The sequence below is a fragment of the Budorcas taxicolor genome, chromosome 11, assembly GCF_023091745.1.
Source record: "Budorcas taxicolor isolate Tak-1 chromosome 11, Takin1.1, whole genome shotgun sequence".
NCBI classification, from domain to species: domain Eukaryota; kingdom Metazoa; phylum Chordata; class Mammalia; order Artiodactyla; family Bovidae; genus Budorcas; species Budorcas taxicolor.
The window spans coordinates 107,650,196-107,869,503 of NC_068920.1; the positions used below are offsets into that span (position 1 = coordinate 107,650,196).

A 219,308-nucleotide genomic window follows, 5' to 3' on the forward strand; every position below is an offset into this window, starting at 1 on the left:
CTCAGTGATTCACATTCTTCCCGTGTACAAATTGTACTCGTTATTTCCCTAAGTCTCATCTCATTACAGGCAGGGACTGTAACTACAGCCACATTTTCTTACAGATTCAAACAAAAGGAAAACTTTCTTCAAACTTTCTTTGTGAAGGAAAAGTATAGAATCTTTTGTCACTAGAACTTAAGCTAGAACAAAATTCTATAAATAAAAATGTAATAAAGAACAAGATTTTTCTGAGTCTTTATTGTGAGTGCCCTGAAACCTTTTGGAGAATTTCCTAATTACACAAATTTTATACATCCGTCATTTTAATTTTTTTCTCATATTTGGTTTGAGGGTGTCGCTATTCCAAGAGATCAGGAGGTAAAACTTAATTTTACATCTTAAATTTCAATAAGCTCATCCATGTAATTTTTACCTTGTCTATTTATAGTTGGATTCATGATGCCAAGAAATGTGGATAATTTGCTCTCTTTTCCAAAACAACTCCTGATTATGGTTGTCCAAGAAGGTACACCCAAATAAAACACAGCATTGCATTCAAATAGAACTCTTTTTGGGCTTCCCAGGCGGCTCCGTGGTACAAATCTGCCTGCCAATGCAGGGGACACAGCTTCGATCCCTGATCCGGGAAGATCCTACATGCCTCGGAGCAATTAACGCCGTGCACCACAACTACTGAGCCTGTGCTCCTGAGCCGGGGAGCTGAAACTACCGAGCCCATGTGCCTCAGCAACTGAGGCCCTCATGCCATATAGCCCGTGCTCCGAAACAAGAGAAGCCAAGAGAAGTTTCAGCACAGCCAAAAATAAATAAATAAATAAAATTATAAAAACAAATACAACTCTTATTCAATCGTCTCTAGGGCATTTCTCCAATCTCTAGCTATGAGTGCATTCATTCGCCTGTGATACGAAACAAGCATGAAGTAGGCATGTGACATACCTTGCTCTCTGTCCTTGAGATGTATTAGCTTAGCTTTGATAGTTTAGCTTTGATACAAGAAACCATTTAAAAATTCTAATTAGATGAAAAGGAATATGGTTTCTTAAATTCTACAGTCACTTCAGTTTAAAATTTCCCTTCTGTTAAATAATAATAATAATAACTAAAAAAAGAAAAAGGTCCTGGTACCCTGTTCTTATTTGTGTTGTGTGTGCTTAGTCGCTCAGTTGTGTCTGACGCTTTGCAGCTCCATAGACTGGGGCCTGCCAGGCTCCTTTGCCATGGAATTTCCCAGGTAGGAATACTAGAGTGAGTTGCCATTTCCTACTCCAAGAGAGCTTCCCAACCCAGGGATCAAACCTGAGTCTCTTGAGTCTCCTGCATTAGCAGGCAGATTCTTCACCACTAGTGCCGCCTGGAAAGCCCCTGTCCATATTTACTCCTTCCCAAACACAGGAATAAAAACCTATAGAGATCTTCAGGATAGTAGTTTTATTTTTCCTGAGAAGCAATGAAGAATATAATTTATGAAAAACCAAATGATATATTATAAATAATAACTAGTTCTGTCTGTGACTGCCAGTCTCCTGAAATAACACTTCTAGGGATTTCTGAGCAATGCCCACTTACTAAATCTGATAACCTTCCTGTCCTGCTCACTACTGACCCTTTTATTCTTGAAATTCCTTCCCAGAATGAACCTTCAGTTCTGATCTAAATGGGTCTCCTCACTTTCTCTGCTCACATTGTCTTTGCTTCCTCCCACACCTCTCTGCTAATCTAATGCCCTTTTTAATCCCCTGAAGTCTGAGCCTACCCTTCAGAGAAGAGCTTATATGATGATTTTTCCTTGAAGCCTCCCCACACCATGGGGACCCTCTTGGATCTCTGTCTCCTATGGATTACTCTTTTTTAAAAAAAATTACTTTTCACTGGAGTAAAGTTGCTTTACAATGTTGTGTTAGTTTCAGGTGTACTGCAAAGTGAATCAGCTATTTGTTGTTTTTCAGTTGCTAAGTCATGTCCAACTCTTTGTGACCCTATGGACTGCAGAATGCCAGGCTCCTCTGTTCTCCACTGTCTCCCAGAGTTTACTCAAACTCATGTCCATCGAGTCAGTGATGTTATCTAACCATGTCATCCTCTGCTGCCCTCTTCTCCTTTTGCCTTCAATCTTTCCCAGCATCAGGGTCTTTTCCAATAGGTCGGCTCTTTGCATCAGGTGGCCAAAGGACTGGAGTTTCAGCTTCAGCATCAGTCCTTCCAGTGAATAGTCAGGGTTGATTTCCTTTAGGATTGACTGGTTTGATCTCCTTTGTGTCCAAGGAACTCTCAAGAGTCTTCTCCAGCACCACAGTTCAAAAGTATCAATTTGGCACTCAGCTTTCTTTATAGTCCAACTCTCACATCCATACATGACTACCGGAAAAACCATAGCTTTGACTGTACCGACCTTTGTCGACGAAATGATGTTTCTGCTTTTTAATACACCGTCTAGGTTTATCATACCTTTCCTTCCAAGGAGCAAGCATCTTTTAATTTCATGGTTGCAGTCGCCATCTGCAGTGATTCTGGAGCCCAAGAAAGGAAAATCTGTCACTACATACATCCTTTCTTCTTAAGATTTCCTCCCCATTTAGGTCACCACAGAGCATTAAGTAGTTTCCTGTGCTCCACAGTAGGTCACCTGCAGATTACTCTTGCAGATAAAATTTGTCACCGCTTATTTTGGTTCATAAACAAATATTCTTTTTAAAGTTATCATCTAACATTTTCTGTGTGTCCGTCATAAAGCCATCTTGTCATGATATTTGCTCTCAGTTTTCAAAGGCCATGGAGATGAGCAGGTTGTAAAGTGGGAGTTTGTTCTGCAGATGCCGTACAGTGCTACCAGGTGGTGGTGAACAGTGCTGCGTATTCTTGAAGTCGAAGGCGGCAGGAGCAGAACAAGGTGTCTTTCCTGAATTACATGGTAGGTTTCTGCCTGAAATATTAAAATTAGACATCCAAATCACAATGCAGAAATAAACTAAAACAGCTTCAAATTCAAGTCACCTAGAGTTGATATTTCTAGAGCATATCTTACTAAAAATATTATATATAGTATATGTGCCTGTGTACACATTTGTGTCTCTGTATTCCATGATACATGAGGATTCCTTGCCATGTGGTTTCTTATTTGTGAAACTCTGCAATTTTCAAAATTCCCTGGAGTTTTACTTAAACTAAAGTCCTTTTATGGGCAGCTTGTCAAGTTTACTACTTTTTTCTGGCAAGGGTTCTATGTGACTACTTCTGGGCTCAGAAGTAAAACATCTACAAACTTCTGAAGTAAACTATAATGGTGACAGGTTTTATTCATCTTTCTTGGGAAACTTCTTCCAGAATTTTTCAACCTCACTCTTACTTTGCTCTCCAGTCATTTCTCTGTATAATATACATAGGACACTTTTATAGTCAGCAGCCATAACTTCTTATATATTTCCCACCAAACAGAAGGTGATATTCAGCCAGTTAGAAAACTTCATCTTAATTTTACCCTTTCCCATGGCCATCTCAGGCAGGGAGTCTGTTTGGCAATTTTTATTTACTGACCTAAGTTACCAGTGTAACAACTTTTTTCCTTGGCAAGTTATAGCACTTGAGCTTGTACGTGTGTGTGTGATTTCAGTGGTTTGCATCATACTACATTTAAAGTGACAGTATCCCTTTTGGGAAACAGAAAAATAGCTGATTTCATCGTACTCCATAACTAAATCACAGATTTCTTTTAAATTTTCTCTTTCCTTCACTTCTCCCAACTTAGCACAATGTTCACGTAGTATAGTGCTGTGCTGTGCTTAGTTGCTCTGTCATGTCCGCCTTTGGGACCCCATGGACTGTAGCCCATCAGGCTCCTCTGTCCATGGAATTCTCTCCAGGCAAGAATACTGGAGTGGGTTGCCATTCCCTTCTCCAGGGGATCTTCCCGACCCAGGGATCGAACCCATGTCGCCCACATTTCAGGCAGATTCTTTACCGGCCGAGCCACAACTCCAAGTCAGGGCATTAGTGTTACACCTGGCATCTGCCCTCCTTAGGAGGCTTCCCTGGTGGCTCTGACAGTAAAGAATCTGCCTTCAGTGTGGGAGACCCAGGTTTGATCCCTGGGTCGGGAAGCGCCTCTGGAGAAGGGCATGGCAACCCACTCTAGTATTCTTGCCTGTAGAATTCCATCTACAGAGGAGCCTGGTGGGCTATGGTCCATGCGGCCACAAAGAGTCAGACATGACTAAACAACTAACGCTTTCACACTAACAGTAAAATTCAAGACTCAACACACTGTTAGAGAAGAAGTGATAAAGCCTTGATCCAGAAACTCCCAAGAATGACATCTCTGGAACAATTTCCTGGGCTGGTCTTCTGTTACTCAGACATCTGGACCCAGAAGGTCTTAGGAGGAAGTGTCATGATAGAGTTGCTGTATTAGTTATCTACTGCTAGATAACAAATTATCCGAAAACGTAAGAGTTTAAAACAACAAACATTAATTGTTCCACTTAATTTCTGTGGTTAAATAATCCAGGAGTGGCTTAACTGGATGATTCTGGCTTAGGGTCTTAAAAATAAGTTATATATATATATATGTATATATATACGTATTTTTATATATATATGTATATGTATATACATATACATATATGTAGTTTTTCCAGCAGTCATGTAAGGATATGAAAGTTGGACCATAAAGAAGGCTGAGTGCCAAAGAATTGATGTTTTCTAATTGTGGTGCTGGAGAAGATTCTTGAGAGTCGCTTGAACAAGGATATTAAACCAGTCAATCCTAAAGGAAATCAACCCTGAATATTCACTGGAAGGACTGACAGTGAAGCTGAAGCTCTGGTACTTTGGCCACCTGATGCATAGAGCTGACTCACTGGAAAAGACCCTGGGAAAGATTAAGGGCAAGAGGAGAAGACAGCAGCAGAGGATGAGGCAGACAGCATCACTGACTCAGTGGACATGAGTTTGAGCAAACTCCAGGAGATAGTGAAGGGAAGCCTGGCATGCTGCAGTCCGTGGGGGTGGCAAAGAATTGGACTCTCTGCCACTCCCGTGGACTATAGCCTACTGGAGTGGGTTGCCATTTCCTTATCCAGGGGATCATCCTGACCCAGAGATCCAACCCAAGGCTCCTGAAGTACCAGCCGGTACTTCTCCAGTGGCTCAGCCAGTAAAGAATTTGCCTGTACTGCAGGAGCCTTGGGTTGGATTCCTGGCTCAGGAAGATCCCTTGGAGAAGGAAATGGCAACCCAGACCAATATTCTTGTCTGGGAAATCCCGTAGAGAGAGGGGCCTGACAGGCTAAGGTCCGTGGGATCCTAAAAGAGTTGGACACCACTTAATGACTAAACAGCAACAACAAAATAGATATGTATGTATTATATACATAATTATATATATAATTTATATATTGCAAGAAAGTGAGCACGTTTTATTTTACACGAACATTGCATTAATCAGAATATATCATGTGTTTTGTTATCATTTCAATTGTGTTCTAACTTTTAAAACTATCTTCTGGAATGTGATTCTGGGAAAGGAATTCTAGGACAGTGATCCACTCTGTGTCACCAACAAAACAGCATTTAATTTAACTATAATATACATGTAACTATCCTTTATGGTTTACTTTAAAGTTCAACATTAGTTAATTAATCAGTAATGCTAGTTAATGGATAATCCTGATGATGATGTCTTATTTGTCCAGTATTTTTTTAAGTTAAAACAATTATTTTCAAGTTTCTTTTTTTATTTGATGTCATATCAGTTTTTTTTTTCCTGTGCCTGGCAAAAAGCTTGCATCCTTTTAGGGAGACAATTAAAACTCAGTGAGATGGTTCACTAACTGGAATTAGACCAGAATCACCATTACAATTTCTACTCATGATTTACTTCACATGATAGTTTGAAATTTGTAAGCAGGAGGGTTCTAAAAAGAAAATGGAATGAATATGAATGTTTTGAAAAAAATCCACTAATATAACAGTAGGAATACGGAAAACAAGCAAAATGAACTTAAACAAGACATGAATTTACAAAGCAAAATAGGGATGAGGGAAAGAATTTTTATCCTCAAGGGCCCAAAGAAAAGGAAAAAAATGAAAAAAAGATCATAAGAACCACAATGATACCGAAGCAACTCAATCCACAGGAAGAAAACAAAAGCAAAACAAGACCTGAGAACTATAAATTAGGATAGGGTGGTCTTATCAAAAGAGGTCATTTTAATAAGTCATGTTCAGGATGGGAGGAAAGGCTATTAAAATTTTCTTCAGACCACATGGGCTTGCTCCTCCCATGCAGCAACATAGCAAATAATAAAAGGGAAAAAGAAACTAATGAAAGTATCAGTGTCAAATCATGGGAGAGATTAAGCAGAGAGCCTTTTAAAAGAAATCGAGAGCCCATAGTTGACAGTGGAAGAAGAAGTACAGAGGGCACAGAACATGAGTCAAAAGTTTGGGGTTCCAGCCCAGTTCTCCCGCTCGTTGGGCCTTTGTCGTTGTTGCTCAGTTGTTCAGTCATGTCCAGCTCTTTGCGTTCCCATGGACTGCAGCACACCAGGCTTCCCTCTCCTTCACTATCCCCCAGAGTTTGCTCAGACTCAAGCCCATTGAGTCAGTGATACCATCCAACCATCTCACCCTCCGTCACCGTGTCCGCCTGCCCTCAACGGTTCACAGCATCAGGTCTTTTCCAATGAGTTGGCCCTTCGCATTGGGTGAGACATTTACTTCTCTGTGACTTTGTTTCCTCAGCTATAAATTGAGATTAGGTCATGGTACAGGAGAGCTCTCTCTTTTTATTTATTTACTTTTGGTTGCGTGACTTTTCTCCAGTTGCAGGGAGCAGGGGCTTCTCATTGTTGTGGTGCCTAGGCTTCTTGGGCTCTAGGGCACTCAGGCTCAGTGGCTGAAGCTCAGTAGTGTGCCCCAACAACTCAGTCACTCTGCAGCACGTGTGATCTTCCCGGACCAGGGATGGAACCTGTGTCTTCAGCACTGACGTGAAGTGAAGTGAAGTTGCTCAGTCGTGTCTGACTGCGACCACGTGGACTGTAGCCCACCAGGCTCCTCCGTCCATGGGATTCTCCAGGCAAGAATACTGGAGTGGGTTGCTATTTCCTTCTCCAGGGGCTCTTCCTGACCCAGGGATCGAACCCAGGTCTCCTGCATTGCAGGCAGACGCTTTAACCTCTTTCTTTACCACTGGCCACAAGGGAAGCTCCTCTTTTGATATTTTAAACATGCTTCTCTCTGCCATCTAACTTGTATTCTTTCCAAAGAGAAACTTGGTGTTTCTTTCCACATAACTTGTATCTTTTCTCTGGTTGTTTTTAATCACTTTTTTTTTTTTTTTTTGTAAAATGATAATGATGTACCTAGGACTTCCCTGGTGGCTCCGACAGTAAAGTGTCTGTCTACAATGCGGGAGACCTGGGTTCGATCCCTGGGTCGGGAAGATCCCCTGGAAAAGGAAATGGCAATCTACTCCAGTACTATTGCCTGGAAAATCCCATGGACAGAGGAGCCTGGAAGGCTACAGTCCATGGGATCGCAAAGAGTTGGACACGACTGAGCAACTTCACTTCAGTGATATACCTTGGTGCAGTTATTGTCGTATTTCTTGTGCTTGGGGTTTGTCAAGCTACTTGAACCTTTGAATTTATAGTTTTCATCAATGTGAAAAAAAATGTTTGGCCAATGCTTCTTCAAGTATTTTGTAGATCCCCAATCCTATCTGTTGAGGACTCAAGTTACTTTTATATTAGGCTACTAGAAGATGCCCTAAAGATCACTGATTTTCTGTTCTTTTTTTATTAAATTGTTTATTAAATCTATGCTTCGGTTTAGATAGGTTCTATTACTATGCTTTGATGTTTACTAATCTTTTTGTTAATTTATAATCTGCCATTAACGACATGCAGTTCAGACACTATAGTATTCATCTCTACAAGTTCAATTAGGTATTTTTTAAAATTTATTTTATGTTTCAACTTAAGTTTTTGAACATATGAAACACAGTTATAATAATTCTTTAATGTCATTGACTGCTAATCTAACAACTGTAAATTCTGGTTTGGTTTTGATTTATTGATTCAATCCTCATCATCATTGGTCATATTTTCCTGCTTCTTTGTATGTGTAGTAATTCTTGATTGGATGCCAGACATTACGAGTTTTGCCTTGTTGGGAGGTGGCTATTTTTATCCTTGTGTATATCTCTGAATTTTGTTTTGGAATGCAGTTAAGATAATTGGAAACACTTTGATCCTTTCAATTTACAATTGTTGGGTGAGACCAGGGCCATGTGTAGTCAAAGGTTAATTATTTTTTACTACTGAGGTAAGATCCTTTTAAGCACTCTACCCAGTGTGCCATAAATTATGAGGCTATCCAATTTGGCTAATAGGAACAGGCCTAGTTCCTGGCCCTGTGTGAGTTCCTCTAATCCTTTCAGATCGTTAATGCCCAAATCTTGAGTAATTTTGGCACACTTCCCTGGTGGCTCAGATGGTAAAGCATCTGTCTACAATGCGGGAGACCTGGGTTCGATCCCTGAGTCGGGAAGATGCCCTGGAGAAGGAAATGGCAATCCACTCCAGTACTACTGCCTGGAAAATCCCACGGACAGAGGATAGGCTATAGTCTATGGGGTTGCAAAGAATCAGACACAACTGAGCGACTCCTTTCTTCCTTCCTTCCATGCTGTGATTTGATCTCTGGTTCCTCTGCCTTTTCTAAATCCAGCTTGTACATCCAGAGATCAAATTGCCAACAGCCACTGAATCATAGAAAATGCAAGGGAATTCCAGAAAAAACATCTGTTTCTGCTTCATTGACTATACCAAAGCCTTTGATTGTGTGGATCACAACAAACTGTGGAAAATTTTTTAAATGATGGGAACACCAGACCACTTTACCTGCCTCCTGAGAAACCAGGACAAGAAGCAACAGTCAGAACAACAGACTGGTTCAAAATTGAGAAAGGAGTACACGAAGGCTATATATTGTCACTCTGCTTATTTAACTTATATGCAGAGTACATTGTGCGAAATGCCAGGCTGGATGAAACTCAGCTGGAATCAAGATTGCCGGGAGAAATATCAACAACCTCAGATATGCAGATGACACCACCCCAGTGGCAAAAAGCAAAGAGGAACTGAAGAGCCTCTTGATGAAGGTGAAAGACGAGAGTGAAGAAGCTGGCTTAAAACTCAACATTCAGAAAACTAAAATCATGTCATCCGGTCCCATCATTTCATGGCAAATAGATGGGGAAACAGTGACAGACTTTATTTTCTTGGGCTCCAAAATCACTGTGGGTGGTGACTACAGTCATGAAATTAAAAGATGCTTACTCCTTGGAAGAAAAGCTATGACAAACTTAGACAATGTATTAAGAAGCAGAGCCATCACTTTGCTGACAAAGGTCTATAGAGTCAAAGCTATGGTTTTTCCAGTAGTCATGTATGGATGTGAGAACTGGACCGTGAAGAAGGCTGAACACCAAAGAATCGGTGCTTTCCAAGTATGGTGTTGGAGAAGACTCTTGAGAGTCCCCTGAGAGTCCTGGCTTGACTGGAGATCATCAATCCAGTCAATCCTAAAGAAAGTCAACCCTGAATATTCATTGGAAGGACTGATGCTGAAGCTGAAACTCCAACACTTCGGCCACCTGATGCGAAGAACCGACTCACTGGAAAAGACCCTGATGCAGCGAAAGATTGAAGGCAGGAGGAGAAGTGGGTAATAGAAGATGATGGTGGTTAGATAGCATCACTGACTTGATGGACATGAATTTGAGCAAACTCTGGTAGATAGTGGAGGATAGAAGAACCTGTCTTGCTATAGTCTACGGGGTCGCAAAGAGTTGGACATAACTTAGTGACTGAACAATAAACAATTGTTTAAGCTATCATTACTTGCTGTGCCTGTCTGATTTTTCTTTCTGTCTGTATTCCTTCACTTTCTTATTAATAACTATTGAATCTGCACTTTGGAACTTAATGAAGGGCCTGGAAACTAAAGCCTCTTTCTACAAACAAGAAACAGGGGAAACAGGCCCCCAGAAGGGCCCTGCAGGGTCCTGCTCAATTTTGACACAATTTACAAATATTTTTCTCCCATTCTGTGGAGTTTTTGTTTTCTTTATAATGCCCTTTGAAGTACAAAAGGTTTTTTTTTTTAATTTTGATGAAGTCTGACATGTATTTTTTTCTTTTGTTGCTTGTGATTTTGGAGTCATATCTAAGAATCCACTGCCAAACTGAAGTCATCAAAATTTACCCCATGTTTTCCTCGAAGAGTTTATAGGTTTATCTCTTATATTTAGATCTTTAAAGCATTTTGAATTAATTTTTGTATATTGTGTAAGTTATGGGTTCAATTTCCTTCTTTTGCTTGTGGCCATCCAGTTTTCCAGTATAATTTACTGACGAGACTGTTCTTTCACTATTGAATGGTCTCGGCACCTTTGTCGAAAATCAACTGACATTAGATATACGGGTGTGACTAGGAATTCTGTGATTAAGGCAGTAGTTTCCAAAGTGAGTGTGTATGCCCTTGATCTGCTAGAATACAGAAAGAAGTTATTATAACAATCTGTTAAGATACTGAAATAAATTATTAAAATTATATATGGTTTTACTCTAATATATAATTTACACATATGGGCTTCCCAGGTGGCACTGTGGTGAAGAATCAACCTGCCAATGCAGGAGACATGGGTTTGGAAGATTGCCTGGAGGAGGAAATGGCAACCCACTCCAGTATTACACAATATGTAAATAAAAATTATCTATCCTTAACAAATTAATCTTTTTAGTATTTGTTGTTGTCGGTCGCTCAGCCATATAAAACTTTTTTGCCACCCAATGAACTGTAGCCCTCCAGGATCCCCTGTCTGTGGGATTTCCCAGGCAAGAATACTGGAGTGATAGCCGTTCCCTTCTCCAGGGGATCTTCCCAACCCAGGGATTGAGCCCATGTCTCCTGCATTGGCAGGCGGATTCTTTACAACTGAGCCACCAGGTGAGCCTAAAACAAACTTTACTGAGTAAATCTGAAGATCTAGTTGGCTTTATTCAATGATTCAGCAGCAGCACCCCATCTAATGAAGAGAAAGACACTCTCTGGAGTTGTACAGAATGGGAGGTTTTTATAACCAGAAGAATGGGACAAGAAAGGATTAGCAAAAGAAAACAAAGGATTATTTTAGGACAAGTCATCTTCTGTTGTGGAGAAGGGAACAAAACAGCTTTTATTATGCATTCTTCCTCTGGGGGTGGGGTGTGGGTAGGGAGAGGGCCCACCAGATTACCTCACTGGTGTTGATCAGAAAACCCCAGACTAACCCATTAAGACAACATTCCTGGGGAAAGCTGAAGCTAAAATTGGGTCAGGTATTAAATCTAGGTTTGGTATCCTGGGCTTTAGTAAAAGTGATGCCACTTTGGGCCCTGATTTTCTTTTTGACGACTTTGTCAACTGACCCTGTGATATACCTTTTATTTTACTTTCTGTATGTTGTGACATATCACAATATATTTACTACAGGATGCCATGAACATGATTCATCTTTTCTTTTTTAAAGAATTTTCAGCGATAGGCCCTATAGAATATTTTGTACTGAGAAGGAAAGGCACAGAGCAATTTTCAGATACCACGCAGAGGTTCACATAATCTTTCTCAATCTTTTCCCTCCGGAGGAACTCTTGAAATAATTTTCAGAGAATGTCTATATAATTTTTTTTTTCCTTACAGCTCCTAGGTGGCTCAGTGGTAAAGAATTCACCTGCCAGTGCTGGAGATGCAGGACGTGGGTTTGATCCCAAGGTTGGGAAGATTCCCTGGAGTAGGAAATGGCACCCTGCTCCAGTATTCTTGTCTGGAAAATTCCATGGACAGAGGAACCTGGAGGGCTTTAGTCCATAGAGCCACAAAGAGCTGAACGTGACTGAGCCACTGAGCACACACACATTGTACGTTAGCATTGAAACAGGAAGGAAGTGGGCAGGGCACAAACTTTAAAAGAATGGCATGGCCCAAGGACATAATATAAACTGATTGGAACCAAATGGGTCCAAGATGGCGACGAGTCAACTTCCATTTAACCTGCCATTTAGCCTGCCAGGGGGTTGTCCATGGGGATTCTCCAGGCAAGAATACTGGAGTGGGTTGCTATGACCTCTTCCAGGGGGTCTTCCCAACCTAGGGATCGAACCCAGGTCTCCGGAATTGCAGGTGGATTCTTTACCATCTGAGCCCCCAGGGAAGCCCAGTTATTAGCCTATGAAATTACCCAGCCCATAAAAGCTAGCCATACCATATTTCAAGGCCACTCTTTCCTTCCGAAATTATCCACACTCTGTTTGTATCTCTAAATAAAGCCACTTCTTACCTATCACTTCGTCTCTCACTCAATTCTTTCCACAATAAAATATCAGAAATCTGAGCTTCATTAAGTGCTGAAACCAAGTGTGTGATCTCAGTTGGAAGATCATGGATTTTGACAATCTTTGAGTCCCAAATTGGATTTTGGCCAGGTTCAAGTCCTGGCCAGCTAGGTTCAAGTTCCAGTATGAGTTACACAGTTTCAGCATGATCAGTAAATTGTAGATACAACAATCCAGTAATAACTTCCAATGTTTTTTTGAGTAGAGAATAAATACTTTTTTGAGGATCCATTTATTTTAACTAACTGATTAGCCTACTATTTTGTGTGGTTCTTCCTACTGACCAAAGATGTTAACTCATAATACCTACTTGATTTTTTATCTTAACCAACTATTCTGAAATTCTTATCAGAAATTCCTACTAAATGATGTTCTAATGAGGTTAGTATGTCATATATGATACGTGCAAGAGTGTTTGTTTTCCTCACTGAAAGTTTCTTTTAACCATGTCTTTGAAAAAGAATCAAATAGCTAAAATTAGCTTACTTTTCCTGAAATTTGTCTCCTTACTGCCTTGTCATAAATATTTAAGACTCATGAGGCAAATATAATTTATTTTTGTCAAATAACTAGCTTAATACAAAATGAAATTTAATTTTTTAAAGGGGGGCGTATATTTAATTTATGTAAAGATCATATACTATTTTAATTAATATTATTTACAACATGAAATTTATTGACAATGCTGAAAAGTTACAAAAATTATTAACCAAGCAATATGAATAATAATATGACCTAAGAGGGAATTACCTGGTGGTCCAATGGTTAGGACTCTGTGATTTTACAACCAAGGGCCTGGTTTCATCCCTGGTTGGGGAACTAAGATCCCACAAGCCATGTAGCACAGCCAAAAAAAAAAAAAAAATTATGACCTAAGACAGCTTGATTCAGCACTATATGAAAGGATTTCCTTACTGAGTGACATGATCAAGCTCCCATACAGGCCTAGCAACTGCAAAATCACAACATATATACTAATTGCATGATCTCTTTTATCAGACTATATAAATGCATTAAAACTATTCTTTATGAAACTAAAACTAAAGAATGAAATTTACCTTTTAATTGAAATGTGCCTTTTTTTTTTTTTTTTTTTTGCTGGTCTAACACTGAGATTCATTTTCAACTGAAATGAGACAATTTCTGACACTGGTTAAATATGCAAAGCTTATCTACACATTTAAGAGAAGTTAAAAACTTCAGCAAAATAATCATTGTTTTCCCATGAAAAGTGAAAGTAAAAGTCACTCAGTCGTGTCTGACTCTTTGCGACCCTGTGGACTATACAGTCCATGGAATTCTCCAGGCCATGGAGTGGGTAGCCTTTCACTTCTCCAAGGGATCTTCCCGACCCAGGAATCGAACCTGGGTCTCCTGAATTGCAGGCAGAGTTTTTATCAACTGAGCTATCAGGAAAGCCCCCTTCCCATGAATAGTGGGGTCCTATTTTTTCAAAGGACTTGTAAACCTCATTTAAATATACAGACTGTAGTTCAAAAAGTCCTTCTTTTTTTTTTTTAATCTATTAAAGTGGACTTTATTATTTATTTATATTTTTTAATTTGACTGCATCAGGTCTTAGTTGCAGCATTCAGGATCTTTCCATGAGCAGCCTCAGTAGTTGCCAAGCGCAGGCTTAGTTGCATATGGGAGCTTAGTTCCTTTACCAGGGGTGAGAATCCCTGCCATGGAGGGCAGATTCTTAACACTGGTTAAGGGATTAAGTGGTTTAAGAGAAGAGAAGGGAGACCAGGGAAGTCTTCCTTCTCTTCCCTTAAAGGTACAGTTCTCAGGCTGAGCAAAAGATTTAAGGAGTGTGAGTTGCTCGAGTTATACCTTGTGCATACAAGGACTGTCTGTGGTGCATACTCATATTCATTCATGTCTGAGTCTCTTCGATCACGTGGACTGTGGCCCATCAGGTTCCTTTGTTCATGGGACTTTTTAAGCAAGAATACTGAAGTGGGTTGCCATGCCCTCCTCCAGGGGACCTTCCCAACCCAGGGACTGAACCGGCTTCTCCTGTGTCTCCTTCATTGCAGGTGGAGTCTTTACTGGCTGAGCCATCAGGGAAGCCCCAGCACAGGGACTGTGATTCAGTGAGATTCTGTGGTTTTGCCAAGTGGTTTTCAATAAGATGGGAGGCTTGCAGAGACCCTTCCTCACCTTCAAACCTAATCAACAGTGGAAACATGTCAATATTTCCCTTTGGAACATAATTTGTCAAATTCTCATTTCTTTTCAATCCAAGAACCTATCTCTTGAAGTCAAAATGTTTTCTCTGGGATTTCATGATTCATCTTTTAACCTAAACTCCTGCTGAGAATTCTTTCTCTGCTAAGCCACTAAATTCCTGTTGGTAACAGATTTATGTGCTCTTTATCCAGATGTTTACACAGTTTAAAAAATATTCTCGAGTGAATTGTTCTCTTTTTAATAAAGTTGGTGGTTTTTGTCACATTGTCTAGACTTTTAAAATTTTTTGTTTAACAGGCTTTGACATCAGCACCTCTCTATGAAGAAAAACAGTATGTTGTGAACAAAGTCAGAATTTTCTTTGCTCATTAGAGGCAAAGCCTTTCCTGGAGACAACCGTTGATGGGCTCGGTCATTACAAATGTTCACACAGCTCTTCAGGTACAAAGACAAGTATACATTACAAGTATGTTGGCCTTGACTTGTTTAGGGAGCTCTTTGCAGCAGCAGCAGCAAAAAAAAAAAAAAAAAAAAAGCTCTCAATTTTCATCTTTATTTATAAATCTTACAAATGTTGTGATAAGACATTTACTGGTAAAATCTACTGACTCATCAACCTGGCTAGACAAGCAATTGTTGTTCAGTTTATCACACAAAACTTAGTTGGCATAATGTTGCTGCTGCTGCTGCTAAGTCACTTCAGTCGTGTCCGACTCTGTGCGACCCCATAGATGGCAGCCTACCAGGCTCCTCCATCCATGGGATTTTCCAGGCAAGAGTACTGGAGTGGGGTGCCATTGCCTTTTCCATGGCATAATGTTACATGTCACTAATATGTTGACTGATTATACTGTTGGGTGAGTTTTCCTTTTCTGGACAATAAATAAAGGCTACTAAATAAGGCATTTCCTGAGCATTTTTACCAATTGTGACTCTTTTCTTTCTTATCTTTATTGAAGTATAGTTAATTTACAATGTTGTGTTAGTTTTCAAGTATACAGCGAAGTAATTCAGATATACATATATGTATACATGCGTGTGTGTGTGTGTGTGTATGTAAATCTTTTCCATTATAGGTTATTTATTACAAGATAATGAGTGTAGCTCCCTGTGTTGTACAGTTGGTTCTTGTTTGTCTGTTTTATACATAATAGCGTGTATATGTCAGTCCCAAATTCAGTACCCACTTTGGTATCCATAAGCTTGTTTTCTATGTCTGTGAGTCTATTTCTGTTTCATAAATAAGTTCATTTGTATCATTTGTTTAGATTCCACATATGAATAATATCATATGGTATTTGTCTTTCTGTGTCTGACTTACTTCACTTAATGTGATAAATTCTAGGTCCATCCATGCCACTGCAAATGGCATTATTTGATTCTTTTTTATGGCTGAGTAGTATTCCATTGTATATATGTATCATATCTTCTTTATTAACTCATCTGTCAATGGATATTTATGTTGTTTCCATGCTTGGCTATTGTAAATAGTGGTGCAATGAACACTAGGGTGCATGTATCTTTTCAAATTACAGTTTTTTCTGGATATGTGTATGGAAGTGGAATTGCAAGATCATATGGTAACTCTATTTTCAGTTTTTTAAGGGCCCTCGGTACTGTCTATAGCTGTACCGATTTACATCCTACCAACAGTGTAGGAGTGCTCCTTTTTCTCCACACCCTTGCTAGCATTTATTATTTGTAGACTACTTTTTGGCTGCACTGGCTCTTTGTTGGGGTGAGCAGGGGCTGCTCTCCAGCTGTGGTTCACAAACTTCTTGTTGCAGTGGCTTCTCTTGTTGTGGAGTATGGGCTGTAGGGCCTGTGGGCTTCAGCAGTTGCAGCACGTGGGCTCTAGAGCATGGGCTCAGTGGTTGTGGCATCTGGCTTAGTTGCCCTGCAGCGTGTGGAATCTTCCTGGACCGCCAGGGAAATTCTTTGTAGACTTTTTTTTTTTAAAGCAAATCTCTCTTTTAAAAATATATACATATATATATATACACACACATATTTATTTTTGACTGCTCTGGGCTTTCTCTAGTGGCAGCAAGCAGGGCCTGCTCTTCCTTGTGGTGCGCGGGCTTCACGTTGTGGTGGCTTCTCTTGTTGCGGAGCACAGGCTGCAGAGCAAGGGCTCAGTAGCTGTGACTTAGTTGCTACTGCGTGCGCAGTCCTCCCAGATCAGGGATCAAACCTGGGTCTCCTGCATTGACAGGCAGATTCTTATCCACTGTGCCACCACGGAAGTCCTATACACATTTGGATGGGACCATTCTGATGTGAAGAGCCAAGTTATTGGAAAAGATCCTGACTCTGGGAAAGACTGAGGGCAAGAGAAGAAGGGAGTTACAGAGGACGAGATGGTTGGATGGCATCACCAACTCAATGGTGATGAGTTTGAGCAAATGCCGGGAGATAGTCAGGACTAGGAAGCCAGGTGTGCTGCAGTCCATGGGGTCTAAAAGAGTTGGACACAACAGTTCTGAGCAGTGTGAGAATTGTTTTGATTTGCATTTTCTCTAATAATTAGCGATGTTAATTATCTTTCTATATGACTGTTGGCTATTTGTCATCCTTGGAGAAATGCCTATTTAGGTCTTCTGCCCTGGGTTATTTTGTTTGTTCTGTTTCGACATTAAGCTGTATGTGCTGCTCTGTATATATATATATATATATATGTTTAAATCAATCCCTTATTGGTAGCATCATTTGCAAATATTTTTCCATAGTTTATAGGTTGTTTTTTCATTGTGTCTATGGTTTGCTTTGCTGTTTAAAAGCTTTTAAGTTTAGTTAGATACCATTTGTTTGTGACTTTTTTTAAACAATAGTTTTACTCTGTTTCAAGATTCTAATAGCCACATAGAATAATCAGCCACTTTACTGTCAAAATGACTGGGATGTGGAGTTATATGTCTTTGCAATTTGCAGGGACACATTGCTTACTTTGTTAGCTGTTTAATACAGTGCACAAAGGAATAGAGCAACTTGAGTTCATGGTCCTCAGGTATAATGAGATGTTTCAAAAGATTGAAATTTTCATCATAAACTTGATCTGAAGTTTTCTCTTCTGTCTCACATCTTGTCTTTAAAAGTCATCACGTTAGAAGCCACATATGTTTAAAAGCACCAACACTAATAAAATACGAAATGGTGCTGTGCTAAGTCGCTACAGTCGTGTCTGACCCTTTGCAACCCTGTGGACTATAGTCCTCTGTCCATGGGATTTTACACGCGAGAATACTGGAGTGGGTTGCCATTTCCTTCCCCAGGGCATCTTCCTGACCCAGGGATTGAACTCAGGTCTCCTGTGTCTCCTACACTGGCAGGAAGATTTTCTACCACCAGGTCACTTGGGTTCAGTTTAGTTCAGTCGCTCAGTCGTGTCCAACTCTTTGCGACCCCATGAATCACAGCATGCCAGGCCTCCCTGTCCATCACCAACTCCCAGAGTTCACTCAGACTCATATCACTTGGGTAGAGCATAACAAATAACTTTGTGAGAAAATTACTCCAAATGATAAATTTTCACTACACGATTCACTAATATAACCCATGCTTTCAGCGATTATAGTTTATGAATCAGTGAAATAAGTAATAGCAATGTTATAAGAAATAGGAGGGAGGCATTGATAATACTGTTATGAAATACTTGCACTACCCGTGAAGCATTAGAGTGAATTAGCTGTAAATGTAGATTGCAAACCCTAAGGAAAATGCTTAAATATATTTTTAAACAAGTATAACTAATAGACCAAGAGAGGAGACAACAAAGAATCATAAAATTCTCTGTTAAAACTAGAGAAGGCAGAAACGAGGGCTTGGAAGACAACAGAGGTGCTGGATCCGCGGCGTGGTCCCTACGGAGCAGTCCAGGAGAGGATGGCTTCACCCTGTCTGCGCTTGGTACTCAGATCTCTATCAATTAAAAACAAACAAACAAACAAACAAACAAAAAGTGACATTGGCCTCGATAATGTCATCTTTCTTTTTATATGTAACTGAATTTTCCAAAAGGAAAGTCTAATTACTGCCCTCGGTTTTCTCAGCTTGCTGCAGTCTGGCACCTGCACCTATCACTTCTTTGAAACTGCTATGGCAAGCTCACCAGTGATTTGAGTTCCAAATCCAGAAGTTACCATGCAGTCTTTATCTCACCTTCCTCTCTGAGATACCCTCTTTTTTGAAATTTTCAACCCCTGGATTTCTGAGAGCCACACCTTTCCCATTTATCTCAGATCTCTCATCTTGGGCTTCTTTGGCTTTCCTTTTCAATGCCTGTCCATCCACCTCAACTACTATTCTAATTAACCTTGTCTATGTTCCAGGTTCTTCTTCCTCCTATGCGCTGGTGATCTCCCAAATCTCTGCCTCTAGTAGTACCACTTCCAGATCTCTAGACCCATGTGAAAAGTGAAAGTGAAAGTGAAAGTCACTCAGCCATGTCCAATTCTTTCGGCCAGAACACTGGAGCGGGTAGCCCATTCCCTTCTCCAGGGGGTCTTTCCAACACAGGAATCCAACCGGGGTCTCCTGTACTGCAGGGGGATTCTTTACCAACTCAGCTACCAAGGGAGCCCGTCTAGACCTGCATAACCAGTTGACAAGTAGTCTTCTCCACCTGGATGTTCCACAGGTATCTCAAATTCAACAAATCCAAAATTAACGCATTATCTTTCCTGTGGCGCTGTATCCTCCTCCCCATCTGCCTTCCTTGCCTTAGTCAATGCATCTACTGCCATTTTAGTTATCCAGCAGTTAGCTTATCTCACTTCCTTGTGCCTCAAAGATCAACACCTAATAAGTTCTGTTGCTGCTGTGTTAGTTCAGGCCCAGCTCATTTCTTATCTATGCTATTGCCATGTCTGAAATCTGCCTTCAGACTTTCCCTCACACCATCCGTTCTCCTCCCTACTGGCAGGGACATTTTTCTAACAGTCAAGGTTGATAAGTTTCTTCTCTTGCTTCAGTCCCCTCTGTCCATGCCACATAGTTCATGCTTCTCCACGCCTCTCACAAGGTCCTTCATAATCTGGCCCTGCTCACTCACTCAGACTCATTCTCTAGACCCTCGCCAGTTGTACTCCAACAGTAAATGAAGAAATCAGTACTGAAACACTTCTAAGGTATCAGCATATGACTATTGAAATATTAAAATAAGTGAAAAAGTTTAAAACACTTTGTTTAATAGCACCAAACTGAAGTTACTGAACTGTCCATCAAATGAAGACTAGATAAGGAAACTGCAGCATTCTCAAAGGATAATATTACCAATGGACAAGAATGAACCACTGCCATACACAACAAGAACAAGAATGAATTTTACAGATATAATAATGAGCAAAAGAAGGAAGACATAGGAGAGTACAATATGCATGATTCTATTTATATGAAATTCAAGATTAGCTAAATCTATGGTGATGAAAATCAAAGTAGTGATTACTTCTGGGGGTGGTTTGACTGGAAAGGACCACAAGAGAAATACGTGGGGAGCTAGAAATGTTCCAAATCTTCATCCGGGGGTGATTACATGAACTCTGTCTAGCTCTCTCTATCTGTAAATATTAATCAAGATACATAGTTAAGATTTGCATACTTAGCTGCATATACGTTACATCTTAATTTAAAAATTGCTGGGAATTCCCTGGTGGTTCAGTAGTTAGGACTCAGTGGTTTCACTGCCGTGCCCCAGGGTTCAGTCCCTGGTTGGGGAACTAAGATGCCACAAAATGAGAGGTGAGGCCAAAATAGTTTTTTAAGCAATCAAAATTGCTAAATTTTTAGAAAGTTTGCTAACTGGGTATGGGGAGATGAATATATTGCTGGCTGCACAGTAAATTGATAACCATCTTTTAGAAAGCAGTCAGTCAATATGTAGTGAGAATTTATACTTTACATCATTTTACCCACTAATTCCACTTTAGGTTAAAAAAAAAATCCTAAGAAAATAACAAGCAAAAAAAAATTAGAGAACAGTTGTAAAAAGATTCTTGGAACAGTATTAACCATAAAAATGGAAATCTGTATACACACCAAATGTCTAATTATTGGGAAAAGGTTAAGTAAACAGTGGTAAAGGAATACCATAGAATTGTGTATAAGCATACAAAATATCTTACAACTTGTTCAAATACATACAAAATTATACCCCAAATAATGATAATTCCAAAATTAGAATGCAAATATAATGTACCAAATCATATCAATTATCTATATTCCATATAAATTACCTAAAGTTTACTGGGTTTGGGGGCACATTCTGTGACTTGCAGCATTTTAGTTCCCCAGCCAAATATTGAACCCACGACCTCAACACTGACAACAGAGAGTCCTAACCACCAGACCATCAGGAATTCCCTAAAGTTTAGTGGTTTAAAGCAACCATTTGTATTTGCTCACACACTTGGGCTGGGTTAAGCTGCATGGGATTTTAGCTGGCCTGGCCTGGGATCACACTCGTGACTGCAGTCATCTGGCAGCTCAAATGGGGCCTGCCTGACGGTCTCAGTTTCACTCACATGGCTGGATTTTGGCGTTGAGTAATGGGTAGGCCGCAAGGAGGCTAGGTCAAGCTTCTTTATAGGATGGTGGCAACATGGCAAGAGCAGAAACCACAAATCTCTTATCACTTCCCTGGTGGTCCAGTGGCTAAGAATCTGCCTTCCCCAAAAAAGAATCTTCCTTCCAATGCAGGGGCTGTGTGTGTTTGATCCCTGGTCTGGGAACTAAGATCCCATGTGGCCTGGGGCAACTAAGCCCTCAGGCCGCAATGAAGAACCTGCAAGCCAAGATTTTAAACAGTAATAATAACCTTGCCTCATTTCATTAAAAAAAGAGAGAAGAAACTACATTCTCTTGTTACTCAAAGTTAGTCACCAGGCTGGAAGAGATTCAAGATAGGAGGAAATAGATTCCTTATCTTGATGGAAGAACATCTAGGTTGCACTGCAAAGAGTGTTATAAACAGGGAGGATGGAGTTTGTGGTCATTAAACAACTTACACACCAATGATTCACAGCCAGTCCCACAAGAAACATATTAATCATGTGTATGTATACTGATAAGGATAGAAGAAACTTCCAAAAAGCTGTAGCAAGCTGTTTTATACATATGATTTTTTTCCCTGTAAAGTTGTTAGCCATTAAAATAAAAAAATAAGAAATTTACGTACCACATTAAATGAGAACACAGAAGACCATTTTGTGTACAGGCAGTGCTCATAAAAGGCAGCAGACAAGTAACTCCAGCATTCTAGATTCTATTAATATATTTAATGACAGCAGATATGGCAGGGACTGAATAGGCTTTCCAGGAAGCTTCAAAGATTTTTTGAAAGATTTCCTCATCAGGGTACCTGGACTAGTCTATTTTTATAAAGATAATATCACAGTTTGTGAGAGAAGAAAAATGCTGCATACCTGTTCAAGAGCAACGCTTTCTATTTCACCTAGAACTTCTTAGTAGCACTGCCCTGCACTACCAAAACAGGTCCTCCACCCATTATTTTGGATTTCTTCCATTCAGTGAACATGTGTCCTCACATTCTTATTTCGAAAAACTTTGCATTTTACATCCATACTTATTTGATACCCATTAATATATTTCTTTCACCATTTTGCTCTGATTTCTGCTTACTTAGATGCCTAGGATTTCTCCTAATATAAGGATATTGTTGTTTAGTCGCTAAGTCGTGTCCAACTCTTTTGTGACCCTGTGGACTGTAGCCCTCCAGGCTCCTCTGTCCATGGGATTTCCCAGGCAAGACTACTGGAGTGGTTTGCCATTTCCTCCTCCAGGAGATCTTCCTGACCCAGGGATCGAACCCACGTCTCCTGCATTGGTAGGTGGATTCTTTACTGCTGAGCCACTTGGAAAGCCCAGATGTACAGCCCCTACAACTTAGCATTAACTGAACTGAACTTATGTCTTCTCAGAGCTGCTGTCCTTTCTGCCTTCCTGGGTTAATGGTATCCTAATCATTGTAGGCATATCCAGGCTCAAAACTCTGGACTTACCTCCATTTCCTCCTTCTCCCTCTCCTCCTAGTTGGCTTCCTCAGCCAGCTAGGTTGACCTTTGAAAAGCCTCTCCTGTCTGCTTCCATTCTAATCCTCAGGGCCCTATCAAACTCTTGCACAATTATAACTGCCTCTCATTTCTTCATGTTTTTTTCTCCCATGCCTCATGCTGACATTTCCTTTATCTTTATAAAATAGACCAGTCCAGGTATCCTGATGAGGAAATTCAAGTATTACTTGTCTTCTAGGTTATAGACTGAATGGGGATGTTTACCTCCTTCCCTCCCCTTAGCAGCTGAGGCTTTGTGAGATAAAAGATTGGACACCAGGTATGAATTCTTGGAGAGTCAGGAGGAGAGTCTGAGGGTTGGTTGCATGCATCTAAGGTTATGGAATCTCCCCTATGGCTCAGTGCGTAAAGAGATCACCTGCAGTGCAGTAGACACAGGAGACATGGGTTCAATCTCTGGGTCAGGAAGATCTCCTGAAGAAGGAAATGGCAGCCCACTCCAGTATTCTTGCCTGAAAAATCTCATCGACAGAGGAGCCATCCATAGGGCTGAGTCAGATATGACTGAGCAACCAAGCACACAGCACAGGGTTATGGTGTAACGCTTTGTGGATCAAAATGTGGAACACAAGACCTGAAGAAACAGCAACACGTGGAAGTCTGCAAAAATGCAGAATCTCAAATGCTACCCCAGACCTACTCTGGAGTTAGAATCTGCATCCTAGCAATACCTTGTGATTTGCATGCACACTAAGGTTTGGGAAGCATTCTAGGAGATAGACCCCTTGGGCACCACTGTAATCCTGTTGGCCTCACATCTTACTCTAGTAGAGACTCCTGGAGCTTAGTTTTGCAAAGTAGTGTAGTCCATGTGAGGCTGCCTGCCCTCAGACAGAGCCAGCTTCATGGGTCTGAGACAGATCTGTGCACTCACACACAGAAGGGCCCCACACTGGGATCCAATGCTCTGCTGTCACCATCTTGAAATTCTCAACAATTTTTGAACAAAGGACTCTGCGTTTTCATTTGGCATTGAGCCCTGCAAATTATGTAACTGGTCCTGCTCCAGGATAGGAAGAAACAGCAAAGTCTGGGCCACAGGTTGAGTGATTTCTCTTTGGTGGTGGTGGTGAAGTCACTAAGTCATGTCCAACTCTTGTGACCCCATGGATTGCAGCCCACCAGGCTCCTCTGTCCATGGGATTTTCCAGGCAAGGATGCTGGAGTGGTTTGCCATTTCCTTCTCCAGGGGATCTTCCCAATCCAGGGATTGAACCCGGCTCTCCTGCACTGCAGGCAGATTTTTTACCAACTGAGCTACTAGGGAAGCTGACTCCTTTTTAGGTTATCTGTAAGCTCCCAGACCTCTAACATGATCCTAATGGAATTGGGAGGGTGGGGAGAACTCCCAACACACTTTTGTCTGCAACAAAACTGTTTGTTGTTGTTTTTTTTTGCAAACTCTGACAAATGAAGCAAATTTGATTTGATTTTGGAACATAAAAGAGTGTAACATTGCTTGCATTTCAGGTATTACAGAGCAAATACTTACCCCTTCCATGAAGACTGTATTAGGTCAGTCTTTTAAAAACAATTTTTGTATTTTTGGCTGTGTGGGTCTTTGTTGTTGTGTGAGCTACTCTCTAGTTGTGGTGCCTGAGCTTCTTGTTGTGGTGCCTGAGCTTCTCGTTGTGGTGGCTTCTCTTCTTGCAGAGGATGGGCTCTAGAATGTGTGGGCTTTAGTAGTTGTGGGCTGTGGGCTCTGTAGTTGGTGGCTCCTGGGCTCTAGAGCATAGGCTCGGTAATTGTGGCTCACTGGCTTAGTTGCCCTATGACAGGGTTCCAGGACCAGGAATTGAACCCATGTCTACTGCATTAGCAGGCAGATTTCTTACCACTGAGCCACCAGGGAAGCCTAGGTTAGTTTTATGTTTAAAATTCTATAGTGAGTTTCCACAGAGAAGGCAATGGCAACCCACTCCAGTACTCTTGCCTGGAAAATCCCATGGACGGAGGAGCCTGGTAGGCTGCAGTCCATGGGGTCGCACAGAGTTGGACACGACTGAAGAGACTTAGCAGCAACAGTGGGTTTCCATCACCCAGAAACTGAATTACAAATCCTGTAACAAAACATTCAAGATTTTGCTTGATCTAACACCACCTTAAACCTACTGTTCACTAAATTCTATCATTCAAATAGAACTAAACTCTAGTTCCACTGACAAGTCTTCTCTCCAGCCCTGTCCTCCATCCATCCAGATCACATTCCTGACTCCCAATAGCCAACCCCTGATATTAGGTTCTTAGGAGTATGCATGCCTAAGTGTGTGCTCAGGCACTCAAATCGTGTCTGACTCTTTGCAACCCCATGGACTATCACCCGCCAGGATCCACTGTCCGTGGGATTTTTCCAGCAAGAATACTAGAGTGCGTTGCCAATTTTTCCTCCAAGGGATCTTCCTGACCCAGGGATTGAACTGGCCTTTCCTGCACAGGCAGGCAGATTCTTTATCACTGGGCCACCTAGGAAGCCCTTATGAGTGTACAGAACCTTTAAGCTTTCATACAAGTAAATAATATGCATTGTTTGTTTTTCTTATACAAAAGGTAGCACACTGCATTCACAGATCTCTCCAGTATTTTGTTTATGCTACTGTCCTTAGCTTGGGATATTTTTCTATACCATCTCCATTACTATGTCAAGCAATTTTTAACACTCATTGCAAACACGTCTCCCTGAAGGTTTCCCAAATCTCACTAGTTGCAATTTAAGATTATGTTCCTGGGACATAAAATAGGAACTTTATAACTGTACTGTAATTTGCTGTTTAGTATGTAAAAAATTGTGTCTTGGTTTTTACTTTAAAATGGCATTTCACATGGGTAATCAGATAGATTTAAATTTAAGTAGATTTTCCTTCCCCTCTTTAGATTGCTATAGGTGTCTTTCCTTACTGAGAAGCATAGCCTTTAATGACCTATATTCTTTTATTCCAACACGTATCGTCAACAATATTCAGTTCAGTTCAGTCGCTCAGTCATGTTCAATTCTTTGTGACCCCACGGACTGCAGCAAACTCATGTCCATTGAGTCGATGATGCCATCCAACCATCTCATCCTCTGTTGTCACCTTCTCCTCCTGCTTTCAATCTTTCCCAACATCAGGGTCTTTTCCAATGAGTCAGTTCTTCATATCAGGTGGCCAAAGTACTGGAGTTTCAGTTTCAGCATCAGTCCTTCCAATGAATATTCAGGACTGATTTCCTTTAGGATGGACTGGTTGGATCTCCTTGTAGTCCAAAGGACTCTCAAAAGTCTTCTCCAACACCACAGTTCAAAAGCATCAATTCTTCAGCGCTCAGCTCTTTATAGTCCAGCTCACATCCATACATGACTACTGGAAAAACCATAGCTTTGACTAGATGGACCTTTGTTGGCAAAGTAATATCTCTGCTTTTCAATATGCTGTCTAGGTTGGTCATAACTTTCCTTCCAAGGAGCAAGTTTCTTTTAATTTCATGGCTGCAGTCACCATCTGCAGTGATTATGGAGCCCCCCAAAATAAAGTCTGTCACTGTTTCCACTGTTTCACCATCTATTTGCCATGAAGTGATGGGACTGGATGCAATGATCTTAGTTTTCTGAATGTTGAGTTTTAAGCCAACTTTTTCACTCTCCTCTTTCACTTTCATCAGGAGGCTCTTTAGTTCTTGGCTTTCTGCTGTAAGGGTAGTGTCATCTGCATATCTGAGGTTATTGATATTTCTCCCAGCAATCTTGATTCTAGCTTGTGTTTAATCCAGCCCAGCATTTCTCATGATGTACTCTGCATATAAGTTAAATAAGCAACGTGACAATATACAGCCTTGATGTAGTCCTTTCCCTATTTGGAACTAGGTCAACAATATTAACCTTGCATGAATCTAAGTCCTTTTAGGTTCCAGGTTCATAGTTGTCCTTTATTTCTATGCTACTCGTGGCTCTTACTCAAGAGTACTGACTCATTACTACCTCTACCATCTTTATCACTAGGATGACCTGCACACATTGTTAACAACTTTACAACCTGATGCTGGGATAAACAAAGCATGAGGTCACTCAGACATCACCGTTGGTGTTGCTTCCAACTTTTTTTTCCTATCTGCTTGCCAGTTCTGGATGAGGTTATAACAGTGCCAGTTAGTTGGCACCTCATGTTCTCTAATTAATCAATCAACTTATCACTAATTCACATTAGGAAAACTTGTGCTAAAGACCTCCTCTTGCAGATAGACTTTCTGTACCCAGCAGGGAACATGCCCTCCAACAGTGTTGGGGCTACAGCTAAAAAATTCAGTGACCAAAAGAGAAGAAAAGAAGACCAGTCCAGTTAGAAAATGTTTGCCTAAGGATTCTGATTGCTCTGACTGGGGTCATAAGCCCATCTCTGGACCAGTCACCATGGCCAGAGAGATAGAAGAGTAGTATTGCCCAGTGCCGTAACAAGGACCAGGTTATTAACGAAAAAAGCTGGGGAGGTGAAGGAATCTTGAATAGACAAGAACATTCGTTTCTACTCCACACTGAATTGAAACAGATTCCCTTATCTTCAAGCTTCCCAGGTGGCTCAGTGGTAAAGAATCCACCTGCCAATGCAGAAGAAACAGGAGACGAGTTCAATCGCAGGGTCAAGAAGATGCCCTGGAGAAGGAAATGGCAACCCACTCCAGTATTCTTGCTTGGAAAATCTAACAGACAGAGGAGCCTGGCGGGCTACAGTCCATAGGATCGCAAAGGGCTGGACACGACTGTAGCAACTTAGCATGACACAGGAACGATTTTAGAAAGTCAATAGCAAAAACACACTGTTAATTGCTTTACCTTGCCTTGAGTGGGCCTTTTCTTTTTCTTCTACTTCTATTTTTATCCATCGGCTAATGTTTCACACGCCACAACTTTGGAGAAATCCTTTTGCCTAATTACTCTGAGCTTCCAAACCTACTCCCAATCTAGATAAGGAAAGCAATTTCATTTGCCTTATATTTGGCTCCTCACAGATAAAAAGGGACAGTAATACATGAGTTTATCACATGCTTCTCTTATGGAGCTTGTTGAAAGTAACAGCATATGCACTGACAGTGGAAGTAGTAAATTGGTACAACTGGGGGAAGGGGGGATAAATTGGGAGATTGGGATTTACATATACACACATATATATAGAATATACACACATATATAGAACAGATAACTAATAAGAAGTACTTGTATAGCACAGGGAACTCTGCTCAGTACTCTGTAATGATCCGTATGGGAAAAGAATCTAAAAAAGAGTGGATATATGTATATGTATGACTGATCCACTTTGCTGTACACCTGAAACTAAGATAGCATTGCAAATCAACTAGGCTCCAATAAAAATTAATTTAAAAAATAAATTAGTACAACTACTCTGAAGGGCCTATTGGAAAACATATGAAAGCATCTTTTAAATATTCATGTTCTTTGACAAAGAAATTCCTCTCCTATAGAAGTTATCTTAAGGAAAATATCAGTGATGATAATTTGTAGAATCAGGGGGTAAAATCAAAGATGCTCAGCAAAGCCTTGTTTGGAATATCAAATTATTGGAAATGTTAAGAATTATGGAACCAATCAAATAGATTATCTTATATCCATACCAAAGTTTAATAATGTTGCAGAAATGCATCAATTTGAAATGAAAAAATTTCAGAATATATTGGCAAGTGAAGAAAGCAATTTATTAAAAAGTGGACATTGTGCTATTAGCCCATTTTTTGTTTCTTTGAAAGTACATAGAAAAGGTTCTGAAGAATTTCCACTAAGGCATTAATAGAGGGAATTATGAGACTACAATTATGATAGTCTCTTCTTGCTTGGTCATGTTTTCTTATTTTTCTCTGAACATCACGAATTACTCGTGCAATCAGATGTCAACAATAAACAGTGTTTTGATTGCTGTAATATGTGAAGAACTGGGACTTCCCTGGCAGTCCACTGGTTAAGACCCCACTTTCACTGCAGGTGGCTGAGGGTTTGATACCTGGTGGGGAAACTCAGGAAGGGCTTCCTAGTGGTTCAGTGGTAGAGAATCCGCCTGCCCATGCAGGAGACTTGGGAGACGGGGGTTCGATCCCTGGGTGGAGACGATCCCCTGGAAGAGGAAATGGCAACCCACTCCAGTATTCTTTCCTGGGAAATCCCAGGACAGAGGAGCCTAGTGGACTATAGTCCATGGGACCGCGAAGAGTCCAACACAACTTAGTGACTGAGCACAGGGGAAGATCCCACATGCTGCACAGTGCAGCCAAAAGTTAAACTTAAAAAAAGGATTATGTGAAGAGTTAATGTCCTTGCCCAGTCTAATAAGCTGTCACCTGCTTCTCCCAGGCCAGCTAAAGTCAGTATTCCACTGGGTGAATTTGCCCTTCTGGGAAAGGAGATTTGTCTTTAAAAAACAGGATTTCTAATTTTATACCCTGATATCTCTGCTCAGACAGCTATACTAATATCAGGTATTACAGGCTTCATGACTGGAGGCTCTGAGGCAGATAATTTAGACCTAGTTTCAAGCAATTTGTCTATTTGCTAAAGGAATGAAGTCTGCTAAAGGAGTGAAACCTCACTCACTGTTTCCAGAATTCAGTAATATTTTATTAAAATTTAGGGCAATTTTCTTAGAAAAAAAGAGTTCCCTGTAGTTAACTTCCCCAAGTTAAATAAAGACCATAAAGAAGGCTGAGCATCGAAGAACTGATGATTTTGAACTGTGGTGTTGGAGAAGACTCTTGAGAATCACTTGGATAGCAAGGAGATCAAGTCTGTCAATCCTAAAGGAAATCAACCCTGAATATTCATTAGAAGGACTGATGCTAAAACTGAAACGCCAATACTTGGGCCATCTGATGTAAAGAGTCGGCTCATTAGGAAAGAAACACCCTGATGCTGGGAAAGATTGAAGGCAGGAGGAAAACGGGATGACAGAGGATGAGATGGTTGGATAGCATCACCAACTCAATGGACATGAGTTTGAGCAAATTCTGGGAGATGATGAAGGACAGGGAAGCCTGGCGTGTTGCAGTCCATGGGGTTGCAAAGAGTCAGACACAACTGAGTGACTGAACAACAACAAAGATACATGATGAAACATCCTGTGCATCCAAAATTCTCTCAGTTATACCCTCTGTCTACATAGATAGCATATTCAAAAGCAGAGACATTACTTTGCCGACTAAGGTCCGTCTAGTCAAGGCTATGGTTTTTCCAGTAGTCATGTATGGATGTAAGAGTTGGATTGTGAAGAAGGCTGAGCACCGAAGAATTGATGCTTTTGATCTGTGGTGTTGGAGAAGACTCTTGAGAGTCCTTTGGACTGCAAGGAGATCCAACCAGTCCATTCTGAAGGAGATCAGCCCTGGGATTTCTTTGGAAGGAATGATGCTGAAGCTGAAACTCCAGTACTTTGGCCACCTCATGTGAAGTGTTGACTCATTGGAAAAGACTTTGATGCTGGGAGGGATTTGGGGCAGGAGGAGAAGGGGATGACAGAGGATGAGATGGCTGGATGGCATCACTGACTCGATGGACGTGAGTGTGAGTGAACTCCGGGAGCTGGTGATGGACAGGGAGGCCTGGCGTGCTGCGATTCATGGGGTCGCAAAGAGTCGGACACAACTGAGCGACTGAACTGAACTGAACATGATTTTGGGACTATCATTGCCCTACTGTAAAATCATCATTGTCATCAATCACATTATTAAGTACATACAACATGCTAGGTCACCACATATGTACATTATATGTATCATTAAATGTGAACTTCCCAACCCACTTTGGGGCTTCCCAGGTGGTGCTAGTGGTAAAGAACCTGCCTGCCAATGCTGGAGACATAAGAGCTATGGGTTTAATCCTGGAATAGGAAGATCTCCTGGAGGGAGGGCATGGGAACCCACTCCAGTATTCTAGCCTGCAAAATCCCATGGACAGAGGAGCCTGACGGGCTATAGTCCATGGGTTTGCAAAAAGCTGGACACTACTGAAGTGACTTAGCAGCAGCAACAACCCACTTTGAGGCAGGTGCTATTATTATAACATACAAATTAAGATATATTAAATAGCATAATTATAAATGTAAATATAAAATGAGATATATATAAAGTATATGAAATACAATTATATATGTGTGTGTGTGTGTATAATTTGAGTCAAGTGCTATTGTAAGTCCATGTGGTGGACAATTTTAAGTGGGCAGCCCAACATTTCCCTCCCCCATTCCTAACAACACTTCGGAAAATGGGGTTAATGAGAGAATCTACCTAATAGGATACTGTAAGGTTGTGAGTCTTAGATGAGTGAACACATGACTATCACAAATAAAGCTGCTATACACATTAATGTGCAGGTCTTTGCATGGATATATGCTTTCTTTTGGCTTCCCTCGTAGCTCAGATGGTAAAGAATCCGCCTACAATGCGGGAGACCTGGGTTCCCTCCCTGGGTGGGGAAAATCCCCTGGAGGAGGGCATGGCAACCCACTCGAGTATCCTTGCCTGGAGAATCTCCATGGACAGAAGAACCTGGCCAGCTACAGTCCATGGGGCACAACTGAGTGACTAAACACACAGGTACATACACTTTCTTTCCTCTTGGGAAAATAGCTAAGAGTGGAACGGCTGGTGGTAGGGTTGGTATATGTTTAACTTCAAAAAAAAAAAAAAGCCAAAAGGTTTTTCTGAAGTGGGCATTCCATCTTACATTCTCATCAGCAATGTGTGAAGGTGTGGGCTCACACTCACACTGTGTGCGTTTTTATAGGTTGTGATGCCACCTCCCTCTCTTTATGCTATTGTTGTTTTCTATTTATTTTACTTACAAATGTTATGAACTCCATAATGATTCTTATTATTTCATCATCATTTTCAGCTTAAAAAGCAGTCATCTTTTAAAGAGATTTAGATGAGAAAAAGTCACATACTTGTCACATAGTTAGCATTTACAGTGCTCTTTATTCCTTTGTGTAGATCTGTATCTCCATCTGGTATCATTTTCCTTCTGCTCATAAGATTTTCTTTAACATATTTCGAAATGAATCTTGGCTCATGATAAATTCTTTCGTCTCTTGTATGTCTAAAAAAAAGTGTATGATTTTTCTTTTTTTTAGTTTTTAAAAAAATTGAAATGTAATTTCAATACCATAAAATTCACTATTTAAAGCGTATAATTCAGTGGCTTTTAGTATATTCGCAAAATTGTGCAACTGTTCCCATTATCTAGCTCCAGAAAATTTCATCAGCTCCCACAAGTCCATACCCATTAGTAGTCACTCCTCATTTTCCCCTCCTCCTCAGACCCTGACAGCCATTAACCTACTGTCTATCTCTATGCCCTTAATTTTTGAAATATATTTTTACTGAGTAAAAATTCTAGGTTCAGTGGACCATTACTCATCCATAAAAAGAAACGCAGTTGTGCTATTTGCAGAGATGTGGATGAACCTAGAGACTGTCATAAGATTTGGAGTAAATCAGAAAGAGAAAAACAAATATCGTATAGTATTGCTTATTTGTGGAATCTAGAAAAATGACATAATTGGGAATATATTTGCAAAGCAGAAATAGGAATGTGGACACAGAGAACAAACACATCGACTCCAATGGGGGAAAAGCGAAGTGGGATGAATTGGGAGATTGGGATGAACGTATATATACTACGATGTAACTAATGAGAACCCACTGTATAGCATATGGAACTCTCCTCAGTGGTCTGTGGTGACCTAAATGTGAAGGAAATCCAAAAAAGAGTGCATATATGTATATGTATAGCTGATTCACTTTACTGTACAGCAGAAACTAACACAACATTATAAAGCGACTCTACACCAATAAAAATTAATTTAAAAAATTCTGGGCTGACAGGATTGTTGTTGCTTTTTACATTTCTTTAATGATATTTTTGTTCGTAGTGATGCTTTCTAAGGCCCACTTGACTTCACATTCCAGGATGTCTGGCTCTAGGCGAGTGATCACACCATCATGATTATCTTGGTCGTGAAGATCTTTTTTGTACAGTTTTTCTGTGTATTCTTGCCACCTCTTCTTAATATCTTCTGCTTCTGTTAAGTCCATACCATTTCTGTCCTTTATTGTGCCTATCTTTGCATGAAATGTTCCCTTGGTCTCTCTCATTTTCTTGGAGAGATCTCTAGTCTTTCCCATTCTGTTGTTTTCCTCTATTTCTTTGCATTGGTCGCTGAGGAAGGCTTTCTTATCTCTTCTTGCTATTCTTTGGAACTCTGCATTCAGATGCTTATATCTTTCTTTTTCTCCTTTGCTTTTCGCTTCTCTTCTTTTCACAGCTATTTGTAAGGCCTCCCCAGACAGCCATTTTGCTTTTTCACATTTCTTTTCCATGGGGATGGTCTTGATCTCTGTCTCCTGTACAATGTCACGAACCTCAGTCCATAGTTCATCAGGCACTCTATCTATCAGATCTAGTCCCTTAAATCTATTTCTCACTTCCACTGTATAATCATAAGGGATTTGATTTAGGTCATACCTGAATGATCTAGTGGTTTTCCCTACTTTCTTCAATTTAAGTCTGAATTTGGCAATAAGGAGTTCATGATCTGAGCCACAGTCAGCTCCTGGTCTTGTTTTTGTTGACTGTATAGAGCTTCTCCATCTTTGGCTGCAAAGAATATAATCAATCTGATTTTGGTATTGACACAACAGTGGAAACAGTGTCAGACTTTATTTTTCGGGGCTCCAAATCACTGCAGATGGTGACTGCAGCCATGAAATTAAAAGACACTTACTCCTTGGAAGGAAAGTTAGCATATTAAACCTAGATAGCATATTAAAAAGCAGAGACATTACTTTGCCAACAAAAGTCCATCTAGTCAAGGCTATGGTTTTTTCAGTGGTCATGTATGGACTGTGAAGAAAGCTGAGGGCCGAAGAATTGATGCTTTTGAACAGTGGTGTTGCAGAACACTCTTGAGAGTCCCTTGGACTGCAAGGAGTTCCAACCAGTCCATTCTAAAGGAGATCAGCCCTGGGTGTTCTTTGGAAGGAAACTCCAGTACTTTGGCCACCTCATTCGAAGAGTTGACTCATCGGAAAAGACTCTGATGCTGGGAGGGATTGGGGGCAGGAGGAGAAGGGGACGACAGAGGATGAGATGGCTGGATGGCATCACTGACTCGTCGGACGTGAGTCTGAGTGAACTCTGGGAGTTGGTGATGGACAGGGAGGCCTGGCATGCTGCGATTCATGGTGTCACAAAGAGTCGGACACAACTAAGTGACTGAACTGAACTGAACTGAATGATATTTTTCCACTGTCATCTCACATTATTTTCAACAAAACAATGAATGTCTTCCTTATATGTGCCCCTCTGTAAGGTAGCTTTTTCCTCTGGCTGCTTCTAAGATTTTTCTCTTTGTTATTGTCTTTGAACAATTTGATTGTAATGTGTTTTGATATAATTTTATTCATAGCTTTTGTTTTGGAGGTTCATTAAGGATCTTGGATCTGTGGGTTTATGGTTATAAAATTTGAAAAACTTTTGGCCATTATTTCTTGTAATATTTTTGAACTCCCTTATTTAGTTTCTCTTCTACCTCATCTGGGGCCTCTAACTGCATGTGTATTAGGCTTGAAGTTGTCTCATAGGTTATTGGTGCACTTTCCTTTTGCTTTTTAAAATTCACTTTTTCCTGTGTATTTCATTGGATGGTTTCCAGCACTGGATTGTTCACTAATCCTTTTTAAAGTAATGTCTAATCTGCAATTAATCATATCCAGGGTGCTTTTTTTTATCCTAGACATTGTAGCTTTCATCTCTATAAAGTCAATTTGGAAGATTTTCCATCTTCATGTCTCTACTTAACTTTTTGAACATATGGAATACAGTTAGAATAGCTGTTTTAATTTAGTTGACTGCTTTATTCTAACAGCTCTGTCGGTTCTGGTTCATTTTTGATTGATTGGTTTTTTTCTCCTCCTTATGGAATATGTTTTCCTGGTTCCTTGCATGTCTGGTAATCTTTGGTTGAGTGCCCGGCATTGTAAATTTCACCTTGTTGGGAGATGGTTTTATTTTAAAGACAATTTTTTAAGGGAAGTTTTAGATTTACAATAAAACTGAGATACAGAGACTTTTGACTCCACACATGCATAGCTTCTCCCATTTTCAACATCACTCACCAAAGTGGCAAATTTACCAAGAATGAACCTCCATTGATATATCATAGTAACCCAAAGTTTGTAGTTTACCTTAGAGTTCACTCTTGACATTGTACATTCTATGGATTTAAACAAAAGTAAAATAGCATTATATCAATCACTATAATATCATACAGCGCATTTTCACTGCCCTGAAAATCCCCTGTGCTCTGCTTATTTAACTCTCCTCCCAACCCCTTTCCCCAGATGGATATTTTTGATACCAAATAATATTCTTTTGTAATTTTTATTTATTTTTGGCTGCACTTTGTTGCTGTGCATAGGCTTCTCATTACAGTGGCTTTTCTTATTGCAGAGCATAGGCTTTAGGTTCAGTAGTTGTGGCCCATGGGTTAGTTGCTCTGTGATATATGGAATCTCCCTTTACCAGGGATCAAACCTGTGTCTCCTGCATTGGCAGGTGGATTCTTAATCCCTAAACAACCAGGGCAAGCCTGCCTACAAATACTCCTGAGATTTGTTCTTGGATGTGATAAAGTTACATGGAGGCAATCTAATACCTTTGGGTCTTGCTTTCCTGATTTGTCAGATGAGACCATAGCAGCACTGTTTGGAGTTAGCTATTCCCCCTTGAGGCAACATGCTTCTTTGTACTCTGCCCACTGAACTGTATGTCATGAAACTTTTCAGTATGGTTGGTGGAAAAAGGCACTCTTCTTAGCCTGTGTGAATGCCATCACTGTTACTGCTAATCTTTATGGGTTATTCTTTACCTGGATTTGCATACTTTCATTGCATACGTATGCTGATCAATACTCAAAGGGCACACTCTAAAAATTTTCAGAGTAGTGTCTCTGTGAAGTTCTCTCCTCCCTGATACTGTGTCCTACAAATTTAAACTCTTTGGTCTTCAATGCTTTGAGCTCTATCTCCTCAATGCAAGGAAATCACTGGCTTCTGCCTGGGCTCCTCCTCCCCCATCACAACTTTGAAGTTCTCTCTACCAAGCAAACTGAGACAAAAAATAGTTCATATACATAAAAATGTATTACTAAATGTTTAAGCATGTATCAGTGGTCCAGAGGGCTGGGAGAAGGGGATTGTCAGCATGGACTGAGGCAGCTGCATGTGGCTTAGTGGATGACACCGGGCTTGAGCCAGCCTCAGGAGAGGAAAAATAGTGTATTTCAGGGCAGAGAGCAGCTTCCAAAGAGATTTTCTCCTAGTGATTGAAACCATTAGTCGACATGCCAGAGACAGGGATATAAGGTAGCTTCCTGGAGAGAGAAAGAGCCACAGATTTAAGAATGGTTCTGAACTAGATGGATAGAGAACAGAGGAAAGGTATTCCAAGGAAATAGTTTGAAGACATTCTGAAGTGTAAGGGGAAGTAAAGGCGAATGGAAAGAGGAGGTCGGCTATGGACGACATCCTAGGGAAGACAGTCTGTGGAATATGGAGATTTCATCTGGAGTGGCCTATGAAAGGGAGTGAAAAGCCAGTACAAGTTCTTTCTTAATGGTCCAGTGGTTAAGAATCCACCTTGCAATGAATGCAGGGGACTTGGGTTCAATCCTTAGTTGGGGAACTAAGATCCCACATGCCATTGACCGACCAAGCCCGTGAGCCACAACTAGAGAGTCTGTCCTCTGAAAGAAAAGATCCCGTGTGCTGCAGTAAGACCCCAAGAGCCAAATAAATAAATGAAACAGTGGTCTTAAAATTAAAAAAAGAAGAGCTAAGGCTGACTCTGACATTCATAATTTTGTTCCCTTATGGGGAAGTCGGGACAGTTCTCCATGGTTCCATAGTTCAGAACACTGCTGACCACCTGTGGCAGCTAATCAAAGAGCAGGCATATTAGGAAGTGGACACATTCATTCATACAGGGCTGACTTGCAAACCTATACCTTAAAACAACTGTAAATACTGGTGGCTCATGTGGTAATGAACCCACCTGCCAATGCAGAAGATGGAGGTTTGATCCCTGGGTCAGGAAGATCCCTTGGAGTAGGAAATGGCAACCCACTTCAGTATTCTTGCCTGGGAAATGCTATGGACAGAGAAGCCTGGTGGGCTACAGTCCATGGGGTTGCAAGGAATCGGATACAGCTGAGCAATTAAGTGTGCGCAGGCGCACACACGCACACAAATACTAACCATATATCCCACTTGAGAATTTCCCTCCCACAGGAGACATCTCAGAGTCACACGCATATGTGACTTTAAATAAATTCTGTTGGATATTGATAATCCCCAGATTATTAACTTTTGAGGGAAAATTCCCCAATATTTTTGTCTTTGACTTCATCAGTGCCAGTTTTCTACACAGAGCACCTCTCGATCCTTCTCTCTTTTGTTTCCTTTTAGTAGACTAACATATAAGCATCTAGTTGAAAGTTTATGGAAGAAAGTAAAGATGTGATCAATTCTTCTCAAAGCTAGGGACAAGTTGGGTTCTCCTTATATACAGAGACACTCCCTTTTATTCAACAACAGTGACAGCTGGAACACAGTACGCTTGTGTAAAAAGCAGTCCCTTACCTGCTTCTCATGGATTAATTTACGTTTATACAAACCTTGTGAAATTGACACAAATATTCCCTATTTGCTGGGAAACATTGAAGGCAGGAGAAGGGGGCAACAGAGAATGAGATGGTTGGATGGCATCATCGACTCAATGGACAGGAGTTTGAGTAAACTCCCAGAGACACTGAAGGACAGGGAAGCCTGGTGTGCTGTAGTCCATAGGGTTGCAAAGAGTCAAACAAGACTGATCGACTGAACAACAACAAATTACCTGTTTTACAGATGAAGACCTGAGGAACAGAGAGATTAAATAATCTATGCTTTCCCTAAAGCAAAGCCTAAAACAAAAGCTTTTGGGTGAGTAGCTTAATAGAGAAAATGACCCCAGGGACAGGAATGAGGGAGGAAGGGAGTGAAAAGGGAAGGAAATGAAACCAACACAAGAATGTGTTTTATGGACGAGCATAATGAAAGACTGGTTGTTAGATCCCATGGGATTGTCTGAGAATTTTCCATCTGAGAAGACAGAAGGCAAATTTGTACATTAGCCACCTCCAACCCCCATTCCACTGGTCAGTGTTTGCCCCATAGCACATGAAGTTTTGTACTTCCAAGTATAAAAGCTGAGAGCTGAGATGAGTCCTGTAGCCATACTGCAAGGCATGTCAGAAAAACCTCAGGACAGAAATCAAGAGACATATGGCTTAGATTCTATCGGGCTACACCGTATAGACTGGCATGGAACTGATCATCTCATCAATGACCAAAATAAGAGGTGAGGTTGAGAGTTTTTGAAATGCACAAGGACTCTTTTGCTCAAAGTCCCACCACTAGTGTTCGGTGGAACATGGCAGAACTGCAATATGAATGCAAAGCCCTTCTGAGCGCTCTTGCCAAGAACATGGCATCCTTGATATGTTTCACTCTTGCTGTTGCTGGGGAGATTGAGGGCAGGAGGGGGAAGGAGAGGAGGGAGGCAGTGGTGTGGCTTTGAAGTAAAGTTAAGGGAAATTTGCTCAGTCATGTTCAACTCTTTGCAATCCCTTGGACTATACAGTCCATGGGATTCTCCAGGCCAGAATACTGGAGTGGGTAGCTGTTCCCTTCTCCAAGGGATCTTCCCAACCAAGGGATCAAACCCAGGTCTCAGGCATTGCAGGCAGATTCTTTACCAACTGAGCCACTAGGGAAGCCCAGTGTAGCTTTAATCATCTTATAATGTACTACAACTTCTCTCCAGGGGATCTTCCTGACCCAGGGATTGAACTCAGGCTCCTGCATTGCAGGAGGATTATTTACCATCTGAGCCACCAGGGTTTCTTTACGTGTTAGCCACGTACGTGCGTGCGTGCCAAGTCACTTCAGTCGTGTTCGACTCTCTGAGACCCCATGGACTATAGCCCACCAGGCTCCTCTGTCCATGGTATTCTCCAGACAAGAATACTGGAGAGGGTTACCATGCCCTCCTCCAGGGCATCTTCCTGACTCAGGGATCAAACCCAAGTCTCTTTTGTCTCGTGCACTGGCAGGCAGTTTCTTAACCACTAGCACCACCTGGGAGGCCATATATATATAGTGTACCACAACTTCTAGTCCCTGCCAGGCATCACACCTTGAGTTGTCAGAGCAGCAAAATTTGTCAGGTTCACACAAATCTCCTGCAGGACTCAAAGTCCTCTAGGAAAGGACCAGACACCCACCTGGGGTAGGAGAGTGGACAGCAAGCACTGAGGTAATCATGTTACTGTGACAAATGACTTGTCCCCATGCACTTCTCATGGTTACGCTGCTCCTCATTTTGTCCTTTTCATATTCAGCAGTTTTCTAAATAAGCCCAGGGCCCCATGTTGTCTTTCACGTCAACTCTTCCTGAACTGTCACATGTTTTCCTGTAAAATATTCTACTTGCTTCCCCTTGACTATTGCCTCTTGTCATCTATTTTGTTTTCAGCAACTATCAGTCAGTTCAGTCACACAGTCATGTCCAACTCTTTGTGACCCCATGGACTGCAGCTTGCCAGGCCTCCCTGTAGTACCAACTCAAACTCATGTCCACTGAGTCGGTGATGCCATCCAACCATCTCATCCTCTGTCATCCCCTTCTCCTGCCTTCAGGAGAAAGGCTGATGGAGGACCCAGCATCAGGGTCTTTTCCAGCGAGTCAGTTCTTCAAATCAGGTGGCCAAAGTATTAGAGTTTCAGCTTCAGCATCAGTCCTTCCAATGAATATTCAGGACTGATTTCCTTTAGGATGGACTGGTTGGATCTCCTTGCAGGACAAGGGACTCTCAAGAGTCTTCTCCAACACCACAGTTCAAAAGCATCAATTCTTCAGCACTCAGCTTTCTTTATAGTCCAGCTTTCATATCCATATATGACCACTGGAAAAACCATAGCTTTGACTAGATGGACCTTTGTTGGCAAAGTAATGTTGCTTTTTAATATGCTGTCTAGGTTGGTCATAACTTTTCTTCCAAGGAGCAAGAATCTTTTAATTTCATGGCTGCAGTCACCATCTACAGTGATTATGGAGCACCCCCCCAAGAAATGTCTGTCACTGTTTCTACTGTTTCCCCGTCTATTTGCCATGAAGTGATGGGACTGGATGCCATGATCTTAGTTTTCTGAATGTTGAGTTTTAAGCCAATTTTTCACTCTCCTCTTTCACATTCATCAAGAGGTTCTTTAGTTCTTCTTCACTTTCTGCCATAACGGTCATGTCATTTGCATATCGGAGGTTATTGATGTTTCTCCCAACAATCTTTATTCCAGCTTGTGCTTCATCCAGCCCAGCATTTTGCATGATGTACTCTACATATAAATTAAATAAACGGGGACAATATACAGCCTTGACGTACTCCTTTCCCGATTTGGAATCTGTCTGCTGTTCCATGTCCAGTTCTAATTGTTTCTTGACCTGCATACCTCCTAATGCCCACTTGACTTCGAATTCCAGGTTGTCTGGCTCTAGGTGAGTGATCACACCATCACGGTTATCTGGGTTATGAAGATTTTTTTGTACAGTTCTCCTGTGTATTCTTGCCACCTCTTCTTAGTATCTACTGCTTCTGTTAGGTCCATACCATTTCTGTCCTTTATTGTACTCATCTTTGCATGAAATGTTCCCTTGGTCTCTCTAATTTTCTTGAAGTGATCTCTAGTCTTTCCCATTCTGTTGTTTTCCTCTATTTCTTTGCACTGATCACTGAGGAAGGCTTTCTTATCTCTCCTTGCTATTCTTTGGAACTCTGCATTCAGATGGGTATACCTTTCCTTTTCTCCTTTGCCTTTCGCTTCTCTTCTTTACACAGCTATCTGTAAGGCCTCCTCAGACAATCATTTTGCCTTTTTGCATTTCTTTTTCTTGAGGATGGTCTTGATCACTGCCTCCTATACAATGTCCATAGTTCTTCAGGCACTCTGTCTATCAGATTTAACCCCTTGAAATTATTTGTCACTTCCACTGTATAATCATAAGGGATTTGATTTAGGTCATATCTGAATGGTCTAGTGGTTTTCCCTACTTTCTTCAATTTAAGTCTGAATTTGGCATTAAAGAGTTCATGACCTGAGCCACAGTCAGCTCTTGGTCTTGTTTTTGCTGACTGTATAGAGCTTCTCCATCTTTGGCTGCAAAAAATATAATGAATCTGATTTTGGTGTTGACCATCTGGTGATGTCCATGTGTAGAACCTTCTCTTGTGTTGCTGGATGAGAGTATTTGCTATGACCAGTGCATTCTCTTGGCAAAACTCTGTTAGCCCTTGCCTTGCTTCATTTTGTACTCCAAGGTCAATTGTGCCTGATACTCCAGGTATTTCTTGACTTTCTACTTTTGCATTCCAGTCCCCTATAATGAAGAGGATATCTTTTTTGGGTGTTAGTTCTAGAAGGATTTTTTGTTTGTTTTTTTTGTTTTTTTTTTTTTGTTTTATATGTGTGTTATTTTGCAATGGATCCAATGGGGTTGCATTTTATCTATAGGTATTACAGCATGCGTCTGTAAAATGAGAAATTTCAACAACTTCCATGCCACTACAATACCCCCCAATTTAATAATTCATTAATATCAAATATATCATATTCTCCCTTTGTTGCCACTGCTGCTAAGTCGCTTGAGTCGTGTCTGACTCTGTGCGACCCCATGGACTGCAGCCTACAAGGCTTCTCGGTCTATGGGATTTTACAGGCAAGAGTACTGGAGTGGGTTGCCATTGCCTTCTCCTTCTAGAAGGTTTTGTAGGTCTTCATAGAACCATTCGATTTCAGCTTCTTCAGCATTACTGGTCAGGGCATAGACTTGGATTACTGTGATATTGAATGGTTTGCCTTGGAAACGAACAGAGATATTTCTGTCATTTTTGAGATTGCATCCACGTACTGAATTTCAGACTCTTTTGTTGACTATGATGGCTACTCCATTTCTTCTATGGGATTCTTGCCCACATTAGTAGCTATAATGGTCATCTGAGTTAAGTTCATCCATTTCAGTCCATTTTAGTTCACTGATTCCTAAAATGTCAATATTCACTCTTGCCACCTCCTGTTTGACCACTTTCAATTTGCCTTGATTCATGGACCTAGCATTCCAGGTTCCTATGTGATATTGCTGTTTACAGCATCGGACTTTACTTACATCACCAGTCACATCCACAACTGGGCATTGTTCTTGCTTTGGCTCTGTCTCTTCATTCTTTCTGGAGTTATTTCTCCACACTTCTCCAGTAGCATATTGGGCACCTACCAATCTGGGGAGTTCATCTTTCAGTGTCCTATCTTTTTGCCTTTTCATACTGTTCCTGAGATTCTAAAGGCTAGAATACTGAAGTGGTTTGCCATTCCCTTCTCCAGTGGACCATGTTTTGTCAGAACTCTCTGCCATGACCTGTCATCTTGGGTGGCCCTACACGGCATGGCTCATAGTTTCATTGAGCTAGACAAGGCTGTGGTTTGTTTTAAATGGTTTTAATTCTTAAATAGTTTTAATTTTTGGCAGGAGCACTGGCTTTGAACTTGGCTAGATCTTGGTTTGAATCACAGCTCCATGGCTTATTAGTTTTGTGGCTCTGGTAAGTTATTTTTCTGATCATAAAATAAAAGCAGATCTTGTTCCAAAAACTGAAAACATCCCTGGGCTTTGTTGGCTGTCAAAATTCTTACAAATGCACAGATTATGCTTGATTATGCTTGGTTCATAGGACTTGGCTCTGCTAAACACCAGGAAGTTTCTGGAACAAATAATGCAGAATCTTTACTCTCTTACATTTGTTCAACAAGGGTCTGATCCAGGCATCATTCTAGGTGTTGGAGCTGGAGCAGTGAACAAGTCAGGCCGTAGTCCTGCCCTTAAGGGGTTTGCATTCTAGCTGTGAGATGTCAGAAAACACACAAGTAAATGAATTAATTAAAGATGATGACAAGCTCTATGACTAAGATCCCTCAAGCCATGTGACACAGCCAATAATAATAATAATAATAAGTAAAAATTATAAATAAGCTCTATGGGAGAAAGAAAATAGGTCACTATATTAGAAAGTGACTTTGGGAAGAGAAGAGTAGGAAGAAAGTTATTTTATCCAGGCTAGTTACAAAAGGCTTTTCTGAGGAGGTGATACGTGAGCTAAGCTGTGATCAATGAGACTGAACCAGCCATATGTATTAGTTACCTGTGGCTGCATAACAAATTACCTCAAAACTCAGCAACTTAAAATAATAAACATTTCTTACCTCATGGTTTTCTGTGGGTCAGTGATCCAGGCATGGCTTGGCTGGGTATATGACTCAGGGTCTCCCAAAGGTTAAAATCCAGGTGTTTTCTGGGTCTGCAGTCAATTCAAGGTTTACGGGGGGAGGATCAGCTTACAATGTCACCCACATGGCTGTTGGAAGATCTCTTTGCTGGCTGTTGGCCTGAGACATCAGTTCCTCACCATGAGGGTTTTCTATGGGGTTTCCTAGGTGGTGCTCATGGTAAAGAACCTGCCTGATAATTCAGGAGACATAAAAGGTCCAGGTTCAATCCCTAGGTTGGGAAGATCCCCTGGAGGAGAGCATGGCAACCCACTCCAGTATTCTTGCCCATGGAGAATCCCATGGATGCAGGAGCCTGGTGGGCTACAGTCTATGGGGTCACAAAGAGTCAGACACAACTGAAGTGACCTGGCACTTACCACATAGTAGGCAGCTGACTTCCTCAGAATGAGCCAGAGAACCAGAGAGACTGCACCCTACATGAGAACCTCCTCCCTTTTATAATCCATCACCTGTATTCCATTCTGCTTGCTAAAAGCAAGTCACTAAATCTGAACCATGTTCTAGGGGAGGGGATAATACAAAGTTGTGAACACCAGGAGATAGGGACAATTGGAATACCTTAGAGGCTGCCTGCTATACCATGCAAAGATCTGGGAAAGTGTTCAGGACTGAAGAAAGAAAATACAAAAGTCCTGAGTGGGAGAAACCCTAGTTATGGTTCAAGAAGTGAGAGGAAGCTGATGGAGGTAGAATGTACTGAACAAAGTTGAAAAACGATGGTAGGAGATGAGGGAGTCCAAAGGCAGACCCTGCAAGGTCTGAAAAACTTTTATTTAAAAAAAAATAATTTTCTTTCTTTCTTTGCTTTTGGCTGTGCTGGTTCTTTGTTGCTGCAGAGGCTTCTCTCTAGTTGTGGTGAGTGGGGGCTACTCTTCATCACAGTGGGCAGGCTTCTCATTGCAGTGGCTTCTCTTGTTGCAGGGCATGGGCTCTAGGGCACACTAGCTCCAGTAGCTGTGGCACACAGGCTCAGTTGTTGTGGCTCCTGGGCTCCAGAGCACAGGCTCAATGGTTTTGGCACACAGGCTTAGTTGCTCCACGTCGTGTGGGATCTTTCCAGACCAGGGACCAAAACCGTGTCTCCTGGATTGGCAGGCAGATTCTTTACCACTGAGCCACCAGGAAAACCCAGGAAGTTTTGATTTTACTCTAAGTGCAACAGGGATCCACTGAAGGGTCAGTGATGTAATCCAACCACTTGACATTTTCCAGAGCTCTGTGGTGAATGGAGTCCCACTAAGACTTTACAGAGCAAATGTTGTGGGTGAATAAAAGTAACTTTGGGGCTCAAAAAATCTTGATGGTTGATGGCACCCAAATGCCTCTTCAATAAGTATAAAGACCTCAGAATCCTATAGAATATTCCCCTTATCTCCCACCACTCCCCTAAACTTCCATCAAGGGAAAGTTTCCCAAGCATGTACTGTATTTTCCTGTTGCTGAGCTTATCCTATTTCTTCTACCTGAAGGGCTGTCCCACCATCTCCACCTGTCAAACGTGAGCACTTTTTCCAGTCTCTTCTCAAGTCCCACCTCTAATGTGAAGCTTTTCTCAATTCTTCCCTTCCTTGAACCCCTCTTGTTTCTTGTTATCCACCTTTTGATTTTACCATGTATTTCCTGGTATCAGTCATTCATATCTAGATTGCAAGTTCCTTGAGATTAGGCACTCCACTTTCCCTTGGCCACTAGATATGAAGTGCTGACCCACTGGAAAAGATCCTGATGCTGGGAAATATTAAAGGCAGGAGGAGAAGGGGGCGAGGATGAGATGGTTGGATGGCATCACCAACTCTGTGGACGTGAGTTTGAGCAAACTCTGGGAGATAGTGAAGGACAGGGAAGCCTGGCATACTGCAGTCCATGGGGTCACAGAGTCAGACATGACTGAGCAACTGAACAACAATGTCAACAATTTTGTGGATTAAGCATATATAATCAATATTCAACAAATATTTGTAAACTTGAAATAAACTGGGAACTAAATGATTAGAGCACCTTTGGTTGACTCTGAGGGTTTCCTGAGAGATAATACTTTCCTTTCGGTTGGTACTAAACTGCAGTTATCCTACCACAATTCACAGGCTATACTTAGTATGTTCTTTGACCATAATAGAATTAAATCAGATATTAATAACAGAATACTCTTTACAAAATCTCCAAATATTTGGAAACTAAAAAACACACTTCTAAAGAAGATACGAGTAAAAGAAGAAATTAAAAGGGTAGTTAAAAATTATTTTGAACTAATAAAAATAAAACAAATTAGAATTTGTAGGATACTCCCAAAGGCAATTTTGAGGGAGAAATTTATAGAATCAGACATCTAGATTAGAATAAAAGAAAGACTTCAAATCAGTAATCTTAAGTCATTAGAAAAATAAAAGCAAATTAAGCCCAGAAGAAGCAGAAGAAAATAAATAAGATCAAAGTATAAATCGATAAAATAGAAAACAGAAAAACAATAGAGAAATCAATGAAATCAAAAGCTGCCTCTTTGAGACAATTGATAAGTTGATAAAATTCTTACCAGACTTATTGGGAAAAATAGAATGCATAAATGACAAATATTAAGAATGAGAGGTGCTATCTCTTCAGATTCTATGCATATTAAAGGGACAGTTAGGAATTATTAAGTGACAAATTTATGCTAATAAGTATGAAAAGTAGATGAAATAGACAATTTCCTTTAAAAACAAAAATTGCCAAAGCTCACTCAAGAAGCAATAAATAATCTCAATAGCCCTATATCTATTTAGGAAAGCAGTATAATTCAAAACTCGCCTCAAAGAAACTCTGGGCTGAGATGACTTCATGGGTGAACTCCAGCACACATTTAAAGAAGAAATATTACCAATTCTACACAAACTCTTCCAAAAATATCAAAGAAGAGAATAGCTCTCAGCTCATTCTAGGAAGCCAGGATTACCTTTTAAATGAAGCAAGACAAAAAGGCATTACAAGAAAAGAAGACTATAGGACAAAAACTCTATACAAAGTGTTAGCAAATTGAATTCAATAATGTATTAAGAGTATAAAATGTCATATGATCAAATGAAGTTTATCTTGGAACCGTGACTTAGAAGGTCTGTTTAACATTTAAAAGTCAATCAATATACCTCAACATACAAATTAAAAATAAAAATCATATGCTTATGAAGACAAAACTCAGCATCCATTTCTTTTTTTAAACTATTTCTTATTTTTATTTATTTGTCTGATTCAGGTCTTAGTCATGGCACGTGTGATCTTTCTTTGAGGTGCACGGACTCCTAGTCGTGGCATGCAGGCTCAGTTGTTGCAGCTTGCTGGCTTATTTGCTCTGCAGCAGGTGGGATCTCAGTTCCCTGACCAGGTATTGAACCCTTCTCACTTGCATTGCAAAGTAGACTCTTAACCACTAGACCACCAGGAAAGTCCCTCAACATCTATTTCTAAGAAATACTCTTAGTAAGCTAAAATTAGAAAGGAGCTTCCTCAACCTCATAAAGGTCATCTAAAGAATACTACAGCTACCATTATGCTTAATGGTGAAAACCTAAATACTTTCCTCATTAAATCAGGAAACAGGTAAGAATGTCTGCTCTTATCACTTTAATTCAAAACTTGCAGTGGTTCTAGCCAGCGCATTCAGGCAAGGAAAAATAAATAAATAGGCAAAAGACATCCAGATTGAAAAGGAAAATACAAACTGTTTTTATTTGCAGATGACATAATGATCTATGAAGAAAATATGATGGAATCTTTTCTTAAAGCTATTAGAACTAATAATTGAGACCAGTAAGGTTATAGGCTACAAGATCAATGCACAAAAATCAATTATATTTTTCTGTAGTAGCAACAAATAATTAGAAATTTGAATATAAAAATATTACCATGAACAATAACAGAAAAAATAGTGATAAACTTAACAAAAGAAGTAAAAGATGTATACACTAAAACTACAAAGTATTGCTGAAAGAAATTAAAGAAGACCTAATTAAATGGAAAGACAAGATGTTCATGGACCTGAAGACTCAATGTCATGGATGTCCAAGTGTCCTCAAATTAATCTATAGACTCAATGCAATTAAAATCAAACTCCCAACAAGATTTTTTGTAGAGATAGACAAGCTGATTCTAATATTTTTAAGGAAATGCAAAGAATCTAGAATAGCCCAACCATTCTGAAAAAAAGCATACAAATTTCAAGGTATAACACTGCCTGACTTCAAGGATTATTATAAAGCCACACTAATGAAGACAGTGTGGTATTAACATAAAGATAGAAAAATAAATCAGTGGAATAAAATAGGAAGTTCAGAAATAAGCTCATACATATATCTGGACAACTGGTTTTTGACAAAGGCACAACTTGGTGAAGAAAGTATAGTCTTTTTAATAAACTGTGCTGGAACAATCGTATATAGATATGAAAAAAAAGAACTTAGATTCAAAACTCAGTTTCGTTCAGTTCAGTCGCTCAGTCATGTCTGACTCTTTGTGACCCCATGAACCGTAGCACGCCAGGCTTCCCTGTCCATCACCAACTTCCAGAGTCCACCCAAATCCATGTCCATTGAGTTGGTGATGCCATCCAACCATCTCATCCTCTGTCGTCCCCTTCTCCTCCTGCCCTCAATCTTTCCCAGCATCAGGGTCTTTTCAAATGAGTCAGTTCTTCGCATCAGGTGGGCAGAGTATTGGAGTTTCAGCTTCAACATCAGTCCTTCCAATGAACACCCAGGACTGATCTCCTTTAGGATGGACTGGATGGATCTCCTTGCAGCCCAAGGGACTCTCAAGAGTCTTCTCCAACACCACAGTTCAAAAGCATCAATCCTTTGGCAGTCAGCTTTCTTTATAGTCCAGCTCTCACATCCATACATGACTACAAGAAAAACCATAGCCTTGACTAGACGGACCTTTGTTGACAACGTAATGTCTCTGCTTTTTAATACACTGTCTATGTTGGTCATAATTTTCCTTCCAAGGAGTAGGAGTCTTTTAATTTCATGGCTGTAGTCACCATCTGCAGTGATTTTGGAGCCCCCAAAAATAAAGTCTGACACCATTTCCACTGTTTCCCCATCTATTTCCCATGAAGTGATCGAATTGGATGCTATAATCTTAGTTTTCTGAATGTTGAGCTTTAAGCCAACTTTTTCACTCTCCACTTTCACTTTCATCAAGAGGCTCTTTAATTCTTCTTCACTTCATGCCATAATGGTGGTGTCATCTGCATATCTGAGGTTATTGATATTTCTCCTGGCAATCTGGATTCCAGCTTATGCTTCATCCAGCTCAGCATTTCTCATGATGTACTCTGCATAGAAGTTAAATAAGCAGGGTGACAATATACAGCCTTGATGTACTCTTTTTCCTATTTGGAATGAGTCTGTTGTTCTGTGTGGAGAAGGAAATGGCAACCCACTCCAGTACTCTTGCCTAGAGAATTCCGTGGACAGAGGAAGCCTGGTGGGCTGCTGTCTGCGGGATCGCACAGAGTCAGGCATGACTGAAGCGACTTAGTATGCATGCATGCATGTTGTTCCATGTCCAGTTCTAACTGTTGCTTCCTCACCTGCATACAGATTTCTCAAGAGGCAGGTCAGGTGGTCTGGTATTCCCATCTCTTGAAGAATTTTCCATAGTTTATGATGATCCACACAGTCAAAGGCTTTGGCATAGTCAATAAACCAGAAATAGATGTTTCGCTGGAACTCTCTTGCTTTTTTCTATGATCCAGCGGATGTTAGCAATTTGATCTCTGGTTCCTCTGCCTTTTCAAAAACCAGTTTGAACATCTGGAAGTTCACGGTTCACGTATTGCTGAAGCCTGGCTTGGAGAATTTTGAGCATTAGTTTACCAGTGTGTGAGATGAGTGCAATTGTGTGGTAGTTTCAGCATTCTTTTGGCAGTGCCTTTCTTTGGGATTGGAGTGAAAACTGACCTTTTCCACTCTGTGGCCACTGATGAGTTTTCCAAATATGCTGGCATATTGAGTGCAGCACTTTCACAGCATCACCTTTTAAGATTTGAAAGAGCTCAACTGGAATTCCATCACCTCTACTAGTTTTGTTCATACTGATGCCTCCTAACGCCCACTTGACTTCACATTCTAAGATGTCTGGCTCTAGGTGAGTGATCACACCATCATGGTTATCTGGGTCAAGAAGATCTTTTTTGTACAGTTCTTCTGTGTATTCTTGCCACCTCTTCTTAATATCTTCTGCCTCTGTTAAGTCCATACCATTTATGTCCTTTATCGGGCCCATCTTTGCATGAAATGTTCCCTTGGTATCTCTAATTTTCTTGAAGAGATCTCTAGCCTCTCCCATTCTATTATTTTCCTCTATTTCTTTGCATTGATCATTGAGGAAGGCTTTCTTGTCTCTCCTTGCTATTCTTTGGAACTCTGCATTCAAATGGGTATATCTTTCCTTTGCTCCTTTGCTTTTCACTTCTCTTCTTTTCACAGCTATTTGTAAGGCTTCCTTGGACAGCCATTTTGCTTTTTTGCATTTCTTTTTCTTGGGGATGGTCTCGATCCCTGTCTCCTGAACAATGTCACAAACCTCAGTCCATAGTTGATCAGGCATTCTATCAGATCTAGTCCTTTAAATCTATTTCTCACTTCCACTGTATAATTGTAAGGGATTTGATTTAAGTCATATCATAATGGTCTTGTGGTTTTCCCTACCTTCTTCAATTTAAGTCTGAATTTGGCAATAAGGAGTTTATGACCGGAGCCACAGTCAGCTCCCGATCTTGTTTTTGCTGACCGTATAGAGCTTCTCCATCTTTGGCTGCAAAGAATATAATCAATCTGATTTCGGTGTTGACCATCTGATGATGTCCATGTGTAGAGTCTTCTCTTGTGTTATTGGAAGAGGGCGTTTGCTATGACCAATGCCTTCTCCTGGCAAAACTCTATTAGCCTTTGCTCTGCTTCATTCTGTACTCTAAGTAACTAACACTGTTACTCCCAGTGTTTCTTGACTTCCTACTTTTGCATTTCAGTCCTCTATAATGAAAAGGACAACTTTTTTGGGTGTTAGTTCTAAAAGGTCTTGTAGGTCTTCATAGAACCGTTCAACTTCAGCTTCTTCAGCATTACTGGTCGGGCACAAACTTGGATTACCATGATATTGAATGGTTCGCTTTGGAAACAAACAGAGATCATGCTGTCGTTTTTGAGATTGCATCCAAATACTGAATTTCAGACTCAGGGATCAGTAGAGTTAGCAGCTCTTATTCAGAAATCCTGCAAAGATACAGTTATTCTGCTTACGGTGGTGAAGAACACACATATTAAGTCAAATTAGCCATGTGACCCAGAACTTTTCCTACTAATTTTGAAATTAGTTCTTCCTAAAATCTAGGAAAATATGAACAACCATTTGGTCTAGCTTCTGTTTCCTAGCCAGTTAAGTTTAATGGAAATCATAGAAGAGAGATGGAGGGTCAAAGATTCCATAATGATAATTTCCTTCTCCTGCATAAATTTTTTTTATCCTCAAGAAACTGTTTCTCATATCCAACTAAAATTTTTGTTTATTTTCCTATTGTCCTGTTCTTTTCAGTTACTTTGATGAATTGGTCAAAAAGAATTGGTCAAATATTAAAGCAAAAACTCTATATCATAGGAAAAGGTTAGCACCTTAATGTTACAAAAAACATTTTCGAGACTTCCTGGTGGTCCAGTGATTAACCGGGTTGAGGGTTTCCCAAATGGTGCTAGTGATAAAAAATCTTCCTGCCAATGCAGGAGACGTAAGTGACACCAGTTTGATCCCTGAGTTGGAAAGATCTCCTGGAGCGGGGCATGGCAAACCACTCCAGCATTCTTGCCTGGAGAATCCCAAGGAGGGAGGAGCCTGGTGGGCTATAGTCCATGGGGTCACAGAGTGGACACGACTGAAGCAACTTAGCACACAGGCACCAGTGGCTGAGACTCTGAATTTCCAGTGCAGGGAGCATAAGTTCCATCCCTGGGTGGGGAACTAAGATCCCACATGCCATGCAGCAAAGCCAAAAAACATTTGCATATCAGTACATAAAAAAGGTAAACATTTTACCTTTTTTTTTTTTTAGCAACATGGCAGATTGTATTAATACAGACCCGACCTCAAGCCCAGCAGGATGTCTTTCTGAAAAACACAGAGACGTGCTGTGTCTGCTGTATTATTTTCTGTATTTTAAAAATGCATTTTTAAATATTTCTAATTGTTTAAAACAAAAACATCTTAGTTAAAATGGTCTAAGGACACAGGCAATTCAAAGTAAAAATATACATGAACAATAAACTCACAAGGTGAGGAAAGAAGTAATTTATTATTCAAATACATAATTTAAATCAAAACAGCAATGAGATGTCATTTCAGATGTAAAATTGGCAAATACTTTTAAAAATGAAAATGTTAATCAAGGAAATCAAACACGTGCTTCAGTTCAGTTCAGTTCAGTTGCTCAGTTGTCCGACTCTTTGCGACCACTCAGACTCACGTCCATCGGGTCAGTGATGCTATCCAGCCATCTCATCCTCTGTCATCCCCTTCTCCTCCTGCCCCAAATCCCTCCCAGCATCAGAGTCTTTTCCAATGAGTCAACTCTTCTCATGAGGTGGCCAAAGTACTGGAGTTTCAGCTTTAGCATCATTCCTTCCAAAGAAATCCCAGGGCTGATCTCCTTCAGAATGGACTGGTTGGATCTCCTTGCAGTCCAAGGGACTCTCAAGAGTCTTCTCCAACACCATGGTTCAAAAGCATCAATTCTTCAGCGCTCAGCTTTCTTCACAGTCCAACTCTCGCATCTATACATGACCACTGGAAAAACCATAGCCTTGACTAGACGGACCTTTGTTGGCAAAGTGATGTCTCTGCTTTTCAATATGCTTTCTAGGTTGGTCATAACTTTTCTTCCAAGGAGTAAGCGTCTTTTAATTTCATGGCTGCAGTCACCATCTGCAGTGATTTTGGAGCCCAAAAAAATAAAGTCTGACACTGTTTCCCCATCTATTTCCCATGAAGTGATGGGACCAGATGCCATGATCTTAGTTTTCTGAATGTTGAGCTTGAAGCCAACTTTTTCACTCTCCACTTTCACTTTCATCAAGAAGCTTTCTAGTTCCTCTTCACTTTCTGCCATAAGGGTGGTGTTATCTGCATATCTGAGGTTATTGATATTTCTCCTAGCAATCTGGATTCCAGCTTGTGCTTCTTCCAGTCCAGCGTTTCTCATGATGTACTCTGCATAGAAGTTAAATAAGCAGGGTGACAATATACAGCCTTGACGTACTCCTTTTCCTATTTGGAAGCAGTCTGTTGTTCCATGTCCAGTTCTAACTGTTGCTTCCTGACCTGCATATAGGTTTCTCAAGAGGCAGGTCAGGTGGTCTGGTATTCCCATCTCTTGAAGAATTTTCCACAGTTTATTGTGATCCACACAGTCAAAGGCTTTGGCATAGTCAATAAACCAGAAATAGATGTTTTTCTGGAACTCTCTTGCTTTTTCTATGATCCAGCGGATGTTGGCAATTTGATCTCTGGTTCCTCTGCCTTTTCTAAAACCAGCTTGAACATCTGGAAGTTCACGGTTCATGTATTGCTGAAGCCTGGCTTGGAGAATTTTGAGCATTACTTTACTAGCATGTGAGATGAGTGCAACTGTGCAGTAGTTTGAGCATTCTTTGGCACTGCCTTTCTTTGGGATTGGAATGAAAACTGACCTTTTCCAGTCCTATGGCCAAAGCTGAGTTTTCCAAATTTGTTGGTATATTGAGTGCAGCACTTTCACAGCATCATCTTTCAGGATTTGAAAGAGCTCAACTGGAATTCCATCACCTCCACTAGCTTTGTTCGTAGTGATGCTTTCTAAGGCCCACTTGACTTCACATTCCAGGATGTCTGGCTCTAGGTGAGTGATCACACCATCGTAATTATCTTGTGCTTACAGTAGGATTATCAGTACATTCAATATCATAGTAATCCAAGTCTATGCCCCAACCAGTAACGCTGAAGAAGCTGAAGTTCAGCGGTTCTATGAAGACCTACAAGACCTTTTAGAACTAACACCTGAAAAAGATGTCCTTTTCATTATAAGGGAATGCAAAAGTAGGAAGTCAAGAAACACCTGGAGTAACAGGCAAATTTGGCCTTGGAATGCAGAATGAAGCAGGGCAAAGACTAATAGAGTTTTGCCAAGAAAATGCACTGGTTATAGCAAACACCCTTTTCCAACAACACAAGAGAAGACTCTACACATGGACATCACCAGATGGTCAACACCGAAATCAGATTAATTATATTCTATGCAGCCAAAGATGGAGAATCTCTATACAGTCAACAAAAACAAGACCAGGAGCTGACTGTGGCTCAGATCATGAACTCCTTATTACCAAATTCAGACTGAAATTGAAGAAAGTAGGGAAAACCACTAGAACATTCAGGTACGACCTAAATCAAATCCCTTATGATTATACAGTGGAAGTGAGAAATAGATTTAAGGGCCTAGGTCTAATAGATAGAATGCCTGATGAACTATGGACTGAGGTTCGTGACACATGAGCTTACAGTAGGATTATCAGTTGATACAAATTTGTTCATTGTGTGAGAATAATGGGATTGTGCATATTTCAGATTTTCCTTTTGATCGTACTTATTTCCTATGTTTTCTATAATAAAAATGCATACTTTTATAACAAAATACTCACTTTTAACTGAAAACAATACTGCTATACTAAGGTTCTCTCTTATCTTCCTCTTCATGCTCACCAGCACCAACTTTTTAAATTTTTCGTATTTTCATTCTGAAATCAAATTTATCAAGGTTTTCAGGACTTCATTCATTTTCTTTATGTCCTTAATTCAGCTATCATTAGTTTTTAAATTATCCCATCAAAGCAGGTTTGAACTTTTTATAAGCACTTTTATACTTTCTTTTTTAAATAATCAAGTCATATTTGCCTTGCACTGCACTTAATAGCATTCATTCGCCACACTGACATTTTAAAAATTTCCTAGTATCTATGTTCTTTGTCCAAAAAAACAGATTTATTAAGTACCTTCTATGTATCCCTCGTGGCTCAGATGGTCAAGAATCAGTTTGCAATACAGGAGACTGGGTTCAATCCTTGGATCAGGAAGATCCCCTGGAGAAGGGAATGGATACTTTCTCCAGTATTCTTACCTGGAGAATTCCATGGACAGTGGAGCCTGGTGAGCTACAGTCCTTGAGGTCGCGAAGAGTCAAACACAACTGAGTGACTAACGCCTTTTCACACTTGCCATGTACTCTGGTACCATCCCTGTGTGTCATGCAATGCTGTATGTGTATCACGTATGTGGGCAAATACACATATGTATGTTAATGCCCACTTGTTAAGAACATGAGCCAGTAACTAAGCTTAGTGCCTTATCAGCTTCATTAAGTCCTCACAACAATCTTACAAGATCATTGTTTTATTTCTGTTTTACAGATAAAGCTTTGAGAGGGGCTGTAATATGCCAGAGAATGGCTGAAAAGGGTAGGAGCTAAGCCTTGCAGACGGCATCCAGGAAGGGTTATGTAAAAAAAATAAAACCATCTACAGCAGTTTATGACATACCACAAATGTGATAAAAAATAAAGGATTTTCTGGACCTTCACTGATTTCAATAAGTCCATCCCACACACTGGCTTCATGGGTATGTGACAAAGCAGAGGCTCGAGACCCCAGGTTCAGAGGGACTCTGTGGGTGCTTGGAGCTTAATTGTTGCCGTCTTGAAATTCTAAATAATTTTTTCTTTGGATTTGTGTTTTATAAGTGAGATCTGATTAACACTGGAGCATGTGTCAAGGCCTTGGAGCCTTTTGTTCACATGAGGTTTGCCTGCTGTCAGCTCCCCATTTCCTGGCATCTGGCCCGCCATCACCTGGTATGCAGGGCCCCTGCCCAACCTCATGCTCTCTACGACTGCCCTTCCCCACTGGGGCACTTCCATATTCTGCTTCCCAGGTGGTTCAGTGGTAATGAATGTGCCTGCAGTGCAGGAGATATGCGGGGTTCAATCCCTGAGTCAGGAAGATCTCCTAGAGGAGGGCATGGCAACCCACTCCAGTATTCTTGCCTGGGAAATCCCATGGACAGAGGAGCCTGGCGGGCTACAGTCTATGGGGTCCGACAAAGAGTCAGACACAACTGAAGCAAGTTAGCATACACTCATGTCCTCTGCCCAAGACAGAGTTACATACATTCAATCACAAATTTAAAAACATCCTAACAGGTCCAGAGAACAGAAAGGAAGGAAAAGCTTTATATAGTAGCACTCCAATGGCACTTTTTTCCTGCTTTTTTGAACAAGGGGCTTGCATTTTCATTTTGTCCTGGATGGGAAAACTCTGTAGCAATGCCAGCTGTCTATGGTCAGACTATGTGTCATTGTAGCTTCAGGTGATCAGGGGAGGGAAGGAGGAAAGGTCACTTATTGTTTGCTTACTTCCCTTATTTACCTTTGTCTTCAAAGTGTTTGTACAGGGTCCTCCTGCTTGCTTTTCCTGGTATTGGAAGATGTGAGGACCGGTGACTTCTGGCCGGCTGACTGGCCAGGGGAGAAGGGCTGTGTATTAAATGGACAGCAATGTGCAGAGAGCTGCCTTACAGGATGCCTACCTCTCAGCTCTGTTGAAAGCCACATTTTGCAGCTATGTCTCTCCCGAAAAAGAGGTTCCTCCTTTTGAAGATTCCAGCTTATGTGCCAAATAGGTCTCCCAATGCCACATTGCCTATTCTTGCAGATAATGGACTGTGTGTGTTCTGTCACTAAGTCCTGTCTGACTCTTTGCGACCCCAGGCTCCACTTTGTAGCCTGCCAGGCTCCTCTGTCCATGGGATTTCCCAGGCAAGAATAATTAAGTGGGTTGCCATTTCCTTCTCCAGAGAATCTTCCCGACTTAGGATCAAACCCGTGTCTCCTTCATTGGCAGGTGGATTCTTTATTACTGAGCCACCAGATAAACCCAGATAATGGCCTAGTGCACTGGAAAGCACAGCACGATACCAATGCTGTGATCAACAAGGTCATTTCTATAGCCAAAGGACTGGATGGGCAGTTCTCACAAACAGCAGGACATGTTTCTGGAGAAGGCACCCAGAAAAGATTTTCTTACAGAGCAAAACAGTAATTAGGTAGTCTAAGAACTTACAGGGAAAACAGTCAAATCATAACAGGAGCCAGAAGATAATGAATCAATGCCTCCAAAATTCTGAGGGGAAATGATTTCCAATTTAGAAGTCTATATATACTTGGCTATACATTCAAATAGGAAGAGTAACTGAAGCTATTAAGTGGTTTAAGAAAAAAAATAGTATGTGTACATGCTCAGTTGTGTCTGACTCTTTGTGACCCTCTGGACTGTAGCCCACCAGGCTCCTCTGTCCACGGTATTTCCCAGGCAAGAATACTGGAGTGGGTTGCAATTTCCTCTTGTAGGGAATCTCCCCAACTCAGGGATTGAACCCACTTCTGCATCTCCAGCACTGGCACGTGGATTCTTTACCACTGAGCCACCTGGAAAGCCCTAAAAAAACAATATGCTTTTACTCAAGATAGAGAAAAGACATGATAAAACAACTATAGCAAAAATGTTAGCAATCGGTGAATTGGTGAAGGGTATTAAGGAGATTTTTGTCTTCCAAGTCTTTGTTTTTGAAAAAAAGAATAAGAATAGAATAAAGGAATTTTTAGGTGTGTAAGGGCTCCAAGGTGACACCACCATTATGGCAGAAAGTGAAGAGGAACTAAAAAGCCTCTTGATGAAAGTGAAAGAGGAGAGTGAAAAAGTTGGCTTAAAGCTCAACATTCAGAAAACTAAGATCATGGCATCTAGTCCCATCACTTCATGGGAAGTAGATGGGGAAACAGTGGAAGCAGTGTCAGACTTTATTTTTTGGGCTCCAAAATCACTGCAGATGGTGACTGCAGCCATGAAATTAAAAGACACTTACTCCTTGGAAGAAAAGTTATGACCAACCTAGATAGTATATTGAAAAGCAGAGACATTACTTTGCCGACTAAGGTCCGTCTAGTCAAGGCTATGGTTTTTCCTGTGGTCATGTATGGATGTGAGAGTTGGACTGTGAAGAAAGCTGAGTACTGAAGAACTGATGCTTTTGAACTGTGGTGTTGGAGAAGACTCTTGAGAGTCCCTTGGACTGCAAGGAGATCCAACCAGTCCATTCTGAAGGCGATCAGCCCTGGGTGTCCTTTGGAAGGAATGGTGCTAAAGCTGAAACTCCAGTACTTTGGACATCTCATGTGAAGAGTTGACTCATTGGAAAAGTCTCTGATGCTGGGAGGGATTCGGGGCAGGAGGAGAAGGGGATGACAGAGGATGAGATGGCTGGATGGCATCACCGACTTGATGGACGTGAGTCTGAGTGAACTCCGGGAGATGGTGATGGACAGGGAGGCCTGGCATGCTGCGATTCATGGGGTCGCAAAGAGTCGGACACGACTGAGCGACTGAACTGAATTGAACTGAAGGGATCCAAAGTTCACTTTCTTACTAAATCACTGTAGCTGTTGTGTTCCATGCAAACAAGGAAGTGAAAAAACAAAGTGTAATCGTGGGATCAAAAAATAAACAGAGTCTAACATAGCAGAGAAGTGAAGGGTAGCCCTGGGATGACAGCTATACAGTTGGTCAGGAGGGTAACCAGTCTACCAAGAGCAGGAAGACCAAGGACAAAAGGTTTACTTCAAATAAAACATGGTATTGATAAATCAGACATTTGAGTGGTTTGATAGTTCATACAGAGCGTTTGGGAATGAATAAGTGGACAGGGCCCTAGAAAATAGAACAAACCAAAATTTGAGTTAATTATTAACTGCAGGGAAAATGAGCAATTGCACCAGAAGGGAAATATAAATGATGTGGTTCAGTCATGAACAGATTTATATGGATGCATTAATATAAAAATGAATATATAATATAATCACATTGGGAATGAGGGGCAGGAAATGGTGTGTGAATGGAGGGTATAAAAGAGATCATTCTTCATCTTCCATGGTAAAAAATCAATAGATAATGTATAAAAATGGAAAAATCAAGAAAAGCAACAGAAGCTTATTATTTGGAAATAGAACAGTAAACATGAGAAAAATGCTTAATAGAATTGAAAGCTGTTACTTCTGAGGAACGGGAATCAGAGTGAGAAGGAACAAGCCGAGTATCTGGATTTGCCTGGGGACGTCCCGGTTTGTCCTTGATTGTTTGGCATAATTTTGTTACCATTGCCCGTTTCACTCTCTAAACTGTCCCAATTTTGAAGTCTTGAAGTGTTCTTTGATATGGATAATGCTTTGACTTTTCTTTTCTTTTCTTTTTTTTTTAAGAGATTCCTTGGTAGCTCAGATGGTAAAGAATCTGCCTGCAATTCAGGAGACCCGGGTTCAATCCCTGGGTGGGGAAGATCCCCTGGAGAAGGAAATGGCAACCCACTCCAGTATTCTAACCTGGAGAATTCTATGGACAGAGGAACCTGGTGGGCTACAGTCCGTGAGTTTGCAAAGAGTTGGACACAAAGAACAACTAACACTTTGATAAAAATAAAATTTAAAGAGGCTCTTTGAACCCTAAATTAAATAATCTCATTTCATCCAGCTCAACCAGAGACACTGACTTTCCTTTTCTCTAAAAGTAATTCTTTATTTTAAATTAAATACAAGCAGTATGTCTGTTTCAAAGCAATTTTACATTCACCACCTTATTTAATCCTTACAGTAAATGGCTCCACGGGGTAAGCAGCCTATCCCATTTTATAGGTGAGAAAAAGGAGGTTTAGAGCCATCTTGTGACTTCTTAACAAGGTGACACAGTAGTAGATATTAGTCTATCCTGGACCAAGCCCTCTAATTCTGGTTCCCATGCTTTTGCCACAATACCAAATGACAAGGCATTTCAGCTATCCCATGAGTGAACAGAATCTGATATGTAAAATCAAGAACCCAGACTAGCAGGCTAGCTGTTAGAAAAACCAGATTAGGAAAAACAATAAATAATCCAAACATCCTTTTGTCATCTTGGTCTTTGAACAGAAATTCTAATTAATCTGCCCAGCTGGGCAGAGTGGACACTGAAATCATCCTCCTGGGATCCCACATGCCACAACTAAGTGTTTGCGTGTTGCAACTAAAGATTCTACCTGCCGCTGTGAAGACCCCACATGCTGCAACTATGACCCTGTGCGACCACATAAAGAAATACATTTTTTGAAAGCGAAGAACTAAAAAGCCTTTTGATGAAAGTGAAAGAGGAGAGTGAAAAAGTTGGCTTAAAACTCAACATTCAGAAAACTAAGATCATGGCATCTGGTCCCATCACTTCATGGCAAATAGATGGGGAAACAGTGACAGACTTTATTTTGGGGGGCTCCAAAATCACTGCAGATGGTGACTGCAGCCATGAAATTAAACGACACTTGCTCCTTGGAAGGAAAGTTATAACCAACCTAGACAGCATATTAAAAAGCAGAGACATACTTTGCCAACAAAGGTCCATCTAGTCAAAGCTATGGTTTTTCCAGTAGTCATGTATGGATGTGAAAGTTGGACTATAAAGAAATTTGAGTGCCGAAGAATTGATGCTTTTGAACTATGGTGTTGGAGAAGACTCTTGAGAGTCCCTTGGACTGCAAGGAGATCCAACCAGTCCATCCTAAAGGAAATCAGTCCTGAATGCTCATTGGAAGGACTGATGCTGAAACTCCAATACTTTGGGCACCTGATTTGAAGAACTGACTCTTTGGAAAAGATCCTGATGCTGGGAAAGATTGAAGGTGGGAGGAGAAGGGGAAGACAGAGGATGAGATGGTTGGATGGCATCAGTGGCTGGATGGACGTGAGTTTGAGTAAGCTCTGGGGGTGGGTGAGGGACAAGGATGACTGGAGTGCTGCAGTCCACGGCGTTGCAAACAGTTGGACACGACTGAGCTACTGAACTGAACTGAACTAAACCCTGAGGGAACAAGGCCACAACTGTTGAGATGGGACGCAGTTAAACACAAAATGTCAAAAATGTTCTTTAATAACTCCTTTCCAGTCCTCAGCTCAATTTTCCCCACCTGCCCCTCTAAGAACCCACCTGCCAATACAGGAGACAGAAGAGATGCGGGTTCGATCCCTGGTGGAGAAGATTCCATGGAGGAGGAAATGGCAACCCACTCCAGTATTTTTGCCTGGAGAAGCCCATGGACAGAGGAACCTGGCGGGTTACAGTCCATAGAGTTGCAAAGAGTCAGGACTGAAGCTACTTAGCACACACACAGCCCTATTTTATAATCGTATTTGAGTTTTTGGTCAGTCTTTCCCCATCAGTGAGTACAATTTGAGGTGAAGATATATGTCAGGGTTTGGACAGCAATATTATCCAGTTAACAACATCATTGTAACATGCCCAAGGATTCTGAAATTTCAGAACCAAGCATTTTAGAACATCTAATATAGTCTCCCACATTGATCTGCCAGCCCCAGAAACAAAGCCACACTGAGGCTAGTTAAGACACAGAAGCAGAGGCCAAGAGCTGATTGTACATTTCTACACTTCTCTGATTCTTTCTCCCTGCCCTGTGTCGGTCCTTACTAAATCCTCTTCCAGCAGCTGGACATTGATATCCCCTTGCTTCCTTTATTTTAAAAGGGTACCACTCTGAGGCTACATTCTCATGGACTACTCTTTGCCTTCCATTCCTAATTGGCTCCAAGACTGAGGATCAAACCCCCATTCTTCCTACAACTTTCACCCCTAGTTCAAGACATTCAATAGCTTTGCACAATAGCTAACATTTCCCTAGTAATTTCTGGGTCTTTTTTTTCCTCATAAGGGGGCTGGTAGAAGTCAGCCTTACTGATTATATGTATGCAACCCCCTTCTCCCTCAAGACTGGCACAGAGACTAACATGAAGAGTAGGTTCTATTTGGGGTTAAACACAGAACCGCCTACTGTGTGCTCAACCACATTACTCATTTCATACAAGTTCCTCTTGCTAGCGGTGCCTTACTCAGGGAGGGTAAGGAAAGAAAACAGCGAGGAAACTTTGCACTGGTACATATCCACAGGCAACAACCCTTTGTCCTGGGAACTCAGTGCTTCAATACCTGGCTTTTTATCACTCCTGAGACTGAAAAGGCAAGGAGTGAGAAGGGCCTTGAAATGGACAGGGACTGGTGGGCCTAATTCTGGTTCTCCTTTTGGCCAAACTTCTTCCAACACATAAAGGTACAAGCTACTACATCCTCACCTAAAGATGGCAAATCATTGTTTTCCAGGTTTCACCTTCTACCACCTCAAATCAACTGTGCCAAGATTTCCCCAGTGAACCAGGACTCGGCAAAAACGTACCTTTTGATTTTTACCTATTTTAAGAGGTCCCTCTTTCCGTGTATGACTCTTTGCGACCCCCTGGACTGCAGCACACCAGGCTTCCCTGTCCTTCACTATCTCAGGGAGCTTGCTCAAAGTCAAGTCCATTGAATCAGTGATGACATCCAACCATCTCGTTCTGCGTCGTCCCCTTCTCCTGCCCTCAAATTTCCCGGCACCAGGGTCTTTTCTATTGAGTAGGTTCTTCGCATCAAATAGCCAAAGTATTTGGAGCTTCAGCATCAGGACTTCCAACGAATATTCGGGGTTGATTTCCTTTAGAACTGACTAGTTTGAATTAACTGCCCCATTTTCACCGAAAAATACACAAAGCGACACAGTCCTAAGTCCAGCCCTCAGACAAGATCAATCACTAAAGCATGTGCAAGGCAAAAGAAAGGAGAGAGGAAAAAGATACTGGAGAGGCAACTTCGGGAGAGCTCTAGAGCACGCACCGTGTCTGCAGATGGGCTCTGCTTGCTTGCCCCTAGGCTGGGGGGCCCAGTTCCTTCCCCACACCCGCCCCTCGTCAACGCCGCCCGCGGGCGCTCCCCTCTTGGCCCCGCCCTCTCCCCGCCCTCCCTCTTAGCCCCGCCCTTCCCCCCGCCCCACAGCCGACGTCAGTTGTTATGTCTCGGCTCCGGCTGCGGCCGCAGCTAATCCTCTACTCTGGAGGCGACGGTCGCGGCCTCGTGAGGTGGCAGGGACGTCGGGGACGGCGGCCGGGACCCGCGCCGCTCATCCGAGCCGGGCGGGAGCTTCGTGACCGGGAGGCCGCCCGATAGCCGTCCCGGGGAGCTGTCTGGGGCCTATTTCTGCCTTTTTTCCCCTCCCGGACCGTCGTCTCGCGCGTCCCCATTTCCTTCTGCAGAGACTGCGACGCCCCCTCCCGGGCCGGGCCGCGTCGCGGTGCCCGCCCGCCTGAAAGGCGCAGCCTGCCTGCCTGAGCGAACCTGGAGCCGCCGCCGTCGCGGTGTCCGCCGCGCTTCTCGCGGAGCCTGGGCGGCCGGCGGGGCCTGGAGCCTGAGCGCCGGGCGCGACGCTGCAGCGGCCGCTCCTCCCCGCGCTGGGCCCCGGGCCTGGCCCGGCCGAGCGCCGCGCCCTCCTGACCGCGGTCGCTGGAGCCCGGCCTTGGCCCGGCCGGCCCCAACCGCCTCCTGGGCCTGCCGTCGTCCGGCCCCGGCCTGCAGCCCGACCCCCGCTTCCTTTGTGGACCTGAATGATTTTTTTTTTTTCTTTTGGCCTCCCCCTTCCCTAAGATCACGGTGCTGGAAGGCCGACCCCGCCACCTCGATCAGTGCCTCCCCGCCCGGGGAAGCGGCCCTCCTCTTGTTTTTCCCCTCGGGCTCTTCCCGCGCCGCCCTCCTATCTGGGTTTAATTGATGGAGTTTTTTTAGTACACCCCCGCCCCGTTTTTTTTCTCGCCTCTTGACGGCAAGGCCCCGCGCGACTCCCTGCGTCTCTGCCCCTGGTCATCTGTTCCTCACCCCGACACATACCACCCCCCACCCACCCCGGTCCACCTGCCTCCCGCCGGGGATGGCCCCGCGGTGACGGCAGCCAGGACCCCACGGCGAGCTGCTGCCCTCGCCCACGCACCCCGCGAGTCTACCCTCCTCCTCTCCGTATTCTGAGCTCTCTGAAAAGAGAGGAGACGCAGGGGAAGATGTGGCTGAAGCTTTTTTTCTTGCTCCTCTATTTTCTGGTCCTTTTCGTCCTGGCCAGGTTTTTTGAGGCCATTGTGTGGTATGAAACTGGCATCTTTGCCACCCAGCTGGTGGATCCGGTGGCGCTGAGCTTCAAGAAGCTGAAGACCATCCTGGAGTGTCGGGGGCTGGGGTATTCGGGGTTGCCCGAGAAGAAGGATGTCCGGGAACTGGTGGAAAAGTCAGGTAAGTATCTGCTCCCCGAGGGTCCCCTCTACCCGTGGGCGAGAGGGGTGGTCTCCCAGGATGAGCCGATACCTCGAAGGGTTAAGTAGATTACTTCCAGAGCCGCCTAGATTTTCTTTGTCCAGTTTTTCTACCCCCGCCCCCCCAGGCAAAAAAAGAAAAAGGAGTAAGCCCCAGTTTTCAGAAGGGGCCTGGAATTATTTGTAGGGGTGTTGGCTTGTCTTCCTAAGATTATTTTAAAATAACAGTTTCAAGTGCCGCTTCTTAGCGTTGTTTACGGAGTGGTTTTCCCCAAATTCGGAAATGTCAACCAGTCACAAACTGGAAAGCATGATTTGTCAGCTGAAATTCATAAGGCTATAAGAAAAGAAGAACCCCCATAACGTTGTCTATGGATCGAAGCATTTGTCACCGTAGTAATAGCAACTTACCCGGAGGGAAAAACATTCCTGAAGTATTTAATATCAAAGAAGCATTTAGGCCTAGGATTTCAATTTTATTTTATTTTTTCTTCCAATTTTATTGAGATATAATTGACGTGCAGCACTGTACAAGTTTAAGGTGTGTAGCATGGTGATTTACATACATCATGAAATGGTAATCACAGTAAGTTTAGTGAACATCTGATGCCAAATTAAATGGGAAAACTTTTTTTTAAGATTTAAATTTGAAATAATGAGTCTAAATTTAGAGAAAGTGTACATGATGCAATATTAGCTTTTCATACTTTAAATTTGGTGAAAATAAGGTGATTTTTTTTTTTGTGTGGAATGCTTACCTTGTTTGTTTTGAAAGAGTTTATTTCTATTTCTGTAATGATTTTTTTTTATTGTATCTTGGATGAAAACTTTTTTCCCTTCTGTACCACAAGCACTGCTGTATCAACTTAAATGGGCTGAGAAATAGAACTGAGCCAAGAGACATTTAACATGTTAACGCATGCAGTTGCAATAACTTAGTTTTGGGGTAGGATTTAAGTGAGAAATATGCGTAATTTTTTTTCACCCCTGGACAAACTATATCTTTGTTTAGACACACTTCCTGGAAGGGGGGGGTACTGTAATTTGAGAAAGGCATTTTGGGTTGCTGTAGGAAGCAGTTGAAACTGATAGTTAACTTTTTTGTTGTTTCAGGTATATCTGTCAGCTGTGTGTCTTTTATAAGACAGTTTTTTCCCTTATTTAGTATCATTCAGCCATGCAGTGTGGTAGACAAGAATACTAACTTGAGAGGACTTTAGCACCCACATGTTTGTTGGTTACAGTTAGGATCATTACTGGGACAGAAGAGTAAACATTCTTTGTAAAAGTGATACATTTTTTCTTTAAAGAAACATAAAATTGTGTGTTATTTGCAGAAAACTGTACCTCTCGTTTACTGACTGGTTTTTGATTACTTTTATTTCTCCCATGGCTGGGGTGTAGTGTAGAGGAAATAGAGTAAGGTAAAAGGTCTCTAATAAATAAACTCTCTAGGTTTAGAAATAAAAAGTGCCTTAACTGCCCAAGCCAAGTCATTTTTCATGATTGATTTGATTTCGATTTTATTTAGCATTGCCTTCCTTTGGGCCTAAAAATGCTTGTAACTTTGAGCATACAAAGAGTGCACATAATATTTAAAGAATACACACAGCCCACAAAAATATGGCTCAGATCCCACGTTTTATAACACATCCAACAATTTATAAAGCAGTTTAACTTTATAGTTTAAGTATTTGCTGTGAATGGTTTTGCTGCTATCATCATGATATGGTGCTTGTTTTGCCTTGTGAACAATTGACAAAAGTTAATTTGATGGTAGTATTTTTCTTTATTTATTATTTCATGATACAAGCTATAAATTTGCACTGTGTGTATGAATATGAAATTTGTTCTTATAGATAATCTTTTGTATCTGACCTTCAAGTCACATAAGCCTTGTTGCTATTTCATGCAGGTGATGACAGTCAATTTTGTAAACCCTTTTCTAATTTTTGTAAGTCAGAAGTATATAAATCATACTATTTAAAAATTTAAATAGTGTATTTAAATCCCGTATTTAAATAAAATACCTGGATACAAGTTAAATAATACTGTGATGGCTTTAGGGGCTGATATAAATTCAATAATTTCCTAATGAATTATGTGATAACCCCAAGACTGTTTTGTTCATTTTTCCTGACACATAGAAGGTTCTTACATACTTAATGAATGTGTGAATATTAAACAGATGTATTCATGTTCTACTCTTCTGTAGAATGCAACGCAAGAACAATGACATCATATAAAATAGAATTAATTATTGAAACATGAGATTTTTGAAATCTTATGAATGTTTTTTCTTTTCTTCAGGTGACCTGATGGAAGGTGAGCTTTATTCTGCACTCAAAGAAGAAGAAGCATCTGAATCTGTTTCTAGTACCAATTTCAGTGGTGAAATGCACTTCTATGAGCTTGTAGAAGACACAAAAGATGGCATCTGGCTGGTTCAGGTATTAGAAACAGTGATAGAAGTGAAATAATTGTTACCAAAATAGTGGTCACCAGCTGGTGACCCTTCTGTGTACTTGTGTCATCTTTCTTAGACATAATCAGTTCTCATGGGGAGGCTTCAGTGTCCGCTTAAAGAGGTTTTGCAGACCGAGGAAAACAAACATTAATTAAAGAGTGGGAAAAGGGAAGTGGTGGGGAAAGAAAATTGGACTGTTTAGAATCAGGAGAAGCAAATCCATTTTTGTTGTCAGAGCTTCATTAAGAAACACATGTATTCCTTTTATTTAGTGATTTGTGCTTTTTCTCCCAGTTTTTATTCAGTGATCCAAAATCATTTTTGTTTTTAAAGAAAAAACCCTAAAGTAAAAGTAAAGGAGTCCTTTTGTTAGGGTAATAGCCAACTGTGTGCCTATAGAAGAAGCAGTGTTGTGGGAAATGGTAGGGGGCTTACTACTTTGCTCATGAAATTGATGAGATTATAATTTTAGACCCTGGCTCTTAGGCTGTCAAAACTGTGAGTTTTAGTTAGCAATTAGAATTTTAGAGCTATGAAGGGCCTTAAAAAAGATCATCTTTAATGCTTCTGAAAGTGTGGTTTATGTATCACTCATGGTAAATGAGTGGACACGCATTATCATTTGGGTATTTTTATGTAAAGTAGAAAAATCAGTATTATATTGAGCATGTAATTTCATAGCATTGCTGAGAGAAAGTTTAAAGTTATTTAAATTTTTAAAAAGTAACTTCACTTAAAGTAACATCTTAAATAAGTTAGCAACATTAATTCAGCTAAAATTATAATTATTGAACCAGGATCAAGTCCTAGGTCCCCTGATTTCTTGTCCAGTGTTCTTGCCATTTCACATTAGGGTTGGCAAAGTTTTTGAGAACAATGACTGCAAAATAAGGGAGAAAAAGCTGGGAGTTAACAGCGAGTCTAATCCTGTCACTGATTGTGGACAGATTTTCTGTTGCACATGGCCTCAAATAAATACATTTACACCTGAAGAAGATAGAATAGTAGTCCCTTAGCCTAACTGTTGATGTTTGGAAATTCTTTCAGTGATTGCATTGGATATCACATGACCTTTCCTTTACTTGCAATCTTCCTATAGTATTTGACCATTTATCCTCCAATTAATCTATTAATAATTTGACATTTTTAAAATTCAGCAAGCAGAAAAACTGGGAGGAGCATATGGGTACTATCTATACGTTATCCATCAAATTCTAGTCTATTTCTGTGTTATATTATTGGTATTGAAAAAATAAACTGTAGCATCTTTAAAGCCTTAATTTATAAATAGTTATTCTGTTTCTTTTCCCACATATTTAGTTCTGATAGTCTGATTGAGAAAGATTTGTGGGTTTGGTTTTGGTAATTTCAATTGTGTTGCTGAGATTGAACTGAACAGCCAGTCCCACTGCCCTATGTGCCATGTTTGTCACTGAACAGTCCATAGAGATGAGTGATGAAGAGGCTGAACACCTTCCAAAACTGGAAAACCCATGGCAAAAGTCTGGAAATTCTTTTGGTGTACAGTGTTGCCTATAAACAACAAACACGTTCTGCTTCACTAATTCACAATACAGTCTTAGCTTCTAAATGATCTGTTATTTTTTGATACTGTATTAAAGATAAGCATGGATTAAACTCCCTTAATACATTACAAAATTCATCCAATTTATTCATCAGTTAATTGTACACAAGGCCAGAGATACCCGAGAACATACACCAGCCTAACTCCTTGCTCTCTGAGGCAACTCACATTCCAGTTGGGAGAGGGAGGCACTAAATAAATATTTAATGTAATACCAGTTAATGGTAAGTGCTAAGACAAATAAGCAGAGTAAGGAGACAAGAGAGTGGCAAAGAATTCTTTAATAAGGTGACATTTGCATGAAGTGAAGAACAAGTAATGAATGGTAGTGAATGTTAATGTTATAAGTTCTTATCACTGAGTTATTTTTCCCTGCGAATGTTTTTTTAAACTTCATAAGTGTTAACAGTTAATGGTGCAGTAGCACACTGTTTTTCCAGTGACCTTCAAGATTTGCACTGATCACCACTGTCTGGCTTGTGTTCCCCTGGGCCAGTGGCTTGCATCTGTCAAATGGCTGCTTGGGTTGAAAGAACAGTCTCTGGCAGGACAACTGAGAAGACTGAGATAGAAACCTCAGTTACAATGTCCTCAGCACTGGACGCACCAGCTAAGCGAATTGGCACAGACACTTTGACTCTTAAAAGAAAGCTGTGTTGTTGTTGTTTTTAATTGAAAATACCTTCTCAAAACAGAAGAGAAATATTCTCTCAATTGCTTGTCATTCTTTCAGTTCAGGTTATATTTCTTGGATCTTTTGTGAAGGACAGCATTCAGGGTTTCAGTTTTTAACTATTTGAATTATCAATGTTTTCTGTTTGTTTTGAAAGAAATCCACTCATTTCAGTTTGCTCTGTCATTGCTTCTGTTACTGTTTTAATCTGTGAGTGGGTATAGAACCCAACCAATTCAGTGTTCTTCATAGTGCATTTATTTTAGGTAGCTTGTGTAAGAAATATTTAAGCATATCAAAATTCTTTTTATTTTTCCTCCCAGGTTTCTAATATCATTTTCTTACTCAGATGAATTATACTCTCCTTCTGTGTTTATTGAAGAAAAATGTAATTAGGTAGCAAATAATTGATAATTAGCACTTTATATTTCATTTGTTATTGAAGGGATGTCTCGGTATACTGATTAAGGAGGGAAAGTCACTTTAATAAATGGATATTGTTGCTGTTTAGTTGCCACATTACATCTAGCTCTGCGACCTCATGGACTGTATGTAGTCCTCCAGGCTCCTTTGTCTGTGGGATTTCCCAGGCAAGAATACTGGTTGCTAAGTCATGTCCATCTCTTTGTGATCCCATGAATCCCTGTCCTTCACTATCTCCACTGTGATATAATAGTGGATAGAATACTGGAGTGGGTTGCCATTTGCTTCTCCAGGGGATCTTCCTGACCTAGGCATCAAACCTACATCTCCTGCATTACAGGCAGATTCTTTATTGCTGAGCCACTGGGGAAGCCCAACATAAATGGGTGTATGACTTAGCTATTCCATTACTTAGTTCATTCTTTTTCTGGAATGGATTGATAATCTAGATTGACTGATTAGCTTTTTAGGTGACACTGCATGTGAAATGACACTACAAAAGAAAAAATTAGTTTCTGTAATTTGATTAACTCATTCTATATCCATTATGAGGAAGGAAATAGCAGCCCACTCCAGTATTCTTGCCTGGAAAATCCCGTGGACAGAGGAGCCTGGTGGGCTATAGTCCATGGAGTCACAAAGAGTCGAACATAGTTGAGCGACTAAGTACACACTACGATTTCTGTCTTCTCAGTAACTCATGAGTTTATTTTCTGAATCATACTTGTTGACAATCTTCATATCTTTCTGTTAATTGTTTTAAGATGTATTAGCGCTCATGACAGAGAAGGCAGTGGCACCCCACTCCAGTACTCTTGCCTGGAAAATCCATGGACGGAGGAGCCTGGTGGGCTACAGTCCGTGGGATCGCTGAGAGTTGGACATGACTGAGCGACTTCACTTTCACTTTTCCCTTTCATGCACTGGAGAAGGAAATGGTAACCCACTCCAGTGTTCTTGCCTGGAGAATCCCAGGGACGGGGGAGCCTGGTGGGCTGCCGTCTATGGGGTTGCACGTAGTCGGACACGACTAAAACGACATAGCAGCAGCAGCAGCAGTGCTCATGAATAAGAATATTAGCATGCTTCTTTTTAAAAAAATATTTATTTTACAGCATGCAGGATCTTTAGTTGTGGCATGCAAACTCTTAGTTGCTGCATGTGGGATCAAACCTTTGCCACCTGCACTGGGAACGCAGAGTCTTAGCCACTGGACCATCAGGGAAGTCCCTATATTTCTTTTCATGTGAAATTTTCCATAGTTCTATATTCTCTGTAATATGAGGTAGAAAGAACTAATTTTAGTTTCTAAGGCAGCAGTACATATGGGGCATATTTACCAATAATAGACTATGTAATCTATGAAAGAACCAAGTCATCTTTTTTCAGTCAGCTCTTTCTAAGTTTTCCTGCTCTGTTCCTAACCTAACCTTATATCTTTAATTAGTTATTTATTTCCAGTTGTGTAGATTCTTTGATGCTACTGCCAACCAATCTTTTTAGCATCACAAGTAGAAGTTTCTTTTCTTTCAAAAGATTCTTGCTCAGCGAGGCAGATGGAATAGTACATAGGCTTCTGAAATTAAGAAGTTAGCATACATTATGGGTTTTATGGATTTATCCTGTTCTTAACATTTCTATTTCTGTATTTTGACTTTTGTTCAAAGAAGTTCAAAGATGGACTGTGCTATCTGCTCTCTACTGGCTCTGCCACATCATAAGGAATTTAACATCACCAGAGTTGAGGCAGCAATGAAAAGCATATGCTTTAAAGTAAAGCTTGAGGTCAATATTTATTGAAGTTACTATGTTAATACAGTTCCTGATTGGCTGAAGAGTTACTAGCTGTTTTAAAACTTTATTTTTTTACTCCTAGATAGTAGTTTTGTTCAAGGAAATTCTAACTTACTTATTGCTCTTGTTACACAATGTAAAGGTGAAATACTTGGTAAGTCTTCCTTTATTTTGTATTAGTGAAGAGCCTTTATTTGTGTTTACTCATAGTGAAAGCTAGTGAGGCTACCAAAGAATTAAATGCTATTGAGTTTTGGTTTTATCAGTTAATCATCTTCACTTAATGATCTTATACAATTCGCATATATATATATTTAGATTATCTATGATTTGTTTAAAGTAGAAAACTCTTTGTTATAATGCAATATTGAGAGGTGCAGAAAATACCATAGTTCCACACTCCTTTTATAGAGAGTTATTTAATTTAGCCTCTATGTTGTATAAGAATTGACAGTAATAAAAGGTATATAACAAATGTTCTGATTAGTAATAAAACCCACCTCTGAAAAATAGGCAAAAATGTGTAGGTTTTTTCTTATACAAATGTAATACATGTGGAAGGTACCCAGCAATAACCCGAGACCCGGTTTCTCTTGGGAAGCTTAACTGAACTGTACAAGGTTGACATCAGAAAATATGGGAATTTAGTGTTTCACACTGTCCAACTGAGTTCCTTTCAGTGTGTGCTGAACCCAGTGTCATGAAAGGCAATTGTTAACATCTCTTCCCAACTCTACACTTAGAAATATCACTTTAGTAACTTGAAATCAGCTGTGTGGGAGGAAGTCTGTAAATGATAGAAATCAGGACTTCCATTTTCTTCTAGAGAGCTCATAGTTAGACATTTACCAGCCAACCACTGGTTTCATCCATTCATCCAACCATCTAACAAATATTTATTGAAATATAATGTGTGCCAGCTGAACCTTGTGAGGAGGGCAAAGAAGATGAGTAACCTACAGTCTGTGCCATAAAACAGCTTACTGTTTGATTTACTAAAATGTGTGGGCCAATCAAAAATGTTAGCATAGATCATCTTTCCCAGCTAATAAATTAGGTGGTCTGTAATGGTGCTTCCATCTGAGAGATCCTAAAGAACTATTAGACAATGAAGTGGAATCTAGGAAAATTAGTACTAGGAAAAATTTAGTAGTTTTTCTCCTGGAAAAAAATGTGTTTTTAAATACACTAAATTGGAAGTTTTCATGTGTAACTGGACTCAAGAACATTGATGTGCAATAGCATAACCAGGTACTAGTTATGCTAATGTTTGTCAGAAAACATCCCAGGTGACATGTTGCTGGGGAAGGGATTTTCATTCTAACAGAAGTCAGCTTGGAGCCTTTAGATAACCTATATAATCTGAAGTAAAATGATGAGTTCAGTTGCTCAGTCATGTCCAACTCTTTGCGACCCCATGAACTGCAACATGCCAGGCCACCCTGTACATCACCAACTCCCAGAGTCTACCCAAACTCATGTCCATTGAGTCAGTGATGCCATCCAACTATCTCATCACGTGTTGCCCTCTTCTCTTCCTGCCCTCAATCTTTTCCAGATCAGGGTCTTTTCTAATGAGTCGGCTCTTCGCATCAGGTGACCAGAGTATTGGAGCTTCAGCTTCAGCATCAGTCCCTCCATTGAATATTCAGGACTGATTCCCTTTAGGATGGAGTGGTTTGATCTCCTTGCAGTCCAAGGGACTCTCAAGAGTCTTCTCTGGCACCACAGTTCAAAAGCATCAATTCTGTGGCGCTCAGTTTTCTTTATGGTCCAACTGTCACATCCATACATGACTACTGGAAAAACTGTAATTTTGACTATACCTATAGAGTCAAATAAAATTTTTTTTTTTTGCAACACCTAAGGGATTTTTCATTTTTATGTGGTTCTGTTAGTCAGGAATTATTAAACTCTTAAAAGCAGATATTAGAATAGCTTGCATAAATAAGGCTCTGGGGGTTAAACACTGCCCCGTACCTGCTTCAGGGATGTTCCCATTTCTCTTCACACTCTTTTGTTGCCTGTGCTATAACCAGGGCTGCTTATATCAGTTATAGTGACCTAAATTGATTAACCCCGTGATATAGTGTCATTGTAAATACAGACCTGAAGTGTTTGGGTTATTTGCAGCTTTGCTCAGGAAATAAGAGTGAAAGGGAAGTTACTAAAAACAACACAGGGACTGTGGCAATATGATTTTACAGAGTTTTTTTTTTAAACCTGAGTAATCTGAAAAAGAAGTCAAGATTTCTTTGATTACTTAATAGATAAAAGAGCTACCATTTTAACTCTTCAGTGGTAGGAAAAGAAGTGAAGAGAAGAGAAAAAACCTGTCTTCTTGGATCTCCCTTATTCTTCAGATAAAATTTATAAAGTACTTTTAGACAATAGAAAACTGTGGAGGCTAGGAACTTACTGGGTAGTGTACCTGTGTGAACCTCCTTAGAAAGCACTTTTACCTACTAAGACCATGGTCCTCAAATGGCCCTCCTGGCTACCTCCACCTTCTGAGCATTTTGATAATACATGTCTCCCTCCATGAGACCTTTTATTTTCACTGAAGAGTACTATCAGAGCCATTAGTTCCTTGCCTTAAGTTGTGTATTTGTGTATGTATTTATTAAGCATCAAAGTTACATTACAAAATGTTACATACCTATGTATGTCTCTGTGGGTATGAGAATGATAGTATCAGTGATACATGGCAAGGGTTATTGGACAGTAATGTGTTGGCACATAACGTGACCTTTTTTATTATTTATTTATTTTTGGCTGCACTGGGTCTTGGTTTCTGTGAGTGGGCTTTCTCTAGTTGCAGGGAGCAGGGGCTAGGCCAGTTTTGTGGTGTGCAAACTTCTCTCGTGAAGCATGGGCTCTAGGGCTTCAGTTGTAGTACACTGGGTTTAGTTGTTCCTCAGCATGTGGAATCTTCCCAGACCAGGGATCAAACCCCTGTCCCTTGCATTGGCAGGCAGATTCTTAACCACTTAGCCACCAGAGAAGTCCTAAAGTGAACTTTAAGTCACTCTTCACCATCATGCAGGTTCTCTTCTCCTGGTGCCCTTGAAATTTGTTAGACTCCCAGCGGAGAGCCCAGGGATGAGGCATTTGCACAGTCTCTTGCCTCACCCAGGCACTCATTGCATGCACTCACTCTCCTGGGATTTCACTTCCTGGAGGCTTTGTGAACATGGAAATGGCCCGCCCTTCTAGATAGCTTAGTGGCCCCCAGAGTATTGTCCTATAATGTTGAATTAAATAGTATCAGTACTGTAACATTCATGAAAAGTAACTTGGCCTATATACCCAGGGCTTAAAATACATCAAACATATGGATTCATGACGACATAGGACATTTTTGGCTTTCCTTTAAGTTCTCATTTAGTTATTTCTGGTTTTAATTTTTGTTTTTAATATATAATTTTTGTTTTTCTGATATCTGTATTGAAATTCTCTTAAAGTAGGAAGATAGAGAATAAAGGGAAAAGGTATTAAGAGTTAGAAAGGCTGAGAAAGAAGTCATTACATATTTTGAAGGTTAACCTATAGTTTTCTTTTTTAAAAAAATCTTTTTCTTCTTCCAATCCTAATTGTGTCTGAAAGCTATTTGCAAATTTGAAGTTAGAAGTTCAAGACTGTAGAATTTATTAATGGTAATTTTTTTTATATGTTAGAATCTTTGTGATTGTTAAGAAAAATCTCATAGAAGTAGTAGTAGTATTGATTCAGTCAGTTCAGTTCAGTCACTCAGTCATGTCCAACTCTTTGTGACCTCATGAACAGCAGCATGCCAGGCCTCCCTGTCCATCAACAACTCCCGGAGTCCACCCAAACCCATGTCCATTGAGTTGGTGATGCCATCCAACCATTTCATCCTCTGTTGTCGCCTTCTCCTCCTGCCGTCAATCTTTCCCAGCATCAGGGTCTTTCCTCTTTTTTTTTTCACTTAAAAAAAATTATTTATTTTAATTGGAGGCTAATTACTTTACAAAATTGTATGGTTTTGCCATACATCAACATGAATCCACCACAGGTGTACACGTGTTCCCCATCCTGAACCCCCCTCCCACCTCCCTCCCCGTACCATCCCTCTGGGTCATCCCAGTGCACCAGCCCCAAGCATCCTTTTCAAATGAGTCAGCTCTTTGCATCAGGTGGCCAAAGTATTGGAGTGTCAGCTTCAACATCAGTCCTTCGAGTGAACACCTAGGAATGATCTCCTTTAGGATGGACTGGTTTGGATCTCCTTGCAGTCCAAGGGACTCTTCAAGAGTCTTCTCCAACACCACAGTTCAAAAGCATCAATTCTTCAGTGCTCAGCCTTCTTTATAGTCCAACTCGCATCCATACATGACCACTGGAAAAACCATAGCTTTGACTAGACAGACCTTTGTTGACAAAGTAACATCTCTGCTTTTTAATATGCTATCCAGGTTGATCATAGTTTTCCTTCCAAGGAGTAAGCGTCTTTTAATTTCATGGCTGCTGTCACCATCTGCAGTGATTTTGGAGCCCAGAAAAATAAAGTTGGCCACTGTTTCCACTGTTTCCCCATCTATTTGCCATGAAGTGATGGGACCAGATGCCATGATCTTAGTTTTCTGAATGTTGAGCTTTAAGCCTACTTTTTCACTCTCCTCTTTCACTTTCATCAAGAGGCTCTTTAGTTCTTCACTTTCTGCCATAAGGGTAGTGTTATCTGCATTTAGTCAAGCATAGTTTAATAGAAAACATGTGTTTGGCTCTTGGCTCCATAATTATACTTTAGAAAAAAAGTGAAATTTGAACTTGTTGAACCCACACATGGTCATTTTTAGTAAGCTCATTTGGGTTATTTAAATTTTTCAGAGCAGAGAAATGACTCCAAGGTCCATTTTCTTCACAAGTTAATTCTAGAGAATAGGCTACATGGAGGAGAATATGGCTCACTTTTTAATTTGGTTTTGACCCCTTTATGTATAACTGCCACAGAGTATGAGAATTCCCACAATGTTTGAGATCTTTTCCAGTAGAACAGTTGCTTTTTCTTACAAGAAGTGCAGTGATAATATGATTATCCACTTAATAAGACCTAGGGATAGAATATGTTTTTCAGAAAAAGTAAATAGATGTAAATGGTTGGTTTGACGCCATTTTAGGTGATTAAAGTTTCTGTTTTCCTTCTTGGGAATAGGTCATCGCAAATGACAGAAGTCCTTTGGTGGGTAAAATCCACTGGGAGAAAATGGTGAAAAAGGTGTCGAGATTTGGAATACGTACAGGCACGTTTAACTGCTCCAGTGACCCCAGGTAAGTTGATGGCAGTTCTTAGAATTTGAGTTCTGACCAGAAGTTTTTAATGTAATAAAGACAGTGGTATTAGAAGGCTGTTTAAACTGAAAATTAATTAGCATGCTTAGCACAGTGTTAGTTACACGGGTGCTTGATTAATAGTTTTTGATAACTGGCGGTTATTTGCTTTCTTTCAGATCTCTTTTTATCTGGTTCTTCTGTGCTGTTTCTAACAGGGTGACTCTTTAGAGTATGTCTTTGGTCTTTTTTGTTTCAATTTTATTTCCCAAAGGGACTTCAGTACATTTATGGCTTTAGATGACACCTTTGTGCTGATCTAAATCTTCCTTAATTCGAACTTCTAATTTGCATTTTGACACTCGTTTCCATCTGCCCTACGAGTAACCCAGATGGAATATGTTCCCTAAGCCTAGTGTTCAAATTCATGTTCATCTTTTTCTTTAGTAAATCATGTCCTTTCTGCCTTTTTCTGTCCTTTAGTGTTTCTTTTTTTCATTTTCTCAGACAGGAATCTTTGCAGGCATTTTTCTTTCTCTTTTTGTCATCATTTCCAGTATTTAGTCTGTCACATTATTTTGTTTTACTATCCCATTGTTCTTCAAAATGCGTTTTATTTGAATTTCTAGTGCCTCCAAGGTATAACTTGAATTAGTTTATTTAATTATCCATTCAATAAGTATTTAATGAAGGATTAGCATGTACAGCATGTTCTGTTTAGTGCTGAGGACAGGGCATAGCGTATGTACATAGAAACCCCCATGTTAGATAGTTTCTAATGTAGGTAGACACGCCTGACTTACCTATGTCCCTTTTATGTGGTCACAGTGGGAGACCCATTGGCTGAAGAAAACCTGCCTCCACTACTGCTTAATCTCAGATTCTCCCACCCTTCTCCTTCAGGCTCATGTTTGCTTTGATTTTCCTCACTGTCCTTGTTTTGCTCACTTGTAACATAGGCTGAGACCTGTGGGAGGAGGACCCCTTAAAAGGTGAGGTTAAAAAGGGATGTTGTTTTGTCTCCTCACTCACATGTAATCTCATTTACCCACAAAGCTCCCCTTCTCACCTTTACCACAGAATCTTGATTGTGTTGTGATGCCTTTGGTTTAAATGTCCATGATAGCCTGAGTGTTCATGTTCTTATAAAAAGGAAATCATTCTTATTTCTAGCTTTTGTTTACCAAACACAATTGCACTTGGTCTTATTCCATCATTCCCAAATAGAGTATAGGTGAAAGATCTCCCCCCAACCCCACTAGTGATTGCAATACCAGAATGAATGATAGTTCTAATATATTGATTTTTTTTGAGATAATGCCAAAAGTCAGTACTTAACATAGCTAATTTATTGAAAAGTATTCAGAATTTTTTTTAAGTCAATAAACTAAATAGTGCATTTAAATACTATAACTTTTAAATACATTAGAAAATATCAAGTAAAAACAAATATACAAAAATATAAAGTTTAAACACATTTCAGTCTAATATAAATTCTTAGATAACATTAATAGAGAACTCAAAATGAAACTAAGCAGAGTATAAAGTGAAAATAATCTGTTAAGCATGAAAACCTGAAGGAAATAGTATATTGATTTTTAATATAATCTTGTAAAGGAAAATGCGTCAGAAGTGTCATGCTGCTAAGTCGCTTCAGTCATGTCTCGGTGCGACCCCATAGACGGCAGCCCACCAGGCTCCCCCATCCCTGGGATTCTCCAGGCAGGAACACTAGAGTGGGTTGCCATTTCCTTCTCCAATGCCTGAGAGTGAATTCGCTCAGTCATGTCCGACTCTTAGCGACTCCATGGACTGTAGCCTACCAGGCTCCTCCGTCCATGGGATTCTCCAGGCAAGAATACTGAAGTGGGTTGCCATTTCCTTCTCCACGGAAGTGTCATAATTGAGTCCAAATTTAGTACAAAATTTTCTAGCTTTTCTTTTGAAAATCCCTATTTGATTTTATACCAGCTGAGGAATGGTAAAGAGAAACATATAAGCAACCTTTAAATTTCTGTTGAATCCTTCATCTTGATCTTCAGATAATCCCACCTCTTATTTATCATGGAGGGCTACAGTCCATAGGGTTGCAAAGAGTCAGACATGACTGACTATCTGTCCATGGGATTCTCCAGGCAAGAGTGCTGGAGTGGGTAGCCATGCCCTCCTCTAGGGGATCTTCCTGACCGAGCCCTCGGTCTTGTGGCTCCTGCATTACAGGCAGATTCTTTACTGCTGAGCCACCAAGGAAGCCCATTTATGATGGAAGAGACCCTTTTTGAGCAACTTTTTCTTTTTTGCTAACTGCAGCTATCATTTTTTGTTATTAAAGAGACATTTTTACATCATCTTCTCTAGTCTTATCACAAAGATAAAGATCTTGATGCAGAGTTATTTATATCTGTTTCAATATTGTCATGTTCATGTCCATTTATTTGGAAAGTCTGTTCTTGCCATAGATGGTGTGCTTAGTCAGGGTCATTTTCTTTCTTTTTTTTTTTTTGAGGACTATAGAGATACAGAAGAACAAAAGAGGGAGATAATAGAAAGTGTTCAGAATGTCAGTGCAAGGTGTAACTGGGCAGGGAATAGTGTTATTCAGCAAGCATTTTAATATGTTGAATAGTTTCATCATCCTGATCTCAGATTTTTAAAATCAGCAAAACTCTATCCCCTACTGCCTGTGTTGCTTTCTTTGACTGTAGTTTTTTCTCTGGGGCGGCCTCAGGCACAGCCTCCTCTGACATGTTGGGCCCACTGTAGAGTAGTACTTTCCTGACCCAATTGGCTCCCCTTAAGAACATTCAAACCGCCACTCTGTGCAGCATCTGACTCTATCCATGGCCAGCAGTTTTCATTTCTTTCCCACACAGCCATCTTACCTGGCCTCAGTTCCTTTCATTCCCCAACCTAGTGATCTGTCTCAGGGAGCTTTTCCCTGCCAGGTCTATTCTCTACTCTTTTATTCCCCCATCTTTGGAGAAAGTAGAAAGTGAGGTGGGATATTTATCTTTAAGAGGTCGGAGAGGCAGGGCAGGGATAGTAGAGAGTGGATGGAGGACCCTGGAATTACAGGAGTTGAGTGATAAACCGGCCAGGAGGGCTTATGGTGAAACAGTTATGGGTGGGGACCCATGGAATAAGCAGGGAAGGGAAAGGAAGGAGGAGACTGGTGAATGGGACAGGAAGGCCAGGGAAGACAGTGACCTTGTCTGAAGAAACAACAGCTTATAAACAATACCAAAGGTTCTTTTTATTTTTTTTCAGTGTTCCTTTTTAAAATATAAGGTGCCATACCAGAGTGGCACACTAAATACCAAAACTCAGTAGCCATTTTTTTATCCTTTTTAGTCTTCAAATTGTCTAAGAGATCTCAAAAAGTTTAAGAACGGGAGGATATTTTTGTGATGTTGTCACTTTAAAAAGTTTTTTTGAATCAGTAAGAAGTTTTTATATGGATATATGGCAATATAACATTATTAAAAAATAATATGAGCATTAGTCTTATTTTCTGTTTAACAGTTGGGTTTTAAGATTGATATGATATACTTCGTGTGTTGGATTTCAAGTCTAGAAAACATGATTTAATCTAAAAGATACATGATGACAAACAAAATCTTATTGTCCTAGGTACTCTTAAGTTCTTCTGCAGTGATAAACCTTAAAACTATCAATGTCACTTATCTCTGAACTGAAAAGAAAGTACATAGTGCATTTGTTTTCTTCCATGAAGAAGTATATGAACTAAGACTTTGCCTGTTTTATGGGATAAAATTTTCTGTCAGAAAGACTATAATTTAACTTCTGACACAAATCAGAAAAGCCAAATATTCTCTAAGGTGGTTATAGAAAGATGAAAAGAATGACTAAGAGTAGAAATGTGTCATCTCAACTATCCCATACAATTAAAAACATAAAGCAAGTTAGATAATTAGGATGTAAATAAGACAACTATCTATATGGAGTTCACTTGTGGTTTTGGTGGGGGTGGGGGTGGAAGAAAAACTGGCATTCATGTCAGTGAATTATTATTTTTCATTGAACAAAGACACAAAGTAGAAGCTATTTTATTCTGTAGGAGTATATAATTTTCAGACCATTTCAATTAAAGTTGTATTGATATTAATGGTATCTGTGTTATTAAGGAAGTAAATCTACTAAATGACAAGCTGAGTTGTGGTTGCTAATCCTGAGTCACCCGGATAGTTTCCCAGAGTCATTACTAATCTTGTCTTTGTGACATAACATGCTGTCTTCACTTAAGTTGTATCATGAAATCCTGAGGTAAAATTGATATTGTCATCATAAAACCATGTGCCACGTATATCAAGACTTCTTTCTCTCTTAATCTGATCATATAAATGTGTAATATGCTTATGTAATTTAATTAAATGTAGGCAATGGCAACCCACTCCAGTACTCTTGCCTGGAAAATCCCATGGACGGAGAAGCCTGGTAGGCTGCAGTCCATGGGGTCGCTAAGAGTCAGGCACGACTGAGCGACTTCACTTTGACTTTTCACTTTCATGCATTGCAGAAGGAAATGGCAACCCACTCCAGTGTTCTTGCCTGGAGAATCCCAGGGACGGGGGAGCCTGGTGGGCTGCCGTCTATGGGGTCACACAGAGTCAGACACGACTGAAGTGACTTAGCAGTAGCAGCAGCAACAATCTATGCTTACTAAGTAAAGCATAATATTTATGATTTTCACTTTAGTATTCTGAATAGCACAATAAAAAAGTAAATACTTTTTACCATTCATTTACAAATTTGTAGTGAACAAAATGTATCCACCTAGTAGATTTTGTTTTTTCCAACTTTACTGAGGTAAATTCATATGTCGTAAAACTCCACATGGTAGGTTTTTAGGAAAGACTTTTTTTAAAAAAGAAGGAAACTGTTTCACTGATTATCTCTCCACTGCAATATAGCAGCTGTTTTCATTTTCTGGTATCTCCTTTCATTCATCTTTTAGTTTTTTTTTTTAGAAGGAGAGGTTTGTCACAAATTTTATAGCAAGACCATGTTCATTTCCAAGAGGATTAGAGTCATGACCCCATTGGATAAAGCTAAACAAATGATTTAATTTTAAATTCTTCTATATTTACTCTGTTCTAAAATGGGAGTCATCCTTGAACTGAATCTTTTTTAAGCAATTTTATACTTACAGAAGAGTGATAAAGATAGTATAGAGTTGCCATATATAATCTTTCACCAAGTTTAGTTAGTATTTACATAACCATGGCATAATGGTTTAAAGAAATTAACACTGGTACAATGCCATTTTACCAAAATTAAAAGATGCTTACTCTTTGGAAGAAAAGTTATGACCAACCTAGATAGTATATTCAAAAACAGAGATATTACTTTGCCGACTAAGGTCCGTCTAGTCAAGGCTATGGTTTTCCCTGTGGTCATGTATGGATGTGAGAGTTGGACTGTGAGGAAGGCTGAGCGCTGAACAATTGATGCTTCTGAACTGTGGTGTTGGAGAAGACTCTTGAGAGTCCCTTGGACTGCAAGGAGATCCAACCAGTCCATTCTGAAGGAGATCAACCCTGGGATCTCTTTGGAAGGAATGATGCTAAAGCTGAAGCTCCAGTACTTTGGCCACCTCATGCGAAGTGTTGACTCATTGGAAAAGACTCTGATGCTGGGAGGGATTGGGGGCAGGAGGAGAAGGGGATGACAGAGGATGAGATGGCTGGATGGCATCACTGACTCGATGGACGTGAGTCTGAGTGAACTCTGGGAGATGGTGATGGATAGGGAGGCCTGGCGTGCTGCGATTCATGGGGTCACAAAGAGTTGGACACAACTGAGCGACAGAACTGAACTGAACTGACGTTACAGATTTTATTCCAGTTTCACCAGTTTTCCAATAATATCCTTTTTTCCTGAATCTCTTCTTAATCTGAAAAGTTACTATCTTTGTTTCCTCTATGTTAAATACTCCTCTTCATGGTCCCCATTAAAGAGATGAGTGAGTATAAAAAACACAGGACTTGCTCTTTACTTGTTGAGCTTTTGTGCAGATTTCTCTGTGATAGTGTTTGTGTGCATCAGGCATGTGGTGGGTGCTTGGGTTAATAAGTGTGTGCAGCATGGCTCCTACCCTCAGGAACTTGCATTCAAGTCAGGGACTCAGCGTACAAGATAATCCATTTCCTTCTCTCTTCTTTGCCCACCTGAATCTAACCATTCTTCAAGACCTAGTTCAGTTCCCAAACCTTTCATGAAATCTTCACCAACTCAAACTCCCAATGAAAGTCCCTTTGTTTGAACTTCATTTACATTATTTAGTGGTAGGGTATATAGTTTTATTCTTTTGTCTCCTTAATAGGATTTTAAATTCTTTGTGAACAGGAATCATTTTCCTATTATATTTTGGATCTTACCAACACATAATGCATTGTTGTTGGTTAGTCTCTAAGTCATATCTGACTCTTTGCGACTCCATGGACTGCAGTACTCCAGGCTTCCCTGTCCTTCACTCTCTCCTGAAGTTTGCTCAAACTCATGTCCATTGATTCGGTGATGCCATCCAGCCATCTCATCCTCTGTTGCACCCATCTCCTTCTCCCCTCAATCTTTCCCAACATTAGGGTCTTTTCCAATGAGTTGGCTCCTCACATCAGGTGGCCAAAGTACTGGGGCTTCAGCTTCAGCATCAGTCCTTCCAATGAAAATTCAGGGTTAATTTCCTTTAGGATTGACTGATTTTATTTCCTTGTCCAAGGGACTCTCAAGAGTCTTCTCCAACATTGCATTAGTAGGTTCATAATAGATGCTGGAAGTATGTGTCAGTTCCCTTGACTCTAAGGCGTTTTAAGCTCTAAGGTTTTTGTTTGAAAAAAAAAAAAGAGAGAAAGGGAGAAACAGAGATAAAAACAAAACGGTGATAAAAAGCTTTGCTTTTCCTCTTATACAGCTGCCAGGTATTGGTACTACTTTTGATTGTTTACAGGTTATTTGTTTTGGGGGAGAGGGTATCTTTCAAGGGCTATGCAAATTATCAGGGAAAGACAAACTGTACAACAGGGAAGATAAGCAATCTAGCTCATCTAGCAGCCTTGCTGTTTACTTACAGTTCCCTCTCTTACAGATACTGCAGGAGAAGAGGCTGGGTTCGATCCACACTCATTATGTCTGTTCCACAAACGAGTACTTCCAAAGGGAAAGTCATGCTTAAGGAGTACAGTGGGCGCAAGATAGAAGTAGAGCACATTTTTAAGTGGATAACTGCTCACGCAGCTTCTCGGATCAAAACCATTTATAATGCTGAACGCTTGAAAGAAGAATGGAATAAAAGTGATCAATATTGGGTAAAAATATACCTATTTGCAAACCTGGACCAACCGCCAGCTTTTTTCTCTGCACTAAGCATAAAGTTTACTGGAAGAGTTGAGTTTATTTTTGTAAATGTGGAAAAGTGGGACAACAAGAGTTATATGACAGATATCGGTGTCTATAACATGCCATCATACATACTTAGAACTCCCGAAGGAATTTACAGATACGGAAACCACACAGGCGAGTATATATCTCTTCAGGCCATGGATTCATTTTTGCGCTCCTTACAACCTGAAGTAAATGATTTGTTCGTTTTGAGCTTGGTTCTTGTTAACCTTATGGCTTGGATGGACTTATTTATCACACAAGGAGCTACCATCAAGCGATTTGTGGTTCTCATAAGCACTTTAGGGACCTATAATTCTCTATTAATTATCTCCTGGCTACCTGTGTTGGGCTTTTTACAGCTCCCTTACTTAGATAGCTTTTATGAATATAGCTTAAAATTGTTGAGATATTCCAATACCACCACATTGGCTTCATGGGTAAGGGCAGACTGGATGTTTTATTCCTCACACCCAGCCTTGTTTCTTAGTACGTACCTTGGACATGGTTTACTAATCGATTACTTTGAGAAGAAGAGACGGCGCAACATCAACAATGACGAAGTCAATGCCAATAACTTAGAATGGTTATCAAGTCTATGGGACTGGTACACCAGCTACCTCTTCCACCCGATTGCTTCTTTCCAGAACTTTCCTGTAGAATCTGATTGGGATGAAGACCCTGACTTGTTCTTGGAGCGATTAGCTTTCCCTGATCTTTGGCTTCACCCCCTGATACCGACTGATTATATAAAAAACTTGCCGATGTGGCGATTTAAATGTCTTGGAGTCCAGTCTGAAGAAGAAATGTCGGAGGGTTCTCAAGATATTGAGAATGACTCAGACAGTGAGAGCACGGACACTTTGAGCAGTGAGAAGGAAGTATTTGAAGATAAACTGAGCATCATTCACAGTTCTCCAGGAAGAGCAAGTCACTGTGATGCTGAGGCTTGTTCCTGTGCCAATAAATATTGTCAGACCAGCCCTTATGAAAGGAAGGGGCGGTCCTATGGATCATATAGCGCTAATGAAGATATGGAACCTGATTGGTTAATTTGGCCTGCTGATATGTTGCACTGTACTGAATGTGTTGTATGCCTAGAGAATTTTGAAAATGGATGTTTGCTAATGGGGTTGCCTTGTGGTCATGTGTTCCATCAGAATTGCATTGTGATGTGGTTAGCTGGGGGCCGACACTGTTGCCCTGTCTGCCGGTGGCCTTCTTATAAAAAAAAGCAGCCATATGCACAACACCAGCCCTTGTCAAATGACTTCCCATCTTAACCATGTGCAATTTGTCCTTATAAGCTTTGCGTATCTTACAGCCTGCCTTTTTAATGTTAGTCACAATGTTTTTGTGGTTTGACGTTTAGTTTAATGTTAGTGCAGTGACAGGAAATACACATTATGCTAATGTTGATGACAATTATTTGGTTGCCTTGTGTGTCAATTTGAATGCATACTTAATTGTAAAAATTTTTATTTACAACATTGAAAATTCAGAAGTTAATGTTCTTTTGTAAGCACAAAGGAAGTATGATAGAAATTTATCCTCGCAAGACTTTACAAGGTAGGATCAAATTCTAATGGAATTGAGGCAGTTTCTTACCCTAAATGTTTCCTTCCTTTTTACAATTTCTGTCCAGCACCTCTTGGTTAAATAATGTATGCTCTGAGACATGAAATTAAAACAGACCTATGAAATAAATTATTTTAAAACCAGAAGATTACAGCTTTTCTAATGTTAAATTATTTTTGATAAGGTGGCTGAGTGCTCTAAGTGTTTTGCTTGTTTGCTAATTTCACAGTTGAGTCAGATATGGTTCTTGATTCATGTGGTGGAGGTGGGTGGTGGAGGAGACAGATTATGTTGCTGACACTGGCCAGAGGTGGTATTAGTCCTCCTTGGTTAGCTTTGATGGGAAGAAATTTCATGGTGGGTGTTTTTAAAAGTATTAAATCATTTACGAGTATATTCGGAGAAGGCAATGGCAGCCCACTCCAGTACTCTTGCCTGGAGAATCCCATGGATGGAGGAGCCTGGTGGGCTGCAGCCCGTGGGGTCGCTAAGAGTCGGACACGACTGAGTGAATTCACTTTGACTTTTCACTCTCATGCATTGGAGAAGGAAATGGCAACCCACTCCAGTGTTCTTGCCTGGAGAATCCCAGGGACGGGGGAGCCTGGTGGGCTGCCTGTCTATGGGGTCGCACAGAGTCGGACATGACTGAAGTGACTTAGCAGCTTAGCACAAGTATATTCAAGTAAACAAAATCAGCTATAGCATACTAGACACACATAGATTACTTGATATATTTTTCCTGACTTTTTATTTTGAAATTTTTTTTTAACTATAGAGAAATTGGAAACATAGTACAGTGAACATTCATTTGTCTCATTCACCAGGTGTTTACATCTTGTTACATTTTCTTTATCTCCTCTATGTCTATAATCTTTTTTCTTTTCTCTTTTTTTTTCCTGATTCCTTTGAGAATAAATTTCAGTCATCATGATGCTTCCATACCGTTAAATGTATCATCATGTGTCTCCTAAGTACAGGGACATTTTTTACACATCCACCACACCATCATCACACCCAGGAAATGTAATGTTGATTTAATAATGTCTGGTACACAATTCATACTCCCCAGTTGCTCCCCAAACATTCTGTATCTTTATATGTTTCTGTTTTGTTTTCATTGGGAACTCAGACAGGGTTTATGCATTGGGTTTAGTCTCTTTTCTTTCATTCATTTCTCTAGAGCAGTCACCCTGCCCTCCCCCCTCCCCCCTCCCCACCCCCCACACACACTTTTTAAGTCTTTTCTGACATTTTTGCAGAGTACAGGCTAGTTGTCTTATGGAGTGTTCCACGTTTCCAGATTTGTCTTGAGTGTTTCTTCATAATTAGATGAAAGAACTTTCCCTAGGTGGTTTCTATTTCTCATTTGTATAACATCAGGAGTGCATGATGTCAGTTCATTCCGTTGTTGGTGATGCTGAATTTGCTCAGGTAATATCTGCTTTATCTTTGCAATGTAAGGTATTTTCCCCTTGATAATTAAGAAGGAATCTGTGAGGCCGTGTGAGTATCCTGTTCTTCATCAACATTTAACCTAATGGTTTTAACATCTGTTGATGATTATTGGCCTGAATCTGTTACTAAATAGGAGTTGTGACATGGAGATTTTTAAATTCTGTCCTTCATTCTGCATTTAATAGTGGCATTTTTTTGTGTGTGTATAGAGGAGCTTTCTATTTTTTCATCTCATACTTTGAAATGTCACTGTAGATCAAGATTCCTTTTATATTCAGTGTGTTAAAATTCATTATTCTTTTTGATGCACAAATCATTCCAAATTTGGTAAGCGGGAGCCCCTCTAAGCTCGTTCTTATGTCCTGTTGACATCCCTTTCAATCTTGAAACACTTCGTTGCTTTTGGACACAAGATATTCCAGACTCACTTTGTAGTTTCCCTGGCCCAACCCTGTAGTAAGTCATTTCTTCAAAACATCCAAATTTCATGGGGGACTTTTTAATATCCTTTACCTTCTGTCCCTCAAAATGGTAAGAAAATTAAATTTTCTCTTTCTGAATTGCTGCTGGTCATTAGCAGAAACATTCTTTTCCCTTCATGGTGCACTGAGCCTCATTTTCATACAGGAATGGGAATAGTAAGGAATAGCAGTTACTAATTTTGTATTAATATTCAGAAGCTTTTTAAAATTTTTAAATAAGAGTATAAGCACTGCTCCTTGTGCTCTTATTTTCCTTTTGGAAAAGAAAATAACGTTACTGTAAATGTTTCCTAGAGTTCTGCCATTGGTCCAGTGTTCTTTTCTCTCTGGTGTTTTCAGCAGATGTCCCAAATCACCATGTTCAGGCAAAGACCCCTCACCAGATCTTCAGTTTCATGTATAGCTCTCTGCTGAACAGCTCCTTCTGAATGCTCTTAAGTAATTCAATTCAGTTCAGTCGCTCAGTCATGTCTAACTCTTTGTGACCCCATGAATCGCAGCACGCCAGGCCTCCCTGTCCATCACCAACTACCAGAGTTTACCCAAACTCATGTCCATAGTCGGTGATGCCATCCAGCCATCTCATCCTCTGTCATCCCCTTCTCCTCCTGCCCCCAATCCCTCCCTGCATCAGAGTCTTTTCCGATGAGTCAGCTCTTCACATGAGGTGGCCAAAGTATTGGAGTTTCAGCTTTAGCATCAGTCCTTCCAATGAACACCCAGGACCAATCTCCTTTAGGATGGACTGGTTGGGTCTCCTTGCAGTCCAAGGGACTCTCAAGAGTCTTCTCCAACACCACAGTTCAAAAGCATCAATTCTTCGGTGCTCAGTTTTCTTCGCAGTCCAGCTCTCACATCCATACATGACCACTGGAAAAACCATAGCTTTGACTAGATGGACCTTTGTTGGCAAAGTAATTTCTCTGCTTTTTAATATGCTGTCTAGGTTGGTCATAATTTTCCTTCCAAGGAGTAAGTGTCTTTTAATTTCATGGCTGCAGTCACCATCTGCAGTGATTTTGGAGCCCAAAAAGATAAAGTCTGACACTGTTTCCACTGTTTCCCCATCTATTCACCATGCAGTGATGGGACCAGATGCCATGATCTTCGTTTTCTGAATGTTGAGCTTTAAGCCAACCTTTTCACTCTCTTCTTTCATTTTCATCAAAAGGCATTTTAGTTCCTCTTCACTTTCTGCCATAAGGGTGGTGTCATCTGCATATCTGAGGTTATTGATATTTCTCCCAGCAATCTTGATTCCAGCTTTTGCTTTTTCCAGCGCAGCCTTTCTCATGATGTACTCTGCGTAGAAGTTAAATAAGCAGGGTGACAATATACAGCCTTGATGTACTCCTTTTCCTATTTGGAACCAGTCCGTAATTAGTGAGTCTGAAAGCAGCTCTTCCTTCTCTCTCTCTATCCCCTAGTCTTCCTCTTATGGTCCTGATTTCAATTCATACATATAATATTGTCCATTATGAAATGTATTTTATGGAAAAGGAAGTGGCAACCCATTCCAGTATTCTTGCCTGGAAAACCTCATGGATAGGGGAACCTGGTGGGCTACAGTCCATGGGGTCACAAGTCGGATACAACTTGCCAACTAAATCACCACCACTACCATAGATATTTTAAAAGATAATTGAAATTTCTCCTCCAGCATCCCAGGACACACCACACTTTTGGAGACCACAGGCACACCTTGGAAATATTGCAAGTTTGGTACGAGTTCACTGCAATAAAGCAAGTATGGCAGTAAAGCCAGTCATAGGAATTACTTGGTTTCCCAGTGCATATAAAAGTTATGTTTTAAAAAAAGTTATGTTTACGCTACTGAAGTCTATTAAATATGCAATAGCAAGTCTAAGAAACAATGTACATACCTTGTTTTAAAAAGTACTTTATTGCTTAAAAAATACTATTACCTAAACCTCCAGCAAGTTGTAATCTTTGCAATATGTTCAGTAGTATTAACCTAGAAGATAAACCAGTCTCCTTACCACTGGCTTACAAGGCCCTGGCCTAACTTACACATATCGTAATTGTACTGCCTGCCTCTTCAGGGTCATGCTCTACTTGTTCTCAGCTTGGTGCTCATCTGTCCCCTCTGCCTAATGTTCTCACCCCTCTTCTAGGCTTTATCTGGCTAGATCCCACTTTCTCCAGAAATGCTACATCTCCTATTCATCTTTTCTTTCCCCTCCAGGATTATGAAGAGACACAGATATCTTTACAGTGAAAGCTCTGGTGGCAGTCACGCTACTCAAGTGATCAAACTTACCATTGCAAATAATGGAGCAACCCCATTTCTCCTTGCCCTTTCCTCATATGCCCTTTTTTTTTTTTTGAAGGCCTCACCATTTGGCATATGGGATGTTTGTTCTCCGACCAGGGATTGAACTCACACCTCCTGCATTGGGAATGTAGAGTCTTAACCACTGGACCACCAGGGAAATCCTGCCCTTCTTATGTCCCAGAGATAGCTGGTATATGCCTGTCCTAGTTAGTTGCATTGTATTAAAACTACGCACATGTCTTTTTCAGGTGAACTCCTTTAAGGTAGGAACTTGCTCTATTCATTAAATATATCAACATGCTTGGCATAAAATGGAGGTAATACCTTTGAATGCTAGACATGCTATTAAAGTATTACAGTAAGGTCAAGGAGTAAATAGTTGATAGAAGTTCAGGTCTTCAGGGAAGGTTGCATATGTACATGCTAAGTCGCTTCAGTCATGTCCTGCTCTGCAACCCTATCGACTGTAGCCCACCAGGCTCCTCTGTCTATGGGATTTCCCAGGCAAGAATACTGGGGTGGGTTGCCATTTCCTTCTCCAGGGGATCTTCCCGACCCAGGGATCAAACCCAGGTCTCCTATGTCTCCTGCATTAGCAGGCGGATTCTTTACCTCTGAGCCACCAAGGGAGCCTAGTCCACGGAAGCTCGACTCATCCTTTAATTGTGAAGCATAGCAAACAATGCTTTTGTTTTCCTGGAGGAAGAGAATTGAAGAAGATATTCAAGATTGACAGACTCTGAACTGTAACTGTTTTGTGTTTTTAAGTTTGAATTCTTAGAGCGACCTAGTGAATTTAATTAAAAATTCCAAGTATGTAGTCTTTCTAACTACTGAACTCTGGTTAACTGTAATAGTGGGATGCACAATTGTGTTCTGCTCAAGAGTTTTTTCTTCTGTCTTCTCTACTTCTTGTGTAAGTATTTTCTTCCTTTAAAAATGATAAGCTCCCTGAAGGCAGAAGTAATGCTATAATCTATTGCTATATCCCTAACATGTTAGACCCAGAGTAGAAATTCAGTAAAGAATATTTGCTTGAATTTTATAAATCTTCTCTAATTTTGCCCTTTACCAAACTTTTCACCACCTGTCTAGTATGTTTAGTCAGTGTTGCTACTCTTAGTAAAATTCTACAAACTTTTTTTCATTTGGGAATGGACTTTGAGAGCATCATCTATTTGTTAATAAAGGGTGTGGTGACATGTTTCCACCTGGGTAACAATCTGGAGTTTGGGGAGGTCTTTTCACAAAGACAGAGTAGTAGAGTTTCAGACACGGCGAAACGGAAGTTAGAACTCTGATATTTTCAGGACCACTTTTGTTATATTGTTTAAATGCTCTCCATTTAGTTTTACTAATTTCCTGAGCCAAGTGGCTAAAAACAATAGGTTTCTGGAACAAAATGCCTCAAGCTGACTCCCAGCTTTGTTGCCAGAGGCTTGGATAGGAAGCATCCCTTAAAATGCCAAACACAGGAATATCTTTCTTTTAAAACAGTATTATTCAAATTATTTGTTAGTATTGAGCATGGTGGACTGTAACCAATCTTAATATATAATGTTTTGCTTTAATAGCACTTAGTGGGTTTTTTAATGAGAAAAAAGAGCATTCTTACAGTTTTATTGTTGAAAATAATAGAATCTGAGTGGCAGAAACAAATGTGAAGGCCCCTTTGTCCAATCTTATGCCTTGATTTATATTGTTGATGTCTCTCTTATGAATGAACTGACACACTCATCATTTAACAAAAGATTTGCTACATTTACAAGAATCTTCAAACAGTTCTCCTGCCAGGATCCACAGAAGAACATGTAGTTAACTGGCAGCAGAGCGACAGCAGGTGCTGGAGACCCAGATCTGGACAGGTGGCAGGACACTTCCCATGCCACCATCTTTGGGAAGGAAGATGAGTCAGCAGTTCATCTGTTGACAAGAACTAGTTCTGATATAACCAGCTTGCTCTGAAATATGTTATGCTTCTTACATTTATTCATCAAAATGGCATTTATTTAACCAGAATTTTTATTCAGAGAGAAACCTGTGAACTATTAAAGACCATCCTCAAGAGTTTAACACCAAACTCATTCCATCATCCCCTAGTATCTCCAAAACAGCAATCAGGAGACATGAGAGCATCTTTCTCCTGCTTCAGCCAAACATACTTTCTGCTGTATGGAGTGACAGAGGACAGACTTACAGACCCTGCTGTACTTCCAGGGCTGTGGAAAGGATGAGAGGTAATATCACCACCGCAGAAGACAGTTAATGGTATAATATGCACCAGACTGGGCTATACAGAAATCAGAGAAAGGATCTTTTACAATTTCAAATTTTCTAAGGGCTAAAATAAGACTAAAATAATTCATTCATTTGGATTCCTTTAAGGAGGAATGTATCTAACCCATTTTGGAACAACAGATGTGTTTTGTTTAGAATCTGGTAATCAGAGACCTTGAGTTTGTTCAAACAGTTTAGAGTTTTTAGGAGAATGTGGTGTTAATTTGAAGTTGCTTATTTATCTGAAAATTATGCCATAGCCTGAGTGCAGTGTTTCCTAAAATAATATTCTTATAGGGTGAACCACAGGTGAGAAATGCAAAAGGCTTTTGATGCCTTGTAACATGTATTAATCAGCTTAAAAAAAAAGTAGAGGAGTAGGACAGGAGAGGTAGGGCTTCCCAGTTGGCTCAGTGGTAAGGAATTTGCCTGCAAATGCAAGAGATGCAAGAGACGCAGGTTCAATATCTGGGTCAGGGAGAACCCCTGGAGTAGGGACTGGCAACGCACTCCAGTATTCTTGCTTGGAAAATTTCATAGACAGAGGAGCCTGGTGGGCTACAGTCCATAGGGTCGCAAAGAGTTGGACATGACTAAGCAACTGATCACATCCATACAGGACAAGAAAAGGATGGAACAAATGAACAGTACCTTTTTTAACCATTTTCAGAAGGGAAAGGCTACCCACTCCAGTATTGCCTGGAGAATTACATGGACTGTGTAGTCCATGGGGTCGCAGAGTTAGACATGACTGAGCGAATTTCACAGGGAAAATATGTTCTTTTTTTCCCCTTTTGTTAAAGTTTTTACTGAAGGGCAATGTATCTCCACGCATGCATGCATGATCAGTTGTGTATGACTCTTTGGAACCCCATGAACTGTAGCCCCCCAGGCTCCTCTATCCATGGATTGCCGAGGCAAGAATACTAGAGTGTGTTGCCATTTCCTTCTTCAGGAGATCTTCCCTACCCAGGGAATGAACCCGTGTCTCTTGCATTGGCAGACATTCTTTTAACACTGAGACACCTGGGAAGCCCAAATATAACTCCATCAGTTCAGTTCAGTCGCTCAGTCGTGTCCAACTCTTTGCAACCCCATGAATTGCAGCATGCCAGGCCTCCCTGTCCATCACCAACTCCTGGAGTTCACTCAAACTCACGTCCATTGAGTCGGTGATGCTATCCAGCCATCTCATCCTCTGTCATCCTCTTTTCCTCCTGCCCCTAATCCCTCCCAGCATCAGAGTCTTTTCCAATGAGTCAACTCTTTGCATGAGGTGGCCAAAGTACTGGAGTTTTAGCTTTAGCATCATTCCTTCCAAAGAACACCCAGGACTGATCTCCTTTAGAAGGGACTGGTTGAATCTCCTTGCAGTCCAAGGGACTCTTAAGAATCTTCTCCAACACCACAGTTCAAAAGCATCAATTCTTCGGCGCTCAGCTTTCTTCACAGTCCAACTCTCACATCCATACATGACTACTGGAAAAACCATAGCCTTGACTAGATGGATAAATATTAAATGTGAAGATTATTAATTTATTACAAACTCAACACACTCATGTAACCCATCACCCAGATTAAGAAACTGAGCAATTGCCACATCCCAGAAACCTCCCCTGCTTCCTTCTTAGTCATTACTTCCACCATCCTCCCCAAAATTAATCTCTGTGATAACTTCCAAAATCATAGATTAGTTTTGCTTCTATACCACACACCATATAGTGTGTGGTATTTTGTGTGGTTAGGGTTAGATCTCTCATTTATATGTTCATGAGGTTCATCTCTATTGTATGGAGCAGTCGTTTGTTCATCATTATTGCTGCATAGTATTAATGGACATGCAACAACTTATCCATTCTATTATGGTGGGCATTTAGCTTATTTCCAGTCTTTTACAAGTACAAATAGTGCTGCTAAGAACATCCTTTTATGTGACTTGGGTCACATTGCTGTTGAGGGTGAAATTTCTGGGTTATTGAGTATGCCTCAGTTCAGTTTTGATAAACACTGACAGTTTTCTAAAGTGGTTCTACCAATTTACACCCTCCCCAGCAGTGTATGAGACTTACAGTTGTTCCACACTCTTGTTAAAATTTGATGTTACAATTTTTTTCATTCTTATAATTAGTGGGTTTTGTTTGCATTTCTCCAATGACAGCTGACACTTGAGAGCTTGTCACATGTTTATTGGTCATTTGAGTTACCTCTTTTGTGAAGTCCTTCTTCAAATCTTTTCCCAGTTTTTCTACTGAGTTACTGTCTTATTGAATTATAGAAGTTCTTTACATATTCTGTATGTAAGTCCTTTGTCAAATATACATATTACGTATTTTCTCCCTGTCTGTAGCTGTCTCTTTAGGGGGCAGGATGGATTTTTTTTAAAAACATTTTTTCCCTTGGAAATTTTTAGCTATACATAAAAGTAAAGAGATTAATATAATAAAATCCCATGTACCCAATTTCAATAATCATCAACTTATAGCCAATCATTTTTCAGCTATATGCCTACTAAAAATCATACTTTCTACTGCCTTAACCTGTCCTTTTATTTCGATTATTAATGCTTTAGGCCTTTATTACCTCCTTGTGAGTGTTCATTTGTTTATCCTTCATATATTTATTGAAGTTGAACTAATAATAAAACCCAGTGAAAGCATTTCTGTACTTGCATTACCTGAGTTCTGTGCATACGGTGGCTCTGTTGATCACTCCCTTTTTTTTGCTTAGCCTTCTCTGGTCCTCCTCTACCTGGTTTTCCTTCCAATTCTCTGATCTTTTGTAATTTCCTTCCTGGGACCTCCTTCCATCTTACCTCCTTCAGAGTTATTCTCCCAGGGTTCTGTTCCAGTTCTCAATTCATTCGGGTGATTGCATCGATACTCACGTCCTTGACTCCCACTCATATACTGCTGACTTCTGTGTCTCTAGTCCAGAACACTATTCATTACCAGATCTCCATACAGAGCTATTTATGAGCAGTTCACTTGGGGAACCCACAAGCATCCATGGCACACTTGTTGACTGTTGACCTCTTCACACCCTGTCACCAATCTGTTTTCCCATTCTCCATTACACTAGAATCCTAGCTGAACCAACATCCAGCTATCAGTATCTCTCAGCTCCCATTGTAGGTAGGTGTGACCAATGTGAGCAATTTGTATCAATGCAGTGTAAGCAAAAGCGATGCATGCCACTTCTGGATCTTGACTTGAAATATTGGGTATGTGTAGTATAACTAACTTTCTCCCCTACATCAGCTTGCCAGATATGGTGATGACTTGAAAATCAGGTGTGACCAGTGCACAGAGCTACCTCACCAGCCTGGGTCCTTGCATGACCTCACGAGCAGAGCTCCCTGACTATGGAGATTACTAGACCATTCCACAAACAAGTACACTTAATATTTAGATCATTGCATTTTCAGGTCTCTCTGTTATAGTAGACTGCTGCTGCTGCTGCTAAGTTGCTTCAGTTGTGTCCAACTGTGTGACCCCATAGACGGCAGCCCACCAGGCTCCCCCATCCCTGGGATTCTCCAGGCAAGAACACTGGAGTGGGTTGCCATTTCCTTCTCATAGTAGACTAGCCTTTAACTATGACAGTATCTCAGTCATCTCATGTCATATCAATTACAGCATCTCAATCATATCATATCAAAAATTTACTAATTTTCCTTCCACCTAAATATTCTGTGTCTTCAGTTCCAATATGAGTAAAGGCTCTTGCAATTACATATCATTTTCCTCTCTCTATCCCTTCATTGAGTTTTCCTAGGTGCAATTCATATTATTTCTTAATAATGACACAGGACTTCTAGCCATGATGGAGGAATTGGTAATAGACTGGTCTTGCTGTAACTGTAAAACCAGACCAAACTATATGAGCAATTGCTTTCAGGCAGTGGACAATAGGCAGCACAAGACTGAAGATCCCTAAGAAAAGGGCAACTAACAGTAAGCTCCACAATTACCTAGCTCACTGCACAGAACAATTTCCTGATTGTACTACAGAGAGCTTGATCTCAGCAGAACACAGTTGTCACACCAAGGTTCAACCATGACGTTGCATGTGTCTGTAGTTCATTTTTTGTATTGCTGATTAGTATGCTATTGTATAAATATACCACAATTTACATATTTATTTGCTGATGGATATCTGTTCCCAGTTTTTGCTATTATGAATAAATATGCTTTGAATATTGCTATACAGTCATTTGATAGACATAAACATGTATGTTGAGTATATAACAAGGGATGGAGTTGCTCTAACATAAAGTTTTTACATCTTTAGCTTTAGCTGATACTGCTAAAGAATTTTCCAAACTAGTTGTACCAATGTACACTCTAGTCAGCAGTAGATATGCATTCTCGTTTCGGGACTTCCCTGGCAATCCAGTGGTTAAGACGCCACACTTCCACTGTGGGGGCATGGGTTTGATCCCTGGTTAGAGGACTAAGATCCTGCATGCTGTGCTGCGCAGCCAAAAATTAGAAAAATTCTTGATTGCTCCATATAGTTTTCCCTCACTTGATACTGTCAGTGTTTTTAATATTAATCATTCTTTTTTCCCACTTTAATTGAGATATAAGTGATGTACAACACTGTGTAAGTTTAAGGTGTACAGCATAATGATTTAACATTTATACATCATTAAATGATTAACACAATAAATTTAGTGAACATCCCTCACTGCATAGATACAAAAATAAAAATGTCTTGTGATAAGAATTCTTAACATGTACTCTCAACTTTCATATATAACACATAGCAGTCTCAGTTATATTTATCATGTTGTATATTACATCCCTAGTTTTATTTTGACTGGAAGTTGGTACCTTTTGAGTACTTGCATACAGTTCCTCCTTCCTCCATATCCTGCCTCTGGAAACCACAACTATGATGTTTTTCTATGAGTTTGTTTGTTTGTTTGTTTTTGAAGTATAATTGATCTACAACACTATGATAATTCAGGGTGTACAACATGGTGATTCGAATTTTTTTTTGCCAATTTTAAAAAGTCGAGGTATAGTTGATACACAATATCATCCAAGTTACCAGTGTACAATACAGTGATTCACAATTTTATACTACATTAATATTACTATAAGGAGAAGGCACTGGGAACCCACTCTGGTACTCTTGCCTGGAAAATCCCATGGATGGAGAAGCCTGGTGGGCTGCAGTCCATGGCTGGTGGGCTGCAGTCCATGGGGTCACTAAGAGTCAGACACGACTGAGTGACTTCACTTTCCCTTTTCACTTTCATGCATTGGAGAAGGAAATGGCAACCCACTCCAGTGTTCTTGCCTGGAGAATCCCAGGGATGGGGGAGCCTGGTGGGCTGCCGTCTATGGGGTTGCACTGTCAGACACGACTGACGTGACTTACCAGCAATATTACTATAAAACATTGACTATATTCCCTGTGTTGTGCAATATACCATTATACCTTATTATATATATAACAGTTTGTATTTCTTAATCCCTGATCTTTTTTTTTCAAGTATTTCGTTTTTACTATACCTGCTTCCAAACATTACAAAGTATCTTTAACACAATTTTCTATGTCATCCCTTAAGTGAATTAGCCAAACATAACTGTAATATTACACATAACTCAAAACATAACTGTAATATTACATATAAGAATAATTTTCCTTCAATAACTTAGTCTGTTCCAAAGTATTTCTGTCCAAAATGTGTAGGTGCAACAGGATGAACTTCAGTAGTTAAAATTGTGATCTCTGGAAACTCTTGAATGATTGATTTGGCACCATGAGGAGTGGAGAACAGACTGAGTAGGGTAATAACACTAGGTTGAACTCCATGTTCTATGAGAACTTTTACAGCTTCAATTACAGTATTTCCAGTACTGAGAATTGGATACATCAGAAGGACTTTTCTTCTGTAAATGTCTGGGGGGAACTTGGCATAATATACTTTGGCTCTTTGTGTCTCCTCATCACTCTGAATCAGGATCTTTCCAATTCGTATGGATGGACAGCAGTCTCGTAAACCTTGTTCCATCGCCTCACGGCTTCTCATTATGCTGACCCCACAATTTCCCTTTTCAAATTTCACTCCTTCATACTTGTACCCTGTTGGAGTGGTCACCATGCATTCTTTATACGGCAGCTGATTCAATCCCTCTTCCACAACAAGTCTGATCAAACGATCCGCAGAAAACATGAAGTCCCCTCTACTGGCTGTCTTGTCCCTGATGATAGTCGCAGCTCCCGGATCTGATCATTCATTGGCAGGAGCTTAAGCTGCGCCCCGATCTGCCGGGAGACTTCGCAGTCCCCTAGGAGGGAATCGCTGGGTGGAGCGTCATGGTTGCCAGCGCCACCGATGTTTTCTGAGTTGAAGGTGGCGCCACCGGAGGCCTGAGGGTCCCGCTCAGCCGGTACGCTAGAATGGGCGTGCCCGCTGAGAAGAGTCAGCTTGGCCGCGGAATCGCTGTTTCCCCCAGCGTGGGCCGGGATCAGGTCTCCAGCTTGCTGCGGCTCAGGGTTTTGGGTCGAGGCAGAGTTTACTTGCTGATTGTGACAGGGCATGGAGTCCGGACACCGTAACTCCGTGGCCATACACCAGGCCCCGGGCTGTCCCCGCAGCTACCGATCCCTTGGGCGTCGGGTATCTCTTGACGGCTGCTCCAGCAAAGCACAGCTGCTGCTCCTTACCTTGGACGAGGGGTATCTCCTTACCACCACCGTTCCTGACCTTCAACTTGGGATAGCTCCTCTAGGCCCTCCTGTGCCTGCTCAGCCATTGCTCCTCGGGTTACAATCCCTGATCTTTTAATGCCCCTTTCCCCTCCCTCTCCACCCTAATAACCACTAGTTTGTTCTCTATATCTGTGAGTCTGGCTTCTTTTTTATTATATTCACTAATTCATTTGTGTTTTAGATTCCACATATAAGTGAGATCATACAATATTTATCTTTCTCTGTCTGGCTTATTTCACTTAGCATAATACCTTTCAAGTCCATCCATGTTTTTACAAATGGCAAAATTTTATTCTTTTTATGGTTGAGTGGTAGCCCATGTGTAATCAGCTGTTTAATTCATTCACTGAGGTTTATTCAGTGACTAAGGTTTTTATTTCTGTTGTTATATTTTCTTACGTACGTCTAGAAATTCTTTCATTCTTTTTCATTTTTATGGTCTCTTGTTTCTTTAAGTCCCTCTTTCATTTCTTTGAACATTTTAAGTTTAGTATTTTTATTTTATATTTGAGAATTCTAATATGTGATGTGCTTTGGACTATAATTATGATTTCTTTTAAATTTACTCTTGGCCTCACATATTTGCATTTGGAAAATTTTGTTTATCTTATTATGTATGAGACACAGGTTTGATCCCTGGGTCAGGAAGATCCCTTGGAGTAGGAAATGGCAACCCACTCCAGTATTCTTGCCTGGAAAATTACAGGGACAGAGGAGCATGGTGGGGGACAGAGGAGCATGGTGGGCAACAGTCCATGTGGATCACAAAGAGTTGGCCATAAGACTGAGTGACTAAGCACACAAGCTGTAGGAATACTGCAGTGCCTGAATTTGGGGTATATTCCTTCAAAATGAACTCAGAATGTTCTGACAGGTACTGATGATGCCGTCCACTAAAGAACAGTTTAATATCTAGGCTTGGGATTTCCAACACTGTGAGAATATAGTATGGCTTTAAATCCATATAAGGGCATATTTATAATGATGCTTTCTTAAGGAAGCCTTCTATTTTTATTTTTCCTTCAGAGCTGTGGCCTAAAACATTTCCTTCTTGGCTGCCTTTGCAAGCAGATAGACTTTTTTCCTAGCCTATTCTTTCACTGAGGATGAGGTCATCATGGCTACTAGCTTCAGGGTGGGGGGTGTCTCAATTTTGCTTCACCATTTTATCCTGCCAAAGGCCTTGCCTTCTGTTCCTCTATCCAATCATTAAATCAAAGCATACTATTTGATTCCATTTATATACAGTTCAAGAAGAGCTGGAACTAAATCTACAGAGATAGAAATTAGACTAATGGTTCTCTTTTGGAGATGTTGACTAGAAACAGGGATGATGGAGCCTTCTAAGATTTGGAAATATTTTAAATATTGATCTATGTTGTGATTCTGTAGGTTTACACATATGTACAAATGCACCAGGACATACTATTTGAACACTTTACTGTCTGTCATATTCTTTTTACAGCACACAAACAGGGTTCTTGGTTTCTGTTATTGGCAGATATTACTGATTTCCCTTACTTTTCTGAGAGACCAACCATGCACATAAAATAGTGTGGCTATATGTTATTAAAACTATGTGGTTTGCAGTGAGTTTTTCAGAATTTCCAGTCCCCAAAACATTGAATGTGTGAGCTGCACGCTCACACTTTCCGATTCTGATACTGTTTCTTGGAGACTTTAGTAAAGTATTGCTTAAAAATTCAGTTTGACTTTTCTTATGGTTTAAAATAGAACTTGTCCAGTTATATTTTTGCTCTTTTTTATTTTGATTTTTAGTTTTTTATTGGAGTATAGTTGATTTACAACGCTATTTTCTGCTATAAATAAAAGTGAATCAGTTATACATATACATATCAGTTCAGTCGCTCAGTCATGTCCAACTCTTTGCGACCCCATGGACTGCAGTACGCCAGGCTTCCCTGTCCATCACCAACTCCTGGAATTTGCTCAAACTCATGTCCGTAGAGTCGGTGATGCTATCCAACCGTCTCATCCTCTGTTGTCCCCTTCTCCTGTTTTTAATCTTTCCCAGCATCAGGGTCTTTTCCAATGAGTCAGTTCTTTGCATCAGGTGGCCAAAGTATCCATATATCCACTCTTTTTAAGATTCTTTTCTCATACAGGTTATTGCAGAGTATAAGTACAGCATCCTGTCGTTCGATTTTTTAAGTTCAGGCTTTGTCCCCACTATGCTGTGGAGAAATGAGAAAAGGCATGTAGTCTCCCATGAGAGGAGCTTTGGTGGTAGAAATGGAGCTCTAGAGGGCAATACAGGGTGGCTGCAGTGATTACTGTGATTTCCCAGGGACAGTACTCACTTCAAGCGAGAGCCAGTCATCAGATATGCACTGAGCCCTCCCAAATGGGAACTACCCCTACTTTGGGGCACGATGGAGGACAGAAGTTTGTTGTTGTTTAAAGAATTCAGCTAACCGGTTTGCCTCCACCCTCTATCACTTTCTTTCAAGTGTAGGACCCATGTGTATACATGAAGATTGTTGGGAGGTTGAATTGTGCCCCTTCAAAAGATGATGTTCTAAAACCCCCAGTACCTCAGAATGTGACCTTATTTGGAAATAGGGTCATTGCAGATATAGTTAAAATGAGGTCATGCCGAATTAGGGTGAACCCTTCATACAGTAGGACTGCCGTGCTTACAGAGAGGAGAAAATCCCTGTGGACTGGCTTGTGTCCCCCCCAGATCCATTATTCATTGGAGCCCTAACACCCTGTGTGATGGTATTTGGAGAAGGGTCCTTTGGGAAATGATTAGGTTTAGATGAGGCCTTGAGGTGGGGACCTCATGACAGATTAGTACTCTTATAAGAGAAGGCAATAGTTATTAGTACTCTTATAAGAGAAGGTTATGTCTCTACCATGTGAGGTCCTAGCGAGAAGGCCAAGCCAGGAAGAGAGCTCTCCCCAGGCTGGCACTTTTCTTGGACTTTCAGCCTCTAGAACTACTAGAAAATAAATTTCTATTGTTTGATCCACCCAGTCTTTGGTATTTTGTTTTGGCACCCCAAGCTTACTAATAGAAACACTACATAGTAACGGAGGCAGAGATTGGAGTGATGCAGTGGCAAGCCAAGGAAAGCCAGTGATTGATGGCCATCACCAGAACCTGGAAAAGGGCAAGGAATGATCCTCCCCAGAGTCTAAGATGGAGCATGGCCCTACTGAATGGCCCTACTGACACCTTGCTTTTGGATTTCTGGCTCCAGAACTGTGAAAGAATAAATTTATGTTGTTTTGAACCACCTGATTTGTCATACTTCGTTAAAGTAGCCTTGTAGAATCTAATGAAAGGTGCTCAGTCGCGTCCAACAGTATGTGACCTTATGGACTGTAGCCCGCCAGGCTTCTCTGTCCATGGGATTCTCCAGGCAATACTAGAATGGGTTGCCATTTCCTACTTCAGGGGATCTTCCGAACCCAGGGATCGAATCCAGGTCCCCTGCGTTGCAGGCAGATTCTTTACTGTCTGAGCTTGAGGGAAGCCCTAAAGTAGGAGTCTTAATACCAGAGTCATTGTAAGGTTGGTGGAGGAAGGTTGGAAACGGGCAGGAAATGATTCAAAGTTTCTCTTTGCCTTATCTCAAGTCATAAACTGTGGTCAGGAGTCCCTCACACTGGAGGTTAGTCAGAAATTAAGAAATCTACTCCAAAATTATTATATAAGGTATGGGAAGGAATTCAGTTTCCCAAAGGTCAGTTTATAGCTAAAATTTTCAGAGTCCATTTGTTGTATAAAACAAGGTATATCTTGTTTTTATTAGGTCAACATTCCTCCTAGGAATTGGATTGTGACTTTCTTGCCCAAAGCATTTCATTAAACAGTCTACCTGGTGTATGAGGAACAGTTGTAAGCCAGGGAGCTCTCTAAGGTAGGAAATCTTACTGAAATAAGCAAGGACAAACTGGGGGAAGGAGGGAAAACAGTACTTTCTATTTGTCATTTCAAATTTAGGGAAATTTTAAAGCACTGGGAATTGAGACACTTTTCAGAACAAGGATGTGCATCTATTTATAGTATTTTTCAGGGATCAGGAGGAGAGTGCATATAAAACCTTAAAAATATGTGTGAATAAATTTCTGTGTGAACATATGGAAGGGAGTGCATTCCTGTTAAACACTTGCGGTGCTTGGCAGGAGCAAAGAGCCAGAATGCCTGCTCACTTAGTTCTTCCCACCCCCTCAGATGTCAGTCTCAGCAGGTGGGAGGATCCGGTGCAAGCTTCCTGAGGCCCATGTAGGAAGGATAAATTACAGCCACAGCATTGTTCAAAGTGTTAGTCAGTCAATCATGTCCGACTCTTTGCAACTCCACAGTCTGTCAATAGAATTCTCCAGGCAAGAATACTGGAGGGGGTAGCCATTCCCTTCTCCAGGAAATCTTCCCGACCTAGGGATTAAACCCTAGGGATTAAATCTGCATTGCAGGCAGATTCTTTACTATCTGAGTTAACAGGGTTGTCCAATGCCAAGGCAGTATCAGGAGACGAATAGAAAGTAAATGTTGCTGTAAGAGTGGAGCCTGGAAAATGTGTGGAGGGTGCACAGTGCCCTTCCAGTCACTGAGTAGCAACCCCATGGATGTATTTTTAAGGCTCTGTCAGTAGCTATGGGTGGCGTATTTCCATAGGATGCCACACGCCGAATCAAACGTCCTGCACACTCTGACCTCTCTGTCCTTGATGACCACCTTTATTTTTACTTACTTTTATTTCTTTGGCTCTGTTGGGTCTTGGTTGTGGCACGTGGAGTCTTTAGTTGCAGCACATGAACTCCTAGATGCAGCAGATAGGATCTAGTTTCCCGAGCAGGGATCGAAACCAGGCCCCTTCCATTGGGAGTGGAGAGTCGATGACCAACTTTAGACATGTGCATTTAGTAAATGAAATGCTTGTATCACAAACCCCCATCCAGTAACTGGGAAGGCTCTAGGCACATGCTGTTTCTTTTGCACTGGAAACTCTTCATCTCTCCGCTTGCTCATCCTTCAGGGCTCAGCTTATACAGGCATACCTTGGAGTTTCTGTGAGTTGATTCCAGACCACCTCAATAAAGCGAATAGCGCAAGAAAGCTTGTCACGTGAATTTTTTGGTTTCCCAGTGTATATAAAACTTATGTTTACACTACACTGTAGTCCATTAAGTGTGCAATGGCATTATGTCTAAAAAATGTACATATAAAAAAGTTTATTGCTAAAAACGGCTAACCATCATCTGAGGCTTCAATAAGTTGTATGACTTTTACAATAGTAACATCAAAGGTCACTGATCACAGATCACCATAGCAAATATAGTAATAGTGAAGAAGTTTGAAGTGTTGCTAGAATTACCAAAATGTGACACAGAAACAACGTGAGCAAATGTCATTGAAAAAATGTGCCAAGAGACTTGGTGATGCAAGGTTGCCACAAACTAACTGTTAAAAAAAAAAAGCAGTATCTGTGAGGCACAATAAAGCAAAATAGGCTCAGAGAAGAGTCACTATTCACCATGTGCTTCCTATAGTCAGAATTTTACACATTTGTGGAATTCACTTGATTTTATTTATCACCATTGTTTAGTACTTGTCCTTCTCATCAGATTGTATGAGGTTCTTTTTGTTCATTGTTGTTTTCTTAGAGCCTATAGAGTGCTTAATATATACTAAGTATTTGATAAATATCATTGACTAACTGGAAGTCCAGTGTCCCCCCGCCTGAAAAATTGCTGATTTATAGTTTATGCTCAAAAAAAAAAAAAAAAAAGAAGAGGGGTATGGTGAAGGAGACTTCAAAACATTTCCATAGATCTCTTATCTTCAGAGAGCTCCATCATACTAAAAAAAAAATAACAAGAAAAAAAAAAAAAAAAGGAAGGGAGACAATTCAATGGAAAATGGGCAAAGGATACAAAAAGGCAATTCACAAAAAAGATTCAAATAGCCAAGAAGTATACAAAAAGATGCTCATCTAGACTTGTAATCAGAGAAATGAAAATTTAAAACAATATACCCTTAAATTGGCAAACATGTAAGTGATTAATAATATTCATTGTCAGCAAGCATTTAGGGAAAAGAGAACTCTAGTACACTGTTGGTAGTTCAAACTGTGCAACCTATACACAATGGAGTATTACTCGGCTGTTAAAAGGAATACATTTGAATTAGTTCTGATGAGATGGATGAAACTGGAGCCGATTATACAGAGTGAAGTAAGCCAGAAAGAAAAACACCAATACAGTATACTAACACATATATATGGAATTTAGAAAGATGGCAATGACGACCCTGTATGCAAGACAGCAAAAAAGACACAGATGTGTATAACAGACTTTTGGACTCAGAGGGAGAGGGTGGGATGATTTGGGAGAATGGCATTGTAACATGTATACTATCATGTAAGAATCGAATCGCCAGTCTATGTCTGACGCAGGATACAGCATGCTTGGCGCTGGTGCACGGTGATGACCCAGAGAGATGTTATGGGGAGGGAGGCGGGAGGGGGGGTTCATGTTTGGGAACGCATGTACACCCGTGGTGGATTCATGTCAATGTATGGCAAAACCAATACAGTATTGTAAAGTAAAATAAGGTAAAAAAAAAACAAAAAACTGTGCAACCTATACAGAGTATATAGTTAGTACTTTAAAACTTGTGCTTTAAACTGTGTCTATTGTTAAAGGGGAAAATTGGAAACCACATTATTATACAAAAGGGAAATGGTTAAATAAATAATAGTACATTTCTGCTTTGGAATCCCTTAGCTCTAGATATTAACATCAATGAAAATCTATGCAAAATTTTTTAAAAAGAAGATTGCAAAACAATATGTAGAATATGATCCCAAATAAGTAAAACTATATTAAAAATATATTCTCCAAAGTAAAAGCCACAAAGAATTCATACCAATTATTTAAATAACTATAAATAATTTGAGAACTTTTCCCCTGAGAAAGTGTGTTAAGTATTACTTTTTACAATGAACATGTACTGCTATTTTTTAGAACATTATTGAAGTATATTGATGTAAAGTATACACATTAAAGCATCTATTTTTATTGAAGTATAGTTGATTCACAGTGTGTGAGTTTCAGGTGTACAGAAAGTGATTCAGTTATATATCTTTTTCAGATTCTTTTCCACTTTTGGTTATTACAATATATTGAATATAGTCCCGTGTGCTATACAGTAGGTCCTGTTGTTTTATATATAGCAGTGTGTATCTCTTGCCCCTTCTCCTTTCCATTTTGGGAACCATGAGTTTGTTTTCTATGTCCGAGTCTGTTTATTTTACAAACAAGTTCATTTGATTGTTTTTTAGATTCAGCACGTAAGTGATATTGTATGATATTTGGCCTCCTCTGACTTACTTCATTTAGTATAATAATCTCTAGATCCATCCATGTTGCTACAAATGGCATTATTTCATTCTTTTTTATGGCTCAGTAATACTCCATTGTATTATCCATATCTACAACATCTTCTTTATCCATTCATCTGTTAATGGACATTTAGGCTGCTTCCATGTTTAAGTGTCCAATTTTTGACAACATAAATCTGTGATACCGATGCCACAAGCAAGATGTCCATCTCCTCCCCAAATATTCTTTATGTCCCTTTGCAATCTCTCCTTCTTGCCTCTTTCAAAAACAACTCCCGTCCCCTAGCAACCACTGATCTACTATCACTAGAGTTTGCATTTTCTAGAATGTTACAGAAATGAAATCATACAGATGTACTTTATTTCCTGGCTTCTTTCACGCAGCATAACTATTTTGAGATTCATCCATGTTGACACAGGTATCAAGTTTGTTCTGTTTTTATTATCTACCACAACTGGTTTATCCATTTACTTGTTGATGGACCTTTGGATTATTTCCATTTCTCAGCAAATACAAAAAAGGATGCCAGTACAAGTCTTTGTAATCACATGTGCTTTTCCTCCTCTTGGATAAATAACTAGCAGTGGAAATGGAATGAGGCAGATATATGTTTATCATTTAAAGAACCTGCCAAAATATTTTCAGAATGGTTGTACCATTTTACAGTCCCACCAGAGATGGGAGTATGGGGTTGAGGTCATAAATAAGTGGATTCTTCACTATCATGAGACAAGGTAATGAGAACAACCAGCAGCTCACCAGTGTCGATTCAGAGACCGCCCAGCTAAAATGCAACTACTTCTTTCTAGTCACAGAGTCCTTTGAGAATTTTATTAAGGTTATGGTCTATTTGGGCTTCCCAGGTAGTGCTAGTGTTAAAGAATCTGCCTGCCAACGCGGGAGACCTAAGAGACCCAAATTTGATCCCTTAGTCAGGAAGATCCCCTGGAGGAGGGCATGGCAACCAACTCCAGTATTCTTGCCTGGAGAATCCCACTAACCTGGCAGGCTATGGTCCATAGGGTCGCAAAGGGTCAGACATTACTGAAGTGACTTAGCACCCCCATGGTCTATGCAGACTGCAGGACCACACAAACACACGCACACACACAGGCACAAGGCAGGTAGGAATTATCCCATTGGAAATTGCCATGGCCTGAACAGAAGTTGTGACATTGGAGATCAAAGGGGAGGGATGGAGTTCCTTAAAAAATTGAAAAGTTACAACTGTAGGGACTTGGAAGGAGAGGGGAGAAAGAATGATGCCCGGGTTTTAGTGACTAGGCCATGGTGGAGACAACAGAGGGGAGGAGCAGCTCTAGAGGGAGGAAGCGGTCATTTTTGGCTCGCTGCATGTGAGGTGCTTATGATCTTAGGAAAGTGGTTATAAAAGTATCTTGTTTGGGCGGAGATACAGACTTCCGGACAGTAAGGAGATCAAACCAGTCAATCCTAAAGGAAATCAACCCTGAATATTCACCGGAAGGACTGAAGGTGAAGCGTCAATCCTTTCGCCACCTGATGTAAAGATCCGACTCTTTGGAAAAGACCCTGATGCTGGGAAAGACTGCGGGCAGGAGAAACGGATGACAGTGGATGAGATGGTTGGATGGCATCACCCGACTCAACAGACAAGAGTTTGAGCAAAGTCCGGGAGATGGTGAAGGACAGGGAAGCCTGGCGTGCTGGAGTCCCTGGGGTCGCAAAGAGTCAGACACGACTGAGCGACCGAAAAACAGACTTCCGGGACAACAATGTACAGATTTAGGTGAGCAGGCGCAGCTGTAATCACCGGGTTCAGTCAGTAAATTCGCATCCTTCGGAGGAATCACCTCCACGCCTCAGAAAAACACACCTAGCTACTTACCTGGCTCCACAAGTTCCCTCCCCGTAAGTGCGCGATTGCGTCAACCTTTCTGACAAAACCTCCGCCCCGAGTCTGCGCACGAGTTCGGCGCAGGCGCACCAGGCTCCCCGCGGCCGCTCCCTGCTCCTGGCGCCCAGACTCCTTGCCTCTCAGCGGCCCCGCCCAGGCGGCTGCCCGTGACCTGCCAAGGCGCGGGGAACGGAAAGCCGGGAGGGGCGAGACGAGTTCAGTTCGCCATGGGGCTGTTTGGAAAAACCCAGGAGAAGCCCCCCAAAGAGCTGGTAAGGGCAGCGGCGGCGGCTCCGGAGTGGGTGCGTTTGCGTGGGGGTGTGGTGGAGTTGGTAAACGACTGGACACTCTCCCCGGCGGCTGGCCAGGTGCCGCTCGGCCCCCGTTTCCGGGGCCTCCCACTCGACCGAGGGGCCGGAGGAAGTCTTTAAGGAAGCGGCTGTGGGGAAAGAGAACCCCGGAGTCCCATTTCCACAAGGGAGCCGAGGGCCGGGAGAAGGGCTTCCGCGGCTTCGACTACGGGCGCGGAGGCAGCAGCGCCGGCCCGGCCTCTGGTACCCCTTCCCCGGCGCGCGTTGGTACGCCCCGCGCGGAACCTTTAGCTGGCGCAGGCCCCGCCCCCTCCCGGCCGCAGAAGGACGGCCGGCGGACCTGCAGGGTCCCCAGCATCTTCCCTAGGAGCCCGTCCCAAAGTCGGGAAGGTTCAGGCGTCTGTCGTCCCTTCCCCACAGCCGCGCCTTATTGAGAGGGAGACTCGGGGTCTCTTTCCTCTGCTCTTCAGCATTGACAACCAGACGCACAATGATAGCAGGGACCCTACTTTTGGAAGAGTGGTACCTTAGTAACTACATGGTGTAGAATTCTGAATCTCCCTGTCAACTTCCATCACTTCCCGATACTGTGGAGCGTTTACGAGTGCCCTGCCGAGTCCGGAGCCTAAGTTCGTATCCTCGTTCCGCACATAATCAGCTTTGTGATCTAGGGAAAGTTCATTTCTGTGTGCCTTAGTCTTGTGTGTTGAGTAGGAATGACAGTAGTATCACTTCAGAGTCATAGAAAACGGAAGGACGGTAAGTCTTATTAGCTAGTAATGGTGCTGCTACTAAGTCGCTTCAGTCGTGTCCGACTCTGTGCGACCCCATAGACAGCAGCCCACCAGGCTCCTCTGTCCCTGGGATTTTCCAGGCAAGAATACTGGAGTGGGTTGCCATTTCCTTCTCCAATGCATGCATGCATGCTAAGTCCTTCAGTCGTGTATGACTCTCTGCGACCCCATTGACAGCGGCCCACCAGTCTCCTCTGTCCACGGAATTCTCTAGGCAAGAACAGTGGAGTGGGTTGCCATTTCCTTCTCCTAGCTAGTAGTGCTAGTTTCAGTAAATATGTTTTTGGCCGCCCCATACAGGATCTCAGTTCCCTGACCAGGGATCAAACCAAGTCCGTGGCAGTGAAATCCGGAACCCTAATCACTGGACCACGAGGGAACTCCCAGAGTAAATTCTTTGTATATTCTATATCAAGGGTCCCCAACCTCTGGAATCTAATGCTTGATCTGAGGTGGAGCTAATGCACAATACTTGTATTGCACTTCAGTTGTTCTGAAACCATCCCCATCCTCCTTCAGTGGAAAATTTGTCTCCCACAAAAACAGTCCCTGGTGCCAGAAAGATTGGGGACCGTTTTTCTACCTTACTTTAAAAGTTCAGACCACCAGCATCAACTGGCACCTTGTTAGAAATCTCAAGCCCCATCTGTTGAACCATAATTTGAATTCTGACAAAATCCCCAGTGATAAGTGTGCATATTAAAGTTTGAGAAGCATTACAGCAACCAGTACATACTTACACATAATGTGAAAAAAAACCCAAAATCTTTCATTTAATAGGTGATCTCACCTGTTCAGCCGCGCGCACGCGTGTGTGTGTGTGTGTGTGTGTGTGTGTGTGTGTAAGTCGTTCAGTCGTGTCTGACTGTTTGTAACCCCATAGACTGTAGCCAGCCAGACTCCTCTGTCCATGGGATTTTCCAGGCAACAATACTGGAGTGGCTTGTTTTTCCCTTCTCCAGGAGGTCTTCCCTACCCAGGGATCGAACGTCTCCTGCGTTGCAGGCAAATTCTTTACAGTTTGTGCCACCAGGGAAGCCTGTTCAGCCCTAGCAGGCATATTTTAAACCATTGTCATGCAACAGGAAGTTGCTGGCACATACTCTGTGTGTTGATTGTATTCAATAATCATAGGTACTAAAACAGTGTTGTTGTTAAGTTGCTGAGTCATGTCCCACTCTTTGCAACCCCAAGGACTACACATGCCAGGCCTCCCTGTCCCTCACCATCTCCCGAAGTTTGCCCAAGTTCATGTCCATTACATTGGTGATGCCATCCAGCCATCTCATCCTCTGATGCCCTCTTCTGCCCTCAACCTTTCCCAGCATCAGGGACTTTTCCACTGACTTGGCTGTTTATATCAGGTGAAAGACCCTGATGCTGGGAAAGATTGAAGGACTGATGCTGAAGCTGAAACTCCAATACTTTGGCCCCTTCATGCGAAGAGTTGACTCATTTGAAAAGACCCTGATGCTAGGAGGGATTGGGGGCAGGAGGAGAAGGGGACGACAGAGGATGAGATGGCTGGACGGCATCACTGACTCGATGGACATGAGTTTGGGTGAACTCTGGAAGTTGGTGATGGACAGGGAGGCCTGGTGTGAACTCTGGAAGTTGGTGATGGACAGGGAGGCCTGGTGTGAACTCTGGAAGTTGGTGATGGACAGGGAGGCCTGGCGTGCTGCAATTCATGGGGTCGAAAAGAGATGGACATGACTGAGCGACTGAACTGAACATCAAAAATTCAGTTCTATAACAACAAGCATCTTAGAATACATACAAGCCACAAAATGTTCATTATATTATGCTATTCAGTTTGCAAAGTAATGTCATACTCTTAACCTCATTTAAGCACCCCAGTTTTTATTTTACCAGGGAGTAAAGCTGAGGAAGTTACCCTAGGGAACTAGTATTTACTGTTCTAGTATCTTCTCCAGTCTAGTATCTGCTCCAGTATTTTGGTCAGTTCATTTCAGTCGCTCAGTCATGTCCGACTCTTTGCGACCCCATGAATCGTAGCACGCCAGGCCTCCCTGTCCAGCACCAACTCCCAGAGTTCACCCAACTCAAGTCCATTGAGTCGGTGATGCCATCCAGCCATCTCATCCTCTGTCGTCCCCTTCTCCTCCTGCCCCCAATCCCTCCCAGCATCAGGGTCTTTTCAAATGAGTCAGCTCTTCGCATCAGGTGGCCAAAGTATTGGAGTTTCAGCTTCAGCATCAGTCCTTCCAATGAACACCCGGGACTGATCTCCTTTAGGATGGACTGGTTGGCTCTCCTTGCAGTCCAAGGGACTCTCAAGAGTCTTCTCCAACACCACAGTTCAAAAGCATCAATTCTTCAGTGCTCAGCTTTCTTCACAGTCCAACTCTCACATCCATACATGACCACTGGAAAAACCATAGCCTTGACTAGACCAACCTTTGTTGACAAAGTAATCTCTCTGAAAAAAATATCTTTTTCAATAGGCTGTCTAGGTTGGTCATAACTTTCCTTCCAAGGAGTAAGTGTCTTTTAATTTCATGGCTGCAATCACCATCTGCAGTGATTTTGTTATCTTCAATGTTTGGCCTTAGTTTTGCCATTCATAAAATGAGAAGATTCTGGGGAAATAGTCTCATTACTATTTAAACTAGTGCAAGCTGTGCAGTGAGATTGATAATTACTGATCTGAGTTGTGGCTGGATGATCTTGATTATTCCCATTTCTCTTACATACATTTTTCTTTCACAAAATGCCTTTCCATTTTGTAAGTTAATGAAAAAATTCTGATGGCTTTAATGAACCTTTTTCTCTGACATTTAAAGACACGTATAAAGTTTCTGTAGTTTTTTGGTAAGTGTTTCTGATGACTGAGATTTTTATGGCCCTTCTTCACAACACGTGCTTTATGCAGTTAAATTCAACAGATATTTATTGAGCATTTCCTTGTGTCAGACATTGCACAAGGAGTTAGTGAATAAGAAAAGGTCTTTGACCTTCTGGAGTGTACAGTCTATAATGTGTATGCACATTAATATCACTGTATTAGTTATATATAATTATATTAGTTTAATATAATTAACATAATGATTACAAAAGAGACTCAACGGACAAGAGTTTGAGTAAACTCCAGGAGTTGGTGATGGACAGGGAGGCCTGGCGTGCTGCAGTCCGTGGGGTTCCAGGAGTCGCACACGACTGAGCGACTTAACTGAACTGAACTGATAGGGTTCTGTCTAGTTACACTACAGACGGGTTTAACTTACCCTAGGGGTCACAGAGGGCCTCCCAAGGTAACAATTAAGCTGAGACTCGAAGACCGAATTCAGAAAATATATTCTTTAACTACTTTTCTGACTATTGTTAACATTTGGGGAAAGCAATATTTTCTGGTACTTGTGTGAAATTGTTGTTCAGTTAGTTGCCACCTTTTACATAGTTATTGAATTGTTCCAATTCATACTTCAGTGCTTCTAATTATAGATATACTTTCAGTATAAACAAAGTAGGATTTATCATTTTTGGGTGTTAATAAAATGGAGATTGTGCTTAATCAGCATTATTGGGAAGACTTGAATTTAGGGTTCCAAAACTAGTTACTGTCCATTGTGACAAAAAAATTCTATTTGTTACATGATCAGTTGAGTATATTTGTGTGGGTCTAATTCTAGGCTCTCTATTCTGTTCCACTGATCTGTGTGTCTATTCTTTTGACAACTACTCTGTCCCAAATACTGTGCCAAGTTGCTCAGTCGTGTCCGACTCTTTGCAAGCCATTGTACTGTAGCCCACCAGGTTCCTCAGTCCATGGGATTTTTCAGGCAAGAATACTGGAGTGGATTGCCATTTCCTTCTCCAGGGCATCTTCCTAACCCAGGGGGTGAACCTCCATCTCCTGTGTCTCCTGCATTGCAGGTAGATTCTTTATCTATTGAGCCACCAGGGAAGCTCGAATACTGTAGCTTTATATTAAGTCTTGAAATTGGGTAATAGGGCATCTTCCAGCTTTGTTTCTCTTCACTTTTATCTTGGCTATTCCAGGGCATTTGCCTTTCCATATAAACTTTTACATCAGTTTGTTGATATCTACAAAATAGACTTTGGTGATTTGATTGAGATTGCATTGAATTTACAAATGAAGTTGGAAAGAACTGATATCTTAATGTTTAGTTTTCTAACACATGAACATGGAATACCTCTCCATTTATTTGTTTTTTTTCTTTCATTAGTGTTTTGTAGGTTTCTACTGGTAGATCCTATACATATTGTTAGATCTATACTCAAGTGTTTTATTGTTTTCTTTGGGGCTCTGCTAAATGTTTTTAAATTTCTGATCACTTATTACTGGTGTATTTGAAAGCAGTTAACTTTTGTGTATTAACCTTATGTCCTATGACCCGTCTGTATTTGCTTGTTAGTTCTTGGAGTTCTTAGTGATTTTTTTGGATATATATATCCATCCCAAAGAATCAACAGAAAATATCACTTTAATTGTTTTGTCCCCAATTTGTATACCTTTTATTTCCTTTTCTTATTATGCTAGCTAGGACTTCATTACACATTGAATAGGAGTAGACAGAAATGATATCCTTGCCTTGTTCCTGATATTAGCAGAGAAGACTTCTAATTTCTTGCCCTTGGTTATATTGTTACCTATAGTTTGAGGTGGAGGAAGCTGCAGTTTTTTAAAAATTAAGTTGAGGGATTTTCATTTTATTCAGGTTTATAATTCAGTTTAGTCACTCAGTTGTGTCCGACTCTGCAATCCCATGGACTGCAGTACGCCAGGCTCCCCTGTCCAGCACCAACTCCTGGAGTTTACTCAAACTCCTGTCCATCGAGTTGGTGATGCCATCCAACCATCTCATCCTCTGTTGTCCCCTTCTCCTCTGGCCTTCAATCTTTCCCAACATCAGGGTCTTTTCAAATGAGTCAGCTCTTCTCATCAGGTGGCCAAAGTATTGGAGTTTCAGCTTCAGCATCAGTCCTTCCAATGAATATTCACGACTGATTTCCTTTAGGATGGACTGGTTGAATCTCCTTGCTGTCCAAGGGACTCTTCAAGAGTTTTCTCCAACACCACAGTTCAAAAGCATCAATTCTTTGGTGCTCAGCTTTCTTTATATAGTCCAACTCTCACATCCATACATGACTACTGGAAAAACCAAAACTTTGACTAGACAGACCATTGTCCGCAAAGTAATGTCTCTGCTTTTTAAGGTCCTGTCTAGGTTGGTCATAACTTTTCTTTTAAGGAGCAAGCATCTTTTAATTTCATGGCTGCAGTCACCATCTGCAGTGATTTTGGACCCCCCAAAATAGTTTGTCACTGTTTCCCTTGTTTCCCCATCTATTTCCCATGAAGTGATGGGGCCAGATGCCATGATCTTAGTTCTCTGAACGTTTAGTTTTAAGCCAACTTTTCACTCTCCTGTTTCACTTTCATCAAGACGCTCTTTAGTTCTTCTTCACTTCGTGCCATCAGAGTGGTGTCATCTGCATATCTGAGGTTATTGATATTTCTCCCGGCAGTCTTGATTCCAGCTTGTGCTTCTTCCAGCCCAGCGTTTCTCATGATGTACTCTGTATATATGTTAAATAAGCAGGGTGACAATATACAACCTTGATGTACTCCTTTCCCGATTTGGAACCAGTCTGTTGTTCCATGTCCAGTTCTAACTGTTGGTTCTTGACCTGTATACAGATTTCTCAGGAGGCAGGTAAGGTGGTCTGGTATTCCCATCTCTTGAAGAATTTTTCAGTTTGTTGTGATCCACACAATCGAAGGCTTTGGCATAGTCAATAAAGCAGAAATAGATGTTCTTCTGGCACTCTCTCACTTTTTCCATGATCCAGTGGATGTTGGCAATTTGATCTCTGGTTCCTCTGCCTTTTCTAAATCCAGCTTGAACATCTGGAAGTTCATGGTTCACGTACTGTTGAAGCCTGGGTTGAAGAATTTTGAGTATTACTTTACTAGCATGTGAGATGAGTGCAATTGTGTGGTAGTTTGAGCATTCTTTAGCATTGCCTTTCTTTGGAATTGGAATGAAAACTGACCTTTTCCAGTCCTGTGGCCACTGCTGAGTTTTCCAAATTTGCTGGCATATTGAGTGTGGCATTTTCACAGCATCATCTCTTAGGATTTGAAAGAGCTCAACTGGAATTCCATCACCTCTACCAGCTTTGTTTGTAGTCATTCTTCCTAAGGCCCACTTGACTTCGCATTCCAGGATGTCTGGCTCTAGGTGAGTGATCACACCATCATGATTATCTGGGTCATGAAGATCTTTTTCGTACAGTTCTTCTGTGTATTCTTGCCACCTCTTCTTAATATCTTCTGCTTCTGTTAGGGCCATACCATTTCTGTCCTCAATTGTGCCTATCTTTGCATGAAATGTTCCCTTGGTATCTCTAATTATCTTGAAGAGATCTCTAGTCTTTCCCATTCTATTGTTTTCCTCTATTTCTTTGCACTGATCACTGAGAAAGGCTTTCTTATCTCTCCTTGCTATTCACTGGAACTGTGCATTCAAATGGGTTTATCTTTCCTTTTCTCCTTTGCCTTTCGCTTCTCTTCTATTCACAGCTATCTGTAAAGCCTCCTCAGACAACCAGTTTGTCTTTTTGCATTTCTTTTTCTTGGGGCTGGTCTTGCCTCCTGTACAATGTCATGAACATCCATCCATAATTCTTCAGAGACTCTTATCAGATCTAATCCCTTGAATCTATTTTTCACTTCTACCGTATAATCATAAGGGATTTGATTTAGGTCATACCTGAATGGTCTAGTGGATTTCCCTACTTTCTTCAATTTAAGTCTGAATTTGGCAGTAAGGAATTCATGATCTGAGCTACAGTCAGTTCCTGGTCTCTTTATAGTTTTTGCTGACTGTATAGAACTTCTCCATTTTTGGCTGCAAAGAATGTAATCAGTCTGATTTTGGTATTGACCATCTAGTGATGTCCATGTGTAGAGTCTTCTCTTATGTTATTGGAAGAGGGTGTTTGCTATGAGTGGTGCGTTCTCTTGGCAAAACTCTATTAGCCTTTGCCTTGCTTCATTCTGTACTCCAAGGCCAAATTTGTCTATTATTCCGGGTAGCTCTTGACTTCTTACTTTTGCATTCCAGTCCCCTGTAATGAAAAGGACATCTTTTTTGGGTGTTAGTTCTAGAAGGTCTTGTAGGTCCTCATAGAACCATTGAACTTCAGCTTCTTCAGCATTACTTGTAGGGGCATAGACTTGGGTTGCTGTGGTATTGAATAGTTTGCCTTGGAAACAAACATATCATTCACGGAGAATTTTTATTGTGTATATAGGATGTTGTCAAATAGTTTTTTCATGTCAATGCATATGATTTTTCTTATCTACTGATGTGTAGTAGATTATGGTGGCCAATTTTTGAATGTTGAACCAGCCTTGCATACGTAAAATAAATCACACTTGGTTATTGTTTATAATTCTTTTTATGTAATTTTACATTCAATTTGCTAACATTTTGTTGAGTATTTTTGCATTCATGATATATACTGATCTGTAGTTTTCCCTTCTTGTAATGTCTTTATCTCGTTCTGATACTAGGATTATGCTATCCTCGTAGAATGAGTTAAGAAGTATTCCCTCATATTTTCTTGAAGATTTTGTAGAGAATTGGTATCATTTCTTGCATAAGTCTGGTAGAATTCAGCAGTGAAACTGTCTGGGCCTGTTACTTTCTTTGTTGGCAAGTTATTAACTACTGATTCAGTTGTTTTAATAATGATAGGCCTATTCAGATAATCTACTTCTCATATGGATTTTAGTAGGCTTTCAAGTAGTTGGTCCCTTTCATCTAATTTACTAAGCTTGTGAACATAGAATTGTTCATAATATTCTTTCATTGTCTTTTTATTCTCCATGGACGCAATAGTTGATGACTCCTTTTGTACTTCTGATATTGGTAAACTTGTCTTCTCTTTTTTTTCTTTGTTAGTTTGGCTAAAGGCTTATTTATTTTATTGATCTGTTTAAAGAGCCCAAATTTTTCGCTTCATTGATTTTGTGTTACTTTCCTCTCTTCAATTTCATTGCTTCTCTTAATTTTTAAATTTCTTTTCTTCTGCTTGCTTGATGCTTAAATTTCTATTCTTTCTTTAGTCTCCTAAGGTGGACTCATGGTTATTGATGGTTAGACTCTTGTTTTCTAATATATGCATTTAATGCCATAAATTAATTTCCTAATGCTTTTGCTGCATCCTGTGCATTTTCATAAGATGTGTTTATTTTCACTTAAATAAAATTTTAGATTTCTAGTGAGACTTTTTCTTTGACCCCCCCTGTTATTTAGATGTGTGTTGTTTAGTCTCCAAATATTTGGGGATTTTTCTGGTACTGATTTCTAGCTTCATTCCATCATGGTCTCAGAACACAGTTTGTATGATTTCTGTTTTTTTAAATTGTTAGAGTATGTGTATTATGGCCCAGAAAGAGGTCTGTCTTGAGAAGTGTTTCCCTGAAAGCTTGAGAAGTGTATGCATTCTGTTGTTAGAATATTCTGTAAATGTTAACTAGATCAAGTTGATTGATAGTTCTGATTAGGTCAGCTATATCCTTACTTATTTGCTCTCTGTTCCATCTGTCATTATCTCAAGACAGGTTTTGGTATATTGTAAATGTTGGGTTTAAATGGAAGTGTTGAATTACTCTTTTAAAAATGTTATCACAGTGATTTGATACCTGTCAATGTTCATTTATAATCAGACATTTTTATTTTCTTTCTCCTTGAAAGGGGAATTTCTTTTTTTTTTTTTACATTGTACTTTCTCTCCTGGATTTCTCCTAAAGTAATACTTTTATGCGTAAAATAATTTATTATACTTAGAACAAAAGTATGTACATACTTTTTATGATAAAAATACTCAGAAAACTAGGAATAGAAGGAAACTTTCCTAAGATGATAAAGGCCATTTATAAAAATCTGCAGCTAACATGATACTTAGTTATACATTATAAATTGTGAAAGATTGAAAACTTTTCCCATAAGATCAGGAGCAAGACAGAGACCCCCAGCTTTGCTACTACTAATCAGCATTGGATTAGAAGTCCTAGCCAGTGCAGCTGGGCAAGAGAAAGAAATAAAGGGCATCCACACTGATAAGAAGTAAACCTATTAATTTGTTGATAACATGATTCCACAAATAGAGCACTCTAAAGATTCTTAATGCACCAGAAAATTAGTTGTAAGTGAATTCAAGAGTTGCAGGTTTCAAGGTATTTTTAAAAATCAGTTGTGTTTTTTTACACTCATAATGAAAAATCTAAATAAGGAAATTTTGAAATTTCATTTACAGTAGTATCCAAAAGGATAAAATACGAGGATTAAATTTAGCCAAGGAAGCAAAACATTTATACACTGAAAATTGCAAAAAAGTTGCAAGAAGAAATCCCAAGTTCATGGATTGCAGGACTTAATGTTGTTAAAGTGGCAGTACTTCCAGAAGTGATCTGCAGATTCAGTGCAGTGCCTATCAAAATTCCAAATGTCTTTCTTGCAGAAATGGAGAAATTGAGCTTCAAATTCATATGGAATACAACAGATTCCAAATAGCCAAAGCCATACTGAAAAAGAAAAACAAATTTGAAGGACTCATAGTTCATAACTCCAAAACGTACTATAAAGCTACTGTAAGTAAAATAGTGTACAGTTAGCATAAGGTTAGATATATAGATCAATCAGTGGAATAGGATTGAGATTCCAGAAGTAAACCCATATACCTGTGGCCAGTTGATTTTCTGTAAGAGTGCCAGGATCATTCAGTGAAAGATAGTCTCTTCAATAAATGGTCTGTGACAAGTGGGTATCCACATGTAAAGAAATGAAGCTGGGGTCTTACCTCACTCCATACACAGAGATTAACTTGAAATGGATCAAAGACCTAAATTAAAGTCTTTGACCTAAAACTTACTCTTAGGAAAAAATGTAAGGGTGAGTCTTCATGACCTCATATCTCGCAATGGATTCTTTTGCTATAACACCAGAAGCACAAGCAACAGAAGAAAGACAAATTGAAATTTCTCAGAATTAGTGCCTTTGTGCACCAAAGGACGTTATCAAGAAAGTGAAAAGATTACCTATGGAATGGGAGAAAATATTTGCAAATTATATGTCCAATGAGGATCTGCTATCAGAATATATAAAAAATTCATACACTCAACAATAAAAAGGCAACTGAACTTAAAAATGGATAGAAGAAGTTAACAGACATTTCTTCATGGGAGATGTATTGATAAAAATGGCCAACAAGCACGTGAAAAGGTACTCTGCTTCATTGGTTATTAAGGAAATGCAAATCAAATTCACAATGAGATACTCTTTCAATAGTTTCAATAGATTTGCTGTAATTAAACAGTTGAAAGTGTTGACAAGGACGTGGAGAAGTAGGAACCTTTGTACATTGCTTGTGGGAATGTAAAATGATGAAGCCCCTTTGACAAAAGAGTTTTGGAGTTTCTCAAAAATATAAAATAGAATTAACATTTTTTGTTCAGTCACCCAGTCATGTCTGACTCTCTTGTGACCCCATGGACTGCAGCATGCCAGGCCTCCGTGTCCCTCACCACCACCAGAAGTTTGTCCAAGTTCATGTCCATTGCATGGGTGATGCCATCCAACCATCTCATCCTCTGATGCCCTCTTCTCCTTCTGTCCTCCGTCTTTCCCAGCATCAGGGACTTTTTCCAGTGAGTCGGCTGTTTGCCTCAGGTGACCAAAATTATCATATGACCCAGCAATTCCACTCCTATGTATATACCCAAAAGAATTGAAAATAAGTACTCAAACATACCTGTGTTTGTTCATAGCAGCACTATTCACAGTAACCAGAAAATGAAACCAACCCAAATGTTCATCAGTAGATGAATGGCTAAATAAGTGGTGTTGTATGTACATACCATGCAATATTATTCAGCCATAAAAAGGACTGAAGTAGTGATACGTGCTACAGCATGGAGGAACCTCAAAACCACTATACTAAATGAAAGAAGCCATACATGAAAGACCACATACTCTATGATTTATTTTATATTAACTATCCCAAATAAGCATATCAAAAGATACAGAATAGCAAATTAGTAGTCACCAGAGAATGGGGAGGAGGGTGGTCATAGGGGAAGATTATTTATAGGGTACAGTGTGTTCTTCTGACATACTGAAAAAGTTCTGAGACTAGAGGGAGTTGGTTTTCAAACATAGTGAAGGCACTAAATGCCACTGAATTATACATTTTAAAATGGCTAAGTGTGTGTTATATGAATTTCACTTAAAAAAATATATAAACCTAACATTAACCTTTTAATTTGTATAACCATGCAGTTTGAAGTTTGTTAATATTTCATCTGGGAATTAGAGTTGTTGTATAATAAATATTTTATAGATTTTGTTAAATAGTGGTTTTAAAGTCATTATAAACAAAATTTATTGACAATTCATCCTAAGGGTATGAATTTTTTAATACCATTTAGTTCATGTATCCATGGATGAGTGCTAAAGGGTTCAGCATCAATTCCATTCCTGTTTTATTTTATTATTATTTTTGACCTTAAATCCCACAACCATTGTTTATTAAATAAAGGTTAACCCTGATCGTCACGATGGGTAGAATTTCTGGTAGTAATCGTGGGCACTAGGGTCTCCAGACATTTGAATTTGCAGCTACTAGCAGTGTTCAGTGTCCTCATCTTGGTTGAGGATATCTTTGATCTTTTTTTTTTTTTTTGAAACCTATCTACATATTTCTGATAGTAAGATCACCAGGGCTTTGAAGGTGGACTGGTAGATTGCAAAAATCTGAGCTATGTGACCACCACCCTTCACATGGACACTGAGGTCCATGCCGGCTAATTGCTCCTTCCCAAGAAGTAGAACCATTGCTGGGAGCTTGTATTGTAGCTGTGCATGGGTGGATCAACTCTGGGGGTAACCCATTCACCTACAGAGACTGTTGCCCTCTTTGCAGTGTGCCGTGACTATGGCCATCTTCTTGTGTCTGAAGATCTGTGCCAACTGTCAAGGGCCCTTGGATGGCATGACACTGGTGTAGACAAGAGATGTTCATCATGAGGTGCCTCAACTAGAAGAAAGTCCTATTTTATGTTTTATTAGATTCAAACGTTGGGAAACATCATTAATATTAATAAGTAGATGGTAGTGGAAAGGATTTTGTACGTCAGCATCACTTAGTTCTTTGAACTTCTGGAGCATATGCCAAAAAGCACATATTGATTTAATGTAAAGTTTAGTTTTAATGATTTATCAACTGATAAATTATTTTCCTTCATTTTTGAAACTGAAGGACTAGGGGAAATTGTGTAAGAATTTGGCAATCATTAGAGTCATTCACTACTTTCTCAACACCTACACCAGTATTTCTAGTTGGCTCTATGCGTAGTGCTTCAGAGGTTTTTGCCTCTCAGGGAAATCTATCATAGTAAAAGACATGTAGGCTGGAGAAATATTTCTTCTGTAAAATGAAGTGGTGTAATTGTTAAAGGGGAGAAAGAAAAGGTGAACTTTTATGACACAGGTACAGCAGTTTTTTAAATAATTATGTATAGAAATAAAAAAATCTGTTGCCCATAAAACCTTTCTGTCCCCATGCACCTCTTGAAAAATTGTATATACCTGCAGGGTGTTGAACTCTCAGAGATCTTGTATAAAGTGCTTCATACTGCCTTCAGAATAGGAATCTTTGAATAGTTTGAGAATTCTGTGTACTATGAATAAAAAGACTAAAAAGAATTTGGCCCTAAGGCAGTTTCTTTCAAAATAAGCTTATTTTATTTCTAGATTGTGTTAAGATTAAATGTAAAGTTAATAGAAAAATTTTCAAAATTTGGTGAATTGGAGGTGTTGGCTTCTCTTATAATTCCTTTTCTAAAATTTTTCCCAGGTCAATGAATGGTCATTGAAGATAAGAAAGGAAATGAGAGTTGTTGACAGGCAAATAAGAGGTAAATTACTATTTTATGTCTCTTATCCTGTTGCTGTATTTTGCATTAGTTCATAAAAATAAGCTGAATCTACATACAGAAAACATAGTTTATATTATTTATAGCTCTAATTATTTGCTTTCTAATTATTATAAGGAAAATAAGATATAATCAACTCAAAGAAATGTTACATTTTAAAAGAAGTAAATCTTTCCTGGAGCCTGAAATTCAGCTGTTCAAGGGGAAGGGACCATGTTCATTCAGCTCTGATTTCCTAGAGTCTAGGTTCGTGTTGGAAACAGAGCAGGTGCTCACGTTCTATGATAGAATAATGGCCTCCCAAAGATGTCCACGTCCTAATACCCAGAACCTGTGAATATGTTACCTTACGTGGCAAAAAGGAACTTGCACATTTGATTAGAGATCTTGAGATGGGGAGATTATCCTGGGTTCTTTGGGTGGGCCCATTGTAATCATAAGAGTTCTTATAAAAGGGAGGCAGTATGTTGAGAAAAGGAGTTGTGACCACAGAACCAGATGGTGGAATGGATTGCTTTGAAGATGAAGGAAGAAGACATAAGCTAAGGAATGCATTTGACCTCTAGAAACTAGAAAAGGCAAGGAAATGGATTCTTTCTTGAAGCTCCCAGAAGAAATGAAGCTCTTCCAACACCTTGATTTTATTATATATTTATTTTTGGTTGCTCTGGGTCTTTGTTGCTGGGCGTGGGCTTTCTCTGGTTGTGGTGAGCAGGCTTCTTTGCAGTGGTTTCTCTTGTGCAGCACAGGCTCTGGGCACGTGGACTTCAGTAATTGCAGCAGGCGGGCTCAGTAGTTGCAGAGTGTGGGCTCTAGATCATGCAGGCTTTATTAGTTGTGGCACATTGACTCAGTAGTTAAGGTTCATGGGCCCTAGGGCATGAGCTCAGTAGATGTTGTGAACAGGCTTTAGTTGCTCTGTGGCATGTGAAATCTTCTTGGACCAGGGATCAAACCCATGTCCTCTGCACTGGCAGGTGGATTCTTATTCACTATACCATCAGGGAAGTCCAACAACACTTTGATTTTAGACTTCTGTGTACCAGAATTAAAGAATAAATTTTTGTTGTTTTAAGCAATTAAAAAAAAAACCTAAATAAAGTTCTTCCTACTTATAAAGAAATGGTTTTATGCAAGTCAGATTAAATAAATTGTACACTCATGTTCATAACAGCATAATTCTCAATAGCAGAAGGTATAAATAACCCAAATTTCTATTGATAGATGAATACATAAACAAAATGAAGTATATACATACAGTGGGATATTTATTCAGTCTTTAAAGAGAAGGAAATGCTGATACATGCTATCACATAAATGAGTCATGAAAACATTATGAAGTAAAATAAGCCAGACACAATGGGATAAATACTCTGATTACACTGAGTCTGATTTATAGAGACAGAAAGAATAGTGATTACCAGGGAATGTGAAGAAGGAAAAATGGAGAGTCACTATTAATATGAACAGACTTTCAACAAGAAACGAAGGGAAAGTTCAGGAGATAGTGATGATGGCTGTACAACAGTGTAAGTGTACTTAATATCAATGAACTGTATATTTTTAAATGGTTTACATTCATCAGTTTATGTACATATGATATCAGTTATATGTGGAATGTAAACTATGATACAAATGAGCATATCTATGAAACAGAAACAGACTCAGAGATAGAGAACAGACTTGTGGTTGCTGGGTGGTGAGGAGGGTTTAGGAGAGGGAAGGATTGGTCAAATGGTAATTAATTCTGTAGTTAATTTTAGAGGAGCCACGATAGCATTTTCCGCAGCACTGTACCATTTTATATCCCTGACATCAAGGACTAAGACAATCAAAAACAACCACAGGGACTTCTCCAGTGGCTTAGACACCGTACTTCCACTGCAGGGGGCCTGGGTTTGATCTCTGGTCAGGGAAGTAGATCCCACATGCCACCACTAAGACTTAGTATGGCCAAATAAATAAATAAAATACTAAATAACAAAGAGAAGTAACCACATGTACTGGGGAATATAGGTGGTCACTGTGCATGCCCAGGGAAATACACAGGTTCTAAAAACACCTGAAAAGGCTAAGTTTACATCTCAGGATGATCTCAGTATAGAGATACCCTACAGCAATAAAACCAAACAAAAAAGCCTGTCAAACCCTAGGAAAATCTAACTTCCAGAGTTATCATCTTAAAAAGCTTAAATGTCCAGTTTTCTAAATAACAACAAGATCACAAGGTATCAAAAAAACAGGAAAGTATGGACCATTGAAAGGAAATGAACAGAAAAGTTCCCTGAAAAAGACCAGATGGCAGATTTACTAACCAAGACTTTAAAACAACCATCTTAAAGACATGCAGAGAACTAAAGTAAGGTGTGAACAAAGTCAAGAAAATGATATATAAGCAAAATGGAAGTATCAGTAAAGAGACACAAAACATGAACAAGAAGCAAAAAGAAATTATGCACCTGGAAAATATAACATTCAATGAAAAAATTGCTAGAGTTATTCAGAAGCAGATTTGAGCAGGTAGAAGAAGTAATGAACTTGAAAATAGTACAGTTGAAATGGTCAAGTCTGAGGAACAGAAGGGAAAAAGAAAATGAAGCAAATAGAGCCTAAGGGACCTGTTGGAAACCATCAGTTGGGGCAGCATACATATTGTGGATGTCCCAGAAGGAAAGGCAAGAGAGAAGGGGCAAAGAGATTATTTGAGGAAATAAAGTTAAAAACTTAACATATTTCATGAAAAATGTGAATATAACCACCCAAGAAGCTCCACACACACTAAGGTGGAATAAACTCAGGAGGCCCGTGCCAAGGCATATTACAATCAAACTATAGAAAGACAAGGAGTGAATGTTTAAAGCAGCAAGAAATGGCTTCTCACATACAAGGGATCCTGAATAAGACTTTCAACAGATTTCTCATCAGAAATATTGAGCGCCAGAAGGAAGTGAGTTTATATATTTTAAGTGCTGGGAGAAGATACCTGTATATCAAGAATCCTATATCCAGCAAAACAAAGGCGTGACAGTCCTACTTAAATGAAAGCTGATTGGGTTTGTTATCCCTAGACTTGCCTTGGCAAGAAATGCTAAAGCATGTCCTTCAGGTTGATAGATAGTAACAGCTTGTTACTATAGATAGTTACAATAGTTAGTAACTTAAAACTATAAAAAAAAAAAAAACTCCATTAAAGATAAATGCATGGGCAATTATAAAAGCTAATATTTTTGTAACTTTGGTTTGTAACTTCATTTTTTGTTTTCACATGATTTAGGGGACTTGTGCATTTAAAAATATATTAGGCTTTATTTTTTAACATATAGTGCAGACAGATGTACTTTTGTGACATTAGTAACTGAATGGGGGTGCAGACAAAACTGTAAAGAAGTAAAGTTTTTGTATAATATTTAAGTTAAGCTCATATAAATTCAAATTAGTGTTATCACATTAGTATATTAAGTGCATTCACCATGATAATCACAAAGAAAGTAGCTATAAATTATACCCAGAAGCAAATGAAAAGAGACTTGAAAAGTTTCACCATAAGAAAAGACATACAAGCACAGAAGAAGATAATGTAGGAAATGAAGGATAAAAAACTATAAGACCTACAGACAAGGCAAAATGGAAGAATTAAGCCCCTGCTCATCAGTAATTACTTTTTTAAAATTAATTTTTGTTGGCATATAGTTGCTTTACAATGTTGTGTTAGTTTCTGCTGTACAGCAAAGTTCTGTGTATACATATATCTCCTCTTTTTTAAAGATTTCCTTCCCATAGTAATTACTTAAAATATAAATAAATTAAATTCTCCAATCAAAAATAGACCTTGGCAGAATGGGGGAAAATGACCCTAGTGTATACTATATATAAGAGACTCACTTTAGATCCAAAGATACAAATAGGTTTTGAAAGTGAAAGAAAGGGAAAAGATATGCCGTAGAAATAGTAACTTAAAGGATGGAGGCTGCTGTACTAATATAAGGTAAACTTTAAATCAAAAAAGATTACAAGAGTCAAAGAAGGACATTATATTTTAATACAATAAGATGTAACAGTTATATACATCTATGCACCTAATGGCACATGGTTAAAATATATGAAGGAAAGTAGATTCTACAACAGTAGTTGAAGACTTTAATATAACTCATTCCCAAAAGTGGATATATAACAACCAGACAAATGAGTAAGGATCAAAGATGACTTGAACAGCACAGCAATCAACTAGATCCAACAGACATGTATAGAATACTCAATGCAACAACAACAGAATACACATTCTTAAGTGCACAAGGTACATTATCCAGGATAGATTTTCAAATTGTGGATGAAGAAGTTAAATTATATGTTTGCCGGTAATGTGATCTTACATGTATAAAACCCTAAAGATTTCACAACCCAACTATTAGAACTAGTAAATGAATTTAGCAAAGTAGCAAGATACAAAACAAAAATCACTTGTATTATTTTATATGCTAGTAGCTGGAAAAGGAAATTAAGAAAACAGTGCCATTTATAATAGTACCAAAAATAAAATACTTAGGAATTTCGTTAACCTAGGAGGTGAAAGGCTTATGATGAAAGCTATAAGATATTGCTGAAAGAAATTGAAGGCATAAATACATGGGAAGACATCCTATATTCATGGATTAGAATAATTAATACTGATAAGATGTCATAGCACCCAGTGTGATCTATAGAGTCATTGCAATCCTTATGGAAATCCCAGTAATGTTTTTTGAAGAAATGGAAAAAGATCTATCCTAAACTTCATATGGGATCTCAAGTGATTCCAGAGAGAAAAAAAAAAAACATTGGAAAAGAACAAAATTAGAAATTCACACCTCTTTATTTCAAACCCTATTGGATGTTTACAGAACATTCCATCCAAAAGCAGCAGAATACATATTCTTTTCAGGTACACATAGAACATTCTCCAGGATAAATCACATGGTAGACCACAAAACAAGATCAAAAGAGTATCAACCATCTTTTCTAACTACAATGCTATGAGACTGCAATACTATGAGAAATCAACTATAAAGGGGAAAAAACTGCAAACACAAACTCATAGAGATTAAACAGTATGCTACTCAAAAGCCAGTGGGTTACTGAAGAACTCAAAGAGGAAACCAAAAAATACTTAAGAGTCAGGGAATTCCCTGGCAGTCCAGTGGTTTGGACTCTACTCTTCTCGCCTACTACTACTACTGCTACTAAGTCGCTTCAGTCGTGTCCGACTCTGTGCGACCCCATAGACGGCAGCCCACCAGGCTCCCCCGTCCGAGGGATTCTCCAGGCAAGAACACTGGAGTGGGTTGCCATTTCCTTCTCCAGTTTTCCTTTAAAATTGGAGGAAGTTACAGTTCAGTACACACAGGCAAAGTCGTATCCGACTCTTTGTGACCCTGTGGACTATAGCCCACCAGGCTCCTCTGTCCATGAAATTCTCTAGGCAAGAATACTGGAGTAGATTATCATTGCCTTCTCCAGGGAATCCTGCTTAGGGCCCAGGTTTGATCCCTGGTTGAGGAAGTAAGATCCCACAAGCCATGCAGTGCAGCAAAAAATAGAAAAAAATAATTATGTGGAGTCAAGTGAAAATGGAAACAAAGCGATCCAAAATCTATGGCACACAGCAAAAGCATTTCTGAGGGAAGTTTATAGCAATATAAGCCTACCACAGGAAACAAGAAAAAAATTTCAAACAACCTAACCTTATACATAAAGGAACTAGGATAAACAACTTGCAAACCCAAAGTTAGTAGGAGGAATGAATAAAGAAGATCAGAGCAAAAATAAATGAAATAGAAAATTTTAAAGAAAAGTAGACAAGATCAGTGAAAGTAAAAGGTGGTTCTTTGAGAAGATAAACAAAATTTAAAAATCCGTAGCTAGGCTCATCAAGAAAAAGAGAGGGCCTAGTAGATAAAATCAGAAAGGAAAAAGTAGAACTTAAACTTGACACTAGAGAAATAGAAAGAATTATAGGAGATTACTGTGGACAGATTACTACAAGAAATGGGTGAATTTTTAGAAATAGAGTCTTCCAAGATTGAATCAAGAAGAAATAAAAAATGTGAATAGACCTATTACCAGTAACGAAATTAAATCAGCAAGAAAACAACTCCCAAGAAACAAAAGTTGAGGACCAAAGAGTTTAATGGGTGAATTCTACAAAATATTTAAAGAAGAGTTTACATCTGTCCTTCTCAAACTATTCCAAACATTCGAATAGGAAAGAAAACTCCCAAACTCATTCTTTGAGGCCAGATCACCCTGATGTCAAAACCAGTCAAAGATACCACACACAAAATAGAAAAGTACAGGCCATATCACTGATGAACATAGATGCAAAAATTCCCAACAAAATATTAGCAACCAAATTCACCAGTACATTGAAAAGGATTATACTCCATGATCAAGTGGCATTTTATCCCAAGGATGCAAGGATGGTTCAGTTTATGCAAACTATACATTGTGATATACCACGTTAATAAACTGAAGAAGGAAAATCATACAGTCATCTCAAAAAATACAGCAAAAACTTTTGACATAATTAAACATCCATTTATGATATAAAACTCAACAAAGGGACTAGAGAAGGTACATCACTCAACATAATAAAGGCTATCTATGACCAGCCTACAGCCAACGTCATATTCAAGAGTGAAAAGCCGAAAGAAAGCATTTCCTCTAAGATCAGGAAAAAGACAAGGGTGGCCCACTTTCGCACTCTTTATATAATATATAGCCTTGGAAGTCCTAGCCACACAATCAGACAAGAAAAAGATATAAAATGATCCAAACTGGTAAGAAAGAACTGTTACTCTTTGAAGATGACATGATACTATGTATAGAAAACCCTAAAGATACCACCAAATAACTATTAGAAATAATAAATGAATTCAGTAAGGTTGTAGCATACAAAATTAATATAGAGAAATCTTATGTGTTTTTTTTAACAACAAACCATCAGAAAGAGAAGTTAAGAAAACAATTCCATTTACAGTTGCATCAAAGAGAATAAAGTGCCTAGGAGTAAATCAAATGAAGGAGGTAAAAATCTTGTATTTAGAAAACTGTAAGATGTTGATGAAATAAACTGAAAATGACACAAACTATCCCATGTGAATGAGTTTGAAGAATTAATATTATTAAAATAACTGTACTACTCAGAGTCATCTATAGATTGATTTCAATACCTGTTAGAATTCCAGTGGCATTTTTCACTGAACAAATAATCTCAAATTTATATAGACACATAAAAAACCTCAAATAGGCAATAAAACTGATTTTTAAAATGGGCAGAGAACCTGAATAGGCATTTTTCCAAAGAAGACAAACAGATGGCCAACAAAGAAATGAAAAGATGCTCAACATCACTAATCATCAGGAAAATGCAAATCAAAACCAGAGTGAGACACTATCTCACACCTGTGGAAAATGGCTATTATTAAAAAGACAGCAAATAAAAATTGTTGGATTGGGATGGGGAGAATGGGGAACCCTTGTGCAATATTGATGGAAACGTAAATTGGTGTAGCAACTATGGAAAACAGCACAGAGGTTCTTCAAAAAACTAGAACTACCATATAATCCAGCAGTTATATGTCTGGGTATTTCCCCAAAGGAAACAAAGACACTAATTTGGAATGATATATTCATCCCTGTATTTACTGCAGCATTACTCACAGTAGCCAAGATATGAAAGCAACCTCAGTACCCATGATAGATGAATAGCTAAAGATGTTGTGTGTATACATATATATGCTAGAATATTACGCAGCCATGAAAAGGAACAAAATCTTGTTGTTTGTGACAGCATGATGGACCTCAAGGGAATTATGCTAAGTGAAATAAGACAGAGAAAGAAAATACCATATGATTTCACATATATGTGGAATCTCAGAAACAAAACAAATGAACAAACATAGCAAAACAGAAACAGTTACTGAGGCAGAGAGCAAATGGTGGTCAGAAGGGAGGGGTGCAGGGGAATGAGTGAAATAGATAAGGGAGATCAAGAGGTGCAAACTTCCAGTTACAAAATAAATGAATCACAGGGATAAAATGTACAGAGTGGGAAATATAATCAATAATAATAATATCTTTTATGATGATGGATGGTAACTAGACTTGTGGTGATCATTTTGTAATGCACAGAAATACCAAATCACTATGCTGTGCACCAGGACCTATCATAGTGCCATAGGTCACTTATAGTTCAAAAAACCACAAACAAGCAAATTCACAGAAAAAGAGATAAGGTTTGTGGTCGCCAGAGGTCTAGTTTGCAGGGAGTGAGAATTGGATGAAGGTGGTCAAAAGGTACTGACTTCAGTATAAGATGAATAAGCACTAGGGATGTCATGTATGACAGGATAAATATACTTAATGCTGCTGTATGTTATATATGAAAGCTGTTAAGAGAGAGTAAATCCCGAGTTCTCATCATAAGGAAGAAGTGTTTTTCTGTGTTTTATATTTGTATGAGATGATGGATGTTAACTAAACTTACCATGATCATTTCGTGATGTGTGTCAGTGAGTCATCACCCTGTGTTGTGACACTTTTAGCATGTTCAGGCTTTCCTTAAGTTGCAGGTTCCTTAATACCAGTACCAACAGATGTTAGAATGGGCTTGCAAAAGCAGTTTTGAAATTTTGTCTGGTGTAATAGGATTTGTTTTTCTGTTTAACTTATATTACTTTAATGTGATATTGGAAATAATATTAGAAATGATTTATTATTTTTATTTGGTTTGTATCCTCCTGTTTCCTACTTAATAGACACATTTAGATCACAGTGAGAACAGATTTCAGTGCTAGAAAATCTCCTCATTGTTCTTCAGTCGCTAAGTCATGTCCAGCTCCTTGCGACCCCATGGAATGCTACACACCAGGCTTCCCTGTCCTTCAGTATCTCCCCAAGTTTGCTCAAAGTCATGTCCGTTGAGTCAGTGATGCCATCTCCTGGTTTACCCTTAATCTTTTGGTGTTTTGTGTTCTGTCCTAAATTTAGATATCCAAAGAGAAGAAGAAAAAGTGAAACGATCTGTGAAAGATGCTGCCAAGAAGGGTCAGAAGGATGTCTGTGTGGTTCTGGCTAAGGAGATGATCAGGTCAAGGAAGGCCGTGAGCAAGCTCTACGCATCCAAGGCGCACATGAACTCTGTGCTCATGGGGATGAAGAACCAGCTGGGTAAGACAGCGGTTCTTGCGACCACCTCATTAACTGAGGCTCTTCCTATTATCCTAACACTAGTTTCCTTGAATAGGAAGAACAGTCTCAGCTCTGGCATTTATTCTGTATACTGTCTTAGTTGGGGAGTTACACAAAAGCAAAATAATACTTACTACTTTCATTTTTATTTTACTGTTATTGATTTACTTTTGCCGGTGTTGTTGAAGTAATGGGAACTTCTATAGCTCAACCTACTTCTTTAGAATTTAGGCTATTTCCTCATGTGAACAGTGTTGAAAAATGACCTGAAGGTTGAGTCCTAGGAATAAGAAGTGGGCCCAGGCCTTAGAGGGAGGACAAAGAAAGAGCTTCCTCTGTCTTGGACCCAGAGCTGCCTCAAGTAGGATTTTACATAGTCTAAGCTTGGCTTCGGCTTTTACTCTCCTCCTTCTTGGCCTCATCTCTGGCTCTCAGCCTGAGGCTTTCTTACATCTTAGGAACCTGCCAGCCATGTATTAGGTATTCAGCATACATATGGACTTAATTTTTTTTTTTAACTCATAATATTTAAGAAGAAACCTACTAATCTACTTAGCTTTCAGAATCCAGTATAATATGGTTTGCCATCTTTCACAGGCATCTGTCTCCAGGTCACTGACAGCTTGAGGCATAGGTTACATTTTACATTCAGTTGGTTTCTTTTCTTACTTAACTTTGGCTAAATGAAGAAATCCTAACCCAGAACTAGAGTTCTTTGAGAATGGCAGCAAATGACTGTCAGGTAATTCGACAGAGTACAGACTCTGAAATTACAGGGAAATTTTTCCACTAAAGAATATCTTCAGGGAATTCCCTGGTGGTCCACTGGTTAGGACCTCATGCTTTCACTGTCAGGGCCCAAGTTTAAGCCTTGATCTCAGGAACTAAGATCCCACAAGCTGTATGGCGTGGCCAGAAAAAAACAAACAGCATCTTCAACTCTGTCAGTTACTATTCTGATGAGTACGTCACATTCAAGAATTAGAAGACTTGAATGTTTCAGTTTAGAGGCTGGTGCCACATGAGTGCCTGATTCATTATTTGGTTGTATTTGGCTCTGAAAGTATTTCTTTATGTTCAGTTTCAACATTTGGATGTGGGTTTTTATTTTTACTATGCCTGATAGTGAATGTATCAGTTTCTTTCTCCCGATACTGAGGAAAAGAATCCACGAATTGAGAAAGAGTTAAAAAAAAAATAAGACAAACTATTTGTACTGTATCTTCTTAACTTTTAAAAACTGTTATTTTAGCCCAAAAGTGATGTATTTAGGCTGTTTAAATATTGGATAAATAACCTACATATATGCCTTTTGGACAAGCCGAGTATTCAGTACAGAGAGAAACTGTAATCTTACTGTTATTTTGAAAACTAAATACCCTTTACAGCCATCAGTGAAAGCTTCATATTTACTTCTGTTTTTTCTGCAGCCAGCTGAAAAGGTACGTGTTCAATTGACTATGATAAGATTATTTAAAATTTTTTCAGCGTTTCCTTTACTGGATCAACATCAGAAAACGTTCAGCTTATTTTGCGTTTTCTCTTCCTATGAATAAGACACTATATACATAGACTATTCTCCCCAGTTGCAAAGATAATATATTGGATGCTTATGTACCTAACAAGGGCTTCCCTTGTAGCTCAGCTGGTAAAGAATCCACTTGCAGTGCAGGAGACCCTGCTTTGATTCTTGGGTCAGGCAGATCCGCTGGAGAAGGGATAGGCTACCCACTCCAGTATTCTTGGGCTTCCCTGGTGGCTCAGCTGGTAAAGAATCCGCTTGCAATGTGGGAGACCTGGGTTCAATCCCTGGGTTGGGAAGATCCCCTGGAGAAGGGAACAGCTATCCACTCCAGTATTTTGGCCTGGAGAATTCCATGGACTGTATATCCATGGGGCCACAAAGGTCAGATAGACTGAGTGACTTTCACATGTACCTAACACTCAGAACCAATGAAATTTGACATTTTATTATATTTGCTTCAGTTTTTATATTAGAAAGCAGTATTACTAAACTTGAAGCTTCTCTGATATATCTTTCCAACCCTATTCCCTTCTCTTTCAACCTCCCCAGAGGTAACCATTATCATATTAAAATGTATATAAACAGTATTATATTTTGTGTCTCATTCTGCATTGTTTCCCATTTATCATTGTAAGGTTGAAATATACCCATATAATAATATATTTTGGTATGATATTTACCATACTAACTTAATGATGAATACGTTTTGAGATGATGAATATATATTTTTAACTCCTAGGTGGTATTGCCTCCTTTGAATGTATCACATTTTATTTTTCTTTTCCCTGTTGATGGACATTTAAGCTTTTTTCAGTTTTTGCTATTACTTACAGTGCTGCGATGAATGTCTTTTCACTTTTGCACATGTTTTTCTTTAGGACAGTTATATCCTCAGAAGTGGAATTGCTGCATTAAAAATAGCTGGGTTTAAATTCTACTAGAACTGCAAAATTACTCTCCAAAGAGGCTAATTTGTATTCCTACCAGCAGCAGATGAGGGTTCTTTTTTCTGAACCTTTTCATCAGCCCTTGTCAGACTTTTTAATTTTTGAGAAATGTTATAACATCTCTCTGGGAGCTAGTGGGCTTGATCACACTCTTCTGTTCACCTTTTCTTCCTACGAACTGAATCCAAAATATCTTATCAAGAAATTACTGCTCACAAATATTCACTAATCTACATGAAAAAAATCTCTTCTCCTGTAGCATGTACTTCCAATAGAGAACATAACACAGCATAGTCAAGAGCCTGTTATTCTTTAAATATATACCCATAACAACATATATAGTTGTTTCAAATATATAGTCTTTGTGGCTTTATCACACCTGCAAAGTAAAATGTCTGCTATTTGATACTTACGGTAAAATACTCCTTCTAGCTCCTCTCCTCCTTTCCATCTTTCCTTTCTCCCTGTAGGTGAGCTCATCTAACCTCGTGCCTTTAAACGCCATTGATTTCCAGATTTTTATCTTCAGGCCTGACTTGCAGGGTATTGCTGGCATCTCCGCTCATTCTCAATGGGTATGTCAAAACTAATATGCCCATCCAAGCATCTTGGCTAGCCTTACTTCATCTATATCCCCAACTTCTCCCTGTGTTTCCCCCTGAGAATCCAAGACTTCTTGTAGTTTCTTCTGCAGATGTTTCCACATGGGTTTCTAAAAGACAAAGAGTTCCATTGTTTATGTTCCTTGGTCTTTCAAGTCTCGAGTATGTTAATGTGATCATTTCATTTCCACTGTATTTTCTGTTTCTTTCTGATAGGAAAAGATTTTAGTCAAATGCTAGATTTCTTGGGCTGATCCTTTATAATTTTTTTTTTTTAATCTTTCCTGTTTTCACTTTGGAAGTAATAATAGTACCTTCCTCACAGGGTAGTTGTGAGGCTTAATTCAGTGCCTGGCCCTTGGTAATTGCTATATGTGTGGGTTCTAAATATAATTTTTGTTACCATCATCAATTTTGTCTTTGTGTTCTGCCTTCTAAACTCACTTTCTAAATTTTCTCTATTTTTTGTTTCTTTTCTTGAATTTATTTTATCTGTCTTAATTTTTGGAAAAGAGTTCTCTGATCTTTATTTTTAAAATATCATTTTATTCTTATTTCATGAATATATTTATTATTGCTAGTTTTTTAAAATATGCATTCTTTTTTATTATGGTTTACCCAGGACATTGAATATTGCTCCCTGTGCCATATGGTAGTAGGACCTTGTTTTCCATCCATAGTAGGGCCTTGTTTTCCATCCATTCTGTATGTAATAGTTGGCATCTACTAACCTTAACTCCTAGTCCATTCCTTCCCTACCTCTTTAATAGCTTAAAAAAATTTTTTTTATGTTCCTTGCATTGTTTCTCAGAGCGCCTTCTCCCCACCACCCTTTTCTTCCTTATTTCTTTCCTCTTTTTACGAGAGAGGGAGGGAAAAGAGTGGATTAAGTATGAGTTTCATAAGAAGCTTCTGCAGTCTTCTCAGGCAGGTAGCTTAAGCTACAAAGAGAAAAATTATAATTCATGTAATAGATCCATTTCTTTTAGCCACTATTATATGCCAGATATATTTCAGGGCACCAGACATAAAATAGTGAACTGTACAGACACAGTCATTGGCCTCTAGTTTTGGCGTAAAAAGCAAAAATAAATAAATTTAATAAAAAGAAACATACCTAATAAAATAATAAACTTAATAAGTAAATGGGTATTTATAAATGCACACTGTAATGAGCACTGCTGCTGTTGCTAAGTCATTTCAGTCGTGTCTGACTCTGTGTGATCCCATAGACAGCAGCCCACCAGGCTCCCCCATCCTTAGGATCCTCCAGGCAAGAACACTGGAGTGGGTTGCCATTTCCTTCTCCAATGCATGAAAGTGAGAGGTGAAAGTGAGCACTGCTGCTACTGCTGCTAAGTCGCTTCAGTCGTGTCCGACTCTGTGCGACCCCATAGATGGCTCCTCTGTCCCTCGGATTCTCCAGGCAAGAATACTGGAGTAGGGTGCCATTTCCTTCTCCAATGCATAAAAGTGAAAAGCGAAAGTGAAGTCGCTCAGTCGTGCCAACTCTTAGCGACCCCATGGACTGCAGCCTACCAGGCTCCTCCGTCCATGGGACTTTCCAGGCAAGAGTACTGGAGTGGGGTGCCATTGCCTTAGATTATAAAAGGGAAATGCACTCAAGGGTGGCTCCTTTCAGTCTCTGATGATATCTGAAGGATGAGTAATTAAAGGGAGGGCTTATTCCAACCAGAGTGTCAGCGACCTGTGTGAAGGCCCTAGGCCAAAAGAACTAGGTATTTGAACCCTAAAGGAAGTAGTTCTGGGAGGTTGGGGTACCTGGGTGCAAAGGGGAAGGATGGCTGAAAAGGATGAGCAGGGAGGTGAAGAAAACAGTTGGGACAGCTGTAAGGAGAGCAAGGCTTTTCAGATTCCAGTGTGGAGGCCCTGCAGATCAGCTGCAGAGGGGGTGCAGAAGCAGAGCTCTGAGGGAGAACTAGAGAGGCGTCTGGGTAGAGGAATTGGGGCCCGGAGGCACAGGTGAAGTAGTTCAGACTGTGCTTAGCAAACAGCCCTTGATTCAGTGTGACACGAGTGCTTGACAGGGTAGTGGGAGGTGAAGCTGGAAAGGTAATCTGCAGTCAGACTTTGGAACACTCAGCTGAGGGTGGTGACTTCCTCTCCTAGACAGGAGAGAGCCTCATCGAGTACTGTGAGCACAGCTGCAGGTGCAGCCAGGCAGGAGGCAGGGGGACCTGAGAGGGGATGGTCAGGGCCTAGCTGGGTTAGTCTGGTAGGATGAGTGGGAGAGAGGACATTGGAGAACTGCTCTGGATGCCAAGTAAGTGAACGTGGTGAAGGTAGAAATAAGCCTAAGGTGCTCCAAACTCTGAACCCAGAAAGAGCACAGGGCATTTAAAGACTCTGGAAACCCAGAAGGAGGGAGAAACAGGCCTAAGAGAGACAGAAAACTCTACTTGGGGCTGTCCAGACTGGCTCCATGCGGGTCGCCCTGCTTCCCCAGCACCTCAGCACAGTGCCTGGCCAGAGGAATCCCCAGGGAGAGTTGTTGAGGGGGTTTATAGTTAATGTTGTCTGTTGGCAAATTAAATACAACAGAAAGGTAACTGATAATAGAACCCAAAACAGAGAGGGAGGGGGACGTCTACATCTTCGGACTGAGAAAAGAGAAAACTAGAAATACTGTGACATGAGTTCCCATGTCGCCATCCCACCCTGAGCCTGTTACAGTTTGAAAAGCCACCATTTGATGAAGTCATTTCTTCTCTTTAAGGTGTTTCTCTTTTCAAATGCAGATGTCCCTGGGAGGGGTGGTATATTAAGCCCTGTCAGCTTTTAATACATTGTCATGATTAGATGTTTTCCAAGTGTTACTTTCTGACAGCAGCTTCTTGCAGAACAAGACAGATGATGAGTATGTTTTGGTTGGGAGAGAAAGTTAAGAGAAGCTAAGAAGGTGGGGCGGGAAACAAAACTATCATATGGTCCAGAAATTCCACTTCTGGATAAGTAAGGATTGAAAGCAGGGGCTCCAAACAGATATTTTTACATCCATGTTTATAGCAGCATTTTGCATAACAGGCAAAAGGTAAGGACAATTCAGTTGTCCACTGAAGGATGAAGGGATAAACAAAACATGGTATATATAGTTCAGTGGACTACTGTTCAGCCTTAAAAAGGAAGGAGGTTTGGGGGACTTCCCTGGGTTCGATCTCTGGGTTGGGAAGACCCCCTGGAGAAGGAAAAGGCTATCTACTCCAGTATTCTGGCCTGGAGAATTCCATGGACTATATATATATATATAGAGCCCATGGCGTCACAAAGAGTCAGACACAACAGAGCGACTTTCACTTCCACTGGTGGTCCAGTAGTTAATACTCGGCCTTCCAATGCAGGGGGCGATGGTTCAGTTCCTGTTCAGGAAACTAATATCTCACATGCTGCAGGGTGCAGCCAAATATTTAAAATATAAAAAAGAAGGAGGAAGTTCTGACACATAACAACTTCGGGTACTTTGAAGGCATTATGCTAAGTGCAGTATGCTTGTCACCAAAGGCCAGATGCTATGTGATTCCACTTCTGTGAGGTATAGAGAATAGTCAGAATCATAGAGAAAGTGGAATGGTGGTTGCCAAGAGGTGGAGGGAGAGGGGAATGGGGAGTTAAGAGTTTAATGGGGACGAAACTTTATAAATTCAAATTCTGTAGAGCTTCACCATTTTCATATGAAATATTTTTCCTTGCACAAACAAAATGCAATATAAACAGAAAAATTTTAAAGGGTAAAAAACATCTCGCTAGTGAATTGATTGTCTCCATTGTTTTATATTTGATTTTAGTCATTATTCATACGAATACTTATTTTACTCAACTGTAAGTGTAGTGTGAGTGCCCATGGTTGGCATTAGGTGAGAGTGGCTGGAGGTAATCAGCCTTTTGGAATCTTAAGCCTTATCTATCCCTGTAGTGGGCTTCCCTGGTGACTCAGCTGGTAAAGAATCCTGCAGTGTGGGAGACCTGGGTTCTATCCCTGGGTTGCAAAGATCCCCTGGAGAAGGGAAAGGCCACCCACTCTAGTATTCTGGCCTGGAGAATTCCATGGACTGTATGGTCCATGGGGTCAGAAAGAGTTGGACACCTTGTGACTTAACTTTGTGAAACGTCATTGTAAGACTCCATATTTTCTTATAACTGTTCATTCTGCTTAAAATGGCCATGTTTAAGATGGCTTTTGTGAGTGTTTTGCTCTGTGGGGCCCTTGCTCTCAGGGAATTGCATTTCGCTGTTGATGCCATTTTTAATATTTTTTTCTGATTTATTTAAATTTAGTTATAATTGCCACAAGAACCTGTGATAAATGGAAACAACTTTGTAATTTTGTTGCTTTAATTATTGAAATCAGACTCAGAATTCTATTTCCATTGGTCTTTGCATCTATGATTATGAAGCTAAATCTATATTTAGCTGCTTTGTTTCCATATTTGGTTATTGTTATAATTGATAGCAGAACTTGTATTTGTGTGTGTGTGTTTCATTTGTAACTCTAGCAGGCATAGTAACATAATGTTGCTTTGTTTTTATATACTCTTTTCTGAGGGTTTTTTTAAATTAAGCTTTTTGAGAGAATTGTAGATTCACATACATGGAGTTGTAAGAAATAATACAGAGAGATTCTGTGTATACCCTGTACCCATTTTCCCCCAATGGTAACATTTTGCAGAGTTAAAGTAAGTATTACAACCAGGAGGTCGGGATTGATACAGTCAAGCTTTAGAATTCTTCCAGTTTCCATCTTTACAGGAATATCTCATGCTGCACATCTGTAACCACACTCACTTCCCTCCCACCCCCACCCCCTCTTTATATCTGGCAATCAGTAATCTGTTGTTTTTTTTTTTCTAACTTGTTATTTTGTATTGGAGTATAGCAGGTTAACAAAAAATAGTTTCAGGTGAACAGCTAAGGGGCTTAGCCATACGTATACATGTATCCATTCTCCCCCAAACTCCCCTCCCATCCTGGCTGCCACATTAATTTTACAATTTTATTATTTCAAAAATGTTATACAAATGGAATCAGCTCATATGTAAGTAACCTCTTAGGATTGGCTTTTTTTCTTTTTTATTGACATGTAATCGACATACACTATTATACGAGTTTCAGATGTACAGAATAGTGATTTGACATTTATATACTTTACAACTTGATCACCTCAGTAAATCCAATGACTGTTACCCTACAAAGTTATTGCATTATTACTGACTGTAATTCCCTGTGTGGTACATTACATTCCCATGACTTATTTTATATTAAATTACTAGAAGCTTCATGGGCACCTTGTCTTTGACAAAGGAGGCAAGAATATACAGCGGAGAAAAGACAGCCTCTTTATTATGTTCGTGCTGGGAAAACTGGACAGCTGCATGTAAAGGAATGAAACTAGAACACCTCCTAATACCATACACAAAGATAAACTCAAAATGGACTAAAGACTTAAATGTAAGGCCAGAAACTATGAAGCTCTTAGAGAAAATCATAGGCAATACACTTCTTGACATAAACCACAGCAAGATCCTCTATGACCCACCTCCTAGAGTAATAGAAATAAAAACAAAAATAAACAGGTAGGACCTAATTAAACTTAAAAACTTTTGCACAGCAAAGGAAACAGTAAACAAGGTGAAAAGATAGCCCTCAGAATAGGAGAAAGTGATAGCAAATGAAAAGTGTTAATCTCTAAAATATACAAGCAGCTCATGCAGCTCAATACCAGAAAAACAAACAACCCAATCAAAAAGTGGGCAGAAGATCTAAACAGACATTTCTCCAAAGACGACATACAGATGGCTGATAAACACAGGGAAAGATGCTCAGCATTGCTCATTATTAGAGAAATACAAATCAAAACTACAGTGAGGTATCACCTCGCGCCAGTCAGAATAGCCATCATCGAAAGCACAAAGCGCTCTAAGCCTGAAATGCTCATGTGTTTCACAAGCCCCTCTGCGTGACTGTGACCCTTCTCAGTTTAAATGTCAGCTAGCCTTTATAATGCTAACTTTATGTTTTCTGTAGAATATTAACCTTTTTATTTTTGGAGATTCTTATTTTACTGTGAAATGTATACAGCTGAAAATTTTCTATGCTCCGCCTATTCATCCCTCCCACCCTTAATTCCTGGCAATCACTGATCTTTTTACTGTCTCCATAATTTTCCCTTTTTTGAGACTGTCATATATACTTGGAATCATACTGTATGTAGCCTTTTAGATTTTCTTTAAAAAAAAAATTTATTATCTATTTAATTTTTGGCTATGCTAGGTCGCCATTGCTGCACATGGGCTTTCTCTCGTTGCTGCTAGTTGGGGGTACTCTCTGACTGTAGTGCACAGACTTCTCATTGCAGTGGCTTGTCTGGTTGTGGAGTATAGGCTCTAGGGCACATGGGCTCAGTAGTTGTAGTGCATGGGCTTATTAGTTGCTCCATGGCATACGGAATCTTCCCAGACTAGAGATTGAACCCATGTCCCCTGCATTGGCAGGTGAATTTTTAACCACTGGACCACCAGGGAATTCCTAGATTGACTTCTTTCACTTAGTAATATACATAAAAGGTTCCTCCATGTTTTTTCAAGAAAGCTTATTTCTTTTTAGTGCTGATTAATATTCACTGTGTTGATGTCCCACACTCTGTTATCCATTATTGTTCACTTGCAAGCCGCATCTTGGTTGATTCTGAGTTTTGGCAATTATGAATAAAGTTCTTGTAAACATTCACGTGCAAGTTTTTGTGTATACATAAATTTTTAACTCCTTTGAGTAAATACCAAGGAGGTCTATTGTCGGATCATATGTTAAGAGTATATATCTAGTTTTGTAAGGAGCTGACAAACTGTCTTCTAAAGTGGCTGTACCATTTTGCATTCCCACCAGCAATGACTGAGAGTTCCTATTGCTCCACATCTTCACCAGCATTTGATATCAGTGTTTTGGGTTTTGTCCAGTCTAATAGGTGTGTACTGGTACCTCATTGTTGTTTTAATTTGCATTTCCCTAATGACATAGGATGTTGAACATCTTTTTATGTGCACTTTTTTTGCCATCTGTATGTCTTTTCTGAGTTGCTTGTTTAGGTATCCTGCCTATTTTTAATTGGGCTGTTCATTTCCTTATTGATGATAAATATAGATACTTATATTAGATAATTGGAGAAGGCACTGGCGACCCACTCCAGTACTCTTGCCTGGAAACTCCAATGGACAGAGGAGCCTGGTAGGCTGCAGTCCATGGGGTTGCTAAGACTCGGACACGACTGAGCAACTTCACTTTCACTTTTCACTTTCATGCATTGGAGAAGGAAATGGCAACCCACTCCAGTGTTCTTGCCTGGAGAATCTCAGGGACGGGGGAGCCTGGTGGGCTGCCGTCCATGGGGTCGCACAGAGTCGGACACGACTGCCGTGACTTAGCAGTAGCAGCAGCATATTAGATAATAAATATGACATAGATGATATTTATCATTGATGGTAAATATGACACTTTAAGAGCTTTAAGAGTTCTTTGTATATGTTAGACCGCAATCTTTTTCATCATAAATGTCTGATGAAAATCTTTTCTTCCAGCTTTTGGCTTGTTTTCTCATTCTCTTGTGGGGATAACTGTGTTTACGTATAAAATAATTTTTTTCTGACATGTGCTTTTTCTCCTTGTGTAACATAAAAAATATTTTGGTCCTGTCTTTTATTTTTCTCATACTTTTGGTTTTGAGATTCCAGGGTTCATATACATTTATTTTGTCCTTTTAAAAATCCACTTCACCAGTGCTTGACTGGTTATCAAATTAAATATTGCTGGAATTAATTTTGTTTCTAAATTCAGCTTTGCTTCATCTTTTCCCCACTATATTGAGTCTTCCTTGTCTCATTTCTTTTAGCAATCAGTAATTCATACCTTTTTCAAAATGCAAATGTTTCAGTATTTAACTTAACACTTGTCACACCATGTTTTTCTGTTTCCATTTATTTTTGCTATTTCAAAAAAGTTTATTGAACACATGTCATGTTCAGTCCCAGAGCCACTCCCTCTGGGATACAGACTCAGGATGCAAATTAGGATAAAACATCAGCCTGTGTAGACATCCAACTTTTATCATTCAAACAGAACTATGTGGAATTCGTTTTATTTTTACCTTTCTTCTCTTCCTCCCATCATTTACCTTTTTACAACAATCAGTAGTAACTTCAACACTGTGGAATTTGTCTTTTTTATAATGGCATAATTCATTCCTATTTTAGCCATACAGATGCTTGATACTGCCTTTTCCCTATTCACAGGAAATTAAGAGTGCAAGGGAAGTGAAGTATTCTCTGCAACTAGTGAACTTCTTACTCCTGTAGAAAAATCACAAAGTACTGAGTGTGTTGGATGGGCACTTCTCTGGTCGTCCATTCCTTGCCCCTTGTTTCCCTTAGCTGCTATAGCTTCCTGGAGTCTAGATTCGGACAGTAGATGGGTGGTGGTTCCCAGTGTAGCTGGGGGGCCCTGTTTTGGCTAACAGATGAACACGAGGCATTTCTCAGAACATTTGTCTCATGAAATTTCAAAACAGATTTGAAGGGTGGCCAACAAAGGTCTGTCTAGTCAAGGCTATGGTTTTTCCAGTAGTCGTGTATGGATGTGAGAGTTGGACTATAAAGAAAGCTGAGCACTGAAGAATTGAAGCTTTTGAACTGTGGTGTTGGAGAAAACTTTTGAGAGTCCCTTGGACTGCAAGGAGATCCAACCAGTTCATCCTAAAGGAGATCAGTCCTGGGTGTTCACTGGAAGGACTGATGTTGAAGCTGAAACTCCAAATACTTTGGCCACCTGATGCAAAGAGCTGACTCATTTGAAAAGATCCTGATGCTGGGAAAGATTGAGGGCAGGAGAAGGGGATGACAGAGGATGAGATGGTTGGATGGCATCACTGACTCAATGGACATGAGTTTGGGTGGACTCTGGGAGTTGGTGATGGACAGGAGGCCTGGCGTGCTGCAGTTCATGGGGTCGCAAAGAGTCAGACATGACTGAGCAACTGAACTGAACTGAACAACTCTATTTTGACCTGTTAAAAACTTACGGGGGGAGAAATCATAATTTGTTACTACCATGATTTATTTTAAAGAATATGGGGATTTCCCTGACGGTCTAGGGGTTAAGAATCCACCTTCCAGTGCAAGGGATGTAGTTTTGATCCCTGGTTGGGGAACTGAGATCCCACACGCCTCAGGGCAACGAAGCCTGCATGCTGCACGAAAGATCTTGTGTGCCTCAACTAAGACTCCACACAGTCAAATAAATAAATACTGAAAAGAAGAATATATAGTATGTGTGTGATCTTGGACTATAGAGAATTTTTTCTAACTGTAGCCACCTTACACTAACACACATTTTCTCTTATTTTCCTGTTGACCAGTAGCAGGTCCCTCCCAGAGCAGCCGCAATCCGTCAACTGGTGTGTGGGAAGCGTTGCTTGGGTTGCCTAAAGCCTCTTTTCCAGTCTGGCCCTGGCAAAGCCTAGAGACATTCTTCTGTGTGTGACTTGTCCTGATGTCACAGTCGTTTCTAGCTAGCTTCATTCCCTCAGGGTCAGACTCAGGCCTTCAGGTGTGAGTCTTGGTGTGCCTGAAGAATTTGTACCTATTGTAGCCAAAGTAGCACTCAGTTTAGCAAAGTCAGTCTCGGTCAGCCAGCACAGTCATGCAGTCTACAGGTACATGAATAGCTCTGGGAGCCCGCCCACTCCCGCTGACTTTTATCAGAGTAGCTTGTGATTTGCCTGTCTGTCTTTATTCCATCCTGTGCCACATTGTGTTGAGCGATGCTGTCATCTTTGCCTTTCAGCGGTTTTGCGAGTGGCTGGTTCCCTGCAGAAGAGCACAGAAGTGATGAAGGCCATGCAGAGTCTTGTGAAGATCCCGGAAATCCAGGCCACCATGCGGGAGCTGTCCAAAGAGATGATGAAGGTGACCTGGGGTTGACCCTGTGTCCTCTTCCAGAGCACTAGGAGTCAGCCAGTGGCAGAGCCTGGGCCAGTGTGGACAGGAGCAGACACTGTGGCCCGGCAGACATGATTTTGAGGATAGAAGCGATGGATTTTTTTTTGTTTTTTGTATTTTATTTTTTTATTATTATTTTTAACACCAGGACAAAATACAAAACAAAACAAAAATTGGTGTATAGCCAATTAACAATGTTGTGATAGTTTCAGATGAAGTGAAGGGACTCAGCCATTCATATACATGTATCTGTTCTATGCCAAACCCCCTTCCCATCCATGCTAGCACATAACATTGAGCAGAGTTCCACGTGCTATACAATAGGTTTTTGTTTGTTATCCATTTTAAATATAGCAGTGTGTACATGACCTTCCCCCCAACAACCATGAGTTCTTTTCTCAGTCTGTTAGTCTCTTTCTGTTTTGTAAGTAAGTTCATTTGGGTCATTTCCTTTTAGAGTCCACATATAAGGGATGTCATATGATATTTCTCCTTCTCTGTCTGACTTCACTCAATATGACACTCTCTAGGTCCATCCATGTTGCTGCAAATAGCCTTATTTCATCCTTTTAATGGCTGAGTAATATTCCATGGTATTTATATACCACATCGTCTTTATCCATTCTTCTAGAGGACAGAGGCTATTAACACTGAAGTCGTCTGGGCTGAGCATGGCAGAGGCTGGGTCAGATTGCCATTTTTCCTTAGAAGAAGCAATGGTGTATCTAGATCTCCAGGGGAGGTGGGTTCCCAGAGTTTGGGGAGCTCAGGATTATGGACTCTGAGGTGAACAAGGAAACAGCAGAAAACCCAGGTTCCTCCATTTGTACCAGAGGAGTGTTAGTGAAGCAGGCAAGGCAGGTGGTTCAGGACCAGGGGTTGGCAAAGTTTTTTTGTAAAGGGCTGGATAGTAAATGTATTTTTTATTTCCTGGGCCATAGGTCTCTGTTGTAACTACTCAACTCTACTTTGTAGTTTAAAAATAGCTGTAGATAATATGTAAACAAATGAGCATGACTGTGTTCTCATAAAACATTATTTGTAAAAGTCGGCAGTGGATTGGGTTTGGCCTGTAGCTGGCTGACCCCTGTCTTAGACCAGAAAGTGAAGTTTCTCAGTTGTGCTAGACTCTTTGTGACCCCATGGACTTAGCCTGCCAGGCTCCTCTGTCCATGGGATTCTCCAGACAAGAATATGGAGTGGGTTGCCATTGCCTTCTCCAGGGGATCTTCCCAACCCAGGGATCAAACCTAGGTCTCCTGCATTGCAGGTGGATTCTTTACCATCTGAGCCACCAGGGAAGCCCAGATAAAGGAACTGAGAACCAATTAGAAGGCAGTAAACACCTGCTGCCCCAGGACCAGGGCCTGGCAGGGACCTGCACCAGTGGCTTTGGATGGGGGACAGGGCTCAGGAGGGTGCTGTTACTGAGCCCCCAGCTGCCTGTGGTGTAGCACACATGCTCTGCTGGAGAGTTCTCCCAGCCACCTTGAGATGTTGGTATTTTCTTCCCTGTTTTACACAGGAGTAGGAAACTGAGTCTTCAAGTTGCCAGGTGACTTGCCTGAGTGGCCTTGGTAGGAGAGGACAGGCCTGGGGTTGGAGCACAAAGGCCTGAGCTGTACCAGAGGACTTGGTGCTAGGCAGACCCCACCAGTGCTGCCTCACAGCTGTGAGCCTGTGGCCTGAGAATCCTCATGTGTGGCTATGCAGAGAACCTGCCTCCCTTCCTCCCAGGGGATTTGATGTATGAACTTGAGTTGTAAACAGGGCTCCTGAGCCCAGGAGAGGGGAAGAGGAGAAGAAAGTTGATAGAAAAGAAAGGCAGCATCAAAAGCCCAGAACCCAGGTCTTTGGAAGGAGAAATCCCTGAGCAGTGATCAGGATGGAACCATGTTAGTGGGATGTATCCTCTGAGAGTGATACGTGGGTGTCTCACCCCACGTTGTGATGTCTGTCTATCTAGAGCTGGTTAACATGGTCCTTCTTGGAGTGATTTCATGCCTGCTCACTGACCCATAAGCCACTGAGATCTGAGGGTGGGGTATTGATTTTAGAATCTGGAATCTGTTCCACAAAAGTTTCTGAGCACTGAAAATAATATAGCTTTGGAGGAAGGCATGTATGTAGCAGATAATATTTCCTAAATTCATACAAGGATGCCTTTCTAGCTGCAAACAGAAGCCTCTGCTGGGGTCCCAGCACATCAAGGGCAAAGAAATAGTCTTACCCATTCCATGAGTCTCCAGACCCAGGGCTATCTGTGGCACAAAGCAGACATTGGGTGAATGAATGGTTGCTAGCTGGATGAATGAATAAATGAATGGCCACTTACTCCTCCAGGATGTGGAAGGCTGTTCGAGTCAGGTTCCCCTGGGCTCTTTTAACCGAGTTAGTATGTATTGATCCAGCAGTAAGATCCATTCTCCCAGGCCAGAGGGCTCCACTTGCAACCTTGAATGTGAATTTGTTGGTTCATTTTGTTTGGAGGAAAAGGGTCTGAGCATGGGCAGAATACAGAACTAGCTAGATTGATACATTAAGAATCAACCTGAGTGGTCTGACAGCAGGACAGAGGGCTTGCTTTAAGTCTGATGCTGTCAGCACGGTCGGTGAGGGTCCTGCCCTGCCTGAGTGTGGCGGAGCAAGGGCTGGAGCTGCCACACGTGATCTCATGCTCACAGGACGCTGCTCAGCGAGGGGCACTGTTGGCCGGTGTTAGAAGGCAATTTTCTTGTGTCTGTAGTGGGGCTGTGCTCTTGAGAATGAAGTAGGCTGATTGGCTGGCATCGGGCTGCTGGGCATGGGACTCACTGTAGGGAGTGTGGACACTGCCTTGTCGGGTCCAGAAACGTTGACTTATCAGTTCTCTTAGGTTTTGGTGAATTGACTGATCCTTACCAGACCCGTCAGACTGACTCTGGGCCAGCAGCTATCACGTGGACCTGCTGGAGTACAGGCCTTTTCTGGGTTCCATGGAGCCCCACCCTGCTCTTGGTATTTGTTATCATAGTGTCTTCTGTGACTGCAGCCTATTTTGATACTGTGTCTGAACCCCTGGACTCATAGATTTGCGACATCAGGGCAAATGCTTCCTGAGACAGCACCCTCTCGTCTCAGCAGGTTGTTCCCCACGTGCTGCATTATCGTCTGAGTTACTCTGTGAAACTGCTGATAGAGGCCCCCCTCCAACCTTAGTACTAAATTTGGAGAGCAGTTTCCCTTTGGCTTTTTGCTTCCTCCAGAGAGGGCAGACAGCATGTGGTGTTTCCTGTGGCTTAGACCTGGGAAGGGTGGACTGGACTCATAGACACCAGAGCTCAGTTGGTGAGCTGGGCCCCCAGGGACATCTGCAAGGAATGGATTTAACAGTTGTGGGAAGTGACATGGTTTATTCTATATTTAGGCTGGGATCATAGAAGAGATATTAGAGGACACTTTTGAAAGCATGGACGATCAAGAAGAAATGGAAGAAGCAGCAGAGATGGAAATTGACAGAATTCTGTTCGAAATCACCGCAGGTATGACCCAAGACCCTTCCTCTTTCTCCTCTCCTTTTATGGCCATCCTCCCTGCATTCATAAGATTGACTAGTAGCTTTTTCTTCAGGTTCTAACTCCCTTCCACATTTCTTACTCTATTTTTAAATTTTCATTTAATTTATGTCTGTCTGTGCTTGGTTTTTGTTGACGCCCGCAGGCTTTTCTCTAGCTGTGGCAAGCACGGGGACTCTAGTTGTGGTGTGCGGGCTTCTCATTGTGGTGGCTCCTCTTGTTGTGGAGCGTGGGCTCTGGGCCACACAGGCTTTACTAGTTGTGCTGTAAGAGCTCAGTTGTTGTGGCTTCAGGGCTCTAGAGCACAGGCTCAGTAGCTGTGGCTCACAAGCTTAGTTGCTCTTCAGCATGTGGGATCCTTCTAGACCTGCGTCTCCTTGATTGGCAGCCAGATTCTTAACCAGGTTTCTTTACTGAGCCACCTGGGAAGCCTCCACATTTCTTACTTTGGATTATGCAAGTTATTACTTGAAAAACAAGCATAATATCTATAACCATATTTTATAAAATTCAAAGATAAAGAATTTTTTGGTCCTGTATTCTGCTGTCAGGAGCTTAAACTAGTATAGACTTTCTTGAAAGCAGTGTGGCAGTAGCAAAGCTCCTGAGCTCACAGATTGGCTTCTGGGAACTTACTCTAGTAATTTAAGATTTAGCTCAAGGATGTCTGTAGTATTATTGATAATACTGAAAAGTTTGAAACAAGCTAAGTGCCTAATAATAGAATATTGGTTAAATCCATTGTGTTACATCTATGGTAATAGAATATGTTATAGTTGTTGTTACACAGAGATGTATTTATTGACATGGAAAGATGTTCATAACATGTGAAGAGAGCACTGTTACTGAAATACATATTGTTTAAAAAAACACATCTATTGAAAAAGTCTAGCAGGGGGATAAATAAAAATAATAATTATCTGTGAGGGATGGTTCATGAGCTTTTAAACTGTATTTTCACTTCTAGACTTTCTGAGTTTTATGTTTTAACAAAACTCACTAGATTTAATTTTTATTTGTGTTCAACTGTTGGGGGGAAAGAACGCTCCAAGAAAATGTTTTGTAATGATTTAGAAACAATTTAGTGTTACTGAGAGAGAATATTTAACATCTTCATGAATCTTGAAAATTAAGTACTCACTAGTGTTTGGGGATTTAGATCAAGAGCTTCAGAATCAAAATTCTTAAAATCAGAATCTTTAGTTACTGTGACTTTGATATTAGAAGTTGGTGTTTGTGCACATCTGTCATAGTAGCCCCACCAAAACAGCTGTTTCGTTGCCCCTTTTCTGTTCTTGTCAAGTTGAACCAGGTATGAAGACAAAGGAAATGAGGGGCCACTGCTTAAGCTGATGTTTTGTTGACCTGTGTACTGTTTCTTTACAGGGGCCTTAGGCAAAGCACCTAGTAAGGTGACAGATGCCCTCCCAGAGCCTGAACCTTCAGGAGCGATGGCTGCATCAGAAGATGAGGAGGAGGAGGAAGAGGCCCTGGAGGCCATGCAGTCCCGTCTGGCCACACTCCGCAGCTAGGGCGCCCTAGCCGGCCGCAGGCTTTCCTCCTGGGCCCATCACAGGGCGCACACTCCTTGAAGCCTCTGCCATTTCTGTGTCTTTTGCACTACACCTCTGGGTGAGACACTGCATTCTGGAGAAGGTTCTTTGCTATTCTCTCTTCTCTCTCTGCAGAGGCTTGGGATTCAGTGAGATTGTTCTTGAGAGGTGGTGTAATAAATGCATCATTTTCAGGAGTGTAAATAGAAGTTATCTTTTTAGGGGATGAGGGCAAAGAATTCTTGTCTTCTCACAGTGTACTTCAGAGAGTAGAGTTGATTGCCTGAATGTTGAGGACTCTGTGCTTTCTTTTTCTGGCCTGTAAAATACTATATAAATGGATTTTAATAAATTTCTCCTTTAACACTTGGTCTTATCATAGATTGTCAGGTGCAGTGAGCTTGCAAGGTGTCTCTTGTCCCAAATTATGTCCTGTGTCGGCCATGGAAAGAGGAGGTGTTACAGCAGGGCATGTGGGACTCGGAAGCTCAATGGAAGGCACTTCTGCTCAGTGGACGCTGCTCCTCAGCCTCCACAAGGTGCTTTGCCAGCTACTCTTCCTGTTTTTGTCAGCTTTGTATAAGCAAAAGGATGCCTGGGAATTGTGACCCCTTGTCTTGTGGGCTGGGTGGCTATATTATATTGGCCTGAGGCAGGTGTGTGTGTCTGCAGCTTTTTCCTTCCCACTGCAGATTGTGGACAGCAGTGGGGTTAGGCCTCTATCACCCTCTGATTGCCTTCTCCTGTGTTAAGCTGGTTGTCTTGGATGTGTGGGATATGTGCGTACATATCAGTGCTTTCTCAAAGCCAGGAGCTGACCAGTGAGAAGGCATGGTGCAGTCATGCAGTGTAAATGATTCACACATTTCTAAGTGACATTTTTAAATCATTCAGCAATAGCGACCTATATTTTTGTGGGCCTGACAGTTTACAAAGCTGTTGAACATATGTGATCATTCAGTCTTCACAAATTAGGAAAACACCTCAGCTTGCTGAAGTGACATACTCTAAATCATAAAATGGCAGAACTGGGGTTCAACCCAAATCCCTCTGGTTCATGTCTTATGTGCCCTACACAGGTAGGGAAAAAACCCCGGCCACTGTCCCCCAGGTTGGTTTCTGTAGGTTGTATGGAGAAATGCGAATGTATTGGATGTGCTGCACTGAGGACCTTTTCCTCTCATCCTGCAAAATGGGACTCTCCAATCCAGGGCACTGTCCTCTTACTCTTGATCTCATCTTCAGGATACAGTTCAGTTTTTAAGTAAACTTCTTTTGAAAGAAGTTTTAGGTTCAGAGCAAAATTGAGCAGAAAATAGAGTTCCCATAAATACCTCTTGCCCTGACACATGCAGTCTCCCACTTAGATGTATTGACATATCACATCCCAGAACTATGTTTATTCCTGGAATCCTACAGTATGTAGCCCTGTAAGATTGCCTTCTTACATTTAGTAATATGCATGTAAGTTTCCTTCATGTCTTTTTCATGGCTTGATAGGTCCTTTTTAGTGCTGAATTATATTTCATTGCTCACAGGCACTACACTAGACATTCACCTGTGGAAGGACATTTTGGTTGCTCCAAAGTTTCACCAGCTGTGAATAAAGCCATACATGTCTGTGTGCAGGTCTTTGTGTAGACATACATTTCACCTCATTTAGGTGAATAACAAGGAGCACAATTGCTGGATCATATGGTAAGAGTATGTCTGGTTCTGTAAAAAGCTGACAGTTGCAAAGTGGTGGTATTGTTTTGCATTCCCACCAATAATGATGTGAGTTCCTACTGCTCCACGTCCTCACCAGCATTTGATGTTGTGTTTTGCATTTTGACTGTCCTAGTGTGAAACAGTATCTTGTTTTAATTTGCATTTCCCTGAAGATACATGATGTTGAACATCTTTTTATATACTTTTTTGCCATATGTATATAGTCTTTGGTGAGATATTTGTTTAGAACTTTTGTCCATTTTTAATTGGGTTGTTCATTTTCTTATTGCTGAGGTTTAAGAGTTCTTTGTGTACTATGGGTAATAGTCCTTTATCAGAAATATCCTTTGCAAATGTTTTCTCCTAATCTGTGGCTTGTCTTCTAATTCTCTTCATGCTTTTCTCACAGAGCAGTTTTTAATATTAATGAAGTCCATCTTACCAGTTATTTCATGATAGTGCCTTTGATGTTGGATCTTAAAAGTCACTGCCATACCCAAGGTCACTTAGATTTTCTGTGTTATTTTATTAGTAGTCTTATAGTTTTGTATTTTACATTTGGGGTTCCCAGGTGGCTCATTGGTGAAGAATCTGCCTGCCAATGCAGGAGACACAGGTTTGATCCCTGGGTTGGGCAGATCTCCTGAAGGAGAAAATGGCAACCCACTGCAGTATGCTTGCTGGGATAATCCCATGGACAGAGGAGCCTGGCGGGCTATAGCACCTGGGGTCACAAAGAGCCGGACGTGACTGAATGACTGAGCATGCATGCACTGTGGTCTGTGATTAATTCTTGTAAAGCATGTAAGGTCTGTGTCTAGATTTATTTCTTTGCATGTGGATGTCCAGTTATTCCAGCACCATTTATTGAAAAGATGGTCTTTGCTGCAGTGTACTACCGTCACTGCTTCATCAGAGATCTATTGACTGCATTTATGGGGGCCTATTTCAGGGCCCTCTGTTCTGCTCCATTGATGTATTTGCCTATTCTTTTACCAGTACCACACTGTCTTGATTACTGTAGCTTTATAAATAAGTCTTGAGGTCAGGTAGCATCAGTCCTCCAGCTTTGTTCTTCAGCGTTGTATTGTCTGTTCTGGGTCTCTTGCATCTCTAAACAAACTTTAGAATTCATGTGTCAATATGCACAAAATAACTTGCTTAGGATTTTGATTAGAATTGCTTTGAATCTACAGGTCCAGTCGAGAGGAACTAACATTGCCAGGATAGAGTTTTATGACTGCATTTATCTGGCTGATTTATTCATGGAATGATTTTGGAATTAAGGAATGCTCATAATCTCTGAGCACTTTTGTTCTTATGCGGATAATCAGAGTTTATCCAGGTGCATGGATGGACAGAGTAATGACAACCACTCTTTCAGCGATTCAAATAAAATGATCTAAATATAGGGTTGGTTTGTTTTAATTGTTTGAGGGTTTCATTCCATCCCTATTTTCAGGCTAAGGGGAGAGCACTGTTGGCTCATTATTAGGCCACACGTCCCATTTTCCCCCAGTACTCTGTTGGGTATCATTGGAAACAAGGTAAGTCAGATATTCTTCTGGCCCTTCCAAGTCAACACCTGCAATAAAAGTTTTCCTCTAAACCTCAAGCCCTTGACTTAGTTCCAGCACCAGCTCCTACTCGCCCCACCCTAACTACAGATGATTCTACTTGGTGCCCCCACCCCCAAAAAATTTCAAGGGTACTGAGAATAGCATTCCACACCACCAACTCATTTTTTTTTTCTTCTCAAACACAGCTTGCTCTTTAAAAATCACTGTCCAGCTTGTGGTGATCACCCAGCAGTTCACTCGAGGCAGATTATAACTTCACTTTCTCTGTCCCTGCCCATTCTCCCCATATTGTCTGTTGGAGATGACTTCTTGAGCCAGTTGTACAGCTCACATGGCCTTAGGCCCTCTTTCTTGTCTGATATATTTACAGGTATGTCTTAGAACTCCTGCAGAGAAGGGGTCATGACTTCTGTTTGTTCCAAAAGAGCACTAGTCTTGTCTGCCTGTGCACCTCTCCCCCAAATCCAGCTCCATAACTATATTTATGGAAGCAACTGTGAAAAATCAAAGCTTTAAAAAATTGGACCATTTTTCTTGTCCTACCCTGGTGGCAAATGCCCTTGAAAAGCGATTCTGTATCACCAGTAAGAAAGATCCTTAAGTGAAAATAAGCTTGGGGAATGCTTGGCTGAAATAAACATAAAGCAGGCTTCTTTAACTTTTCTCAGCCTTTCAGATGCTTTTACCAAGTTTATTTAACCAAGCACTTTTCTTTTGAGATGCCAGAATGAACACTGCTTGGTCACTGAGCCATTTCAGAAATTCAAGTGTAAACCACAGTAGGGAAATACCTTTTCTTAAGCTCGGGGAGTTCTCATTTACAAATAATTACATTTATGTAATATATGTACAAAATTATGTCAGCAAAATGGAGTGGACAGTTTCAAACCCCTATCCTTCCAAAGAAACATTGAAAAAGTCCCAGAAACAGTCAGAACTCGTAAACAAAGGTTTACAACAACCAAGAAAAATATTGTATTAAGAAAAAAGAAAAAACAGCTTTGTGGCATTTTTATTTGCCCTTGCCAAACCTCTGTCACAGCTTGGCAGCATCTTGAAGATAGCAGCCCACGTTTTCAAATGTGAGACCCTAGTTCCAGGGAAAGAGAAGAGGACCTTGTTCACGAATTACCATGTTTGGCCCAGTCTAAGGGCCATCCTGAAGGAATAACACAAGGTGCTGATCTCTGGTTTGCCTGTCTTGGAATTTATCCAGAGTGGAAGAGCATCAAGTATTGCTTGAAAACATGTTATGGGTTTTGTTTTTTTTTTTAATGTGCAGCCACCTGGGACAAAATTTTTCAGCTGAAAGATACAAGAGACTGCTCAAAACCTGGAGGAAAAGCCAGGGAGACGTTTGTTGTTGGTTTTTTTTTTTTTTTTAGTACATTCAACAACAACTGGGTATACTGGAAAATTTAGAAAGCCAGGATAGGAATTATGCTCAAAAAAGACCTGGAAAGACCCCTAGGTCTAGGCTTGGTGCATTCAGAAAGTGAAGGTTGAGTTAGAATCATAAATGTTCTGGCTAAGTGATAAAGAGTATCCAAGCACACAGCCAATCCATAGAAGACCAGAACAGGTATTTTTGTTTGTTTTTTAAATTTCTAGCATTCAAGGAGATCTCTGTTAAGACACTGGCTGAACCACAGCTAAGCCTTCAGAAACTCAGAAATGAAAATCCTGGGGAAGCGAAAGATTCTGATTTTCAGGATTATTCAGGAATATTTAAATGTCCAGTTTTGAACAATAAAATCACAATGCATACAAAGAAATTTGGAAGTATGGCTCATTCAAAGGAAAAAAAAATTTACAGAAACCATCCCCAAGGAAGCCCAGACATCACACTTACTAGACAAAGACTTTAAACCAACTGTCTCAGGTATGCTCAAGCGGTAAAGAAAACCAGGAAAATAATATATGAACAAAATGAGAATATCAATAGAGAAATTATAAAAAGGAACCACATAGAAATTCTGGAGCTGAAAAGCACAATAACATGAAAAAAACACTAAAGGGGTTCAGCATATTTCAGGAAGCAGAAGAAAAAATAAGTAAACTTGAATATAAACAAACTGAAATAATCCAGTCTGAGAAGCAGAACGAAAAATGAAGTGCACACAGCCCAAGGGATTTGTGGGAGACCGCAAACTCACCAACATGTGCATTATAGGAGAATCAGAAGGATAAGAGAGAGGAACAAAAAGAATATTTGAAGAAATGACTTAAAACCTCCCATATCTGAATTAATCTGCACATGTAAATAGCTCAACAAATTCCAAGAAAGATAAAAATCAAAGGGATCCACACTAAAACACATTATAGTCCAGTTGTTGAACAATAGAGACAGAATCTTAAAAGCAGCAGAAGAGAAGCAACTCCTCACATACTAGGGATCTTCAATATGATTAACTGCTACTTCCTTATTGGATACCAGGGAAGCCAGAAACAGGGGAGTGATATATTTAATGTGTGGAAGGCAAAAATTGTTAATGAAGAATATCATAACCAGCAAACTTAATGAAGGAGAAAATATGCCCTGCTTTAAAGCAAAAGCTAAAGGGGTTCATTACTAGTAGAACTGTCCTACATGAAATGCTAAAGAAAGTCTTTCCAGCTGTAATAAAAAGACACTAGATAGTAACTTAAAGCCATATGCAAAAAAATAAAGACCACCAGTGAAGGTAACTACATTGGTAAAATAAAAGCCAGTACTGTACTTTTGGGTTTGTAACTCCTCTTTTTTCTTATAAAGGTTAAAAGCAGATGCACACAAATATAAATCCATGTTAATGGACACACAATGTATAGAGATAATCTGTGTCAAAACAATATAAAGAGGGAGTGACTGAGATGTCTAAGAGTAGAGATTTTGTATACTATTGAAACAAAATTGATATTATCCAAACTTGGTCATTGTAAAACTTTAAGATGTTAATTATAATCACTAAGGTAACTACTGAGATTAAAAGAAAAGGAAAGAAAATGGAAATCAAAATGGTATAGTACAAAATTTCAACTAAATGTGAAAAAAGGCAATAATGGAAAAACTAAACAAAAAATATACACAAAAACAGGTAAACAGCTAAGTCCTTCCTTATTAGTAATATAAATGGATTAAACACCAATTAAAAGGCAGAGATTGGAAGAACAAATAACATAACCCATCTATATGCTGATTCATTTTAGGTACTGTACAAAGATACAAAATATTGAAAGTGAAAAGATGGGAAGAGATATTGCATAGGAATAGCAATTGAAAAAGAAGTAGGATGTCTCTGTTTATCAGATGGGCTTCCCTTGTGGCTCAGCTGGTAAAGAATCTGCTTGCAATATGGGAGACGTGGGTTGGGAAGATCCTCGGGAGAAAGGAAAGGCTACCTACTCCAGTATTCTGGCCTGGAGAATTCCATGGACTGTATAGTCCCTGGAGTTGCAAAGAGTCGGCCATGACTGAGAGACTTTCATGTTTATCAGATAAAATAGATTTTAAGTTTAAAAAGATTACAAGATACAAAGGAGAACCTTAAATATTGACAAAAGGGTCAATCTGTCAAGAGGATATAACAATTACATATGCACCTAATAACAGAGCCCCAAGATATATGAAGCAAAGATTGCCAGAAATGACAGCAATAGACAATTCTGCAATAGTAGAACTTTCAATAATGAACAGAACAGCCAGGCGTAAAATCAATAAGGAAATAGAAGAACTGAAAACACTATGTACCAATTTGATATATACAGAATACTATACCCCAAAAGAGCAGAATACACATTGTTCTCAAATGGAATATTCTCCAGGAAAAACCATATGTAAGGCCACAAAACAAGTCTCAAGGAATTAAAGACTAAAATTATACTAAATATCCTTTCTGACAACAAAAGATGAAACTAGAAATCAGTAACAGAGGGAAACTAGAAAACTCACCAGTAAGTGAAAATGAAAATAAAAAGTAGAACTACTACTTGATCCAATGCTTATATTTCTGGGTATTTATCTGAAGAAAAGGGAAACACTAATGCAACAATATATGCACGTCCAAGTTCACTGCAGCATTATTTACAATAATCAAGATACAGAACCAAAAAAGAAAGAGAGGTCACAGAAAAGACAAGGATGCTTCCTTTTGCTATTTTTATTCAACATGGAACTGGAAGTTCTAGCCAGAGCAATTAGGCAAGAAAAAGAATTTAAAGGCACCCAGATTGAAAAGGAAGATGTAAAATTGTCCCTATTCATAGATGACACGATCTTATATGTAGGAAACTCTGAAGATTACACACACACACACAAACACTTAAATACAAATCTGGCAAATCATAGTTTAGCCTTACCTACCTTGAATGTGCTCAGAACACATTAAACCAGAGTTGAGCAAAATCGTCTAACTTCACTTTGACTTTTCACTTTCATGCATTGGAGAAGGAAATGGCAACTCACTCCCGTATTCTTGCCTGGAGAATCCCAGGGACGGGGGAGCCTGGTGGGCTGCCGTCTATGGGGTCGCACGGAGTTGGACACGGCCAAAGCGACTTAGCAGCAGCAGCAGCAAGCTTATTTTATAATAAAGTATTGAAGGCTGAGCACTGAAGAATTGATGCTTTTGAACTGTGGTGCTGGAGAAGACTCTTGAGAGTCCACTGGACAGCAAGGACATCAAACCAGTCAATCCTAAAGGCAATCAGTCCTGAATAGTCATTGGAAGGAGTGATGTTGAAGCTGAAGCTCCAATAGTTCATTTACTTAATGTGACAGCCAACTCACTGGAAAAAGACCCTGATGCTAGGAAAAATTGAGGGCAGTAGGAGAAGGGACGACAGAGGATGAGATAGTTGGATGGCATCACTGACTCAATGGACATGAGTTTGAGCAAACTGAGAAAGTGAAGGACAGGGAAGCCTGGGGTTGCAAGGAGTAGGACACAACTGAGCAACTGAACAATTGAATATCTTATGTAACTTATTGAATACTGTACTGAAAGTGAAAAACAGAGTGGCACACTGGGTCTGAAGAATGTTCGAAGCACTAAACTAAAATTAATTGCTGGGTGATGATGCTATAGCTACAGGGTCATCAATCTTTCTCTTCTGATGAGGCTTGAGAAGAGCTGGAAGAAGGAACTGGGGTATAGACCCTTGGTTTAGCAGATACCGTGTTCTTCAGGAAGATAACTAGCTTTGCAGTTTTTCTTCTCTATGGCAAGCAAGAGCTTCATGTACCTACCTGCCAGGTCTTGCCAATCTCTTATAATTAACAAACAACCATTTCTAACATCTGTACACCACTGGTGATAGTAGCAAACACCTCTAAGTTTCTTTGCTGTGAACTTTTTTGGCGTCTCAGAACTGCTTCTTCCTCACCTCAACTCCTTTCTTCAGTTCAATCAGCTCTTCATTGGAAGGCTCTTCAGCCTCAGTGCCGATGGTACTGCAAGTTTTCTTATTATGGTGATAATGGGAAGTGTATTCTTATTCAGACTTCTGAATGCCCTGGGGTTTCTTAAGTGGTACATTAGGAAAGACTTTAATTTGAACCCTGCAACATTTCCACCCAAAAACAGTGTTAAATGGTCTCTGAATGCCTTGAATACTGGCATTGTATTGAACTTTTGAATGTATGTATGTCCTGACATACAGTTCTAGAATAAGCATGTTTCATCAATATTAACTTTCTTCTGGCAATTTTTTAAAAAACATTTACTTATTTGGCTGCACTGGGTCTCAGTTGCAGCACACGGGATGTTCACTGCATCATACAGAATCTTTTATTGCAGTACAAGGACTCTCTAGTTGTGGCGTGTGGACTCGGTAGTTGTGGCATGTGGACTCGGTAGTTGTGGCCTGTGGACTTAGTTGCTCCGTAGAATGTGGGATTAAGTTCCCCAACCAGAGATTGAACCTGCGTCCCTGGCATTGCAATGTGGATTCTGAACAACTGGACCACCAGGGAAGTCTCTGGTGAATATTTCTCACCCACAATTGTCCTATATAGCTCTTCCTTCAAATCATCAGCACCTTTTAGCATCAGGACTTGCTGCCTCATTGGTGAATTTCACACTATGAAAATCATGATGCCCTTTGAAGCTCTGAAACCTACAAGTTGCTATAAACACTTAGGTATAAAGAGTGAACTGAAAAGCCTTCTTACCTTAGCCTAGGGCATCAGTTGGCTAAGTGGTATAGCACGTGACAATTTTTCAGTATCATTAGACCAGCTCTTTTGTGATGACAGTGTGTTTAACTGATGCTGTTCACTGCATCATTGATTCACTTCTTAACCTTTAAAATGGTTGAGATCATCAATGGAAATTCCTAACTCATGTGCAGTGACCATTACTGACTTGCTTGCTGCCTTTGTGGTGGGCAATTATCCTGAGTTTTATCTCAAGAGTAATTGCCTTCCTCTTCTTTTTCCCACTAGAAGCAGCAGATGCAGATGGGCATTTTGTAGACATCACAGGATGCAAAAACACAAACCACAGTACATTTTTAAAAATGCCAGCAACACAGTACACTGAAGAGTATTGGTTGTTCAACCTTGAGATCGTATGGCTGACAGGAAGCTGTCAACATCCATTTCTAATTAAAGCTCTCAAAATGAATGTAGAGGGAATGTACCTGAATATATATTGTCATATATTTATTACAAGGCCAGAGCTAACATAAAACATACAAAAAATATAAATCATGATCTGAAGTTTTAGATCTGTTCTTTGAACTGCATGTTTTCACTGATGAAATGCTTCTACTACACATTTTAGAAATATGACTATAAATACATTTAAATCTGTAAATTCCCATCTAAGCACTGTTGTAAACTGAATTCATCTTTGAAGGTTGTGTTTTTATTATTGTTTCAACTATCTAATTTCTGATTTCTTCTTGGTCATTGATTTACTTGGAAGTATGTTGCTTAATTTTTCAACATTTGAGGATTTTGTAGTTATTCCATAGTCATCATAGAACATATTATTTTTTAATATTTAGTTGGCTGTGCCAGGTCTTAGTTGCAACATGCAGGATCTTCAGTTGCAGCCTGCAAACTCTTATTGTGGCCTGGGGGATCCAGGTACCTGACCAGGGATCAAACCCAGGTCCCCTGCCTTGGGAGTGCAGAGTCTTAACCACTGGACCACCAGGAAGTCTCTATCCCCCCCTTTTTGAAAGTTTGCTTTACACTACTTCATATTTATGAAATACCTACGTTAGTACCTGTTTTTGCTAATGGAAAGAAATCTGAAGAGGATTTTTTGCTTAAAAAAAAATTAAAAAGGCAAGATGTGAAAATAGCATTCAGCGTTTGTTTTGCAACAAGCTGTAACAGAGGCAGCATACACGCCGAGCCGTGAAAGTGGCACTGCCATGCTCCTTTACAGAAAACTACACTCAGCATCAGGGCGCCACAGCTATGAGCTGTGCCTGTGAGCACCTGTGCTTGATGTCGACTTATTTTGTGTGTCCGTTAGCAAGATGTGTCCTAAGGTACCTGCTTCTACGCTTGTGAAATGTTTCACAGGAAACCTCCCTTTTCAAATAGTGGGGGAAACCTATATTTAGAAAAGGCCTACTTGTTCCTTCTACCTTTTTCATCAACTGAAAATAAGAATGTCATTTTCTCGTTCAACGCCAAAGGTTTTTCCTACTTGGAGTTAATTTTTATTTTGGTGTAAAGATACATAACACAAAATTGATGATTTTAATCATTTTTAAGTGTACAATTCAGTGGTAGTAAGGACATTCACAATGTTGTACAACCATCACCACCATTCATCCCCAGAATTTTTTCATCATCCCAAACAGAAACTCTGTGTCCATTAAACAGTAACTTCCACTTCCCCTTCCTCTCAGCCCCAGTACCCATCACTCTACTTCCTGCTCTATTCTAGGAATATGACTGTTCCTCATATAAGTGGAATCATATAGTATCTCGTTCTGTGTCTGCCATATTTCACTTAGCATATTTTCAAGACTCGTCCATGTTGTAGCAGGTGTCAGAATTTAAGACTGAAAAATATTCCACTGTATATAAACGGCCACTTTCTTATTTGTTCATCTGTTGGGTTGTTTCCACTTTTGCCTCTTGTGAATAATGCTGCTGTGAACGTGAGTGTACAAGTATCTGCTTGAATCCTTGCTTTTGATTGAGTTTAAACATAGGAGTGGAGTTGCTGGATCATACGTTAAGAGGAACTATCCAGATTTATGAAAATACTGTTAAAATTGCTTAAGGTTATCCAGGAATTTACAATTTCCCTTGTGCACCATTTTTTCTTGCATCATGATGTGGGTTTTCTTTCCTGAGAAATTCTGGCTTTTATCTGAAAATGTCAGTAATGAACAAGGAAAATAACTTTTAGGTGTCTAGACTTAACCCATCCCTCACCAATTGCCGGGGTCCAGCCCCGGTGGATCCAGGGAATTCGAAGGGTGGACGGCGTTGGCTTGAGAAAAACTTATTTATTGATTGATGTAAGATTAGACTAAGAAACAAGTGTGTAGTAGGAAGATTAAGTGGAGGAAGAGGGCTGAATAGCTTGGGTTATGCGGAAGACCAGTAGAATTCCAGACAAGTAATTTGCACCATCTACGTTGGGCCACCGACGCTCGCTTGAATATCTAAGGGTGCCTCGCCTTAGGCTCCCTTTTGCGCGGGTCTTAACAGCCAGGGCAAGTCAGTAGACCTGGCAAGCCTCCGCGCCCCAGATGGAAATTCAGCCTGAAATTAAAGAGCAGAGGGAGGGAAAAGGAGAGAGAGAGAGACGCGGGGGAAACCAGTCCAGCGACTGGCTCTCCTTCTATTGTCCTTCAAGGCCTTTTACACTTTTGATTATACATAGAGATCAATGGGTAGTACAAAATTATGTAGTGTTCGCAGCCCAGACTCTTTCTGTGTATCTTTTTGTATACAAAATGTCTCAGGTGATTTACATTATCTTCTGGGCAAGAGACTTGTTAACACTTTTTGGCTCTCTTCCTTAATGAATGTTAATTTCATTTCCCCTTAAGTGTTTTTCTTTAATCTGCATCTCCTTAAAGCACTAAAGTTACATCTCTATAGAACAAAGGTGCAGTGGGTTATAACAAAGAAGGTACTTAACTCAAAGATCTAATGTTGCTAATACCAGATCTACTAGTTTTTCTATATACCAACTGTATCTAAAAATAAAGGATATGAAAATTCAGCAGCAAGCATTGACTCAACAAATGAAACTTTTAATCAGTCCTATTCTAAAGATTTTGACTCCTCGAAGCCCCTGCATTCCTGGGATGTTTTAAGCTTCCTGTGCCTCCTGCGGTCAGGAGGACTCAAACAATCACACGCGCAGCTGTACAAGCCCTGCAGGCAGGCTAGAAAGCCATCAGAGGGGTTTTTGGATTGAAACACTCTTTCAAATGCAGAAGACTAAAGCCCTGAATTGACTTTTTCCACAGAATGTCAGAAGAGTGGAAAAGCAGAGCACAAAACCCGGCAGAGCACAAAACCCGGCAGAGCACAAAACCCGGCATTTTGCTGGGGTACATGCTTAGGAATTTCCAGAGGGGCCCCTGAAGTCTGAGCATGCCTTGCGTATGTCAGCTTCCTTCCTCATGACCTTGTCACCGGCGGGATTCCTCACACTGGCTCCCGGCAACCAATCTCTTGATTCTCTTATTGTCAAACTTGTACTTTTCTGTGTCCGGCTTGTAAGTAAACATTTCTCTATAGTTCCCTGTTACTCAATGCTGAATTGTATCTTTTTACCAATCTTTTGGTTTGTAAAAGATCTTTTGTCTGCCCCTTAACTCATGTGCTGAATTTCTAATTTTAATGTCTCATTTCTGTAAATTCTATTCAGCTTCTTTCCCAATCTGGTCACTTATGGCAATCTCATTCTTTTATCATATCCCCATAAACCCATTTCTTCACGCATACTAAATGTTTCAGAATATAAAGTACTGGATCATTCCAGAATCTACAAACATTGCAGGTTTAATATAGCAGTTTGCGGGTTTGCATTGACTCTTGCTCATGGGAGCTTTCAATTTTTTTATTTGTGGGCACACGCATCTGATTTCTTCAATAGAGAATTCAACTTTTCATCTTCTTTTTGCTTTTGGAGATTTCTAATCAACAAAACTGTATAAAGGAGCTTCTGGTAAGACGTTCCCAAGGAAGATGTTTCCCACTAATAGATATTTCCATTTATTCTTTTCAGAAAACTTTTATGTTTTTGAAAGTTCATCCATTAAAGATTTTGGCTTGAGGTGGGTTAGCATTAGGTATGCATCTTTGATTTACCACTCTGAGCTCATAGGTAAAAACCCAGGCTCCAGGCCTTGTCTATGTTACTTGATTTCAATTTAATTCATTTTAGTACAGCTAGAGCTGTCTACGAGAATCAACAAGGTATAGAAAACTGGCTTCTCTATGAATTTCCTTTCTTCATAGAGATGATTATTTTCGATACTACAGTTTTAAAACTTCTAATCTAATAATTTCATTTTCTTTTGTAAACTCCTGAATTATAAAGGGTCAGAAGAAAGACAAAGTTTTTTGACCTCTTAACTTTTTAGAATCATTTAGCTAGTCACCATTTGGTTTTTCGGTTAATTCTCATTTCTAAAGGTAGTTAATCAGCGGTGTTTCTTTACAAAAATGTGACAGGAGTTTCCACTTGGCTGGGAAGGAACTTGTTTCCATGTGAGCACTGTAATACCCATTCAGAAATCACTACAGCATCAAATTTCTGTGCTTTTAAGACGACTTCCTGGCGTAAACTCTTACACCTATTAACACTGATGAAATGTGTGTTGACTGCAACCGGAGAATAATGCCAATAAACTGAGTCAAAACATTATATGAATACTTTAATGCAAAATGCTTAACACTTAAAATTAGCAAAGCTTCAATTTAAATTAAAACTCCATTTAACTAAAGATGGTTAACCCCAAGGATTGTACAGTAGTTGACTTCTGCTATATAATGTCAGTCCTAATGCAATACAGTATGAGAACTGCACTGTTGGTCGTCGCTTCCTCCACTGTTCTTCTGAACCTTAAGGGCTGGGGGCGAGGGTACTCAGACACAACAAAACCACCCAAATCAACTGTGTGGTGGTTCCTAAGAGTTATAATTCATTTGATTAAACTGTCCAACCACGCAGCTGGGGAGTAACTGCAGATGTTGTTCCAAAACTGAGAAGGGGTTCTGTTTTTACAGTTGGGTAGAAGCTCTGCACTAGGTGAGAAGTCACAGTTTTAAAGGATGCATGTTCTGTAAATAGTTACTACATATACACATTTAGTGTCTGTAAACACTAGAAATATACATTAGACAGAGTACCCCCTTACCAGGTGGGTACAGTTTAAAAAAGAAGATGAGGTAACATGAGTCTCAAAGTCCACAGGAATCCTGCCTGAAGAGTTTGAACAGCTGCCAGTAATTCACTTCCAATGTGCAGGGGTAAGGCGCCTCTGGGACCCTCAGGGTTTGCCAAAACTGGATTCACTGGCTTTCAGCATAGCAACCGCATCTTTTACTGCATGGTAGATAACATTCTTCACCTGATCGAAATGAGAGAAAATATGGTCAATTTAGCATTAAATCTAAAATCTGTCCACTGAGGATAAACTTTCCCCCTACCAATTTCATTACCATGCTCCTGGAACTTAAGACTCAAAATTCAGTATGAAATGTTAATAATACTTGAAAGGCCCCTGGGATCCTTGAGGCTTTTATACACATTTTAAACCCATGCCTCCTTTGAAGAAATGAAAAGCTCATTCTCCCCCTTCCATAGGTTTTGATCCTGTGTGGCCCTGCCCTCATTGAGTGCAGAGAGAAGCAAGTCCCAGGGTACAGCTCTCTTTTTCAGGGTTTATATATGTCCCTAGTTTTCTAAACGAAATCACATGTTTTAGATAATTCACTACTGCAAGCCTCTAAACCAAAGTGAGATTCCCTTCTGGTTTATTCCTCCTTTGCCTAAGTAGATAGCAGAACCAGCCAGTTCATCAACTCACTGTTACCTAGTGTGATATGGCCAAGTTCATGGGACGATTTTTTTTGTTGACAGGAAATAAGGATTTATTGGTGGGCATGAATAAGCAGGGGACAGCACCAAGGCTCTCCTGAGTGCAGGGCCTGCCATTTGTCCAAGGGCCCAAGATTAAGGATGTATTCGACTCCACAGTCATCTGGGATGAGCTGCTCTTCTGCAACCATGTTTTCAAATTCATCCGCATTAAACTTAGTAAATCCCCATCTTGGAGATGTGGATGGATCTTCTGGTGGCCAGGGAATTTGAACTTGGCCCTGAGGAGGGCTTCAATCATATACTCCTTGTTCTACAGCTTGGTATGGATGGACATTCACTGATAAAGGGCCATGAAGCCAGAGTCAGAGAATGCCTGGGATCACAGCTATTTTTACCTGTAATTTATCTTCATGGTTTGTATGAGTCTGTGACAAATAGCGGAATTCCTGAGTAAGCCAGAAGCAGTGCTTAACATGTTCTGGGGAAACAAAATCTTCAGCCACCTTGATACAGCTATATAAGTTATGAACCTGGAAAACAAGAAGCCACATCAGTAACACAAGCCACATCAGTAGTGTATGGAGAATAAAAAATACAATAATGGTTCTTGCCTGATGTGGCGCTCCTGCTGGGATAAATACCACATCTCCAAGAAACTGCACAATAGCCCAGCCTTGAACCCCATACTCTTGATGCAAACGCTTCCTTAGTGATCGGTCTAAATACCAGCTCTGATCATGAATGGGATCGTGGTCGGCGGGGTTTTCTTGACCTTGCTCTTCTGACACCTAGAATACATTCCAAAGGTTATGAAACTGAGTTACGTGCTAGGGCTCCAGGAGGGCATTTGGCCCCCTGAACAATGGACGGTCAGTAAACATCAGGCCTTCTTCAACATAAGCCCTGGATGGCAGAAAGAGAAAATAGTAATCAAAGACAATAACTGAATGAATCAAGAGGAGACTGAAAGAAAATGTGGGTTCCTTTGTCATTTCCTATAAACCACGACTGGCAGTCTGCATTATTTTTGTAAATACTGTGTTTGGACAATGTTTTGGCCTAGACTTTTGAATGTAAATAGACTTAAGCTCCTCAAAAACAGATTTATTGCTCTGCAGTTGTTAAAAACCTCTAATTCACTAACAATGTGAGTTATGAAACAGTCCCAAAGATGGCTACAGATGAAACCTGTTTATTCTGGACCAGTATTGGGCAGCACAAACTCAGGGTGACACTATCAAAGGAACAACACGGTGACCAGCAGGTCCTCTGGAAGACCCAAGTTATCCTTAGCAAAAGACATCTTGATTGAGGCAAACACTGGTTAAGGATCTAACTTGGCACAAGGCTAGGACCATGCATATCCACTCCTCATGAACAAATGAAGAGTACCAGCCATAAATATCTGTGCTAAAACTAGCAGCCTCAGTGGCAAACAGGTTAAAAATTGAACATGCCCATCTGTGTCTAGAACTAAGAATTCCACACAGAACCCTTGCCGAATAACCCAACTACCGGAATCCTGGGATCTTCAAAGTCCCTGTATACCTCTCCCGTGACCCTTCATACGTTGATGGCCACCAGTAGGGTGTGAGGTCTCCCTGACCTACTACCACACGAGGGTGGACCACACCAACAGAGACCTGAGTAACTCACTTGGAACACAGCTATCAAGGGCGAAGAAATGATACATGGATTTCTAAAGTGCTTAGGTTTTTAGGGCTGTAGAAACAGATACTATGTGATGATCAGAGGAACTACCATGAAGGTGAAGGCAGAGCACAAAACCCTCCAAATTCACTGGAACATAAAACACAGACATGAGAAACCAGTTCCCCCCCCTTTCAAAGTTGTGAGCCTAATCATCTAGAAACCGATGATCCTTAGAAACCAGCTTTAGCCTACCCAATCTGAGATGCACAGGTTTAACATCTGAGGTTGTGATTATTCATCAGTGACCCAGTCAGGTCTCAACATGTAGTCATTAATAATACTGCCATTCTGCACGTTTCCCTCTTCACATGCCACAGGGGAAGGAGCACACCTTTTTAAGAAATTCTCGTATCTTCTCTGTGTCCTTAGCAGCATATATGTGCCAGAGAGCTCCTGGCTTCTCTTTTCCTTCAATAAATCGCTTTATTGTGAGTTCATCAGAATCTCCATCTTGGATAGTTTTAAGGACTTCTGGAGCAAGAGAAGGCAGATATCAGATCACACATGTTCCAGCTCAGAAAGTAAGCCCCACTTTTTATGCTTAGGATCCTACCTTCTTCTTGGTCACACTGTCCTTTGGGAATTCCCACATAGACCATGACATTAGCTGCATCAGATACATCTAGGTGAAGATTTGTTGTTCCATATTTCCGATCTTCTGGAGTAATTAATCCTGCAGGCAGAAAAGCCTGAAATTTACTGAAATAGCACAGGCTGCCACAGTCTTTCCCACTCCCTGGAATACTTGGCCACAAAATTTAAAATCTACCTTTCTAAGCATGGAGGAGTAACAGAACAATATTCAATATTAAGTTATTTTATCCTTTCAACTTTGAATAAATAGTAAACATTTACTTTTGTAAGAATAAAAAAAACAAGTCCTAATACTAGTTTCTGGTGCTAAGCAAAATATCTGAAAATCTGGATGAAATTTAAATAAAATATGGATGAAAAAAAAAAAAGACAAAAGGGCTTTTTAAAAATGAGCCAATATGCTGGCAAGAAAAGAAAGTCAACACTAGAAAGTAGGACTCGGGAAGGTAAAGTGGACCACTGAGGCTGGGATTTGCCAAAAGGATGTGTGCTCAACCAGGCGAGCTCAAGCTTTCAAGCTTTGGTTGTCATAGCTGAGGACCCTGGGGTAAGACATAAGATGGAGATTCTAACAGAACACCTCCCTACCTCCACCCCAAACACACACAGAAAGCTAGGACCTCAAATGACTATGTACTCAGTCAGACTTGGATCCCTCAACTATGGAAGAGGTTGAGCCAGGCAGGGGCTTCTTAGGTGGCACTACTGGTAAAGAACCCACCTGCTGATGCTGCAGACATAGTCACAGGTTCAATCCCTGGGTCAGGTAGATCCCCTAGAGGAGAACATGGCAACCCACTCCAGTATTCTTGCCTGGAGAGTGCCATGGACAGAGAAGCCTGGCGGGCTATAGACCATGGCATCACACAGAGTCAGACATGACTGAAGCGACTTAGCACACACATACAAGCCAGAGCATGAAGTCCATGCTGGTGCTCATAACCTGAGACTCTAGTCTCCTCCCCCAGGAGAAAGCCTATTTGCTCAGCATTCATCTTGAGGCTCATCAAGCCTTGCGGTTACCTTGGATCCCCATCCTGACATGAGGACACTGCTTCTTGACTGGGCACAGAGCCAAGCATGGCTCGGGATGGGCAAGCCAAGGCTGTTTTCTAACCCGCCAGGCCCTGCAACTTAAGCCCTGTCTTGTTTGGAGGCCAAGGAATTTCTCTCTGGCTCGCAGGAGCCTGTGGTTTAGGAGCAGCCATACACACAGGAGCCAACACCTTATCATTTCAACCTGGGATCATGGCTCTAGGGCTCAGCTGCAGTTTCCCTTCTTTCCAGTGTGCTGAAACGCCAGCCCTAGGAGTGAGTAAAGCATTAGATATTGGACAAAATCATAGGATATATGAGATTTTCTTTAAAAGAGTAAAGGAAAAAGTATGAAGAGGGGAAATAGGAAACAACTATGGAAAAAAAGTCTGAGAGCTGTTGTAACTGGGAGATGAGGACATGGGAAGTCACTGTCCTAGATTCAGGTTTTCAGTGCATTTAATTTTTTATAGTAAAAAGCAAACAAGTATAATTTGAGAAGAAAAAAAGCAGTGTGATAGACGGCAACTGAATTAAATGAATAGTTATTAATGACAACATGGAGGGATATCCCTACGTCTGATTCCATTCATATAAAGTTCAAAAGTACGTTAAATACTGAAAGAACATTCTGCAGTAATACAAATATATGGTAAAATTATAAATGTAAGGAAATGATAAGCACAAATGTCAGCATGTGGGCTAACACTGGGAGCAGAAGGAAGCAGATGGAGCTGGGAGGAGTGAGGAAAGGTGAACATGTCTCAGAAAGACATCAAAAGCTGCTTGCTAGTTTGGCCAGTGGATCCAAAAACAATGGTCCCAGGGAAAGGATTCCCATAAGATAGAAAATCCTGAAACAAAACACGCCATGGACTTTCATGCAAAGAACATAAGCAGACCCAGTAGGGGCTGCTAGGTGACAGACCACTGGGGCTGGAGACTGGTTCAAGCCTGGAAATCAGGAGACTTAAGACCTAGTCCCAGACCTGTAACTAGACACCCTTTGGGTCTCCTAGTCAGGTCAATATCCCCTCTATCATCCTCAAGTCCTGGTCCCTATTTGTAAAACTGCTGGTGGTGGTGAAGCTGGAAAGAGGCTGACTTGTGATCTTTCCAAAGAGCCTTTCACTCTACTTTGTCTCATGGAGGAGTCACCCAACTTTTGAAAAATGACTGCTCATTAGTGAGGTTTATCATGAAGTGGAAGATGTTTGAAAATGAACACGTTTTCATTATTTCCACCCCTCACTGGTTACTCTGAATGGGAAGAATTTTGATACAGAAAGCTATTATAGAGTGACACTGCCATCTATCAACTGGATCTAGAAGGGAAAGACCTCTATCAAGCTATTTAAACCAAATAAATAGACTATTTATATTAAAAACATCTCAGGTAACCACTTCTACCTTATACAGCTTTCTAATTTCTATGAGACCTGGATAATCATGATATAACGTTACACCATTTGCTTTAGTAGAAAAATGCTTCCATTCATGTAAATTTGTTGTAAATCCTCACTGTGAACAGAACACACCCTGCAATCCCAGCCATCCAGCTGCTCTGAAGGGCTCAGGGGAAGGTAGCACAGCTGCAGAACAGGCTGCTGCCCCACAACACAGGCAGAGCTCTCTAAACTGAGACCTGAAGAGCAAGGGGAAATGGGCATGGGCAAGGGGACTACTGCCAGCTGTGTCCTCTCCCCCAGACCACCTCTCAGCCCATCCTGGCAGAACTATCTTGGGCACCTGGACTGTGGGAACTCCCCAAAATAAAGGCCTCTCTGGAAATGTTCCCTGACCTCACTCCAGGTGGTTCCCGGGCTGACTCCACTGTAAGAAAAGAACTGGGGGCTGAGGTCCAAACCCTCACTCCCGCTACCCCAATGGTGTCTGGAGAACATGTCAAAGATGTCAAAGAGGGTCTGCCACCCTCGAGTCTGAGACACTGCAGTTGGGATTACGTGACGAAGGAAAAACAATGAAGTACAAATTCAAAGAGTATGTTTAATACTAACTTAAATAACTGAATACTACCCACCAGCATGGAACACTGCATTTAAGTGCAGCTGATGTTAAAACAGCTGAGATTCTAACAGACTGACCTAAACGTCCAGCAACATTAAAACAATGAATAAAATGACCATTAAATGAGGTGCCATGCAACCATCAAAAATGATCATACTAAAAACCACTGAGCAACATGTAAAACTCTTCTTGTATAATATTAAGTTTAAGAGAAAATTTTTATTAAAAAATGGCATATACCCTACAACTGCAATTAAGAAAGGGAAATATACATACACGTGGCCAAGAATGAAAGGAAATATGCAATAATGAAGACCACTGCTATGCGAAGGGGTAGGATTACAGACATCTTCTCTCCCTCCCCCAAAACCAATGTTACAAATATTTTAATGTGTTTTACTTCTGTAATAATCTTTTCAAGTTAGCCATTTCTTTCTTACCATAAGCATTATACATCTTGGGTCCCAGATCTGGCCTAACAAAGTAGTTTGGCAGCCGTGAGGCCAAGTTTAGTTTGCCGTCTCTCCTTGTGTACTCAGGCAGTGGAATGTTGGCCATCAGATCATCAAACCTAGAACAAGAAGACAGTGGATTTGTAAAATAAGCTTGCATTTCTAATCACCTATATGTAGAATCTATATATGACACAAATGAACCTATCTGTGAAGCAGAATCAGAGACACAGAGAAACTGGTGGTTGCCAAGGCAGAGGTGGGCAGGAGAGAGTTGAATTGGGAGTTTGGGATTAGCAGACACAAACTGGTAAATATAGAACAGATAAATAACAAGGTCCTTCTGTATAGCACAGAGAACTATATTTAATATCCTATGATAAACCACAATGAAAAAGAATATGAAAACGAATGGGTGTATATATATACATACATATAACTGAATCACTTTTCTGTACAATAGAATAACACAACATTGTAATTCAACTGTACTTGAATATAAATGAAAAAAACATTTAAGGTTAGAATTGCAGTGCTTATGAACAAAGTATTCTTTCTCTCCTACAGCACATATATCAAAATAATCTAGAAAAAAAAATAATCTAGAACACTGCAGACAAAAGATCTGAGCAGAAACTTCCTGATATGAAGTAACACTAAGGGATATGTAATTCCTTAGTTCTGAAACTCCAGTACTTTGGCCACCTCATGCGAAGAGTTGACTCATTGGAAAAGACTGATGCAGGGAGGGATTGGGGTCAGGAGGAAAAGGGGACAGAGCACGGGATGGCTGGATGGCATCACCGACTCAATGGATGTGAGTCTGAGTGAACCCTGGGAGATGGTGATGGACAGGGAGGCCTGGCATGCTACGATTCATGGGGTCGCAAAGAGTCGGACACGACTGAGCGACTGAACTGCACTGAGGACTCAAGGTTCAAGAGCAAATCAGGAAAATGGATCGAGCAATTCCACTGTCTTGTCTAAAGCAATGTCACTCTCTTCTACCCAACCCTAACATGCCTGATCTCACTCCTGCCTACAAATGAGTGCATGCATGCCTGAGTCAGGCTTTTTTCTGGCGGAGCACCACAGTGTGGAAACACAGAGGGTTTTCATTAGTGAGCCAGATTTAAAAGTCAGTAACTTCATCTCACCAGCATCATCATCTCTCAAGAAAAGGACCATGTCTCCCTTTCCCCATAATCGTACCTGGAGGGCATCATATCTCTAAAATCTTCTCCTGGTGGCCAGTCCTTAAGTTTCAACACCATTGGCTCTTTTTCATTTTTCAAGCGGTCTGAAAGATAACCAGAAATTACTGAATTGTTACTATTTATAACTCGGAAATAGATAAAAATCAATGGCAAATTAGCACTTTATGCCTTAACAATGCAAATAAAATGTATCTGTCTCTGCAAAATCTTTATAACTTGACACATTTGGTTCAGTTCAGTTGCTCAGTCATGTCCAACTCTTTGCGACCCCATGGACTGCAGCACGCCAGCTTCCCTGTCCATCACCAACTCCCACAGCTTGCTCAAACTCATATCTACCGAGTTGGTGATGCCATCCACCATCTCATCCTCTGTCGTCCCCTTCTCCTCCCGCCTTTGATCTTTCCCAGCATCAGAGTCTTTTCTAAAGAGTCTGCTTTTCACATCAGGTGGCTGAAGTATTGGAGATTCAGCATCAGCCTTCCAATGAATATTCAGGACTGATTTCTTTTAAGATTGACTAGTTTGATCTCTTTGTAGTCCAAGGGACTCTCAAGAGTCTTCTCCATCTGAACAGTTCAAAACCATCAATTCTGCAGTTCTTCGCCTTCTTTATGGTCCAATTCTCACATCCATACATGACTACTGGAAAAACCATAGCTTTGATTCTATGGACCTTTGTCAGCAAAGTATTATCTCTGCTTTTTAAGACGATGTCTAGGTTGGACATAGCTTTTCTTCCAAGGCAAGTGTCATAATTTCAAGGCTGCAGTCACCATCTACAGTGGTTTTGGACCCCAAGAAAATAAAGTGTGTCACTCTTTCCACTGTTTCATCTATTTGCCATGAAGTGATGGGACCAGATGCCATGATCTTAGTTTTTTGAATGTTGAGATTAAGCCAGCTTTTTCACTCTCCTCTTTCACCAAGAGGTCTTTTTCTTTTTTTTTTCCTCCTCTTTTTTTCCCCTCCCATTTTATCAAGAGGTTCTTTAGTTCCTCTTTGCTTTCTACCATAAGGGTGGTGTCATCTGCATATCTAAGGTTATTGATTTTTCTCCCAGCAACCTTGGGAGAAGGTTGTGCTTCATCCAGTCCAGTGTTTCTCATGATGTACTCTGCATGTAAGTTAACTAAGCAGGGATGACAATATACAGCTTTGACGTACTCCTTTGCCAACTTGGAACCAGTCTGTTGTTCCATGTCCAGTTCTAACTGTTGCTTCCTGACCTGCATATAGGTTTCTCAAGAGGCAGTTCAGGTGGTCTGATATTCCCATCTCTTTCAGAATTTTCCAGTTTGTTGTGATCCACACAGTCAAAGGCTTTAGCATAGTCAATGAAGTAGATGTTTTTCTATAATTCTCTTGCTTTTTCTATGATCCAACGGATGTTGGCAATTTGATCTCTGGTTCCTCTGCCTTTTATAAATCCAGCTTGAACATCTGGAAGTTCTCAGTTCACATACTGTTGAAGCCTGGCTTGGAGAATTTTGAGCATTACTTTGTTTGCATGTGAGAGAAGTGCAATTGTGCGGTAGTCTGAGCATTCTTTGGCATTGCCTTTGGGTTTGGAATGAAAACTGACCTGTTTTCCAGCCCTGTGGCCACTGCTGAGTTTTCCAAATTTGCTGGCATATTGAGTGCAGTGCTTTCACAGCATCATCTTTTAGGATTTGAAATAGCTCAGCTGGAATTCCATCACCTCCACTAGATTTGTTCATAGTGATGCTTCCTAAGGCCCACTTGACTTTGCACTCCAGGATGTCTGGCTCTTGGTGAGTGATCGCTCCACTGTGGTTATCCGGGTCATTAAGATCTTTTTTGTAGAGTACTTCTGTGTATTCTTGCCACCTCTTCTTAATATTCTCTGCTTCTGTTCCATTCTATCCTTTATTGTGCCCATCTTTGCATGAAATGGTTCCTTGGTATCTCTAATTTTCTTGAAGAGATCTCCAGTCTGTCCCATTCTATTATTTTCCTCTATTTCTTTGCACTGATCACTTAGGAAGGCTTTCTTATCTTTCTTTCCTTGCTAGTCTTTGGAACTGTGCATTCAGATGGATATATCTTTCCTTTTCTCCTTTGCCTTTCACCTCTCTTCTGATACACAAATATTAACTTTAACATTCACATCCTGCAAATGACCAACCATTTTATTTATTCAGTGTCAAGAAATCCATTATACCCACCGAGGGATAGTAAAATAAAGATCACTGAGTAATTTGTCTTAGAGCCCTGTCTTCTCTGGATTCTCTTTGAGAGCCCTGTCTCAAACTGCTTCTTTGAGATTTTAGCTGCTCCCTTTTGTCCATGTTACATAGGTAGTGTTTTGATAGATCCAGTCTCCCCCTATACAATATTCCAGAAGAAGCAAGCAGCTTCCCAAATAACAAACAGCATAGCACTTTAACAATCAAAGGTCACAGATGTCTAGAAACCCCAGTTTTCTGGGGCCAGCATGAAACAGAAATGACTTATTTTGCTCAGAGAGACTGAAACAACCTGATGTTCTGTCCAGAGACAGTGGGCCCACTCTCCTCACCCTCCAGCCACCCCCTGCCCCCCAACTTCTGGATGATATATAGAGGGTTTAGTCAGACTATTTTCCTATAATAGACAATTAACCATTGCAGGTCATGTCAAGGAACCAAGAACCTCTAATTGAAAAAGATATGCTGAAATTACGATTTATAGCCATGACTCATTATGATTAACAGCAATGATAACTATTATTTCACACCTCTTACTATGTTCTAGTCTCTGCTGAGTGTTTTAAATCCATTTAGTTCTTACAACTGAATCCAATATCCCAGTGACTTCTGGCAGTACATAATATTCCTACTTTTGGATGAGGAAATTGACTGAGGTCAGTTGACTGAAAGATGACTGAAGTCATCCAGCTATTAAGCAGTAAGAACTGAAACTGGAACCCAGGTTTGACTTCAAAGCCTATCTTCTTGAGGACTAATGTTTGTATACAAGTGTTTGATGGTCAACCAAGTACTGTCCCATAATCTAGCTTAAACAGGTGCACAACAGACACAGGAAAATACAGGATACAGTGTTTGCTCAGAACATCAGTGACATTTCAGTGTGGGTGGTGTGCTGGGGTCTGGCCAGAAGAATGATCAATATGGAAAAGGCAGGCTGCCATGGACTTTGGGCTGCCTTAACCATCTGCAGGCATGAGGAAGTGTGTGAGCCCTAGAAAAATGAAATAAGCAAGTTCACATACACAGCAAGTACATATGAAGAGTCAGGATCTGAACCCAGGCCTAACTGGAACGCACTGTGGTACGTGTGCCTCTATATCCCCTTTTTCCGACAAAGATCCCTCCAGTCAAAGCTATGGTTTCTCAAGTAGTCATACAGGAATGTGAGAGTTGGACTATAAAGAAAGTTGAGCACCAAAGAATTGATGCTTTTGAACTGTGGTGTTGGGAGAAGACTCTTGAGAGTCCCTTGGACAGCAAGATCAAACCAGTCAATCCTGAAGGAAACCAACCTTGAATATTCACTGGAAAGACTGATACTGAAGTTCCAATACTTTGGCCACCTGTTGTGAAGAGTCAACTCACTAGAAAAGACCCTGATACAGGAAAGACTGAGGGCAGGAGGAGAAGGGATCAACAGAGGATGAGACAGGTGGACAGCATTACTGACTCAATGGACTTGAGTTTGAGAAAACTCAGGGAAGACAGCAGAAGACAGAAGGGCCTGGCATGCTGCAGTCCATGGGGTCACAAAAGTCGGACATGACTGAGCAACTGAATGACAAGATTCCCTTTCAAAGGACCTGCTGCCCTCACAGCTTTGTGGTCAGCCTCAGCTGCAGAGAGCTGCCCTGCCAGGTCTTGCCCTTCCCATGGCCCGAGGGAGGTGAAGGGATACAGGCCCTGACCCTTCCTCACTTCAGCCCAGTCTGAGACCACAAGGGGCAACGCTTGCTCCAGAGCTCCCTGTCAGGTGTGCCAAGGCTTCACTAACTCTACACTGCACCTGCCTCCTCTTTCATTTCATAGACTTTGATTCCCAGGTAAACATCTGACATCTGAAACTCCACCTTAACCTTCATGTGTGGAAACCTCCATTACACTCTACTTAAAGTCAGCTATACCTGGTTATAAAGTTTGTTCAAAGTGTGGGCCATAACCTGTACATGTGAGTAACAGACAGAAAGGAAGCAAGAGATTACAAGGTGAAGGTATGCCTTAAAAGAATGAGAAATGAGCAAAGTTGAATCGAGAGTCTACAGAACTAACGGGCCAAGCCCTCTCAGGGGGCGGGAGCCTGACAACAGGTGCTGGGGCTCACAGAGCGCTTATAAACACGTTACTGACTGGCCAGTCACATAAAGCACCCAGCCTCAGCACCAGACACACGGCCCCCTGACCAAGTGAGGAGGCAGTAACCAGGCTCAGCTGTGTGAAAAGGATTCATTCTCTGGCACTTTCAGCTCAGCTTGTCTTGTTAAACATACTGACAATCTTCTAGTGAAAGGGCAAAGCCACATAAAGCCACCGCCCTGGAGGCACAAGCCCCAGCTCTGTGTTCCCCGCCCCCGCCACTGGGCACGTGTCTGTCCTGTGACCTGAAGAAAGGTGACTGAAATCTCACTCTCAAAGGAACCACCAAGAGAATCTGCCTCTGTTCAAATGCACAGAATTTGTAAAAAGAAAGGGAGGAGGAGGTTAAGACAGGAATTTTAAACTCCAGACACAGAAAATGCGCTGCTCCCACTGAAGGACAGCCAGCTCTTGCTGCTCCTGTGCCCCCCCCAACCCCCCTTCACACCCTCAGCCCCTTAAAGGGTCTGTAATACGTACTCGGAACATCTTCAAAGCCATCCCAGAAGTCTCCTACTGTGGCTCCTGTGATGATTTCATTGGTTCTGCAGTTAACAAGATCGACTTCCTGGTTTCCAAACTCCCTCCTGAAGGACTCCGGTTTCCAGAGTTCAGTGTTCAGCTTGTGGTGCACTCCTGACACCATCACTGGCTAGGAGAGGAGAATGAAGACTTCGGTTTGAACTCCCCCAGCCCTGTCCCCTCTTCCGAGGCCGCCCCTCCTCAAACAGCTGCTGATTTTTTTCTCTGAGGCTGGTCCTTAGGCTCAGCTCCCAAAATGACATCATAGTCCTCTGTGTTCCCACAGCATTTCGTGTCTTCGCTTACCTGCTACACACACCCCTTGCTCTCAAATTAACTAGCAAGCTTTGAAAAGGAAGGTTCACACCTTCTGACTCAGATCCCACAACTCACAGAACAGCAATGCCACGGCTTAGGGCCAGGGACACGCAGGAGAGACAAAGGCAGCGAGAGTGCCCTGTCTGAGGCAGGTGTTGCCACTGGCCTGCAGCCTCTTGTTAATCAGCTAGGAACATGACCCTGAGATTGCCCAGTCTTTTGGTTACCGAAGATAGGCCAGAAGTCCTCATTTTCATGTGAAATAGCCTGACTCAAATATTAGCAACAAGTTCAACTTTTAAAAACCATTATGTAATCCTCAAAAAACGAAACAAGACCTACTGTACAGCTCAAGGGAACCCTTTTCAGTGCTCTGTGGTGACCTAAATGGGAAGGAAATCTAAAAAAGTGGGGATATATTTATATGGCTATCCCGATAGCTCAGTGGCAAAGGATCTGTCTGCAATGCAGGAGACCTGGGTTTGACCCCTGGGTAGGGAAGATCCCCTGGAAAAGCAAACAGCAACCCAGTCCAGTATCCTTGCCTAACAAATGCTATGGACAGAGGAGCCTGGCGGGCTACAGTCCATGGGGTCACAAAGAGTTGAACATGACTAAGAGACTAAAACAGGAGCATTATAGCTGATTCACTCTGTTAGTACAGTAGAAACTAACACAACAATGGAAAGCAACTAAACTCCAATAAAAGTTACCTAAAATAAACAAAAAATCAAGCAAGTCATTATATAATCCAAACAAAACATGTCAGCGGACTGTATTCAGTCTGTCATTGTCATCATGACAGAATCGTGTTAGTAAACAGGACTGAAAAAAATTTTGTTGTTAAATACATACATTTTTCTATTTGGCAATTCCCAAATCCTGGCCTTGTCCAAGAGCAAACTATTCCTTTAGCGAGGATTCTGTTTGGTCCGGAAGAGAAGACAGAGATCCAGAAAACATAAACCAAAACAAGAAAGCAAAGAAGCAGGTCCACAAAGCCAAGTATCATCGCCTAAACTATCAACCAAAACTTAAGATGGAACATCACTGCCCTTTAAAGCAAGCTCCCGCCTGAGAGACTACACACCAGTTCCAGGCTGACACTACATGGCTCAGGGCCACCTAAAACTGTCTTCAGCATAAGGTTATAATTCATGGAAGAGGGACACCTGATTTTTATGCTATTTTGTCTAATCCCCCAAACTTCATTAGCCTCAGTCATACACCCAATTCTCCAACTGACATTGATCGCACAAGAATCACTGAGCCCAGAGAGCACTCATCAAAATTCCAAAGATGGGGCTTTGGTGGTCCAGTGGTTAAGAATCTGCTGTGCAATGCAGAGGACATGGGTTCGATCCCTGGTCTGGGAAGATCCCACATGCTGTGGAGCCACAAAGCCTGTGTGCCACGACTACCAAGTCTGAGCACTACAATACTGAAGCCTGTACTCTGCAACAAGAGAAGCCACTGCAATGAGAAGCCTGCACACAACATCAAAGAGTAGCCTCCACCTCTGCACTGAGAGAAAACCTGTGTGCAGCAATGAAGACCCATCACAGTCAAAAGCAATAAAAAAAAAAAAAGATCCAAAGATGACTGGTTGGAAGCAATCAAAACCAAAACCTCATCAGAGAATACAGCTCAGGAATGTTTGTGGTAAGAAATAAGACTCAGAGCCACACTCTTATTGTATTCACCCTACATAATAAAGTACAGAAAAAAAGAGATAAAGTATATAGCACTTAAAATCCAGGAAGTGGGGAGGGGAGGGGCTGTGGGGTGAGGTTGTCAGAAGTCTACCAAAGGCACTGGGAAGGAGATGTGGTGGGGCTGGGCAAAAGGCCCCTTACCTGCCCTTGTTTCCAGCACTCCCTGAACACATTCCAGTTGCTCTTGTTGTTGGGATCTTGCAGGCAAAGCAGACGGTTATCACACAGCCAGTAGTGGGGAGTGTCAAAGCCCAGAATGCTGGGCTTGATGGTCAGTCCTTGGGGCCTCTTTGGTAAATCAGAGCAGGTCTTAGTTTGTACCAAAGAGGCAAAGATGTCATCAAGGATTTTTGGTGTATTCTTGAGTCCATTTTCTGTCTGAATTTGAAAAAGAACGTAAGTCTTAAATATGTCATTCCCTACCATCAATAAATCCTATATTCCTCTAACAGTAGGATGAGTACATGTTACATACCCAGGGAAGAACCCAGGCCAGAACTCTAACAGAGGCAAGTCTTCTTGCTCTACCTGGTATCACAACTCTCAGATGTGGTACATGAAAAAGTGTACCCATCAGCCAAGAATTAGAATCAGCCCATCAGTGTACCCCAAAGCCCATCAGCCACAAATCAGAAGCCGTGAAGCCCATCTGCCAATGATACAGCCTTTGTATCCATGAAGGAAGAAAGCAATGGACTCACATCCTTCCTTCTACTTTCTATTTTAGTTTCTCTACTCTCTTCTACTCTGACTCTGTTCATCTTTATTGAGGGGGGCGGGGGGCGGAGGAGAGTATAAACAATAAGACAAATACATACCTTTCCTGTAGAGGAATTCAAGAGATTTCGGAGAAAACCTGAATTGTTGTTGCTCACAGGTGTCAAAATTGTGCTGTTAAAGGTGTGGAGGACTGTGCTGGATTTGCTCAAGGTGGGGAGGGGCGGAAGGCATTTGATTTCATTCTTTAAAATTGGCATCGCTGGTTGCTTTTCTAAAAAGGAAACCAAAAACATCCAGATGGAAAAGCATTCTGAAAGGCAGAGCCCTTACTAGTCTTCTATTAACAGAATTACTATAGAACCAGGAAACTTAAGAGGACAAATACTAATAATATTACTGATTTTGATAAGGATTTCCAACTGCTATTACATATATATATATATATATAGTATACATATATAAACATTCAATACCCAAAGTGATACTATGGTTAACTGTACTTTTATTCGTTCCTGGTAAAATACAACTGATTTTTGTAAATAACATTGTAACTATCAACCTTGATAGTATTTATAAATACAGATTCTCTTAGAATTTCACATGCATAATTAGATTGTTCACAAATATCAACAGTTTTATCTCTTTCTTTCCAATCCTAACATCTTTTTGTTCACTTCACTGCAATAGCCAGGACTTCCAGTACAATGTTTAATGAAAGACTGAAGACAGGAATCCTCGTTTCATGCCTGAACACAGAGGGAATAGCTTAAAAATTATTCAACTGATTAAAAAATTCAGTAATAATTTGACATGTTTGCTGTCAACTTTATTGTAGAAACTCATTACATTAAGGATATTCCCTTCTGTTCCTAAGTTTTTTTGTCTTAATTATAAGCAGGTTTTGGATTTTACTCTTTTTATCTCCTCACATGACTTTTTCCCACTTTTTTAATGTTAAAACTGCAGCTGCACTTCTCAAGCCCTGCTGGGTCACCCCGTGTTAAAGTCCTTTATTGATTGTGCTGAATTCTATTCACTGAGATGTTTAATATCTCTGCGTGAAAGAAACTGATCTGCAATTTTTCTTTCTTGTAAAACAGCCAGAAAGCAGAATCACCTAAATTCTAAATACCTGATTTCCAAACCCATGCTCTTTATACTATAATCAAGCATCCTGAGATAATAGCATGGATGAGAAAAATCAAGTTGAAGACAGAGTGTTCCCATTTAGACAGAATAGGAAATATATACAGGGTAGAGATAGAAAGGCAAAAATTACTATTGAAACTAACAAGTCTCAGCCCACCCTGTTCCTCAGTAACTGAGGTTGCCAAGTCCCTCTGGGAACAGACCAAAGTTCTGGAAGGCAGGAAACACTCACCCTTGTTCTCCTTGTTGACATTGCCACTGGTTAGGTCTGCCAGCCAGTTCAAAGGAGACGTGCTGGCCGGACAGGCAGGTTTCACACTGCTGGCTGGTTTGGAGGCGGCCTCCCCACCCACAGTCACTGGCTCCAACCCTGAGGGATTCTGCGGGAGCATGGTACCAAGAGTCGCTTTTTCTCCAGTTAAGGAAGTCTGTGTTGAATATAAAGGGAGACACTTGACACAGGCTGGAAAATTGCATTTTCCTCTTATCTTCTCCCCTAACTGCTCACTAGTAGGAGAGAAATATCTGCAACAAAACCACCCAATAGCCCCCTGAAAATCATCACAGTTGCAGTAATCTTGCAATAATAGAACAGAACGGCGTAGAAGAGATTTTAATTTTCTAACTTTAAGTATTACTAGAGAAAGTGTAAGAAGTGAAGGATGTAAGATACACCCCCACTATCGTAGCAGCATCTCATATTCATTCATATTCCTATCACTCCATCCACCATGTTTCTTTAAAATGCCCAGTTTGTTCCCATCACCCCAGTGTCATGAGTAAGCATTCAAAATCCAGTGACTGAACAAGTAAATGAGGCAGTGTAGGAAATACAGCTGTGAATTCAGGAGGAGGTGGGAAAATGCAGAAAAAGGAAATGCTCTTTTAATTTAGTGTAGTGTAGGAAGCTTTAAAAAGTGATGAAGAGCCCTAACAAGAACTCAAAACACGAACCGAACATGAACAACAACAAAAATGACAAACAAACTGTACAGACAGAGCCCACCACTTATCTTACTGGCATTATTATTCCTCTGTTACTGATGAGGAAGCTAAAGCACACACACATCAGTTCATCTGAGCCAGAGTTATGCAACTAGAAAGCGGCAGAAAACGAATTCAAATTCAGTTCTGACTCCAAAGATCAAAACTCTTCTCCCAATGCTGCCTTCCACACCACAGCTTCATAAAAATGTAAAATAATTTCTGATTACTAAAAACAAGGCGTGAGGAAGAGTAAGGGGGTAGATATGATGACAGATGTGAAGGACATAAAGAGGTCTGTGAGCACCAAGGAAATGTACACATTTTTACATTGAGTGAGAGATACAGGAAGGATCGTTTCAGTATTATTTTCTTCAATTCTTTATATATTTATTACAGGTAAAATATATTTAGTAATTTAAAAATGTTAGGCTTATCTGAAAAATTTTAACTGTGTAAAACTATAGTAAGTTTAAAAACCTATACAAATTTGATAGCAATTTATTAAGTAGACTGTAATAGAAAAGGTTTTGCTTTTTCAAGGAATGAAAATTAAAATCCTACTAAAAAGAGACTACAAATAAAGTCCGCAAAAGTAATGTAAAACTTGGGAATGGGTCTATAAAGTGCCACATGAAACAGGTGAACCATTTCTTTCCACTGACAGCTCTCCCCATGTTCCTTTCTAATATACTATAGAAATCCTCAGGTTATTGAAAACAGACAGACAACAATTAACAAGGATGGTGAATCCAGCATAAACAGTAATACCTGTTTTATGTCTTCCTTTGAGGCTGGTTTTGAAAAGAGTTTGAACTGCCTGTTTGAACAGGGACAATTTGCTTTTATTCCCCATTTTGCTCTTACAGAATGAACAATGTCTCCAACATCATAGAGGGCTAAAAAAAGGGCACAGGCAAACATCTGAACAAGAATATTAGGTACTTTCAACCTCAACATTACAAAGCAGAAGCTGGTATTTCTAACAAGATAACTTGCTTTCCCCTAAATGTGCCATTTTTTTTCCTTTTAAAGAACTATTTACAAAGCCATAATCAAAAACTTTGGGGGCATTATTTAACACACTTCTGGACAATTTATGGTACATACTAAAATAAAGATAGCAAGTAATTATGTTACACAAAGTAAAAACCAAACTACCAGCCCCTATGAGCTAATCAAAACACAGGCAAAACAAAATCACTGCACCCCATGAAATACCTTTTCCAGGAATGATCTGTGTAGGCATGAGGTTCTCTGGTTCATGTATCTGACTCTTTACACATCTCAGCCAATTGAAAGTCTTATAGGCAGCACCTGCAAAGAACTGATTTGTAGTCACTGCTCTTTATGGACTCCGGCCCCACAAGTTTCAGAAATCCATCACCCGCACATCAGTGAGAGGCTTAATTTAAGAGTAGAAGGGGCTGGGAGAAGAATGCAGTCAGCTCTCACCTTGTTGGCAGTTTTTCCTCTTCATCCGATAGCAGTCCACACACACCCCGAACCCACACCTGGGACACACCCAGTGCAGGTTGAAGATAGTGGTGTCACACACATCACACATTTCCCGCACACCTTTGACGGCTCGCTTCCAAGCAACCTGTCCTACAAAAATCAATAAATCACTTAGTCTTGGGGAGGAGAGGGCCCCCGAAATAAAACATGAAGGGGGAGGGAGTTTGTGCCATGATCCCCTCTCACTGGAGCTCCCGGTAACTGTTTAGCCTCCAGAGCCCATCCCAAGCCCCCGCCCCAGGCATGAAGCTCTCCTGGACTCCTCCAGCATTCCCATCAGCTTGTATCTGCACTCCAGACTCGGGCCTCTCTGTACATGGCACACAGTCAAGGGCAATTTTGCCTCCCTTGAGGAGCAACAAAATTAAAAGATGCTGCTCCTTAGAAGAGAAGCTATGACAAACCTAGATAGTGTATTAAAAAAAGAGACATCATTTTGCCAAAAAAGGCCCATCTAGTCAAAGCTATGTTTTTTTCCAGTAGTCATGCATGGATGTGATAGTTGGACATAAAGGACGCTGAGGGCCGAAGAACTGATACTTTTGAACTGTGGTGATGAAGAAGACTCTTGCGATCCCTTGGACAGCCAGGAAATCAAATTAATCAATCCTAAAGGAAATTAACTCTGAATATTCATTGGAAGTACTGATGCTGAAGCTCTACTACTTTGGCCACCTAATACAAAGAGCTGACTCACTGGAAAAGACTCTGAGGCTGGGAAAGAGTGAAGGGAAAATGAGAAGAGGATGGCAGAAGATGAGATGGTTAGATAGCATCACTGACTCAACGGACATTAATCTGAGCAAACTCCAGGAGACACTGAAGGACAGGGAAGGCTGGTGTGCTGCAGTCCACGGGGTTACAAAGAGTCAGACATGACTCAGCAACAGAACAGCAACGAGGAGACTAAACTTCATGCAAGCAGAATTCCTGCTCAGATCTCCACCTCCACTCCACTCTCCAAGGAGTTCTGCACACTGCTGGTGCGTAGGAAGTCCTGCTGAGTAAGTCAATGAAGAAAGCAGCGTTGGTTATGCAAGTTGGGGTTTAGACACAGGTAACAGAGAGCAGTGGTTCTTCACCTTTTGGGTCATGAGACCCTCTGAGACTATAAAGACAGCACGGACCACACTTTCTCCAAAGAAAAAACATTTCACTCAAATCCACAAACCCAACCTTCAGTGCAGAGTGTCTGGTTATTCACAGATGCCCCAAAACCTCTCAGATGGCTCATTAAAAACCCTCCAGGTGCTTAGAGAACCTGGAAGAAGCAGCCCATTAGCTAGCAAAGGCACAACAGTCCAAAGCTGGTTCCTTCACAGACCAGAGACAGAAACTCAATTTTGCTAGAGCCAGGAGTGACGCGGGCCCCCCAGGACCGACTCACACTAACCGAATAGTCAACAGACGGAGGCATAACCTAGACTTCTATAAAGCAGCATCTTCTGTTCCAGTGGCCAAGCTCTGAGAACTGGAGGGAGGGGCCTTCCCCGTGACGGAGGAGTGCCAAATACAGCATCAGAAAGCTTCAAGAAGTAGGAGCAAAGGGAGGACATTTTCCTGGGTCACAGAAAAGCCCAATGTCTCGATCAGAAGATCACTGTCTCTCTCTCTCCTGAACAAGACAGGATCAATACTGTCACATTTGTGTTCTAAGGAGAACATACATCTTTTTCTAATCTAGTCAGAGGTGACTTTTCTCTTCAGACTGACCATAAAACACATGACTAACTTCAGTTTGCTTCAAATTAATCCAACTGCTGAATGAACCTCTGTCATTTCATTACAATGTGAAAGTTCAGTGCATAATACATAGACCTTGAAATGGCAACCCACTCCAGTACTCTTGCCTGGAAAATCCCATGGACGGAGGAGCCTGGTAGGCTACAGCCAATGGGGTCGCAAAGAGTTGGACACGACTGAGCAACTTCACTTCACTTCAGGCATTTTACAGACGAGATTTTATGAACTTCACGTTGATCACTGGATTAGACTGTTTTATTAGAGAGTAGTCTTAGACCTCTTAGCCATCTATTCAATGACTGTCATTGAAAAGACAGAATAAATGTATGAAGGCTGGGACCCGCTTCCTAACCTCAGGAGCAGAGGGTACCGTCTCACCCTCCTCTTTAGGAACACCTTGTGGTAGCATCCTTCAGGATCACTCACAGAGAGTTCCTCTCTCCAACTGACCAGCTTGTCACAGAGGAAATGAAGAGGAACAGGACAACCAAGGAGGAAAGGCTAATCACATATACATCTTTAAGGACCAAGTTTCTTAATTATGCTCTTAAAAAGACAACTGTGTTTTTTTTGGAATGAAAAAATTAAAACCCACATTTTTCAGATAACTTAACAATAGCCCTGCTGATTCAGGAAGCTACTAACATATTTCAAAGAAGTGTTTTTACATTCCAATCACTCATATACCACCTGTAGATCAGTTACTTAAGAATTCTTTAAATCTTCTTTTACTTAAAAGTATGTAAGAAGAAAACTTTCGTATCTTTACTGAAAATGAAACACCAGAGTCACCTGTCCTAAATGTAAGATCACAGGAAAAAAACTTTAATATGATTCTTGACTTATCAGGGTCTCTATTGCCCAACAGAACAGAGTGATTCTAAAGCTGCTTTTCAATTCAGTAGGACTTCAGCCACCCATGGAGTTCACAATGCCACTCCCCACCTAGTGCTGAACTTCCACTCCTGGGAATGCCCCAGTTTCCATTCCCTGAACTCTGAGATATAAGAATAATCAAACTTATCTAATATATTATTTTGGTGCTTAGACTAGCTTCAGTTAGTTCCTGGAACCAATTTTGGTTCCTACAATAAAAATTCTTAACATTGGTATGTACAGATGCTTATATTGAAACATATATCGTTATACAAAGTCTGAAAAGGTACCTACTAGAGGAATGAAAAGGCTTCACTTTTTACTTTCAACCATTTGTGAAAGATACAATGGTGGAAGAAAGTGTGAGACTGCCTCACCCCTTTAAGGTGAGCCCATACTGTTTATAATGCTGTGCAAATTCCACCACCATCTCCCTTTAGCTTTCTTAACAAAAAAGGAGTTCCACTCCTTTAGTAAACAACCTAAACAACCTCCAAAGAGAGGTAACTGACTCTGATTAAATCAACAAGCAGGATCTGTCACAAGGAAAAAAAATGCAACCTCAGTATACCAAAGTCATCTAAACTTCTAGGTGAAAATGAAACCCACACAATTTGGACTTAGGTGTCATTTAGGAATGAAAGTCAAGTTGGACTCAAAAATCCTACCCCCTAAGAGATGCTCTTACTGTGTGGCTCAATAGTTGACATAGCTTCCTTTTCGGAAATCACCATTTGACAGAAGTGGTCTCCAATGTTGGCCAGGATATACTTTGCTGTGTCCAAATCAGTCCCCACAACATTTCTGGTCAAAGGCAACCACAAGCCAATTGCTTCACTGTCATACTTGTTTGGTGTTAAGAAGCCTTCTACTCGCAATACACCGTGTTTGTTGAACTGTAACCTAGAAGAAGTGAAAGGAAGAAAGGAAAAAAAAAGCATGTTACATATATAAAATATTGATTTACACCTTGATGATTAAATAAGGTGATTTATACCTTATTTAAATATGTAAATCAACCCCATTTCCTTCCAGCTTTCTATAATCTCCATGGCTAGTTACAGCCAATTTGCTATGTGGTAGCATCAGTATAAAGATTTTCCCCCCAAAGACATGAAGGACTGGAGGGGAGAGGTGTGCTTTACACTCCAACCAGTTATCTAATCCTGTCACCTCCAGGCACAGCTATTGAACCTGCCTGATGTAGAAGTTAATAGCAAGAACAATCACAAGATGTCACAGAAGTAAACTGACAACAAACAGAAGGGGATAAATAACCTGGTCAGATCTGAATATAACTACTGCTAAAAGATTAATGCTCAGCAGAGGAAGGCTAACCCTAGATATCACTGAAGCCATAACCACATGAATCCATGAGGTATTCAGAATCCTTAGGAATTCTAGCTATAGATTACCATGCAAGTTTCTGGAATAAGAGGCAGTGTTAAGATGGGCCTTGGTACCTAGGAAGGTGGAGCCAAAAGCTGAGTATTTTCTCAACATTCTCTTTCTAATACATCTTTGACATCTATCATGTTTTTTCTAGGTTGTGTAGTAGTCTGGGATTTATTTAAACACAACAATATATGTCAATCTAGCTGGAGACATAAAGCAGGATATGACAGGTTATCATAGCAATCATGGAGTCTTATAGCAGTCAGAGGGAGACATGCTGACTGTAAGTTTGGTGGGGCTAATATTAAGACGACTTCATTTTAAGAGACACTAATTAAGCTTGGCCTTGCAAGAACAGGTAGATATTATGTAACAGACGGCATGTCAAGGAAACGCTATTTCACATGAAGGCAAGAAAAATACAGGGACCACAATTTCTTTGCTAGTCATTGGGCAGTTGCTAAAATGTTTTGAGCCCATGAGATGCATGAAATTGTGCCTCAGGAAAGTCATTTGTCCAGAACTGGAAGCACATGGGGAATTGCATTAACAGATGCAAACGTATTTCTAGGAGCCCACAGTTTTTAACTGACATTCCAAATGAAGGCTAGTCATAACACAGAGATGTTATGGGGAGGGAGGTGGGGGGGGGTTCATGTTTGGGAACACATGTAAGAATTAAAGATTTTAAAATTAAAAAAAAAAAAAAAAAAAAAAAAAAAAATAAAAAATAAATTTGGAAGACATTTCAAATGGGGAGGAGACAATAAACAGGATATGGCAACTGAACTTCACCAAGACCCTCCCCTCCCCTATTTCATCTGCAGAACACAATGGGAAACAAACCTGATGGTACTTATGACAGTATCAATCATCACTGTAAACAGCAGGGGGAAAAAGGCTCTATTTTTTAAATTATAACATTCTTTTTACCAAAGAAGTGAGTTTGTTCCACACTGGCTTCTCTTAACACTTACCAGAGTTCTAATGCTACACACACTTCACTGTGGTGCTTTTGAAATTTACTCAGGAATGAACAGGACAAACAACCTACCATCTAAAATAACTCTTGTTCATTAAATAACCTTGAACCTGAAAGTTACCAGCACAGACAAAATGATCTAAAATGCTTGTGCATTTAATTCATCGGCAATCTTGAATCTTGATAAAACTAAATGGAGAGAGATAGGAAGAAATTAAAGGCAATACTTTTGTTCATGATTAGTTAGTTGAGCCTGAAATTCTAGCTAGATTTCTGAGAAAATATATCATATCTGAAAGCTCATCTATACCCAGAACAACACAGCTCATTTATATATCAAAAAGACCAGAAGGCTACCTTTCTCTTCACTCAGGATGGAAGAAGTTGAAGAAAATTAAATTTGACTTTTAAATTAAAAAAGCAATGCAAAAATGAAAGAATGTTTTTTTAAAGATACACGTCCTTCCTGCTGGCATAGAGACAGGAATACTCAAAAGCTGCCAGGGGGCATGGATGCAGGCGCAATATTCCTCCAGGGCAATGTGGCAGAATTCATGTATCAAAGCCTTAAAATACACACCTTCTGACCCAGTAAGGACACTTCCAGTCTCATCCAAAGTAAATAATCAGAGAGATGGACAACAGATGATCATCTCTGTATTTAGTGGCAAAAAATACACAATAATCTGAATACCAACAAGGGAATAGGTTAAGTCCATTTTCAAACATCAATATTATGGGTTCTTTCATAGTTATTCAAAAATATTTCCTGAAAAAAATTAGTGTGACTGGATTTCCCTGGTGGCACAGCAGATAAGCACCTGCCTGCCAATGCCAGGGATGCAGGTGTGATCTTTCGTCTGGGAAGATTCCAGGCGCCTGGGAACAACTGAAGCCCATGAGTCACAACTGCTGAGCCCACATGCTGCAACTACTGAGTCTCAAGCCTCAGAGCCTGTGCTCTGCAACAAGAGAGGCCACCACAGTGAGAAGCCCGTGCACCACAACAAAGAGTAGCTTCCGCTCGCTGTGACTAGAGAAAGCCCGCGTGCAGCAATGAAGACCTAGTAGAATCAAAAATAAAAATAAATAATTTTTTTAAAAAGTCAACATGATCAAGTGGTTCCTATTACGTACTGGGAAAGTACATATTAGAGAAAGTTAAGATTCAAAGTATTTATATAATACAACAAGTAGGTATGCTTGAATATATTCTATAACCACATAAACACTAAGATGTGCTGAAAAGTTAACAGTAGTCATTTGTGTGGTGGTTTTTTAGAACCTTCAGAATTTTTCTGTATTTGTTATTTCTAAAATCAGAAGTTTGTATTTTCAAGCTTCTTGCTTAAAAAAAAAAAACTGAAAAGGAGTATGAGTAGGAAATACCATGTAATAAGATCTAGACTCCTAAACCCACAGATCAGACGTATCATCTCTAACTTTTCCCAGTTTTAGACTTACTGTCGACAGAAGAGGAGGGAGAAAAGTACATTAAAGGGCTCAGAGTACCTCCGTTTTTCCCCACAGGCCTCACCTCCTGAAGTGAAAGAAGCGGCAGAACACAGGCGAGTCTTTCTGCTGCTCCTTGTCCTTGCGCAGGCTGTCCAGGCGGCACTCACGGCACTTGGGCAGCTGTGCCACGATGTTCACGCACGAGTCGTCCTGGACAAAGGCCTCGCCACTCTGCTGCAGCTTCTTGAGTTTGGCTGGGTCTGTCAAGACTGACTTCCGAGATGGGGCTAAAAAAAAATGAAGGAAATGGCATGTCAGATTTTTTTAAAAATCGCATCAATCTTTGACTGAATACTCAAAAGGTCAGATTTCCCAAAGAGAGAACTCTTCTCAATCACTGGTTCAACTGTAATTTCTGAAAATGGCTGAAGACAACTATCAGAACAATTGGAAGTTTTATTCTCTTTAAAATACTTCTCACTTGGTGAATCCATTTGGCAACGTAAAACCCTAGACTCACAATTCCAAGGTAATGCATACTTGTATTCACAACCCTCGGTAAGATAAACATTTTGGGGCTTTCTCTGGTAGTTCAGTGGTTAGGAATCCACCTTCCAATGCAAGGGATGCAGGTTTGCTCCCTGCTTGGGGAGCTAAAATCCCACATGGGGAACTAAAATCCCACATGCCCCAGGGCAACTATGCGGTGCGCTGCAAACTGCAGAGTCCACACGCTCTGGAGCCCATGTGTGACAACTAAGACCCGAGGAAGCCAAAAATAAGTAAAAATACGTAAATAATTTAAAAAAAAACAAGAAACAAAACAGATAAACACTGCAGGCAGACTTCTCCAAAGCAGACACTTAACTCAAACTCACTGCAAACTTAACAATACACAGGGATAGGTTTATCTCAATAGAGGACCATGTGGAAATCAATTCTGTCAGTTTTTACACTCAAAAAAGACTGGCTTAAGATGTGCTTTCTAAAGCATTCTGCCAAGCTAACCATTCCAAACATAACAAAACCCAAATAACATAGGCCCCTCCGTCTATAAGTTATTTTCTAAGTGCTTCCAAGACCACTGACCCCTGGCCCTCGAACAATCTTAAATTTCCTTCACACATACTTTCCATTCAAGATTAAGAGCCTTGGCTAAAGACAGAATTTCGATTCTAAGTAAATGCATGTTTAAGTTTTAACTTAGGAGCTGGGGAACTTGAACGGAAATGGTAACATAGTTTCTAAAGGGAGAAAAAAGTAGAGACCTAATTTTAAAGAGCAGCCACTCTGTTAGTGGAAATAACACAGAAGAGAATCTATTTCTAAGTCAAGAGCCTTGGGGCAAGCAGTGAGCCCTCTGTTATCTGTGGGTTCAGCCAACAATGGATTGAAAATATTACACAGGGACCTCCCTGGTGGTCCAGTGGTTAAAACTCCGCATTTTCAATGCAGGGAGCATGGGTCCGATCTACAACAAAAAAAAATTTTTTTTAAATGAAAAGAAAACACTACCAATGTGTGGCTGGTTGCATCTACAAATGCAGAACCCCAGTGTCAGATGGGGAAGGCTGACAGTAGGGGACTTGTGTATTTGCAGATTTTTTATATCTGCAGGAGTCCTGGAACCGATCCCTCTTGGATACTTAAGGACAACTGTATTTCATATAAAACCGACAGAAAAGACCTTACCGTGGGGTCCAAGGGAGCTGAGAAAAGAAAGTAGATTCTTAAGCAAACAAAAAAACAAAAACACAACTTTGGGGGAACCAGTCCAGAGATGGGTGGGAGATGCTGGTAAGCAGTCTTAAAGGAAACTAGAAGAAAGACCTCAAACCAAAGAAGGCTTTAAATAAAATAAGCATCTTTAATAAATCACCTTTGATGTGTCCCGATGTCTCTCTTTTAAAGCAGGACTAGAGCACACCTTAAAATGCTAAATGGATGCCATCAGGCCTCAACTCCTTAAACATTCTTCTTCAGTGAAAGAGAAGGTAAATTAAGAAAGGAGAGAAAACAAACTAATCAGTAGTTTAAAATTCCATCCTGATACTGAAAACACATCACCCTTTGAATGGGACCAGGTTTTCCCAAGCTGAGTCCAGAGATTATCTTAACAACTGTTTTGCCTGGGCTTAAAAGAGGAAATATCTAGAAATAAGCAAGTTGAATTATCTAAAGCTAGCTCTGTATTGAGTAGTGCAACAGTTGATCCCTCATCAATGATACTCTTAACTTAGAACCAAACCAAGGGAAAAAAAGCAATACTGACTTCTGAGAACCCATGCATCTACCAAATAGAAAAGAGGGTGGCTGTTCAACTCCAGCTTGTTTTTGTTTCCTAATTGCTAAGTAAGGTCACAGTGGAGAAGCAGTGTCCAGTGGAGTCTTTCCAAATCCACAAGCAATACTGGTGGAAATAGTAGAGATCTCAGTAGGCTTCTAATCACACTGCCTTACTCCTCAGCCAGAAGTCCCAGTAGACAGCACACAACAGGATGTGACAAGGCCTCTCATTTCCCTCAAAATCATTTTAGTTGGAACAGAGTTGCACAGCATACTAAGCAAGACAAAGGTGGACTCTGAAACTCACTTCTGTATGTATAATGTGTTTACTGGTCTAGAACTTTTACTGCTTCTTCACATAATATTAAAATCATTTGCCTTAAAAACTAGCTGAATGTGAACGCTGGTGACTCAAAAAGAATAAAGAAATAGAACAGGGACATGGTCATGAATATTCACTTTCTTGGGGAGTTACATAACTTCTGAGTTACAGTATAATCTTATGCAATTAATTTTATGCAAATTACCAGCTATATCAACTTAAACCTCAAGAATGAAGAAGCTGGGTTAGAAGAATCACTCAGCAAACAAAGTTCTTTTCCAACTCCTCCAACTCTACTTCAGGAAGACCCCCAGTCAAATCCACCCATCCTGCCCTCTAGTTTCAGAGCCCTGCAGGAAGAGCTAGAGTGTGGATTATCCATTTGTTACTTATCCAAATGAACAGTGTTTTTATTAAGTGTTTTTCAAGTTTTTTTATACCCAGTTGACATCTATCAAATCTATTTTTAAACTGAATCTTTTGACATACTGTGGCCATTTAGCTCTGTTAATTCTAGTAAGAGAGCTTCTAATAACTCCCATCACTGAAATGCATCCTCAGACTTACAAGTATCGTGAAATACAATGCACCATTTTCTCTATAAGAAGAGCACGGAGTTCTAAATTGTGCATGCAAAGGGACTTCCCTGGCAGTCCAGTGGTTGGGACTCTGTTTCCACTGCAAGGGGCACGGGTTCAATCCCTTGTTGGGGAACTAAGATCCCACATGCTGTGTGGTGTGGCCAAAAAATTTAAAAACAAACAAAAATAAATCACGGGTGCAGCAGGACCTTCCCTTAAGCAAAGAGGGGAGTTCTAAGTTAGCACTGTCCGCTAAATTCTTTAATTAAAAATCTCTTTGCTAGAGGCAGTGATGCAATCCCCTTTTTAAAAAAACTTCAAATCTGAACTATACCTGTGTGAGCATAAAACTTTAATCACTTCCTTCTCTCCAACATAGATGTTACAGAAAAATCAGTTATAGGATGATGATAAAGCAATCATATCACTTAAGATTTTTTTTCAAAATTTTCTTACAACCAAAACCTGGGAACCACCTAAGTCATACGGTAAATGCATATAAGGGTATCCTTGCAGCCTTTAAAATGCTGATAGACATCCACAACTAATACACTGGGTAAAACTGTTGGTACGAACCCATGTGTCTCACAGCTCATCTGTTTCCATATACATAGAACCAATTCCACCAAAATATGAACAGTAATCATTTCTCAGAAGATTTAGGGGTTTTACTTTCTTCTTTGAACTTTTCCTACTGTCATTTTCCTGTTATTTTCTCATAAGATAAGAAGAAGATAATGTATGTACTGAAAACCATCTCTTACCTTATACCAATAAACATATGCAGAAACACTCACCATTCTGGAATTTATTGTTGCTTCTTGTACAGCAGCTTTCAGGATCTACTTTTGCTGAAGACGCCTTTATATTCTGTGACTGGCAGCCTAAAGTTGAAGGTTCTCCCCTTTTTTCTACGCAACTATTAGGACTGTTACTATTGACAGCTGCTTTCTCTTCTGGCTTCTTTGAAAGGACATCAGATGTGGAAGGTGCGTGTTCGAAATGCTTCTGCAGCTCAGGAGCCTTGGCGCTTCCCAATTCTGCCACAGAAGCCACCTTTATTGGTGTGCACTCCCTAGGAGGGTCAGTCAGTGACGGAGGTAGAGACTCCACACTGCTTTCCTCACCAGTGCTCTTCAGCTGGGAACAGCTTCCCTTTGGCTCACTCAGGGTTTGTAAGTCTCCAGTTCCAATCTGAGAGGACTTTGAAGAGAGCAACTCTACTTTGCAGGCAACATCTGGTTTTGTTCTCAGTATTTCAGGCTTTGTATTTAGACAGGAAGAAAGTTCTGGTAAAATCTGTTTATGACATCTGAAAAAGATTAATATGGAAAACTAGCATCTAAGCCTCTTTCCTCTCTTCCCTACCTTCCAAAAATAATTGCTTGCTTCCCTAAAGTAGGCAGTATCAAAGAGAAGAGAAAACTGCTTATATCAGAGAATTCAGGATAGATTTCTGTGGGCTGGAGTTAAAAGTAATCAGTCAATGGCTATGCAAAAATATCTTAAGACATTAAGAAAAACACAACCCTGAATTCTATCTGTGTGTTCTCATAGTTAACTACTTCATGTTAGTTCTGTTTCTCATAGCAAAATGAACTTTAGCTTTCCCTCAAAACAGAGTATCACATGAAACCAAAATCACCAGGAGCATAAAACTCCGTCTATGAACATGTTACCAGCCTAGCACTGGACAATCTCATGCTTGTTTGGTCAGTGATCAGGACAAAAGCAAAGAGAAGAGCCAGCTGATGATGTGCTTGTTCACAGAACAATCTGGTACCCTCTCCACCCCTAATAGGGGTTTATCCTTAAAGAATTTTTGTTTCTCTGAAATTTGTCCTAAAGTTCTTTCCTCAGCAGAATGCAAAGTCCTTTTTCCCTCTTATACTAGTTTTCCTGCCTCTACCAAAGGATCTCATCCTGGAGAAGTTCTCACTGATGCACTCATGTTATTGAGTTGCTCAGTCGTGTCTGATTCTTTGTGACCCTATGGACTGCAGCCCACCAGGCTCCTCTGTCCATGGGATTCTCCAGGCAGGAATACTGGAGTGGGTTGCCATTCCCTTCTCCAGGGATTCTTCCCAACGCAGAGATCGAACCCAAGTCTCCTGTATTGGCAGGCAGATTCTTTACCACTGAGCCACGTGGGAAGCACTCATACTAGATATCTTTGCTTGGGTACCACAACACTTCTTACTGTTCCCTCTTTCTACTCTGAATAAACAACCTCCTCCCACCCTGCCCTCTTTCTGACTGTTCCGTGGTTATCCTCCAAGCTCCCTCCCTGGCAGCCTGCTGCCCTCCCCGTGAACTGGTGTGCTCATGCACTCTCCCATTTACTACAGTGGTCTTCCAAGCCCACCTTTCCACCCAGTTTTGGAGCCCTATCTTAGGTCTTTACTACTGTTTACACAGGCCACCATCCCTCCTAAAAAAGATGCTTCTCTTTCAACTCATCTCTCCATTAACCTTGTGGCCACTTTAAATTTCTGACTAGATTTCACATTTCTTATTCCACTATCTTCTGTAAGTGAGTAACTGTAAATCATAACTTCTGCTCCCTTGATTTTGTCTTACTATTTTCTCTACTGCTGCATCTTTCAGCTATAGCTGAGGTCCAGGCTGATGAAGCTCATTCACTGGAACCCTGTCTCCCTCTACCCCACACTCCCATGGATCTCAGTCTTCTACATACAACCAATTGGCTCCCCTTTCCTTGGAAGTGGACATCTATTCTCCAGCTGTCTGTAGTATTTCAGTAGACCATTCTTTCTATACAAAGTCAAGAAAGCTCCTCTTTCCTCACACCCCTTTCTTTTCTGTGACCTGCTGTACGTAGGTCTGTATGCCAACTCACGTATCACCTCTGAAGGCATATGACCAACTGGAAACTAACCTCCCCTGACAACCTGAGATACACTGAATGGCAGGTTGTTACATCAAATTTTCACTTCACTAAACACTCTCTCTCTAAACACTGAATGTAGGGTCAATCTTGCCACCCGAGCAATGTCAGCTCAGACAGACAGAACCATGGCTAAAATAACCCTTCTCTATTATGATTAAACATCAGTATGGGCTTCCCTGGTGGTACTAGTGGTAACAGAATCCACCCGCCAATGCAGGAGATGTTAAGAGATGCAGGTTCAATCCCTGGGTTGAGAAGATTCCCTGGAGGAGGAAATGGCAACCTGTTCCAGTGGGCTGCAAGATTAAACATCTTTAACTTCTGACTTACCCTTGAGGGATTTTTGCTCCGAGGTTCGGTGGAGAGTTGGCGGCTTGGGGAGTGCTCTGCTGTCTCGGGTCCTTACTTGGCGGAGTAGCTGCAGTACAGCCAAGCAGTATCTCCTTAAAAACTGTTGTGGGAACAGACTGTATAGGACACACACTGGGAGAGGCCTAAAAGATATCAAAGCAAGCAGATGTTAACAAGGAAGCCCCTAGTGGCAGACTTACAAAATGCTTGCAAGATTCAAATTTATCTGTTTGGTTTAGTAGTCAACAAGCACAATACCACCACCAAATAAAAAGAACAGAACAGGAGAACAATTAATAAATCACAAATTAAGGACTTATACCTGAGGGCTATCAAATAAGTCACTCCAGCTTTTCAAAAAACTTGAATCTTCCTAGAAAAGACCACAAGTGGATCTTTTACAGACCTTTGAATACCAGGAAAACAGCCATGTGGCAACTACTTGACTAGTGCAATGCACAGAAGTGAGCTTTTTATCGACTGTCTTCAAATGGTGGCAGCTTCACATGCATTCAGTTCAGCGTTATTGAGTGCCCACCACGCACTTACTGCGAGGACTGGCAGGAGACCAGACCACATAGGGCTCTTGCAGGCAGTGGAGCCTACTTGGTACCAACATAAGCCTTTACAATGCAATAAAGGTTGAGGACATGGTTCTTGCTTGTAAGTGGCTCATCAAGTCACAAAGGTCATCCCAAGCTGCAAAAAATATCAAGTCATGACAGGCCTGTGGGACAAAGTTAAGACACTTGTCCCCTTCCCTTTTTGTGTACTTTTACCTTTACAAAAATATGAGTGACAGACCAACTTCTTCCCAGTTTATCAAAAAAAAAAAAACTTCCCATCATGGAAAGAGAAGGAAAAGATTAAACTCAATTTCAGACAACTGAACATTCTATGGCTAAACCAGGTGAAATCCACAGACCATTTTCACCAGCCTCTTCGCATGTGTGTAAATTTAAAGTCACTTGTCCTTTTCATTCATTATCTCTTTCAATGACCTTTACATTCACCTTACTACCAGATCTAAACTTGTAGAATCTTTTAAGTGTCTTCATCTTCTAGTTACTAACTCCTAAAATATGATGTAGAACTTCTCTTAGTAAGAGTTTTTAAAACTTCACGATTCAGAATGTAAACCAGGTAGCCTACGTGAGAATCTTCTTTGCAGACATTTACTTTGATGGCCTTGAAAATACTGTCTAGTATATGTTAAATAAAAACATCTGAAAAATAAGAATTTAATCAAAATTAAAGCTCTGGCAGCTTTCCGCTATTTCAAGGTGCTAAATTATCTGATCATGTATTACACCATGTGAGCCCAGTTTTGGTTAAATATTAGCTTAGTGTTTCCCAGAAGGATCTTTGGGGGGAGGCTTTGGCTAGTCTAAGGACATCCCTGGGGTAGCCAAACTTTCCCTCTTTGGGCCTCAGTTTCCTCATTTTTAAAATGAATTAAGGAAACAAGATATTTGTATTTTGTTACGCTATCCACTGAACTGCTCGAGCCAGAAAACCCTCCATCTCATTTCCCGTATCAATCAAACAGAAAATGCTGCCTCTATTTCCAAAATGTTTATGGAATCTATCAACTTCTTCCCAGGCACCCCTACCACCATCTTTCCCCTGGACTATCGCATGTATACTAACTGGCCTGACCTCCTTCCATTTTTGCCTGAACCTTCTGCCTCTTCTCTGAAGTTAAAATTCTACCACAGAGCAATCTTTATAAAACATAAATCAGTCACTCCACTGCCGACTAGAATTCTACACAGTCTGGTCTCCGCCAACCCCCTCGCCTCATATCACTCCATTTGTTAAAGGTGCTCCAACTAAACTGGTTTTTTTTCCTGGTCTCCAAATGTTCTAAGCTCATTCTTGCCTGCACCTTTGTACTTGCTATTCTCCTCTGGGTCTGGACATTTTCATGTGGCTGGTCCCCTCCTTTAGCCTCAAATCTGCTCAACTGTCACCTCAGAATCTCTGATCACTCTTGCCAAAGCAGTGTCCCAAAGCATAACTGCCTTACACTTTATATTACCATGTTTCTATCTTCCATTGTACTAACACACTGTGCAAACACCTTAAGTTACTTTTTTTCTCTTTTACTGCCAGTCTCTTCACAATGAAACATAAGCTTCTATGGATAGAGACCCTGCTCTTACATCATTGTTACATCTTTTAAAGCCAGGCACAGAACAGATGCTCAACAAATAAGACTGGTGGAGTGCATGAATGGATAAATGCTCTTAAAGGCACTTATTTGAAAATAGTTAACAGCTACAACTGTACTCTGAATTAACTCAAGAGCCAAGCAGTAATGCTCACAAATGTCAGCACATATTAAATGCTCAGTTAAGTATTAACTGGAAATAGGGTTGGAGAACCAGATGGAAGGAAGGAGGACTCTCTTGTTTTAACAATGGTGCCTCACCATACGAGGCAAAAGTTCTGGAGAGGAATGGCAACAACAGCACAGTGGCCAAGAGTGCTGGGTTTTGGTGTTAGACCCTGGTTGGAATCCAGTCTCTGACACTTGCTAGCACATTATTTAAGCTCTCTGAGCTTCGGTTTCCTCAGTCGTAATGAGGAGTAATAAAGGAGAGCAATGAGAAAAAAGGCGAGTAATGAAGCATACTGTAAACGGCAGTGCTTTACCACAGTGCCTGGCACATGGATTAGCTATCTCAAAGCAGAAACACATGCAAAACTCCTCAGTTCAGCCACCACCTGTTAGAATGATCATGACCTGGATCATTTCCTTTAAGAGACTGAAATAAGTAGATCACTCTGTAACTTTCCTAAGGTTTAGCTTAGCAGGCACAGCACTCTGATTCCAAACCCGTCTCCATGTGCACACCGCTGCACTGGCCTCTGACTTGACAAGGGTCAAAGTTTCTTCTTACCTGAAGAGTTTTCCCTGAAGGTCTTCTATACCAGTCATGGCAATAGTTCCTCCCTGCCAGCAGACGGAGATAATATAATTGAGTGTATAATGATATTCCAAAAAGGATACTGCTGGCTCATACTATTCAGCAGACTGTCTCAATTAACCAGGCAACACCCTAACTCTGAGGAATAGTCTGCTAGGCAGAGAAGACCTTCAAGGAGCCAGATGCTACTGGCAAACAGGTTCACCTTATCCAGAAGTATTCACCAAGGCAGTAAAGAGCCTCATCTACCTAATCCTAAGCTCCTGTCACTCAGAGACTACCAACTCTGCACACATCCAACGTACCTGCAAAGTGGAAACACAGGGAGATATGCACCAAGTGTGTCACTGTACTCACCTTTCACTCACACATTTAAATGAACTCTTTCCCTCCCCACGTCTTTCTTTACCTCTCCATCTCCCTGAGATTTAGGCTAGGCCAGTGTTTCCAAAAGCTTGTCTGATTACAAGGATGACCCATGACAAAGAAGAGTATTTACTGATATGGAAAAACATTCATAATATACTGTGGAATCATGGAAGCTACACAAGAGAATGGCTTTTAGTTGTTTTTTCTTTTAAGCCTCTATGAGTATATAGGGAAAAGAAAAACAAACAAAAACAGGAGGAGGATAGGTATTCCAAATGTGAATAGTGAGTCTCTCAAAAGTGTGATTATGAGTTATCTTTTCTTTACTATGCTTTTCCAGATTACCAAAATATTTTTAAATGAGAGTAACTTTTTTAAAAAAGTAAGAATCTTTATTTTGAAAATAAGTGCAATAGAAAGGAGAATAACTTTTTATAATTCAAAATACAGTAATAATTTCTAAAACATCAATACCCAGGTAAAAATTTACTATCTCCAACTTCCTTTAGAATGAGAAGATAACTAGGATAGGTCTTTTATTTGTTTGTTGAGGCAAGGAATATGGCTTCATTTGGGAAGCCAGCTGACTAAGATGGCAGACTAACATCTCAAAATAACCAGAGTACATCATGAGAAACGCTGGACTGGAAGAAACACAAGGTGGAATCAAGATTGCCGGGAGAAATATCAGTAACCTCAGATATGCAGATGACACCACCCTTATGGCAGGAAGTGAAGAGGAACTAAAACGCCTCTTGATGAAAGTGAAAGTGGAGAGTAAAAAAGTTGGCTTAAAGCTCAATATTCAGAAAACGAAGATCATGGCATCTGGTTCCATCACTTCATGGGAAATAGATGGGGTAACAGTGGAAACAGTGTCAGACTTTATTTTTTGGGGCTCCAAAATTACTGCAGATGGTGACTGTAGCCATGAAATTAAAAGATGCTTACTCCTTGGAAGAAAAGTTATGAGCAACCTAGATAGCATATTCAAAAGCAGAGACATTCCTTTGCCGACTAAGGTCCGTCTAGTCAAGGCTATGGTTTTTCCTGTGGTCATGTATGGATGTGAGAGTTGGACTGTGAAGAAGGCTGAGCACTGAAGAACTGATGCTTTTGAACTGTGGTGTTGGAGAAGACTCTTGAGAGTCCCTTGGACTGCAAGGAGATCCAACCAGTCCATTCTGAAGGAGATCAACCCTGGGATCTCTTTGGAAGGAATGATGCTAAAGCTGAAACTCCAGTACTTTGGCCACCTCATGCAAAGAGTTGACTCATTGGAAAAGACTCTGATGCTGAGAGGGATTGGGGGCAGGAAGAGGAGGGGACAACAAAGGCTGAGATGGCTGGATGGCATCACTGACTCGATGGACGTGAGTCTGAGTGAATTCCGGGAGTTGGTGACGGACAGGGAGGCCTGGCGTGCTGCAATTCATGGGGTTGCAAAGAGTCGGACACGACTGAGTGACTGAACTGAACTGAGGATAGGTCTTATGAGCTGAAACAGACATGCTTTTCTACATCAAATTTATTTTCCCATTTTAGATGTAAAAGTTAAGGCTCAAATAGGTTGAGGGACTTATCTCCCAGCCAAAGTTCAGGCCTTTTTGAAAATAGATTCTACTGTTCCCAGTAATCAGTTCACACAAACCTAGTGAGCTGGATAGGATGCTGACAGACAGCAGAGAGACATGCTCCCTGCCCGTCAAGAGTGGGAGTCAGTAAAGATTGTCCTACTGAGTGAAATAAGTCAGAGAAAGAAGGAAATACACTGTATGACACCCCTTATTTGTGAAATCTAAAAAGAAATGATACCAGTGAACTTACCAAACAGAGACTCACAGACAGAGAATGAATTTATGGTTGCCTGTACACACTGCTATATTTAAAAGGGATAACCAACAAAGACCTACTCTACAGCACATGGAACTCTGCTCAGTGTAATGTGGCAGTCTGGATGGGAGGAGAGTTTGGGGGAGAATGGAGACATGTATATGTATGGCTGAGTCACTCTGCTGTTCACCTAAAACTATTACAACATTGTTAACTGGGTATACCCCAATATAAAATAAAAAGTTTTTTTTTAAGATGAATTTTTAATACATAAAGCATAAAAGTCTAATATTTTATTGATCTATATATCAGCTTCTAATCTATGGATATGATATGTATTTCATTAATTTGTGGCTTCGTTCAATAGTTTCATGATTGTCTCCATTAAAAAAAAAAGTGAGTCAGGAAGAGAGGATTACTTACATATGTATGTTACTATATTTTACAGGCACTACCTTTGCTTTCAAGGTCATTAATTTACTTGCTCAGTTGCCTATCACTTCACTGATAAACTTGACACTTTGAAGAACTGGCACCTTTCCCAACAGGACATCCCCAATGACCCCAGTCCCAATTGTACCCCAGGTTGATTTCTCCATGATCCATTAGAATGCCATTTCCTGAGTCATGGTCCCCACCTCAATAGAACATAATGTTGCTCTCCTTTTCATCTCACTGACTGTTTACACCGATGCCTTCTCTATGACAGACAACACTCAAATAACTTCTCCAAATCACCCTTTATTATCTTTATCCAAGACTGCTAACAATTTATCCAATGCCAAAACCTGACAGGTTACTATTCTACTATTTCTCTTTCAGCTTCTAATACCCTGGATCACTTGACAATATCCCATGAGCTTACCTCTAAGAGGCAGTAATCACTTGCCTGACATCCTCAATTTGCAATCCTTACTACACTACTTGAATCTGGTAAACGTTAAGGCAAAATGAAAAAGGAGTAATATTAATTTCCGAAATGACCTCTCCATTCTTTCCTGAATTACCTGAGGTCAAGCCTTCACATATGGGAAGAAAGACAGAGGTACTAGATACCTTGGTTTACAAAGTTTCTGCTCCAGTATCAAAGCTCCTGTGGCCTGTACATAAGCTTAAGATTCAGGAAAGTCGATCATCCTAGCCACCCAGATTTCCTTAGTCTTTGTGTGGTATGTGCTTGCTTTGGTTCTAGTTGATGTTGTAGTCCAGTCTGCCCTGATTCAGAATCTCAGATTCATTTAATGACTCTGACCACTCTCATGCCATCTCTCCTTGCCCTCTTCCTCCAGACGCCTAAATTTCCCTCCAAAATGCTGCCAACAATCTCAACTTGGTCAATTTTAAAATTCAAAACTCCAGCCTGGAGCAAAGCATCATAAGGGCATTTTTGACAATTATAACACAATAACATATCCATGTAACTTAAGTACATTTGGATACCTAAGTTGTGAGAAAGTTATCTGTACTGTAATAAGACCTAAGGATTCAACTCACTTAAAGAGCCTATAGTTTTTTTAACCAGATTTTAAATTTTGACCCTGGTATTTATACTCCCTTAAGAAGTTTATCCCAGTCCTCCATCCCCTTATTAGGCTAGTCTGTCTAGCCCAATCTTTTGGGAATTCTGACTAAAACTTTCCCCAGTGTGTACACTGTGATGTTCTAAAAACATGTAGTAGTAATTACAAAGCATAATAAAACAGAGAATTTGACCTACTCCAGGATATAGATTAAAACAATGGTAGAGATGTTAGGTGAGGATTCCCCAAGGAAGCAGTATCACATTAGAAAAATACATGGGAGTTAATTAGAATGAAGACAGCATTAGAAGAGAAAGGGGAACAGCAAGTCCTGAGGTTGGAGAGAACATGAGGTGCCTGAAGAGCTAAAGACGACCAGCTTCTCCATAGCATGGAAGAGAGGGAAAAGCTGACAGCCTTAAGTTTCTTGACCCAAATCCTAACTACTTCAGGAGGATAGAAGTAAATCCAGTACTTGAACTGAACAGTGTCACTCACAGAAGCCTGTACTTTTCTCGGCAGAAATTAGTAATGGCAAACCAACTGCTTCCTTCAAAAAGCGAGTATGTTGGTTCATCCAATCATGAATGACCAATTATCCAGGTGGGAGTCCTATTTCAACACCAATCTACTCAGAATTCTAAGGTTCCTCCCCTCTTCTCATGGATGGCATTCTTTTGATTTGATACATACAACTCAATTTATCTTTAAAAATATCTCCATGTGGTGGAATTGTCAAACCTACTGAGGATTTTCAGCAAACATCAAAAACAGTGAACCAGAAACTTATATTATCTCCATCTGCTTGAGCATAGAAATTATGGCCAAGATCTGGGACCAGCAGAGAGCAGACACAACAGCACGGACGAGCAGAGAAGACACCCTTATTACCACTAAACATACTGGCCATGCACTGCAAGAATTAAAGAGAGCTTCACACAAGTGACAGAAAAAAAGCAAGGCTACCTCAGAGCATGATTTTGCCTGTTTGGAAACCAGGTTTCCGTTATTCTCTGAAGACTTGCGTTTCACAGCTCCCATTCTTGTAGAATTACCTAAAATGATTAAAAACAAGTAAGTCTGCTTCCCTGTTTCTCTTAAGGTGAAAAGGATGAAGGGGAAAGGAGAACAAAAGTTTTAATCAAACAGTATCTTACCACATGTCACGAAGTTATCATGTACAACTTCAACATGAATCAGTGATGGATCCACAATTTTCAGTGCTGGAATCTTAAGAACAAACAAAACAAAGATACCAGAAAATTTTTAAAATACTCAGGAATATACCAGAAATTACCTCTACCACTCAGTCGCGTCCTGACTCTTTGCAACCCCACGGACCACAGCCCACCAGGCTCCTCTGTCCATGGGATTCTCCAAGCAAGAATACTGGAGTAGGTTGCGAACCCTTTCTCCAGAGGATTTTCCTGACCCAGGTATCATCGAACTTTGGTGTCCTACATTGCAGGCAGGTTCTTAACCGTCTGAGCCACTAGAGAAACTACTTAACAATAGGAGTTTCTTACATGTAATTTCCTTTTAAAAAATAACTGATTTTTTTTCTACTCTGATATTTTAATATAAAATAACAAGGGTATTTAGCTTCCATGTGAAAGTAAAAGTGTTAGTTACTCAGTCATGTCTGACTCTTTACAACCCCATGGATTGTAGCCCATCAGGCTCTTCTGTCCATGGAATTTCTCCAGGCAAGAATACTGGAGAGGGTTGCCAATCCCTTCTCCAAGGGATCTTCCCGATCCAGGGATCGAACCCAGATCTCCTACATTGCAGGCAGGAGATTCTTTACTGTCTGAGCCACCAGAGAAGCCCCATTTAGCTCTTATAAGATACTATAATTCCTTTTTATAATTATCTTCCCCTGTCAACTTATCTTACATGCGATTATCATCATTTTTACCTCCTCACAGTTGACTTGAAGAGTTTTTGACATTGGGTTTCCATTTACAATGGTTGCAGAAAACCACTGAGTTGATGGGTCCAAGCTGTAAATTTTTACTTCCGAACCAACTAAATTTTTGTCACCTTAAAAAATAATTAAAAAAAAAAAAATCCTTAGAGCAATTTGCATTATCTCTGAATAGCACCAGTTATCCAGCATAATTTTTTTCCAAGTCTTTAAAAAAACATGCAATAGACAAAAAGGAAAAATTAAAAGATATTGCTATAAACTTAAGACAGACATTTCAGCAGAGGTAGGAGAAAATGTAAACTTTCCATTTTAAAGCTCCAATTTCCTATTGCTTTATCGTAGACTTGGCAGTATATTTATCCTAGCATCTGTATCAGACCAGGTAGTATCAGATAACTCATTGAGACCTAACTCACTCTCCTATGCAGTTTTAGAGGATCCAAATTCAGGAACCTCGTCAGAACTTCTAAGTCTCCTAAAACATTCACAATTATGAAACTGACCAAGAAAATCAATAACAGTAATTGGCAAGATCAAGATCACCAAATTAATGTTTTACTCATTTTGTAAGACTGAAATTCCAAACATATCGAATTTCACGTCAAAATATAGCTGAGCTTGTTCAGTATCTAGTTCACTTTTATGTTGTTCACATGATCCTTGGGCTTTCCAAATTTCAGAGACTTTAGAATACATTATAGAATATAGTCCTCCACTCATCAAGCTGCTTGGGAAATGCATCTAAAGAATTACTAAAAAATGAGACATTTTAATGAGTAAATGAATGAGAAGGGCTAAAACACAGCTTCTTACAAACTAATCACTGGTCAACTCATGAGCTATCACCAACAGACAAACCACATACCTTGTAAAAGATGGCTTTCATCTAAATGTTTCACAATCAAAGCTTGAAATTCTTTACTGACACTCTGATTATCCATCAGTGAAAGACGGAGATTGTTTACATCCTAAAAAATTGAAAATCATTACACTTCAAGGTAACAAATAGGAACAGTTGTTTACATTCCAGTGGATATTTCAATTCATTTAATCACAGGGATTAACAGAGTGTCAATTAGCCATTTGATGGCAGCAAACCATTGCAACTCCAATGAACTAGACAGATCAAACAGTAGGAAACCATCAAATGATCACAAATATAAGGCAGACAGAAGTGAAGCAACTTGAAGCTAAGAGTGAGACAGATACTAAGAGTGGCTCAAAGAATAATTTTAAATATGACAAAACTTAGGCTAGGGGACATATAATAAGCAAAGTAGCTAGTCATGCCAAAAATATTCTGCATCCCACACTCTAGGGATTAGGGAAGTCACAGATCCAAATGCAAGGGGCAGAAGACACATACATAAGAAAATACTTAGATCTGTAGTGTCATTTCATTGAAATTGCTGTTTTTAACAAACATCACTTCACATAGATTCATTTACCCTAACCAGAATTCCAAATGCATTCTTTTTTACAAATGGTAAAGGTAGGGGTGCTGTGGTGAGGAGGGACAAAAGCTGAATGAACAGCCTAGGTCTTCAGCTAGCCAGTTGTGAAACATTCAATTCTTGGCAGCTCTATTTCTGGCACTATTCCACAGTGTTCTGGCTTTGTGTGTATACTCAGTTATGATAAATGTATACAGATTGTCAATAGGAATAACCTGTCAGACTCGAGAAACCATACAGCACAGAAGCCCTTCCAATACTAGGCTTTCATGCTTTTCTGCATGTGAAATGGGTACACAGTGGCTAAAAATAGTTCATCCATTTCTCCCACTGGGAAGAAGAGCCTTTTAGAGAGGCCATCCTGAAAAAATTTCTTAAGTAACGTTAAACTAGGAGCTTCATAAGAGTGCAACATTAATTACCAGAATGAACCATGTTTTTGCTTTTTCCCCCCTCGTGTTACTGCAATTTAAAAAAATTTAAATGTGTTCACGAATTCCTACTATAAGGTAAAAGAGCATTAATGGGGAGAGTCATTAACATTAAACGGCTTTTAAATAAGGTAGAATAATTGGATTCTGCCTAGAAGAGTTTTGAGGGCTCATCAAAGGTGCCAGGTAACTGAGCTGGACACTTAGTCGTTTTTCTTATCCACCTATAACTGAGATGAATTCAATCCAAAAGACAGACATTAGGTTTCAATTCCAACTTCTGCATACCCCAAATAATTTTCAGATTCTCTATTCATTATTTAGGACAAGCCTCCTACTGTGGTAACCACATCAGCCAACATAGAGTCTCATACAGTAGAAGCCTCACATTATCACCTGCCTCTACAAGAGAATGCCCTGAAGCACTTAACTTTGGAAATCATCATCAGTAGAAGTCAAGAACACATGCAGAGTCTCCCTCAATCAGTATTACATTAATAACACTCACACTGACAGCACAGAGTGCACCTCGTTGAGAATAAAAACTTACTGATCTTTTCAATCTCAAGAAACAAAACTGCGTTCTACTTTTACTGAAAAGATGAGACACATTAAAGATGAAAAACAGAACTGTCCTGAAAACAAAGTTAAGAAGTAAAAACTAGTCTCTGCTCAGTAGTAGTCTTCCACAGCCCCTCCTGTACCTTGGTCCTTAAAAGCAAGTATTCTGCATTTCAATGCACAAAAAATATCAAGATAACCTTCCTAGCATGCATGCATGTGTACCCAGTCTCTTCAGTCATCGTCTGACTCTTTGTGATCCCATGAACTGTAGCCTGCCAGGCTCCTCCATCCATGGAATTTCCCTGCAAGAATACTGGAACGGGTTGCCATGCCCTCCTCCAGGGGATCTTCCCGACCCAGGGATGAAATGCGTGTCTCCTGTGGCTCCTGCACTGCAGGCAGATTCCTTACCTCTGAGGCACCGGGGAAGCCCCATCTACCTGATATATGAAGATAACTTGTGCCCACAACTAAGTAAAAGCATCTTCCTCTATTCCATTCACCTAAACATTATAAAATAATGTTCAGAGTATGAATCTTGTTTTCACTCACTTCCAGGATATGGAAATAAAAGTGAGACTTGAGCACAAAAAAGCCAAGGCTTTGGGTTTTCCAATACAGACCTAGCAATGGCAATGACCCTTGGTCCTAAACTGTCTTGTAGCTCATAAACTGGTTTAATGGTTCTACAGGCCACAGAAACAAGTCAGGTCACAAAACCAAAGAGGGTGAACAGGATAACTGAACTTCACAAATGACATTTAAAACAACAAATGTTAATTTTAAGACCAACATTACTCCCAAGGTAGTGATCTGTGGAAGTAATGTGCATGTTCTTCCCCTCCCTCCCAACATTTTTATAATAAAGTAAAAAAATAAACAAATGAACAAGACCCAAGAGCTTAAATGTTGTGAAGAAAAAGGTAGTTCTGCAAGCTAACTGGAAAGAATAGAAACACACACAGATACTTGATTCATACTGTTTGCTATAGTTAGGTCACCACAAACACTGAATTAGTGAACACTGAACCATTCCTAGGGGAAAGATGGGGTATGGTTTCTTAAAGCCTCTGGTCACAAGAGACATCAACCAATCAATACGAAACCTTGTTTTTATGTGTTTCTGTTGGAAAAAACCCTACTTCACAGTTTTTTATATAACTACATTTATTTGCATGCAAAGTCGCTTTAGTTATGTCCAACTTTGTGCGACCCAATAGACTGCAGCCCATCAGGCTCCTCTGCCCCCCATTCTCCAGGCAAGAATACTGGAGTGGGTTGTCATGCCCTCCTCCAGGGGATCTTCCTGACCCAGGGATCGAACCCAAGATTCCTGAGGCTCTTGCATTGCAGATGGTATCTTTACCCCTGAGCCAGCAGGGAAACTGTATTACTGCATTACTAACCTTGAACTCACAGCTACCATACCTCATGGCTGAATGAAGCTTAGCTAACACATGTTCTCTCTAAGACTCACTTAGGAACAATACACATCACTTCAGCACTATCCCGGAGGGCCATTTTAAACACTGAATTAACCAACAACGCAGTACTAAACAGACTTTGAAAAGGACACCTGTTTACAGTAGAAGAGATGAAACAAGAAGGCAGAATGGCACCTTATTCAAACCTCAGCTGGGAACAGGTGTCAGACAACTCAAAATTTTCACCACTCTGCACATGTCTGTGAATGACTATAAAAGCACCAAAATACTGACTGGGGGGTTACAAATATATTTCAGCAAGTAAGTTCCCAAATATAGAATCCTTAAATAATGAGGACTGATATATATGCATACAGATATATGTATATATGAGTAACAGTTAATCTTTTAAAAATTATTTTCATATTACCTACTTAAAAAGTTATTTCATATTACACACAAAAGCCATCAACAGTAATACCTTTGTCCTTCCAACCCCAATAAACAGTACCAACCCAATGGCTAACATTGAGCATTAATGTCTAACATCTGCTCATAAGATGGGTCCTTTTTTCTGCTAGATATCTGATCTGGAACAATCAATATCTATACATTAGTTCTCACATTAAAGGAGTTTATACTTCTATTTTTAGGGCTTAATATTGGTTCTAATGTTTTACCTGTATAGGCTTTAAAAGGTCTTTAGAAAGAAATACTCTTTGTTGATCTCCTAAAAAGCGAATAGATGTTATGGATCCCAAACCAGCTTTGTCCAGCAAAGATTTGTACATCTGAAACAAAAGAAATGTTTTGGCATCATAATTGCTATTAGTATCACTGTGAAAATGGGGACTGGCAATGTTCCACACAGAGATTAAACCATTCATTTGTCTATTTACTACCAATCTCAATAATAATTATTTATGCAACCAACACAAGAGCACACAATTTTTATCCAGAATCAATCATATAAACCAGATATACATTTGAGAGTCATGTTAATATATAGTTCTGGGTTTACAGATGTATGGCTTGCCCCAAATTTATGCAGAATACTGTTTTAAGTTAATTTTTCTGGGAAAATGGGCCATGTTTTTAGCAAATTCTTAATAGATGGGGGGAAAAAATACAAAAAGCAAAATACAACTTTAAACAAAACCCTATATCACTCAAAACCCTACAGGGGCTTGTCTCATCCATGGGCAAAATCTCAATTTGGTTCACACAGCATGCAGGCCCTTCACAAGCTGGCCAGCCTTTTAATCATCCTCTTGGCCTTTCAACTACCCAAATCTGTCCCAGCTCACCTCTCAAACAGCATTAACTGTCCTCTCCAGATACAGGGCTCACTCTTTGCCTTTAACTGCACCAGACTTCCGGTGCAGAAATGGCACAATCATATACTGACTGCTGGCGTCATGAGACCAAAAGTGGAAACCCTGACAGGGGCCAAGCGACACCTACTATTCAGCAGCCGACTGTTGCTGAAGGAATTGCTACAGGCTTTAGTGTGGCCATATCTTACTGTTCTTTCGCTAAGAACTGGGAATCTAGATTTTTAAGAATATTCTCTGCATTTTTTTAAGGTAGACAGCTAATTTAGATTTTTTAAAACACTGTAAGGGGCAAACCAAAAAGATCTGTATGTTGGTATTTATCTGTTGGTTTCCAATCCTTGACCTAGAAGTTCCCCATATTACCCTCACTCCCTACTCTTCAAGTGAGGAAACTGAGACCCACAAAAGACAAGGGTCCAGAATTGCAGGCCTCCTAGCAGGGCTGACAGGAGATCCTGAGGCTTTTTCTGAATCTTCTGCAACATCATACCTCTGTACTATTATTTTCCAGAAGGCCAACTATAGATATTACATATAGATTTTCCCTATTTCGTTCATAACGGATGAAAGAACTTCTCAGAGGTTCAATAAGCCCGAGTTTTACTTACTATTGCAGGCCACTGAACAATTCGCTCAGAAATTTCAGGAGACTTTCTTTCAGCCAAAACCAAGTTATGTTCCACTAAGAAGGCTCTCCTTAGGAGGCTGTAGACGTCTATCCATCTTCTCTTCTTCCAAGATTCTCCATCAAACTCCACACACACCTAGACAAACAGAATTGAAGGAAAGCAGACTTGATTAGCAAGAACATGAAAAATGCCTAAGATGAAATTAGACCCTGATCAGTCTATTCAGATCTGTATCTGTGAATATCTCCCACTCCTGCTCTCTTACTTCCCTTCTCAACCCACAATAAAATAACCAGATATGAGGCTTCCCTGGTAGTCCAGAGGTTAAGAATCCACCTGGTGATGCATGTGACAGGAGTTCGACCCCAGCCTGGGAAGATTCCACATGCCGCAGAGCAACTAAGCCCATGTGCCACAACTACCAAACCTGTGCTCTGGAGCCTGCAAGCCACAACTAAGAGCCCACGTGCTGCAACTACCAAGGCCACATGCCCAGAGCATGTGCTCCACAAGAGAAGTCAGCACAATGAGAAACCTGTGCACCACAACTAGAGAGCAGCCTCCGATCTCCACAACTAGAGAAAGCTGCGCATAGCCATGAAGACCCAGCACAGTCAAAAATAAATATTAAAAAAAAAAAACAAAAACAGATACATTAGTCTAGTCTAAATATCAAGCTTTGGCTCCCAGGCCACTTTGGGAAGCAAAAGTCACAGGATATGGGGGCCAATCTGTCCTCAAGTAATCTCTGGGAAGACCTAACAGAAAAGAAACCCCATGTAGAAGGTTTTTACATGTTAATTAGACATCAGAGCTTGGAGAACTGAAAGACAGAAATCTGAAACCCTAAGATGTACTTGTCATAGGGCATTGTAATTCTGTGTTGACATGGTAAGTTGATGATGACCCCCAACAACACAATCCACCACTGGCTTTTACATTCTCTGGTAGCAGCAGGATTCAGCAAGAGGCACTTTCAAAGCTTTGAGTTGAATAAACTGGGAAATTTACCTCAGAGTTTGAACTCCAAGAAAACTGTGCTAAATACAGAAGGAAGTAATTGATAAATGACACCAGAATTTTCCTAAACTACCTGTGTAACTTCTTATATGAAAATTAAACTACTTTAAAAATACTATTTTCCAAGTAACTATGAGACTTCCCCGGTGGCTCAGACAGTAAAGCGTTTGTCTATGACGCAGGAGACCTGGGTTCAATCCCTGGGTTGGGAAGATCCCTTGGAGAAGGAAATGGCAATCCACCCCAGTACTATTGCCTGGAAAATCCCATGGACAGAGGAACCTGGTAGGCTACAGTCCATGGGGTCACAAAGAGTCGGACACGACTGAGAGAGTTCACGTTCACGTTCATGAGATTTCCTGCTTCTGATTTATAAAATACCTTTTAGCCTTAAAGTTATAATCCCTGATCCCCTGATCTAGAAGTTCCCCACATTACCCCCTAAAACCTGTATAGATATTTTAAGATATAAAAGTAGAATTCAGTCCAAAAGTGGGTCTCTGACAGTAATGCAGTAGTAATCAGTCACAAAACCTTAAAATTCATGTAAATGTACCAGAACACCTTAGCTCCCTTAACCCATTAAGAATATGCTACCCTTTTTCATTGTTGTTCAGTCGCTGACTCATGTCTGACTCTTTGTAACCCCAAAGCACGTCAGGCTCCTCTGTCTTTCCCCATTGCCCAGAGTTTGCTCAAATCCATGTCCATTGAGCCAGTGATGGTAACTAACCATCTCATCCTCTGTCACCCCCTTCTCCTTTTGTCTTCAATCTTTCCCAGCATCAGAGTCTTTTCCAATGAGTCAGCTCTTGGCATAAGGTGGCCAAAGCACTGGAGCTTCAGCATCAGTCCTTCTGAGAAATACTCATTGGGTGATTTCCTTTAGGATTTCCTTTAATTTATTCTAAGTCTTTTAAAATGTTTTTTATGTTTTAACTGAGATACGATATATTCCCGATATTCAGTGTAAAAATCACTATTTTTGATTTAAAAGCCCTCATTTTTGCCTTCAAAGGATTAGTAAATCCATTAACACTTCATAATTGCATAGACAACTCTATCTCCCTTTTCAGCCTTTAGAAAAAAAGTTTACTTATTTTCCATTCACGCCTCAGAATCCAATTCAAAAATCCTTTCCTCAAAGACGTTGTCCCCTACCAAAGAGCCCCTCTCTACTCCAAGAGAAGTCCCTTGCTAACTGTGCTCAAAACTCTGTCCTTTTCCTTCCTAGCACTTACCCACATTTTGAATTATTTGTGGTTAATTGACTGACATATTAAAAACTTAAATAGGTCAAAGTCTGTGTTGGCTTTTACTTACCATTGTATTTCATGGGTCTCCATACTTGTTGAGTGAATAAATTTCTCTCTGAACTGGGCTCTTACCTTCTGTTTCTCTCATCCACTTGGAAAGCAGGAAGTTCCCAAGGGATATACCACTAGCCTCAATCCCAAACTTTTTCAGGTTTATGGCTATATAATATTAATCTTTAAAATCAATTAAATTTAAGACCAATCCTATCCTCCTCTCCCAATCACAAAATGTACACCCCTAATTTCTCAGCAACTTCCCCTGAGAAGCGCGTATCTTCTTGGTATGGCAGGCTTTTATTCTTGCAGTTATTACAAAGTACAAATGCGTAAGCACCTATTATGTGACAAGGCCCCATGTTCTATGATTCCACTGGTTCTATGTATTCCATTAATCACCATAACCAACCAATGGTCCTTCAAGACAGAGGTGTTCAGAGATAGTATATTCCTTTCTGTTTCTAGCCACAGAATCCGTGTCTTCTGATATCTTCCCCAGTCCTTCTGCCCCACATCACATCAACTTCAAAACCAACCTAGCTTCGGACGATAGAGCTTTCCCATCAATGTAGTGTACCAGGAGTGTACATCTACAAACTTCAGAGCCACAGAGATCTGGGTTTGAATGACAGCTTTGCTGAAGCTTTCTCAGAATGGTTTTACAGGCATAAAACAAAATGTGTAGAATTACAAAAGCAACCAATTAACTGTACCCAAGTCAAGAATGCTTGCCAAAATCTAAGCTCTCTGAATTTAGTGTTCTAGTGGCTTCAGAATGCAAGTACTAATACTTACCCTTCACGGAATTGTTAGGTAGATTTTAAAGGCAATGTGCATTAAGTATCTGGCAAGCAGACTAGGCAGCTTTAAGATCTTCATGAAAATTCAAATCTTAATTTATGAGAGTATCACTTCAGTTAGGAATGGGGGAGAGAAAGACTTAAATATGACCACCTAACATCAATTTAGAAAAAAAAGAAGTAATCTAAGATCTTAAGTGGTTTCTCAAAACTTAAGCAATATCACAATTCTTCATCATATCACTATCTACAAAGCTTATAATCAACCCTAAACCAAAATTTAGACAAGGTTCCTCTTTATATCTCAGCATTTCAGTGATTTGAAAACTAAGTTTAGCTCTTTAAAAATAAGTTTATGAAAAAAAAAGAAAGTTTATGACTTTGAGTATTAGATCACATTAATCAAAAATTCATATTTAAAAAGATGGCTTTTAAAATACATATAATGAAACCAACAAGTTGTGAGCTTTCTTAAACATGCTTTCAAAACTTTCCTATCTATCATAACCACACATCTTTCTTTTGTGTGCTGAGGTTTGATGTGCTATATATAAGGACGTCCCCCCAGCCACCGTCCCCAAAAAAGTCTCTTCTGCAGAAATTTCTATAAAAATGTACCAGTAAGAATTAAAATTCAGAGGGAACTAACATGATTTGACCAAGTTCCTGCAAGCTGACAGATGCAGCTAGTTCTCGTCGTAAACAGTGTTCTTCGCTCCACAATCCCTTGGTCCAGAAAGGCGATGTTATGTATGCTGTATGACTCCCAAGGCCAGAAAGAGGCCTATTTAATTATGATTCACTACCTGTAATTCCCAAAGTTCCAGATTTTTAACAGGGCATCTTGTAAATGTGTGCCTATTAGCCTATCAAATTCATTGACCAGATGTTGGATATTTCAAGTTAATTATTTCAAGCTAGTTTTCCCCAAAAGAAAATCTCTTTAAGACACGAGTTAATATTATCTAATCAAGCTAATTTCAAAACCTCCCACTTAGTATACACTAATCTTACCTGAGTATATGATTATGAAAACTATCAGAATGGCCAAGTAAAATGTTTCCAGGTTTAAAAATAAGCACTTACACAATGGCATGTTTTTTAATCCCAAAGTTTTTGATGACATTATCTACTCTATGTCCAGCACGATGATGCAGAAGGCCACTTATTTCACTACTTCACAAATCAGAAATCTCATTATGCTTCTATTTGTCTTCTTCCACCCAGACTTTTATCTCAAATCCTAGAGTCAAGCATTCAATTGTAGGGGTAAACAGTTATTACACTGTGCTAAAAGTTTCTCATTTTACATGGCTTGACATGCAACAGAATCCACCTACATTCATTCAAGTTTCAACTGTATTCAAGGATGAAAAGACCAGGCAGACAGTAGTCAAGGCATTCAGCTGCTAATGAGTGGGAAAAGCTATGACAAATCTAGACAGTGTATTAAAAAACAGAGACACTACTTTGCTGACAAAGGTCCATATAGTCAAAGTTATGGTTTTTCCAATAGTTGTGTATGGATGTGAGCGTTTGACCACAAAGAAGGCTGAGCGCTGAAGAGCTGATGCTTTTGAACTGTGGTGTTGGAGAAAATCCTTGAGAATCCCTTGGACTGCAAGATCAAACTAGTCAATCCTAAAGGAAATCAATCCTGAATATTCATTAGAAGGACTGATGCTGAAGCTCCAATACTTGGACCACCTGATGTGAAGAGACAACTCATTGGAAAAGACCCTGATGCTAGGAAAGATTGAGAGCAAGAGGAGAAGAGAGGGACAGAGGATGAGATGGCTGGATGGCATAACCAACTCAATGCACTTGAGTTTGAGCAAACTCAGGGAGACAGTGAAGCACAGGGAAGCCCAGCATTCTGCAGTCCATGGGGTCACAAAGAGTCAGACACGTCTTAGTGACTGAACTACAAAAGCAAGGAAGGTAAAGACCTAGATAAACAAGGTAGAGAAGGAGGACACTCTCAGCATGCATAATGAACAAAGCCAGTGAGAAAGCAACCTGCCTCACACTCAAATAAGAATGGGATAAAAATAAGGTTAAAGAAGTTGTTCTAATCACACCTAATTAAGATCTGTTGTTATTCCAGATAAAGAGAATACCACTGTTCCATTGCAAGATTATTTCCAAACTGCTTTTCTATATATAAGTAATAACTATTTGCTTCCTTCATGTATCTGTTCAAATATTTTAGCAAAAACTACATGTCAAGCAATGTTCTTAGTTCTGGGGATACTGAAGCCAGCAAAGTAACAGTCGTGCTAATTTCATTCTATCTGAATATTAAAGCTTAGTGTTTAAGGTTTGGAGACAAAAATGGGCAAGTTATAAGCCTCAGTTTCTAACACTAAAAAGTGTAGTTTACTCTCTAGGATTTTTGTGAGAATTAAATAAAAGCATTTACTGCTTCAGTTGTTCAGTCATGTCTCTTTGTGACCCCATGGACTGTAGCCCACAAGTTCCTCTGTCCATGGGGTTCTCCAGGCAAGATTCCTCGGGTGGGCTGCCATTTCATATTCCAGGGGATCTTCCTGACCCAAGGATCAAACCCCTGTCTCTTGAGTCTCCTGCATTGCAAGTGGATTCTTTACTGCTTGAGCGACCTGGGAAAAGCTATTTGTTAATTCTGTCTTCACCACTAAACATAATGTAACTGAGTAAGTGGCTTTGTTACAAAGTGTTTCTCTAAATGAACCAAAGTTAACAAGCCCTGGCCTTATTAACTCAACCAAGGAAGCAAATCAGTCTAGACAGACTTGGACCTCTACCAGTGCTAAAACAGGTGCACACTACTTGAATTTTATTCCTTCTTATTCATTATTGCCCCCAGTCCCAACCCACTCCCCAAAATCCCCTAAATCTTACAGCAGGGTCCTACTCAGTTTCTGCCTGTATCTTGCCAAACACAATTGGTTTCAAAGTTTCCAAAACTGCTTTTGGTAATACATGTCCCTACACTTAGGCCAATTACTTCATCTGCCACTCCATTAAGGAACGCAGCAATAAATCAGATTAGAAAAGAGAAGCTAAGTGGATTCCTTACATGAGGGCTGAGCTGTGAAGAATGTAGGTAAAGCAAAAAATCCACTATAACTGAAACTGTTCTTGAATTAAACCCCCCTTGCCTCCAGGTTAGGCACCTTAGCCCACTGGAAGACAAGTAGCCAAACCTAGATTCAAGTGCTCTCTCTGTCCCTCAGTAGCTAACTATCCAAGTCTGGACAAGACTTCCTCTTTAAAATCTATTTCTTCTTTCTGAAAATGAAGCTATCACCACCACTTCAAAAGCTGGGGGTGAGGAAGATGCAGAGAAGACAACACATCAAGGACCTCCCAGACTGCCTTTCTAACCCAACAGGTCCTTGATCTCTGATGGGGAAGGGAATATCTAGTGTCTCATTAGTTGCTAAAGAACTAAAAACTGTGAAGCTTAATCTCTTTTCCATTCAAATCAAATAAAAACAAAGGCAATAGAGAAAATTTTACTTGTTGTGAAATAAACCATAACAACTATGATTAACATCTACTCCTCAAAGCCCATTTTTATGGAGAAAGTTTATTAGCCTAAAGCAAACAGGTTGGCCATCCCTGCACCACACTAATTCTTTCTGTAAACCTCAAAACCCAGTTTTCAATGAGTGAAACCAACTTCACACTGTATGACAGGAATCCTTCGGTGGCACAGCCTTTGATTAGGGAGCACGATGATTAAGAAAGTGGGCTCAAGGGTCAAAACTTTCTGGTGAGAACAATTCCAACTGTGACCTTAGACAAGACAATCTCCCCCAGGCCCAGTATTTTTGTCTGTAAAGTGGGGAATATTAGTACCTAGCCTCAAAGAACTGCTGTAAGGATTAAATATGAACACAGCCATCAACTCTTCAGCATGATGCCTAACACATGATTAAGTACACAATGGTCACTCCTTTTTCCACACGAAGATAAAGTAGACTACGGAAGCTTTGAGAATACATTACCACATATCCTTTCCTATAACCTTTTGCAGACTAATTACTAGTTGGGGCATGCACTGTCACCTTGAAAGTGTCCTCCTTGAACAGTGTTTCAGAAATCAACATGTATTCAACTGCCAGTGCGAAACCTTGCTTCCCTTATCTGAGCAGTTTGCAAAAAAAGCCAAGAGAATGACCAAGTGAATCCATTACCCAGGAGGGAAAGTTCTTCTGTTCTGACAAGCTTCCTTCAAGTTATCACCACTTCAGAGTTTTTGTTGGGGACCTCTCTTCAATTATTTTTTTGCACAAAGGAGAGTTTATTGGTACAATGGCTTCCTCACTGGTTGTTTCCAGCACCCTTTAACACCCATACTTCTATTAGGGAGTAAAAGCAGAATTCATCTCTTTTTGAAAAGATCTAACTGAAAAAGATTCTGAGTGTCATTCCGATTCAAAATCACCTGCTGCAATTGTTCCCATTTCTGTCCTTCCCTTCCAACACTTCAATAGAGTGTTTGAAGTCATTCCTCCGGCACACCGTAAAAGGGGCAGCTCCACCCCAACCCTCCATATATGGTCATAACCCACACCCACTTACAGACTCCTCAAAGACTACCAGGAACTCACTCCTGCCCTGACCCACCATATACGGGCAAACACCCACCCTAATACGCTGAAAAGAGGACTACGCTCCTCCCTCTACACACGCTTTTTTTCCTCACAAGTCTGAAAGTTTAAGAAGTTGGGGGGAAGAAATTCGGAGGAACGAACCAAAAAACCCAACTAAAAGCACTTGCATCCGCTATTCTCAACGCTGAATTCTCAAACATTCCAAATGTCACCCACCTGTCCAAGATAGTATTAACAACACTTCAACCCCTTTCCTAGAAGGAACCGTACTGTCCTGAGGAAACACTGGAGAAGGAAATGGCAACCCACTCCAATATTCCTGCCTGGAGAATCCCCACGAACAGAGGAGCCTGGCAGGCTACAGTCCATAGGGTTGAAAGAGTCCGATAAGACAGAGCAACTGAGCAAGGAGGCACAGCGCGGGCAACAACTAAGCATGTCTGAGCAACCTCTACGCCCATTATTAAAAACAGGCAACTCTAGGCCAAACACACTTCGCTCTGCACACCATTTCAAAGACTTTGAAGGTCTAGTTTTCTGCACCTTCAGATCAGATGCCAACTTTCTGGTCGCCTTTTCAGAAAAGGGGAGAGGGGGAATGGGGGTGTGCTGGCTGTCTCGTTACCAAGGTAACTAGGAAACGTCCGACCGCCGAGGCTCGGGAGCCGGTTATACCTTCAGATCCTTCTTGGTAACGTCGGTGTGGGAGACGGCTCGAATGGTCCCGGAGAGCCAGGGCCACTCGGCGACGCGCTCCACGTCCCAGCTGTCGTGGCCGCCGTCGCCGCCGTCGGCTGCAGACAGACTGAGGAATCGCTTCCCCACCAGTACTGGCCAACTTTCTCCGAGCGTGAGCACCATGGTTTCCACGCTGCAGGAAGGGCTCCTCCCTGCAAAAACACAAAAACAAAATGCAACGGAGGCGGCCGGCAGGAGAGGGCCGGGAAGAGAGGGCGGTGGGGGCGAGGGCGGGGGGAGAGGAGGCCAGCGAGGAGGGAGGGTCCTAACCCGGCTCTGAGGACCGGACCCCGGGCGGCGGAGGCGAGGACGTAAGACTCAGCACCCGATCTCTCCCCCCCGCGCCTTCCCCGCCCCCCCATCTCTCCCCCACCCCAAACACGGGCCCCAAGCGCCGCGTGACCCTCGCTCTCCCAAGTTTCGCTTTTCCAAAACCTTAAACCTCACCGCACACTGAGTGAGGAGAAAATTATTTGCTTAAGTGGATCTGAAAGTGTTCGCCCCTCACCCCGGAAAAGAAAAGGCCCCGAAGCAGAGGGCCCGTCCCAGGCGGCCGGGTCCCCGCCCCGGGCGGCCCCGCGGGAGGGGCGAGCCCGCGGTTCCGCACTTGCCCCGCCGCCCCGCCCCGACACCCTTCTTGCTGGCCGCGGAACCCCCGGCCGGCGCCCCGGCGCGGGGATGGCGGGGCCGCGGGCTTGGCGCCTTCACCTTTCTTCCTCCGCTCCCCTCAGCCGAGGCCGCGGCGCTTTTACCCCGCCTCCCGCCTCCCTGAGTCACCGGCGGCAGCCGCCGTTTCCAGCCGCCCAGCCGACTCTAGCTCTGACTTGGTTCAAGAGCTCTCACAAGACACGCACAGCCTCCCGGGTCCGCCCCCTCGGAGCCGCTTCCACCAGTCATTGGCTGAGTCCGAGGAGCTGGGCGAGACTAGTAGGGAAAGAGGCCATCACCATTGGCCGTCCGAGCGAGGGCGGGGCGAGAGAAAAAAACAATCCCTTGGCTGCCTCCTCCCTCTCCCCTCCCCCTTCCGACTCCCGGACGACCCCCATTAGGTTAAAGTACACCGAGCGTAAGCGAGGGATTCCTCCGCCAGGGCCATTCTTTCTATTTGTTGCCTCACGGATGCAAAAAAGTCCCGCGAAATCGGTTATCAACTTTAGGACCCAGAGGAAAATTACTGTGGTGCACAGATAAGA

The 219,308-nt window shown here is 40.6% G+C and overlaps 3 protein-coding genes across 4 annotated transcripts; 1 reads left to right on the forward strand and 2 right to left on the reverse strand.

The window, feature by feature from the left end:
• The first annotated feature begins 62,805 nt into the window (after positions 1–62,805).
• LOC128055258 (E3 ubiquitin-protein ligase RNF103) lies at positions 62,806–151,782 on the forward strand. 2 transcript variants are annotated; one of them, XM_052647707.1, is made up of 7 exons: positions 62,806–63,468; positions 65,799–65,938; positions 121,208–121,268; positions 130,311–130,490; positions 143,432–143,553; positions 146,993–147,107; positions 148,527–151,782. In XM_052647707.1, exons 1-7 carry the CDS (start codon positions 63,243–63,245, stop codon positions 148,670–148,672), a joined length of 990 nt encoding a protein of 329 aa, XP_052503667.1. In that variant the 5' UTR covers positions 62,806–63,242; the 3' UTR covers positions 148,673–151,782. The 2 variants fall into 2 exon arrangements, with proteins under 2 accessions (XP_052503667.1, XP_052503666.1); XM_052647706.1 differs by lacking the exons at positions 121,208–121,268; positions 130,311–130,490; positions 143,432–143,553; positions 146,993–147,107; positions 148,527–151,782 and adding exons at positions 75,607–75,722; positions 82,828–84,829.
• LOC128055259 (uracil phosphoribosyltransferase homolog) lies at positions 96,839–97,796 on the reverse strand. The gene is given in 2 exon segments (XM_052647708.1): positions 96,839–97,439; positions 97,442–97,796. Coding segments are annotated over 2 exon segments (918 nt in total). The 3' UTR covers positions 96,839–96,876.
• Positions 151,783–162,894: 11,112 nt separating the features above from the next.
• Positions 162,895–218,935, reverse strand: KDM3A (lysine demethylase 3A). The gene is made up of 26 exons (XM_052647905.1): positions 218,824–218,935; positions 218,053–218,267; positions 209,620–209,775; positions 208,355–208,465; positions 204,667–204,769; positions 203,790–203,914; positions 203,029–203,101; positions 202,838–202,926; positions 195,196–195,359; positions 192,752–193,266; positions 188,848–189,052; positions 185,622–185,836; positions 182,252–182,404; positions 182,018–182,113; positions 181,568–181,695; positions 180,045–180,240; positions 178,762–178,934; positions 178,085–178,321; positions 175,869–176,040; positions 171,038–171,125; positions 169,814–169,944; positions 166,270–166,389; positions 166,048–166,187; positions 164,615–164,791; positions 164,399–164,533; positions 162,895–163,530 (listed from the first exon to the last, which is right to left on the reverse strand). Exons 2-26 carry the CDS (start codon positions 218,236–218,238, stop codon positions 163,450–163,452), a joined length of 3,969 nt encoding a protein of 1,322 aa, XP_052503865.1. The 5' UTR covers positions 218,239–218,267; positions 218,824–218,935; the 3' UTR covers positions 162,895–163,449.
• Positions 218,936–219,308: the final 373 nt, after the last annotated feature.

Bases quoted from the DNA above. Each gene is read 5' to 3' on its own strand.
- LOC128055258 (XM_052647706.1), top strand. From the start codon at position 63,243: ATGTGGCTGAAGCTTTTTTTCTTGCTCCTCTATTTTCTGGTCCTTTTC. The intron at 63,469-65,798 runs GTAAGTATCTGC...TCTTTTCTTCAG, and splicing joins GGAACTGGTGGAAAAGTCAG to GTGACCTGATGGAAGGTGAG. The intron at 65,939-75,606 runs GTATTAGAAACA...TCTTGGGAATAG, and splicing joins ATGGCATCTGGCTGGTTCAG to GTCATCGCAAATGACAGAAG.
- KDM3A (XM_052647905.1), bottom strand. From the start codon at position 218,238: ATGGTGCTCACGCTCGGAGAAAGTTGGCCAGTACTGGTGGGGAAGCGA. The intron at 203,915-204,666 runs GTATGTGGTTTG...TTATTTTTTAAG, and splicing joins TGAAAGCCATCTTTTACAAG to GTGACAAAAATTTAGTTGGT. The intron at 166,188-166,269 runs GTAGGATCCTAA...CTCTTGCTCCAG, and splicing joins ACAGTGTGACCAAGAAGAAG to AAGTCCTTAAAACTATCCAA.